Below are 288,358 nucleotides of genomic sequence, written 5' to 3' on the forward strand. Positions count from 1 at the left end.
TCAAGGCCAGACCATGGCACCAAGTGCCACGTCCAATCCTGCCTTGAACAGCTCCAGGGACGGCGACTCCACCACCTCCCCGGGCAGCCCATTCCAGTGTCCAATGACTCTCTCAGGGAAGAACTTTCTCCTCACCTCCAGCCTAAATCTCCCCTGGCACAGCCTGAGGCTGTGTCCTCTTGTTCTGGAGCTGGCCACCTGAGAGAAGAGAGCAACCTCCTCCTGGCCACAACCACTCCTCAGGTAGTTGTAGACAGCAATGAGGTCTCCCCTGAGCCTCCTCTTCTCCAGGCTAACCAATCCCAGCTCCCTCAGCCTCTCCTCGTAGGGCTGTGCTCAAGGCCTCTCCCCAGCCTCGTTGCCCTTCTCTGGACATGCTCAAGCATCTCAATGTCCCTCCTAAACTGGGGGGCCCAGAACTGAACACAGCACTCAAGGGGTGGTCTAACCAGTGCAGAGTACAGGGGCAGAATGACCTCCCTGCTCCTGCTGGCCACACCATTCCTGATGCAGGCCAGGATGCCACTGGCTCTCTTGGCCACCTGGGCACACTGCTGGCTCATGTTCAGGTGGGTATCAATCAGTACCCCCAGATCCCTTTCTGTTTGGCTGCTCTCCAGCTACTCCGACCTCAGCCTGTATCTCTGCATGGGGTTGTATAGGAGCTGCTGTCTCAGTTCTAGTTTAAATTTCCCAGAGACTCAAATATAACCAACAACAAGTCATAGGATGCCTTCCCTCTTTCCTCTTCCTTTTTTTTTATTTCCCAAAGGGAAGGAATTAGATGTAGAGAGGAAGGGGTAAACCACACCCAAATAAAATAGTTTCACTTCAAATTTGCAAGTTAAAAGGGAAAACTTTAACAATAACTAAAAGGTGCTTGAGGTAAGGGAGTTACAAGGAGGCATAGGGAATGAAAAACCAAGATACAAAAGAAATATGTGTCTCTAGAATGCTCATATTGCCCTCTACAGCTACCTAAAAGGAGGTTGTAGTGAGGCTGCAGCTGGTCTCTTCTCCCCAGTTACTAATGCTAGTACAAGAGGAAATGGCCTCAAGTTGTGTCAGGGGAGGTTTGGGTTGGCTGTTGGGAGGAAGTTCTTTGCTGAGCAGATGCTCAGGCACTGGCACAGGCTGCCCAGGGAGGTGGTGGAGTCACCATCCCTGGAGGTGTTTAAGGGAGAGTGGATGTGGTGCTTGAGGCTGTGGTCTGGTGATGAAGGCTGCTGGGATGAAGGTTGGACTGGCTGATGCTGGTGCTCCTTTGCAACCACAGCGATTCCTAGTGCTGAGATGTTGTGCTGAGGGCTTTGGTTCAGTCAGGGACTTGTCAGTGTGAAACTAAGGATTGGACTCAATGATCCTGAAGGGCTTTGCCAATGTAAGAAATCCTGTGAAATTCTGTAATTTTTTACCAAATATTCAGGCACAACTACTCCAATATTTTTTTTTCATTTGTGATTATTTTAGAGACATGATCTCATTTAAATCACTGTGATAAGAGCTCAACAGTTACTTGAAAGACCATGCTCAAGAGAAGTTGCAAACTATTTCCATAGAAACACAGTGAAAATACTTTATGAGGTCTTCAGAGAGCCTCAATTTCCAGGACATTTTTCATTTTCATTTTTTACTTCATTCTGCTGAGACCCCACCTGGAGTACTGCATCCAGTTCTAGGGCCCCATTACAAGAAGGATGTGGAGATGCGGGAATGTGTCCAGAGCAGGGCCAGGAGGATGCTCAGAGGGCTGCAGCAGCTCTGCTGTGAGCACAGACTGAAAGAGTTGGGGCTGTTGAGTCTGGAGAAGAGGAGGCTCCCAGGTGACCTTCTTGTGGCCTTCCAGGATCTGAAGGGGACCTACAAAAAAGCTGGGGAGGGACTTTTTAGGTGATCAAGTAGTGATAGGACTGGGGGGAATGGAGCAAAGCTGGAGGTGGGGAGGTTCAGGCTGGCCGTGAGGAGGAAGCTGTTGAGCATGAGAGTGGTGAGAGGCTGGAATGGGTTGCCCAGGGAGGTGGTTGAGGCCCCATGGCTGGAGGTGTTTCAGGCCAGGCTGGCTGAGGCTGTGGGCAGCCTGCTCTAGGGTAGGGTGTCCCTGCCCATGGCAGAGAGATTGGAACTGGCTGCTCCTTGTGGTCCCTTCCAACCCTGACTGATTCTATGATTCATACAAGAACTAAAGATCTGTATTCACACACAGCATCAGGCTAGAAGAGCTGATCCAGATGTGGATCACAGGGTGGGAATGAATCTCAAACTATTTTCCATGAAAGAAGCACAGCATGAAAGAAAATCTTGGAAACTGAATAAAGTATTTGAGAAAATAGAACAAGCAAGTATAAAAGGGAAAAAATATCAGTATGCAGAAGTGTATGAGAAAATGACCCCTCAGTTCAAGAGAGATGTTGAGGTGCTGGAAGGTGTCCAGAGAAGGGCGATGAAGCTGGTGAGGGGCCTGGAGCACAGCCCTGTGAGGAGAGGCTGAGGGAGCTGGGGGTGTGAAGCCTGCAGAAGAGGAGGCTCAGGGCAGACCTCATTGCTGTCTGCAACTACCTGAAGAAAGGCTGTAGCCAGGTAGGGGGTGGCCTCTTCTCCCAGGCAACCAGCAACAGAATAAGGGGACACAGTCTCAAGTTGTGCCAGGGGAGGTCTAGGATGGATATTAGGAGGAAGTTGTTGTCAGAGAGAGTGATTTGCATTGGAATGGGCTGCCCAGGGAGGTGGTGGAGTTGCCATCCCTGGAGGTGTTCAAGCAGAGCCTGGATGGGGCATTTAGTGCCATGGTCTGGTTGACTGGCTAGGGCTGGGTGCTAGGTTGGTCTGGCTGAGCTTGGAGGTCTCTTCCATCCTGGTTGATTCTGTGATTCTATGACGTGTGATGTCCTGTGAGTGTCAAAGCGAACAGCGAAACAACCTAAGGCAGAAAGAACAAACGTTGTCCAGCAATGTTTCAGAAGCTTATATTCAAACCATCAGCAGCAATCTTCCCTACCTGCTTTGTGGCTTCTTGGGCCATTGGAAGAGTTTTAGGCCCAGTTTCGTACGTCACATTTTGGAAACAGTACCAGCAAACTGGAAAATCCTAAGGGACAGAACCCACGAGCTTCAAGGGAATGACAAAACAGAGAACTTTCAGCTGAAACATTGAGCTCCTTTCTAGGTATTGTGGTTTAACTGCAGCCATTAACTAAGAAACACACAGCTGCTTGCTCGCTCCCCCCTGCAGCAGTGTAATAGGTGATTGTAAATTGTTTAATAAAGAAACATTTTTAATAGAATTGTAATAGGTGATCGTAATTGTTTAATAAGGAAACATTTTAATAGAATTGTAATAGGTAATTGTAATTATCCAATAAATAAATATTTTAATAGAATGTTAAGCATGCTTAGCTGCAAACGGCAGTGTATATACAGCTGTTGCAAATCAGGAGATATGCCTAACCTAGAGGTCATGCTATAGATGGTAATGTGCAAAGAATAAGCTAGCTAATTGCTAAGTATTTCAAAGACTAAACTTTAGGTACATCCTTAATTTTGAGATAAGAAAGAACATGCCATATGTGGGACTCGGGACATTAATCAGTCATATTCCAAGGACTAAGCTTTAGGTGCATCCTTAATTTTGAGATAAGAGAAAACATGCCACATGTGGGACTCGGACATTAATCAGTCATGTTCCAAGGACTAAGCTTTAATTTTGAGAAGTGGGATTCGGGACATTAACCAGCCAAAGGAAGTCCATATATGGAGACGGGTTAACCAGAGGACACCTGAGGAGGACTGCTTACTTCATCTTCAACGACCACCAGAAGGGAAGGCAGACCCTAACCCAAAAGAAGGAACATGCGCAGAAAGGATGGATTTATGTAATTTGCAGGGTGGAACAAAGCAGACAACATAGTATAAATATAGGCTAATGAAGAGACTTGTCACGGCAGTTGGCGGAGCGGTGACTCCCCTGTCGTCCAGCGCTGTAACTTTGCTCATATTCTACTTGCCTAATTGAATAAATTTGTAACCTGGACACTTTGATTTTGAGTCATTCTCAATTTATAACAGCAGGATGGGGGAGAATCAGAAGAGTAGAAGGGAGAACATTTGTGGGTTGAGATAAAAACGCCCTCTGTGTGTTTCCAATTAGGAGAAAGATGTATAGTGGCCACCTGTAGCGTTCAGGTGTGTTACATTTCATTGCTCTTTTGTCATGCTTCTAAAAGAGCAGCAGCTAAAGGTTTTAGCTCTCCTGCAACTCCCGGTAACGTCAAGTGTGTTGGCTGCTCAAATACCTGTTTCTAGGAGCTACTGAGAACGAGATGATCAAAGTCAGATGACTCCACTCTGTCCTGAATGCTAAGGGTGTGGTAAAGGGTTGGACTTGATGATCTGTGAGGTCTCTTCCAACCCTGATGATACTGAGATACTGTGTGCCTGACACAAGCGTTTAGCACTGCAAGATGGGACTTTCCCGGTGTCGCTCCGTGAAAGAAAAAAGGGGGGAAAAAAAGAAGCAGGAGGGCTGCTGGGGGATTCAGAAGGAAGCACAGAGGTGCTTCTGTACACAGGTGCACAGCGGAGCCTGCCCTAGGGACGGGTCAGCGCTGGGGCTCAGAGCGCCCGCGGCAGACTCAGGCGCACCTCGCGTCAGCCGCGCTGGCTGCCTCGGCCCCCGGGGAGCAGGGCGGCGGAGCGCTGGCTCCTGTGCCAGGAGCAGCCCGGGGCTCCTCGCAAGCATTGCCAGGACTTCAGGAGCTGGCATGGAGAAGACCGCTGGGAGCAGGCAAGGCTGCAGGCCCCGCGGGTCTGTACGGCTCCGGGGCGTCCATTCCGTGCTGCAGGGAAGGAGCTGATGATGCCGGTTCCTCTCAGGAATAACTGCGCCGGTGCCCCAGACCGGAGCAGCAGTTCGTTGCCATTGGAAGCCGAGACTGACCGCGGCCTGGAAAGGGAAGTTAGAGAACGACCGCCGGGGGGAGAGGGAGGAGATGAGGGCGGGAGGTGCTCGCCATGGCAACAACGCCGGGCGATGGAAGCAGCGGCGGAGCGGCAGCCGGGCTCGGCTGTCTCCTCTCCCACCGGGCCCGCGCCTCGGCCCTGCCCCAGGGCGCATCATCCCGGGAGGCCCGGCCGCCCCGACGAGCCGGGACAGCCGCTGGCGCTGTCGGAGAGCGGCAGGGACATGCAGGTGCGGCCAGGGAGGGTGAGGGCCGGCTGCGGCCAGCACACGCACAAAAAAGTCAAGCGAGGAGGCGAGCGCGGCCGAGCACCCTGTGCCAGGCGGCACCTCCGCCTGCCGCCTCTGCCCCGCCGGCTGCCTGCCGCTGCCTCCGCCTCGCTCTCCTCACGGCCCCGCAGGCCGAGAGCCGGGGAGGGCAGTACCGGTGTGGGACGGAACGCAGCGGGGAAATAGCTGTGTTGGGGGCGTGTAGAGCGAACTTGCTAGCGCTTGGCGTGTAGCAAAGCCCGATGCTGTGGAGCAGCTCTTGTTCGGTGCCTCTGTTCTGTGAGGTGTGTGTGGGACAAGGCGTTCGCAGGGACTGCGCTCCGCGCTTACACCGGCGCAGGTTGTGCGTCCCACTGGTTGCTGCTTTATCTCTTTTTCTGCTATGCCTATAAAAGTTGGTCAAAGAAGATAACTAGGGGTAGTTTCGCCTCTTACCGCCTCCGAGGCGTTCTGGTCTGTGATTCAATTCCCAAGCTTTCCTTGTTTATAATGCAGCTCGCTGTGCTTTCAAGGGAGTGGCTCTTCCAAATGGCAGGGAGGTGCTCATGCCTCTGTGCTCAGCACTTGTGAGCCCACACCTCGAGTACTGTGTCCAGTTTTGGTCAGCACAGCACAGGAGGGACACTGAGGTGCTGGAGCAGGTGCAGAGAAGGGCAACGAGGCTGGGGAGAGGTCTGGCAAACATGGCCTGTGAGGAGCAGCTGAGGGAGCTGGGCTGGTTTAGTCTGGAGAAGAGGAGGCTGAGAGGTGACCTTACTGCCCTCTGCAGCTGCCTAAAAGGAGGTTGTAGTGAGGCTGCAGCTGGCCTCTTCTCCCCAGTTACTAATGCTAGTACAAGAGGAAATGGCCTCAAGTTGCACAGGGCAGGGTTAGGTTGGCTGTTGGGAGGAAGTTCTTTCCTGAGCAGGTGCTCAGGCACTGGCACAGGCTGCCCAGGGAGGTGGTGGAGTCACCATCCCTGGGGGTGTTTAAAGGGAGAGTGGATGTGGTGCTTGAGGCTATGGCCTGGTGATGAAGGCTGCTGGGATGAAGGTTGGACTGGCTGATGCTGGTGCTCCTTTGCAACCACAGCGATTCCTAGTGCTGAGATGTTGTGCTGAGGGCTTTGGTTTAGTCAAGGACTTGTCAGTGTGAAACTAAGGATTGGATTTGAGCTTGGAGGGCTTTTCCAGTCTAAGAAATCCTGTGAAGTTCTGTAATGTCTTGTGACAATATTTAAGGTAATGAAAACACTTAAAGTGTGTTTGTCAATGATAGTGTCAGGATGCTCTTGAGACATGGCATAAAACAAGAGGAATAATACAGCACGCACTTATGAATCCAGTTTGCTGACTTGCACCAAAAGTCTTGTTTTTAGCTTCACTCTGATAATTATAACTAATTTTATTGAGTTGAAACAGGAAATTATACAGTATTTTTTCAAGGGTTAACATTTAATTAAACTGTTTGGTAAGCTGTTTTTCTGTTGTTTTAATTTAGTCATCCAGATGCTCTTATGGCCAGGAAAGCCAGTGTTGTTCTGGGGTGTATTAGAGGAGGTGTGGTTCATAAGTCAAGAGAGGTTCTTTTCCCCCTGTGCTCTGCCCTGGTGAGGCTACATCTGGAGTACTGTGTCCCGTTGTGGCCTATTAGTTCAAGAAGGGCAGAAAGCAGCTTGAAAGAGTCCTGAGTGGAGGCACAAATATAATTAAGGAAGCAGAATATCCTCCTTACAAGCAGAGGCTGAGGGAGCTGGGGCTCTTTAGTTTGGAGAAGAAGAGACTGAGAAGTGACCTTATCAATGTTTATAAATATGTAAAGGATGAGTGCCAGGAGGTTGGAGCCAGGCTCTGCTGGGTGATGCCCGATGACAAGCGGCAGTGGGTGGAAGTTGAGGCATAGGAGTTTCATGTAAGCATAAGGAAGATTTTTTTTCACTGAGAGGGTGACAGAATACTGGCACAGGCTGCCCAGGATGGTTGTGAAGTCATCTTTCCTGGAGATATTCAATACCCGCCTGGAAGCGTTCCTGTGTGATCTGATATAGGTGATCCTGCGCTGGAAGGAGGGGTTGGGCTAGGTGATCTTTTGAGATTCTTTCCATCCCCTAACATTCTGTGATTCTGTATCCAAGAGCAAGAAAATTTGCAGTGTGGTCTTTTACTGTAGATAGAATCAGTCACTAGTGGTGTCCCTCAGGGATCAGTGCTGGGCCCCATCCTCTTTAACATCTTCATAGGTGATCTGGATGAGGGCATGGAGTCAGTCATCAGCAAGTTTGCAGATGACACTAAGCTGGGGGCAGATGTGGCTGGGTTGGAAGGCAGAAGGGCTCTGCAGCGGGACCTTGACCACCTGGACAGATGGGCAGAGTCCGATGGGATGGTGTTCAATAGCTCCAAGTGCAGGGTGCTGCACTTTGGCCACAACAACCCCATGCAGAGATACAGGCTGGGGTCAGAGTGGCTGGAGAGCAGCCAGACAGAGAGGGATCTGGGGGTGCTGATTGATACCTGCCTGAACATGAGCCAGCAGTGTGCCCAGGTGGCCAGGAGAGCCAGTGGCATCCTGGCCTGCATCAGGAATGGTGTGGCCAGCAGGAGCAGGGAGGTCATTCTGCCCCTGTACTCTGCACTGGTTAGACCATACCTTGAGTGCTGTGTTCAGTTCTGGGCCCCCCAGTTTAGGAGTGACATTGAGATGCTTGAGCGTGTCCAGAGAAGGGCGACGAGGCTGGGGAGAGGCCTTGAGCACAGCCCTACGAGGAGAGGCTGAGGGAGCTGGGATTGGTTAGCCTGGAGAAGAGGAGGCTCAGGGGAGACCTTATTGCTGTCTACAGGTACCTGAGGGGAGGTTGTGGCCAGGAGGAGGTTGCTCTCTTCTCTCAGGTGGCCAGCACCAGAACAAGAGGACACAGCCTCAGGCTGTGCCAGGGGAGATTTAGGCTGGAGGTGAGGAGAAAGTTCTTCCCTGAGAGAGTCATTGGACACTGGAATGGGCTGCCCGGGGAGGTGGTGGAGTCGCCGTCCCTGGAGCTGTTCAAGGCAGGACTGGACGTGGCACTTGGTGCCATGGTCTGGCCTTGAGCTCTGTGGTAAAGGGTTGGACTTGATGATCTATGAGGTCTCTTCCAACCTTGGTGATACTGTGATACTGTAATCTGAGTTGATTACCTCTTGCTGGAAAGGGTGTGTGGTTAATAGATCCTAGGGTGGCAGGAGTCCATTAGATTTACGTAACATTAAAGCAATAAAAATGTACCTCACTCTTTTGCAGTAGTTTCCAGGATGCATTTGAAAACCATTTGGGCTGATATTTCTGTACAATTAGAAGTCTAACAAGTTATTGTGCCTGTCTCTTGTAAGTTTAACTTGTTTACTAGGAGGTCTCTCCTACCAAAACTCAAAACTTTCAGTTCAAGAGAATTAGCCTAATGCCATGGCAATATCTAGAATATCCTTAATGTTCATAAAAAAGACACTTTTGTATTTGCAAGACATTAAGAAAATATGATTAATGTGTTGATATGTGGAGCTAGGGATAAAAATGAAGACACACTTTACCAGTACATTTAGATTTTGATCATAGATTTTGATCTGCTTATGCGTTCCTGAATATGTGCTATGAAGATAAGTGGTCGAAACTTTTAGAGGTCTTTATATTCTATTGTTCTATGTATTCATCACTTAACACCTTTGTAGACTGGAAACTTTAGCTCTTGTGAGACGTTGGAATTAAGTCCATTTGCCAAGTGCCAGGTCCTGCACAAAAATCCCATGCAGTGATACAGCCCTGGAGGAGTGTCTGGAAAGTTGCCCAGCAGGGAAGGATCTGGGGATGTTGATCAACAGCTGTCTGAGTGTGAGCCAGAATATGGCTCAGGTAGCTAAGGAGGGGCTATCAGGGAATAGTGTGGCCAGCAGGATCAAGGATGTGCCTGTACCCCTGTACTAAGTACTGCTGTGGCCACAGCTTGAGTACCATGATGTTAGAAGTAAGTATGTTTGTACTGCATTGTCTCTTTTCTAGAGCAGGAGTTGGTAATTTAACTTTTTAATGATCTGAAATATCCTTCTAAATATTGCATGGAATGGGATGGTGGATTCCTTTCACTTGAGCAATTCACATTTTAACTACTGATGAGAAGACATCAGCTGTGTTACCTTTGTGGAGTTTTTATTAAACAGACTTACATAGGTGGTGTTAATATGTTTTTGCCTGCCTTAGATTTGGAGATGGAGATTCAGGCACAGTAACCCATATGGAAAGAAAGTTTCCTTTTCTGCTGTTGCCTCAGCGGATATAGAATCACAGAATGGTTTAGGTTGGAAGGGACCTCAAAGATCAGCTAGTTCTAACCCCCTGCCATAGGCAAGGACACCTCCCACTAGAACAGGTTGCTCAAGGCCTCCTCTAACCTAGCCTTGAACATCTCCGGGGGGGAGCATCCACAGCCTCCCTGGACAACCTGTGCCAGTGTCTCACCACCCTTGTGTAAAGAACTTCTTCCTAACATCACATTTAAATCTCCCTTATGCCAGTTTAAACCCATTACTTCTTGTCCTGTCATTACAAAACCTTGTAAATAGTCACTCCCCAGCCCTTCTGTAGGCCTCCTTCAGATACTGGAAAGCTACTACAAGCTCTCCTTGGAGCCTCTTCTCCAGGCTGAAGAGCCTCAACTCTCATAGCCTGTCCTCACAGGAGAGGTGCTCCAGCCCTCTGAACGTCTTTGTGGCCCTCCTCTGGACTTGCTCCAACCATTTGTTGTCCTTCATATATACACACTGTTTGTAAATTAGTAAAAGGAGATACGTAGCAGATGTGTCTCTGGCATTGGCACTTGTCCAGGAAAACAAAATTAGGATACAAAGAATTGCTGACATGTAGAGCAGTGTTATCAGGGAAAGGCATTTGATGTGTTAGTGAAAATATGGGAGAATGTTTAAGACTGTGACAACTGTTTGGCAAACTTTACTGAAAGAATAATAAACTTGTAATTATTCTTTGCTAGGAATTATCTCCTTACCAGTAGGGGATAAGATTTGAGCCTGATTTGCTTTGCCATGATTTTGATATTGTCCTGTTATAAAGTTTAAGGGTTGCTTCCTTAGTATTGCTGTTCCAAAACAAATGAAATACAGAAGAGGCCATGGGTCCAGCTTCTGCTAGGTGCAAGTCACTGAATTAAAGTGTACATGTCCCAGGTATTTAGCTTGCCCTCAAGTGGCAGTGGTTCTAAAGTGGATTATGAGTTTGCCTAAGAAAAAACAACATGCCAGTGAAATCTTAGCCCTGAAGCTTTTGAGGTATAAATGAATAGAAATTAATGAAAAAATATAGTGTTGCATGAGGGTGATTCTTTTTTTCCCCTAATTTAAAAAATGCATTTAATACTAAACCAAATTTGGATTGAATCATAAAAATGCTGAATTAGAAAATGCACTGTCAAGTTAATGTGTAAGAGCACCCTGCATTAACTGCATGGTGGGGCCTGCAGGAAAGAAAACCACTTTATTTCTGAGGTGAAATGAGCAAGATGTTAATTAGCCCATGAACTTTTATTACAGCAATGCTTTGTTTGCCATACAATACCTTGAAAAGAGAATATTTTAATTGTTTAATGCTAGGCAACAGCTACTGGAGAGCAGCCCTGAGGAGAGGGGCTTGGGGGTGCTGCTGGATGAGAAGCTCAAAAGGAGCCAGCAGTGTGCACTTGCAGCCCAGAAAGCCAAGCAGAGCCTGGGCTGCAGCAGAAGAAGTGTGGCCAACAGGTGGAGGGAGGTGATTCTCTTCCTCTACTGTGCTCTGGTGAGACTCCACCTGGAGTACTGCATCCAGTTCTGGAGCCCCCATTACAAGAAGGATGTGGAGATGCTGGAGTGTGTCCAGAGAAGGGCCACAAGGATGCTCAGAGGGCTGAAGCAGCTCTGCTGTGAGGGCAGACTGAAAGAGTTGGGGCTGTGCAGGCTGGAGCATAGGAGGCTCCCAGGTGACCTTCTTGTGGCCTTCCAGGATCTGAAGGGGGCCTGCAAAAAAGCTGGGGAGGGACTTCTTAGGCTCTGAGGGAGTGCCAGGAATGGGGGGAATGGAGCAAAGCTGGAGGTGGGGAGATTGAGCCTGGATGTGAGGAGAAAGTTGTTGAGCATGAGAGTGGTGAGAGGCTGGAATGGGTTGCCCAGGGAGGTGGTGGAAGCCCCATGGCTGGAGGTGTTTAAGGGCAGGCTGGCTGAGGCTGTGGGCAGCCTACTCTAGGGTAGGGTGTCCCTGGCTATGGCAGGGGGGTTGGAACTAGATGATCCTTGTGGTGCCTTCCAATCCTGACTGATTCTAGGGTTCTATGGATCTATGAAAAAGAGCTGTCTTAATTAAGACAGCCAAGGTTATAGACTGCTAGTTAAACACAGTCTTTCCCAAACACACAGAAGCAGGGAAAAGTAACACATACACACAAAATAACTCTGGATTGAGATGAAGAGTTAAGTGTTTAATATAAATGATATAACATAATGCACAGTTACCTTGTCATGCTTGCAGGAAAAGCCCATCAGAAAGCCAGCGAGCTCAAAACGCAAACTAAGGAGCTACTCCTCCATCCCCTCCCAACTGGCTGCTATTGCAGTAGAAGAGAGCAAACACCCAAAGATCTGGAACCCTGTGCTAGTTTGAGCCTAGATGGGATATTTTGATGAGAGGAATTAGCTGATAGGCTGTGAAAAGGATACAATGGTGATGGCTGCTGCACTCATGGGCTTGCTGAGATGGATAAGAACAAGTACACAAACATAGATAACAGTTGCCCTCTGTCTTTGGGACTGTGTGCACTTCTCTCTAACCTAACCTGCCATCTATGTGACTAATCCTTCTGCTTCCTGACCCCCCCATCCAATTCTCCAAACTCACCTTGAATGTAAGGCAAAGTTTGGGATAAGGTAGGGGGCTGGGAAGAAGGTGGCAGGGTGGTTGTGAGCCCCTCCTGGGGACTCTGGTTTCTGGGAGGGCTGTTGTGTTTCTGGATTACTTTTTAACTTGTCTATTTCTGTCTGTAGCTGTAGATATTGTAAACACCTGCTTGTGTGTTATACTAAGCTGTAAATATAAAGCTTCCTTCGTTCAATTTCCAGCTTGGCTGAGTCTATTCTGGGTGATTTTCTGAAGTGTGGGGGGGCGGGGAACACCCAGACCATCTCACAAACCCAAAATCAGCAACTGGAACAGGAAGCCTCTCTTGTTACAATCTGTACTCCAAGCCCCATTAATACTTTGCTGCAGCCAGCATTTTCATTTTGAAGCTGGCGTGTGGCTGGATAGATAGTATGAATAGCAGCAGATTAAAGCTCAACCTAGAAAGCTCCACTTACACTTTGAAACTTTCTGTAAGAACTAACTGTTCATTTTATTCATAGAATCAAGCAGGTTGGAAGAGACCTCCAAGATCATCCAGTCCAACCTAGCACCCAGCCCTGTCCTAGATCTTGGCACTAAGTGTCTCATCCAGTCTTTTTTGAACACCTCCAGGGACAGCAACTCTGCCACCTCCCTGGCCAGCCCACTCCTATCCTTCTCAAGTTCTTTATCTCTGAAGGGTTGCTTCCCTTATGTGTTTCTTAAGAGCATCTGACAGTGGATCTTCTTGAAAGCTTTTCACAAATCTAGGTTTTGGAAATCAGTCTTGTTTACATTCCTGCCTGTTAACCTCTTTGGACCTCAGCAGTTCTAAGTGTTTCTCCCGTTCACAAAACCCTTGTTTACTTCTCCTAGGATTTTTAATTATTTAAACAGCCCTTTAATTCTGTTCTTTCAAAATAGTATCTCTTACTTCACCTAGTCAAGTTTCCTCATTAGTTTTGTCATTCAGGTGGCCCTGATAGTGTGCATTTTTGAAAGCCAGTGACTGTTCTACTGTTTAGCTATGCTGGCTGGCTTATGCTTTGTTCTCAAGTCTTTCTTGGTAGAAGCTGTGTAGTTGCTCTGCATTTCTAGTGTACTGCTCTGTGATCATTTGCATGCTGTCTACGAACTTCTACTTCTTTTTGCCTTCTGAATTTAGTGGTTCTTCGTTTTGAAGTAAAATTTGACTGCATAGTATTTTAGTTTAAAAAAACCAAGAACTCCTGGGTTGGTTTGTTAGTGCTGTGAGGTTGTTGAATTGTGTGTTTTATCCTCTGTGACACTACCGTTTTGAAGCTGATATTGGTGCCTTTTTAGGGATTGAGGTAGGAGTCATTTGCCCTCTTGTATGTTTGATGGTTCTTTTTTAGAATGAATTTTCTGTGACTATTAATGTTGTGTAGCAAATCCAGTATCAACATTACAATCTGGGATGGTATTTCCCTAAAGCACAAGGAGACAGATGAAATTTCTTTATGGTACTGTTTCCTGCCGTGGGGCTCCTCTCATCACTGTCTGTGTGTCACGGTCAATACTGCCATGCTACAGGCAGTCAGTATTATCATAGAATCAACCAGGTTGGAAGAGACCTCCAAGATCAGCCAGTCCAACCTAGCACCCAGCCGTATCCAGTCAACCAGACCATGGCACTAAGTGCCTCATCCAATCTTTTCTTGAACACCTTCAGGGACGGTGACTCCACCGCCTCCCTGGGCAGCCCATTCCAATGCCAGTCAGTCCCTCTGTGAAGAACTTCCTTCTAACATCCAGCCTGTACTTCCCCTGGCACAACTTGAGACTGTGTCCCCTTGTTCTCTTGCTGGTTGCGTGGCAGAAGAGACCAACCCCACCTTGCTACAGCCTCCCCTCAGGTAGTTGTAGCCAGCAATGAGGTCAGCCCTGAGCCTCCTCTTCTCTAGGCTAAACACCCCCATCTCCCTCAGTCTCTCCTCATCATAGCCTGTTTCTATTTCCTCTATGACTGAAACTTCACTCTGTTGGTTTTTGGATAGATTGTTGTTTGTACACCAAGCTCCTCTACAGGCTGACAGGATATTAGGGGCTGAAAGGGACCCAAGGAGATCATCGAGTCCAACCCCCCTGCCAGAGCAGGACAATCCTATCTAGCATGGATCACAGAGGAACACATCCAGACAGGCCTTGAATGTCTCCAGAGAAGGAGACCCCACAACCTCTCTGGGCAGCCTGTGCCAGTGCTCTGGGACCCTTATAGTAGAGGAATTCCCCCATGTGCTGAGGTGGAAACTACAGTGATGAAAGCTCTGCAGTGTTTCTTGTGTAGGAAAAACCTTGATATATGGCACAAAGTACCAATGATACCTTCATTTTGCTGAGTCTCTAGCACTATTGCTACAGCAATCTCTTTGTTCAAAGACAGGACCTCCTGTTATGAAGGGGAAATTAATGAATGTGAGATGACACTTTCCCCAAAATTAGTGTTGTTTGTTAATTTTGATAATCAGACCACTAATTTTTAATAATAATAATGGGTTCTTCACGTGGTCATGGCAACATTTCACAGATAATAAGTTGATCTAGTAATAACAGCAAAACAGAGAAACGTTAGATGAACTGGAAGAGAAGATTCCTGTGGTCAAATGCCACTTGCGGTCAATATACTGCTTGCCCACGGGATGGACTCAAGGAGCGCTTTCTGCTTATGGCAGGAGGCAATGGAGAGTTACAAAGAGGCATTTTAAGTGTGATTCTTGTGGTCCCTTCCAACCCTGACTGATTCTAGGATTCTATGATAAATAAGACAAAGAAAGTTGTATTTTTCAGCTATGGTAGCTTTTGTTTTGTTTGTTTACGTATTTGAGCCGAAGGTAATAGTTAGCTGACAAATTGTACATGCTCATTAGAGGGTTAAGGCAAAAAAGCTTGAATGTGGTAAAGTTTTAGTTTTTCTCAGCAAATCAGTTAATAGTCCTTGCCTTAATTAAAGGTATTGTAGAAAAATTCTTCTTCAGTTACAAGTGCGATCAATAGCAATTACAAGATCAGACTTAACCTTCCTTCACATTCTGCCGCTTATACAACATACCCCAACCCCAGTTTTGGCTTATTCATGTATAGATTTATACTGTATCTTTAATTCAAGCATCTTCCTCAGACATTCACTGTTTTCTTTTTCTTTGCCTCTTCCTCCCTATTCCTATAAGGCAGAACAAGCAATGGAAAAGCATTGCCTTCAAGAATCATAGAATCAGTCAGAGTTGGAAGGGTCATCTACTTCCTAGCCCCTTGCCATGGGCAGGGACACCCTACCCTACGTCAGTCTGCCCACAGCCTCATCCAGCCTGGCCTTAAACACCTCCAGCCATGGGGCCTCAACCACCTCCCTGGGCAACCCATTCCAGCCTCTCACCACTCTCATGCTCAACAACTTCCTCCTCACGTCCACTCTGAATCTCCCCACCTCTGGCTTTGCTCCACTCCCCCCAGTCCTGTCACTCCCTGAGAGCCTAAAAAGTCCCTCCCCAACTTCTTTGCAGGCCACTTTCAGATCCTGGAAGGCCACAAGATGGTCACCTGGGAGCCTCCTCTTCTGCAGACTGCACAGCCTCAACTCTTTCAGTCTGTGCTCACAGCAGAGCTGCTGCAGCCCTCTGAGCATCCTCCTGGCCCTTCTCTGGACACAGTCCAGCATGTCTGCATCATTCTTGTAATGGTGGCTCCAAAACTGGATGCAGAGCTGAACCTCTGCTTACTAAGGCCATGCTTAATTCTCTAAGAGTTGTATCCACATTTTGTATAGGGTTAACCCTCCAGGGGGAGTGACCTTGAACCTGACCCTAGGTGGTCTTGACCCCTCCCCAGGGGTGGGTCTGAACACTACCAGGTGATGGTTAGCCCACTGCCCCTTTCTGTCTAAAGATCCATAAAAGCAGGGGTACTTCCTGCTCCTCTCTCTCTGTGTGCTTCCTGCCTTAGTGCATGCTATCATCCTATTCCTGTTTTCTCTTTGTTTCACCACGTGGCCACCACCTATGAGGCAGACAAAGCCATCACCATCAAAATCAGGTTGTATTTATACATTTTGTATTTGCTTTCCCTTCCCTGTACCTTTGTAACTTCTCTACCTCAGATACCTTTTTAAGTTGCTGTTAAACTTTTCTTTTTAACTCCCAAATCGAGTGAGATTATTTATTTGGGTGTGCTTAGCTTTTCCTCTCTACATCTAATCCCTTTTCTTTTGGGAAAGGAGGGAGAGGGAAGGGCACTCTATAAAAATTGTTATTGGTTCTATCAAATTTATTTGAGTCTCTGGGAATTTAACTGAGAACTGAGACAACTCTTGTAACACCAAATTGATCCTGCAATAGGCTGGGCATGTGAACTGATGCATGAACATCCAATTGAGTTGCAAAACAAAAATGAACATAAGGAAAATCTTTTTCACTGTGAGGGTGACAAAACACTGGAATGGGCTACCCAGAGAGATTGTGGAGTCTCTGGAGACATTCAAATCCCCTTGGACACGTTCCTGTGTCACCTACTCTAGGCGATCGTGCTCTGCCATGGGAGTTGGACTAGGTGATCTTTTGAGGTCCTTTCCAACCCATAATGTTCTGTGGTTCTGTGTTAAAACCACAATGTTATTTGGCTTTGAAAGCAGCTCAAGGTAAGAAAGTCCACCTTTAGCTCTGCTTGTTGTTACTGCAGTTATATGGAGAGAATGCAGCAGAGCAGGCTGGTTTGAAGTTCCTTCACTTGTGTTCAGTGTAGATTTTAATCTCGTGGCTTGTGACTGATCATCTTTGTAAAGGACAATTCAGTTGACAGATTTTCTATGACTGTATTTTGCAGTCTTGTGAAAAACAGTATTGAAGTAATGTAGTCTTTTGGTTTTTGACCACTAGATGGTAGCTAACTACTCTCTCTAGTTACCCGTAGTAAAAAAAGCCTTGTGACCAAAGCTGTCCACTATAACACTATAAAAAAATCTTACACATTATGGAATGGGCATTCATTATTCTGTCAGCTCTTTCTTTCTAAGAGCAGACAGAATGAGATGCTCCAAAATGAATTGGAAAGAATTATATTTGAAAAGAAAGATACAGAAACATTACAGAGCATTGGGATGGTTTGGGTGTTCCCTGCCCCCTCCCATGCTTGTGAAAATCACCCAGACTGGACTCAGCTGAGCTGGAAATTGAATGAAGCTTTATTCTTACAGCTTAGCATAATATACAAGCAGGTATTTACAATATCTACAGCTAGAGACAGAAATAGACAGGTTAAGAAGTAATCCAGAAACACAACAGCCCTCCCAGAAACCTCAGTCCCCAGGAGGGGCTCCCAACCACTCTGCCACCTTCTTCACACCTCTCTACCTTACCCCAGACTTTGCTTTATGCTCAAGGTGAGTTTGGAGAGTCGGCCAAGGGGGTTAGGAAGTAGAGAGATTCGTCACACAGATGCAGGTTAGAGAGAGGGAAGTGCAGCCCCCCAAAGCCAGAGAGCAAGCTCTGTTATCTATGTTTATGTTCTTGTTCTTACCCATCTCAGCAAGCCTATGAGTGCAGCAGCCATCACCATTGTTTCCTTTTCACAGCCTATCAGCTAATTCTGCTCATCAGAGTATCCCGGTTAGGCTCAGACTAGCACAAGCATATACAGGATACATAACAATCCTCCTTAAATCTTCCCCCAACCCAAAACTAATGTACAATTCCCAGTCCTCCTTTTCTTACCCCCCAGTGCCTTGGCTGCCTGTAGACCCAAACGAGGCCTCTGCAGCCATAACCAGTCCCATTCCCTACATGCTTATCTAGACAGAGTAGCTCCTGCCAGAGACAATGGGCAGAAGAGAAAGCAGGACAGCTTTGCCTTGCTGCCAGCTTATAAAGAGATAGCAGAATTATGGGATTGAATAACAATTTTACACTTCCTGTGTCCACTCCCTAGACTCCTCCAGTCTCTAGAGAGCTTTTAACTCTATGGCTCCCAACCTACGACAAATTCTTAAGCTAATACTACAATTTACTATTTAAATCTGATTTTTTTTCCCCTAACACTTGTCAGTTTTACTGACCTCTATAGCAATGATTTGCACCAAATCTGACAAGGTTTTCTAGGGTGCTAAACATATTCAAGGCTATACAGAGAGAAGCAGTGATCCAGAGTTAATTCTGAGAGTGCTGAGTTACAGTACAGGATTACATATCCTCCTTAATACATAGATTACATGATTAAAAGTAATGCAACTTCACCAGGCATCTTACACTGCTGAAACCTCTCCCTCCTCTCCCTCCTCTCCCTCCTCTCCCTCCTCTCCCTCCTCTCCCTCCTCTCCCTCCTCTCCCTCCTCTCCCTCCTCTCCCTCCTCTCCCTCCTCTCCCTCCTCTCCCTCCTCTCCCTCCTCTCCCTCCTCTCCCTCCTCTCCCTCCTCTCCCTCCTCTCCCTCCTCTCCCTCCTCTCCCTCCTCTCCCTCCTCTCCCTCCTCTCCCTCCTCTCCCTCCTCTCCCTCCTCTCCCTCCTCTCCCTCCTCTCCCTCCTCTCCCTCCTCTGCCTCCTCTGCCTCCTCTGCCTCCTCTCCCTCCTCTCCCTCCTCTCCCTCCTCTCCCTCCTCTCCCTCCTCTCCCTCCTCTCCCTCCTCTCCCTCCTCTCCCTCCTCTCCCTCCTCTCCCTCCTCTCCCTCCTCTCCCTCCTCTCCCTCCTCTTTATCAACACTGAGCTTGTCAGGCTGTTTTACATGTGAATCACATGGATATGAGTGGGAGCAGAAACATTTAGTTGCAATCTAATCTGGAAATAGCTGTAAAATGCATTATTTTTCTTGTTCCTAATGTTGGATCATTAGTTTGCTTTTCTTGGCATTTTCAGGAGAACATCAGATTAAATTCTGCCACTGAAGTGGAAAAAAATTAAGGCTATTTTAAGAACAGCAATCCTAAATGTTCCTTGCTGAAGAAAAAAATGCTGTATTACACAACCATTGTACAACTGCAAAATAATAGACTGAATGTGCCTATATGGAAAATGTGAATAGGAAACTTGGTAATTCAGTAGTCTAGGTAAAAGCTATTTGAAAGCTGCTTGACTTGTTGCTATGTATTTAAGCAGTCATATGCAACAAGGAAATCAAGATGTTTGTTGGCATGAGGATTCCTTAAGAAGGCTAAACACGACTCAGATAAGCAGTTATAAAGTTGGCCTTTGCAAATGGTTGTTACCCTTGAGCACAATGAATTGTACTATGAGGTGTTTGTCTATAAACACTGTCACCTTAACAACACTGTGGTTGGTAGCAGTAATTTCCAACTCCCTAATATATAGGCAGTGAATTCTGGTGGGTAGAGATGACTAGTTTCTAAAGCAGTCTGATTCAGTTCTCAGGTCATTTAAATGCACATTAGAGCTGAATTTTAAATACAGAACTGAAGTGAATAGTTGCTAGATTTTTAGGTACTTACTGTATTTTTTTAAGATACTTTTTAGTGTTCCTACAGATCAGGAATGAAATAGAAGGTTGGGGGGAAGAGTCAAAAACCTTGTTCCGTGTTTTAAGGCTTGTGCAGGAAAAAAAACTTGATGTTTATATCAAATAGTAGGATGTTTAGAGCTGGAAGAAAGCAGCTATGGAAGCGAAGCATTGACAGAGTTATAAAGGTAAGGAAAACTGAACTTGTTAGTTGTAGCTATATAGTTCAACTAAAGGTGTGAATCAAGGGGGAGGATGTAGAAAAATGTGTTTTAAAATGGTGTAAATTGATGGTTTTCTTTTCTCAAAACATTAAAATGGATAAACTTTGCCTTTTAAAGTCATACATACTATTTGGGATAGGTGCTTGTCATGAAGGGGGTGTTTTGTGTAGCTGGTCTTGTAAGTTAATTGATAGTGTATCAGTTTGTACTGTCCACTTCTGCCAGCCCCAGCCTGGTTGTGCACACCTCCTCGAGGGCACTATATAAGCCATTGTATTGCCTTAATAAATGGTACTGATGCACAGATGCCTAGAAGCTGCTGTCTCGAGTCGTCAGTACCCCAATCTCGCCTCTCACCAGCCTCCGTACCCCGACAGGCAGGATCTCAGGTAGGGGAGAAGAATATCATGCTGTCTCTGGCATGGTTCTTCATGGCTAGCAGGCTGTGTGTGTGTGCAGACAATCCAGGGTCTGCTTCCTGGTTGTCTCAGAAGAAACGGCTCTTACCAGGCAGAGACAGGCAGCAGGCATGCAAAGTGTGTACGGCTGCTGGGAGTCTGAGCTCCGTAGGTAAATGCAATACCGTGGTCCTGATAACACAGTAGCATGCAGATGCGCACAGCTGGCTGGAGACTATAGGCTCCTTATATATATGTTATAGGCAGGCTTAAATGAGCTCTGCAAGAAAGATAGGCAGGTGAGGTGCGAATGGGTCAGAGCATGAAGCTCTGAGCATCGGAGCTATGCAATGGAGTCCGAGCATGGGGGTCTGAGCGGCTGAGCTGGCAACGTAGCGTCTGAGCTGCTGAGCTGCAAATGAGGGTCAGAGCTCTGCAGGGTCTGAGCACTTTGTTTACCTGTGCACCCCTATTTATTGACTGTGGGCTGAGATTACTGGCCTCTTTGGCCACTAGAATGACCAATCAGGTTGGCAGTCAGCCAAACCTTACCATAATAGACAAAAGGCACTTGCCTGGACTTTCCCAAATATGGGGATCACATGGACTTACCCCATGGAGACAGGAGTTGGGTGTGTGGGGGCTTACACAACCTGTTTACAGCCAGGGGTCCTGGCAGAAAAACATGTCCAGGCAAGGCATAAATAAGCCTCTTTTCGGGCCTACAGGCTCTCCACGACAATACTTCATGAAAAGTCTGGCAATGCTGTAACCACTGGGGAAATAAAGATTGAATTTAGCACCAACAACACATAGTTCTGAATTCCTTTGGAAAATGAGAGTGCATTAAATCTTGTCATCTGCAAACACTATGGTGCCAGTAACTGCTCCAGAAGGCTGTTTTGTCTGTGGTGTAAGGAGGTATATTACATGTGGGAATTCAATTTAATGAAGAGTAGGCATACTGCTTGAAGAATGGTATAATAGCTATAGTTAAGCACTTGTGTACCTTGAGGCCTGTGGTTTGTTTTACTTCTCATTATATTAAAGTGCTAATTCATGATGCCTTAGTTTCCTCAAGCTGCATTTGTCATTGTTAGGGAACACTTGCAATATCTTCTCTATGGGTAAAGAGCAGCTCAGAATGCTGTCGTGACTTGATGGCCATATATGACTAGACTGAAAAGCTGGGACTAAGGATGTTGGAGATAATGTGCAGAAGGATGGAACTGTGCATACAAAATGTATTGGGTGTTTTGTTGGTTGTTTCTTTTTTCCCCCTACAGTCTTGGTTCTAATTTAAATTTCCCAGAGACTCAAATATAGTTAATAGAACCAACAACAATTTATAGGATGTCTTTCCCTCTTCCCCCTTTTTCCAAAGAGAGGGAATTAGTTGTAGAGAGGAAAAGGTAAACAGACCCAAATAAAGAATCTCACTTAGATTTGGAAATTAAAAGATGAAAATTTTAACAATAAATAAAAGATATTTGAGGTAGGGAAGTTACAAAAAGTACAGGGAAGGGAAAACAAGATACAAAATATGTAAATACAACCAGATTTGATGGCAGTGGTTTGTCTGCCTTGTGGGTGATGGCAGCGTGTAAAACAAGGAGAAGCAGGAAACAGGATGGTGATGCTGGCAAACAGGGAGGTGGGAAGAGAGAGAAACAGGAAGATCCTCTGTTTTTGCAGGGATCTTAGGCAGTGGGAGTGGGCTAACCACCACACCTGGTAGTGCTTGGACCCACCCCTAGGGAGGGGTCAGGAGGACCTGGGGTCAGGGTCAAGACCACTCCCCCAGGAGGGTTAACTCTTTACACCTACAGAGCCTTTCAACAAATAATATAATACAAATGGTGGCTGATAGAAATGTTGTACTAAATTTGGAAACAGAGCACAGGAAGCCACTGTAAAATCCTAGGAGAGGTTGCTTTTAAAGTTTGAGTGCCTTAAAAATGTAACCCACAAGTATGGTAGAATGTAATTGCTTTTACTTTTTAAAATCAATATTAGTTTTCTTTATTATTCTCTTCAAAATAGATAATGAATTCTTCATTGTCCACTTTTGTATTTTATAACAGCAAAAGCTCAAGGAAGAGAGGGAGGCCAAACGTGCCTGGCTGGATGGCAGACATGGTTACTTACTGGATACTGTTGCTTCTTGTGTGAATCTGGATAAAGCAGAAGTAGAAGATGCTATTCTTGATGGTAACCAGGTAATGTGAGGAGTTGATAGTGAAGCTCATAGTGTGCTTTAGAACTGATACTACCATTAAATACTTGGTGTGATAGTTGTCATACTTTGTGAGATTGAGTCTTTTCACAGCAACAATATTTCTCAACATTTTGTAGTTAAGTTGAACAAAAGTGTCCTTAGTTTCAGGAGCAACTATAACAATATTAATTTTAGAACTGATTAGAACTTGTGCTAGTTTGAAGCAGGGTAGAATGTTATAGTGAGAAGAACTAGATCATAGGCTGTGAAAGGAAAACAAATGGTGATGTCTACTCCCCTCAGAGTCTTGCTGAAGAAGAAAGGAAAACATTAGATAACACTCTGGCCATTTTGTTGCACTCTGCTTTGGGCTTTTGACTGAGCTGCATCTCCCTAACCTCACCTTCTGCTCACCTTTGCTTCATAACCTCTTGGCCGAACCTCTATTCTTCCTTAGGATTGGGGTAAGGTCGAGAGGGGCAGGGGGAAGGTGCAGGGGTGGTTGAGAGCCCCTCCTGGGGACTCAGGTTTCTGGGAGGGGAGTTGTGTTTCTGTATTACTTTTTACTTTGCATATTTCTGTCTAAAACTGTACATACTGTAAATATCTGCTTGTATACTGTGCTAGCTGTAAATAAATAGCTTCATTTATATTCCCAGAGCCAGCTGAGACTAGTCTGGGTGATTTCTAAAGTGTGGGGGCAAGGTACACCCAAACCATCACAGAACTTCTGCTTTCCAGTGTGTAGAGATAATATAATAAAATACATGACTGTTTTGTACTGGGTCCATACTATGGCACCTCTCAATTCTTGAATATATAGTATGTAAAAGTTCAAGGGTCCTGTCAGCAGCAGGCTGGCTGGATGTTGTTATTTCCATTAGACTGCCACTAGCATTTGTGAGACAACCTGATCTCCTTCTATGATCAGGTGAGCCGCTTGGTGGATGTGGGGAGGCCTGTGGATGTGGTCTGTCTGGACTTCAGCAAGGCCTTTGACACTGTCCCCCACAGCAAACTGCTGGCTAAGCTGTCAGCCCATGGCTTGGATGGCAACACTCTGTGCTGGGTTAGGAACTGGCTGGAGGGCTGAGCCCAGAGAGTGGTGGTGAATGGTGCCACATCCAGCTGGCAGCTGTCACTAGTGATGTCCCTCAGGGATCAGTGCTGGGCCCCATCCTCTTTAACATCTTCATAGATGATCTGGATGAGGGCATGGAGTCAGTCATCAGCAAGTGTGCAGATGACATTAAGCTGGAGACAGATGTGGCTGGGTTGGAGGGCAGAAGGGCTCTGCAGCAGGACCTTGACCGCCTGGACAGATGGGCAGAGTCCAAGGGGATGGCTTCAATAGCTCCAAGTGCAGGGTGCTGCACTTTGGCCACAGCAACCCCATGCAGAGATACAGGCTGGGGTCAGAGTGGCTGGAGAGCAGCCAGAGAGAGAGGGATCTGGGGGTGCTGATTGATACCCGCCTGAACATGAGCCAGCAGTGTGCCCAGGTGGCCAAGAGAGCCAGTGGCATCCTGGCCTACATCAGGAATGGTGTGGCCAGCAGGAGCAGGGAGGTCATTCTGCCCCTGTACTCTGCACTGGTTAGACCTCACCTTGAGGACTGTGTTCAGTTCTGGGCCCCCCAGTTTAGGAGGGACATTGAGATGCTTGAGCGTGTCCAGAGAAGGGCGACGAGGCTGGGGAGAGGCCTTGAGCACAGCCCTAGGAGGAGAGGCTGAGGGAGCTGGGATTGGTTAGCCTGGAGAAGAGGAGGCTCAGGGGAGACCTTATTGCTGTCTACAACTACCTGAGGGGAGGTTGTGGCCAGGAGGAGGTTGCTCTCTTCTCTCAGGTGGCCAGCACCAGAACAAGAGGACACAGCCTCAAGCTATGCCAGGGGAGATTTAGGCTGGAGGTGAGGAGAAAGTTCTTCCCTGAGAGAGTCATTGGACACTGGAATGGGCTGCCCGGGGAGGTGGTGGAGTCGCCGTCCCTGGAGCTGTTCAAGGCAGGACTGGACGTGGCACTTGGTGCCATGGTCTGGCCTTGAGCTCTGTGGTAAAGGGTTGGACTTGATGATCTGTGAGGTCTCTTCCAACCTTGGTGATACTGGGATACTACATTGTGATCAAGTTTAGGAAACTAAACCCGATGAAATGTGCTTGACAAAGTTGAATGGTGAAATGATCTGAGTGACTACATAAGGGTTAGTTAGCACAGGATTTAGGCAGTTAAAAACATGTGTGTTGAAGAGATGGTAACTATTATATACAACGGAGAAACATTACAACAATTACTTCTGTAAAACCTGGGTAGGCAGCAAGTAGATCTTGTTTTATTCCAGCAATCAAGTGAACATGGTTGTGGGTTATTTTGTTCTCTCTTTCCATCTGTGTTAGTGAGGCTCAACACACAGACTCCACATTATATGAATCTATCAAAGACCTTTAGTGTTCCTTCTGATGCCATTTATATACTCCAGAGCATAGAGCACACACCTACACTTGAACATAATCTAGGCACATACATCCCAGTCTTTTACATACATCACACCCTGTTTTTCTCATTAACCAGGTGTCCACTATCTTTCCTTCCCTGTGGAGGCATTCTGAAGCTGTGGGAATCAAGGCCAAATGGTCACAGACTGCCCGATATCATTCCTTCTCACATTGCATTCCCACACACCTGTGTACCTTCAATTCAGTTTTAGTGCAAATATTGTTGAGCCACAGAAGTCCAGTGGAAGACTATCAGCATAGTGGGGGACATATGACATGTGAAGTATGAGAAGTGTATAAGAGATTGAGGGGCAGTCAAACAGCAGCATGCAGTTGCTTGAAGAGTAGTTACAAAGATGAAAGATGACAGAGCTGAACTCTTTTCAGTGGTTGCAGATGGTAAACAAAGGCAACAGCTTTATTAAGAGACCCTTCTTCATCAGGCAGGCAGTGCAGCATGGGACAGATTACTCAAGTGAGTTGTGGAGTTTGCCCTTGAGTATCTTGAGACTCAGCCTAGGCAGAGCTCTAGAGGACCTGAACTGTTGCAGATTATATAGGAGGCTAACCTCAAGGTCTCCAAAGGTCACTTCCAACGTTTCTGTGATTCCATGTGAAAATTCAGCTGTGCAGAACACTGTCAAAGAATTGAAGAACAAAACTTGTTTCAGCCTTTGCACACTCTGTTTCTAAGCAGACTTCCTGGCAAACTATACTGCCTGAGAATAGCTGTAAAATGAAGAAACTATTGGCAGCCATTACACTTAGAAAGAAAAGTATAATAATTGTTTTGACTTGACCTTGGAGGGCTAGTCACATAAACAAGAGTTTATGTGATCTTGGTGTAACCAAGGCCCATTATGAATGGAATAAGGTTAAATAACTTTCTTCCTGCTGCTGGTGATCTCTTAGCCTTTTTCCTGCCCTAGGGTGGTACCAGCAAATGCTTCGGAAGAACTCCTGGGAGTAGAAACCTTTTATGCTGGAAGATTGCTAGTTAAGGACCATGTGAGACAATGGCTCATACATATAGTGAAATCATAGAATCAACCAGGTTGGAAGAGACCTCCAAGCTCAGCCAGGCCAACCTAGCACCCAGCCCTAGCCAGTCAACCAGACCATGGCACTAAGTGCCTCAGCCAGGCTTTGCTTGAACACCTCCAGGGACGGTGACTCCACCACCTCCCTGGGCAGCCCATTCCAATGCCAACCACTCTCTCTGGCAACAACTTCCTCCTAACATCCAGCCTAGACCTCCCCTGGCACAACCTGAGACTGTGTCCCCTTGTTCTGTTGCTGGTTGCCTGGCAGAAGAGGCCAACCCCCACCTAGCTACAGCCTCCCTTCAGGTAGTTGTAGATAGCAATGAGCTCTGCCCTGAGCCTCCTCTTCTCTAGGCTAAACAACCCCAGCTCCCTCAGCCTCTCCTCATAGGGTTTGTATTCCAGGCCCCTCCCCAGCTTTGTTGCCCTTCTCTGGACACTTTCCATCACCTCAACATCTCTTGAATTGAGAAGGCCAGAACTGGACACAGTACTCAAGGTGTGACCAGACTTTCAAGTGCTGGAAGGCTGATCAGCAGGCTAGCATAGAGCAATTAATTTTCTTCCTAGGTCTGTATGGCCTATGTATGAAGTTCCTGGACAGCATTACCAGTATACAGCTTGAGGATGGCTGATGGCAGGCTTGAATTGATGAGCTGTGAAATAGTCCTTATACTAAAAAGAGAAATAAATTAAAGCTTCCTTTTTTGCGATGCTACAGTATAATTGCATCCAACTTTTCTGTTCTTCAGATAACTAGCTTTGTATTAGGAAATTTTCTTTAGTGAGAGAGAGGTCAGAAATTGCCCAGGGAGGTGAAGTTGCTGTCCCTGTAAGTGTTCAAGAAATGTATGGACATGGTACTCTGGGACATAGCTTGATGGCCATGGTGGTCTTAGGCTGATGGTTGGACTTGCATGCCTTTTCCAACCTGAACAAGATCTTGCCAGGACTCATAGTATTATGCATGATCAGATTCCTCAGGTGGTAATGAACTTGATCTTAGAGTGAGGCTTTCTGCCTCCCCTAGTATCTTGCAGTTCATTGACTTGGGAAGTGGGAGAAGAGGGGTTGCCAGTGAAGACTGAGGCAAAAAAGTTGAGTATGTCAGCTTTCTTCTCATCTGTTGTTGCCAGTTTGCCATTCTTACTCATCAGAGGAGTCAGACTTTCTTTGACCTTCTTTTTCTGCTGGACATACTTGTAGAAGCCTAAATGATGAAATGCCCTGGGCCCTCAGTTTGAGAGGTGATACACAGCATATACAGTAAGTGGTTTCAGTAAGTGGAAACGTGGCCTGGCTATATTCAGTTGTGTTCAGCATGGAACAAATGAAGTGAATCAATTAAATACCTGTGTGCTGTTAAAGGACAGGGAAACTCAGACATTTTTTGGAGGGTTGTAACTAGGCCTTGTATAACTTTGTTATTGAACAGTGATAGTGTGATGAATTTTTATCAGTCCTTTATGAGAAAAACCAGAGGTGTAGGTATACTTGTTGTAGTGGGGGTGCTATGCATAATACTCTCAACATGATCTTTAACAGATAGAGCACATTGACAAATTCCTGGCTCCTGGAGGTCTACGTCATCTGATGTTCTACTATCAAAACATGGAGACAGCAGATAAAGGTAAAGCAACTTTAAGTTCTTCAATGGCATGTTACAGTGGAGTCACCACCCCTGGAGGTGTTCAAGAAAAGCCTGGATGAGGCACTTAGTGCCATGGTCTGGTTGATTGGATAGGGCTGGGTGCTAGGTTGGACTGGATGATCTTGGAGGTCTCTTCCAACCTGGTTGATTCTATGATAGCTGTGCTGAGCAAGTGTGCAAGGAAAAAAGAAATAGTGTGATCAGGCTGGGACATCAATCTGTGCTCCCAAAATGAGGGTTGATGATATAACTGAAGCTTACTAAAACACTTCTGCACATTTCCAGTATGCAGCAGCAAGATATTTCCTTGCAGGGCTAGAATCTCTTGCCCAATGTCCTGGGAAATGGTTATTGGTAGTTGAAAGGTGATGTTCACACAAGGTGAGCAGTGACAGGTACTCTACCCTTTCCCCTTGAATCATGCCACCAGTTTGCCCTAGAAGTCCTACATATTTCTTGGCACACAACCCTCCATCCAAATGGTCCTGTTACATGGCAAATGGCCCTAGGATGCCTGCATTATGGGTAGCAGGGCCATTATCTTAGAAGTCCTTTCTGCTCATATCCCTGTCCCATCCCCAGTGCCTCTGTATTACCACCCTTGTGGGGAAGCCTCCTTCTCACTTGCCATGGATTGGACAGGGCTGGGTGATAGGTTGGACTGGATGGTCTTGGAGGTCTCTTCCAACCTGGTTGATTCTATTCTATTCAATCCTATCCTACTCTATTCTATCCTATCCTATCTCAGGACCTCTGTGTCAAAGATGTCCTCCCTTTGCCCAGGGCTTCTATTCAGAGCCTCCAGTGCTGCCCTGTGAGCTCTGAGACCCTGTGACTGGTTAATGAAAGTTCACCTCACTTGTTTACCTTGGATGCACAAGAAAGGCCTTGTAAACTTATCTATGGTTATCTATTTAAGTATGTGTCTTTATACTTACATACCCTCCCAGCTTCCCTGCATGGGAGTTTCTGCTAAGTTACCTTCCTCCCTTACCCACGGTGAGTTTGGCAAGCAGCCTGTGGAGCCTTCAGTTTATTCAGGAACTGAAGCCCTGCTCTGATCCCACAGTCTAAGAAGCTGATGTAAGTAGAGGAGAGTGAAATTCTTCTCCTGCTTGGAGAGCTGCAGGTCACCAGTCTACTTAAAGCTCCACATAAGATCATTAGCACAGGAGCTTCTCTCCCCAAACCTACAGTTTTGCTTGCACACTTGGCAGGCAGCTGCCCAGCTGCTCCTCACTGCAAGGAAGATATTGAGTTGTCAGAGCATGTCCAGAGAAGGGCAACAAATCTGGTGAAGGGTCTAGAGAACAAGGCTTATGAGGAGTGGCTGGGAGAATTTGGATTGTTTAGCCTGCAGAAGAGGAGACTGAGGGGAGAGCTCTTTGCTCTCTACACCTACGTGAAAGGAGGTTGTCGTGAGATGGAGGTCAGTCTCTTCTCTGTTAGTGTCAGGTGATAGGATGAGAGGAAGTGGCCTGAAATTGTACCAGGGGAGGTTTAGATTGGATATTTGGGAAAATTTCTTTATGGATAGAGTGGTCAGGCAGGCATTGGAATGGGTTGCCCATGGAGGTGGTGAAGTCATTGTCTCTGGAGGTGTTCAAGAAGTGTGTGGATGTGGCACATTGGGATGTGATTTGATGGCCACAGCAGTGTTAACTTGATGATGGAACTTGATCTTAGAATCATTAAGGTTGGAAAAGACCTCTTTGGTTCTATATGAATGCACAAATAGGTCTGTATTGTTCATGTATTTTTAAGTATATATGTATATATATACCTAAAAGGTATGAAAAGACTGTTAAAGAAGATATAAGCTACTTTAATAATGAAAAATTATTTGTACATAGGAAATGAAATAAAATTTCAAACTCAGCTACTAATTTAGAAATCTGCTGAGTACGTTTTAGCATGCTTGAGTTGAAGAAGTGGATGCATCTCAGCAGGAGCACTGGAACAGGCTCCTCAGAGAGGTTGTGGAGTCTTCTTCTCTGGAGTTTTTCAAGGGTTGTCTGGATGCATTCCTCTGTGATCTGTGCTTGATTGTGTGGTCCTGCTCTGGCAGGGGGGTTGGGCTGGATGATCTCTTTGGGTCCCTTCCAACCCCTGTGATCCTGTGACAGTGTGAAACAAGGGGCAAAGCCTGAAAATCTAATCAGCCCCTCTCATGCCCTCTCAAACCAATCAGATGACTCCATAGTATGATTGTGGTGGTGTTCAGGATGTGCTGCTAGATGCAGACAACATGAGAAGCTGGAGAAAACCCAGAACCACACAAAACAATCAAACATTCACAGCAACACATGCACTGAGTCAGTAAGCAAAACTCCCCAAAAGACAGTGAGGTGAAAAAAAAAAAGTCAAAAGAAATTTACTGTGTCCAGTTCTGGGCTCCTCAATTCAAGAGAGATGCTGAGATACTGGAACATGTCCAGAGAAGGGCAACAAAGCTGGTGAGGGGCCTGGAACACAAACCCTATGAGGAGAGGCTGAGGGAGCTGGGGGTGTGCAGCCTAGAGAAGAGGAGGCTCAGGGCTGACCTCATTGCTCTCTACAACTCCCTGAAGGGAGGCTGTAGCCAGGTGGGGTTGGCCTCTTCTGCCAGGCAACCAGCAACAGAAGAAGGGAACACAGTCTCAAGTTGTGCCAGGGTAGGTATAGGCTGGATGTTAGGAGGAAGTTGTTGGCAGAGAGAGTGATTGGCATTGGAATGGGCTATCTAGGGAGGTGGTGGAGTCGCCGTCCCTGAAGGTGTTGAAGCAAAGCCTGGCTGAGGCACTTAGTGCCATGGTCTGGTTGATTGGCTAGGGCTGGGTGCTAGGTTGGACTGGCTGAGCTTGGAGGTCTCTTCCAACCTGGTTGATTCTATGATCTTGATCCTGAACCTTTGCTTGGAAGGAATACAAAATAACTTAAGCAAAAGAAAAGATCTTGATGTAAGAATGGCAAAACTAGATGGAACAGTTCTTACCTTGCTGTGAGGACTCTGGATGCTGCATGCTGTCTGTGGATAATCCCTTTGAAATGACTCCTGGGACACTGAGATAGACAAATGGTAACTGAACAGTTTAGAAAACCTTTTCATGAATAAATAATCAATGTTTTTTAAATGCTTCTTTAATTTGAATCTGTAGAGCACTTCAGCCTTCCAGGCACAGGAATGAACTCTAACTTGGTAAAGAAGAAAAGACCTAAAGTATTTGTGGCAGAGGGAAGAGAACTTGCTTTGACTGGCATTTGTGTTTTCTTCATTAGATCTAGTCTTTTCAAACCCATCACAACTGAGAATATCTATCAGGTAAGAGCCAGTAACTGCTGATCACTCTACACAACCTTGTTTAAACTACATTTTCATCTTGGGGTATTTGCTCTCAGCACATGATTTGACTGTATTTGAGGCAGGGGACTGAACAAAAGCACACTCTCTAAGAGAGAAGACAGAAAAGCAAGGAAATGGAAAAACTGGTGTTATTTAGCTGCAACTTGAAGTGTGTCATTGCTATGAAGAAATGAAAATATGTGACAATCCAAAATGACAAATAGTAGCCAATGCCTAAAGTGCCAGCAGTGTGCACTTGCAGCCCAGAAAGCCAACCTGATCTGGGCTGCATCAGGAGAAGTGTGGCCAGCAGGTGGAGGGAGGTGATTCTCCCCCTATACTGTGCTCTGCTGAGACCCCAGCTGGAGTACTGCATCCACTTCTGGAGCCCCCATTACAAGAGGGCTGTGGAGATGCTGGAGCATATCCAGAGAAGGGTCAGGAGGATGCTCAGAGGGTTGGAGCAGCTCTGCTATGAGCACAGACTGAAAGAGTTGTGGCTGTTGAGTCTGGAGAAGAGGAGGCTCCCAGGTGACCTTCTTGTGACCTTCCAATATCTGAAGGGGGCCTACAAAAATGCTGGGGAGGGACTTTTTAGGCTCTGAGGGAGTGACAGGACTGGGGGGAATGGAGCAAAGCTGGAGGAGGGGAGACTGAGCCTGGATGTGAGGAGAAAGTTGTTGAGCATGAGAGTGGTGAGAGGCTGGACTGGGTTTCCCAGGGAGGTGGTTGAAACCCCATCCCTGGAAGTATTTAAGGCCAGCCTGATCTAAGGAGGGTGTCCCTGCCAATGGCAGAGGGGTTGGAACTGGGTGATCTTTGTGGTCCCTAGCAACCCTGCCTGATTCTCTGAATTGTGCTGTTTCTCCTGGAAGAGCATTTGTGCACACTGATTCTCAAGGCAATATGACTGGAATAAAAACAATGGCTAAATTTGTTTTCTGTTCTAACCTGTGTTGTGCTTCTCTTACAGGAAGTGAGTTTTGGTATGATGAATGTAGGTCGAGATGGCTTACTAAAAAGTGTTGAGCAGCTGATATCAGAAGTCTTCATTCCAGCTTTGCAGACTATGGACCATGGCTGGGTTGAAGTTGTTGAACCTGAGCAAGCTTCCAGTATTAAGCAGGACTTCCTTTGTTCCCTCGAAGCGTTTGTTAGTGTGCTCTCAGGAACTCAGCAATGTCTTCTGGAAAAGGTATGTTCATCCAGCAAACAGAAACCTAGCTAGCTATAGAGTGACTCTTGCTCCTGAGCTCTTGAATTAACCACTGCTGTAGAATACTCAAAAGCTCTTCTGTCAAACTGGAGGCAACAATAACGCTTCTGTTTGTTGGACCCGGTACCGTGTACGTTGATTTGTGGATTTAACAACTTAAGCTGCAAGTGCTTTTTTGTTCTGGAACTGGTCTTTTAGAGGTATTATCTTCTTGACTGACCAATGGCTGTGGCCACTCTAACTCAGAAGATGAATTTTCTCTGGAGCCTTTCAAGGCCTGTCTGGATGTGTTCCTCTGTGATCAGTGTTAGGTAGTATTGTCCTGCTCTGGCAGGGGGGTTAGACTCGATGATCTCCTTGGGTCCCTTCCAACCCCTAGCATCTTTTGATCCTGTGAATGTATGACAAACGGTTGGTAGAACTGTTAATTTCTACTCAGCTTTTATAAAAGAAAGGGCATGAGAGGACAGCTGCCAGGCTGGTGAATTCTTCAGATTCTTGCTCGTCTGCTTTAATTCAAAATGATGTGGGAATATGATGTGAGATATCTAAAGTGGGGCAACCAGTTCCTTTTCAAAGTGTCTGTGCTTCCTGTCATGAACATTTCAACATTTCAGGGTTTTTAAACTTGTTTCAGGTCAGTCTGAAGAAATGTGAAACATATGATCTGAAAACCCTAAAAGGACCTTCAGATTACCTCATGGTTGCTAACAGCATAGATGCTCTTGAAAGGATAGAAGTCTGCATGAAAGGATGGACCAAACAAATTGAACAGGTGATGCTGTGGCCAAATATGTGAAATATGACATCTGCTTATTGGCAAATGATTTTAATGCTGTTGTCATACCTTTCTATAAAGCTAGGTGTGATCAATCTCTATATAAAGTACTATTGGATTTCCTTGTGTGCTTTTACTTCTCAATAAGAATATTATCGAGGGCTTTTCCCATTGAATACTAAATAGAGCACACAAAACTCTTTGGAAGCTTAATCCTCTGTTTTTAATAATCAGTTATTCTTGAAGTAGAGAATAGTTAGTGATTCCCAGTGAACATAATGAAAGCAAAAGGAACAAAGGAGCTCAATGAGCGTTTTTCTCAGTGGTCAAATGTTGTACTTTGAAACCTGCTTTGCAGGTAATTTGCAGGACAATGTAGTTGTCTGTAACAGTGCTTTTGAGATACATGGCCGTTTGAGCTAGACTTCTAGCTCAGACATAGGGCAGAGGTGAGCGTTCCAGGGGTAGGCCATAGAATGGCAACAATGGACAAGTTAATATAATTTCATTGGAGCACCAAGAGCTTTATGTCCGGAAGCACAGGTTGGACCTTCCCCTTGCTGCTTCTGCTGCTTCAGCTGCACCTGCTGCTGTCTTCCCCTACTGCTGTTTTGGCTGCTGCTGCTTTGCTGCCGCTTGACCCCTTCCCCATCTTCATTAAGGTTGTTATATCTCTGTAGTAGTTTATTTCTCCTTACACTGTTATATTTAAACTATAAAAAATACAATTTCACTTTTCTCTAACTTTCCAAAAAACACCTGTGGTGTGGTGACTTTACTCTACTGGGGGAGGGATCCACCCTAACCCAGGACAAGATATTACTCCCTCTGTAACTCAGACCTAAAAAGGCCAAGTGAAATACATGCCTGTCCCCTGGCTCCTGACCAGCCCTTAAGTGTTCATGAACATTTATTAAATCCCCTCTCAGTCTTCTTTTCTCCAGACTAAACAGCCCCAGGTCCCTTAGCCTCTCCTCATAAGCCATGCTCTCCAGTCCCCTAATCATCGAAGCTCTCACTGGACCCTCTCCAGCAGATCCCTGTCCCTCTTAAACTGGGCAGCCCAAAACTGAACACAGTATTCCAGATGAGGTCTCAACAGGGCAGAGTAGAGGGGCAGGAGAACCTCCCTTGATCTGCTGGACACACTCTTCCTAATACAGCCCAGGATCCCATTGGGCTTCTTGGCCACAAGGGCACATTGCTGTGCCATGGGAAACTTTCTTCCAGTCCCTTTGTCTATTGTGTGTAATTTTGTTTTAATGATGTAAGTGCTGCATGAAAATTGTTTTCCATAGGCCCTTTAGTCACAGAAGTGCCATGAGTCTTAATGCAGGCCAAGTGAAATACATGTTTCATACGTGATTCAGTGGCTGAATTAGATCATTTCTTACAGAACATCAATACTAGGAGTTAAATGATTAATTAATCCATACAGATAGAAAATATTAGCTTGACTCATTGCTCTTACTGTATGACAAAAGGTTCTTGCAGAAAATAACCAGCTGAGAAAGGAAGCTGATGACCTTGGACCACGAGCAGAGCTTGACTACTGGAAAAAGAGGCTGTCTAAGTTCAACTACCTTACAGACCAGCTGAAGAGCCCAGATGTGAAGGCAGTGCTTGGAGTACTCACTGCTGCTAAATCCAAACTGCTAAAGGTTTCTATTTTGAATTATGACAAAGAAAAGGAATGCTCTGTATACTGTAGTGCATTTTGGTGATGTATCTAATGTTGGTGGGGAAAATATTGAAGTATCTTTGGCTTTTGGGTTTTTTTTTGTCCTTCCCTATTCCTCATCTTGTGTAGACAGTTTCAACCTAGTTACATTTATTGAAAAAGACTGGGAATCCCCTTTGTCTAAAAGCTGATAATACACTGTGTCCACAGGCTCACAGGATGTTAGGGGTTGGAAGGGACCTAAGGAGATCATCCAGTCCAATCCCCCTGCCAGAGCAAGACAATACTATCTAATACATGGCTCAGCAGAAAGAAACACCTCTAAATCTTTGAAAAGTTAATAATTAAATCAGCAAATTGAATTAACCAACTACATATTTAATTAAAAGGGAAAAAACCCAAGAAAATCTCTTTCTTAGGATCTTAGTGTCTGTCAAAACTGCTTAGGGGTTCATAATTTCTGTTACTGACCAAACAAAGATACATCACAAACAGGGAAGAGAATCATAAAGTCATAGAATGGTCCAGGTTGGAAGGGACCTCAAGGATCATCCAGCTCCAACCCCCTGCTGTAGGCAGGGACACCTCCCACCAGAGCAGGTTGCTCAAGGCCTTATCCAACCTGGCCTTAAACACCTCCAAGGAGGAATCAGCCACAGCCTCCCTGGGCAGCTAATTCCAGTGTATCACCACCCTCACTGTAAAGAACTTCCTCTTAACATCCAGCCTAGATCTCCCCTCTGCTGGTTTACACCCATTGCCCCTCGTCCTGTCATTACAAGACCTTGTCAATAGTCCCTCCCCAGCCCTCCTGTAGCCCCATTCAGATACTGGAAGACCACTGTAAGGTCTTCTCAAATCCTTCTCTTCTCCAGACTGAAGAGCCCCAACTCTCATAGCCTGTCCTCATAGCAGAGGTGCTGCAGCCCTCTGAGCATCTTTGTGGCCCTCCTATAGTAAAACAAAAAGTCTTGACTCATTAAAATGAGAGATGTGTGAAACAAATACATAGTTCTATATTCATCAGTCCATCGTGCAAAAGTAGTTAATAGATGACATCTATCTATTTTACAGCAGTGGCCAGTGGGACAAGGGAGGTTATTCTTCCCCTGTAGTCAGCACTGGTCAGGCCATGCCTTCAGTGCTGTGTCCAGTTCTGGGCTCCTCAATACAAGGGAGATGTTGAGGTGCTGGAAGGTGTCCAGAGAAGGACGATGAAGCTGGTGAGGGGCCTGGAGCACAGCCCTGTGAGGAGAGGCTGAGGGAACTGGGGATGGTTAGCCTGGAGAAGAGGACACTCAGGACTGACCTCATTGCTGTCTACAACTACCTGAAGGGAGGCTGTAGCCAGGTGGGGTTGGCCTCTTCTGCCAAGCAACCAGCAACAGAAGAAGGGACACAGTCTCAGGTTGTGCTGGGGGAGGTCTAGGATGGATATTAGGAGGAAGTTGTTGTCAGAGAGAGTGATTGGCATTGGAATGGGCTGCCCAGGGAGGTGGTGGAGTTGCTGTCCCTGGAGGTGTTCAAGCAAAGCCTGGCTGAGGCACTTAGTGCCATGGTCTGGTTGACTGGATAGGGCTGGGTGCTAGGTTGGACAGGCTGAGCTTGGAGGTCTCTTCCAACCTGGTTGATTCTATGATTCTATAACCTTTCGAGATGAGTGGAAAACAAGGACCTGTTCCTCATCTTGGGTAAACAAATGTAACTGAAGGAAAAGATGTCTGCTTTCAAATGTCTTTAAAGGCTAATGACAAAACATATCTCAAAACATGTTTTCTAAAGTGTGTAAATTAATTGTTTTCAACTTTCTATTCATAGAACTGGCGAGCATTGGATATTTGCATCACAAAGGCAGCAAATGAAGCTAAAGATAATGTGAAGTATCTATATTGTCTGGAACAGTGTTGTGACTCCTTGTATAACAGTGATCCTGTAAGTAGAACTTTGAAATTCTTTATCAGAAACCTCTTGAGACAGCTGAAATGAATGTATTTGTTAGGAACAGTTTGGAAATGACATAGATAGCATTTCAGGTATTCATCTCCTTTTTCAGACTTTGTTCAGTTAGACTAGAAGCAGCCTAGTGGGAATTTCTAGCCACAAAATAAAGTAGTTATGTTATTGTGTGATGGTTTGGGTGGTACCTGTCCAGTCCCCCCTGCTTTGTTAAATCACCCAGACTAGATTCAACGGCTCTGGAAATTGAATGAAGCTTTATATTTACAGCTTAGCACAATATATTAGCAGATATTTGCAATTTATACAGCTATCTAGTGAGACTTTGGCCAGCCTGATCTAGGTAGGGTGTCCCTGCTCATGGCAGGGGGCTTGGAACTAGATGATCCTTGTAGTCCCTTCCAACCCTGACTGATTCTATGATTCTGTATACAGAAATGTACAAGTCATGTAGAAACACAACAGCCCTCCCAGAAACCAGAGTCCCCAGGAGGGGCTCCCAACCACCCTTCCACTTCCTTTCCACTCCTCTATCTTAGCCCAGACTTTGCCTTATGTTCAAGATGAGTTTGGAGAATCGGCATGGGGGAGTTAGGAAGCAGAAGGATTAGGTACAAAGACAGCAGGTTATGGAGGGAAGGGCAGGCAAGCAGGGCCAGAGAACAACTCTGTTATCTGTGTTTATGTTCTTGTTCTTACCCATCTCAGCAAGCCTGTGAGTGCAGCAGCCATCACCATTGTTTTCTTTGCGCAGCCTGTCATCTAATTCTTCTCACTAAAATATTCCAGCTAGGCTCAAGCTAGCACACTAATGTATGGTAACAAAAGTAGTGAGCAAAGCTCAAAGTGTATGTTTCTTTCCAGGTGTCCATGGTGGATGCTATTCCAGGGCTCATAAATGTAATTAAAATGATCCAAAACATCTCTCAATATTACAACACATCTGAGAAGATATCCTCGCTGTTTGTGAAGGTTGGTGCTACAGTGTGAAAGGAGTCCTGTGTTCAGTTCTGGGCCCCCCACTTTAGGAGGGACATTGAGATGCTTGAGCGTGTCCAGAGAAGGGCAACAAGGCTGGGGAGAGGCCTTGAGCACAGCCCTACAAGGAGAGGCTGAGGGAGCTGGGATTGGTTAGCCTGGAGAAGAGGAGGCTCAGGGGAGACCTCATTGCTGTCTACAGCTAACTGAGGGGTGGTTGTGGCCAGGAGGAGGTTGCTCTCTTCTCTCAGGTGGCCAGCACCAGAACAAGAGGACACAGCCTCAAGCTACGCCAGGGGAAATTTAGGCTGGAGGTGAGGAGAAAGTTCTTCCCTGAGAGAGTCATTGGACACTGGAATGGGCTGCCCAGGGAGGTGGTGGAGTCGCCGTCCCTGGAGCTGTTCAAGGCAGGACTGGACGTGGCACTTGGTGCCATGGTCTGGCCTTGAGCTCTGTGGTAAAGGGTTGGACTTGATGATCTGTGAGGTCTCTTCCAACCTTGGTGATACTGGGATACTGTGAAATGGGCAGATTTGGGGTTTTTTTTGGTGTGTGGCTTGAGTGAGAGACAGGAATAAAAGACACCAAGAGGCTGAAGAGGCTGCACTTTGCTCAATTTAAGACCATTTTTCTGAATACACAGAGAATTGAAAATAGTGATAAAACTTGGTCAAAGTTAAAGCCTTTTGTACCTGCTGTTACTTGGAGCTGTAAGAAGTTTTTCAGACTTCATGAAAATTAGGGCTAAGCTCAGCCTTGGTGTAAACAGATCAAGGGATTTTTTGCCACAATGGAATTTGCCTGTGATGAACTGGTTTTTGTAGAACTGATTATGTTAGATTTGTGTAGCCCTTAAACTTCTTTCCAGTTGCATAGTACAGGAATTGGGACTAGGAGGGCAGTCTATTCATAGAGCCATAGAATGGCTTGGTTTGGGAGGGACCTTAAAGATCACCTAGTTCCAACCTTCCTCCCACTGGCAGCAGCACCTTTCCACTAGACCAGGTTGCTCAAGGCCTCTTCCAACCTGGCCTTGAACACCTTTTTTGGGGGGGGGGGGGGCATCCACAACCTCCCTGGGCAACCTGTGGTAGTGTCTTACCACTCTTACTGTAAATAATTTCTTTCTAATCCTTAATTATCTAGTCTCTTGGGCCCTCAGTTTTACCTCTGCTTTTACAAGTGCCTAAGTCTTATGATTTTCATAGAATCACAGAATCAGTCAGGGTTGGAAGGGACCACAAGGATCATCTAATTCCAACCTTCCTGACATGGGCAGGGACACCCTACCCTAGAGCAGGCTGCCCACAGCCTCAGCCAGCCTGGCCTTAAACACCTCCAGGCGTGGGGCCTCAACTGCCTTTCTGGGCAACCCATTCCAGGGTCTTTGCAGTCTTCAGTGGCATTCCACATTTGCTGTAAGGTGTTTGGGGTGAGTGTAGCTGATCAACAACATCTGGGTGGTGTAGTGGTCTGGAGTTGTGGCATTGCATGGAGGACAATCTGTCTATATAGCTGGTCTTTCCCATTGGAATGGGCTGCCCAGGGAGGTGGTGGAGACACCGTCCCTGGGGGTCTTCAAGAAAAGCCTGGATGAGGCACTTAGTGCCATGGTCTGGTTGATTGGATAGGGCTGGGTGATAGGTTGGACTGGATGATCTTGGAGGTCTCTTCCAACCTGGTTGATTCTATGATTCTATTTGGCATCACTGTTTTGCAGGCTTTAGGCTAGTGATGTTAGAGGTGTGGGGTGAGACTTAAAGAAGGGTAAATCTGCTTTGCCTTGAGATGTTTTTCCTCCAATGTTAATACTGCTTTTAGGTGACCAATCAGATGATTGCATCATGTAAATCTTACATTACCAACAACAACTCCTCCACTATCTGGAATCAACATCAAGAGACAGTTATGGAAAAGATACAAGCAGCCATTAGACTCAAACAGGTAGGTGAGAAGAGTGTGTGGAAAAGAGAACATAAGGTAAGATTTAGGAGGACTGCAAGAAGTCCTAGGTTTAGAAAAGATTTATTTTGTATGTGGAGGCAATTTAATAGTGAAAGAAAATAAAATAACAGAGAAATTTCCTTTGGAACAGGAGCATTTATATTAGGGCTAATAGAGAATTTACTCCAGTATCTGCTGATCTTCCAGAAACTGGGCTTAGAATCATAGAATCAGTCAGGGTTGGAAAGGGCCATAAGGACCATCCAGTTCCAACCCCACTGCCATCACTTTTAACAAGCCTGGGGTGTAGCTTGCCTCAAGAAAGCAGAATGAAAACTGGAAGCTATAATGAGCTGGATGTTAGGAGGAAGTTCTTCCCAGAGAGAGTGATTGGCATTGGAATGGGCTGCCCAGGGAGGTGGTGGAGTCACTATTGCTCAAGATGTTCAAGCAAAGCCTGGATGAGGCTCTTAGTGCTATGGTCTGGTTGATTGGATAGGGCTGGGTGCTAGGTTGGACTGGATGATCTTGGAGGTCTCTTCCAACCTGGCTGATTCTATGATTCAATGAATGGGACACTAGGTAATCTGAATGTGGGAAGAATTTGGTTTTGACATGCTTGGAGTGTAGCTTGCTGTGCTAGTTTGAAGCAAGCTGGAATGTTTTGGTAAAAGAACTAGATAATGGGCAGTGAAAAGGTAAACTATGGTTGTGTCTCCTTCCCTCATCAGTCTCGCTGAGAGTTCTGGGAAGAAGAAGAAAACAATAGATAATATTCTCCATTTTGTCTTTCACTCTGCTTTGAACTTCAGACCTAGCCACATCTCCTTAACCTCACTGCCACTAACCTTCCTTCTTAAACTCTTGGCTGCACCTTTATTCCTTTCTCTGGATTTGGGGTAAGGTTGAGAGGGCAAGGGAAGGTGTTGGGGTGGTTTGAGAGCCCCTCCTGGGGACTCAGGTTTCTGGGAGGGGAGTTGTGCTTCTGTATTGTTTATCCTTTGTATATTTCTGTATGTAATTGTATATACTGTAAATAGCTGCTTGTATATTTGCTGCTGTAAAATAAATAGCTTCATTTATATTCCTGGAGGCCTTCTGAGTTAGCTGGGGCAAATTCAAAAGTGTGGGGGGGCAGGTTAATGCCCAAACCATCACACTTGCGTCAAGAAAGCAGGATGAAAACTGGAAGCTATAATGGGACACTGTGTAATCTGAATGTGGGAAGAATTAAGTTTTAATGTGTGTCTCGGTTCTAATTTAAATTTCCAGAGACTCAGATAAATTTCATAGAATCAATAACAATTTGTAGAGTGCCCTTCCCTCTTCCCCTTCCTTTCCCAAAAGAAAGGGATTAGAAGTAGAGAGAGAGAGAGAGAGAGAGAGGTAAGCACACCCAAATAAATCAATCTCACTGGATTTGGAAAATAAAAAGAAAAGTTTAACAATAATTTACAAAGGTATCAGAGGTAGGGAGGTTACACAGGTTAGGGAAGGGAAAATGGCAAATACAAAATGGTATAAATACAACACGATTGTCATGGTGTACAGGGTTAACACTCCAGGGGGGGCGTAACCCTGAACCTGACCCTAGGGGTCTTGGCCCCTCCCCGGGGGTGGGCCACACTCCAGGTGATGGTTAGCCCACTCCCCCCACTTCCTGTGCTATAAAACAGAAAAGAGAGAGGGAGCTTCCTTTGCCTCAGTGGTAGAATTCTCGCCTGCCATGCAGGAGACCCAGGTTTGACTCCCGGCCAATGCACCTAAGAAGGGGAGCGAGGTGAGAGACAGAGCAAAGACCCAGAAGCAGGAAGCCACTCTATTTTATAGCACAGGAAGTGGGGGGAGTGGGCTAACCATCACCTGGAGTGTGGCCCACCCCTGGGGAGGGGCCAAGACCCCTAGGGTCAGATTCAGGGTTACGCCCCCCCTGGAGTCTTAACCCTATACAGATGGCTTGCTCCACCTCGTGGGTGATGGCCATATGGTGAAACAGAGAACCCAGGAACAGATGGTATGCAGGGAGCAGAGTGATGCAGAGAGAGAGAGGATCAGGAAGTCCCCTTGCTTTTATGGGACAGGAAGGGGCAGTGGGCTAACCATCACCTGGTGGTGTTCAGACCCACACCTGGGGAATGGTCAAGACCACCTAGGGTCAGGTTCAGGGTTACTGTCCCCGGAGTGTTAACCCTATACAACATGCTTGGTGTATAGCTTGTGTCAAGAAAGCAGGATGAAAACTGGAAGCTATAATGGGGCACTGTGTAATCTGAATGTGGGAAGAATTAAGTTTTAATGTGCTAGGAGTGTAGCTTGCACCAAGAAAGCAGGATGAAAACTGGAAGCTGTAATGGGGCACTGTGTAATCTGAATGTGGGAAGAATCTAGTTTTAATGTGCTAGGAGTGTAGCTTGCACCAAGAAAGCAGGATGAAAACTGGAAGCTGTAATGGGGCACTGTGTAATCTGAATGTGGGAAGAATCTAGTTTTATTATGCTAGGAGTGTAGCTTGCACCAAGAAAGCAGGATGAAAACTGGAAGCTGTAATGGGGCACTGTGTAATCTGAATGTGGGAAGAATCTAGTTTTATTGTGCTAGGAGTATAGCTTGCACCAAGAAAGCAGGATGAAAATTGGAAGCTATAATGGGGCACTGTGTAATCTGAATGTGGGAAGAATTAAATTTTAATGTGCTAGGAGTGTAGCTTGCACCAAGAAAGCAGGATGAAAACTGGAAGCTATAATGGGGCACTGTGTAATCTGAATGTGGGAAGAATCTAGTTTTAATGTGCTAGGAGTGTAGCTTGCACCAAGAAAGCAGGATGAAAACTGGAAGCTGTAATGGGGCACTGTGTAATCTGAATGTGGGAAGAATTAAGTTTTAATGTGCTAGGAGTGTAGCTTGCACTAAGAAAGCAGGATGAAAACTGGAAGCTATAATGGGGCACTGTGTAAATGTGGGAAGAATCTAGTTTTATTATGCTAGGAGTGTAGCTTGCACTAAGAAAGCAGGATGAAAACTGGAAGCTGTAATGGGGCACTGTGTAATCTGAATGTGGGAAGAATTAAGTTTTAATGTGCTAGGAGTGTAGCTTGCACTAAGAAAGCAGGATGAAAACTGGAAGCTGTAATGGGGCACTGTGTAATCTGAATGTGGGAAGAATATAGTTTTAATGTGCTAGGAGTGTAGCTTGCACCAAGAAAGCAGGATGAAAACTGGAAGCTATAATGGGGCACTGTGTAAATGTGGGAAGAATCTAGTTTTAATGTGCTAGGAGTATAGCTTGCACCAAGAAAGCAGGATGAAAACTGGAAGCTATAATGGAGCAGCATTCCAGCTTCAGCAGGATTTTTCTTCTGGGCGGTGATTTTGAAAAATCTGAAGCATTATTATGCAATAAAACTGCTCAGCAAACAATCAGTATTTTCAGTCTGAACAGTGAGAGATGGGTGATCCTCTTGGATATTCAGAAGTATATCAAGCCTTGCTATAAAATGGAGTGAATGCAGTCTCACAGTATCAAACAAAGGAACGTACAAATACATGTATGTGCAGTGCAGCAGCCATCCCTAGAGGCGTTCAAGCAAAGCCTGGATGGGGCACTTAGTGCCATGGTCTGGTTGATTGGGTAGGGCTGGGTGCTAGGTTGGACTGGATGGTCTTGGAGGTCTCTTCTAACCTGGTTGATTCTACAATTCTATGAAATGTGTTGTTGCAGAAAGCTGTTTAGCTTGCCACAGAAACGTGGTCAAGGTGCTCACAGACCAATGTGATCAAAGGCAATGCCACATGGACTCCAGATGATTCAATGTGAATTATGCCAGAAACCTTTATTGATCATTTCATCTCTCAATAAATACCCTCAGGGCCCCAAGGCACATGCCTACACATTAGCATAATTAGTCAAGGACAACCCACTCCATCAGCATAAACCATGACTTTTCTCATTAATGAGGTGTCCATTATCTATCCCTTCTGAGATAAGGTAGCCAGCAGCTGCTGGGAACCAAGGTCAGCATCTGCCTGTTATTATCCTTCTTTACTTTGCATTCCCACAATGTGTGATCCTCTTTTGGTATTATTTGGTTAGTTTTCACAGAAATTATTTGACTGAATTTATTGTGTTCACAATTGCTGAAACTTCTACTTGCCATCAAGTTCATGCTGTCTACAACTACCTGAAGGGAGGCTGTAGCCAGGTGGCTGGTGGCCTCTTCTCCCAGGCAACCAGCAATAGAACAAGGGGACACAGTCTCAAGTTGTGCCAGCGTAGGTCTAGGCTGGATGCTAGGAGGAAGTTCTTCACAGAGAGAGTGATTGGCATTGGAATGGGCTGCCCAGGGAGGTGGTGGAATCACCGTCCCTGGAGGTGTTCAAGCAAAGCCTGGCTGAGGCACTTAGTGCCATGGTCTGGTTGATTGGCTAGGGCTGGGTGCTAGGTTGGACTGGCTGAGCTTGGAGGTCTCTTCCAACCTGGTTGATTCTATGATTCTATGATGCTATGTTTTTTTCTAGCTGATGACAATGTCTTTTACTACATACTTGACTTTCTCCTTTTAAATCCTTTGTTTTCAGGAGTACCAAAATTGCTTTCACAAGGTAAAAGATGAATTGGAACACAATCCAGCTGAAAGACAGTTTGATTTCAGTGAGATGTATATCTTTGGAAAATTTGAATCGTTTCATCGACGTTTGGTGAAGATAATCAATATTTTCAAGGCTATGGAAACCTACTCAGTTCTACAGAAGTCTAATATAGAGGGATTGGAAGAAATGATCACTAAATATGAGGTACACAGTAAATCTTGCATCTCCTGTCAGTCTAACTTTGAACAATATGCAATTATGAAAATTAGAAAAGTATTTATAAAAAGTACTCTGTGATTTGTGCTAACACCATTGCTTGGACAGATTTACTCTGATATGGGTCAAGAATTGGTTGGAAGGCTGAGCCCAGAGAGTGGTGGTGAATGGTGCCACATCCAGTTGGCAGCTGTCACTAGTAGTGTTCCCCAAGGATTAGTCCTGGGCCCAGTCCTGTTCAATATCTTTATTGATGATCTGGAAGAGGGGATTGAGTCCAGCATAAGTAAGTTTGCAGATGACACCAAGCTAGGAACAGGTTTGGAGCTGTTGGAGGGTAGGAGAGCTCTGCAGGGGCACCAAGATAGGCTGGCTGGATGGGCAGAGGCCAGTGGTATGAGATTCAATAAGGCCAAGTGCAGGCTTCTGCACTTTGTCCACAAGAACTCCAAGCAGCCTTACAGGCTGGACACAGAGTGGCTGGAGAGCAGCCAGGCAGAGAGGGACGTGGCGGTACTGGTAGTTAGTAGCTGCAGATGAGGCAGCAGTGTGCCCAGGTGGCCAGGAGAGCCAATGGCATCCTGGCCTGTGTCAGGAACAGTGTGGTCAGTAGGAACGGGGAGGTTATTCTGCCCCTGTATTCAGCACTGGTCAGGCCACACCTTGAGTGCTGTGTCCAGTTCTGGGCTCCTCAATTCAAGAGAGATGTTGAGGTGCTGGAAGGTGTCCAGAGAAGGACAACGAAGCTGGTGAGGGGCCTGGAGCAGAGCCCTGTGAGGAGAGGCTGAGGGAGCTGGGGGTGTGCAGCCTGGAGAAGAGGAGGCTCGGGGGTGACCTCATTGCTGTCTACAATTCCCTGGAGGGAGGCTGTAGGCAGGTGAGGTTGGTCTCTTCTCCCAGACAACCAGCAATAGAACAAGGGGACACAGTCTCAAGCTGTGTTGGGGGAGGTCTAGGCTGGATGTTAGGAGGAAGTTGTTGTCAGAGAGAGTGATTGGCATTGGAATGGGCTGCCCAGGGAGATGGTGGCACTGCTGTCCCTGGAGGTGTTCAGGAAAAGCCTGGATGAGGTAGCAGCAGCCCCTGTGCTACCTGCTTATCCCTTTTATCAATATACAGCCCGAGACTAATCATAGAATCAACCAGGTTGGAAGAGACCTCCAAGATCATCCAGTCCAACCTATCCCCCAGCCCTATCTAATCAACTAGACCATGGCATTGAACATGGATTAGCCAATCAGAATGGCACTTTGGCAGGCTTCACCATATTAGGCAAAGCCAGGGCTTTCACCCTCTCTTCACACTGTTGCTTTCCCCAGTACAGAAGGAGGAGCAGGGGAACATGTCCGGGCAAGCCTGGGCACAGATAAGCCCATGTTTGCCCTATCAGGCTTACTACTACCGTGCCTTACTAGTGACTGCCTTCAAAGCTGACTGCACTTCCACGGTGGTTGATGGTGCAGCCAGATTTTCCTTGCAGTGGGACAGTTCCATTTTTGTGCTGCAGAAACACAAAGAAATAAAACTTCAGTTTCTTGAAATAAGTGATTGTGAAAAACGGTGTTCAAGAAAAGCCTGCATGGGGCACTTAGTGCCATGGTCTAGTTGATTGGTTTGGACTGGATGATCTTGGAGGTCTCTTCCAACCTGGTTGATTCTATGATGATTCTACGATGATTCCATTGCATTACTCAAGTTGTAAAGTAGGAGTTTTGTGAAACCTAGTTACTGTGAAGTCAGCTTCAGTCACAGAAGCGTTAGGAGAAGTGATACATGCTTGGGTAGAATACAGTAGATGGAAGGCTCTGAATAGTATGTGGAAAGGACAGAAAGTGATTGTACTTCTTTAACAGTGTGCCCAGGTGGCCAAGAGAGCCAGTGGCATCCTGGCCTGCATCAGGAATGGTGTGGCCAGCAGGAGCAGGGAGGTCATTCTGCCCCTGTACTCTGCACTGGTTAGACCACACCTTGAGTGCTGTGTTCAGTTCTGGGCCCCCCAGTTTGGGAGGGACATTGAGATGCTTGAGCGTGTCCAGAGAAGGGCGACGAGGCTGGGGAGAGGCCTTGGGCACAGCCCTATGAGGAGAGGCTGAGGGAGCTGGGATTGGTTAGCCTGGAGAAGAGGAGGCTCAGGGGTGACCTTATTGCTGTCTACAACTACCTGAGGGAGGTTGTGGCCAGGAGGAGGTTGTTCTCTTCCCTCAGGTGGCCAGCGCCAGAACAAGAGGACACAGCCTCAGGCTGTGCCAGGGGAAATTTAGGCTGGAGGTGAGGAGAAAGTTCTTCCCTGAGAGAGTCATTGGACACTGGAATGGGCTGCCCGGGGAGGTGGTGGAGTCGCCATCCCTGGAGCTGTTCAAGGCAGGACTGGACGTGGCACTTGGTGCCATGGTCCGGCCTTGAGCTCTGTGGTAAAGGGTTGGACTTGATGATCTGTGAGGTCTCTTCCAACCCTGATGATACTGTGACACTCTGATAACCAATGTACTGAAGCATTTGGCATGGACATAGCTACACTTATGTGACTGATTCTATGACTCGAAATATTTTTGAAGTAGAAAGTTATTACATTTCAATTCTTTCTGCTTTAATTTGGTGTATTAAGTCTTTTTGATAAGTTGATTTTTGGTAATAACTTTTTTTTTTCTGTGAAACTGTCCAGAGCATTGTGGACATGATGAAGAAAAAGCATTACAGTTGCTTGGATCAACGAAAGACTGACTTTGACCAAGACTATGAAGAGTTCTGCAAAGAGATAAATGATCTTCATGTAGGTTTTATGATTCAGTTAAGTTTGCTGATAAATCCTCATGAAAACAAAAATACCTGTGGCTGAGTTACATTTTTCTAATGTATCTCCCCTTTAAAGCTTTCAGACTAGTTTAACAGAATAGGCCACTAAGGACCTGAAGGGTTTCCAACAGAGGAGTTTTTCATTACTGTGCTTCATTTGGAAGTTATGCTAGCAAGAGTAACACCAAAAAAGATTATTTGATTGGATGAATGAGATTATAATGCAAGTAAATTGGATAATTAACTTTAGTTCTGAAATCACAAATTGATGGAAGGAAAGGGTAGCTGTAGAAGAAAAAAACTAAACCAAACACTTGGATTTCTTTGGCTGCCAAAGATGTAAACAAGCATTCTTTGAGACTCTCAGCATGGTAGAACATTTGAGGGTGTGTCAAGGTCCAAAGAACAGAGATTAACAATACCTCTGTCCAGAGGAGCAAGATCTGTTCTTATAGATTTCCACGTTGTAAGATTAAGGTGCAAGCAAGACCAGATATCACCACAAAACTATTAAAAGATAAAATTGGACAAAACAGAGGGAGAGAGAGAAGGGAGGGGAGATAGATAAAGAGAACAACAGAGAAAAAGAGAAGCAGGGAAGGAAATGAGCTGCGATTATATTACCATCAGTTGCAGATGGGGGGAAGAGAGAGAGAGACAGGTGTGTGGCCCAGGGATGATCTGTGGAGTTCGTCAGGGGTGGTTCTGGTGGAGGACAGCTCTGGTGTTGCTGCTGGTGGTGGTGCAGCTGTGGAGGTGCACCCTTTGGCAGGCATTGCTCCTGTTTTTTTAGAGAATTTTTTAGCTCAGTGTCCAGATGCAGCTCCCCAGGGATTCTTCCTGTGTATTCCTGCATTTGCAGGGGTCCAGCAGCAGTGCTGGGGGAGGGCCTCCACCCCCTTCCTGCGCTGTACCTGCCCACATCCCGAATACACATAAGCCTTTTCTCTTCGGTGTAGCTGACATGAGATGTACACATGCTGGGCATTCATCCAGGCACAGGCACAGGAATTTCCAAGGCACTGTCTGCTGATTTGCATCCCTGAGCTTTCGGCCAAGCACCTTGTCTGAACCCGGGAGGTTATCTTTGATGATTAGGGAGAGATGATGCAATCTTTGTCTTTGTTGATGAAGAAGAGGGAGGATTTAGACTCTCATAGGGTGCAAAAGCTTCTGTTGGTTGCACAGCTAGAGAGGGAACTTGGGAAGAAATTGCCTTGAAAGTTGGTTGTGTTTGGATTAATTCTTGAAGGGGGGAAGAAAGGGAAAATTGCTAATGAGGTTAGTTTCACATAAATTATACTCTAACATAGTGCATGAGAAATCCTGCCAAATGATGCCTGGCATATTTGAAGTGTGTATCTTACGTAGTTCCCTGCTGTAGAATTCCTTCTTCTCCTTCAGGATCAATTAAAGATTTTCATGGATGTCACCTTGGAAAATATTCTGAGCACTGAAAGAGCACTGAGCACATTGAAGAAATTTGAAAGGTACTGTGTCCCATCCAGATTGCTGGAATTCTCCTAGGCAGTGAAATGAACACTTTGAGTATGGTGGGAATTGTGGGGGAGGAAAGGATAAGGCATCTATCTCAAACATAATAAAAACCCCCTTCAACTGTCTCACTCAGCTATGTTAGATGATGTTAGATAGCTGTTCAGCTATGTTAGATGATGTCTTCTCAGCAATGTGGATGAATACAAAACATACTTCTTGGTATCAGAAAAAGGAAAATGCTAGTGGACATTGAACTTAATATTTTAAAGTTAGCATAAATACAGGAATACATGGTCTGTTCACATAGATGCCTTAGCTTTGCCCTTGAGCAGTGACATTAAGCTGTTACCACAGTGCAGTAAGGAAGGAATAAAGTACTTATATTAGGAAACAGTGAGATTTGCCCTGGTACATTTACATTGCTTCAAAGCAGCCTCAGTCTTCATTGTATCAGTTTTATGATAATATTCTGTTAATGGAGTAGACTGATAGTGGCTGATTGGTTACAGTTAGCTGCACGTAATTTTTAGCTCAGTGTTTGGACACAGTGGCAAACAGAAAACGTGTAGGCTTACTTGGAGACTTTTATCATCTGATCAAAATCCTGGTTCCGTGGAATCAGGTTGTAGCATGATTTGATCAAGCTTTAGTGAAAGCTTTGCCGCTGAAGCAGGAGTTGCCTAAGAAATGCAAGGCTGGCTGTAATTACTGCATTTTCCAATAATACAGTAGAAGAATTTCAAATATATTAAAGAATTAACTTTTTTTTTCCAAGCAGATTACAAATCCCAAATCTTGGCATTGATGAGAAGTATCAGAAAATACTTCAAAACTATGGTCGTGACATAGAAATGGTCTGTAAGATCTACAGTAAGCAGAAACAGAATCCTCCCCTGGCTCGTAATCTGCCTCCAATAGCTGGCAAGATCATGTGGGCACGTCACCTATTTCACAGGATCAGGCAGCCCATGGAGTCTTTCCAGCAGCACCCAGCTGTTCTACAAACACCAGATGGCAAGCACGTAATCCGCAACTACAACAGAGTCGCAAGAGTTCTCACCGAGTTTGAGGTGATCTACTACAGGGGATGGCTTCAGCAGGTAAAGCACTGCTTGTGAGTAGGTTATTTCTTGAAAGAAAAATTAAAAGTGGTGGATTTTGTTGTTGGTAGACTAATAGCATCTGGTTTTATAGAGCAGATTCAGACAGCAGCGTGAATGACTCTCTGGTTAACAGCAGCAGTTGGGTATTGTTACGAAGGGGAGATTAATTAATGCAAGATGATATTTTTCGATAATTAATATTGTTTATTGATTTTCATATTCAGAACTCTGCCACCCCTGACCACTCATTTGAATAATATTCAGGTTCTTGCATGGTCATGGAAACGTTATATGGATAATATCTAGATCTAGTAATAACCAGCAAAATATAGTCATTAATTGAAATGGAAGAGAAGATTCCTGTAGTCAAATGCTGACTCCAGTCAATGTACCACTTGCCCACTGGATGGACTCAAGGAGTTCGTTTCTGCTTATGGCAGAAGGCAATGGAGAATTACAAAGACACTATAAAGCATTTACTCACAAATTATCATTTCTTGACTCGTGAGGCTAGCCACAGTCCCAGACAGTGCCCTAACACTTTCAGGCAACTCTGTCTTGTCGACTGCTGAGACTTGATTCTTCCCAGGCTTCTGGGGAAAGCAGGCAAACAATCTCTGACCTTGTCTCCTGGCTCCTCTGGATGATCTGTGTATCTCCAGGACTTCTTGTCTTGGCAGGAGTCTTTCAGGTGCAGGCAGGACGTCTTGCGATGTGCAGTCTCAGCACGATGTCATGCTGGCTGTGCAGGCCGATAGGCATTTGGAGCCCATTCCTCAACAACAGTGGAGTTTCCAGGCAAACAAGAAGGCAGTAGGCAACGGCAGCAGGCAACGGCAGGCACAAATACAATGGCACAGCACAGCAGAGCACGGCAGAGCATGGCATTTGCCTGCATATCTCTTTTATCAATCTGGACTGAAATCAATTGCCCTTTGGACACAGAATAGCCAATCAGAATGGCAGTTAGCCAAACCTTACCGTATTAGGCAAAGCCATAGGCTTGCTTTACCCAAACCTGGGAAAAGCACAGGCCTTGCACAAGGCAGGCACAAGCTAAGTGCATGTACCTTGTTTACCACAGGACCAAGACAAGTGTGGGCAGGCCAGAGTCCTTAGACTTAGTGGCTCCAGGTTATTTTGTGTTATTTCCCATGGTTGCTCCTCCTGTGGAGCAGAAAAACATGTCTGGACAAGCCAGGACATGTATTAAGCCTATTTTGGACCTATCACGCCAGGTATGCTAGGCTGTAGACTTAGGATGCCTTTTGAGTGAGGGGTGGAATTAAAAAATAGGTACTTTATTAAAAAAATGTTTGTGTTGGTAAACAGAGGCTGTACTGCCTGTAGATGATTGTAGGAACAATTGAAAACCTTCATTATAATGAGAACTAGTCATTGTGGAAATGTATAATGCAGTGGTAGCCTTATCTGCTTCTCTGTGTCTGCCATATGCTACTGACCACACTGAAAGGTCATGTGGATTTTTGTCAGCTGGTTAGCTTAAGGTAAAAGCAGACACAGAGGTTTCCTCTGTTTTTTTGAGTGAATGTACATGTAAAAAGCATCCCTGCTCAACAAATAGAGGACACTGTAGAATCAAATAGCATATTCAGTACACGTGTGTTTTGAGCCTGTTGTGCACTGAGTCTGGTAGGCAGCTACCTGCTTGCTTACTTCCTCCACTCACTCTCAGAGGGACAAGGAAGGCAAACAAAAAGCAAGAAAACTTGTGGATCAAGATAAGGAGTTGTTTAGTAAGTGAAGGAGAAGTGGAGAATGTGATGGTTTGGGTGTTCCCCCCGCCCCACTTCAAGAAAATCACCCAGACTAGACTCAGTCAATCTGGAGATTGAATGAATGAAGCTTTATATTCACAGCTTAGCACAACATACAAGCAGGTATTTACAATATCTACAGCTATAGACAGAAATAGACAAGTTAAAAAGGTAATACAGAAACACAGCAGCCCCCCCAGAAACCAGAGTCCCAGGAGGGGCTCCCAACCACCCTTCCACCTTCTTTCCACCCCTCTACCTTACCCCAGATTTTACCTTACACTCCAGGTGAGTTTGGAGGCTTGGCTAGGGGGGTTAGGAAGCAGAAGGATTAGTCAGGCAGGTTAGAGAGGAAAATGCAGCCCCAGAGACAGAGAGCAAACAGCTGCATTATCTGTTTGTGTTCTTATACCTCTCAGCAAGCCTCTGAGTGCAGCAGCCATCACCATTGTTTTCTTTTCACAGCCTATCAGCTAATTCTTCTCACCAAAATATTCTATCTGGGCTCATACTGGCACAGAGAAAAAGAGAAAGAAAACAAAGGAGTGTTGCAAAGGCAATCTCTCACCACTTCCTGTGGGTAGACCAATGTCCAGCCAGTTCCCAAACAAGACATAACTAACCCCTTCACACAGTGCCTCTCCCTTTTTGCTGCTGAGCATGACACATGACATGTAATGTCCCTGAGGTTTTGAGGCACCTGCCTGGTTTTGTTTTCTCCCAGCCTCTTGTGAACTCCCTCAGTCTATTCATTGCAGCGGGCAGAGTGAGAAACAGAGAAGTCATTGATGCATTTTGAGTACTCTTCAGCAAAAGCTAAAATGTTAGTATGTTATCAGTATTGTTTTAATTACACATCCGAAACATAGTAGCATACAAGCTGCTATGAAGAAGAATAACTGCCAGTGAAGCTTGGTACAGATCCATTTAATTTTCCAGCATCCATTTGGTAAGGCAGAACACTTTGTAGTCTGAATATTGTTCAAAACCCATGGTTTATCATCAGTTCTAAATCTTGGTTGACTGAATTTGCCCTCTTGGGTTTTGTACATAGAATCTCTGACTGCCTCCATACTGTCAGAAGATTCTGCAGGGCCTACTAGATGATCTGGATGAGGGCATGGAGTCAGTCATCAGCAAGTTTGCAGAAGACACCAAGCTGGGGGCAGATGTGGCTGGGTTGGAGGACAGAAGTGCTCTGCAGTGGGACCTTGACCGCCTGGACAGATGGGCAGAGTCCAAGGGGATGGGGTTCAATAGCTCCAAGTGCAGGGTGCTGCACTTTGGCCACAGCAACCCCATGCAGAGAAACAGGCTGGGGTCGGAGTGGCTGGAGAGCAGCCAGACAGAGAGGGATCTGGGGGTGCTGATTGATACCTGCCTGAACATGAGCCAGCAGTGTGCCCAGGTGGCCAAGAGAGCCAGTGGCATCCTGGCCTGCATCAGGAATGGTGTGGTCAGCAGGAGCAGGGAGGTCATTCTGCCCCTGTACTCTGCACTGGTTAGACCACACCTTGAGTCCTGTGTTCAGTTCTGGGCCCCCCCAGTTTAGGAAGAACATTGAGATGCTTGAGCGTGTCCAGAGAAGGGCAACGAGGCTGGGGAGAGGCCTTGAGCACAGCCCTACGAGGAGAGGCTGAGGGAGCTGGGATTGGTTAGCCTGGAGAAGAGGAGGCTCAGGGGAGACCTCATTGCTGTCTACAACTACCTGAGGGGTGGTTGTGGCCAGGAGGAGGTTGCTCTCTTCTCTCAGGTGGCCAGCACCAGAACAAGAGGACACAGCCTCAGGCTGTGCCAGGGGAGATTTAGGCTGGAGGTGAGGAGAAAGTTCTTCCCTGAGAGAGTCATTGGACACTGGAATGGGCTGCCCGGGGAGGTGGTGGAGTCGCCGTCCCTGGAGCTGTTCAAGGCAGGACTGGATGTGGCACTTGGTGCCATGGTCTGGCCTTGAGCTCTGTGGTAAAGGGTTGGACTTGATGATCTATGAGGTCTCTTCCAACCTTGGTGATACTGTGAAATTTAACAAGTTTCTGCTGTTCTGTTGGCATGTTCTCCACCTCCATTTTCTACGTTGCTTTGTCAAAGTGGATGTTGTAGAAAAACTGGGCTCAACCTCTCAAATCTCAAAAGGAAGAATCGGAATGTCCAGATGACTGTTTTGAGGGTGGCAACACAGCTAGCAATGCATCTACTTGGTATTTTTGGAACTCATTCCCAGCTGTTTTGGGCAACATGAAAATTTCTAGTACTGATAAGCATCAGTTTTCTCAAAGCTAGTCTTTGACTGAGACCAGAGGTTCCTACTGTCCCTTGTCCAGTCTGAATATACTAATATTTCCTGACTCTTTCACTTCACATCTGTATTTGCCATGAAGGTTTTAAAGGATTGTCAGATTGGATGATCTGGTACTGTAAATGGAAAGGTTTGCATCAATTTAGTATACTAAAACAGGAGAAGGGACGACAATAGTGGATGTTGTATAGTATGCTGTAATCAGACTGCCATGGCTCTGGTGCTGGATATGTTACCGATGAGTAATCTGGTGTTGACAACTGCTGTTTGAAATCAGGGAACCCAAAGAGTATTACCTCAGCTGTTCTTTCAATATAGATTATGTTTCAGATATATCAGATCTAAGTTTGGCACTGTTGACCTCTGTATAATTGGTCCTCCTCCTGGACTGTAAAGAAAATAGCCCGTGCTGTACTTAGAATTGTCTTTAACTTCAGTTGTTTATTCTGGTAACATGAAAATGCTGTCTTTGACTTCATGTCCTCTTCACAGAAAGCTGATCTGTCTTGGTTCTAGTGTACATTTCCCAGAGACTCAAATATAGGTAATAGAATCAATAGCAATTCATAAGATGCCTTTCCCTCTTCCATCCCCCCTTTTTTAAAGAAAGGGAATTAGATGTAGAGAGGAAAAGGTAAAACACACCCAAATAAATAGTCTCACTTCTATTTGAAAGTTAAAAGAGAAAACTTTAACAGTAAATAAAATGTATTTGAGGTAGGGGAGTTACAAAGAAGGTGTAGGGAAGGGAACACAGGATTAAAAACATATATATACACAACCAGATTGATGGCAGTGGGGTTTCCACGTCGTGCACTGATGGCCGCATGGTAAAACAAAGAGCAGCAGGAACAGGAAGGTGATGCCGGCAAGCAGGGAGGAAGGGCAAGAGAGAACAAAACAGGAAGGTCCTCTGTTTTTATAGGGGGGCTAGACAGGCAGTGGGAGTGGGCTAACCACCACACCTGGTAGTGTTTGGACCCACCCCCGAGAAGGGGTCAGGCAGACATGGGGTCAGGGTCAAGACCGCTCCCCCAGGAGGGTTAACCCTTTACATGGTATGAGATGTATATCCCACATGGTTTATTGCTTTGGGAAACCTTTGTCTTTAGTGTTTCTATCTTGCACTCAGTTTCTGTTTTGATGCCAGTACTGTGCTGGATACCTGCATTGTTGTGATGGTTTGGGTGTCCCCTGCCCCCCTACACTTTAGAAATCACCCAGACTAGTCTCAGCTGGCTCTGGGAATATAAATGAAGCTATTTATTTACAGCTGGCACAGTATACAAGCAGATATTTACAGTATATACAGAAATAGACAAGGTAAAAGGTGATACAGTAACACAACTCCCCTCCCAGAAACCTGAGTCCCCAGGAGGGCTCTCAACCACCCCTGCACCTCCCCCCTGCCCCTCTCAACCTTACCCCAGTCCTAAAGAAGAATAGAGGTTCAGCCAAGAGGTTAAGAAGCAAAGGTGAGTGGAAGGTGAGGTTAGGGAGATGCAGCTCAGTCAGAAGCCCAAGGCAGAGTGAGACAAAATGATGAGAGTGTTATCTAATGTTTTCCTTTCTTCTTCAGCAAGACTGAGGGGAGCAGACATCACCATTGTTTTCCTTTCACAGCCTGCAATCTAGTTCTTCTCACCAAAACATTCTAGCTAGCTTCAAACTAACACAATTGTTTCAAGTATACCAATGACAACTTGCACTAAATTGTACCTGCTACTGCCTGGGCATTATAAGATGCATTCTCTGTCTCATCTATAAAGATTAAGCAGGTTGTATGTTTCTTGTGGGGCTACATTTCTTTGCTTTGGCTAAACAATCTAGTGATCAGATATTTGGATGCATACCATACCTTTATGGAGCAGTCAAGTACAGTTTCTACAAAATAACAGCTGAGACATCTCTCCTAAGCTGGTGCCTTTTCCCTGAGCACCTAGTGATCTGTGATTTGGTTCTGATCTGTGCTAAATGTGCCTGGTTTCTCCTGAAGCAGAGTCAAATCTGACTCGAGAGCCATATTAAACTTGCTAGGTCTGCTCCAACCTAATACTCATTACGTGGGAACAAAGGGAGGTGGATTTGTTTTTGAAACACATACACATGCCTTGAGGGTACATAAAAAGTATATCCACACTAACATCACTGCACTGGTCTACCAGATACACAAAAAAAAAAAAAAAAAGAAACTATTTTTAGTAGTCTCCTCGAGGCTAAAATGCTGCAGATGGATGTGAACATGAGTGTCACAGAACACAAGGTGGAGCTCCTGCTCTCCTGGACCAAAGAAAAACTGATTCCCTATGGGGAGTACAAATACAAAAGATGTTGTTACTTTTTATTCTTCTATACAGTGGAAATAATAAATCACTTTCTGATATTTCCAAACCTTTCCCCCCTGTGCTAGTTTGAAGCTAGCTAGAATGTTTTGGTGAGAAGAATTAGATTGCAGGCTGTGAAAGGGAAACAATGGTGATGGCTGCTGCACTCATAGGCTTGCTTAGATGGATAAGAACAAGAGCACAAACATAGATAACAGAGTTGCTGTCTGGACTTTGTGGGCTGCACTTCCCTCTCTCTAACCTAACCTGCTGCCTGTGTGACTAATCCACCTGCTTCCTAACCTCCCTGGCCAACCCTCCAGTCTTCCTTGGACATAAGGCAAGATCTGGGGTAAGATAGAGGAGTAGGAGAAAGGTGGAAGAGCAGTTGAGAGCCCCTCCTGGGGACTCTGGTTTCTGGGAGGGCTGTTGTGTTTCTCTATTACTTTTTAACTTGTCTATTTCTGTCTATAGCTGTAGATATTGTAAATACCTGCTTGTGTGTTGTGCTGAGCTGTAAATATAAAGCTTCAGTCAATTTCCAGCTTGGCTGAGTCTAGTCTGGGTGATTTGCTTAAGGGAGGGGCAGGTAACACCCAAACCATCACACCTTTTAATCACATGGAGACCAATTAGTATTCTAATATTCAAATAAAACAGTTAAAGCAGCAGTGTGATTAGGCTTCCTTTTAAGAGTAATAAAAAAGATTCCGGACCATGAAAGCATTGCATTTACTCTGCTTCCAAAGTTGCCCAGAGGTTGGATGTAAGCAGGAGTTCCATTCAGATTGGTACATGATCTGTCTGCTAGGTAGCAGAAAACAAGTGGAAAGCACAAGGAGTGTAATGGATTAGGAACCTTTCCTCCACCCCCCTTCCCAACTTGAAATTACCCAGACTAACTCAGACTGTTGTTTTGGAGGGGTTTCAGTCTGCGTTTGGGGTGAAATATGAGGCTGATTTGAAGGTCTTAAATAATTTATTAATACATACAAAGAGGATTTCCCCCAAACTTATGTACAGCCGACCCACACACATTCTTTGTATGTGGTTTTACAGGATGTCTATTTACAGCTGAGTTAAGCAACTTGGTAGAGGTTTAGAAATGTCCTGGTCAGAGAGTCTTGTGGCATAAAGTGCCACTGGTAAAGCTGGTAAAATTCTCTAGCAACTTGAATCAAGAGAGTTCCAATACTCACGAATTGGAAGTCTCAGTATCTGTGGTCCCCAATATATATATATATATATATATATATATATATATATATATATATATATATGTATAGTGAAAGGCACGCAGTTGATTCTCGTGGAGCTGATAGTTCAATTAACATTTGGGGCACACTGTCTGAGAAGGTTCCACGGGCACAATCGGGCTGATGCGGCGAGCTGGAGCGGCTGCCGGCCGGGAACGCCTCGTTTGGTCGCCCACTGGATAGGTGCAGAGTGCCGTGGAGCAAAGGGTCACGGAAAGCAAACAGAGGTAGTGGCCCCAGGCGGCAGGCAGGGAGAGGTGAGCGGAGCGAGTGGCAAGAGCCCCTTGTTTACCTGGATCGCCCTATTGTTGCGGAGAGCAGGAATTAATTCGTGGCCGAGTCGGGAATTTATCAAAAATAGTTATTTTTTATTTTTCCCAAAAACCTGCCCCCACAACTATATATACTAAGATTAATTTAGTTTAATAAGCAGATTCAGTTGCATGAGAATTAAACTACAAGGATACCATCAATAATCTGACCATGTTGGAAGTCAGAAGTTGGAAAAGGCCTCAGCTATTAATTAATAGCGGTTTCTTACTAAATTAAGCTAAGCCAAATAACTCACTCAGGCTGGCTCGTGCGGTCTGTCTTCCTCCTCCAGCGGCTGCAGGAATCGTTAAGGGTCGTTAAGGGTCGTTAGGCACACAAAGGTGTCAATAGGAAAGCGAATCCCTTTGAAGGTCTCTGCAGTCCAGCCCAGGGGAGTGTGTGAGCTCAGGCAGACACATACGTCCAGGCACAGGCAAACTCCAAAGCGGGAACCCCAAAGGCGGGAAGACCCCCAATAGTTATAACCTTCGCTAGACAAAGGGCAGAGTTACCACACCTTAGGCGCGAAAGCGCACAGCCAGTCCCAGCCTGGCTGCAGCGCGGGAACTCACGGGGCAGTCCTCCCCCCTTCACGGGGCAGTCCTCCCCCCCTTCACAGGGCAGTCCTCACCCCCTTCACGGGGCAGTCCTCCCCCTCTTCACAGCTGCAGGGCAGGCAAGGAGGGGGGAAACCAGGCGGCTTTCCCCTTTCCCCCCCGAAGTCCGGGCAGGAGAGGAATTTAGGGGTACAGGACTCCAGGACACCTATTTATCAGATGTGGGCCGAGACTGATGGCCCTTTGGCCACAAAATAGTCCAATAGGCTTCTGGCAGCAGGCCAAAACACACCAAATCAGGAAGGGTCCACAAGTCTGGTAGCCCCAAACATGGGAAGAGCACAGGTGGGCCACACGCTAAGCTTATGCAACCTGTTTACATCCACATTATACAGCCAGGGCAGGCCAGACTCTAAGGCACCAGGTCTATTGTGCCCCTTTGTCCTTTGGTTTGGGCAGAAAAGCATGTTTGGGTGGGAGAACATGTCCAGGCAAGCATATGTGGTGGTTTGGGTGTTCCCTGCCCCCCCACACTTTAGAAATACCCAAGCTAGACTCAGTCGGCTCTGGGAATATAAATGAAGCTATTTATTTACAGCTGGCACAATATACAAGCAGATATTTACAGTATATACAGTTATAGGCAGAAATAGACAAGGTAAAAGTAATACAGAAACACAACTCCCCTCCCAGAAACCTGAGACCCCAGGAGGGGCTCTCAACCACCCCTGCACCTTCTCCCTGCCCCTCTCAACCTAACCCCAGTCCTGAGGAAGACCAGAGGTTCAGCCAAGAGGTTAAGAAGCAAAGGTTAGTGGCAGGTGAGGTTAGGGAGATGGAGCTCAGTCCAAGCCCAGCCAGAAAGTGAAGTCAAAAATGGCGAGAGTGTTATCTAATGTTTACATTCTTCTTCATCAAGACTCTGAGGGAAAGCAGACATCACTGTTGTTTTTCTGTTTCACAGCCTATGATCTACTTTTTCTCACCAAAACATTCTACCCTGCTTCAAACTAGCACAATGTGCAAGCCTATTTGGGCCTATGTGGCCCTCCACTACAACTGTTTTAGAAGATGAGGCTGTATTTACAGCACTGCAATGTTCATGAGCATATATACACAATATGTATGAGTATGGACAGTTATATGCAAGTTAGAAGTAATGCACAACTCCCAGATCTCTCCTGTACAAAGCAAACAGCCCAGAAAGGCTCAAGGCCAACCCCTCCTTCTCTGTTTCCAATTCCCTTTTTATCTCAGAATCGACACATCAAGTGGAAACCCATAGCTTACAGGTAATTGCTGAAATTAGAGGTGAGATGTCAGAGCAGGCAGGGGTTAGAAGAAAAGTGATTAGATAAGCGACACGGATTCCAGACAGAGAGAAGTGAGTGGGAAAACATCCCAGGAGAAAGGGCCCAAACATTGTTTATGTTTTGACTTTTATCCCACTCAGCAAACCAGTAAATGATACAGACATCATCAGTATTTTCTTTTTATAACTAATGATCAAATTCAGAATCATAGAATCAGTCAGGGTTGGAAGGGACCACAAGGATCAGCCAGTTTCAACCCCCCTGCCATGCCCAGGGACACCCTACCCTAGAGCAGGCTGCACACAGCCTCAGCCAGCCTGGCCTCAAACACCTCCAGGGATGGAGCTTCAACCACCTCCCTGAGAAACTCATTCCAGCCTCTCACCACTCTCATGCTCAACAACTTCCTCCTCACGGCCAGCCTGAGCCTCCCCACCTCCAGCTTTGCTCCATTCCCCCCAGTCCTGTCACTCCCTGGTAGCCTAAAAAGTCCTTCCCCAGCTTTTTTGTAGACCTCCTTCAGATACTGGAAGGCTGCAATAAGGTCACCTGAGAGCCTCCTCTTCTCCAGACTCAACAGCCCCAACTCTTTCAGTCTGTGCTCATAGCAGAGCTGCTGCAGCCCTTCTCTGGACACACTCCAGCATCTCCACATGCCTCTTGTAATAGGGGCTCCAGAACTGGATTCAGTACTCCAGGTGGGGTCTAACCAGAGTGGAGTAGAGAGGCAGAATCACCTCCCTCCACCTGCTGGCCACACTTCTCCTGATGCAGCCCAGGCTTTGCTTGGCTTTCTGGGCAGCAAGTGCACACTGCTGGCTCCTGTTGAGCCTCTGGTCCAGCAGCACCCCCAAGTCCCTCTCCTCAGGGCTGCTCTCCAGCCACTCACTGCCCAGCCTGGATTTGTGCTTGCCATTGCCCTGACTCAGATGCAGGACACTGCACTTGGTCGTGTTGAACCTCCTGAGGTTGGCTTGTGCCCACCTCTGCAGCCTGTCCAGCTCCCTCTGGATGGATCCCTGCCCTCCAGCCTGGCTGCTGCACCACACAGCTTGGTGTGGGCAGCAAACTTGCTGAGGCTGCACTCAGTGCCACTGTCCATGGCACTGACAAAGATGTTGGACAAGACTGGTCCCAGGACTGATCCCTGAGGGACTCCACTTGTCACTGGCCTCCACTTGGCCATGGAGCCATTGACAGCCACACTTTGGGTGTGGCCATCAAATTTCTCTCATTAAAATCTTCCAACTGGCCTCAAACCAGCACAATGAAGATAAAGGTATTCAAAAGGTATCTAAAAACTTCACCCAAGAATAATTCAGTTCATCAAGGTGGGTTTGTGTGCCACCTTATTGTGATACATGCAGTTAAGTTTTAAGAATATGAGAGTTTGCATTTAAGAGGATTGAAGTAAGCAAATCTGTGGCTTTGCTTTTGGTGTTAAACTGTAGAGTGCAGCTTTTGATATCCAAGAACCAACAGAAAAATGTCTGTTGGATAAAGAACAGTTCATTTGGGTGCACACAGTTTGTGTTAATAACATTTTGTTGCAGATTCATAACATAGAAAGATTCATTGTCAGCAATACCTGATTTTAGTAGCTGTGGAAGTGATATTTATGTTGAAACCAAAGTGTTGTGTTGTGCGGGCTTGCCTGATCAGGAATGATGACTTTGTTTCCTGCAGATTGAATTAACCCAAAGAGGACTTCAGGCATCTCTCTTGGTGAAAGCTCCAGAAACAGGAGAACTATTCGTGAATTTCGACCCTGAAATCTTAACCTTAATCAGAGAAACAGATTGCATGGCTCACATGTGCCTTGAAATCCCACCATTTGCAAGCATAATTCAACAGAAAAGAGACTGGTATAAGAAGATTGTGGACAATTTGCAGGTGGGTTTATTTCAGTGGTTTTATATGTGTGTGGTGTCCATTCAGATGTCTGGGTTCTCTATGTGGAAGAGAAACAGTGAAGATCAGTTATTATGCATTAAGATAATCTATTTTTTTTTATCTCTGTGACTGTCTCAAGGTTCTTTGAAAAAGAATTTCTTGACTTCATACTTTCTGTGAAGTCACTTCAAGGATGCAAGGGTTTAGAGAAGTTATGCAGAGTTTGGGAGCAATGATCATGGGGAGGAAAGGAAGCTTCTAAGATCATAGAATCATAGGATCATCCAGGTTGGAAGAGACCTCCAAGCTCATCCAGTCCAACCTAGCACCCAGCCCTATCCAGTCAAGTAGACCATAACACCAAGTGCCTCATCCAGGCTTTTCCTGAACACCTCCAGGGACAGTGACTCCACCACCTCCCTGGGCAGCCCATTCCAATGCCAATCACTCTCTCTGTGAAGAACTTAGAATAGAATAGAATCAACCAGGTTGGAAGAGATGCCTCACTATGGCCTGCTTTCTAAATTATAAGAAATGATCTCATCCAATAATGTAGTCAACGTTGTGTACACTTTGTTTTGAGAGCACAACTGGGAGGGGGGAGCAGGTGGTATGCCTTTAAAGAAGTGTAAAACACCCAGCAAGTAGCAGCATATTTCCAGCACCAATGTTTTATACAGGTATCTGTTAAATAGTTTTAAAAAGAGAAGCTGAAAGTTCCCTTTCCTTCATATTTAAATCCTTTGGGTCATTTTGTCTGCCTGTGAACAGACAAAGTTCTTCAGGGTTCAAGATGGGGATTCAAATATAGGTGTCCAGAAAACTGTAGCTTCAAAGGACTACTTAATTCTGAAATGAGGAAAAAAAAGCCACATTAATGAAGTTATTGCAAGGATTTTAAAAATTATTGTTATTTCATGGAATCATAGAATCAGCCAGGTTGGAAGAGACCTCCAAGATCATCCATTCCAACCTAACACCCAGCCCTGGCCAATCAACCAGACCATGGCACTAAGTGCCTCAGCCAGGCTTTTCTTGAAGACCTCCAGGGACAGTGACTCCACCACCTCCCTGGGCAGCCCATTCCAATGCCAATCACTCTCTCTGTGAAGAACTTCCTCCTAACATCCAGCCTAGACCTCCCCAGTCACAACTTGAGACTGTGTCCCCTTGTTCTGTTGCTAGTTGCCTGGCAGAAGAGACCAACTCCACCTGGCTACAGCCTCCCTTTGGGTAGTTGCAGACAGCAATGAGCTCTGCCCTGAGCCTCCTCTTCTCCAGGCTGCACACCCCCAGCTCCCTCAGCCTCTCCTCATAGGGCTGTGCTCCAGGCCTCTCACCAGCTTCATCACCCTTCTTGCTCCAGAACATTTAAAACTAGAACATTTATTACCCCTGAGGGATGGGGAAAGAATCCAAAGGTTAAAAGAGAAAATATGTACATTGAGATATAGTTTAGTAGGGAAAGTAAAAGCTCCATGTGCAAGCAAAGTAAACTAAGGAGTTAATTTACCACTTCCCATTGGCAGGCAGGTGTTCAATCATCGTTAGGAAGGCATGGCTGTGTAACGCTTCCCTGACAAGACAAATACCTTAGCTGTGAATGTCTGAACTCCTCCTTCTTCCTCCACCTTTTATCCTGTGATACAGGATATCCCTTTGGTCAGTCAGGGTCAGCTTTGCCAGCTGTGTTTCCTCCCAGCTTCTTGTGTTACCTCAATGTGGTAACTGTTGGGACAGTGTGAAAAGTAGAATAAGCTTCATTGCTGCTCAATCGCTGTTTAGCAATAGTCAAAACATGAGCATGTTACCAGCACTGTTTTGGTCACAACTCATTGGCATCATATGAGCCACTATGAAGAGTCGAATCATCCCAGCCTAAGTGAGTACAGGCTGCAAAGATGAGTTTCCTTGTGAAGTAGCTCTTGTATTGTTATAAAGATCAACAAATCATCAACTTCTGACAAAAACAATAAAAGCATTTTCTGTACAGTTAATTAGAGCTTCTTATCATAGCTCTCTGCAGCTTAAATTGTTTCTTTCAATTGATTTTGAACATAGTGCTTTTTAATGTTAGCCTAAGGGGTGACCTCATTGCTGTCTGCAACCACCTGAAGGGAGGCTGTAGCCAGGTGGGGTTGGTCTCTTCTGCCAGACAACCAGCAGCAGAACAAGGGGACACAGTCTCAAGTTGTGCCAGGGCAGGTCTAGGCTGGATGTTAGGAGGAAGTTGTTGTCAGAGAGAGTGATTGGCGTTGGAATGGGCTGCCCAGGGAGGTGGTGGAGTCGCTGTCCCTGGAGGTGTTGAAGCAAAGCCTGGATGAGGCACTTAGTGCCATGGTCTGGTTGATTGTCCAGGGCTGGGTACTAGGTTGGACTGGCTGATCTTGGAGGTCTCTTCCAACCTGGTTGATTCTGTGATTCTATGATCAATCAACTTTTTCCTGAACAGGAATTCTATAATGTTCTATTTACTTATTTAAACATGTATTGTAGTCCAGAGAAAAGGAAAAAAATGTGACACAATATACGATGGAAGAGAAATCCCTAACTGGTAATGCAACATAGGCACCTAACTTAACAGGGCTGGGTGCTAGGTTGGACTGGATGATCTTGGAGGTCTCTTCCAACCTGGCTGATTCTATGATTCTGTGATTTAATGCACATGGGAAGAATTTTCTTAAGTTGTGATGAATATGCAAATCTGAAGAGGTTCAAATCAGTGTGCATTAGCTAATGGCTTCATTCCCTGTTTGTTTCAGATGATGCTGGCTGAATATAAAAGAATTAAACAGAAAATCCAACACCCTATTGAACAACTGATGGCTCCTTGGTTAGCAAATGTGGATGATGCTATCCAGCCAGGTCTAATCATACTGACCTGGACATCCTTGAATATTGAAAAATATATTAATACAGTTTTTTATAAGCTAGGTAGGTCATTTGCCTCCTTCCACTAACTTCTGCTTGTTTGTTTCTATGCAGTTGCTAGATATATTATTAACCTTACCATCCTTTATATGATTTGCACTTAATTGACTTAGACATGAAAGAAATCAAGATTTTCGTCTGCCCTGTGCTTTGTGAAACCTCTGCTTTCTATCAACACCCTCTTTTTGTCTTGTGTACTTGTTTACTTTTTACTGGTGTGGATGGGATGGCAGGTAGAATTAAACCAAGCATCAAGTAGTGTGCATCAAGTCCTGTGTCTTCTGAATTCAGAGAATGACATCTACTTTTAAAAAGAGCTCTGAGGTTTCAGACTTCTTCTTATCTTGCCTTTTCTTTCCACAGTGTGCAGAAGTTCTCTGGGGATAGTATCTTCAATGAGTTGGCACTGTCACTGCTGAAGGGCTTTTCATATTAAACTTTTTTTTTAATATATAAGACTCTTTTAAACTAATAGAATAGAATGGAATTCATAGCATGCTTTAGATTGGAAGGGACTCTGGAGATCGTCTAGTTCCACCCCTCTGCCATGGGCAGAGGCACCTCCCACTAGACTTTATCCAACCTGGCCTTGTACACCTTCAGGGAGGGGACATCCACAGCCTCTCTGGGCAACCTGTGCCAGTGTTTCCCCGCCCTCACTCTAAAGAATGTCTTCCTAATCTCCAGTCCAAATCTGCCCTCCTCAAGCTTCAATCCATTTCCTCTCGCCTTATCACTTCAAGCCCTATAGCTGGCTCCTATCCAGCTGCTTGTCCGTTACAACCCCCAGGTCCCTGGACAACTTTCCAGCCACATTTCCCCAAGCCTGGATCACTGCATGGGGTTGTTGTGGTCTAGATGCAGGACCTGGACCAAGACTTGGCCCTGTTGAAGCACATCCCATTGACTATGTTGGATGAGGCCTTGAGCAACCTGCTCTGGTGGGAGGTGTTCCTGCCCATATCAGGGGGTTGGAACTAGATGATACTTGAGGTCATAGAATCAGTCCGAGTTGGAAGGGACCGCAAGGGTCATCAAGTTCCAAGCCCCCTGCCATGCATCTTGAGCAACAGCTCAAGCAGAATGCACATGCATCTTGAGCAACAGCTTTGGTAAAAGAAATGAGCTAGTAGTCTTTTCAAAATATTATCACAGGACTACTGTGGGCAGCCTGATGTAGTTGAGGATGCCTCTGCTTACTGCAGAGGGCATTGGACTAGATGACCTTTGGAGGTCCCTTCCAACCCAGACCATTCCATGATTCTGTGATTGTGCTGAGATGCATATTGGAGTGGGTTGCCCAGGGAGGTGGTTGAGGCCCCATCCCTGGAGGTGTTTAAGGGCAGGCGGGATGAGGCTGTGGGCAGCCTGCTCTAGAGTAGGGTGTCCCTGCCCATGGCGTGGGGGTTGGAACTGGCTGATCCTTGTGGTCCTTTCCAACCCTGACTGATTCTATGATTCTAAGTTCCCTATGCTTGAGCTTAGTTATACACTAAATAGAAAATTCTAATGACTGTTTTCTGTTAACTATTATTTTGTTTTTAACATTATTGTGAGGGATAGACATTTTGTTTGTCAAAATTTTCTGGTGCTAGTAGATTCTTCAAGTGATAACTAGTTCAAGCTATGGGAGAAGGAGAAGTATTCCTGGACCTCAACTGAATTTTAATGTCTTTGTATTTGAAATACATGTATTTTATCCTCCTCTTCTATAAGTTTGCAATATTTTGCCAAGTGCTTTTTAAGCTATGGATAGCATACCCTAGATGATCCCTTACAGAGAGGGATCTGGGGGTACTGATTGATACCCGCCTGAACATGAGCCAGCAGTGTGCCCAGGTGGCCAAGAGAGCCAGTGGCATCCTGGCCTGCATCAGGAATGGTGTGGTCAGCAGGAGCAGGGAAGTCATTCTGCCCCTGGACTCTGCACTGGTTAGACCACACCTTGAGTGCTGTGTTCAGTTCTGGGCCCCCCAGTTTAGGAGGGACATTGAGATGCTTGAGCGTGTCCAGAGAAGGGCGACGAGGCTGGGGAGAGGCCTTGAGCACAGCCCTACGAGGAGAGGCTGAGGGAGCTGGGATTGGTTAGCCTGGAGAAGAGGAGGCTCAGGGGAGACCTCATTGCTGTCTACAACTACCTGAGGGGTGGTTGTGGCCAGGAGGAGGTTGCTCTCTTCTCTCAGGTGGCCAGCACCAGAACAAGAGGACACAGCCTCAGGCTGTGCCAGGGGAGATGTAGGCTGGAGGTGAGGAGAAAGTTCTTCCCTGAGAGAGTCATTGGACACTGGAATGGGCTGCCCGGGGAGGTGGTGGAGTCGCCGTCCCTGGAGCTGTTCAAGGCAGGACTGGACGTGGCACTTGGTGCCATGGTCTAGCCTTGAACTCTGTGGTAAAGGGTTGGACTTGATGATCTGTGAGGTCTCTTCCAACCCTGATGATGCTGTGATACTGTGATATGTTATGCAAAAAATTAGGTCTAATCTCAGTTATGGACCTTGCCATAAGTATTTAGATGTTTAAAAGCCAGCTGGTTAACATGTAGAATGCATGTAAAATTGAGTATGACAGTTCATTGAAGGAAAAATGTAAGCAGAAGCAAAGGGTTTGATTTCAAACTTCTAAACTTGCCTTGAATCCTCTGTTTGTTTCAACAGCTGAGCTGGATTTATTGGTTGATCGAGTGAATGACTTGATTGAATTTCGCATTGATGCTGTCCTTCAAGAAATGAATGCAGTGCCACTCTGTGAGTTACCTGAAGAGGAACCACTGGGATGTGAGGAATTTCTCCAAAGGACTAAGGTGACTTGATAAAAGTTTCCTAAAGAAGAATCCAATGCCTTTGAATTAAGATGTTTTCCCTTGTTTTTTATTGGTTAAAAGCAGTGCAGAAAGAATGAAGCATGTGTGGGTGTGGCTGTTTGAGCTAGATTTATAGCTCAGACATAAGAATGTTCAGAACAGAGAAACTTAAAAGCTCTGAGGGGAGATGTGAACATTCTAGGGATAGGCCATAGAATGGCAACAGTGGATAAGGTCATTTCATTGGAGTATCAAGAGCTTTATATCTAGAAGCACAGTTTGGACCTTCCCCTTGCTGCATCAGCTGCACCTGCTGCTGTCTTCCCCTGCTGCTGTTTTGGCTGCTGCTGCTTTGCTGCCGCATGACCCCTTCTCCATCTTCATTAAGGTTATTATATTTCTCTAGTAATTTATTTCTCCTTACACTGTTATATTTAAACTATAAGAAATACAATTTCATTTTACCCTGACTTTCAAAAAAAATCCATGTTGTAGTGAGTTTATTCTACTGGAGGAGGGATCCACTCTAACCCAGGACAGTGGGAAATAGAAGTAAGGAAACACCCATTTGCTTGGCTGGAACCTTAGAAAGCAACAAAAATACCAAATGCAAAGAGGTCCTGTGCTGGGATGTTTTTTCCTCAGCTTATTAATGTCAAAACAACTACTGTATGGTATTTCTTCTATGCTTTGATATCACTCAATTTAAATGTTTTTCCTCTGTAACAGTATCTTTTTTTTGTCATTGTTGATTGTTAGTCCCTTTCAATAAGGGAATTTCCCATCTGATAACCTGTGAATAGTTTCACAATAAGTGCACTTCATTCTGGGAGAGTGAAAACTATGGAAATGATTAGGTTCTGAATGTCTGTGTTAATCTCAAGGTCTCCTGATTGGTAGTGGCATGTATAAAATATACTCAGAAGTACTTGGGTGAAGGCAGCCTGAAAAAAGTCTCATCACCTCAGCTAAATAGTTTTATGCAGAGTAGGATTAACTCTAAGTGTGAAAGTTGTTAGTCAGAAAGCTAATTAAGCTAGTAATCAAACTGAATATAAACATTCTTTTGATGATGCAATAGTGAGATATTCTGGTATTTTAGGATATAATATCTAACTTGTATTTTTCCCTGAAACAAACTTTGCTTTGGAAAAGAATGTAGAAGATTGTATAGATGATCTGCTACATAGAATCAACCAGTTGGAAGAGACCTCCAAGCTCAGCCAGTCCAACCTAGCACCCAGCCCTAGCCAGTCAACTAGACCATGGCACTAAGTGCCAGGCTTTGCTTGAACACTTCAAGGGACGGCAACTCCACCACCTCCCTGGGCAGCCCATTCCAATGCAAATCACACTCTCTCTGACAACAACTTCCTCCTAACATCCAGCCTAGGCCTGCCCTGCCACAACTTGAGACTGTGTCCCCTTGTTCTGTTGCTGCTTGCCTGGCAGAAGAGACCAACCCCCACCTGGCTACAGCCTCCCCTCAGGTAGTTGTAGACAGCAATGAGTTCTGCCCTGAGCCTCCTATTCTCCAGGCTGCACACCCCCAGCTCCCTCAGCCTCTCCTCATAGGGTTTGTGCTCCAGGATTCTCACCAGCTTTGTTGCCCTTCTCTGGACACCTTCCAGTATCTCAACATCTCTCTTGAATTGAAGAGCCCAGAACTGGACACAGTTGAGTGTTGAGTACAGGGAAAGAATATACTCCCAGTGTTTTGTTTGGCTCAACAAAGAGCTCAACAACTTGAAACAAAATGATTTAAAAATAATGTTGTGCATTGATCTTGATTTTCTCAAATCTGAGCCCTTGACATTTGTGTTGATAAAGGCTGCTGCTCTGTCTGTGCAGTGGGCGTGAGAACTGGGAAGATCAGAAGTAGGCTGAAGATGAGCCAACGGTGTGCCCAGGTGGCCAAGAGAGCCAATGGCATCCTGGGCTGCATCAGGAGCAGTGTGGCCAGCAGGACAAGGGAGGTTATTCTGCCCCTGTACTCAACACTGGTCAGACCACACCTTGAGTACTGTGTCCAGTTCTGGGCCCTTCAATTCAAGAGAGATGTTGAGATACTGAAACATGTCCAGAGAAGGGCAACGCAGCTGGTGAGGGGCCTGGAACACAAACCCTCTGAGGAGAAGCTGAGGGAGCTGGGGGTGTTTAGCCTAGAGAAGAGGAGGCTCAGGGGTGACCTCATTGCTGTCTATAACTACCTGAAGGGAGGCTGTAGGCAGGTGGGGTTGGTCTCTTCTGCCAGGCAAGCAGCAACAGAACAAGGGGACACAGTCTCAAGTTGTGCCAGGGGAGGTCTAGTCTGGATGTTAGGAGGAAGTTGTTGTCAGAGAGAGTGATTGGCATTGGAATGGGCTGCCCAGGGACGTGGTGGAGACACCGTCCCTGGAGGTGTTCTAGAAAAGCCTGGCTGAGGCACTTAGTGCCATGGTCTGGTTGACTGGACAGGGCTGGGTGCTAGGTTGGACTGGCTGATCTTGGAGGTCTCTTCCAACCTTCTTGATTCTATGATTCCATGATTCTCTATGCTTGGTTTGTTTTGGTAACAGGAGCTCTGCATAAAAGGTTCTCAGACCTTACGTTTAAAAAGCTCACTGGTGGAAGATGCGGCTCATGAACTGATTGACATGTTGCTTGACACTGAAGTACAGCTCAGAAAAGAAGGTAAACCCCTTGTACCCACTGGTGGAATGAGGGGGGGAAAGTACAGATAAGAATATTGTGTTGGAGCTCTGTGATTGTTTCTTTTGCATGCTGATAAGTATGTGTTGGGGCATATTGCAGCTTCACTCTCTGAAGTATCAAACAGTGTCCCATGTCTAAAGATGTCAGTGTTCTGAATAACAGAATATCTAACAACCACCTATCATCTGTGAAATAAGCCAGTCTTATGAGTCTAAGTGCAGGTTGAAATGTTAATGCCATAGAAGCAGCCACTTGCAGGTGATGGTAAATTGTTGGAATTCCTAAAGAAAGAGTATGAGAACTAATATCTGAATTTGGGTGTTAATCATGCCAGTTTGTAATGAGTAGAGGTGGTGGATAGGAGTAGAAGGCTTGTTACATTGAAGTAGAGATTACACATCAGCGTGGCCTGCACTTCCGTGAAGCTTCGCTGTGTTGGTCAATGTGGAGGTGTGGCTTTGCTGTGGTTTGGAGTCCTGTAAGTCAAGTTCACTAAGTAGATTTATGGTTGTTTTTTTTTTGTAGCAACAGAAGAAGAAAGAAGATCAAGAAGTTTCAGTTCCCCCTACAATTCGAGTGATGTTTGGGCTGAGCTGTCTCCTTCAGCAAAGAGGGAGAGAAGGGATTTAGAACTGTTAGAAGAGAAGGCCAATGAACTGCTTTCCTACTTCAATCAGTGTAATAGTGATGCCCTTTTGAAAGTCACTCGAACCGCGCTGGATTCCATACGGAAACGCATCCATGCATCTTCCTTCACCAGCTTCTTAGGTAGCCATGTTGCAGTACTTGGCTTTCTTAGCCTACAAAACAATTGAATGTGATAGAATCATAGAATCAACCAGGTTGGAAGAGACCTCCAAGATCATCCAGTCCAACCTAGCACCCAACCCTATCCAATCAACTAGACCATGGCACACAGTCTCAAGCTGTGCCGGGGGAAGTATAGGCCGGATATTAGGAGGAAGTTCTTCCCAGAGAGAGTGATTGGCATTGGAATGGGCTGCCCAGGGAGGTGGTGGAGTCGCTGTGCCTGGAGGTGTTCAAGCAAAGGCTGGCTGAGGCACTTAGTGCCATGGTCTGGTTGACTGGTTAGGGCTAGGTGCTAGGTTGGACTGGCTGAGCTTGGAGGTCTCTTCCAACCTGCTTGATTCTATGGAATACTCTGTTGAAGTGTTTTCATGTTTCATGGTTTTAAGACACAGGAAGAAAGACATTTGTATTTGGTTTCAGAACCACATAAGGTATAGAATATAATGAGATGCTAAGGAGGTTTTGTGACCAGTTTAATATGCCGACCAGGAGTACAACCAGGTAACAAAATTTTCTGCCAAACATTTTAAGATGAACAGAACAAGTTAATGAGGAGTTTCATGGAAATAACATGGCACTTCATTTTCATTTGTGCTGCTATAGACTTGATCAATACATCTTGTAAAGTCCTCAGGAATGTTTTTTTTCTCTTAAGAAATGACACAGAGTGCTCCACATTGGTATATTTACTGGTTTATAGCCTTACAGTGCTTAGTCTGATGTCTTGAGAAAATGAGAGCAACCTTACTTTGTTTTTTTTTTTGTCTTCCATTCAGAAAATCACAATACTTCTAAGCAGGAAAAATGGAGTCATCCTATATTTAGGACTAGTATTAACCTGTCCATCCCACACATCATCATGGTACCCTCTTTGGATGAGGTACAACAGACACTTAATAAAGCTGTGGATACTATTGTGAAAGCAACAAAAGGAGTCAGACAGTGGAGCAAGGAGAGAATATCCCAGGTTTGTGTCTCTAACAACCTTACTTAAAATTAATGTTTCAAAACTACTGCAAGTAGAAAATGAGATTTTATTTCTTCCCCAGAAGAAAATGTTGGAGAGAAAAGCTGCTGTGTTGCGGTGTGAGAGTGGAGACAGTGATTCTGATGATGGAATGAAAGTGACCCAAAAGAAAAACATCCATGGTAATGATCATCTCTGATGTCATTCAGTCTGAGTACTAGACAAATGTGATTTGCACAGGAAGTATTAAAGACTATTAAATACAAAACACATCCAAAGTGTAGGATGAAGACTTCATAGAGTTTTAGACTACCTGAGAGAGGAAGTAGGACATAATAATAGTGTCAGAGCACCTCCATGTGATTTAGAGACCAGACGTGCCTGATGATAGTTGTCTTTGTGTGGATTTGGGTAAGAAGACTTTTTGTGTCTCTTGGAGTTGTACTACTTTTGGTTCTGCCTGCAGCATTTGGAAAGCTGTTCAGGTGCTAGTTTGGGCGGCATGGTAGAAAATGTGAAGGAGCTGGAAAACAATTCTACTCACTATCACCATACAAAAGATCATTCATGAGTTACCAGTATGGTTTGTAACTTGGCCTGTTCAAATGACATCTTTAAACTTGCGCTGCAGTTCCTCTAAGGTGAATTTAAAGCCTGATAATGAACAGAAATTGTTGCAGAATTAGCTGCTTGTTTGCTTGCTTGCTGTGGGTACTGTGGTCAAAGCCCTCACAGATCAGCGTGATCAAAGGCAAAGCTACACGGACTCCAGACAATTCAATGTGAATTATGCCAGAGATGTTTATTGATCTCTCAATATATCCCCTCAGGGCCCCAAGGCACATGCGTACACATTAGTATAATTAGTCAAGGACAACCCACTCCATCAGCATAAACCACACCTTGTTTTCCTCATTAACGAGGTGTCCACTATCTATCCCTTCTGAGATAAGTTAGCCAGCAGCTGGTGGGAACCAAGGTCGGTATCTGTCTGTTATTGTTCTTCTTCACTCTGTTCCCACAATTCTTCTTCACTTTACATTCTCACAAGAAATGTCTCCATAAATTGCAGTACTGGTGGAGAGAGCATTGTGCAGAGGATTGAATAGAGCAGAATTTCTTAAATCATTTAACTTCATCAGTTCTATGATCTCGTGTGGAATGAAGTTATTGCAAGCATAAATTTTAAAATGAAAATCTAAGGTAGTATATTTGATTGCATTTTTGTTGTTGTTGAAAGAAGGGTAACAAAGATAGTGATGGGTCTAGAAAGCAAGTCTTATGTGGAGCAACTGAGGGAATGTGGGTTGGTTAGTTTGAAGAAAAGGAGGCTGAAGGGATAACTTGTCACCCTACAATTGCCTCAAAGGAGAGGTGGAGGTTGCTCTGATCAACCAAGTAATAAATGATAGAAAAGAAGGAATGATCTGAAGTTGTGCCAGGAGAAGTTTAGGTTGGATATTGGAAAAAATTTCTTTACCAGAAGGGTTGTCAGGCATCATAAAGGAGGTGTTCAAGCAAAGCCTGGATGAGGCACTTAGTGCCATGGTCTAGTTGATTGGATAGGACTGGGTGATAGGTTGGACTGGATGAGGTTGGAGGTCTCTTCCAACCTGGTTGATTCTGTGATTCTATAATGGCTTGCCCTGGGAGGTGGTAGAGTGTCCAACCCTGGGGGCATTCAAGAGTCATGTAGATGTAGTGCTTAGGGATATGGCTTAGTTGAGAACTTGTCAGTGTTAGGCTAGGGATTTGGCTCAGTGATCTTGAAGATCTGTGATTATTGTCTGAAATGGTTTAGAATCAAGCCAAATTAATTGTTCTACCTTGTGCTTCAGATACTTCCAAAATATATTGAGACTTTCTAGATTAGCTCCCTCTTATGCATCTACAAAGCAGGAAAGCAATACTTGGACTAGTTAAGAAGTGAAATCATTATTTCAAAATGAAGACTTTCTCTCGCCTGAGATGTAATAGTAAATGGTAGCAATTTCAATCTCGTGTGCCTTTTCTAACCTATGTACCTTCCTTTTGTCTTTCTCTCCTGTTGAGGACTGACTTTAACAGTCTCCTCAGATTTATGATTAACTTGAACTTTTGTCAGTCATGATCTTCCCCATGTTATTTCAGAGAATAAAACTATTTATGGATTGGTTCGGTGCTGACGTATCAGTAAATTACATGGGTGAACTGTACAGGATGAACCTTGAAGAGGGACGGCAGAAAAGGAATAATTATGTTTGGAAGATTAGAGTGGAACTTGCTCCAAATTTGACAGAGTACCTAGATCAAGCATATTTATAGAATCATAGAATTACAGAATCAGTCAGGGTTGGAAGGGACCATGAGGATCATCTGGTTCCAACTCCCCTGCCATGGGCAGGGACACCCTACCCTAGATCAGGCTGGTAAGAGCCCCATCCAGCCTGGCCTTAAACACCTCCAGTTATGAAGCCTCAACCACCTCCCTGGGAAACCCATTCCAGGGTCTACCACTCTTGTGGTGAAGAACTTCCTCCTCATGTCCAGCCTGAACCTATCCACCGTCAGCGGCACCGTCCCTGGGGGTCTTCAAGAAAAGACTGGATGAGGCACTTAGTGCCATGGTCTAGTTGATTGGATAGGGCAGGGTGCTAGGTTGGACTGGATGATGTTGGAGGTCTCTTCCAACCTGGTTGATTCTATGATTCTATGATTCCCTGATAACATAAAAAGTCCCTCCCCAGCCTTTTTGTAGGCCCCTTTCAGATACTGAAAGGCCACAAGAAGGTCACCTGGGAGCCTCCTCTTCTCCAGACTCAACAGCCCCAACTCTTTCAGTCTGTGCTCACAGCAGAGCTGCTGCAGCCTCTGAGCATCCTCCTGGCCCTTCTCTGTACACACTCCAGTGCACCCACATCCTTCTTGTACTGGGAGCTCCAGAACTGGATGCAGTACTGGAGTGTATTTCCTAAAATAGGGAAGTTTATGAATTTGTCTGGGTTATACTGACCACCTAGACTTCTAGTTATCGTAAGAACACACCTTTACAATGCATGCTTCTTGAAAAATAGGACAGTAGTTTTTGTCTGTAGGAATTTGCTTGTCCTAAACAATGTCCCTCTTTAACCTGCTTTTATATTTGAATCTACCTTTACAGACAGTGTATCAGATACAACATCACTCAGTTTGTCTGATTCGATGCAAAGCCAGAACTACTTCAAGAGTGTTTCAGAGAGCAAAGAAATTCTTAAGTTAGTATCTTTACTCAGCACTGCTATTAATTCTACCAAGAAGGTAAGACAACCCAGATGTGAGTTTGATATTGCTATCCAAGGAATTAACGTTAACATGTGTAACTTACCTGTCCTTAGGCCATAAGGGTAGGTATTTAAACCTGATTAAGCATATGAATGTAGGAATGTAGGATGGCAGATGGGAATCATATGGCTGCAAGTTTGCAAATACACTTTGCAAGTATGAGTTAAGTGTACTCTGCTCAAAAATGTATGAGGTTTTGAATATTACATGAGGTAAAACTTTAGTCTGTCTAAACTTTCTATCTAGAGGGTAATCTCTGGAGTGCTTGACCTGGGGATTTCAAATGCTCTGGAACAATCTAATTGCTACAGGGCAATAATGTGAGGATAGGATCTCCAGCTCTGAGGGAAGCACCAGCAATGCTACCTGTGAAAGCTTCCATTGGCTGTCACTCCAATTAGATGCCCATGCTCTCAGGTGTTGTGACACTGACTTCCAGCTTCACCTGAAATAACCTGACTTGTGATAAGTACAGAGGCAGAATAACCTCCCTTACCCTGCTGGCCACACTGTTCCTGATACAGGCCAGGACGCCATTGGCTCTCTTGGCCATCTGGGCACACTGACAGCTCATGTTCAGCTACTGTTTACCCTCAGGTCCCTTCCTGCCTGGCTGCTCTCAGCCACTCTATCCCCAGCCTTTAGTGCTGTTTGGGATTGGTGTGCCAAAGTGTAGAACCCTGCATTTAGCCTTGTTAAATCCCATTGGCTTCTGCCCACCCATCCAGCCTGTCAAGGTCCCTCTGCAGGGCCCTCCTACCTTCCAACAGCTCCACAGCTGCTCCTAGCTTGGTATCATCTGCAAATTTACTGATGCTGGACTCAATCCCCTGGTCTTTATTTGGTGAAACATCATAAAAACCCTCACGGTATAGTTGAGTAGTGTGTATTTCATACCTAATTTGTAATATTTGCCCAATGTGTTAAAGGTAATTTTGTTCACATAAAAATTCTGATGAAGTTAACATGATTTCTTTCTCATTATGAAGTTTATGATGATATGCATCATTTCTTTGCCCTTTTCTTATTCTACACTCTCTCTAATAAACTGTAGGTATTTATCATGGAGGCAGGGAATTAATGTGGCCAAGTCAGGAATCATAAAAATAGAATTATTTTATTTTCTTGGAATCCCAGCCCCAAACTATATACAAAAATTAGGTCAGGTTTAGTTACAGATTCAGTTTGATCAGGAATTTCTTCCAAAAAGGGTACTGTAGATAAATTCAGAGATTTAGAAAGTCAGGAAATGGAAGAGGCTAAGCTATAAACACAGCTTTACCTCACTATCAGTTTGGCTGAGCAGAGAATTAATTAAGACAATTAGGTCTTGCAGAGGTGAGATAGGTATTCGACAGTGATCCCCTGCAGGAGGAGTTTTATGATGCTGCAGGCAATATCCAATAATAGAGATCCACACAGCAGAAGCCCTTAGGTGAGTGGCAGAGCTGCCAAACTTGGAAATGTCTCGAGCACTTCTTCCATGAATGGAATGATTGTGGAACGATGATGCCTTCACAGTGGCAGAGGAGAGCCAAAACTGGTAGCGTCTTCCCAATTCAGGAGGCAGTCAGGAAGTTGGCTGCTGATATGGTCCAAGAGGGGCCAGTCTGGATGCTGCCAGTGGCTCTCTCAAAGGACCCCATGGCTTGCCAAGCCTGCAAGTTTGCACGGAAGGGTGCAAAAGTGGGAAGAACCGTCCAAAGCTGGGATGGAGTAAAACTGAAAGCTGTACAGAAGGTAGGAGCCATCCAAAAGCAAGGATGGCAGGAACCTGCCCTGTCGAGCTTTCTGTCAGGAACTCTTTCAAGATGGGGAGCTCTCAAGATGGGAACTCTCAAGGCAGGGAGTCTCAAGGTGGGAGCCCTCAAGGTGGGAACCTTTTCACCTTCTCCCTTGCTCTATTTATCCTTTTCTAGACAAAGTGTCCATTTGCCATTTGATATGGGCACGAAAACCCAGCCAGCCACCAGCCTGATTCCAGTGTGGGCATCCACATGGGTCAGCCCACGTGTGGAAAGGTGCCTTTTGCTCTTCCCCTTTCAAGCCTGCAAGGCAAGGGGGAGAAAGCAGTTTTCACACCTTCTTCTCCCAGTCAAATCTGGGGGGAGTGGGGGACGAGAAAAAGGAATTTGGGGTTTCTTTGCCCTTCTTTTATTCTACACTCTCTCTAACAAACTGTAGCTATTGAACTGATATTTCCTTGGGGAAATAAACATCTTTTCCTTCTGAGGTCAGTCCAACCTTACAATGGAGCCTTGGCAGGTGGAAACTTTTGATGCAAAGCCCCTGTAACTTAAGTTGTACTGAAGCATAATTGATACAATGACATATAGGCTTGTGGTGAAGAGTAAAATGCAGATGGCAATGGTGGATATTTATAGCTATGTTGGCATTTTGATACTCAACTTCTCTTATCATTTAGCCAGGTTTAATTTAGCCAGGTGTAAAGGCCTGCAAGCACTGTATTTATCATGCCATGATGGGAGTTATCCCTCTGTTGTGGTTTTAAAGCCAGCTACAGCTTAGCACCACATGGCCACTTACACAACTGTCCCCTCCCTACAGAAGGATTAGAAGGAGAGAGTTGGAACAAAATGGAAAACCCCTCACATTGAAATAAGGAGAGTTTAATAATACAAAGAAGGAAAGAACAACTGGAATAACAATAGTAAAGAAACTAATGTATGAAACCAAGTAATTTAAAACTTGACACCCTCATCCACCCACATGCTGAAAGCTCATTCAAGAGAACTGCTTGAGAGCTGCCCAGTGGAGAAGGACTTGGAGGTATTGATTGACAGTTGGCTGAATAATGAGCCAGCAGTATGCTCAAGTGGCCAAGATTTCCAATGGCTTCCTGTCTTGTATCAGGAATAGTGTGGCCAACAGGTCTAGGAATGTTATTGTCCCACTTTACTCCACACTGGTGAGGCCACATCTTGAATATGGTGTTCAGTTTTGGGCCCCTCACTGCCCAAAGGAGAGCAATCAAGCTGGTGAAGGGGCTTTGAACATGAGTCTTATGAGGAGCAGCTGAGGGAACTGAGGTTATTTAGTCTTCAGAAGAGGAGGCTAAGGGGAGATGTCATTGCCCTCCACATCACCCTCAAAGGAGGTTGGAGCGAGGTGGAGGTTGGTCTCTTCTCACGTGCAGTGAGTGGCAGGACAAGAGGAAATGTCTTCAGGTTGTGCCAGGGGAGGTTCAGGATTGGGTATTAGGAAAAAAATCTTCACAGAGGGGGTTATCAAGCATTGGAAAGAGCTGCTTAGGGAAATGGTAGAGTCACCCATCTCTTGAGGTATTTAAAAGATGTGTGGATGTGGCACTTTAAGATGTGGCTTAGTGGTAGTAGCTTAGCAGTAGTGGTGGGATTGTGGAATTAACTGGACTTTATCTCACATGTCTCTTTCAACTCAACAGTTCTGTGCTAAGTGTACTGTATCCTAGTCTTAAAGGGACATTTTACTTTTCACTGTTTTTTATTGACTGAAGAAGTGACTGAACTGCAAAATACTGTAATAGAGAAACTGAATGTGATTAGCATGAATTTACCAGCAGTCTGCAGTTTGGTGAGATGACACAACTTGCTCACCATGGAGTTTGTAATCTGTTTGAATCAGCAAATGCTGGGAAATGATGTGTATGCTATATATATAATGCTGAGAACCTTTCTTTGAACTTCTCGTGTGTTGCAGGAAGTTCTTACAGCTTTGGAGAGTTTTAGTTGTTACCACCACATCTGGCAGAGGGACAAGAAGGAAACTATTGATAAACTAATGGCAGGAAACCCATTACTCTCTGAATTTGAATCTGAAATCCTGTGTTTCCAAGACTTGGAGCTGAAAATCAATTCTGAGCCTGAATACATCTGCGTGGGAGCTATTGCATTGTACACTGGTAGAATTCAGCTTTCCACTTCTCTCTAGAGATATATACTTTATGACTCCTACTTTAAAGACAAATGGTGCTTAGTTTTGGGTGGATGATGGAAAAGGGAAACAGAGAGAATGGCTGTTTCCTGTTTTGGCTGTAAATGCATGCAAACAAAACAAGACTCAAGAGTATTTGTGAGACTCAGCAGGAGTTTCTTCTCTCACCTAGATACTTCTGCCCATTTATGAGGTGGATGGTAGATGATTACTTATCCATAGGTACATATTTTAAGGGAGAAAGTTGATACATTCATGTTGCTTTTTTGCTTGTCTCTCTGCGTGTAATGAGACAGTTGAAAAGCCTTCTATGTAATATAGTTAAGTGGAACATTTATGTTGTTGCTGACGCCCTATTTCTCCATGAAAGCCAGACCTCAAATCTTTACTTCTTTGTAGGTCAGGTTTCACATCACTTAAGTGATGGCCAGGTTGGATGAGGCCCTGAGTGACCTGTTCTAGCGGGAGGTGTCCCTGCCTATGGTGGGGGGTTGGAACTGGCTGAGCTTTGAGCTCCCCTTCCAACCTAAACTGTTCTATGATTCTAAGTAAGTTTTCCGTAAGCATTTTACACCACTATAACAGAAAGGGTGATTGGGAACTATAATGGGCTATAAGAACTGCATGCAGCTGATTTTGCAATGGATGTCAAATCTGAGGAAGCAGAATGTTTTCTTCATTAGTAAAGAGCATCAACCAAATATCTGTATTTATATTGTAAGGCAAAGAATAAGAGAAGCGACTTGGCTGTTGAAACTCAGTGCAGGTGAGGTAGTTCTGGTGTGATGGTTTGGATGTTACCCGTACCCCCACACTTAAGTAAAATCACCCAGACTAGGCTCAGCCGAGCTGGAAATTGAATGAAGCTTTTTGTTTACAGCTCAGCACAACATACAGGCAGATATTTACAGTATCTACAGCTACAGGCAGAAATAGACAAGTTAAAAAGTAATACAGAAATAGAACAGTCCTGTCAGAATCCTGAGTCCCCAAGAAGGGCTCCCAACCACACTTCCACCTTCTTCTCACCCCTCTACCTTACCCCAGACTTTGCCTTACGTTCAAGGGTAGTTGGGAGGGTCAGCCAGAGGGTTTAGGAAGCAGATGGATTAGTTACACAGACGGTTAGGCTAGAGAGAAAAGTGCAGCCCCAAAGACAGAGAGAGACTCTGTTATCTATGTACCCATCTCATCAAGCCTATGAGTGCAGCAGCCATCACCATTGTTTCCTTTTCACAGCCTGTAGTCTAATTCTTCCCACAAATACATCCTAGCTAGGCTCAAACTAGCACATACATCTCAGCAAGCCCATGAGTGTGGCAGACATCACCATTGTTTCCTTTTCACAGCCTGCAATCTAATTCTTCTCACCAAAATATCCCTGCTAGGCTCAAACCAGCACATCTGGTATATACTGAAAAGGCTAACCAGGTTAGAAAGCTAAGTATGGGAAGACACACTGTAAAAAGGAAGACACACAAGTGAAATTTGCATGGGTAATGAATAGGTAATACCTTTGGAATCATGTCCATCTAAAATGGTAAGCAATGCTCCTGTTGGTATTGATTTTTGACCCTTCTTTTGAGAACTGTGACAAAGAAAATTTAATGGAAAAAATTCAGAGAAATGAACTGGATTGTGCAAAATTGGGCAGCAACTTGGCAAGTCTTCAGTATTCTGTCTGAATGTTTGTCACTTGGTTCCAATGATGCTGCAGATAAAACTTACAAAAATTAAATGGGTGATGAACCATTTGGTTTTATTAAATGTAAGATAAAACTCTTAATTCCTCCTCTCCCGATTGCTGTTTTTTAAAGAGTATATAAAAAAATATTTGTGACCTACATGAGAGTAATAACCAATTTTTTAGTGATATTGTGTACTGATATTGTCATGGATTCATACAAAAATTAATGATTGGTTATGAATTTTGCTATCCAGAGGAAGAGTATTAATCACTATGAAAATGGTTTATTAATTTATTGATCTTCTGGTTTATTAAATCTCACCAGGAGATGTTTATTAATTTATTAATCTTCTGATTTATTAAATCTCACCAGAAAAACTTCTTTACAAGGTTTGAATGCACAGTTGGGATATTGACACACAAGGAGAACAGGCAATTTAGAACACTTAAGAAAACTAGCAAACCCACAAATTATTTGAACAGTTAGAAAGAGAATGTTGTGGCCAGTATGCTGCTTGCCCTCTTGGGAGACCCAAGGGCCTCCTTTCTGCTAAGGCAGAAGGCACAATAAAGTTTAGTTACAAAATCAGAACTTCTAATTACAAAGAGGCTTTTGGAGTATCTACTCACAAAGTAGTCTTTCCAGATTTCCAGGGCTGTGTTACAGTATCAGACAGTACCCAAAGCACATGGAGGGCTTGCTGTAGGTGGTTTCAAAGCTGTTAGAGGCTTTGGAGTTTTCCCAGGCTGTTTTCTCAGTAAGCTGGGGGCTTAGCACAGAATCATAGAATCAACCAGGTTGGAAGAGACCTCCAAGATCATCCAGTCCAACCTATCCCCCAGCCCTATCCAGTCAACCAGATCATGGCACTAAGTGCCTTATCCAGTCTTTTCTTGAAGACTTCCAGGGACGGTGCCTCCACCACCTCCCTGGGCAGCCCATTCCAATGGAAAATCACAGTCTCTGACCTTGTCTTGACTCCTTCCAGGACAGATGGTGTGCAGGCAGGCACAATGTTGCAGAGCAAGGCAAGGCAAAAGCATGGCAGAGCACAACAGCAGAGTATGAATATGATGGTGAAGCCTGTTGTGTTTACCTGCTCATCTCTTTTATCAATTCAGCCAGAGGCTAATGGCTCTTTGGACATAAAGCTTACCCAATATGAATGGCAGCTTGCCAGCTTGACCATATTAGGTGAGCTAGAGCTTGCTTTTTTACTCATAATAGGGGAGAACACAGGCTGTGCATAAACAAATGTATGCACTTGAAGAACAAGTCTGGACAAGCCAGGACACATTTTAGGCCTGTTGGCCTTCCACAGCAGCCATACAAAGAAGCTGACAAGTGTGGAGGCCAGCCTCATCTTTCCAGTAGGAGAGACAGTATATTCTGAGAGAATTAGGAAGAAAGCAATCCCACAAACTGCTCAAAATGATCAGTGTGATTTTTGTCTTTTCTGTACAGAACTAGGAGTGAAGAGAACACATAATGAACAAAGATTAAACATGCCTCTCCTAAAGAAAAGTATAATATCTAACTATCTCTTCATTGTTCAACGTTTTTAGCTGATCTGAAGCTAGCACTGAGAGCAGAAACCAAAGCTTGGATGACTTTGCTGGGCTGTCATTGTAATAAGAAATACAGAAAAGAGATGGAAGCAATTTTTACTTTTATAGAGGAAACTGGCAAGAAGTTAAATTGCTGCATCAAGGACCTGGATGATATAAGAGTAGCCATGTCAGCTTTAAAACAGATCAGAGAACTACAGATCTCCATAGACTCTCAAGTTGGGCCCATAGAGGTACTTAACAAGCACGTTGCATGTATGTGTGCTGTTTCAGTAGTGCAATTGTTTTCCAGACTAAAGCTTAACAGTGCACTTTGAGAAGGTACAACTAAATGTGTGTTAAATGCTGGGTGGCAGATTTAATGTCTTCTTGGAACTGTGTTTTGTATGGAACTCTGATTTGAACAAATGTAAACTTCTTGATGTGAAAGGTAGTTTATGTGACAGATTATGCAAAATTAATAATCTGTATTAATTTTGATAGCCAGGTGAAGATTGTTAATAACTATGAAAACTGTTTATTAACATTAAAACTCACCAGAAAACTTATCCACAAGGTTCAAAAATGCATGGTTTGGAAATTTATACATGCAGGGAACAGGCAAAACTAGAGCACTTGTTTTCTTAAAGTGGCAAATGCAAACATTATACTGGAAGAGAAGGTTCATGCAGTTAATTATACCACTGAGCCACTAGAGGACACAGGAAGCTTCTTTCTGCTAATGGCAGAAGGCAATTAGTGAATTAGAAGAGGCTTTAAGTATTTACTCACAAAATATCAGACAGTACCCAAAGCATGTGGAGGGGTTGCTGTTGGTGGCATCAAAGCCATTAGAGGCTTTGGAGTTTCCCAGGCTCTTTTCTCAGGAAGCTGGGAGTCTATAGCATAGTCTCTGACCTGGTTCCTCTTGATTCCCAATTCAGCAGAAGTGTTGCAGAGGGGCAGGCAGGATGCAATGCCACGGGCGGTCTTGGCACAATGTCATGCTGGCTATGCAGGCCGATTGTGTGCAGGCATTTAGAGCCTGTTCATGGTAAACTTGAGGCAGTGGAGTTTACAGGCAGTTTCAAGATGCAATGAGGCAGCAGCAGCAGCAGCAGCACACTGTGCTACCTGCTCATCCCAGCCCGAGACTAATAGGTCTTTGGACATAGATTAGCCAATCAGAATGGCACTTTGCCAAGCTTGACCATATTAGGTGAAGCCAGGGCTTTCCTGTGGTTGCTTTCCCAGACAGCGCCCAAACACTTTCAGGGAACACTGTCTTGTCAGCTGCTGAGACTTGATTCTTCCCAGGCTTCTAGGGAAAGGAGGCAGACAATCTCTGACCTTGTCTCCTGGCTCCTCTGGATGATCTGTGTATCTCCAGGACTTTTCATCTTGGCAGGAGACTTTCAGGAGCAGGCAGGATGTCCTGTGATGTGCAGTCTCAGCACAATGTCACGCTGGCTGTGCAGGCCGATTGTGTGGAGGCATTTAGAGTCTGTTCCTAGTAAACCTGTGGCAGTGGAGTTTCCAGACAAACAATAAGGCAGTTAGCAATGGCAGCAGGCAATGGCAGGCATGAATACAATGGCACAGCACGGCAGAGCATGCTGCGTTTACCTGCATATCTCTTTTTATCAATGTGGGTCAAGATCAGTGAGCAGACACAGAATAGCCAATCAGAATGGCAGTTAGCCAAGCCTGACCATATTAGGCAAAGCCATAGGCATCCTGGCCTGCATCAGGAGCAGTGTGGCTAGCAGGAGCAGGGAGACCATTCTGCCCCTGTACTCTGCACTGGTTAGACCACACCTTGAGTGCTGTGTTCAGTTCTGGGCCCCCCAGTTTAGGAGGGACGTTGAGATGCTTGAGCGTGTCCAGAGAAGGGCAACGAGGCTGGGGAGAGGCCTCGAGCACAGCCCTACGAGGAGAGGCTGAGGGAGCTGGGATTGGTTAGCCTGGAGAAGAGGAGGCTCAGGGGAGACCTCATTGCTGTCTACAACTACCTGAGGGGTGGTTGTGGCCAGGAGGAGGTTGCTCTCTTCTCTCAGGTGGCCAGCACCAGAACAAGAGGACACAGCCTCAGGCTGCGCCAGGGGAGATTTAGGCTGGAGGTGAGGAGAAAGTTCTTCCCTGAGAGAGTCATTGGACACTGGAATGGGCTGCCCGGGGAGGTGGTGGAGTCGCCGTCCCTGGAGCTGTTCAAGGCAGGACTGGACGTGGCACTTGGTGCCATGGTCTGGCCTTGAGCTCTGTGGTAAAGGGTTGGACTTGATGATCTGTGAGGTCTCTTCCAACCCTGATAATACTGTGATACTGTGATCTAACTCCCAAGATGGACTCAAGGACACTCTCAGCACGGGTTGCTCATGTTTATCATTGTGTCCTCTGCTAGCAAGAATTTCTCCAACACCCTTTCTTTCCCAAAGAAAAGGAATTCGATGCAGAGAGGAAAACTTAAAGTACACGCAAATAAATAGTCTCGTTTTGATTTGAAAGTTAGAGGAAGACAATTTTAACAATAAATCAAAGGTATTTGAGGTAGAGAAGATACAAAAAGGTATAGGGGAGGGAAAACAAAATACAAAATGTATAAATACAGCCAGATTTGATGGCAATGTCTTTGTCTGCCTCGTGGGTTATGGTCACGTGGTGAAACAAAGAGTAGGAGGAAGCAGGAAGGTGATGCTGGCAAGCAGGGAGGCAGGGCAAGAGAGAGAAAAACAGACAGCTTCTGGTTTTTATAAGGGTCTAGACAGTGACCCTGTGAGAAGGGGGAAGTGAGAGTGGACTAACCACCACACCTGGAGAAAGGGAGGGACCCACCCCTGAGGAGGAGTCAGGAAGACCTGGGGTCAGGGTCAAGACCACTCCCCCAGGAAGGTTAACCCTTTAAAAGGGTCTTTAGAGCATAGAATCTTGAAGACCTTTGCTTAGATGTTTCCTTGTGGCTCACCTTTTGTAGTATTCACCTTGGTCACGGCATATTGTAGACAGATCAGAAAGATATTCTCATAAATGAAACTAAAACCTGTAGACTTAAGGAGTATATTGACTGGAAGTAGTTTTTTTCGAGAGGCAGATTGCACTAGGGCAAATAATTTATCAGACAGCTGTGTGAAAGGTAAGGAGTTAAGAAGCTAGGAGTTAAGGAGCTAGTTTTCCTTTGGATGTTTTGTCTAGTTTGGGATTGGTTTGCCTGACTCTGGTAATTGCTGTACAAAAAGGACTAATGTTCTGATAAATGATTCTCTGTACTTAAACAATTGAAACGTTAGCATTTATATGTGTGTGGATATATGTGACATAACTTCACTTACCATTTTGTGCATTTTGGTCCAACTTTCTAACAGGAATCCTATGCTATGTTAAACAAATACGATCTGCTGGTGGCCAAGGAAGAGACTGAGAAGGTGGACATTTTACACTACACTTGGGAAAAGCTGCTGGTCCGTGCAAATGAAGTGCAGAATGAGCTCACTGCTCTGCAGCCAACCTTCAGAGAAGAGCTCATTAGCACTGTGAAGACTTTTACTGAAGACTGTGCACAGTTCTATGCAGACTATGATCAAGCAAGTATTTGTGGTATACTGTGTTAGAAGAGTTTCTGAGGAGCAGTGGGAGCAGTTGTCCAATTAATGAGAGGCTGCAGCAGCTCTGCTATGAGGACAGGCTGAAAGAGTTGGGGCTGTTGAGGCTGGAGAAGAGCAGGCTCCCAGGCGACCTTCTTGTGGCCTTCCAGAATCTGAAGGGGGCCTACAAAAAAGCTGGGGAGGGACTTTTTAGGCTCTCAGGGAGTGACAGGACTGGGGGGAATGGATCAAAGCTGGAGGTGGGGAGATTCAGACTGGACGTGAGGAGGAAGTTGTTGGTGATGAGAGTGGTGAGAGGCTGGAATGGGTTTCCCAGGGAGGTGGTTGAGGCCCCATTGCTCTAGGTGCTTAATGCCAGACTGGATGAGGCTGTGGGCAGCCTGCTCTAGGGTAGGGTGTCCCTGGGCATGGCAGGGAGGTTGGCAGGGGGATGATCCTTGTGGTCCCTTCCAACCCTGACTGATTCTGTGATTCTAGATGTGCCTCCAGTGTCTGAAGAATATGCATATTGTTAATGTGGTATTTGAATTTCAGTACAGGCCAGTTTGTTTAATTTTTGTCTGTGACTAAAGTATGTAATGCTGATAATCAGCACTTAAAGCTTAAGATGCAAGACTTCAAGGTTTTATGATAAAGAGCTAGTTAGCATCAGCAAATGTGAAGATTTGGATTAGTTAGAAATTATGATAGACTGTGAGAAACATGTTCTAATGTTGGATTGAAGTACCAATGACTTCATCTCTTACATTCTTTCTTAGTAGAATGTAAATGAGGCAAGATGAACCAACATTGATTATCCTCTTAAGTAATGCTGATTTATACTTGAAAAAGGAGGTACAGTTGCCTAGATTTTACACTATTATGAAAAATCCTCTCTTAGAAAGACAAAGAATTGCCACCTTTGTTATATTTAAAATGTATTTAACTAAAAAAGAAATGTTGCTTTTGGTGTTTGATCTGGATGAGGGGATTGAGTCCAGCATCAGTAAACTTGCAGATGACACCAAGCTAGGAGCAGGTGTGGAGCTGTTGGAGGGTAGCAGAGCCCTGCAGAGGGACCTGGACAGGCTGGATGGGTGGCAGAGGCCAAGGGGATGAGACTGAACAAGGCCAAGTGCAGGGTTCTGCACTTTGGCCACAACAACCCCAAGCAGCCCTACAGGCTGAGGACAGAGTGTCTGGAAAGCTGCCAGGAAGAAAGGGACCTGGGGGTGCTGGTAGATAGTAGGCTGAAGATGAGCCATCAATGTGCCCAGGTGGGCAAGAGAGCCAATGGCATCCTGGCCTGTATCAGGAACAGTGTGGCCAGTAGGTCAAGGGAGGTTATTCTGCCCCTGTACTCAGCACTGATCAGGCCACACCTTGAGTACTGTGTCCACTTCTGGGCCCCTCAATTCAAGAGAGATGTTGAGGTGCTGGAAGGTGTCCAGAGAAGGGCAAGGAAGCTGGTGAGGGGCCTGGAACACAAACCCTATGAGGAGAGGCTGAGAGAGATGGAGTTGTTTAGCCTGCAGAAGAGGAGGCTCAGGGCAGACCTCATTGCTGTCTACAACTACCTGAAGGGAGGCTGTAGGCAGGTGGAGTTGGTCTCTTCTGCCAGGCAAGCAGCAACAGAACAAGAGGACACAGTCTCAAGTTGTGCTGGGGAGGTCTAGGATGGATGTTAGGGGGAAGTTGTTGGCAGAGAGAGTGATTGGCATTGGAATGGGCTGCCCAGGGAGGTGGTGGAGTCATCGTCCCTGGAGGTGTTGAAGCAAAGCCTGGCTGGGGCACTTAGTGCCATGGTCTGGTTGATTGGACAGGGCTGGGTGCTAGGTTGGGCTGGATGATTTTGGAGGTCTCTTCCAACCTGGCTGATTCTATGATTCTGTGATTCTAACTGTGATCTCTTGGTTCAATTACCTGACAGGGAGATGAAATTCTGAAACCGCAGAAATGTTTGAGTTTAGCACTTAGACAAATGCTGATTAGAAATACGTTGTGGCTATTTCCAGTCTCATAGTTCACTATGTTGTTGAAATTGGTAAAGTTTTTTTTTGTTTGGTGTTTTTCTATTTTTTTTTTCAGAATGGGCCAATGGTGATTGGTTTAGAGCCTCAGGAAGCCAACGGCAGACTTATTATGTTTCAGGTACTGTTAATTCTAAGACTTTGTGTCTTGGTTCCAGTTTAAATTCCCCAGAGACTCAAATATAGGTAATAGAACCAACAAAAATTTATAGGATGCCTTTCCCTCTTCCCCTCCTTTTTTTATCTAGAAAGGTAATTAGATGTAGAAAGGGAAAGGTAAAGCACACCCAAATAAGTAGTCTCACTTAGATTGGGAAATTAAAAGAGAAAACTTTAACAATAAATTAAAGGTATTTGAGGTAGGTGAGTTACAAAAGGTATAGGGAAGGAAAATCAAGTTATGAAATATGTAAATACAACCCAAGTTGATGGCAGTGGTTTTGTCCACCTCGTGGATTATAGCCATGTGGTAAAACAAAGGTTACCAGGAAACAGGGTGGTGATGCCAGTAAGCAGAGAGCCAGGGCGAGAGTGAAACAGGAAGTTCCCCTGCATCAGGAACAGTGTGGCCAGCAGGAGCAGGGAGGTCATTCTGCCCCTGTACTCTGCACTGCTTAGACCACACCTTGAGTACTGTGTTCAGTTCTGGGCCCCCCAGTTTAGGAGGGACATTGAGATGCTTGAGCGTGTCCAGAGAAGGGCGATGAGGCTGGGGAGAGGCCTTGAGCACAGCCCTAGGAGGAGAGGCTGAGGGAGCTGGGATGGGTTAGCCTGGAGAAGAGGAGGCTCAGGGCAGACCTCATTGCTGTCTACAACTACCTGAGGGGAGGTTGTGGCCAGGAGGAGGTTGCTCTCTTCTCTCAGGTGGCCAGCACCAGAACAAGAGGACACAGCCTCAGGCTGTGCCAGGGGAGATTTAGGCTGGAGGTGAGGAGAAAGTTCTTCCCTGAGAGAGTCATTGGACACTGGAATGGGCTGTCCGGGGAGGTGGTGGAGTTGCCGTCCCTGGAGCTGTTCAAGGCAGGACTGGACGTGGCACTTGGTGCCATGGTCTGGCCTTGAGCTCTGTGGTAAAGGGTTGGACTTGATGATCTGTGAGGTCTCTTCCAACCCTGATGATACTGTGTGATACTATTAATGTTGTGACCTGTGTGATATATGGATCTTAGACAGGAAGTGGGAGTCAGTTAACCACTACACCTGGTAGTGTTTGGACCCACCCCTAGGGAGGGGTCAGGACCACCTGGAGTCAGAATCAAGAGCGCTCCCCCAGGAGGGTTAACCCTTTACATATTGCTTAATAGTTACTGCAAATAAACTAACAGCTGCAGGCTCTGTGTATGAGTAAGAGTGGCTGAATCCATGCTCCTGCATACACAGAGTTTACTCTGTATTAAGCCAGTGAAAGCTAAGTTTGTACTTTTTTTCTATGTGTTTGCAAGAATGCTGGTTGAATTTTTTTTTTTAGTATCTCAGAGAAAGGCTACATCTACAGTGTGTAATATTGCTAGAATCAAGGCTACTCTCAAGTTTTGTGTATTGGGCTATGGGCTGTTTTTATGTCATCATTGTGTTGTTTACTCAGACATATGGTTCTGCCCAATCTCCTTCCCGTCCTGAAATGTTTCTTTAAGCCATGACTAATTTCTGTTCCTGTGATGATGATTTCTAATGTTTTTCCTTTTCCCATGCTGCTGTTCATTTGCCTTCCTGCTATGTTCTCTCAGTTATACTGCACTTGACAATTTGTTTTCCTTTGCTGCTGTTATGAAGGGGAAATTAATTAATGTGAGATGGTTTCTTTTTCCAGAATTAATATTGTTTATTGATTTTGATAATCATAACTCTGCCACCCTTAACCACTCATTTTAATAATGATAATAATAATAATAATAATAATAATAATAATAATAATAATAATAATAATAATAATTGGTTCTTCACACGGTCTTGGAAACATTTTACAGATAATAACCAGCAAAATATATAATCATTACTTGAACTGGAAGAGAAGATTCCTGTGGTCAAATGCTGCTTGCCGTCAATAGATGGACTCAAGGAGTTCTTTCTGCTTATGGCAGAAGGCAAAGGAGAATTACAAAGAGGCTTTTAAGTGTTTACTCACAAAGTGATTATTACCCAACTTGTGGGGCTAGCCACAGTCCCAGACAGTACCCAAACACTTTCAGGGAACTCTGTCTTGTCAGCTGCCAAGACTTGATTGTTCCCAGGCTTCTGGGGAAAGGAGGCAGACAATCTCTGACCTTGTCTCCTGGCTCCTCTGGATGATCTGTGTAGGACTTCTTGTCTTAGCAGGAGACTTTCAGGTGTCTTTCGATGTGCAGTCTCAGCACGATGTCACACTGGCCACGCAGGCTGATTGCATGGAGGCATTTAGGATCTGCTCCTGGCAAACTCACGACAGTGGAGTTTACTGGTAAACAGTACAGCAGTAAGCAAAGGCAGTGGGCAACGGCAGAGCACAGCTGAGCACACCAAGCACAGCAGAGAGCATGGCACAGCATGTTCTTTACCTGCATATCTCTTTTTATCAATATGGGCTGGGATTAATTGTCCTTTGGACACAGAATAGCCAATCAGAATGGCAGTTAGACAAAACTTACTGTATTAGGCAAAGCCATAGGCTTGCTTTACCCAAATTTGGGAAAAGCACAGGCCTTGCACGAGGCAGGCACAAGCTAAGTGTGTGTACCTTGTTTACCACAGGACCCCAGGCAGGCCAGAGTCCTGAGACTCAGTGGCTCCAGGTTCTTTTGTGTTCTTTTCCCACTCTTGCTTCTCTGGTGGAGCAGAAAAAACATGCCTAGACAAGGCAGGATATGTATTGAGCCTATTTTGGACCTATCAGGCCTACCATGACAGCTGCTTAACAAGCTGGTGAGAGGCCTTGAGCACAGCCCTACGAGGAGAGGCTGAGGGAGCTGGGATTGGTTAGCCTGGAGAAGAGGAGGCTCAGGGGAGACCTCATTGCTGTCTACAACTACCTGAGGGGTGGTTGTGGCCAGGAGGGGGTTGCTCTCTTCTCTCAGGTGGCCAGCACCAGAACAAGAGGACACAGCCTCAGGCTGTGCCAGGGGAGATTTAGGCTGGAGGTGAGGAGAAAGTTCTTCCCTGAGAGAGTCATTGGACACTGGAATGGGCTGCCCAGGGAGGTGGTGGAGTCGCCGTCCCTGGAGCTGTTCAAGGCAGGATTGGACGTGGCACTTGGTGCCATGGTCTGGCCTTGAGCTCTGTGGTAAAGGGTTGGACTTGATCATCTGTGAGGTCTCTTCCAACCTTGGTGATACTGTGATATTGTAAAAGTAATTCTTATTTCAACCCTTCAAAAAAATGATTTCACAGCCTACTTGGAGAGGTAGAATTGACTTCATCCACTTTTCTCTCTAAACTTACAGTTGGTGTTCAGAATCCTCATTCTTACTCTTAGAAAGGGCTAAGAGCCATTTCTGTCCTCCAGTCATGGGTAGCTTGTGGCCCAAACTAGGACAGCATATTATGATTTAGCTCTTTCAAGTGCAAACTTATCATTTATCATACACTGAGTAGATGACCTGCCTGTCTAAAGGTGTGTAACTGTAAGTTACTTTTCCCATGAAAATAGTTGATAAAACTGTTGCCACTGTCAGTTGCTAGGTATCTCCCCTGTATCTTTCTAGTATTAACTAGATTTTAATCACTAATGAAGCTGTGCTAGTCTGAAGCTAGCTAGAATGTTTTGGTGAGAAGGATTAGATCACAGACTATGAAAGAGACACACTGCTGGTGTCTACTTCACTCATAGGCTTGCTGAGAGGTATAAGAACAAGAATCCAAACATAGATGAGGGAGTCACACTTCTTCTGCCTGGGAGCTCTGAGATGCATCTTTCTTTCCAGCCTCTCTGCTATCTCTCTGATTAATCCACTTTGCTTCCTAACCCCCTGGCTGAACCTCCATTCTTCCTTGGGACTGGGGTAAGGTTCAGAGGGGCAGGGGGAAGGTGCAGGGGTGGTTAGAGAGCCCCTCCTGGGCACTCAGGTTTCTGGGAGGGGAGTTGTGTTTCTGTATTACCTTTTCCCTTGTCTATTTCTGTCTATAACTGCATGTACTGTGAATATCTGCTTGTATATTGACCTAAGCTGTAATATAAGTCTCATTCAAATTTCCAGAACTGACTGAGTCTAGTCTGGGTGATTTCCAAAGTGTGTGGGGGGGTGGGGAAATCACCACAGAAGCTCTAAGCAAAGTGGCAGACCTTGAATATTTATTTTAAATGCAATCTTTTTTCTTCCCTAGAATCGATTTGATAATCTCTTCCGAAAATACATTACTTGTACTGATGGGGAAGATCTTTTTGGTTTGCCTGTTACTCAGTATCCTCAGCTGCTTGAAATAAAGAAGCAGCTGAATCTGTTACAGAAACTCTATAACCTCTACAACAATGTCATTGACACAATCAATGGCTACTACGATATCCTTTGGTCAGAAATAGACGTTGGAAAAATCAGTAGTGAACTTGTGGAGTTTCAGAACAGGTGAGTGCTGCTGTGGTAACAACTCCTAAAATACTTTTGCATGATGTTGAGGTGCTGGAAGGTGTCCAGAGAAGGGCAACAAAGCTGGTGAGGGGCCTGGAACACAAACTCTATGAGGAGAGGCTGAGATAGCTGGGGGTGTGCAGCCTGGAGAAGAGGAGGTTCAGGGGTGACCTCATTGCTGTCTACAACTAGCTGAAGGGAGGCTGTAGCCAGGTGGGGTTGGTCTCTTCTGCCAGCAACCAGCAACAGAAGAAGGGGACACAGTGTCACAGAGTGACAGGACTAAGGGGAATGGAGCAAAGCTGGAGGTGGGGAGATTCAGGCTGGAGGTGAGGAGGAAGTTGTTGAGCATGAGAGTGGTGAGAGGCTGGAATGGGTTGCCCAGGGAGGTGGTTGAGGCCCCATGGCTGGAGGTGTTTGAGGCCAGGCTGGCTGAGGCTGTGGGCAGCCTGCTCTAGGGTAGGGTGTCCCTGCCCAAAGCAGGAGGGTTGGAACTGGGTGATCCTTGTGGTCCCTTCCAACCCTGACTGATTCTGTGAGATTAGGATATATATATTGAAGTTGCTGTTTATTTTGTTCCTGAAGGGAAATTTCTCTTGTTTGTTGTAATATTACTGTTCTTGAGAGACATAGTCTGGATTTCTAAGGCAAGGTAGTGAATTGATGAACAGCTTTCCTACAAACTGGGGTATATTGCATACATAGAAGCTGAACTTTTCATCAAACCAGGAATCAAACAATGTAAAGAATTAAACCTGCACCTTCTGAGGAACAGTTTGTTTGGTTGGTTTGTTTCTTGTTTGGTTGGTTTGTTTGTTGTTTTGTTTTTGTTTTTGTTTTTTCTTTCTAGCACACAGAGCAGTGCCTATCATGAGCCTTACCAAGAGAAGAAATTAAGGGGATCAATTACTATTCAAGATTGCTTGGGCAAAATGTATTATAATTATGCAACTTTACTCCTTAAGGGGAACCTGTAGGTACATGTCCAGCTGTTGGTCATGGAAATAGCTTGGAAACAGGTTTTCTCTACTGCAGAGTTGCATACAGAAACTTCAGAATGCAAGTAACTGGAATTTGGAAGTTTTATGGTCTGCTGTTAAAAACATATCCTGTTGTTAAATGTGTAACAGGAGGAATATTTAAAGCTGTTTGGTAAAGCTTGTGTGATTTCTGTGTAGATGCCGTCAGCTTCCTCGTGGTGTAAAGCAATGGCAGGCCTTTTTTGACCTAAAGAAGACCATTGAGGACTTCAGTGAATGTTGCCCATTGCTTGAGCATATGTCAAGTCAAGCAATGATGCCTCGACACTGGAAGCGGATTACAGAGCTCACTGAACACAGCTTCGATGTGGAAAGTGAAACATTCAAACTGAGGAGTATCATGGAAGCTCCACTGTTAAGATACAAAGATGAAATAGAGGTATTGGAAGGAAGAGAAATGGGTGCAAGGAACAAAACCATCTGCTCAATCAGTACAGAGTAACAGTAGTAAGAAAGAAAAGGATTTCTAAAGAATACAGAACTGAAATACTAGTTCAGCTTTCTGTCTGTAAGAGTGGTGGTGAATGGTGCCACTGCCAATTGGCAGCTGGCACGAGTGGTACTCTCCAAGGATCAGCTCTGGGCCCGGTCCTGTTCAATATCTTTATTGATGATCTGGACCAGGGGATTGAGTCCAGCATCAGTAAGTTTGCAGATGACACCAAGCTAGGAGCAGGTGTGGATCTGTGGGAGGGTAGGAGAGCCCTGCAGAGGGACCTGGCCAGGCTGGATGGGTGGGCAGAGGCCAATGGGATGAGATTGAACAAGGCCAAGTGCAGGGTTCTGCACTTTGGCCACAACAACCCCAAGCAGCACTACAGGCTGGCGACTGAGTGGCTGAGAGCAGCCAGTAAGAAAGGGACATGGGGATGCTGGTAGAGAGTAGCTGAAGATGAGCCATCAGTGTGCCCAGGTGGGCAGGAGAGCCAATGGCATCCTGGCCTGTATCAGGAACAGTGTGGCCAGCAGGACAAGGGAGGTTCTTCTGCCCCTGTACTCAGCACTGCTCAGGCCACACCTTGAACGTGTCCAGAGAAGGCCAATGCAGCTGATGAGGGGCCTGGAGCACAGCCCTGTGAGGAGAGGCTGAGGGAGCTGGGGGTGTGCAGCCTGCAGAAGAGGAGGCTCAGGGCAGAGCTCATTGCTGTCTACAACTACCTGAAGGGAGGTTGTAGCCAGGTGGGGTTGGTCTCTCCTGCCAGGCAACCAGCAACAGAAGAAGGGGACACAGTGTGAAGTTGTCCCAGGGGAGGTCTAGGCTGGGTGTTAGGAGGAAGTTGTTGTCAGAGAGAGTGATTGGCATTGGAATGGGCTGCCCAGGGAGGTGGTGGAGTCACTGTCCCTGGAGGTGTTGAAGCAAAGCCTGGATGAGGCACTTAGTGCCATGGTCTGTTTGACTGGCTAGGGCTGGGTGCTAGGTTGGACTGGCTGACCTTGGAGCTCTCTTCCAACCTGCTTGATTCTGTGACCTCTTTGAATCATGCTACTTGTCCCAGGAGTTAATTTTGAGAGGTTGCTTTACCATGCAACATGTGAAAAGTCATGAAACGAACTGGAAAAGTAATCACTGTACTCTTGTTTTGTTCCCCCCAAAGCTGGCCACAGTACAGATCGTTAGGGTAGTTTTTATGTCTGTAGATCTTTCTACAGGATAGATAGTTGCTCATCAGCTTTACTGGAGTCAAAGGAAATACAAGTTAGATTTGTGTATTGGAGACTTGAACCATTCTTGGCTTGTTTTGACATTTATTTTTGTTTAAAAGGATATCTGCATAAGTGCAGTGAAGGAAAGAGACATTGAGCAGAAGTTAAAACGAGTGATAGCTGAATGGGACAACAAAACATTTATCTTCACTAACTTTAAAACACGTGGAGAGCTTCTTTTAAGAGGTGACAGCATATCAGAAACAATTGCTACCATGGAGGACAGCTTGATGGTTCTTGGCTCTCTCATGAACAACAGGTAACAGGAGAGTGCAAGGGGAGGATGAGATTAAAAAGCAACAAGAGGCTTTACTTTATGGAAGACATTTACTTCCACAGAGGAGGAAAATAAGCATCTAAGTAAAGCCTGTGAGCTTGCTTGCCTTTGAACTGTTCACAGGCTAGTTCTTACTGTCTGTATCCCTCCAATAAGTTCTTTTGAGAGCATGTGGATGCAGTTCAGGCTTCAGTTTTCATGTCTTGAATAACTGGACAGTTTTCATCAATGCAAGAAAGTGATGCCAAGTGTAAAGAGGAACATGATCTGCTTGGGGCAGGCACACTGGGCATTGCAGGCACAGCTGGTCTGCCCTCTGTGATGTCACTGTCATGTGGAAGGTGCTGAAAATTGCAGGTAAAATGAGCCACTGTTGGTTTCAGATGCCAAAGCCTGCAATAAAATGAGGCATACACAATTTGATCATCAAGCAGGCATTCAAAAGCAAGAACTCAGTTGATACAGACCTCTGTGAGTCTTGCAGCTTTCAAAATGTTGCATAGTTCCTTTTAAAAACCATTTAACCTTAGAGTGAAATTGAATTCTTGCTGCTGTTCAGCTTCTGCTGGATCAGAGGTGTTGTGCCCACCATGCTGGTTTGAGACTAACTGAAATATTTTACTGAGGGAAATGAAATCCTTAGCTGTGAGAAGAAAAAAATAAACCAACAGTAAAGTCTGTCCCTCAGTTTTCTGCTGAGAAATGCAACTAGTGAAAATACAGATAAAAAAGGCACTTCTCACACACTTCTTAGCTGTCACTTGGGGCTGTCCCTTCTTTCTGGCAGTCTGGTCTCTGGCTGACTCTGCCTTTAACTCTCTAATCCACCTAACCTCTTTTTCCTCTAACCTCCTTGTCCTCTTTTTTTGACATCTCACCTCAGATCTCCAGGTGAGATATATGTGGGTTGATCTGCTTATATCTGAAAGGAGAGAAGGGGGAAGGGGGTTTGGGTTGGGAGCCCTCCTGGGGACTCTGATTGTTTTTAAGGCCAGGTTGGATGAGGCCTTGAGCAGCCTGCTCTAATGGGAGGTGTCCCTGCCTACGCTGGGGGGTTGGAGCTGGATGATCCTTGAGGTCCCTTCCAACCTAGACCATTCTATGAGTCTATTGTGTTTCTGTGCTGCTTTTAGTTTGTGTATAACTGTATCTCTTTGTGTATATCTGCCTGTATATTGTGCTAGGCTGTAAATAGAGCTTCATTCTTAATCTCCAGCTTGGCTGAGTCTAGTCTGGCTGGTTTCATAGGAGTGGTTTTCACAGGGACCTGGGGGTACTGATAGACAGTAAGCTGAGGATGAGGCAGCAGTGTGCCCAGGTGGCCAAGAGAGCCAATGGCATCCTGGCCTGGATCAGGAACAGTGTGGCCAGTAGGTCAAGGGAGGTTATTCTTCCCCTGTACTCAGCACTGGTCAGGCCACACCTTGAGTGCTGTGTCCAGTTCTGGGCTCCTCAATTCAAGAAGGATGTTGAGATGCTGGAAGGTGTCCAGAGAAGGGCAACAAAGCTGGTGAGGGGCCTGGAACACAAACCCTATGAGGAGAGGTTGAGGGAGCTGGGCCTGTTTAGCCTGGAGAAGAGGAGGCTCAGAGGTGATCTTATTACTGTCTACATCTACCTGAAGAGGCATTGTAGCCAGGTGGGGGGTGGCCTCTTCTCCCAGGCAACCAGCAATAGAACAAGGGGACACAGTCTCAAGTTGTGCCAGGGTAGGTATAGGCTGGATATTAGGAAGAAGTTCTTCACAGAGAGAGTGATTGGCATTGGAATGGGCTGCCCAGGGAGGTGGTGGAGGCACCGTCCCTGGGGGTCTTCAAGAAAAGCCTGGATGAGGCACTTAGTGCCATGGTCTGGTTGATTGGATAGGGCTGGGTGCTAGGTTGGACTGGATGAGCTTGGAGGTCTCTTCCAACCTGGTTGATTCTCTGATTCTATGATTCTAAGCAGTGGGGGGGCAGGTAATACTTGAACTGTCACATCACCCACAAAGCAGCAGGTTGGAGTTGATTTTATTCATAGCACTAACTAGCTGATTCGAGTCAAGTATAGGTTTTTATACTTGACAAAGGTAAACCCAGCAAAATTATTCCTCATCCTTGATCATTCAAAAGACCTGTTTCCTTCTTGATCTAAAGCAAGTGTCTCTGCTTTTAATTTTAGATACAACACACCCTTCAAGACACAGATTCAGAAATGGGTACACAGTCTCTCCAACACAATGGATATCATTGAGAACTGGATGACCGTGCAGAATCTGTGGATTTATTTAGAAGCTGTTTTTGTTGGCGGTGACATAGCAAAGCAGCTTCCAAAGGTTTTCAACTATGACTCTTGGCAATTTGGTTTTTGAAATGTTGAGGAAAAAAAACTTTAATATGATGTCATAGTTATTGTAGTAACAGAAACGATTTTTGTTGTTAACAAAACTGGTCTTGCTAAGAAGTTGATCTCATTGCTAAGAAGTTGATCTCATTGCTGTCTACAGCTACCTGAAGGGAGGCTGTAGCCAGATGGGGTTGGTCTTTTCTGCCAGGCAACCAGCAACAGAACAAGGGGACACAGTCTCAGGTTGTGCCAGGGGAGGTCTAGGCTGGATGTTAGGAGGAAGTTGTTGTCAGAGAGAGTGATTGGCATTGGAATGGGCTGCCCAGGGAGGTGGTGGAGTCACCGTCCCTGGAGGTGTTGAAGCAAAGCCTGGATGAGGCACTTAGTGCCGTAGTCTGGTTGATTGGACAGGGCTGGGTGCTAGGTTGTACTGGCTGAGCTTGGAGTTCTCTTCCAATCTGCTTGATTCTATGATTCTAATTATCTTTTTACTTCTAGATTGTGAAATTGTTAACCAGTATATGTTTAAGTGTTGTGCCTAGTAGCAGCGTAGCCTAGTTAGACTTAGGTTAGGAGTGTGTACCACAGCCTTGTAGTACCTAAGAATCCTGATCTTAAACTTTTCTACATTGCTTTTCAAAGTAAAAATTAACTTTAGTTTTTGGAAAAAAAGTCATCAGACTTGAGATATTCAGCTGAAGCATAATGAGTTTTCTGTCTTCTTCTCTAAGGCTAGTTGAAAGAGCAAGTAGCAGGCTTGACAGCCAAGGGTAATGTAAGCTGTATTGTGTAATCAGAGAGATTTATGTTTTGCTATGGAAATTAGACATGGAATTGCTGGTGGGATTATTGGATGCCAGTTCTGTAAGCCAGTGCCTTCTCCCTCTTCTCCCTTCCCTCATCATTTCCCTTTCAACAGGAAGCAAAGCGTTTCTCTAACATTGATAAATCCTGGGTGAGGATCATGACCCGAGCTCATGAAACATCTAATGTTGTTCAGTGCTGCATTGGAGATGAAATCATGGGACAGTTACTACCACATTTACTAGAACAACTTGAAATCTGTCAGAAATCACTCACAGGGTAAGATTGCTACAAGATCATAGTCTTGGGGAGGTGATTGTGTACTGTGCAGTGAGGGAAAGAGCAATGGCCTGAGTACTGTCCCACAGATTTTGCAAAGATCATGTTCTACTACTATGAATTCAGTGGAACTGTGCAAAGAAGATAGTAGGATGATATAATGCCTCTACAGCAATTGCTGGCAGCTTGCTGATAGGTATATGATAATGTGACTAAAAGCTGCCACTCATTTTCTACACCTGCTGGAATCAAGGCTTGTTTCAGCCTCGTTTCAATCTAGACTTTAGTTGTTTTCTGACCCTTCAGGAATCTGGCAGAAATTCAACATGAGACACCTAAATAGCAAGCAACAGCTGCTGCAAAAGTGGGTTTGTTTAATTTCTTTTCTTTTTAGTGGGGATTACAGCATAGCAAAATAATAAAAGCTTTTCATTAAATGTTTTTTGATGCTAAAAGAGTAGTTTTAAAACAGGTGCTTAACGTGAAGGTATGATGGATAATAGTTGTTTTTGTTGCTACTGCTAATAATTACAATACTGTGTTAGGAGAAATGCATCTTTAAAGGAGAAGTGACATATAAAGGGGGCCTACAAAAGTGCTGGGAAGGGATTATGAAGACAGACTGAAAGAGTTGAGGTTGTTCAGTCTGGAGAAGAGGAGGCTCCCAGGTGACTTTATTGTGGCCTTCCAGGATCTGAAGGGAGCCTACAAAACAGCTGAGGGAGGACTTTTTAGGCTCTGAGAGAGTGACAGGACTGGGGGGAATGGAGAAAAGCTGATGGTGGATAGGTTCAGGCTGGACATGAGGAGGAAGCTGTTGAGCATGAGAGTGGTGAGAGGCTGGAATGGGTTGCCCAGGGAGGTGGTTGAGGCTCCATGGCTGGAGGTGTTTCAGGCCAGGCTGGATGAGGCTGTGGCCAGCCTGCTCTAGGGTAGGGTGTCCCTGGGCATGGCAGAGGGGTTGGAACTGGGTGATCCTTGTGGTCCCTTCCAACTATGTCTGACTCTGTGATTCTGTGATTTAATTGCTGTTTCTCCACACTTCTCCCATGTTCTAAAAAATGCAGGTACCTGGAAAAAAAACGCCTCCTATTCCCACGATTCTTCTTTGTGTCAGATCCTGCCCTCTTAGAAATTCTTGGCCAGGCATCAGATTCTCACAACATAAAGGCACATCTGCTGAATGTTTTTGACAACATTAAAACTGTAAAGTTCCATGAAAGGGTATGTACTACCCACCTGTATGTTTTCTTCTTTCCATTTAACAGTGTGTGTTACTTATTTAATAAGACAGCTGTCTGGATGCATAGGGCATTCAGCTGTATTACCAAGCTCATCAACTATTTGATGCTCTGTAGGCTTTATTAATTTGAGACTTAGTTTCATACTGTAGTTTATCTAAGAGGAGAATTCTATGTAGAATAGGAAAACATAGGGTCCCAGAGCACTGGCACAGGCTCCCCAGAGAGGGTGTGGAGTCTCCTTCTCTGGAGACTTTCCAGACCTGTCTGGATGTGTTCCTCTGTGATCTGTGTTAGATAGGATTGTCCTGCTCTGGCAGGGGGGTTGGACTCCATGATCTCCTTGGGTCTCTTCCAACGCCTAACATCCTCTGAGCCTGTGATAACAAAATTTTGCACTGGTACTTATGTTTTATAAAAAAACCCAACCAAATCACTGTGTCTTCTGTGACCTAATACAAGCTGGCATCCTCTCAGATGAGCTTCTGCCTCTTTATTCTGTCTACAACTACCTGAAGGGACACTGTGGCCAGGTGGGGTTGGTCTCTTCTGCCAGGCAACCACCAATAGAACAAGGGGACACAGTCTCAAGTTGTGCCAGCGTAGGTCTAGGCTGGCTGTTAGGAGGAAGTTGTTGCCAGAGAGAGTGATTGGCATTGGAATGGGCTGCCCAGGGAGGTGGAGGCACTGTCCCTGGAGATGTTGAAGCAAAGCCTGGCTGAGGCACTTAGTGCCATGGTCTGGTTGACTGGCTAGGGCTGGGTGCTAGGTTGGACTGGCTGATCTTGGAGGTCTCTTCCAACCTGGTTGATTCTATGATTCTATGAGCATATTTGCATCTTCTGGTTCATTATGAGCATATTTGTATCTTTAGGTTGGTTGTGCTGTGTACTTTTTCATTTGTTTTTTGATGGGAAGAAAAAAAGTGTATCTAACCTCTCACCTGTTTCTTGAGTTATCCTTTCTATCCCTCCAATCATACTGTTTGAAGAAGAATTTTCTTGCTATGTTTTACAAGAAGGGATAGAACAAGAGCTGTTTTGGGTTTTTTTCTTGTGTATGGTAACATTGTCTAAGAAATTCTCTGCCTCCCCATGCTTTGGAATTTTGTTTGACTGACCATGTTCCTTGACTTTGATGTTTCCATTATTTTTGACTGTGTGAATGGTTTGGGTGTTCCCTCCCCCCCCTCCCACTTAAGAAAATCACCCAGACTAGACTCAGTCAGTCTGGAAATAGAAGAAAGAAGCTTTATATTTACAGCTTGGTACAATACCCAAGCAGGTATTTACAATATCTACAGCTAGAGACAGAAATAGACAAGTTCAAAAGTAATACAGAAACACAACAGCCCTCCCAGAAACCAGAGTCCCCAGGAGGGGCTCCCAACCACTCTTCTGCCTTCCTCCCACCCCTCTACCTTACTCCAAACCTTGCCTTACGTTCAAAGGTGAGTTTGGAGGGTCAGCCAGGGGAGTTAGGAAGCAGATGGATTAGTCACACAGATGGCAGGTTAGGTTAGAGAGGTTAATGCAGCCCCAGAGACAGAGACTCTGTTTCTATGTTTATGTTCTTGTTCTTATCCATCTCAGCAAGCCTATGAGTGCAGCAGCCATCACCACTGTTTCCTTTTCACAGCCTATCAGCTAATTCTTCTCACCAAAATATTCCAGCTAGGCTCAAACTAGCACAGATTGTAAGGCTGTAATTTTTGTTAGGGTGTTAGCCCACCAGTAATGGGGGAAGATTTCCTTTATTGTGACTGGAAAGTGAATTAAAGCTTAGGTGGGATTCAGGAATTGTCAGTGTGTTGGGGTTTGTCTCATTCATCAGATGGCAGTGTTTTGTTTTGTTGCTTTAGAAGGTGTTACAATGAAGTTCCAGTCTTTCATGAACCTGTTACTAAGGAATCAAAATCACAGAGAAAAGCCCGGAGAAAAGCTAATATGAACCTTCCAACACAGGAAGGTCATCAAAAGGAGAGTGAAGCTCTTCAGAGTAACACATTGTGCTAGTTTGAGCCTAGCTGGGATATTGTGGTGAGAAGAATTAGCTGATAGGCTGTGAAAAGGAAACAGTGGTGATGGCTGCTGCACTCATAGGCTTGCTGAGATGGATAAGAACAGGAACATAGTGCCATGGTCTAGTTGGCTGGCTAGGGCTGGGTGCTAGGTTGGACTGGCTGAGCTTGGAGGTCTCTGCCAACCTGGTTGATTCTATGATTCACTTAGATAACAAAGTTCCTCTCTGGCTTTGACTGCCTCCCTTCTCTCCCTAACTTGCTGCCTGTGTAACTAATCCTTCTGTTTCCTAACCCCTCTGTCTGATTCTCCAAACTCACCTTGAACATAAGGCAAGGTCTGGGATAAGGTAGAGAGGTGGAAAGGAGGTGGCAGGGTGATTTGGAGCCCCTCCTGGGGGCTCTGGTTTCTGGGAGGGCTGCTGTGTTTCTGTGTTACTTTTAAACTTGTATGTTTCTGTCTGTGGTTGTATGTATTGTAAACACCTGCTTGTATTTTGTGCTAAGCTGTAAATATAAAGCTTCATTCTTTAATTTCCATCTTGTCTGAGTGATCTTCTTAAGTGTGGAGAGGCAGGGAACACCCAAACCATCACCTGTTTAAAGCCTTTCTGCATGCCAATTAAAAAAAAATCATTGTTTAGGTTTGTTTTTACATTTCACTGAACAAGGTTCTTTATGTATTGCTAAAATAAGTTTGATGGACTGGTGGCATGAAAATCATGCTGTCATGGTCAAGGTAATAATCACTCTATAAAAACAAAGTGTTCTTGCTTTGGTTTTATTAGATATATGATTGCATACTCTCAATTAGTTCACGAGAAGGTGAGACTGTAAATCTGACAAGACCTGTGATGGCTGAAGGGAATGTGGAAGTTTGGCTGAATTCTCTGCTGAAGGAATCCCAGCTGTCACTGCATCATGTTATTCGCCAGGCAGCTGCACACATCCAGGAAACCGGTTTCCAGCTGACTGAATTTCTTTCTGCTTACCCAGCCCAGGTAATGTCATTAAATCAGAGAGGAATTGTTCACAGGAGGTGATGGAGTCACCATCCCTGGGGGTGTTCAAGCAAAGACTGGATGAGGCACTTAGTGCCATGGTCTGGTTGACTGGCTAGGGCTGGGTGCTAGGTTGGCCTGGATGATCTTTGAGGTCTCTTCCAACCTGGTTGATTCTATGACTCTATGATCAGTAGCAAATCTCAGGATCACAAGAGATAGTGCAGCTTGATATTCTTTTTGGCTAACAAACTGTCATTTGCTGTAAGTGTAATAATGATTATTAGTTTTAGTGTTCTTACTATTAATGTGGTGGAGGCAGGGAATTAATGTGGCCATGTCAGGAATTGTGAAAATAGAATTATTTTATTGTCCTGGAACTGCACCCCAAAAACTATATACAAAAATTAATTTAGTTTGTTAACAGATTCAGTTTGATTTGAAATATCTTCCAAAAAGGATCCTATGGTCTAGCCTTGAGCTCTGTGGTAAAGGGTTGGACTTGATGATCTGTGAGGTCTCTTCCAACCCTGATGATACTGTGATACTGTGATATTATAGATAAATTTAGATATTTAGGAAGTCAGGAAATGGAAAAGGCTAAGCTATAAACACAGCTTTACCTCAGTATGAATCAGGCTGAGCAGAAGACAGAAGGAAAAGCTTACTCACAGAGGTGAGATAGGCATTTGGCAGTGATGGATACTGGATTCCTCTGCAGGAGCAGCCTTCTGACACTGCAGGCAATATCCAGTAATAGAGATCCACGCCACAGAAACCCTTAGGCAAGTGGCAGGGCCACTAAATTCAGAGATGTCTCCAGCACTTCTTCCTGAGTGGGATGGTCATGGAACAATGCTGCCCTCACAGCAGCAGGGGAGAGCCAAAACTGCTAGGGGCCCCAGTCCAGGAGGCAGCCAGGAAGTTGGCTCCTGATAGGGTCTGAGAGAGGGCAGTCCACATGCTGCCGTCTCTCTCTCTCTCAAAGGACCCCAGGGCTTGCCAAGCCTGCAGGTTTGCACAAAAGGGTGCAAAGTGGGGAGAGCTGTCCAAAGGCAGGGATGGGATAAACCCAAGAACCTTACAAAAGGTAAGGGCCATCCAAAAGCGGTGACAGTCCAGTCACAGCAGGAACCTGTCCTACTGGGCACTCTGTTAAGGCAGATGCTCTCTCAAGATGGGAACTCTCAAGGCAGGAACTCTCAAGGCAGGAACCCTTGCTCTATTTATCCTTTTTCTAGACAAAATGTCCATTTACCATTTATACTGGGTGCAAAAGCACAGCCAACCACCAGCCTGATTCCACTGTGGGCTTCCATGTGGGTCAGCCCACTTGCAGAAAGGCACCTTTTTCTGCTCCCCTTCAAGCCTGCAGGGGAAGGGAGGAGGAAGCAGGTTTTCACACCTTTCTTCTCCCATTCAAACCCACGGAGTGAGAGAGAGAAGAGAGGGATTTTGGGTACTCCTGGACACCAGCCCAGGTAGCATTATTAAATCAGAGAGGAGTTGTTCACAGATAAGTAGCCTATTGAATATTATTGCTTTTAGTATTCTTACTATTAAATATTTCTTTTGTACAATCAAATTCCAGGCAGTATTATAAATGCAAATTTGACATTTAGATTTGTCTTAGTCACCTGAAGCTTTTAAGTTATGCTTTAAATATATAAACCCAAAAGAAGAAAACTTACCTGGAAGCTACTATTCAAAACTAATGCTACATGCAGTAAATAAATGCAAAGGCATTAACACTGTTTCTTTATGTGCTTAATACTTGACTACTGAAGTAGTAAAATGTTTGTTTATATATTTGAGAGAACACTAAAAATGTGTTGCTGAGGAGAAAATATTTTCTAAGTAGAGGATTCTTCACTTGTGATCAAAAGTATTGCTGGAGAGGGAATCCAGAGTTTCTGAATTGTTGATAAACTACTCTAAATTGCATCATTAGTCACTGATTTGGTATTAATTATATATATGAAGTATATTAGTTATATAGAGTATGTATATATGCTGTCAATTACACTGAACAGTTGAATAAGCAGTGCATTGTAAGCAGTATCTCAAGTTGTGCCAAGGGAAGCCTAGGCTGGATGTTAGGAGGAAGTTCGTCATAGAGAGAGTGATTTGCCATTGGAATGGGCTGCCCAGGGAGGTGGTGGAGGCACCGTCCCTGGGGGTCTTCAAGAAAAGCCTGGATGAAGCACTTAGTGCCATGGTCTGGTTGACTGGATAGGGCTGGGGGATGGGTTGGTCTGGATGATTTTGGAGGTCTCTTCCAACCTGGTTGATTCTGTGATTCTAAGGCTGATGTGTGGACTCCACTCTGTTTACGAATGGAGTTGAGGCACCGAAACCATACATGAGTTGAACAACATCTACATAGGTGCATGAGAAAGAGTTCCATGTAGTTATTTACATACTTTATCTGTGTCTGTGAATGTACATTTTAAGTGAAACAGGAAATATTATTATGAAGCCTCTACTTTTGTGCTTCCTAAGGTTGGGCTGCTGGGGATCCAAATGATTTGGACAAGAGACTCGGAAGAAGCTTTGACTAATGCCAGATACGACAGAAAAATCATGCGCAAGACAAACCAGTTTTTCCTGGATCTTCTAAACGTGCTGATAGATATGACAACAAAGGACCTTACCTCAGTTGAGCGAGTTAAATATGAGACATTAATCACTATTCATGTGCATCAGAGAGACATTTTCGATGGTCTGGTAAGTACTGAAAAATGTGCAATGAACTGGGAGGTGATTTTCACACAAAGCAATGTGGAAAGTCACAGAGTAGATATAGTCACAAAGTAAGTATTACTATACCTACAAACTCTTGCCTCTTAGGTTAAACAATTGATTTTATGACTCTGATGACTAGGTGACCTGGGCCCCATCCTCTTTAACATCTTCATAGATGATCTGGATGAGGGCATGAAGTCAGTCATCAGCAAGTTCACAGATGACACCAAGCTGGGGGCAGATGTGGCTGGGTTGGAGGGCAGAAGGGCTCTGCAGCGGGACCTTGACCGCCTGGACAGATGGGCAGAGTCCAAGGGGATGGGGTTCAATAGCTCCAAGTGCAGGGTGCTGCACTTTGGCCACAGCAACCCCATGCAGAGATACAGGCTGGGGTCGGAGTGGCTGGAGAGCAGCCAGACAGAGAGGGATCTGGGGGTGCTGATTGATACCCACCTGAACATGAGGCAGCAGTGTGCCCAGGTGGCCAAGAGAGCCAGTGGCATCCTGGCCTGCATCAGGAATGGTGTGGTCAGCAGGAGCAGGGAGGTCATTCTGCCCCTGTACTCTGCACTGCTTAGACCACACCTTGAGTGCTGTGTTCAGTTCTGGGCCCCCCAGTTTAGGAGGGACATTGAGATGCTTGAGCGTGTCCAGAGAAGGGCAACGAGGCTGGGGAGAGGCCTTGAGCACAGCCCTACGAGGAGAGGCTGAGGGAGCTGGGATTGGTTAGCCTGGAGAAGAGGAGGCTCAGGGCAGACCTCATTGCTGTCTACAACTACCTGAGGGGAGGTTGTGGCCAGGAGGAGGTTGCTCTCTTCTCTCAGGTGGCCAGCACCAGAACAAGAGGACACAGCCTCAGGCTGTGCCAGGGGAGATTTAGGCTGGAGGTGAGGAGAAAGTTCTTCCCTGAGAGAGTCATTGGACACTGGAATGGGCTGCCCGGGGAGGTGGTGGAGTCGCCGTCCCTGGAGCTGTTCAAGGCAGGACTGGACGTGGCACTTGGTGCCATGGTCTGGCCTTGAGCTCTGTGGTAAAGGGTTGGACTTGGTGATCTGTGAGGTCTCTTCCAACCCTGATGATGCTGTGATACTGTGATTATAAAAATGCTGATATTGCTTCAATCCATGTCTTAATTTCCCTTCGAGTAACTCAGTGTTTCTCTCTACCCCCAAACAGTATCACAATTTTATGTTGGCCCACTGAAGTTAGGTGCCTCTGCTGCACAAGCAGTTAGGGACTTCTTTTGTGATACGTTGTGTCACAGATTTTTTCCTTTTCTCTGCACTACATTGCATGTTTAAAGAAGTAAATAGAATGATTGTAGAAGTATTGTTCAGGAAGTTGATGGATCATAGAATCAACCAGATTGGAAGAGACCTCTGAGATCATCCAGTCCAACCTAGCACCCAGCCATGTTGAGTCAAATAGTCCATGGCACTAAGTGCCTCATTCAGTCTTTGCTTCAACACCTCCAGGGACAGCAATGCCACCACCTCCCTGGGCAGCCCATTCCAATGCCAATCACTCTCTCTGCCAACAACTTCCTCCTCACATCCAGCCTAGACCTCCCCTGGCACAACTTGAGCCTGTGTGCCCTTATTAACCTACAACAGAGGGCCAGCCTCTTCTCCTTGGTGGCAAGTGGCAGGACTAGAGCAAAATGGATACAAGCTGCACCAGGGGAGGTTTAGGATGGATGTTAGGAAATGCTTCTTCACTGAAATAGTGTTCAAACATTGGAAAGGTCTACCCAGATCAGTGGTGGAGTCACCATACCTGCAGGTGCTTAAGCAGCATGTGGACCTGGCATTTAAGTACATAGTTTAGCATTGACCCTACAGTGAGGGGTCAGACGTTGAACTAGATGATCTTGAAGGTCTTATCTAACCAAGTATGTTCAGTGGTTCTGTGAAAAGAAATGGAGATTTTAATGTTAACTGAACTTAAGGACTTCTGTTTGAGGCTTATGGACTGTTCATTCATATTTAGAATTTTGAAACACTTCTCTAAAGCCTGAAGTTCCTTTGCTGCCTCAGGGGTTTCAGTGACAGTGATAACACAGCAGTGATTTTTGTGTTAACAAAATCAAGGTAGGATCTCCGCTGTTCTTACGTGCTAGCTAATTTTTATGCCTTGTAGTGTTAGTGCTTCTTTTGCAGTACTACTTGGATTAGATAATGCAAATGCAAAAGTAGATGTTAACTCTGAGTATAACAGTCTTTTTTTGCCTCTTTTTTTTCAGTGTTGTATGCATATCAAGAGCCCCACAGACTTTGAGTGGCTGAAACAGTGTCGGTTTTATTTTAATGAAGACTCCGATAAGCTGATGATTAAGATCACTGATGTGGGTTTCACATACCAGAATGAATTCTTGGGCTGTACTGACAGGCTTGTCATAACACCTCTTACAGACAGGTAAAAAAAAAAACCCTTCCTTTATTCTTTGATGCCCAATCTAGGCTTTCATGAGAACCATTTAATCACAGGCTCACAAGATGTTAGGGGTTGGAAAGGACCCAAGGAGATCATTGAGTTACAGTATCACAGTATCATCAGGGTTGGAAGAGACCTCACAGATCATCAAGTCCAACCCTTTACCACAGAGCTCAAGGCTAGACCATGGCACCAAGTGCCACGTCCAACCTTGCCTTGAAGTGCCCCAGGGACGGTGACTCCACCACCTCCCCAGGCAGCCCATTCCAGTGTCCAATGACTCTCTCAGGGAAGAACTTTCTCCACTCCCCTGCCAGAGCAGGACAATCCTATCTAACACAGGTCACACAAGAACACATCCAGACAGGCCTTGAAAGGCTCCAGAGAAGGAGACTCCATAACCTCTTTGAGGAGCCTGCTCCAGTGCTCTGTGACCCTTACAGTGAAGAAGTTCCCCCTTGTGTTGAGGTGAAACCTCCTGTACTGCAACTTGCACCCATTGCTCCTTGTCCTATCCCAGGGATCAGTGAGCAGAGCCTGTCCCCCTCCTCCTGGAAGCCTTCAGACACTTATAAACATTTATCAAATCCCCTCTAAGTCTTCTCTTTTCCAGACTAAAAAGTCCCAAGTCTTTCAGCCTCTCCTCATAAGGCAGTGCCCTCCAGCCCCACAGTCATCCTTGTAGCCCTTCACTGGACTCTCTCCAGCAGATCCCTGTCCCTCTTAAATTGGGGATCCCAAAACTGAACACAGTATTCAAGATGGGGTCTCACTAGGACAGAGTAGTAGTGGTCATTCCGATTGGATGCAAGGTAGATCTCTGCAAAGTTTACCCATCCAAGTCAATGATTTTGCATGGAACACATTAATATTTTTGTTTCTGTGCCTTACAATATTAGTAGCATCCAACTTAATTTCTGTCTCATAGTTGCCTCACATATACGATGCATGGGACTGATAAACCTAATGATCAGGTACATCCAACAGATAAAATATGTAGAGTGAGATACAGGACAGAAATAAGTTTATAGAAAGCTAATGAAAGCAACTAATAAATAACAGACAGGAACCAATTTTATTCAGCTGCAGTAGATTAGAGACCTTTGATCAGTCCAGCTTGGATGCTGACCTGTTGGAGAGCAGTTCTGAGGAAAAGCACCTGGAAGTGCTGGTAGACAACTAGGTGACCATAAGCTGGCAGTGTGACCTTATGACCAAGTGTGATGGTTTGGGAGTTACCTGCCTCCCCCACACAATGAATGCACTCAGACTAGACTCAGCCAGCTGGAAGTTAAGAAATGAAGCTATATTTACAGCTTAGTACAATATACAAGCATATATATACTCAAATATTTACAGTTAAGTACAAGTTCTAAGCAATACAGAAGCACAAAATCCCTCCCAAAACAATCAGATTGTCAGGATGCTCCTGACACAAACCTCCTCCCCCTCTTTCTCTCCCTTCAGAAATAACAAGATCAACCCCAGAGTATCTCACGTGATAGATCTGGAGAGGTCTGAGGTGAGATGTCAAACAGACAACAAGGAGGTTAGAGGAAAAAGGGTTAGGTTGGATTAAAGAGTTAAGGCAGATGCAAACACCCAGACCACCAGAGAGAAGAAGCAGAACTGAGAGCTGAGAAGTGTGTGAGAAGTGAGTGTTTTAGCTATATTTTGACTAGTTGCATTGCTTAGCAGAAAAACAAGGGGTACAGGTTACTGTTGGGTTTTTCTTTCTTCTCACAGCTAAAGATTTATTTCAGTAAAATATTCCAATTAGCCTCAAACCAGCACACCAAGAAAGTAAACAGTATTCTGCAGTGCATTAGGAAGACTGTGGCCAGTAGGTTGAGGAAGGTTCTCCTCCCCCTCTACTCTGCACTGTTGAGGTGTCACCTGGAGTACTGTGTTCTGGGAACCCCAGCTCAAGAAGGACCAAGAACTACTGGAGACAGTCCAGCACAGTGCCACTGAGATGGTTAGGGGAATGGAACATCTGTCATGTGAGGAAAAACTGAGAGAGCTGAAACTGTTTAGCTTGGAAAAGAGAAGACTGAGGGGGATCTGATTAATGCTTACAAATATCTAAGGAGTGGGTATCAGGAAGATGGAACAGACTCTTTTCAGTGGTCCCCAGTGATAGGACAAGAGGTAATGGGCATAAACTGGAACATAGGAAGTTCCACCTAAATGTGAGAATGACTTTGAGAATGGCAGACCACTGTAACAGGCTGCCCAGAGAGCTGGTGGAGTCTCTGTCTCAGGACACTTTCAAGGCCCATCTGGATGTGTTCCTATGTGATCTGCTTAAGGTGACCTCGCTTGTGGCAGGGGGGTGGACTTGATCATCTTCAGAGGTCCCTTCCACCTTATGCCATTCTGCAATTCTGTGACCTAGAATCATCATAGAATCATAGAATCAACCAGGTTGGAAGAGACCTTCAAAATCATCCAGTCCACCCTGTCACCCAGCCCTGTCCAGTCAACCAGACTATGGTACTAAGTGCCTCATCCAGGCTTTGCTTGAACACCTCCAGAGACGGCGACTCCACCACCTCCCTGGGCAGCCCATTCCAATGCCAATCACTCTCTGTGTAAAGAGCTTCCTCCTAACATCCAACCTAGACCTCCCCTGGCACAACTTGAGACTGTGTCCCCTTGTTCTGTTGTTGGTTGTCTGGCAGAAGAGACCAACCCCACCTGGCTACAACCTCCCTTCAGGTAGTTGTAGACAGCAATGAAGTCACCCCTAAGCCTCCTCTTCTGCAGGCTGCACACCCCCAGCTCCCTCAGCCTCTCCTCACAGGGCTGTGCTCCAGGCCCCTCACCAGCCTTGCTGCCCTTCTCTGGACACCTTCCAGTACCTCAACATCTCTCTTGAATTGAGGAGCCCAGAACTGGACACAGCACTCAAGGTGTGGCCTGAGCAGTGCTGAGTACAGGGGCAGAATAACCTCCCTCATCCTACTGGCCACACTGTTCCTGATTCATGCCAGGATGCCACAGGCTCTCCTGCCCACCTGGGCACACTGCTGCCTCATCTTCAGCCTCTATCTACCAGCACCCCCAGGTCCCTTTCTTCCTGGCTGCTCTCACCCACTCTGTCTCCAGCCTGCAGTGCTGCTTGGAGTTGTTGTGGCCAAAGTGCAGAACCCTGCACTTGGCCTTGTTCAATCTCATCCCATTGGCCTCTGCCCACCCATCCAGCCTGGCAAGGTCCCTTTGCAGGGCTCTCCTACCTTCCAACAGATCAACACCTGCTCCTAGCTTGGTGTCATTCATCTGCAAACTTACTGATGCAGGACTCAATCCCCTCGTCCAAGTCATCATTAAAGATATTGAACAGGACTGGGCCCAGCACTGATCCCTGGGGCACATCACCAGTGACAGCTGCCAACTGCATGTGGCACCATTCACCACCACTCTGGGCCCTGCCTTCCAGCCAGTTCCTGACCCATATCAGAGAGAATCTGTCCAAGCCATGAGCTGCAGCTGTGCCAGGAGCTTGTTGTGGCAGACAGTGTCAAAGGCTTTGCTGAAGTCCAGATAGACTCCATCCACAGCCTGCCCCACATTCCCCAGGCAGGTAACCTGATCATAAAAGGAGCTCAGGTTGGTCAAGCAGGACCTGCCCTTCCTAAATCCATGCTGGCTGGGCCTGATCCCTTGGCCATCCTGCAGGTGCTTTGTGATGGCACTCAAGATGACCTGTTCCATGCCTTGTGTGGCACTGAGGTCTGGCTGACAGGTCTGTAGTTTTCTGGCTCCTCCTTTTGACCCTTCTTGTGGATGGGCATCACACTGATGTTGAAAGAGTCCTATTAACAGAGAGGTCTACCTTCCTAGCTGAAGTAACAGAATGAATGCCTTAAAAGCTTCATTGCCAAAATAAAGGCATTGGATGGTTTTGTTGCCTTTTGTTTTGTATGGTTTTTTACGTGTGTGTTTTGGTTTGGGTTTTATTTGTTTGTTAACTATTCCACACTGCAGCTTTTCTTTAGATACAGTTGCTGGCTGGTGTTTTACTGTATTGCACAGAGAAAATGGAATGTGCTCTGCTAGCAAGTTTTAAAGGTGGAAGAGAAAGGAAATTTTAGCTGTCTGTCACTGTTGTACTCCACATTATAATGCAGTGCAGAACTGCTTCAGTTGAAGCAACTCACAAACTAAGCTAACCAAACTGCATTAGGCAGCATCTTTGTATCTGCTTTTTTTCTTCCACTTGATCTTTCAGGTTATTGATTATTGAGGATTATCTGCTTTACTTTTAGGAGATGAACCTTTATGGTTACCTGCATTTGTGGTTCAAGTGAAGGGTTTTTCTTCTTATTGATTCAGATTGTAACTAGAAGCATGTCATTTCAGCAGTTTTCTGATCTCTTTAAATCAGACCTTCTCTTCATAACACACTTTCTAAGCCCATTAAGTGATGAAAACCTGTTACCTTTTAGATGTTACATCACTTTGGCTCAAGCTTTAGGCATGAACCTCGGTGGAGCACCTGTGGGACCTGCAGGAACTGGAAAAACTGAAACCATCAAAGACATGGGACGGTGCCTTGGAAAATATGTAGTGGTCTTCAATTGTTCAGACCAGATGGACTTTCGAGGACTTGGGAGGATTTTCAAAGGTAACATCGGCTAAAAGTGTCAACTGCACCCTAAGCACAGTAAAACTGAGTTGTCAAAAGAAGTGACTGTCCCACTGTACTCAGCAGTGGAGTGGCCTCCTGTCAAATACTGTGTGCAGTTTAGAGGTCAGCAATGTGAGAAGCATGTAAAAATATTTAACAGTGTCCAACGAAGAGCAACAAAGATGATCAAAGAACTCAAGAACTGAGTCTTTTAGGTCTGTTCAGCTGAGAGGGAAGGAGACTGAGGGTTCTCCTCATTGATGATCAAAGAACTCAGGAGCTGAGTCTTTTAAGTCTGTTCAGCTGAGAGGAAAGGAGACTGAGGGGTGTCCTCATTGATGATCAAAGAACTCAAGAGCTGAGTATTTTAGGTCTGTTCAGCTGAGAGGAAAGGAGACTGAGGGGTGTCCTCATTGATGATCAAAGAACTCAAGAGCTGAGTATTTTAGGTCTGTGCAGCTGAGAGGAAAGGAGACTGAGGGGTGTCCTCATTGCCATAACTCATCATGGAGTTGTGCTGCTGAGGCACAACTTCTTCATGAGAAAGAGTGGAAGTGCTGATCTCTCTGGCATCTGATGATAGGACATGAGGCAATTGCTTAAAGCTGTGTCAGGTGAAGTTTAGATTTGACATTATGAAAATATTCTTTACTGAAAGGGTAGTAAAGCTCTGGAACAAGTTCCCCAAGACATCTGTCAGCCCTGCTTGGACAGCACTTAGATGATTAGTTTAACTTTTAGGTAGCCCTGTGCGTAGTCAGGAGCTGGAATTTATGGTCAGCATAAGTCCTTTAGAGTTCAGGATATCCTGTGATTCCATGGTTCTATGGACTGTGCAAAAAGTATAAATGCTAAAAGAACATCTTTATTAAACAAAGTCAGCACCTAATCAACACGTGGTTTTCAGCATTTTAATTAATGAGAGCAATTGATATCTTGTTATGAATATAAAATATATTTGCAACATTGTCACAAAGAAATAGGAATCTGAACATCAAAAGCAGTTTATGAGAGGATACAAAGAGGCACTTAAAATGGACTGAGGCATTGAGTGCAGCCTCAGCAGGTTTGCTGCCCACACCAAGCTGTGTGGTGCAGCAGACAGGCTGTAGGGCAGGGATCCACCCAGAGATACCTTGACAGGCTGCAGAGGTGGGCACAAGCCAACCTCATGAGGTTCAACAAGAGCAAGTGCAAGGTCCTGCATCTGGGTGGAGGCAATGCCAAGCAGAAATGCAGGCTGGGCAGTGAGCGGCTGGAGAGCAGCCCTGAGGAGAGGGACTTGGGGGTGCTGCTGGATGAGAAGCTCGACAGGAGCCAGCAGTGTGCACTTGCAGCCCAGAAAGCCAAGCAGAGCCTGGGCTGCATCAGGAGAAGTGTGTCCAGCAGGTGGAGGGAGGTGATTCTCCCCCTCTACTCTGCTCTCCTGAGACCCCACCTGGAGTCCTGCATCCAGTTCTGGAGCCCCCTTTACAAGAAGGATGTGGAGATGCTGGAGTGTGTCCAGAGAAGGGCCAGGAAGATGCTGAGAGGGCTGCAGCAGCTCTGATGTGAGGACAGACTGAAAGAGTTGGGGCTGTGCAGTCTGGAGCAGAGGAGGCTCCCAGGTGACCTTCTTGTGGCCTTCCAGTGTCTGAAGGGAGCATCCAAAAAAGCTGGGGAGGGACTTTTTAGGCTGTCAGGGAGTGACAGGACTGGGGGGAATGGAGCAGAGCTGGAAGTGGGGAGATTGAGACTGGGCTTGAGGAGGAAGTTGTTGAGCATGAGAGTGGTGAGAGGCTGGAATGGGTTTCCCAGGGAGGTGGTTTTGGCCCCATGGCTGGAGGTGTTTAAGGCCAGGCTGGATGAGGCTGTGGGCAGCCTGCTCTAGGGTAGGGTGTCCTTGGGCATGACAAAGGAGTTGGAACTAGATGATCCTTGTGGTGCCTTCCAACCCTGACTGATTCTATGATTATAACCAAGGAAGATTGCCAGTACAAAAAACCCAACAAACCTGTGAAATTAGTTGCTGGACTGGTGGAATGTCTCAGTGACTCTGATTTGGGGTTTTGCCATCTTCAAACATTAAAGTTCTTATCAACTGAATAGTGCTACACATTTAAAAACCAACTGACACAGCTCACTGAAGTTAGAAAGTTAGATGGAGATAACTTTTTTTTGGCACCTGAAACTGATTCTTGTCCATCGTAGCAGATGTCAAATTAGAGATCAAGTGGAGGCCTCTGACTCTGACATTGTTGCAGGTGACTCTTTTCATTTTTGCCAACAATATCTGAGGGAATATGCAGCTTTGGCACAGCCTGACCTAACTTTTTCCTGTGTGGAAAGCAAGTTCATGTTAATCAGCACAGTGAGCTATTGACAAGTCATAGTCTTTTCATAGTCTTATTGCAGGGATGGTTTTTGGGTGGATAGGGAGGAAAAGGAATACATTCCAGTTACTGAGAGAAGGATCAGAAATCAAAATCTGTAGTATTGTAGCCAAGCTGGAAGACTTTTGGAACTGTGTGAATTCTTTCTTGGAGAAATAAACTCTTCTCCTTATCACAGTATCATCAGGGTTGGAAGAGACCTCACAGATCATCAAGTCCAACCCTTTACCACAGAGCTCAAGGCCAGACCATGGCACCAAGTGCCACGTCCAATCCTGCCTGGAACAGCTCCAGGGACGGCGACTCCACCACCTCCCCGGGCAGCCCATTCCAGTGTCCAATGACTCTCTCAGGGAAGAACTTTCTCCTCACCTCCAGCCTAAATCTCCCCTGGCACAGCCTGAGGCTGCGTCCTCTTGTTCTGGTGATGGCCACCTGAGAGAAGAGAGCAACCTCCTCCTGGCCACAACCACCCCTCAGGTAGTTGTAGACAGCAATAAGGTCTCCCCTGAGCCTCCTCTTCTCCAGGCTAACCAATCCCAGCTCCCTCAGCCTCTCCTCGTAGGGCTGTGCTCAAGGCCTCTCCCCAGCCTCGTCGCCCTTCTCTGGACACGCTCAAGCATCTCAATGTCCCTCCTAAACTGGGGGGCCCAGAACTGAACACAGTATGCCTTTCCCAACCCTCAAATATTAACATATTTTTTTCCTGAGCTAGATTAACCTGAATTTGTCTTATGAATTGCACCAAAAAGAGGTGAACAATATTATGTTCAGAGGCTTAGTTGCTTTTCTCTTTGAAGGTCTTGCTCAGTCTGGCTCCTGGGGGTGCTTTGATGAATTCAATCGTATTGATTTGCCGGTACTCTCAGTGGCTGCACAGCAAATTGCTATTGTGTTGACATGTAAGAAGGAACACAAAAAAAGCTTTGTTTTTACTGATGGAGATAATGTGGAAATGAATCCAGAATTTGGCATCTTTCTTACTATGGTAGGTATTCGGCAGGTTTCTAATATGCTGGTGTTGATTGTACAATTGCTTCTAAGCTGGTATATTAAATGTACTTACTCTTATGTCACTCAGCTCTTAGAACTCACTGCCAGTTTGAGAACACTGAGCATTACTACAAAGGCAGTTTACAGGATTCTTGTCATGGGTTGAGTTGAATCTGTTGCCGATGCTCAATCTCATGCTGCTGTCCTGCAGGCTTCAAAATGGAAGTGCTGTCTGGAACAAAGTGTTGCAGTGCTTGAAGTGCAGATTGCGACATGGGAGGCTTCCTGTTCTGGGGGGCTGGTTTTGGCTTCTGGGTTTGGTGGTGTTGGTCTTGTCTGATAGGGTTGGCACAGGACAGGGGGAGTGGGGAGGTTTAGGTTACAGTCTTTCTGCTTCTGCATTTCACAGTACTTTTTCTGCAAGTAGACCAAGGTAATTGTGCTTTGTATGATCTAATTTTTCTCATTAAAGTCTTCAGCTGTTGTGCTCTCCACCTGTTGTGGTTTTAGTTTTCTTTTTCTTCGTTTTTTTTTGGTTTTGTTTTGTTTTGGTGGTTTTTTTGCTTGGTATTTTGGTCTTGTTTTTTTTTTTTTGGTATGTGTGTTGCTTTCCCCCAGTTGTGTGTTGGATGGAAGTAGGCTGTTAACTCATGGATTTGTTTCAGCAACATCAAGCACCTGCAATTAACAGCCAGCACTGCCACTACAAGTTGTTACTTCAATATTAGATTACTTCTGCTTGCTACATTCTGCTTCTTGAAGTATGCTTCTTGCTACAAGTACAGTAGCTAGTAAAACCAAGATGTGTTCTAGATTGGAAGTGTTTACATGGAGCAGTTTTCATACCTCCTGAATGTATCACTGTATCACAGTATCATCAGGGTTGGAAGAGACCTCACAGATCATCAAGTCCAACCCTTTACCACAGAGCTCAAGGCTAGACCATGGCACCAAGTGCCACGTCCAATCCTGCCTTGAACAGCTCCAGGGACGGCGACTCCACCACCTCCCCGGGCAGCCCATTCCAGTGTCCAATGACTCTCTCAGGGAAGAACTTTCTCCTCACCTCCAGCCTAAATCTCCCCTGGCACAGCCTGAGGCTGTGTCCTCTTGTTCTGGTGCTGGCCACCTGAGAGAAGAGAGCAACCTCCTCCTGGCCACAACCTCCCCTCAGGTAGCTGTAGACAGCAATGAGGTCTCCCCTGAGCCTCCTCTTCCCCAGGCTAACCAATCCCAGCTCCCTCAGCCTCTCCTCGTAGGGCTGTGCTCAAGGCCTCTCCCCAGCCTCGTCGCCCTTCTCTGGACACGCTCAAGCATCTCAATGTCCCTCCTAAACTGGGGGGCCCAGAACTGAACACAGCACTCAAGGTGTGGTCTAACCAGTGCAGAGTACAGGGGCAGAATGACCTCCCTGCTCCTGCTGGCCACACCATTCCAGATGCAGGCCAGGATGCCACTGGCTCTCTTGGCCACCTGGGCACACTGCTGGCTCATGTTCAGGCGGGTATCAATCAGCACCCCCAGATCCCTCTCTGTCTGGCTGCTCTCCAGCCACTCCGACCCTAGCCTGTATCTCTGCATGGGGTTGCTGTAGCCAAAGTGCAGCACCCTGCACTTGGAGCTATTGAACACCATCCCCTTGGCCTCTGCCCATCTGTCCAGGCGGTCAAGGTCCCTTCTGCCCTCCAACCCAGTCACATCTGCCCCCAATGTAGGGGAGGCTAAATTGCTGCAGAGATGTGGTGATACATCTGCACGTCAGTTCATTCCCACGCGTGATGTAAAGCCAAAAAGCTACATTGCACATTGATGGCTCTTCCATTTGTGCAAGGTGCAGTCATCTTCAAAGCCTGTTCTTCTCCTCTCCAGAATCCAGGCTATGCAGGACGACAAGAACTGCCTGAAAACTTGAAGATCAACTTCCGCTCAGTGGCGATGATGGTTCCCGACCGTCAGATTATCATTCGTGTCAAACTGGCCAGTTGTGGCTTCGTCGCCAACGTGGTACTGGCAAGGAAGTTCTTTACACTGTACAAGCTGTGTGAAGAACAACTGTCAAAGCAGGTGATTATTTTTAGATAAGGAAAAGTTGTCTTAAGGAAAAAGCTGTAAATTATGTCACAAATTATTACTGTCTTTGTGAAGAAAATAGGAAAGTTCATGTTCGCTAAGGCAAGTGACACTTGTCATAGAGTCAGCCAGGTTGGAAGAGACCTTCAAGATCGTCCAGTCCAACCTAGCACCCAGCCCTGGCCAATCAACCAGACCATGGCACTAAGTGCCTCAGCCAGGCTTTGCTTGAACACCTCCAGGGATGGTGACTCCACCACCTCCCTGGGCAGCCCATTCCAATGCCAATCACTCTCTCTGACAACAACTTCCTCCTAACATCCAGGCTAGACTTCCCCTGGCACAACTTGAGGCTGTGTCCCCTTGTTCTATTGGTGGTTACCTGGTTAAGAGACCAACCCCACCTGGCTGCAGCCTCCCTTCAGGTTGTTGTAGGTGGCAATGAGGTCTGTCCTGAGCCTCCTCTTCTGCAGGCTGCACACCCCCAGCCCCCTCAGCCTTTTCTCACAGGGTTGTGCTCCAGGCCCCTCACCAGCTTTGTTGCCCTTCTCTGGACATGTTCCAGCACCTCAACATCTCTCTTGAATTGAGGAGCCCAGAACTGGACACAGTACCCAAGGTGTGGCCTGAGCAGTGCTGAGTACAGGGGCGGAAGAACCTCCCTTGTCCTGCTGGCCACACTGTTCCTGATGCAGGCCAGGATGCCATTGGCTCTCTTGGCCACCTGGGCACACTGCTTGTAGTTTAGTAGTGCAGTCCTGGCAGATTAGGAAAAATTATTCATGAATAATGTGTGTGAGAATGAGACTGTCATTGAAAACACTGGTTTAGGGAGTGGCAATAATTGAGACAAATAAAGGGCTTATATATAGGCTGGCATTTTGATCTGTGCTGCCTATGCTTCTAAAGATGGTTTTCAAATAAAATCAGCTTATAATGTCCTTATAGATATGAAAATAATTGTTAGTTTGTTTCTTAACAGTCCTTAGGAATCTTATCTTGGTTCAAAGACTGAAGGAATCAGAGGGACCTTAACAGGCTGGAGAGGTGGCCATAAGCCAACCTCATGAAGTTCCACAAGAGCACGTGCAAGGTTCTGCATCTGGGTGGAGGCAATGCCAAGCACAAATCCAGACTGGGCAGTGAGTGGCTGGAGAGCAGTCCTGAGGAGAGGGACCTGGGAATGCTGGTGCTGTGTGCACTTGCAGCCCAGAAAGCCAAGCAGAGCCTGGGCTGCATCAGGAGAAGTGTGGCCAGCAGGTGGAGCGAGGTGATTTTTCCCCTCTACTCCACTCTGCTGAGACCGCAGCTGGAGTACTGCATCCAGCTCTGGAGCCCCTGTGACAAGAGGGATGTGGAGATGCTGGAGTGTGTCCAGAGAAGAGCCAGGAGGATGCTCAGAGGCTGCAGCAGCTCTGCTGTGAGCACAGACTGAGTGAGTCGGGGCTGTTCAGTCTGGAGAAGAGCAGCCTCCTAGGTGACCTTGTGTCCTCCCAGTGTCTGAAGGGAGCCTCCAAAAAAGCTGGGGAGGGACTTCTTAGGCTGTGAGGGAGTGCCAGGACTGGGGGGATTGGAACAAAGCTGGAGGTGGGGAGATTCAGGCTGGACGTGAGGAGGAAGTTGTTGAGCATGAGAGTGGTGAGAGGCTGGAATGGGTTTCCCAGGGAGGTGGTTGAGGCCCCATGGCTGGAGGTGTTTAAGGCCAGGCTGGATGGGGCTGTGTGCAGCCTGCTCTAGGCTAGGGTGTCCTTGTGCATGGCAGGGGGGGTTGGAACTAGATGATCCTTGTGGTGCCTTCCACCCTGACTGATTCTATGACTTGAGAATACATTTCCTTTTCTGCCACAGCTTACATTTTAGTAGGTGGTAGCAGAGGTGGAGAATGAAGTCTTCCATTGTCATACAGAGAAAGATTAGTTGTGTACATTAGAAGTCCTTTTTGCTACATATACCACTTCTCATACGAATCTGTGTCTTAAATGACAAATAAGAATGGTTTTATTTCTGATAATGCAGGGAAATTCCCCCCCACACACAATTTACTTCTCTTCTAGGTGCATTATGATTTTGGCCTGCGGAATATATTGTCTGTGCTACGTACACTGGGGGCAGCAAAAAGAGCAAATCCCACAGACACTGAATCTACCATTGTCATGCGTGTGCTGAGAGACATGAACCTGTCCAAACTGGTAAGTTCTGAGGGCCTGGGAAATGAATGAAACTGCACTTTGCAGCGATGTGAATGTTTCACCTACACTTTAAATCTACTGTGGCGGTCACTGGAAGATTGAATGTGGCCTTTACACTGAAGCTGCCATGGGCACTCCAGGATAGAGTTAGTTTTCTTCAGACTGCCTTGTCTGGGGCTGGGGAGGGTGTGATTGAGGAGTGCTCTGTGGTGCTCTGTGGTGCTTGGTTGCCTACCTTGATTAAGCTGCAGCACCTTGAATTGTTTAGAAATTCTTGGTTTGCCTATTTCCCCTGCTCCCTATACAAGTCAGTGACTAAGTAAGTCCCTATACAAGTAAGAGCCTGGAGAAGAAGGAGGCTCAGGGGTGACCTCACTGCTGTCTACAACTACCTGAAGGGGCATTGTAGCCAGGTGGGGGTTGGCCTCTTCTCCCAGGCAACCAGCAATAGAACAAGGGGACACAGTCCCAAGTTGTGCCGGGGAAAGTATAGGCTGGATGTTAGGAGGAAGTTCTTGCCCAAGAGAGTGATTGGCATTGGAATGGGCTGCCCAGGGTGGTGGTGGAGTCACTGTCCCTGGAGGTGTTCAAGAAAAGCCTCCATGAGGGATTTAGTGCCATGGTCTGGTTGATTGGACAGGGCTGGGTGCTAGGTTGGCCTGGATGATCTTGGAGGTCTCTTCCAACCTGGTTGATTCTATGATTCTGATTCTAAATGGAAGCCTGTGTAGTAATCTCTTTAGAACCTTTGAGCTAAAGCATTTAGTCACTCTCTTGAAATAATCTGTTACTCATACTATTGAGTACAATCTCATCTGAAATAGCTAACACCTCTTCTGTGGCTGTGATATTTCATCTCCTTTATTGTGTTTATTTACACCTTAGGCAAATAATTTGCTGTTTGTATAAATCATAGAATCAAAGAATCATAGAATCAACCAGGTTGGGAGAGACCTCCAAGCTCAGCCAGTCCAACCTAGCACCCAGCCCTGTCCAGTCAACCAGACCATGGCACTAAGTGCCTCAGCCAGGCTTTGCCTCAACACCTCCAGGGACGGTGACTCCACCACCTCCCTGGGCAGCCCATTCCAATGCCAACCACTCTCTCTGGCAACAACTTCCTCCTAACATCCAGCCTAGACCTCCCCCACCACAACTTGAGACTGTCCCCTTGTTGCTGGTTGTCTGGCAGAAGAGACCAACCCCACCTGGCTACAGCCTCCCTTCAGGTAGTTATAGACAGCAGTGAGGTCAGCCCTGAGCCTCCTCTTCTGCAGGCTGCACACCCTCAGCCTTTCCTCACAGGGCTGTGCTCCAGGCCCCTCACCAGCTTCATCCCCTTTCTCTGGAGATGTTTCAGTATCTCAACATCTCTCTTGAATTGAGGAGCCCAGAACTGGACACAATACTCAAGGTGTGGCCTGACCAGTGCTGAGTACAGGGGCAGAATAACCTCCCTTGTCCTACTGGCCACACTGCTCCTGATACCCAGGCTCTGGATTCTTTTGGGTGAATCTGTGTCCTTTTCCAAGGCTCCTGGCTTCTTGAACTCCAGACTTGGCATGGTATCTTGCAAATGTGCAGACAGGCACAATGTCATGCTGGTGGCTGATCAAGCCTATTGTGTGAAGGCACTTAATGCCTATCCCTGGTAAACTGAGGCACAGCAGTTCCAGATGTGCAAGCCCAAAGCATTAGGGCTTGTTATTACACAACAGTGCTGGTTTCAAGATTAGCAGAGCACAAACAAGGCAAGGCAAAGGCATGGCAGAGCAAGGCAGAATGGCAAATCACACTGTTTTTTACCTTGCCCCCATGTTTATCAATTGCCTGAGTCTATATCCCCTTTGGTCATGGAGCATAGAATCAGAATCTAGTTCCAACCCCTCTGACATGGGCAGGGACACCCTACCCTAAATCAGGCTGGCCAGAGCCCCATCCAGCCTGGCCTTAAACACCTCCAGAGATGGAGCCTCAACTACCTCCCTGGGCAACCCATTCTAGACTCTCACCACTCTCATGCTCAACAACTTCCTCCTCATGTCCAGTCTTTGCTCCATTCCCCCCAGTCCTGTCACTACCTGATATGCTTAAAAGTCCTTCCCCAGCTTTATTGTAGGCCACCTTCAGGTACTAAAAGCTTACCCAATTGGAGTGGCAGTTTGCCAAACTTAACCATATTAGGTAAAGTCAGGGTTTGCTTTCACCCTTATTAGGGGAAGAATACAGGCCTGCATAAACATGTGCGGGTATCTGTTTACTGCTATGAAGGAGACTTGATGGCACCAGACTTTTGTCTTCCTTCCTGCCTTGCTTGCCCCATCAGCAGAAGGGAGGGGGAGCAGGGGACATGTCTGGACAAGCCAGGACATATTTTAGGCCTATATTTGCCTTCCATGACAAAAGATTGGTTTTTTTTGAGATGCTAGAATAAATAAAATCAATTTTAATCTGTGGGTGTTTTATTTCCCTGATTTTTCCAGATTGATGAAGATGAACCCTTATTCCTGAGCCTAATTGAAGATCTGTTTCCAAGTATCCAGCTTGATAAAGTAGGCTATCCCGAACTGGAAGCTGCCATTGAGAAACAGGTAAACTCTCTCTTGATCTTTGCTGCTCTGGCATAACTTGAGTGAAGTGACATCTAAGGAAAGTATTGGTGTTTAATCGACCCAGCTGGTAGTATTATGAATTTATAAAAGTAGTTTAGTTTCTGTAATTCATACAGTTATCTTCAGAACGCCCAGAAACTGAGCTTTTGTTAGGAAAAACTATAAAAAACTTGGCTACCATGTTTAAAATTGTCGTTTCCTAGTAAGTGAAAAAGACATCCTAACTCCACTGTCAGTGATCTCTGAAGCCAGATATAGAAAGTGTCAACCCTTTTCTCTTTGTTGATGATGTGGACCAGGGGATTGAGTCCCCTGGCATCAGTAAGTTTGCAGATGACACCAAGCTAGGAGCAGGTGTGGATCTGCTGGAGGGTAGGAGAGCCCTGCAGAGGGACCTTGACAGGCTGGATGGGTGGGCAGAGGCCAATGGGATGAGATTAAATGAGACTGAGTGCAGAGTTCTACACTTTGGCCATAATAATCCCAAGCAGCACTACAGGCTGGGGACTGAGTGGCTGAGAGCAGCCAGGCAGAGAGGGACCTAGGGTGCTGGTAGAGAGTAGCTGAAGATGAGGCAGCAGTGTGCCCAGGTGACCAAGAGAGCCAATGGCATCCTGGCCTGTATCAGGGACAGTGTGGCCAGCAGGACAAGGGAGGTTCTTCTGCCCCTGTACTCAGCACTGCTCAGGCCACACCCTGAGTTCTGTGTCCAGTTCTGGGCTGGCTGTTTAGCCTGGAGAAGAGAAGGCTCAGGGCAGACCTCATTGCTGTCTACAACTACCTGAAGGGAGGCTCTAGTCAGGTAGGGTTGTTCTCTTCTGCCAAGCAACCACCAACAGAATAGTCTCAAGCTGTGCCGGGGGAGGTCTAGGCTGGATGTTAGGAGGAAGTTCTTCCCAGAGAGAGTGATTGGCATTGGAATGGGCTGCCCAGGGAGGTGGTGGAGTTGTTGTCCCTGGAGGTGTTCAAGAAAGGACTGGATGGGGCACTTAGTGCCATGGTCTAGTTCAGAGGTCTTCAACCTTTTTAAACAGGGGCCGGGTCACTGTCCCTCAGATGCTGTCAGGGGCCGGACTATAGTTTCTCGAGTGCTTGGAGGCTGCGGAGTCCTGTGAGCGGATTAAGTGGCAGGAAGTGGCTGCTTGGTCTCCCTCCCAACCCCTGGCTGGGGCGGGGTGAGTGGATTCTGTAAATACTGGCAAGCCGGACTGAGGACCCTGGGGGGCCATATCCGGCCTGCAGGCCATACTTTGAGGACCCCAATCTAGTTGAATGGCTAGGGCTGGGTGCTGGGTTGGGCTGGATGATGTTGGAGGTCTCTTCCAACCTGCTTGTTTCTGCAATTCTATGATTCTATTGACAAATATATGTGAACACTTGCTTATAAGCTGGGTGTAAAGTCAGCCCATACCAAAGCAGCATTGGAAACTTCATGGTGGTAGGTATATACCTGTTGCCTGTTAAATAAAGTGGTTTGGCACTTAACTCCATTTTGAGTCTTAGTTCTGTTCCAGAGAATGTTAAACTAGTCACAATATAAGATCCAATTAGACATCACTCAGAAGTTAAGCCTGGCTGCCCTCAGCCCCTCTGATATCTGAGAATAAACTGGAAAGCAAGTGGGTTTAACTTCAGCTAAATTATCCACCACTGGATTGTGACACTTGCTCAGATGGCCCTGTTGGGCTGGGGAAAGATTTGGAAGAGGAAAAAAAAAAGAAGAAAAACTCATGGGTCTAGATTGAGCCAATTTAATGAATAAAAGAAAAAAGCCCCAAAACTACAAGCAAAATCATTCGCTGGTAACAGCAGAGCTCCATGGCTACTTTGGAGGAACTTCCCTTCAGATTTGTTGCAGAGCATGTGTCACCGTTTGAGCTAGGTGTCTAGCTCAGGCACAGGGGAGAGGTGAACGTTCTAGGGATGGGCCATAGAATGGCAACAATGGACAAGTTAATATCATTTCATTGGAGCACCAAGAGCTTTATTCCTAGAAGCACAGCTTGGACCTTCCCTTTGCTGCTTCTGCCGCTTCAGCTGTGCCCACTGCTATCTTCCCCAACTGCTGTTTTGGCTGCTGCTGCTTTTGCTGCTTCACTGCCGCTTGACCCCTTCCCCATCTTTGTTAAGGTTATTATATTTCTCTAGTATATTTATCCTTATACTGTTATATTTAAACTATAAGAAATACAATTTCATTTCCCCCTAACTTTTCCAGAAAAAATCCGTGTTGTGGTGAGTTTATTCTATGGGGGAGGGATCCAGGCTAACCTGGGACATTATGGCATTATCACTGCAGTGGGGTTGGACTAGATGACCTTTAAACTCTTCTAAGCCAAACTATTCTATGATTCTGCAGTTCTGTGGTATGGTCCCTTCCAACCTCTAACATCCTGACTCATGTGTACAGAGGTGTTTTTCATATACAGCAATCCTTTACAAAGAATGTAGTCTTCTGCTGAAGGTAGAGTTTGCATTTCTTTAGAGCATCAAAGTATCTTGTGCACTGAACCAGTAGTAATTTGTTTTTCTGTCTATGTAGGTGGAGGAAGCTGGACTTGTTTGTCACCCTCCTTGGAAACTGAAAGTTATCCAACTTTTTGAAACTCAAAGAGTAAGGCATGGATTGATGACACTAGGACCTAGTGGTACGGGAAAAACTGTTTGCATCCACACTTTAATGAAAGCCATGACAGGTATATGAGTATTTACACTGTAAGCTGGTATTAAACTGTTATATTGTAAACTTTAAACCATGTTGTTTCTTCACAGGAAGCCTGAATTACTTCACCGAGAGAATATACTACTGGGAGAATCAGTTTGTGTGCTGTGTTGTTAGTTATGGTGGTAGTGCTTTTTAAAAGCTGGTTAACATCTGACATTCAAAGTCAGGCAATACATGTCCTATTTTCCATATTACAAGACTTTATCAGAAGCGTTTATTCTAGAAATATTGAGAAAGAAGTGTACTGTCTGGGTAGAAAGCTTGGAGAAGTGCTTAAAGCATCTTCCAGATTTGGCTCAGATAATGCTGAAATCTTTGCTAATTGTAGAATCATGGAACCATAGAATCAACCAGGTTGGAAGAGACCTCCAAGCTCATCCAGTCCAACCTAGCACCCAGCCCTATCCAGTCAACCAGACCATGGCACTAAGTGCCTCAGCCAGGCTTTGCTTGAACACCTTCAGGGACGGTGACTCCACCACCTCCCTGGGCAGCCCATTCCAATGCCAATCACTCTCTCTGCCAACAACTTCCTCCTAACATCCAGCCTAGACCTCCCCTGGCACAACTTGAGACTGTGTTCCCTTGTTCTGTTGTTGGTTGTCTGGCAGAAGAGACCAACCCCACCTGGCTACAACCTCCCTTCAGGTAGTTGTAAACAGCAATGAGGTCACCCCCGACCCTCCTCTTCTCTAGGCTGCACACCCCCAGCTCCCTCAGCCTGTCCCTTCAGGTAATTGTAGACATAAGTATTGAGTTATTTGTTAAGACAAATAACATAACATCTTAAGTATTAAGTTATTTGTTAAGACAATTGTCAAGACAGGGTCTCTATTTGCAGTATAAAACAAATACTTGTATCATTTGGTGCTTCTAGGAGATAGTTCCTGGTTTGAGCAGTGACAAGATCTTCAAGGGTAATCATTTTCTGTTCTGGCTGGATGGTTGAGGAGTGTGTTTTTTGTCATCTGTACTTATAAGAGAAAGTATTAGTGACAAAACTTCTGTTTGATCTTATTAAATGAAAAAATCATAGCTGGAGGAGAAAAAAACATCTCTTTTGAGGTAATTTGTTACTCCATTGCAAAGACTTCAGTGGGCTGCTTATACAATTTCCCAGAACACTTTAGAAATGCTTCAGCCAGTACATTCGTGTGCCTAAGAACTTGTAAGCTCTGCATTGCAATGTTAACGACTGTTCTGCTTAGGGAAAAAAGCAGAAAAAGCAAATATTTGCATCATACTATTTCCTGTAATTGTGTAGCACTGAGATGTGAACTACTATCCCAAGCTGGGCAGTGACTGTCTGGAGAACAGCCCTGAGGAGAGCGACTCCCCCTCTGCTCTGCACTGCTGAGACTCCAGCTGGAGTACTGCATCCAGCTCTGGAGCCCCCTTTACAAGAGGGATGTGGAGATGCTGGAGCGTGTCCAGAGCAGGGCCAGGAGGATGCTCAGAGGGCTGCAGCAGCTCTGCTGTGAGCACAGACTGAAAGAGTTGGGGCTGTGCAGTGTGGAAAAAAGGAGGCTCCCAGGTGACCTTCTTGTGGCCTTCCAGTATCTGAAGGGAGCCTCCAAAAAAGCTGGGGAGGGACTTTTTAGGCTGTGAGGGAGTGGCAGGACTGGGGGGAATGGAGCAAAGCTGGAGATGGGTAGGTTCAGAGTGGAGGTGAGGAGGAAGTTGTTGAGCATGAGAGTGGTGAGAGGCTGGAATGGGTTGCCCAGGGAGGTGGTTTTGGCCCCATGGCTGGAGGTGTTTAAGGCCAGGCTGGACGGGGCTAAGGCCAGCCTGATCTAGGGTAGGGTCTCCCTGGGCATGGCAGGGGAGTTGGAACTGGCTGATCCTTGTGGTCCCTTCCAACCCTGACTGATTCTGTGGTTCTACTATCAAGATAAAATTGCTACAATAGATTTTTCAATATAAAACTACATGATCTGCCACATTTTTATCTTACATATGAGTGAACTCTGATTATGATTAACTTTTTAAGATAAGTCACATTTTCAGGCTCTTTCTTCCAACATATTGTTACCAATATGTTATGTAGTTTTAATATTGGTGTCACATCCAGATAAAAGACCATGATGTTTGCTTGTCTTAGATCCCAGGACTATTGCTAGAACTATTTGGCAAAATTAACTTTTACCTCTACTTTTCACTGTCTTGGTAAGGACTTGCTCTGACACAGCTTAGAAAGTTCAATGGCTTCATTGCTTAAAAGTGACAGGTACAACAGGTTCAGTATTGCTGGTGATAAATGCACTGACTGCAAGGTTAATAAATCCTAGGTACCATCCAACACACACCTTTGCTGTAGCTCTCATATAATAGAAATGTCTTGGGAGTAATAAATCCTGGGTAACATCAAACACCATTGGAGATGCAAGCCTTGTCAGTAGCTCTCGCAGTAACACAGCACGAGTTCAGCTGTATATTGAAGGTGCAGTTCTCAGCAAGAAAGGTCTCCCTGTCTTGGGTGGAGGAAAAGAAGCACAGCACACCGAGTATCCTCATCTCTGTCTTCTCCCCTGGCCTCAGCTGGTGTTGGTGCTTGTGCTGGCCCATGCTGTGCTCCTCCTAGCTAACCTTGGTATCAATGTCAGCAGCATGTGTGCTGATGCCAGAGGCAGTGCACCCTGAGATGTCCCTCCATGAGTTTTATACCCCAGCCCATGTTGTCCCTGGGAGGAATGTTATCAAGTGACACGGTCACATGTGTTTATCTTGTGCTCGATTTTCCTCATGAGCATATTGAAGGATGTCAACTTTAATATTAGTGCCTGGCCCTCAAAAGCTGCTTTGAAGTTTTAGCCAAAACTGGGCAGTTTTTTCTTCATGACTCCCTCCTTCAGTTCTTTAGCAGGCCAGTTTTGTGAATCTTCATTTAGCACAAACACCTGCTGATTGTAAATGACCTTAGTCTTGAGGTGAGGTGAATCAGCTTGCCTTCCTGTCCCATGGCCACCAGACAGTTTCACAACAACTGGGGCTTCTAAATAGGTCTCTGCTAGTTTGAAGCAGGCTAGAGTGTTTTGGTGAGAAGAACTAGATTACAGGCTGTGGAAGGAAAACAGTGGAGATGTCTACTTAGCTCACAGCCTTGCTGAGATGTATAGGAACATGAAACAAAAACAATAGATAACCACTCACACTCTCGGCATCACTCTCACTTGGGCTGCTGTCTGAGCTGCATCTCTCTAACCTCATCCTCCATTTTGGGCTAACCCACTTTACTTCCTAACCCCCTGGCTGAACCTCCATTCTTCCTTGGGACTGGGGTAAGGTTGAGAGGGGCAGGGGGAAGTGTAGGGGTGGTTGAGAGCCCCTCCTGGGCACTCAGGTTTCTGGGAGGGGAGTTGTGTTTCTGTATTACCTTTTACCTTGTCTATTTCTCTCTATAACTGTATATGCTGTAAATAGCTGCTTGTATATTGTGGCAGCTGTAAATAAATAGCTTCATTCACATTTCCAGAGCTGGCTGAGTCTAGTCTGGGTGATTTCTAAAGTGTGTGGGGGCAGGGAACACCCAAACCATCACAAGGTCTGACGTAGGAGTTTTAAAGGTATTATTAGTGAGGAAAATAAAAAGGTTGTGTGATTCTGTTGTACAGCAATACAGAGTTTAACAGCCTAAGGTAATTCACAGGACTATAGCAATATCATGTAGTTTGCCTATTCCAAGCTGCATGCAAGTGCAAAATTGGGGAAACTGAAAAACAATCATGTGGAGCATCTGTTTGGTATTTAGTAAAGGAATTTTTTTAAAGTGCATTCAGACTAAAGGCTTCAAAACTCCATTTTTGGATAAGCCTTCCAAAGAGTAAGCCAAGCCTGGGATAAATTTAATCTACCTGCTCTTCCATTCCTAACAGATCGATGAAATACGAATCCTACTTTCAAAAGTTGCAGAACTATTTGCTACTTTATATTTTGCTGGTTGCAGTTAACCAATACTGATGTGTATCAAGAGATAAGTTTTCCAAGTAAAATACACCACTTCTCGTGGTTGTGAATTGTGAATGCATATTAAAACACACATTTGGCTGTAATCATTTAGAATTTGTCAAAGCTGCCTGACTTTGAGCCAGCAGTGTGCCCAGGTGGCCAAGAGAGCCAGTGGCATCCTGGCCTGCATCAGGAATGGTGTGGCCAGCAGGAGCAGGGAGGTCATTCTGCCCCTGTACTCTACACTGGTTAGACCTCACCTTGAGTGCTGTGTTCAGTTCTGGGCCCCCCAGTTCAGGAGGGACATTGAGATGCTTGAGCATGTCCAGAGAAGGGCGACGAGGCTGGGGAGAGGCCTTGAGCACAGCCCTGCGAGGAGAGGCTGAGGGAGCTGGGATTGGTTAGCCTGGAGAAGAGGAGGCTCAGGGGAGATCTCATTGCTGTCTACAACTACCTGAGGGGAGGTTGTGGCCAGGAGGAGGTTGCACTCTTCTCTCAGGTGGCCAGCACCAGAACAAGAGGACACAGCCTCAGGCTGTGCCAGGGGAGATTTAGGCTGGAGGTGAGGAGAAAGTTCTTCCCTGAGAGAGTCATTGGACACTGGAATGGGCTGCCCGGGGAGGTGGTGGAGTCGCCATCCCTGGAGCTGTTCAAGGCAGGATTGGACGTGGCACTTGGTGCCATGGTCTGGCCTTGAGCTCTGTGGTAAAGGGTTGGACTTGATGATCTGTGAGGTCTCTTCCAACCTTGGTGATACTGTGATACTGTGACTATTAGTGCCATGGTCTGGTTGACTGGATAGGGCTGGGTGCTAGGTTGGACTGACTGATCTTGGAGGTCTCTTCCAACCTGGTTGATTCTATGATTCTGTGATTCCTAGATTGTGGACAGCCCCACCGTGAAATGAGAATGAATCCTAAAGCTATTACGGCTTCGCAAATGTTTGGTCATCTCGATGTGGCAACAAATGATTGGACAGATGGAATATTTTCAGCACTCTGGAGAAAAACTTTAAGAGCCAAAAAAGGTATTGTGCTAGTTTGAGGCTAATTGGAATATTTTAATGAGAAAAATTAGATTATGGGCTGTGAAGAGAAAACAATGGTGATGTCTACTGCACTCATAGGCTTGCTGAGATGTGAAAATGAGGACACAAACATAGATAAGACCCTGTGTGGCGTATAACCAGTGGAGCACCTGGGTCCAATGACTCTTTGCTCACCACTATGGTTAGATGGTCATAGTCCACTTTATTTCTGTGATGCAGAGACTTATATGCATTCTAGCAAGAGGCTGCTCCACCAAGATTAGTTACAGTCAGAGGGTACAGGGTTACTTGTAAGGCATGGATAGGTCAGTATACCATAACAATCTGAGGGTCAGCCTCTGGGGCTGGCTAAACCCTGCCCACCTGCAGCTGTATTCCACCCCCTGCAGCTGCAGGGGGGGGGAAGCCACCCTGTGCCTGGTATCTAACTCCCAAGATGGACTCAAGGACATTCCCAGCACGGGTTGCTCATGTTTATCATTTCTGTGTCCTCTGCTAGCAAGAATTTCTCCAACACCTGTGTTTCTCTGTCTGTTGGAGTGTGTGTTTCTGTTCTGCTTGGATCTGTGTAACTGATCCTGTTTCTCTGTGTGAGAATTCAGAATTAGTTCAACATTTGTTTGCAAACAGAAGAAACTGATTCTTGAAAGGACCACGAATTTCTCCATAGGCATTTTGATCTGTTATTCTGGATTATAGGTGACCATATCTGGATAGTTCTTGATGGTCCTGTTGATGCTATTTGGATTGAGAACCTTAACTCTGTCCTGGATGATAACAGAACTCTAACACTAGCAAATGGAGACCGGATACCCATGGCACCAAACTGCAAAATAGTCTTTGAACCTCATAATATTGATAATGCTTCTCCAGCAACAGTTTCAAGAAACGGGATGGTATTCATGAGCTCATCAGTTCTCAGCTGGAGCCCTATCCTTGAGGTACAGTAGCTCATTTGTGTATTGAAAACTGTCTCTTTTTCAGTACTTTACTGTGTTGTTTTAAGACCTAATTTTGTGACTTCATCTATGATACAGCTCTTTCATTGTATAAACTTAGAGGTCTGTATTCAATATAAGAATGTTTCTGGTAGTTTCTATGACAGTGAATAATGTCATTTTTTTCCAGAAACCTAATACAGTATTAAAAATATGCATATTTCACTCTGGGGCAGAGTTGTAATGCAAAGTAGTAGAAAGTTCTTCCCTGAGAGAGTCATTGGACACTGGAATGGGCTGCCCGGGGAGGTGGTGGAGTCGCCGTCCCTGGAGCTGTTCAAGGCAGGATTGGACATGGCACTTGGTGCCATGGTCTGGCCTTGAGCTCTGAGGTAAAGGGTTGGACTTGATGATCTGTGAGGTCTCTTCCAACCTTGGTGATACTGTGATACTGTGATATAATTGAAGAACAGCTTGGTTGTTAAAAGGTTAACTACCTGGTAGTCCCTGTATTGTGTTTTAAACCTACCTGGCTGGCAACAACACTCCTGGCCTCCTCCAGTGGAAGTGGGAGGAGAAAAAGAGTTGAGGGTTAACATGAAGAAGAGGGAAAACTTCACTCAACAGCTATGGTCTGAGAGAGACTCAGCTTGAAGAAACAAAATGAACTTTATTTAAACAAAATCACCACCAATTCACTAACTGAATCAGAGTAGGACAGTGATAAATACAACTCCATTTTAAATACACCTTTTCTCAACCCCTCTCTTCTTCCTGGGCCCAGCTCTGCTACCTCTTCCCATACAGTGGTGCAACCTTGGGAAATGGATTGCAGTCAGTCCCAGTCTATTCTATGTTGTTTCTGCCATTCCTCACAGTCCTTCCCTGCAGCCTTGTGGTGTCCCTCCCAAAGGAGACAGTCCTCAAAAACTCGTATCTCTTCCACAGGCTGTGGTTCATTTTATCACTGGCTTCTGCTGTTGCCTCTGCTTTTGATGTGCCTTTCTGTGCAATAGGTTAAGGTAGTTGTACATGGTATCACGTTGTTAAAATACTCCAGGTTTGGGTTTTTTGGGTTATCTTCCCTCCTGACCTGTTTGCAGGGGACTTGTGAGACCAGGCTGAAATCAGTACAATACTTTTAATTTGTGTTGGTGGTAGCAACAGTCAAAAGGAAAGCAAAGGCATGGTGGGTTTTGCTTTTGGCTAACACAAATGATGTTCATTTCAGCAGTGAAAAAAACCCTCCAATCTCCCTTTATGTCTCTCACCTCCCTCAAACAAGCAAACTATACATTTCCAATCTAGCTCAGGGGGGACCTAATTGCTGTTTACAACTCCCTGAAGGGAGGCTGTAGCCAGGTGGGGTTGGGCTCTTCTCCCAGGCAAGCAGCAGCAGAACAAGGGGACACAGTCTCAAGTTGTGGCAGGGGAGGTCTAGGCTGGATGTCAGGAGGAAGTTGTTGGCAGAGAGAGTGATTGGCATTGGAATGGGCTGCCCAGGGAGGTGGTGGAGTCACTGTCCCTGGGGGTGTTCAAGAAAAGATTGGCTGAGGCACTTAGTGCCATGGTCTGGTTGACTGCCTAGGGCTGGGTGATAGGTTGGACTGGATGTCTGTTCCAACCTGGTTGATTCTGTGATTCTATGAAATGTTTCTATGATTCATTTGAGTCAATGTAATTTCTTGGGGTTTTCTTTTCTTTGGGTTTACTTCATAAAGTATCTTGATGCCTCAGTGCATCTGCCCTTTCAGTCTTTTTTGTAGTTCAATGCACAACATACTGCAGGAGAACAGGGAACATGTTAATCTCGTACTGCTCACTAGAAGATTTCCTTATTTTTGTAATAGAAGTCTTCTTTCTTTAGTTTCTGATTCTGGATTGTGTAGTATTTGTTGATACTTCAGAAGAACTTTGAAAAATGACCATGACAAAAAAAAATCCAGCAAATAGCTCAGGAAGATGGTGTATGTATTTAGATTTCTCATCCTTACAGTTCATAGAGAACTAATAGCCTGTTTGGACGCAATATTGTGACATAAGCAATCTCCAAAATTAATGAACTACATCTCTTGCAGAGTGGTAATAGGTATTTAACCCATTTAATCCAAAATTAGAGTTGCATAAGATTCTGAAGGTAGAAGTGTAGAATAGAGCCGTGGTCTAGCCTTGAGCTCTGTGGTAAAGGGTTGGACTTGATGATCTGTGAGGTCTCTTCCAACCCTGATGATACTGTGTGATACTGTGATACTGTGACCTTTGGAGATCATGCACCTTGCTCGAAGCAGAGTCAATCAGAATAGGTTGTCCCAGACTATGTCCTGTTGAATTTCAAACTGAAGACTCCAGAAGTGCTATATTTAAATGGAACTTATTTGATTTCAGTTTTTGCCAGATTTGGGGAAGAACCCTGTCTCAGTTCTAGTTTAAATTTCCCAGAGACTCAAATATAGTTAACAGAACCAATAACAGTTTGTAGGATGCCTTTCTCTCTTGCCCCCTTTTTTTCAAAGAAAGAGAATTAGCTGTTGTGATAGTTTGGGTGTTCCCTGCCCCCCCACACTTTAGAAGGTACCCCACTAGACTCAGCCGGCTCTGGGAATATAAATGAAGCTATTTATTTACAGCTGGCACAATATACAAGCAGATAGTTACAGTATATACAGTTATAGACAGACATAGACAAGGGAAAAGGTGATACAGAAACACAACTCCCCTCCCAGAAACCTGAGTGCCCAGGAGGGGCTCTCAACCACCCCTGCACCTTCCCCCTGCCCCTCTCAACCTTACCCCAATCCTAAGGAAGAATGGAGGTTCAGGCAAGAGGTTAAGAAGCAAAGGTGAGTGGCAGGTGAGGTTAGGGAGATGTAGCTCAGTCAAAGCCCAGCCCGAGAGTGAAGACAAAAACGGCGAGAGTGTTATCTAGTGTTTTGCTTTCTTGTTCCCATACATCTCAGTGAGACTGTGAGGGGAGCAGACAGCACCATTGTTTTTCCTTTCACAGCCTATGATCTACTTTTTCTCACCAAAACATTCTACCCTGCTTCAAACTAGCACAGCTATAGAGAGGAAAAGGTAAACAGACCCAAATAAAGTCTCACTTCAATTTGGAAGTTAAAAGAAGACAATTTTAACAATAAATAAAAGGTATTTGAGGTAGGGAAGTTACAAAAGGTATGAGGAGAAGAAAACAAGATACAAAATATGTAAATACAGCCAGATTTGATGACAATGGTTTTGTCTGCATCGTGAGTTATGGCCACACAAAGAGCAGCAGGAAAGAGGATGGTGATGCCAGTGAGCAGGGAGGTAGGGAGGGGGAGAGAGAAACAGGACATTCCTCTGTTTTTGTAGGGATTTAGACAGGCAGTGGGAGTGGGCTAACCACCACACCTGGTAGTGCTCAGACCCACCCCTGGGAGGGATCAGGAAGACCTGGGGATCAGAGTCAAGACCGCTCCCCCAGGAGGGTTCACAAACCTGCAAGTGTTTTTGCTTCTGAGTGTATATTATGGAGGAAATCTATTCATGGGATGTAAATGAGAAGTGTTCTCGGTAACTCCAAAAAGCAGGTTACTACTTTGGGCTAAACACATCAAAATCCTGTTCTATGATCTTGAGAAATAGATAGTATTAATTAGTTTCTGTTTATCCAGCATTACAGATACTGAGATGCACAATGAGGACAGTGCATATACCAGCAGACATCCCACACTGAAATCCCTGTGTAATTGCCAGGGAGACCCTATATCACCACTAGGATATTATGCAGTGTCAATCAAAATAGCATACAGTTGTAAGGAGGGTTTTGAGTCTGGGTTAGGAGTGAATCAGATACTGAAAGGCCACAATAAGGTCACCTGGAGAAGAAGAGGCTCCGAGGTGGCCTTCTTGTGGCCTTCCAGTATCTGATGAGGGCCTCCAAAAAAGCTGGGGAGGGACTTTTTAGGGTATCAGGGAGTGACAGGACTGGGGGGAATGGAGCAAAGCTGGAGGTGGGGAGATTGAGACTGGAGGTGAGGAGGAAGTTGTTGAGCATGAGAGTGGTGAGAGGCTGGAATGGGTTGCCCAGGGAGGTGGTTGAGGCCCCATGGCTGGAGGTGTTTAAGGGCAAACTGGATGAGGCTGTGTGCAGCCTGCTCTAGGGTAGGGTCTCCCTGGGCATGGCAGGGGGGTTGGAACTGGCTGCTCCTTATGGTCCATTCCAACCTTGACTGATTCTATGAATTGTAATGAGGCTGATGTAAAAAGTATTAGTTTATCAAATATATAATTTCCCCAAGCTTATTTACAATTAACACACAGAGATTCTATTATGTGGTTGGTAAAAGTAATTTTTGCAGAATGTATCTATAAAGTCAGATTAAATTGAAATGATTTAGGAAGTGTTTTTAGAAAATGTTTATACCTGGAGAGCTTTGCAGCACAAACTGCCACTTAAAGGTTAAGCAGAAACTTTCACAGACTTGAGTAAAGAGAGTTAGGTTACTTCATTGCTTAAGAGTCTCAATATTTGTGCTCCAAAAGCATAAATGGGGAAAAATAGAGTCACAGCCACGTGGTGGTGGTGTGATGGGGCTTTGCTGCTTGGTCAGTCCAGATTGAGCACATTGTCTGAGAAGGCCCATGGACATGAGACAAGTCTTCTATGGCTCTCAGGAAGTCATCGGAGTGGGCAGCAGCCACCTGGGCACAGCAGGGTCCAGGTTTGCAGGCTGGAGCAGTCCGATCGAGTGCTGTGTACAGCAAGGAGTCAGCCCTGATGTCACAACTCAGATGCTAGGCTGTTGCTAGGTTGTTACGGCTGAGCTCAAGAGGGCAGCTGTATCCCAGCCTGAGGGCAAGCCATTTTCAGTCCCTTGGCTCGGTCGGGCAGGGTCAGGGCTGCTGGTTGTAGGCAAGTCCCCAGTTACGCACGATGCAAAGTGTGGTGGCACAGAGGCAGTAGGGCACACAGCGAGCAGAACAAAAGCAGCAGCAGCAGCAGCACAGCAGCAGTTTGCTGGGGTTTGGAGCATTTTGACCAGCATCTCTGAGCAATAGCAGCAGATAAACCCACCCCTGGGACCAGCCCTGGGTTACTTCTGCAATAAAAGGCAGATGCACAGGCCTGGGATCCTGACCTGTGCTTGTCACAAACAAAGCAAGACGCAAAACAAGGTCAGATGTGGGGTCTGTGGTAGACTGAGAGGTGCCAAAGCTTTTGTCTGCTTTCCCAATTCTTCCACCCGGGAAGAAGAAGCAGGAAGGGGGAGCCAAGGTGGGTATTCAGGCAGGTATTTAGGGCATGGGATGGATATGTGTTCTAGGCATAATTTGGACCTTCCACCACAACAGGACATATGATTTTCTTTCTTTTCAGAGATGTTGTATGCCTTAAGTAGCCACTGTGATTGAAAATATTTCAAAACCATTATGTTTAGACTGTTGAAACCTTTTGCACTCTTGAGACCTTTTGAAAGTGTTGTGTTTTTTTTCCCTTCTGTGTCCTAGTTTAACATCCAGCAGCAATTATACATACTTAATGCCTTTTGGTATCCAAACCCTGCCCAACATGCAAGGAATCTGAGGCCCTCAAAAAGATGATCTGGATGAAGACATGGAGTCAGTCATCAGCAAGTTTGCAGATGACACCAAGCTGGGGGCAGATGTGGCTGGGTTGGAGGGCAGAAGGGCTCTGCAGCGGGACCTTGACTGCCTGGACAGATGGGCAGAGTCCAAGGGGATGGTGTTCAATAGCTCCAAGTGCAGAGTGCTGCACTTTGGCCACAGCAACCCCATGCAGAGATACAGGCTGGGGTTAGAGTGGCTGGAGAGCAGCCAGACAGAGAGGGATCTGGGGATGCTGATTGATACCCACTTGAACATGAGCCAGCAGTGTGCCCAGGTGGCCAAGAGAGCCAGTGGCATCCTGGCCTGCATCAGGAATGGTGTGGTCAGCAGAAGCAGGGAGGTCATTCTGCCCATGTACTCTGCACTGGTTAGACCTCACCTTGAGTGCTGTGTTCAGTTCTGGGCCCCCCAGTTTAGGAGGGACATTGAGATGCTTGAGTGTGTCCAGAGAAGGGCAACGAGGCTGGGGAGAGGCCTTGAGCACAGCCCTACGAGGAGAGGCTGAGGGAGCTGGGATTGGTTATCCTGGAGAAGAGGAGGCTCAGGGGAGACCTCATTGCTGTCTACAACTACCTGAAGGGTGGTTGTGGCCAGGAGGAGGTTGCTCTCTTCTCTCAGGTGGCCAGCACCAGAACAAGAGGACACAGCCTCAGGCTGTGCCAGGGGAGATTTAGGCTGGAGGTGAGGAGAAAGTTCTTCCCTGAGAGAGTCATTGGACACTGGAATGGGCTGCCCGGGGAGGTGGTGGAGTCGCTGTCCCTGGAGCTGTTCAAGGCAGGACTGGACGTGGCACTTGGTGCCATGGTCTGGCCTTGAGCTCTGTGGTAAAGGGTTGGACTTGATGATCTGTGAGGTCTCTTCCAACCTTGGTAATACTGTGGTACTGTGATACTGTGAAGATACCAACTTTCCATGCTCGCCAGACCTTTTGAATCACTAGAGCTGAATTTACTGGGACTTGTGTTGGGGACGAAGTTGATTTCCTCACCCTTGCTTTCCAACAGGGATTTTTGAAAGGATGCTCCTCCCAAGAGGCTGAAATTCTACGGCAGCTCTATTCATCATCATTCCCAGATTTATACTGCCTCAGTGTTCAGTCTCTGCAATGCAAGACCGAGATGTTAGAAGCCTTTGTGATTATGCAGAGCATTAATGTGCTGCAGGGCCTTATCCCACCTAAGGTAAGGTCAGTGAATTTTTTAAGCTATGTACTTAATCTAATGGAGGGCATTTTAAGTCATGAGGTTGTGTGGAGAGGAGAATTTTGACAACTTAAAATACAAAAGATGTTCAGTAATTTAATGTGATGGGGTGGATGTTACCTGCCCTTCCCCCACCTCCACTTTAGAACTTACCCAGACTAGACTCAGCTGGCTCTGGAAATGTGAATGAAGCTATTTATTTACAGCTGGCACAATATACAAGCAGCTATTTACAGTATATACAGTTATAGACAGAAATAGACAAGGGAAAAGGTAATACAGAAACACAACTCCCCTCCCAGAAACCTGAGTCCTCAGGAGGGGCTTCCAACCACCCTTCCACCCCACCCCTCTCAACCTTACCCCAGTCCCAAGGAAGAATGGAGGTTTGGCCAGGGGTTTAGGAAGCAAAGTGGATATATCAGAGAGACAGCAGAGAGGATAGAGAGAAAAATGAAGCTCTGAGCTCCCAGGCAGAAGAAGTGCCTTATTTATGTTTGGATTTTTGTTCTTACAAGAAACGAAGGGTGAGGTTAGAGATGCAGCTCAGCCAGTTCCCCAGCAGGAGTGAGAGTGGTTATCTATGTTTTTATCTCTTGTTCTTATACATCTCAGCAAGCCTATGAGTGAAGTAGACATCACCCTTGTTTTCCTTTCACGGCCTGTGATCTAGTTCTTCTCACCAAAACATTCTAGCTAGGCTCAAACGTGGCCGAAGGCTTTTAACCTGTTGTTCCTCATGATTATCAAATAGAGTTTTCAGGCTACTGAAAATAAAAATCTGAATCAATCCTTCAGGAGCAAGGAGGCGAATTGACTCCAAAACACTTGGAAAGACTGTACATCTTCTCTCTTATGTGGAGTGTGGGAGCATTACTAGAGCTGGAAGACAGATGCAAAATGGAGCACTGGCTTCGAAACCATGCCACAATAAAGCTTGATCTTCCCTCTATCCCAGAAGGCAGTGAGGATACCATGTTTGATTATTATGTGGCATCTGACGGTTAGTAACCCACCTGGACCGTGTGGGGTAAAACTTAAAAATGGCTTTAAAATTGCTTTCTTTTAGATAATTAGTTCAGAAGGGTTTGGGTTTTGGGTTTTTTTTTGGTTGTTTAGCTTACCTTGTTTTGTGTTCCTTAGCAGGTTTTGTTTTATGGCTACACTTCCCCAGTGATGGAGTAAAGCTTTCGCCCTGTTTCCTTTGAGAAATCAAAATGTGAATATATTGCTACAGAAAGCTGCATAGACTTTGTGCTGAGGAACTGTCAAATGAACAAAATGAGATGAGCCTCATAATTTCTGTAGGAGAGAACAGTAGCACTCTTAGTTCCAACCTGAGAGAATCTATGAGAATAAGATTCTGTAATTTTGGTATGAATGAAGGGTTGGACTTGATGATCTATGAGGTCTCTTCCAACCTTGGTGACACTGTGATACTGTGAATGTACAGAGTGGGATTACTCTATGTTAGAGGTACTGACAGATGAGTCAGCTCAATGGGAAATAAAAGAAGCAATGATGCCTTGTATTTCTAAAGTGCTAACTTCATTTCTTTCTCCTTAGGTAACTGGGTACACTGGAATACACGTGTTGAAGAGTATGTATATCCGAGTAGCAGGACTCCAGAGTATGGCTCCATTTTTGTGCCTAATGCTGACAATATGAGGATGGATTTCCTTATTGAAACTATTGCAAAACAGGGCAAGGTGCTTTGTCTGTGTTTTTTCTATAAGTTTTTAGAAGTGACACACTATTGTTGTGGAGGCAGGGAATTAACGTGGCCACGTCAGGAATGGTAAAAATAGCGTTATTTTATTGTCCTGGAACCCTGCCCCTGAAACTATATACAGAAATTAATTTAGTTTATGAACAGATTCAGTTCTCTCAGGGATTTCTTCCAAAAAGGATATAAAAGGTAAATTTAGATATTTAGGAAGTCAGGAAATGGAAAAGGCTAAGCTATAAACACAGCTTTACCCCACTATCAATCAGGCTGAGCAGAAGATTAAGGGAGCCGTGGATATTACAGAGGTGAGATAGGCATTCAGCAGTGATCCCTCATTGGATTCCTCTGCAGGAGCAGCGTTCTGACGTTGCAGGCCATAACCAATAATCGAGATCCACGCTGCAGCAGCCCTTAGGTGAATGACAGAGTCACCAAACTCGGAAATGTCTCAAGCACTTCTTCCCGAGTGGGATGGTTGTGGAACAATGCTGCCTTTACAGCGGCAAGGGAGAGCCAAAACTGCTGGTGTCCCCAGTCTTGGGAGGCAGCCAGGAAGTTGGCTACTGATAGGGTCTGAGAGAGGGCGGTCCATATGCCACCGTCTCTCTCTCAAAGGACCCCAGGCTTGCTACACCTGCAGGTTTACACAAGAGGGTGCAAAAGTGGGGAGAACTGTCCAAAAGTAGGGATGGGTTAAAACCAAGAGCTGTCCAAAAGGTAGAAACTGTCCAAAAGCAGGGACGGTCCAGGCACTCTGGTAAGGCAGAAGCTCTTTCAAGATGGGAACTCTGAAGGCAGAAACCCTTGCTCTATTTATCCTTTCTTCTTGACAAAGTGTCCATTTACTATTTATACAGTGCGTGAGACCCCAGCCAACCACCAACCCAATTCCAGTGCAGGCTTCCGCACGGGTCAGCCCACATGCAGAAAGGCACCCTTTGCTGCCCCTCTTCAAGCCTGCAGGGCAGGGTGGGGGAAGCAGGTTTTTGTGCCTTTCTTCTCCCATTCAAACCCCCAGAGTGAGATGGAGAAGAGAGGAGTTTGGGGTACCCTGGTGTTGCAGAGGGGAAATGAATTGATGCGAGATGATATCTTATAAAAATACATAATTTGTTAATTTTAATATTCTGAACTCTTGCCACCCCCAGCAACTGAATTCTAATATTAATATTTGTTCATTAACACAGTTGTCGAAGACATTCTAGCAATAACACCAAACAGAATTATTATTATCTAGCAAACATTCAAACAGTAAACAGAGAGAGACAATCCCTGCAGTCAATATGCTGCTTGCACACTAAATGGGCTAAAGCTCTTTCTGCTCTATGGCAGCAGGCAGTAGAGAATCACAAAGAGGCATTTAAGCATTTACTCACAGATTATTATTGTTACCCTCGTGGGGGCTAGCCACAGTCCAGACAGTGCCCAAATGCTTTCAGGGGATTCTGTCTTGTTGGACCTTGAGGCTTGAATCTTCCTGGCTTCTGGGGAAAGAATGCAGACACAGGCCACACCTTGAGTACTGTGTCCAGTTCTGGGCCCCTCAATTCAAGAAAGATGTTGAGGTGCTGGAACATGTCCAGAGAAGGGCAACAAAGCTGGTGAGGGGCCTGGAGCACAAATCCTATGAGGAGAGGCTGAGGGAGCTGGGCCTGTTTAGCCTGGAGAAGAGCAGGCTCAGGGGTGATCTTATTACTGTCTACAACTACCTGAAGGGGCATTGTAGCCAGGTGGGGGGTGGCCTCTTCTGCCAGGCAACCAGCAATAGAACAAGGGGACACAGTCTCAAGTTGTGCCAGGGTAGGTATAGGCTGGATATTAGGAAGAAATTCTTCACAGAGAGAGTGATTGGCATTGGAATGGGCTGCCCAGGGAGGTGGTGGAGGCACCATCCCTGGGGGTCTTCAAGAAAAGCCTGGATGAGGCACTTAGTGCCATGGTCTGGTTGATTGGATAGGGCTGGGTGCTAGGTTGGACTGGATGATCTTGGAGGTCTCTTCCAACCTGGTTGATTCTATGATTCTATGACAATCTCTGACCTTGTTCTCCTGGCTTCTTCTGGACGATCTGTGTATATGTCCAGGAGTTCTAGGCAGGACCTCAGGTGCAGAAGGCAGGATGCTGTACGGTCTCAGCACGGTGTCACACTGGTCATACAGGCCAATTGTATGCACACATCCAGGGTCTGTTCCTCGTAACTCGTGGCAGTGGAGTTCGCCAGGCAATAATAAGGCAGCGGGCGTGCAATAGGGTGCACAGCTGCATGGGAGACTGGGCTCCATAGAGAAAGGCAGGCAACACAGGCAAATAGCAGCAAGCAGTGAGACAAATAATGAGAGCCAGCAAGCAAGTACCTTGTTTACCTGTGTACCTCCTATTTATCAGGTGTGGGCTGAGATTAATCGCCCATTGGCCACCAGAATAAACAATCAGCTTGGCAGTTAACCAAAGCATACCATAATAGGCAAGGGCCACAGGCCTGCTCCCCCCTGCCTTGCACCCAGTAGGCCATAAGCTAGGTGCGTGGGCTTACACAACTGCATTACACAACCTAGGCCATGGGCAGGCCAGACTTTATGGTGCCAGGTCTATTGTGTCCATTTGATAGGTAAACAGGTATAAGCCTATTTTGGGCCTATGGGCCCTCCATGATACCTGGGACAACTATATATTGAAAGGGAGGAACTTCATTGTTTTTAGTATAAAATAGTGACTCCAGAAGCTACATTCATGTAAATCTAATCGAACTCTTGAATATTCACTGCTTCCAGACTTGTGTTCCCCTCACCCATTCTTTCTGCAGCCGAAATAACTGTAATTACAACTGAGATTTGGTCACAACTGAGACAAAATGTTAATGTGGCTGTTGGGGAGGGGACAGCACACAGGGTGGCAGCAGAGGGCTGCACTGCTGGTAGGAACTCTGCTCACATAGGCCAGTTACAGAATTTATGTACTTTTAAGTTCTTCACAACTGTGTCATATAAGAAGGATGTGGTGAATAAGAACAACATTTGAAATGTTTCAGATACTCAGACTCTAGGTGGTACCTCCTTTTTTGTGTAAGCAACTCGTTTCTGAGTTACATCATGCTGTTTGACATGACCATTAACTGCAAATAATTTTAACTTGTAAAGCTTGCAGGTCTGAGATGCTACTTTGCTTCTACACATCTCCTGCTGAGAATTCGCTTGACATCACTTTTTGGGTTTTATTTGAGTTCAAAAGCTAAATTGGGTTGCTGAGGCTTTGCCAAAGCATCCAGCTTTTGTGTTTTGCCTTTTTCCATGTTGTCTTTGTCTAGGCTGTCCTACTAATTGGTGAGCAAGGAACTGCAAAGACAGTTATCATCAAAGCTTTTATGTCAAAATATAACCCTGAAAGCCACATGGCTAAGAGTTTCAATTTCTCATCTGCAACTACCCCATTAATTTTCCAGGTATGTTAATCATTCACTTTCTAATACAACAGGATTGGATTCAGAGATGGTTCTGGGAATTTGCTAGGAAGGTATTTTGAAAATTACTGTTTTAATTAAAAATGAATGTCCACAGTTGTGTTTGTTCATTAAGAACTTGATGGCTTGAGAAGAGGAGGCTCAGGGCAGACCTCATTGCTGTCTACAACTACCTGAAGGGACATTGTAGCCAGGTGGGGGTGGCCTCGTCTGCCAGGCAACCAGCAACAGAACAAGGGGACACAGTCTCAAGTTGTGCCAGGAAGGTCTAGGCTGGATGTTAGGAGGAAGTTGTTGTCAGAGAGAGTGATTGGCATTGGAATGGGCTGCCCAGGGAGATGGTGGATTCCCTGTCCCTGGAGGTGTTCAAGCCAAGCCTGTCTGAGGCACTTAGTGCCATGGTCTGGTTGACTGGCTAGGTCTGGGTGCTAGGTTGGACTGGCTGATCTTGGAGGTCTCTTCCAACCCATTTGATTCTATGATTCTATGACTTCTGTCCCCCAGGAAGTCTTTGCAGCTCTTTACTGATCAGCTGCCTCTTGAAACTAGCATGAAACTCACAGGTAGTTGGAGACAGAACAAGGGGGAATGGCCTTAAGCTGAGGCTGGGTAGGTTTAGATTGGACATTAGGAAAAGGTTTTTCATGGAGAGAGTGGTCAAGCACTGGAATGAGCTGCCCAGGGAGGTGGTGGAGCCACCAACCCTGGATGTGCTTAAGAGTCGTTTGGATGTGGTGCTTAGGGATATGTTTTAAGGTGAATCTCGTAGAGTAGGGTTATAGGTTGAACTTGGTGATCCTGAGGGCCTTTTCCAACTTGGATGTCTCTGTGGTTCTGTGACCTGCTCAACTAGGCTGAGTATATTAACACATGATTTAAAAGACTTTTGGCTTTTGTAAAACACATGTTCCCTTCATCTTCTTTAGTAGTTATTGAGCTTTTCTTAACCTATTACAGTACCATGTGTATAATTTGCTTTATCACATGCAATGTTTTTATGCCAAATGTATCAGTTATCAAATGTTTCACTAACTGGATAGAGCTGTCAGTGACTTTATGTGGGTAAAATAAGTGCTACCCACAGCAATCTGTCATGAAAAGTGTGCTGTCTGCAATTTAAATTTGAGTAAATGAAATTGCTTGTTTAAAATGTAATGCATGCAGCACAGCTGCACTAAATAGGATCAAGAACAGTTAAATCCTGAGCAGTACTGTTTGGCCAAATGAATTATATTGAGTTTCTTTAATCTGCTGGCAATATCTGTGGGAAATATTTGTAATGCAATTCATTACACCAAGCCAAAACAGTGTCTGTGCTGCAACTGGAAGTGCTGCCTCTAAGCTTGATGCATCATGTATCTTCTGCCTCTACATAACATACTAGAAACGATCAATACATTTAATATACAGCTGTGTAATCTTGGTCTTATTTTCCTTAGTATTTAATTGATTGGGCTACAGAAACAAAACAGATCACTGATGCATATTTTTTGTGAAATAGATGCCAAGTTTATTGAAGGTAAATTGCTGGTGTTGCACCCCAGAGTAACAATTCGAGCATCAATATGGTTAGATAATTATTCTCCAACATCTCCTTTATTGCAGTGATACAGTGACCTCATTGCTGTCTACAACTACCTGGAGGGAGGTTGTAGCCAGGTGGGGGTCAGTCTCTTCTCCCAGACAACAAGCAGCAGAACAAGGGGACACAGTCTCAAGTTGTGCTGGGGGAAGTATAGGCTGGATGTTAGGAGGAAGTTCTTCACAGAGAGAGTGATTGCCATTGGGCTGCCCAGGGAGGTGGTGGAGTCACCGTCCCTGGAGGTGTTCAAGCAAAGCCTGGCTGAGGCACTTAGTGCCATGGTCAAGTTGATTGGCTAGGGCTGGGTGCTAGGCTAGACTGGCTGAGCTTGAAGGTCTCTCCCAACCTTGTTGATTCTGTGATTCTGTGACATCACAGTATTTGTAAAGACTTCTATGCCAATATGGAAGAGGCATGCATAGCTGGCTTAGTTAAGATTGGTATATGTGGAAGGCACAGATAGGCTTAAGGCTATGTGTGAGGTACAGATAGGTTAAACTTATATAAACAACTTGTAGGGTCAGCCTCCTGTGGCCAGAAGACCCTGCCTCCTCGCAGCTGCATGTGGGGATATGCTTCACTGTCTTAGTTCCTGCCTTCAGGATGGACTCAAGGATGCTCCACAGCACGAGTTGCTCATGTTTATCAATTCATGTCCTCTGTTAGCAAGAAATCCATCCACAGTAAATCATAATTTGTTGATAATTAAGACATCTGAAACAGATGAGCAAGTCAAGTCTTGATAACCATCTAGACCAAAGTATTGTCTGTTATGACACATGTGCTTCTAAAATACTCTGACATTCTGAAATCTTGGTCTAACATACGTTGCTTGTGTAGGAAGACTTGGTGCCATGGACAGTGGCACTGAGTGCACCCTCAGCAAGTTTTCTGACCACACCAAGCTGTGTGGTGCAGCAGCCAGGCTGGAGGGCAGGGATCCATCCAGAGAGACCTGGACAGGCTGCAGAGGTGGGCACAAGCCAACCTCATGAGGTTCAACAAGAGCAAGTGCAAGGTCCTGCATCTGGGTGGAGGCAATGCCAAGCAGAAATGCAGGCTGGGCAGTGAGTGGCTGGAGAGCTGCCCTGAGGAGAGGGACTTGAGGGTGCTGGTGGACAAGAATCTCGACAGGAGCCAGCAGTGTGCACTTGCAGCCCTCAGGGCCAAGCAGAGCCGGGGCTGCATCAGGAGAAGTGTGGCCAGCAGGTGGAGGGAGGTGATTCTCCCCCTCTGCTCTGGTGAGATCCCAGCTGGAGTACTTCATGCAGTTCTAGAACCCCTATGACAAGAGGGATGTGGAGATGCTGGAGTGTGTCCAGAGAAGGGCCAGGAGAATGCTCAGAGGGCTGCAGCAGCTCTGCTGTGAGGACAGACTGAAAGAGTTGGGGCTGTGCAGTCTGGAGAAGAGGAGGCTCCCAGGTGACCTTCTTGTGGCCTTCCAGTATCTGAAGGGAGCCTACAAGAAAAGCTGGGGAGGGACTTTTTAGGCTGTGAGGGAGTGCCAGGACTGGGGGGAATGGAGCAAAGCTGGAGGTGGGGAGGTTCAGGCTGGACGTTAGGAGGAAGTTGTTGAGCATGAGAGTAATGAGAGCCTGGAATGGGTTGCCAAAGGAGGTGTTTGAGGCCAGGCTAGATAAGGCTGTGGCCAGCCTGATACAGGGTAGAGTAGGTTGGAACTAGATGATCCTTGTGGTCCTTTCCAACCCTGACTGATTCTTTGATTTTAGGACTTGCCAGGCTATTGTACTCTGTTCATGAGCTTAGGCACAATGTAAGAATGCAGGTATTTAGTTTTTCACTGAAGAGATGGTTAAGTGAGCTTTCACTTGGCATGGGGAAAACCTGCACCTTAATAGGAAAGGAACAATAGAAAGATGATGGGAAATAAAGTAGTGGCAATTCTGCTTTTAATTATTTGATCAAGTCTATGTACATGAGTTTATCCCAGTATGCTTTTATGATGTACATTGCTGGAAGAGTCTTCCAAAATATCATCCCTTTCAGACTAGACTGATTATTAGTTTCATCTTTTCTCACTAGTACCCAACATTGGAATTGTCTGCCCAGGGCAGTGATGGGGTCACTGTCCCTGCAAGTGATTAAGCAGCTTGTGGCCTTGGTGCTTAAGGACATGATATAGTATTGACTCTTCAGTACTGGGTCAAGGCTTGGCCTGGAAGATCTTTGAGGTCTCTTCCAACTGGATGCATTACAGTATCACAGTATCATCAGGGTTGGAAGAGACCTCACAGATCATCAAGTCCAACCCTTTACCACAGAGCTCAAGGCTAGACCATGGCACCAAGTGCCACGTCTAGTAATAATTTTATTAATACATTTAAAAAGAAAAGTTTGAAATGATTTTAGTATTTTTTTTAATTAGGCATGATATTTGTTAACTCTGATACCAACCTAATGCTTCATAGCATGGGATTTGGGGCATTTTAGTTGCATTAATACGACTGCATCAGGAATGGTGTGGTCAGCAGGAGCAGGGAGGTCATTCTGCCCCTGTACTCTGCACTGCTTAGACCACACCTTGAGTCCTGTGTTCAGTTCTGGGCCCCCCAGTTTAGGAGGGACATTGAGATGCTTGAGCGTGTCCGGAGAAGGGCAATGAGGCTGGGGAGAGGCCTTGAGCACAGCCCTACGAGGAGAGGCTGAGGGAGCTGGGATTGGTTAGCCTGGAGAAGAGGAGGCTCAGGGGAGACCTCATTGCTGTCTACAACTACCTGAGGGGAGGTTGTGGCCAGGAGGAGGTTGCTCTCTTCTCTCAGGTGGCCAGCACCAGAACGAGAGGACACAGCCTCAGGCTGTGCCAGGGGAGATTTAGGCTGGAGGTGAGGAGAAAGTTCTTCCCTGAGAGAGTCATTGGTCACTGGAATGGGCTGCCCGGGGAGGTGGTGGAGTCGCCGTCCCTGGAGCTGTTCAAGGCAGGACTGGACGTGGCACTTGGTGCCATGGTCTGGCCTTGAGCTCTGTGGTCAAGGGTTGGACTTGATGATCTGTGAGGTCTCTTCCAACCTTGATGATACTGTGATACTGTGACTGCTTCTGGAAGATGTGTTGCTTAAACCTTGCTTAGTAAAGCTGATTAATATGTTTGAATGATTGAATTGTATGTGCAAGGAAAGGCTCTTTTTAGCTCTGTAACTATGTAACTGCTTTTTAACAGCGCACAATAGAAAGTTACGTGGAGAAGCGCATGGGCACAACTTATGGTCCACCTGCTGGCAAAAAGATGACAGTCTTCATTGATGATGTGAATATGCCCATAATAAATGAATGGGGAGATCAGGTATGATTGTCAAAGAGGGGGAAAAAAGAAGGCACAAGTGTTTGTTTGTCTGTTTGTTTTCCTGTTTGTTCTGTTTGTTTGTTTGGGTTTAGTTCCTTACTACAAGGAGTGCTACAGGTAAGTAGCGAGTAAGTTTGGTATATAGTGCTTCATTTTAAACAGTCTTTCTAAAGAACCCATCTAGTTTTATATTGTTGTGAATTAATTGAAAATAAATACTGACTACAAGAATTTGGCCCAGGTGAATTTCATCAGGTTCAACAAGGCTAGATGCAAGGTCCTGCACTGGGGTCTGGACAGTCCTTCTTATGCTTTGGAGGATGTGATAGAGAGCAGCACTGCAGAAAAGGGCTTAGGAATAGTGGCAGCTGAATAACTAGACATCAACCAACAATGTGCCCTTGCAGTCCAGAAGGCAAATTGCATCCTCAGCCTGTGTCCAGCTCTTGGGTCCTCAATACAAGAAGGACATGGACCTGCTGGAGCAAGTCCAGAAGAGGGCCACAAAAGTGTTCAAAGAGCTGGAGCACCTCTCCTATCAAGACAGCCTGGAGAAGACACGGCTCCAGGGGGACCTTATAGCATCCTTCCAGTATCTGAAGGGAACTTACAAGAAATCAGGAGAGTTACTATTTACAAAAATCAAAATCCTTGGCAGCAAATTTAACACATGAAGCTGCATCAGCTTGGGCATGATTAGAAGAAAATGGAAATCTTGTGTTAAAATGGAGAAGGAATTCCAATACAACAGTCCTGAAAGTCATGAAATCATGCAACATTCAAGTAAGAATGAAGTATGAAGCAGTAATTCTAAGCTAGGAATTCTTGTCTGCTTCCAGGGATTTTGTCCACAGATATTACCAGTGAAAAGGACAATCTATATGTCCTTATTCCTAGTAGTATGTTTTTCTCTTGAAGCAAATTTGGGGCACAAAATAATGATATAGAGTGATTTGCCATTGGAATGGGCTGCCCAGGGAGGTGGTGGAGTTGCCATCCCTGGAGGTGTTCAAGAAAAGACTGCATGGGGCACTTAGTGACATGGTCTAATTGATTGGATAGGGCTGGGTGCTAGGTTGGACTGGATGATCTTGGAGGTCTCTTCCAACCTGGTTGATTCTATGGTTCTATGATTCTATATATGCTTTATGAGGTATTTCAAACACCTAAGTATGTTTTGTATTTTATTTAGCTGCATGTATGATATTCTGTTACCTCACCTTGGTTGTTTTACAGGTCACTAATGAAATAGTTAGGCAGCTGATGGAACAAAGAGGATTGTATAACCTGGAAAAGCCTGGTGAATTTACAAACATTGTGGACCTTCAGTTTTTGGCTGCCATGATCCACCCTGGGGGAGGTCGCAATGATATTCCACAGAGACTCAAGAGGCATTTCTCTGTGTTCAACTGCACTCTGCCTTCTAATTCTTCCATTGACAAAATTTTTGGTAAAGAGAAATTTGCTTTGCATCCATCCCAGTTTTGAAAATAGTGGTTGATTTTTATCCCCCTATTTATAAACATTATGATTAAAATAGATGCTCACTCCACTCTCTGACTTGCTTACCAGCACTTTTCCCTTCAGTAATCACTTCCCACCTGTATTGTCTTCAGTCTGTAAGTTTTTTGAGTCCAGTCACATCTCTGAATCTCTTAGTATGTTAAGTGGTTCAGGTCCAGCTCGGGAGCTGAAACTAGTGGTGCCCCCAGGGATCAGTGCTGGGGACAGTCCTGTTCAGCATCTTCATCAATGACATTGGTGAGGGCACAGAGTGTCTGCTCAGCAAGTTTGATGATGACACCAAGCTGGGAGGCTTGGCTGAGACAGCTGAAGGCTGTGCTGCCATCCAGAGAGACCTGGGCAGACTGAGAGCTGGGCGCAGAGGAACCAGATGAGGTTCAACAAGGACAAGTGCAGAGTCCTGCACCTGGGGAGGAATAACAAACTGCACCAGCACAGGCTGGGAGGTGACTGCTGGAGAGCAGCCCTGTGGAGAGGGACCTGGGGGTGCTGGTGGCTAACAAGTTCCCCATGGCACAGCAATGTGCCCTTGTGGCCAAGGAGGCCAATGGGATCCTGGGGTGTATTAGGCAGAGTGTGTCCAGCAGATCAAGGGAGGTTCTCCTGCCCCTCTACTCTGCCCTGCTGAGACCTCATCTTGAACATTGTGTTCAGTTTTGGGCTCCCCAGTTTAAGAGGGACGAGGATCTGCTGGAGAGGGTCCAGCAGAGGGCTAGGAGGACGATTAGGGGACTGGAGAGTACTGCCTTATGAGGAGAGGCTGAGGGCCCTGGGGCTTTCTAGTCTGGGGAAAAGAAGACCGAGAGGAGATTTGATAAATGTTTATAAGTATCTGAGGGCTGCCAGGAGCAGGGGGACAGGCTCTGCTCACTGCTCCCTGGGATAGGACAAGGAGCAATGGGTGTAAGCTGCAGCACAGGAGGTTCTGCCTCAACACAAGGAGGAACTTCTTTCCTGTAAGGGTCCCAGAGCACTGGCACAGGCTGCCCAGAGAGGCTGTGGAGTCTCCTCTGGAGCCTTTCCAGGCCTGTCTGGATGTGTTCCTCTGTGCTCTGTGTTAGATAGGATTGTCCTGCTGTGGCAAGGGGTTGGACTGGATGATCTCTTTGGGTCCCTTCCAGCCCCTAACATCCTGTGAGCCTCTGATCCTATGAAGTGTTAGGAAGGATGGCCTGAAGGCCATTCTGACTTTTAATGACAAGGCTGGAGTATTGCTAAGGTACTGCTGCTGCTGCAAAGGAGTGGCTAATAACTAGAGTTTCACAACTGACTACATGGTATTGGTCTCCAGAGAAGAGATTAATTAACACAAAAGCTGTGGAAGCTATTTCTGTAGACAAAATATTCCCAATGGACAGCTAAGAAAGAACTAAATACCAAGTGAGGCGGTGGCAGAATGCCGTTAAGAACAGGAGAATCAAGGTTTGAGTCAAACCAGGAAAACCAATTCAGCAAATTGGGAAAGGTTTTGGTGGTAAAAAAGAAAGATAAACTTACAAAGGTAATAGCTCTTGGTATCACACCAGTGTGTCAGAGAAAAATCTTTGTGTGTTATCCCCCCCAGGTGTAATTGGAGAAGGGCACTACTGTAGCGAGCGGGGGTTTTCAGAAGATGTGAAGAAAACTGTAGCCAAATTGGTTCCACTGACACGCAGGCTGTGGCAGGCTACCAAGATAAAAATGTTGCCCACACCAGCCAAGTTCCATTACATCTTCAACCTTCGAGACCTCTCAAGGATTTGGCAGGGGATGCTGAACGCTACGTCGGAAGTGATCAGCGAAACAAAGGTTAAGTGCACCACTTCACTGACTTTCTTATAATTAGTGTCTAATTATTGCAGCAAGAAAAGGTGAAGCATCTCACTTCCTGGTGTCTGAGTTTACTTGAGAAAAAGAAAATGTCTGATTAAAAAAGGGTTTTCAGCACTTTTTTGAGGAAAAGATGTTTTAGGCCAGCTTTTGCAGAAGGACACAGAGCTGTTGGAGTGAGTTCAGAGGAGGGCCACAAAGATTATCCAAGGGCTGGAGCACTTCTGCTGTGAGCTGGAGTTGTTCAGCCTAGAGAAGAGTGGGAGGGACCTTCGAGCTTCCTTCCAACCCCTGAAGACATCCTCCAGGAAGGCTTCAGAAGGACTTTTCATAAGAGTATCTAGCAATAGGACAAGGGGGAATGGTTTGAAGCTGAGGAAGACTAGGTTTAGACTGGATCTTAAGAAGTTCTTCAGTGTGAGGGTTGTGAGGTTCTGGAAGAGATTGCCCAGGGAGGTTGTGGATGCCTCCTTCCTGGGGGTGTGCAAGGCCAGGTTGGATGCGGCCTGGAGACCCCACCTGGAGTACTGCATCCAGTTCTAGAACCCCTATGACAAGAGGGATGTGGAGATGCTGGAGTGTGTCCAGAGAAGGGCCAGGAGGATGCTCAGAGGGCTGCAGCAGCTCTGCTGTGAGCACAGACTGAAAGAGTTGGGGCTGTTGAGTCTGGAGAAGAGGAGGCTCCCAGGTGACCTTCTTGTGGCCTTCCAGCATCTGAAGGGGTCTACAAAAAAGCTGGGGAGGGACTTTTTAGGCTGTGAGGGAGTGGCAGGACTGGGGGGAATGGAGCAAAGCTGGAGGTGGGGAGGTTCAGGCTGGACATGAGGAGGAAGTTGTTGAGCATGAGAGTGGTGAGAGGCTGGAATGGGTTGCCCAGGAGGTGGTTTTGGCCCCATGGCTGGAGGTATTTAAGGCCAGCCTGATCTAAGGTAGGGTGTCCCTGCCCATGGCAGGGAGGATTGGAACTAGATGATCCTTGTGGTCCCTTCCAACCCTGATTGATTCTATGATTCTGATTCTATGTTAGGTTGTTTGAAAGAAGAGAGTAAAGAAAATTGAGATGTAATGAACTTATCTTAACTCAACAAAAATATGTATATATTGATTAAAAGAACTAAACAGTTCTCCTCTCTCCACTGTGTTGAGCTTTCAGTCACTGCCTGCTATCTGTTTAACAAATGATTTCTGGCTTATCATAGAGTCAACCGGGTTGGAAGAGACCTCCAAGCTCAGCTAGTCCAACCTAGAACCCAGCCCTATCCAGGCAACTAAACCATGGCACTAAGTGCCTTATCCAGGCTTTGCTTGAATACCTAAAGGAAGAAGTAGTAACAAGTCATAGAGATTTTGATTTTTAGTTTTTCCATAACCCCCTTTTCATCCAGAAAAGCTCAATAGTTTATGCATCATTTTTCTGTTAATTATTCTAAGGAAAAGTAATTTATTGTTTTGAGTACTGAAGCCTAAAGTGCTGGAAAGCCAACGTTTGGGGTAATCGTGGAATCGTTGTTATACATTTGGATTGTATCATTGCTTCATGTTTAATGTACTTCCCTGCTCATGTTTAATGTACTTCCCTGCTTGTTGAATGAACCCTTGGATTTTCCTACCTCTAAAGTGTACACTTTAGAATTTATTTTAATCTCTGAGGCTAAAAATACGCTAAGTTGATTATATGAATATATCACAGAGTCACAGAATTTCTCAGATTGGAAAAGACCTCCAAGCTGGTTGAGTCCAATCATTGGTTGATGTCTGTGTTTTTCTAATGTAGATGCTGCTGAAACTGTGGAAGCATGAGTGTAAGCGTGTTATTGCTGACCGTTTCACAACCTCAGAAGATACAAAGTGGTTTGATGTAACCGCGGCGAAACTCATTGCAGAGGAACTTGGAGAAACAAAAGCTTTGCTGGGTGCTGAACCAGATGCATTCTTTGTTGACTTCTTAAGGGATGCACCTGAAAAAAGTGGTAAAGATTAACTGTATTTACTATGAATAGGGAAAGAGATATGATAAAATAGATGCCAATAGAAATGAGTCTTAAAATGCATAGTAAGTTTTTAGATGAAGCATGGCTGTCCTGTCCAGGGACTTAAAATTACTGGGTGTACCAATGGTGGAATGTCTTTATATTCATGGGGTTTTTAGGTCTGTATTTATATCCAGGTTATCTGTATAGGAGAGCCCTGCTTCCATTTCCACTGGTGCAGTAGATAGAGAACTGGAATGTGTCCAGAGAAGGGCAACAAGGCTGGTGAAAGGCCTGGAGCACAAACCCTATGAGGAGAGGCTGAGGGAGCTGGGAGTGTTTAGCTTAGAGAAGAGGAGGCTCAGGGGTGACCTCATTGCTGTCTACAACTACTTGAAGGGAGGCTGTAGCCAGGTGGGGTTGGTCTCTTCTCCCAGACAACCAGCAACAGAAGAAGGGGACACAGTCCCAAGTTGTGCCAGGGAAAGGTCTAGGCTGGGTGTTAGGAGAAAGTTGTTGGCAGAGAGAGTGATTGGCATTGGAATGGGCTGCCCAGGGAGGTGGTGGAGTCCCTGTCCCTGGAGGTGTTCAAGAAAAGCCTGGCTGAGGCACTTAGTGCCATGGTCTGGTTGACTGGCTAGGGCTGGGTGCTAGGTTGGACTGGATGAGCTTGGAGGTCTCTTCCAGCCTGGTTGATTCTATGATTCTATGATTCTAAAACTGCCTAAGAATGAGCATGAGTCTGTATTATTCTAACATAATGAGAGAACTGTGATACGAGTGACTGGAAGTGGTGGGGTTGCAATGCTAGATAAAGGGTAGCACTTTAGTTACCATCCCCTAGAAACCTGGTGACAGAATGCTGACTCTGGGCTAATGCAATCTTAGGAAATACCCAGTACATGATTTTGTAACAAATAAGTATCATTTCAAAGTCCCCTGAGTGCTGGTAAAACCTCTTGAATTATCCATGTGGCTTGTATCAAAGGCTTTCTGTCTTTAATAAAGCCCACTGTTTCAGTGACCTTGATAAATGACCTGGGAATATTTGTTAGTTGATGCAGAAGAATAGAAAACAGTTGTTTGGATTTGGAGAAGGTCATTATTTAAACTACTGGATGATTCAATTATCTGTGTTCATATCACTGTACTGGTGGATAGTGGAGGCAAGAAAAGTTTGGCATGTGTTGTCAAATGCTGATTAAGTCTCTTACAGGCTAACTTAAGTATTCAGAAGGCAGTGACAAAGGAGAGTAAAAGTTAGGAAATGTTTGATTGGAAGGAATCACATGGAAGTCATGTGAGAAAGTAGTCAAATACATCCATAACTAACTTGGCTAAACTGCAGCAATATAGACAGAATCATAGAATCAACCAGGTTGGAAGAGACCTCCAAGATCAGCCAGCCCAACCAAGCACCCAGCCCTGGCCAATCAACCAGACCATGGCCAGGCATTGCTTGAACACCTCCAGGCACAGCGACTCCACCACCTCCCTGGGCAGCCCATTCCAATGCCAATCACTCTCTCTGACAACACAACAACTTCCTCCTAACATCCATCCTAGACCTCCCCTGGCACAACTTGAGACTGTGTTCCCTTGTTCTGTTGCTGGTTGCCTGGGAGAAGAGACCAACTCCCACTTGGCTACAACCTCCCTTCAGGTAGTTGTAGACAGCAATGAGAACTGATACAAGAAGTCAGAATACACACTGAGAAAGTGAAGAGTGACTTCTAATGCAAAAATTTGAATACAGACTAGAAACTAGTATGTTGAACTGAAAAATAAATGCATAAAGAAGCATTGAATAATTAAAGTTGGAAAAGATCTCAAATGTCATCAAATCCAAGCATTAACCTAGGACTGCCAAGTCCACCACCATGCTGTCTTGGTTCTAATTTAAATTTCCACAGACTCAAATAAATTTGGTAGAACCAAATAACAATTTATAGAGTGCCCTTCCCTCTTCCCCTTTCTTTCTCAAAAGAAAGCAATTAGATGTGGAGAGAGAAAAGCTAAGCACACCCAAATAAATAAATCTCACTCTGATTTGGAAGTTAAAAAGAAAAGTTTAACAATAAATTGAAAAGGTATCTGAGGTAGGGAAGTTACAAAAGGTACAGGGAAGGGAAAGCAAATGCGCAATGTGTAAATACAACCAGATTTTGATGGGGATGGCTTTGTCTGCCTCGTGGGTGATGGCCACGTGGTGAAGCAAAGAGAAAACAGGAACAGGATGGTGATGCTGGTAAGCAGGGAGGCAGGGAGAGCAGAGAGAGAGAAACAGGCATTCCCCCTGCTTTTATGGATCTTTAGACAAGAAGGGGCAGTGGGCTAACCATCATCTGGTAGTGTCCAGACCCACCCCTGGGGGGAGTCAAGACCATCTAGGGTCAGGTTCAAGGTCACTCCCCGTGGAGGGTTAACCCTATACACATACCATGTTCCTAACTGCCATCTGCATGTTTCTTCAACACTTCCAGGGATGAGGATTCCACCACTTGCCTGGGCAGCATGTTCCAATGTTTACCATTCTTTAAGTGAAAACTTCTTTCCTTATATCAAATATAAGCCTCTCCTTCTGCAACTTGGGACTGTTTCCTCTCATTCTGTTGCTTGTTACTTGAGGTCACCTGAGGTGAGGGACTGACATCTGCTTTGCTACAAACTCCTTTAAGGTAGTTGTAGAGAGAGAGATAAAGTCTTCCCTCAGCCATCTCTTCTGAAGACTCAGCAACCCTAGTTCCCTCAGCCTCTTCTCAGAAGGCCTGTGCTCTAGGCAGTTCACCACCTTTGTTGCCCTTCTTCAGGTGTACTCCAGCAACAGAATGTCTTTCTTGTAGCAAGAGCCAAAACCTGAAGGCAATATTTGAGATGTGGCCCCATGAGTGCCAAGTACAAAGGCATGATCATTTCCCTAGTCTTGCTGGTCATACTTTTTCTGCTGGAGGTCAAGATGTTGTTGGTGTTCTTGGCCACATGAGCAAGCTGCTGGCTCCCGTTGAACTGGCTATTGACCAGCACTCTCATGTCCTTCTCTGCCAGGCAGCTTTCCAGTCACTCTGCCCCAATCCAAGCAAAATAACCTGCTTCCTGCTGTCAGTTTAAATGCACCTGTCATATAATGTGCCTTTTAACATGAAATTTCATCTAAATTCAAAGTAGGGTGCCTTCATTTAGAAAGGGCATGTTTTGTCCGTGTTTGTCAGAGCCTTGAGGACCCCTTTCTGTTTTGGCTTTAAGTGACAAGAATAGCAAGTGTAATTTTGTTTTAATTGTTCTTTTAATGGAATTTAGATTTCTGATCTCTTAAATGTATAAAAAACCCCACCTGACCTAAATTTCATGTAATCCTCTGCTCTGGTTAGTGATACATTTACTTACACTCCTTGTATCCCTGGGTTGTACAATCCCAATATATATCCCAATATATTTGTCCCCAAGATAAACACATGAAGACTTGACATGAAGTAGCTCAAACATCACTTTCTAGACTACAGAATCATAGAATCAACCAGGTGGGAAGACACCTCCAAGATCATCCCATCCAACCTAGCACCCAGCCCTATCCAGTCAACCAGACCATGACACTAAGTGCCCCAGCCAGGCTTTTCTTGAACACCTGCAGGGACGGTGCCTCCACCACCTCCCTGGGCAGCCCATTCCAATGCCAATCACTCTCTCTGTGATAAACTTCCTCCTAACATCCAGCCTATAATTCCCCCAGCACAACTTAAGGAAGTATCAGTATCAGAGGGAGATCTCAGTAGTTGTGTTGCCAACCAGAGAGACTTTCACAAGACCTGCCTAAGATCTGACAATGGAAAGTGCAAAATCTTTCACCTAGGAAAGAAAAATTCCATGCACCAGCAACCACCTGTCTGTAAACTTACTGTTCCTTGTAGGTATTTTGTATGCAGCACTCCCTTGTACATCTAATTTACATAGAATCATAAAGGTTGGAGAACACCTTTATTTTGTATAATAAACATCACTCTGGATGGCTAAAGACACTTCTAATTACCTAATTACTCATCCCCATGTTGAGCTTCATCAGTCATTGAAACTGCTAAGGTTTTATTATTTATTATATTAGGTATTATTTTTATTGTTTATTTATTATTGATTGCATTTTACATTATTTATTATGTTATTTATTATTTTATTTTTGTCCTAGGTGAAAAAACAGAAGATGTTAATTTAGATATTCCCAAAGTCTATGAGCCAATTTACTCCTTTCGTCAACTACGGAATCGTTTAAACATGTTTTTACAAGCATACAATGAGAATGTTCATGGTACTGGAATGGACTTGGTTTTCTTTGAAGATGCTATGATTCACTTAGTCAAGGTACAGTCTTACTAGATTGGCAGCTGTTGTTGTTGTTGTTCAGTTATTCTCTGTGCCAAGAAACACAGGTTTGCACAAATCAAGGTAAATTGCTTCTAAAACTAAAGCAAATCATTTATTGCTAGCAAATATTTTGCCTGTTGCTCTGTGACTAGATATTAAAGCTCAGTGGTTCTGAAAATTCACTTGTTAGGGGCATTGTCCACACACAATTGCCTTCATACAAAGGAGAAACTTAAAAAAAAAGTAAATTAAAAAAATAGAAATCTCATGCAGTGAGGTTATCTACTTCTTACCATAAATTATTAAGAGCTGAACATTAGATTCTACCATCCTAACAATAAATATGAGAACAATTTAAGTTAAATTATAGTTGACAAACATACTGCAGCTGCAGTTTTCAAAAATTTGGAGTCCATTCTTGTCATTTCACAAAATTAATCCCTTTCTTTTGTGATGGTTTGGGAGTTACCTACGCCCCCGACACACACTTATGAAAATCACCCAGACTAGACTCAGATGGCTGGAAGTTAAAGAATGAAGCTATATTTACAGTAGTCTCTGATGGCTGGAAGTTAAAGAGTGAAGCTATATTTACAGTAGACTCTGATGGCTGGATGTTAAAGAATGAAGCTATATTTACAGTAGACTCTGATGGCTGGAAGTTAAAGAATGAAGCTATATTTACAGTAGACTCTGATGGCTGGAAGTTAAAGAGTGAAGCTATATTTACAGTAGTCTCTGATGGCTGGAAGTTAAAGAGTGAAGCTATATTTACAGTAGACTCTGATGGCTGGATGTTAAAGAATGAAGCTATATTTACAGTAGACTCTGATGGCTGGAAGTTAAAGTGAGTTAGCTGTCCAAGCGATCCAGTTCTTTATTGAGAGCATCAGGCTCCAAGTTACAAAGCACATACTTTCAGTTAGGGTGAGAAGAGTGAGCACATGCAGCAACGTGGTACTGTTCACGAGCATTTGGTGCATCTAAATATTTGAATATGCATGGTCCTCTCTACTTGCAGTTACTGTAAAAGCATTTTAGTGCACCTAGATATTGGAATTTGCATACTCCTTCTATTTCCCTCCTACTCTGCACACAGTCCCACAGAAGCTGTTTATCAGAAGGCTCAAGGACAAATTCCTCTGAGCTTCACACACAGCGCTGTGGTTTACTGCGCTTCAATACTCAGACCTCACACCCAAGGCTCGATTGTACAAACTTCTAGGGGCTTGTGGCCCCATTTTTCAGCCAGTTCCCAACATGATAGCACACTGATAACAAATTGCAGTTGAGATTTACTTGTGCTTTGTGGAAGTGTGAGATGCAGTTCTCCTGATAACTGAAAGCCGACAGCGGTGGGATCAAGTCATTGCTATATGTTGGAAGCTCTGCGGAAAACTCATGCAAAATACAAATGTTAATGAAACACATTAACAGTTATATGGAATCTCTTAATTAAACTTTAAAGTTTTAATTTGTTTATATTAATATAATAATTTTCTTCTTAGACTAGCATATGTTTTTTGGCGTGAAGCTCTTCAATGTTGCAGCAATTAACAACTGTGATCTCACACAGATTTCTCGGGTGATTCGCACACCTCGCGGAAACGCTCTTTTAGTTGGAATCGGTGGCTCAGGAAAGCAGAGCTTGACAAGACTGACATCTTTTATAGCTGGCTATGATACATTCCAGATAATGTTAACAAGGTGAGCTTTAATTAAAATGTAAGTACTTTGTGTTTGCAATCTTCCTATCGGTCTCCTGTCTTCAGTGGGAATAAGAACGTGCTTGGTATATGTTGCAGAACCCTGATTAGCTTGCTGCAGGAAACGTGGTCAAGGCCCTCACAGATCAGTGTGATCAAAGGCAATGCCACATGGACTCCAGACCGTTCAATGTGAATTATTCCAGAGACCATTATTGATCATTTCGGCTCTCAATGTATCCCCTCAGGGCCACAAGGCACACACCTACACATTAGCATACTTAGTCAAGGACAACCCACTCCATCAGCATAAACCACACCTTGTTTTTCTCATTAACAAGGTGTCTGTTATCTATCCCTTCTGAGATAAGGTAGCCAGCAGCTGGTGGGAACCAAGGGCAGCATCTGCTTGTTATTATCCTTCTTCACTTTGCATTCCCACAAGTATAGGCTGCTCACTCTTGTCAAATGGAAAAACATCAAAATCCTTTGAGACTTACTAAATTTGCTTGATTTTTCAACAATACAACTGATCTTTTACTAATTTTGGAGCCATAAACTGTTTTGTATAGAATGAGAAGGAATACTGAAGAGGAAGAGAAGGCTCCTGGGAGACATCGTAGCAGCCTTCCAGTACCTGAGAGGAGGCCTACAACAATGCTGGAGGGAGACTGTACACAAAGGCATGTAGTGATAGGATGAGGGGGCAATGGTTTTAAATTAGAGAATAATAGATTCAAATTGCATGTCAGGAATGAGTTCTTGACCACGAGGGTGGTGGAACACCAAACGGCTTGCCCAGGGAGATAGTTGAGGCCCCATGCCTGGAGATATTATAAGGTCAGGTGCAATAAAGTAACTTGATCTAGTGGAGGATGTTCCTGCACACTGCAGGGGGTTGGACTTTTGGAGGTCCCTTCCAACTCAACCCATTCTACAATTTTATGATTGGTAGTCTCAAGTTATCTGCACTTTGTTCTTTAAACTGTGCTGGAAAGTATTCGTAGGTGGTATCTATCTATATTGCTTTTATAAGGTTATCTTGTAATTGGAATAACACATATGTGAGGAGGTGGAATCCTGATTCTTGCCCATTAATTCAGTATATCTTATGTATATATCAGTATTTTGACAATCTTTTCCAGGTATGTCTTACCTTGCTTCATATTGTTCAATTCAATAAGATTTATTTTGGAATAACTCACAAAAGATACACAAAATAAATCCCTCTCTGAATGTTTTGCAATGAATGCCCAAATTGTCTCTAGGACAGCAAATAATCAGGCAATATTTTCAGCACTCAATTAAGATGTCATTGAAAGGAGCTTTATGATTTTAATTCTTTTGCAGCTATGTTGGTTGCTGAACAAATTCTAGATTCACAGGTAGGAATGATTACAGGCTCACAGGATGTTAGGGGCTGGAAGGGACCCAAGGAGATCATCAAGTCCAACCCCTCTGCCAGAACAGGACAATACAATCTAGCACAGATCACAGAGGAACACATCCAGACAGGCCTTGAAAGGCTCCAGAGAAGGAGACTTCACAACCTCTCTGGGCAGCCTGTGCCACTGCTCTGGGACCCCTACAATAAAGAAGTTCCCCCTTGTGTTGAGGTGGAAGCTCTTTTGCTGCAGCTTACACCCATTGCTCCTTGTCCTATCCCAGGGAGCAGTGAGCAGAGCCTGTCCCCTCACTCTTGGCCCCAGCCCTCAGATACTTATAAATATTTATCAAATCCCCTCTCAGTCTTCTCTTCTCCAGACTAAACAGCCCCAGGTCCCTCAGCCTCTCCTCATAAGCCATGCCCTCCAGTCCCCTCATCATCCTTGTAGCCCTCCTCTGGACCCTCTCCAGCAGATCCCTGTCCCTCTGAAACTGGGGATCCCAAAACTGAACACAGTACTCAAGATGAGTCTCAGCAGGGCAGAGTAGAGGGGCAGGAGAACCTCCCTTGATCTGCTGGACACACTCTGCCTAATACAGCCCAGGATGCCATTGGCCTTCTTGGCCACAAGGGCACATTGCTGTGCCATGGGTACCTTGTTAGCCACCAGCACCCCCAGGTCCCTCTCCACAGGGCTGCTCTCCAGCAGTCACCTCCCAGCCTGTGCTGGTGCAGTTTGTTATTCCTCCCCAGGTGCAGGACTCTGCACTTGTCCTTGTTGAACCTCATCTGGTTCCTCTGTACCCAGCTCTCAGTCTGCCCATGTCTGGATGGCCTCACAGCCTTCAGCTGGATCAGCCTAGCCTCTGAGCTTGGTGTCATCATCAAACTTGCTGAGCAGACACTGTGCCCTCACCAATGTCACTGATGAAGATGTTGAACAGGACTGGCCCCAGCACTGATCCTTGGGGGACACCACTAGTCACAGCTCTCCAGCTGGACCTGGCACCACTGATCACCACACTCTGAACTCTATCTTGCAACCAGTTCCTAACCCTCCTCACTGCCTGCTCTTCCATCCCACACTTCCTCAGCTTGCTCACTAAAATGTCATGGAGACAGTGTCAAAGGCCTTGCTAAGGTCAAGGTAGACTACATCCACTGCTCTCCCTGAGTCTACCTGTTCAGTTATGGCATCATAAAATGCTATCAGGTTAGTCAAGCATCACTTCCCCTTGGTAAATCCATGCTGACTACTCCTGATAACTTCTTCTCTTCCAAGTGCCTTGAGATGCCCTCCAGCAGGAGATGCTCCATCATTTTTCCAGGGATGGAGGTGAGACTGCCTGGTCTATAGTTTCCTGGAACCTCTTTCTTGCCCTTTTTGAGGACTGGAGTGCCATTGACTCTCCTCCAGTCCTCAGGCACCTCTCCTGTCTGCCACTATTTGATGAAGATGGTGGAGAGTTGCAGAGCAATAACATCAGTCGGTTCTCTTAGCACCCTTGGGTGCATCTCATCAGGGCCTATGGACCTGTGAACATTTAATTTGTGTAACTGATCTCTAACCCAGTCTGCACTGAGCAGTGGGGAGCACTCCCTCCTCCAGGCTTCCTCTCCTTCATCCAGGGACTGGACTACATAGGGGAGTTCAGCCTTAGGTGTAAAGACTGAATCAAAGAAAGCATTCAGCAGCTCTGCCTTCTCTGCACCCTCAGTTACCAAGGCTGCCTCCTCATTCAGCAGTGCCCCACACCTTCCCTGTTCTTCATATTGAAGAAGTCTTTCTTGTTCTATTTTACTTCCTTTGCCAGCTTCAGTTCCAAGAGAGGTTTGGCCTTCCTTGTTGCTTTCCTACAAGCCCTGACTACTTCTCTATAGTTCTCCCAAGTGACCAATCCCTTCTTCCGTGAATTGTAAGATTCCTTCTTCCCTGAGATTTCCTTCAGGAGCTCCTTACTCAACCATGCAGATCTCCTAGCACAGCTACCTGATTTTTTTTCAGGGGAACACACCTGGCTTGGGCTTGGATGAAGTAGTCTTTAAAAATTAGCCAACTTTCTTGAGCTCCTTTCCCCTCCAGAGCCTTAGCCCATGGGATTTCTCCAAGCATATCCCTGAAGAGCACAAAGTCAGCTGTGCAGAAGTTTAGGGTTGCAATTCTGCTTGTTGCTCTGATTCTACACTTTAGAATATTAAACTCCACTGTGTCATGATCACTGTCTCCAAGGCTGTTCCCGACCTCAACCAGTCCCTCTTTATTAGTTAATACAAGGTCCAGCAGTGCACATGCAGCAGTGAGCAGAGCCTATCCCCCTACTCTTGGTCAGCCCTCAAATATTTACAAACATTTATCAAATCCCCTCTAATTCTTCTCTTTTCCAGACTAAAAACTCCCAAGTCTCTCAGCCTCTCCTCATAAGGCAGTGCCCTCCAGTCCCCTAATCATCCTTGTAGCCCTTTGCTGGACTCTTTCCAGCAGATCCTTGTCTCTCTTAAACGGGAGAGCCCGAAACTGAACACAGTATTCAAGATGAGGTCTCAAGATGGGATTCTCAAGATGGGATTCTTGGTGAGGTTCTCCTTAGAGAATGTCTGATTAGGAATGCCTTCAGGAAAAAGGACAGTGACATTGACAGAACAAACAGTTACCAATTGCTGAATGTCATTCACAAAGAAGCCCCTGGAGACTGACATTTTGAATGAAGAAAGTGCTATGCAACTTCCCAATCCAACTTCCCTTGGCACCTGAGGATCATCAGAAGGCCTGTATAAAGCCTATGAATAACAAAGCCCAGGAAAAGTATGGTGAACCCTTTTGCTTAAAGACTTGTAAACATGATGTGTACACCTGATGAATTAAAGAAACTATCCTGAAGAATAGATTGATTGGAGGAAAGACTCAGCAAAGAATTTGATAAAACACAATCCTGCCTTACAGCCCCCTTGGACTTCTTCAGGTAGGTTAGCCAGCTGGTGTAGAAGTGTGGTCATCTGACTGATAAAATTCAGCTTCATCATTTTCTAACTTCAAGTGTTTACCTAAAATGTAGGTTAAAATTTTGTTCTAAAATACCTCTGGGAAAAATTTTGAATCCTTCTTGAATGGATTTTTTTTTTTGCTCTTTGTTAATCCAAAAGTTTCTGTACTCTGGGTTCTTAAAAGATAATAATGGTTTCATTTAGTCTACAGAGGTGGATGATAACCATATATTAAACTTAATGGATCATAGAATCATAGAATCAACCAGGTTGGAAGAGACCTCCAAGATCAGCCAGTCCAACCTAGCACCCAGCCCTATCCAATCAACCAGACCATGGCACTGAGTGCCTCATCCAGTCCTTTCTTGAAGACCCCCAGGGACGGTGCCTCCACCACCTCCCTGGGCAGCCCATTCCAATGCCAATCACTCTCTCTGTGAAGAACTTCTTCCTAACATCCAGCCTATACCTACCCTGGCACAACTTGAGACTCTGTCCCCTTGTTCTATTGCTGGTTGCCTGGGAGAAGAGGCCACCCCCACCTGGCTACAATGTCCCTTCAGGTAGTTGTAGACAGTAATAGGATCACCCCTGAGCCTCCTCTTCTCCAGGCTAAACAGGCCCAGCTCCCTTCATCCTTTCCTCATAGGGTTTGTGTTCCAGGCCCCTCACCAGCTTTGTTGCCCTTCTCTGGACACCTTCCAGCACCTCAACATCTTTCTTGAATTGAGGGGCCCAGAACTGGACACAGCACTCAAGGTGTGGCCTGACCAGTGCTGAGTACAGGGGAAGAATAACCTCCCTTTTCCTGCTGGCCACACTGTTCCTGATGCAGGCCAGGATGCCATTGGCTCTCTTGGCCACCTGGGCACACTGCTGACTCATCTTCAGCTCCTATCTATCAGTACCCCCAGGTCCCTTTCCTCCTGGCTGCTCTCAGCCACTCAGTCCCCAGCCTGCAGTGCTGCTTGGGGTTGTTGTGGCCCAAGTGCAGAACTCTGCACTTGGCCTTGTTCAATCTCATCCCATTGGCCTCTACCCACCCATCCAGCCTGGCCAGGTCCCTCTGCAGGGCTCTCCTACCTTCCAACAGCTCCACACCTGCTCCTAGCTTGGTGTCATCTGCAAACTTATTGATACTGGACTCAATCCCCTCGTCCAGGTCATCAGTAAAAATATTGAACAGGACTGGGCCCAGCACTGATCCTTGGGGCACACCACTAGTGACAGCTGCCAACTGAATGTGGCACCATTCACCACCACTCTCTGGGCTCTGCCATCCAGCCTGTTCTTGACCCATATCAGAGTGAATCTGTCCAAACCATGAGCTGCCAGCTGTGCCAGGAGCTTCTTGTGGCAGACAGTGTCAAAGGCTTTGCTGAAGTCCAAGTAGACTACATCCACAGCCTGCCCCACATTCCCCAGGCAGGTAACCTGATCATAAAAGGAGATCAGGTTGGTGAGGCAGGACCTGTCCTTCCTAAACCCATGCTGGCTGGGCCTGATCCCTTGGCCATCCTGTAGGTGCTTTGTGATGGCACCCAAGATGACCTGTTCCATGACCTTGCCTGGCACTGAGCAATAAGTCTTCAATTGTTATTCCTCCCTGCAGCTGAAACAAAAGTTCATAGAATATTTGTGTTTTCTTGGTGTTCATTTCTAGTTTTAGAGGTGTCTTTGCTTTTGAGGTGCCCTACTTATAACCGCATGTGTGAAGCCTTCTCTTGGTGATTAAATCTTCTATGCTGAAATGCAAAAAATCATCTTAATCATCAAGAAAAAAAATCATAACATGAATAAAATTAGAAATCTAATGTATTTGTTATCTGAGCTCCTCCCTAGTAATGAGGAACTGTTGTAGCATTTAAAATTTCTCAGGTCATTATAGTTAATTAAGAAATTTAACATAAAAGTTGCATGCAACCACTTCTCTGTTTGAGTTTCCATTGGGCATCCTAGAAATGTCAGCTTTTGTTGCAGTTCTTTATTCAGCCAGTATGACTTTGTATGCTGGATTTATGTGGCAAGGTTTTGGTAGCAGTGGGCTGCTGGGGGTGCTGTGATGGTTTGGGTGTACCCTGCCCCCCCCCACTTTTAGAAATACCTAGCTAGACTCAGTCGGGCTCTGGGAATATAAATGAAGCTATTTATTTACAGCTGGCACAATATACAAGCAGCTATTTACAGTATATACAGTTATAGACAGAAATAGACAAGGTAAAAAGTAATACAGGAACACAACTCCCCTCCCAGAAACCTGAGTCCCCAGGAGGGGCTCTCAACCACCCCTGCACCTTCCCTCTGCCCCTCTCAACCTTACCCCAGTCCTAAGGAGGAATAGAGGTTCAGCCAAGAGGTTAAGAAGCAAAGGTGAGCGGCAGGTGAGGTTAGGGAGATGCAGCTCAGCCAGAGCCCAGCCAGAGAGTGCAGCAAAAATGGCCAGAGTGTTATCTAATGTTTACCCTTCTTCTCCTTCAGCAAGACTCTGAGGGGAGTAGACATCACCATTGTTTTCCTTTCACAGCCTATGATCTAGTTCTTCTCAACAAAACATTCTACCCTGCTTCAAACTAGCACAGGTGCCTTCTCTGAGAAGCTGCTATAAGTTTCCCCCATGTCCAATAGAGCCAGTGCCAAACAGTTTTCAGTCCAAACCAGCTACCTGTTACCAGTGGCAGCAGTGTCTCTATCAGAGAGAAGAAAAAACCCAGAACGGCTTTTTTGTGCCTTAAATTACAAAAGGTTGTTTCTTATGCACATTTGTTGGTTCTGATTCTTTTAACCAAAAGCTCCTATTGATAGGAATGAGTATTAGTACAACTGTACTCTTTTGTAGATCATACAACACTTTAAACTTGATGGAAGATCTGAAACTCTTGTACAGAACAGCAGGACTGCAAGGCAAAGGCATCTGCTTCCTTCTTACAGACAATGAGATCAAAGATGAGTCTTTCTTGGAATATCTGAACAATGTTTTATCATCAGGAGAGGTAAGATACCTTCTTGTGGTTGGTTTTCCACTTTGTGAATGGTGTAATTCTGAAGTTAAAAATAACTGGATGTATTTGAATGTTCTTTTGTATGTCAAGGAGACCACACGTTCACAATCCAAAACTCATTTGCCATTGGAATGGGCTGCCCAGGGAGGTGGTGGAGTCACCAGCCCTGGAGGTGTTCAAGAGAAGACTGGCTGAGGCACTTAGTGCCATGGTCTGGTTGACTGGATAGGGCTGGGTGCTAGGTTGGACTGGATGATCTTGGAGGTCTCTTCCAACCTGCTTGATTCTATGATTCTATTACTACAGAAATACAAAAAATGGAAACAATTCATTATGCTGGGGTGGAGTGAGACAAAGCTATTGTAAATTGAAGAATGAGCATCATCACTACATACAGAGAATTTGTTTAAGTCAGACCCTTTTAAATGTGTAGGCAAACTGTCAAGAATGTGAGAATGGCTTTAAAAAAATGTAAACTTGAGGGACATAGCTGAAATTTAAGAAAGCTAAATTCTGAGCTCCTCTATTCAAGAGAGATATTGAGATACTGGAATGTGTCCAGAGAAGGGCAATGAAGCTGGTGAGAGGCCTGGAGCACATCCCTTTGAGGAGAGGCTGAAGGAGCTGGGGGTGTGCAGCCTGAAGAAAAGGAGGCTCAGGGCTGACCTCATTGATGTCTACAACTACTTGAAGGGAGGCTGTAGCCAGGTGGGATTGGTCTCTTCTGCCAGGCAACCAGCAACAGAACAAGGGGACAGAGTCTCAAGTTGTGCCAGGGGAGGTCTAGGCTGGATGTTGTTAGGAAGTTGTTGGCAGAGAGAGTGATTGGCATTGGAATGGGCTGCCCAGGGAGGTGGTGGATTCGCTGTCCCTGGAGGTGTTCAAGAGAAGCCTGGCTGAGGCACTTGGTGCCATGGCCTGGTTGATTGGCCAGGGCTGGGTGCTAGGTTGGACTGGCTGAGCTTGGAGGTCTCTTCCCAGCTTGTTGATTCTATGAATCTGTAAAAGTTATCTGTTAAATTTGAACTTATTTTGAGTGTACAGTTAGCACTTGTATGGTGAATTTATGGGATGACTTTTATTGCTTTACTTGTTTTTATTTCAGGGGTATTTTTAAGAGTAATTTCTATTAGTTACTAGAATATCAAGAGAAAATAGCAAAGCTATTGTACATTGTGTTGTTTTGGGGCTAATCAGAACATTTCACTGAGAGAAGTTAAATCCTTAGCTGTGAGAAGAAAGAAAACCTATATCACTCATTCTTCTGCTGAGACATGCAACTAGTCAAAATATAGATAAGACACTTCTCACACACTTCTCAGCTCTCAGTTCTGCTCCTTCTCTGGTGGTCTGTGTATGTGGTTGTCTCTGCCTTGATGTACAGACCAATCATGGGCTCACCAAGCTAAGAAGAGTTCATCTTGGTATTTCCAATCAAGGTCAAGATCAGAGATTGTATCAACTTGAGAAATCTTAGCAGCTTGATCTGCTTGCTGGTTGTGTTGGTGTTCCTCAGTGGCTCTGCTCTTAGGCATGTGTCCATCTACGTGCTTCACCTTCACTTCTCTCCAGCCGTGCATCAATGTCCTGCCATAGATCAGCACACCAAATAGGCTTTCCTTTCCTCTGCCAACCATGCTTCTTCCAGTCCTTCAGCCAACCCCATAGAGCATTGGCTACCATCCACGAGTCAGTGTAGAGGTAAAGGATAGGCCAATTCTCACGTTCAGCCACATCAAGAGCAAGTTGAACAGCTTTTACCTCAGCGAACTGACTGGATTCTCCTTCTCCGTCTTTCGTTTCGGTAACTCTCCTGGTTGGACTCCAAACTGCTGACTTCCATCTTCGCTTGTTCCCAACAAGACGACAGGAACCATCTGTGAACAAAGCATAGTTCTTTTCCTGATCAGAGAGATCACCATAGGGAGGAGCTTCCTCAGCACGAGTTATTTTCTCCTCCGGAGGTTTGGAACAGTCTGTGCCTTCCGGCCAGTTGGTGATCACCTCCACCAGACCAGGTCGGTCAAGATTACCCATTCGTGCTCGTTGGGTTATCAAAGCCATCCATTTAGACCAGGTTGCATCTGTGGCATGATGTGGTGATGAACCTTTGCCCTTGAACATCCAGTTAAGAACTGGCAGTCTAGGAGCTAAAAGCAATTGTGACTCATTTCCAATCACTTCAGAAGCTGCTTTCACTCCTTCATAGGCTGCTAGAATCTCTTTCTCAGTTGCAGTGTAATTTGTCTCTGAACCTCTGTAACAGCGTCCCCAGAAACCAAGAGGACGACCACGTGTCTCATTTGGAGCTCTCTGCCAAAGACTCCAAGTTGGACATTGTCACTGGCAGCCATGTACAGAATGTTTTTAATGTCTGGACCAGATCTCACAGGTCCCAAGCCCACTGCATGGACTATTTCTCGCTTAATTTGATCAAAGGCTGCTTGTTGTTCAGGTCCCCACTCAAAATTGTTTCTCTTACAAGTCACATCTTGCAGAGGTTTGACAATATGGCTGAATCCAGGAGTGTGTAGTCTCTAAAATCCCACTGCACCTAAGAAAGTGTGTCCTTCTTACTGGTGGGAACTGCCATGGTAGAGACTTTGTTGATCACATCCTGAGGAATGTAACAGCGACCATCCTGCCACCACACTCTCAGAAACTGAATTTCTTTGGCAGGTCCTTTGACCTTGTCTCTCTTAATGGCAAAACCTGCTTGCAACAGAATGTCAATGATTTTGTTACCTTTCTCGAAGACTTCCTCAGCAGTTTGGCCCCACACAATGATGTTGTCGATGTACTGGATGTGCTCTGGAGCTTTACCTTTCTCCAGTGCATTGTGGATGACTGACTGACAGATGGTTGAGCTGTGTTTCCACCCCTGAGGCAAACGGTTGAACTGGTACTGGATTCCTCTCCAGGTGAATGCAAACTGAGGCCTGCACTCCTTTGCTATGGGAATAGAGAAGAAAGCATTAGCAATGTCTATGGTTGCATACCATTTAGCCTCCTTCGATTCCAGCTCGTACTGGAGTTCTAGCATGTCCGGCACAGCTGCACTCATGGGTGGCGTCACCTCATTGAGGGCACGAAAATCAACTGTGAGTCTCCAATCTCCGTTAGGCTTGCGCACAGGCCAGATGGGACTGTTGAAAGGTGAATGAGCTTTCTCAATGACAGCCTGACTCTCCAGTTGACAAATCAGCTGATAAATGGGCAACAAAGAGTCATGGTTAGTTCTGTACTGCCTGTGGTGTACAGTTTGAGTAGCAATTGGCACTTCCAGATCCTCTATGTCATGATGTCCCACAACTGCAGGTTCATCTGAACGTTCAGGTCTAATGGACAACTTCAATCCTCACTTTCTATGGATGCTGTATATTTGTAATATACAGGAATGCCTCCAGGTGGGTTTTAGAATCATAAAATCAGTCAGGGTTGGAAGGGACCACAAGGATCAGCCAGTTCCAACCCTCCTGCCATGGCCAGGGACACCCTAGCCTAGAGCAGGCTGCCCACAGCCTCATCCAGCCTGGCCTTAAACACCTCCAGGCATGGGGCCTCAACCACCTCCCTGGGCAACTCATTCCAGGCTCTCTCCACTCTCATTGATGAACATCTTCCACCTCATCTTAAGTCTGAACTTACCCACCTCCAGCTTTGCTCCATTCCCCCAAGTTTTGAAAGTCTCCAGAGAAGGAGACTCTACAGCCTCTCTGGGCAGCCTGTTCCAGGCCCCTGTGATCCTCAATGTAAAGAAGTTTCTGTCCATGTTGAGCTGAAAACTTCTATGCTCCAATCTGTAGATGTTGCTTCTTGTCTTACTGCTGCTGACCAGTGCAGTAACACAAGGAGCAAAGATCTTCTCTTCAACTTAGAAAGAGGAGCAGGGAGAGGAGCAGGAGGAAATGGAGGAAGATATTTAGGAGGAAGTGAAGGGAGAGATGGAGAATGAGCAGGAGGAAGAGACTTGGGAGGAGGAGGGCAGCAAACCAATACCTACCTATCTTCTTGTATATTGTGCTAAGCTGTACATGTAGCTTCATCCCTTAACTTCCAGCCATCTGAGTCTAGTCTGGGTGACTTTGCAAGTGGGGGGGGGGAGGGGTGGGTAACTCCCAAACCATCACATACATTAAGTCATTGTTTTTCACATAGGAGAGTAGGGTTTACAGCAATTTAGATTTTGCTGTGTTTAATGGCATCACATCAATAAAAGTGGAACAGGGTCTAATAAGTTTCATGTCTGAAATGTATGCCCCTTTCTGCAATGCTATACATTAAATTAACCTTACTCTGTATATTCTGTTTTGGATTATTATTAGTATTTTATTATAAAGAATGAAATAAATCTTCCTTTTTCTCAAAGGTGTCGAACTTATTTGCACGTGATGAAGTAGAAGAGATCATTAGTGACCTCATACCCACGTTCAAGAAGGAATATCCACGTAGATCTCCAACCAGTGAGGTTCTGTATGACTACTTCATGACTAGGGTCCATCAGAACCTTCATGTGGTTCTTTGCTTTTCACCAGTGGGTGAAAAATTCCGAAACAGGGCCCTGAAATTCCCTGCTCTTGTTTCTGGGTGCACTATAGATTGGTTCAGCCGGTGGCCTAAGGATGCTCTGGTGGCAGGTAGGTGCATGTTTGGTCTTTGCAGACATTTAATTCTTTGGTCAGTGGTCATGAACTTATATTGAATTTGGCTAGCACACTGGGATCAGAAACTTAGTTCTGATGCTTGATACCAGTATTTTCTCCTTAGAGCTTGCTGTATTAAGCTGTTGAAATATTTCTAACAGAGGAAAGGCTTCAAACACAGTTTGAATGAAAAATCACCATGGAAGTAGCTTAAGCATTAGTAAAGAAGGAAAAATGTTCCTAAAGAAAGAGATTGTTACTGTCAGTGCCTGTGATATGGCATATGGAGACAGGCTGTGGTTACCCAATCCCAGATAGCTAGCAGTTAAGGTCAGAGAAGAAAAGCAGTTGCACACTTTGGAGGTGAAGGCATACCAGATCCCTGGCTATACTCCTTACTGACAAGTGTGGAGTAATGTTCAGAACCTGATGCTAAAGACTGGGGTTTCAGAAAGTGGGTGAAAGCTGATATAGTATGTGCAGACATGCTTTTGTATTGCCTTGTTCATAAGCTTTGAGTTTTTACTGAATATATCCTTACATTTTTCTTCCTTTCTGGAGTATCTGAACATTTCCTGTCCTCATTTGATATGGACTGCACTGCTGATATAAAGAGGGAAATTGTGCAATGTATGGGCTCATTCCAGGATGGAGTAGCAGAGAAATGTTCTGATTACTTTAAAAGATACAGACGTTCTACACACGTGACTCCCAAATCCTACCTGTCCTTTATTCAGGGATATAAAACCACATACAGAGAAAAGCATGCTGAGCTGCAGACATTAGCAAACAGGTAAACTGCTCAGTTTACTATTGTCTTTCTGTAGTATTCTTCCCCACATACGTATACTCTGATATGCTTCGGTTCAATGCATGGTTTGTCTCTTTTCATAGAATCATAGAATCAAGCAGGTTGGAAGAGACCTCCAAGCTCAGCCAGTCCAACCTAGCACCCAGCCCTAGCCAGTCAACCAGACCATGGCACTAAGTGCCTCATCCAGGCTTTGCCTGAACACCTCCAGGGATGGTGACTCCACCACCTCCCTGGGCAGCCCATTCCCATGCCAATCACTCTCTCTGTGAAGAACTTCCTCCTAACATCCAGCCTAGACCTACCCCGGCACAACTTGAGATTGTGTCCCCTTGTTCTGTTGCTGGTTGCCTGGCAGAAGAGGCCACCCCCCACCTGGCTACAGCCTCCCTTCAGGTAGTTGTAGACAGCAATAAGATCACCTCTGAGCCTCCTCTTCTCCAGGCTAAACAAGCCCAGCTCCCTCAGCCACTCCTCATAGGGTTTGTGTTCCAGGCCCTTCACCATCTTTGTTGCCCTTCTCTGGACACCTTCCAGCACCTCAACATCTCTCTTGAATTGAGGGGCTCAGAACTGGACACAGTACTCAAGGTGTGGCCTGACCAGTGCTGAGTACAGGGGCAGAATAACCTCCCTTGTCCTGCTGGCCACACTGCTCCTGATACAGGCCAGGATGCCATTGGCTCTCTTGGCCACCTGGGCACACTGCTGGCTCATCTTCAGCCTACTATCCACTAGTACCCCCAGGTCCCTTCCCTCCTGGCTGCTCTCCATCCACTCAGTCCCCAGCCTGTTAGCACTGCTTGGGGTTGTTGTGGCCAAAGTGCAGAATCCTGCACTTGGCCTTGTTTCACAGCAAAAAGATCGAAAAAAATATGTAAAGGTGTCATTTGATCCAATATTGTCGTTGCTCTTGTCATATAAAATAGAGGCTATACATTTATGGAATTAGGAAATAGGGTAGTGATGTATGAAAAAGCAAAATGATGGGAAGAAAAGGTGGTAATCCATTTTTCCCCATGTGTTTTCAATGGGTAAAACAGCTAAATGTAATTTCATAATGTGTTCACAATAGTACTTAATTTACCAGAAAGCAAGTTCTGTTTTCCTGCTAACCAGTTGTACCCTTCTGATATGAACATTTAATCACAGTATCACCAAGGTTGGAAGAGACCTCACAGATCATCAAGTCCAACCCTTTACCACAGAGCTCAAGGCCAGACCATGGCACCAAGTGCCACGTCCAGTCCTGCCTTGAACAGCTCCAGGGACGGCGACTCCACCACCTCCCCGGGCAGCCCATTCCAGTGTCCAATGACTCTCTCAGGGAAGAACTTTCTCCTCACCTCCAGCCTAAATCTCCCCTGGCACAGACTGAGGCTGTGTCCTCTTGTTCTGGTGCTGGCCACCTGAGAGAAGAGAGCAACCTCCTCCTGGCCACAACCACCCTTCAGGTAGTTGTAGACAGCAATAAGGTCTGCCCTGAGCCTCCTCTTCTCCAGGCTAACCAATCCCAGCTCCCTCAGCCTCTCCTCGTAGGGCTGTGCTCAAGGCCTCTCCCCAGCCTCGTTGCCCTTCTCTGGACACGCTCAAGCATCTCAATGTCCCTCCTAAAATGGGGGGCCCAGAACTGAACACAGGACTCAAGGTGTGGTCTAACCAGTGCAGAACACAGGGGCTGTACTGAGAGGGGATTTGATAAATGTTTATAAGTATCTGAGGGCTGCCAGGAGCAGGGGACAGGCTCTGCTCACTGCTCCCCTGGGATAGGACAAGTAGCAGTGGGTGTAAGCTGCAGCACAGGAGGTTCTGCCTCAACACAAAGGGGGACTTCCTTACTGTAAGGGTCCCAGAGCACTGGCACAGGCTCCCCAGAGAGATTATTGAGTCTTCTTCTCTGGAGCCTTTCAAGGCCTGTCTGGATGTGTTCCTCTGTGATCTATGTTAGACAGTGTTGTCCTGCTCTGGCAAGGGGGGTTGTATTGGGTGATCTCCTTGGGTCCCTTCCAACCCCTAACATCCTGTGAGCCTGGGATCATAAATTGTAATTTGGACTGCTGAATTTTTTAGTAATAAATTAATAGTGGGTTTGAAGTATTCACTCTCCTGTTCAGATACATTTTTAGACTAATGAAGTCTGTCCATGTCAGAAAGAATAAAATAGAATGTAAAAGTAGCATTTAGTGTATCAGTTGATGTCACCCTTAAGAAAGAACTGTCATCTAATTTTTCACAGATTCATACAAAGGCCTGAAAGACTTTTAAGAAAAAACTCAGTCTGGTTTATTTCACTTTCAACATTTTGTTTGTTTGTTTGTTTGTGTTCCTCTTTTATGGCTGGTTTTGATTTCAGCATTTTGATTTTATTAGCCTTTCCAATATCCTCTCCAAACAAGAAATAGTGATTTGAGATATTTGTTAGACTTCTAGAGATCAGAAAATGCTTTCTGCATTATAGAACTCAGCCCTTCCATATCAGGTTGAAGCTCAACAGGTATGGTGATATTTCTTAGACTTCTATTGATCAGAAAAATGCTTTCTGCTTTATAGAACTCAGCCCTTCCATATCAGGTTGAAGCTCAACAGGTATAGTGATATTTCTTAGACTTCTATTGATCAGAAAATGCTTTCTGCTTCATAGAACTCAGCCCTTCCATATCAGGTTGAAGTTCAACAGGTATGGTGATATTTCTTAGACTTCTATTGATCAGAAAATGCTTTCTGCTTTATAGAACTCAGCCATTTCATATCAGGTTGAAGCTCAACAGGTATGGTGATATTTCTTAGACTTCTATTGATCAGAAAATGCTTTCTGCTTTATAGAACTCAGCCATTTCATATCAGGTTGAAGCTCAACAGGTATGGTGATATTTCTTAGACTTCTAGAGATCAGAAAATGCTTTCTGCTTTATAGAACTCAGCCCTTCCATATCAGGTTGAAGCTCAACAGGTATGGTGATATTTCTTAGACTTCTATTGATCAGAAAATGCTTTCTGCTTCATAGAACTCAGCCATTTCATATCAGGTTGAAGCTCAACAGGTATGGTGATATTTCTTAGACTTCTATTGATCAGAAAAATGCTTTCTGCTTTATAGAACTCAGCCCTTCCATATCAGGTTGTAGCTCAACAGGTATAGTGATATTTCTTAGACTTCTAGAGATCAGAAAATGCTTTCTGCTTTATAGAACTCAGCCCTTCCATATCAATTTGAAGCTCAACAGGTATGGTGATGTATGGAACTAATGTATAGGATTTTATGCAGTGAAAAAAGCATACTGCTTGACTAAGATGTTTTTAACATTTCAGGCCACAGACTCTCTTCATGTATTTCTTTATTGTTGATCTTCTTGGTTCTCCAGATATCAGACACTTGTGTGAGAGTTCCTGTGCAAGTTTTAGTTTTGGTGTAAGAGGATCATAGGCTCACAGAATCACTCAGGGTTGGAAGGGACCACAAGGATCATCTAGTTCCAGCTCCCCTGCCATGGACAGGGACACCCTACCCTAGATCATAGCTTTGGCTTGTGTTGGTTGTGATTGATGGCAATCCATTCTGTTGTTGGAGTAGTTTGGAAAGCAGAGTGTAAATAACATAGGCAATGCCAATCTTCTTGTTGTGCTTTTTTAACTCCAGAATGAATACTGGACTGGAAAAGCTGAAAGAGGCTTCAGAGTCAGTGGCTGCTCTAAGCAGAGAGCTGGAGGTAAAAGAAAAGGAACTTCAAATTGCCAATGAAAAATCTGACATGGTATGTAAAGTGTATTACTATTTTTGGGGGTTTTTTTGGGTGCTCTTTTTGGGTCTTTTCTGTTTTGAAAAGATTAATGAAGTATAAGGAACCTAAAAAAAAAAAGGGGGGGATGTTGAAAATTAGGAAGAGTGGCAAAAAGTAAATTTGTTTGAGTTTTCCAGTTCTGGAATTCAACAGATAACATTTTACAACAAAAAGAATACTTTCTTCAACCTAGGTGTATTCTTTACTATTGGGCATGTTGGGTTTCTCACTTTCTAGGTGTTGAAAGAAGTTACTGTAAAAGCACAGGCTGCTGAGAAGGTGAAGAGTGAAGTTCAGAAAGTGAAAGACAAAGCTCAAGCTATTGTAGACAGTATTTCAGCTGACAAAGCCATTGCTGAAGAGAAGTTGGAAGCTGCAAAACCTGCTTTGGAGGAGGCAGAAGCAGCCTTACAGGTTAGTACATGACTCATAGATAATATTATTTCACTCCTGAGAACATGGGCATCTTTGAAAACAAATCAAAGCCCATGGCTGCATTGACTAACATATCTCCTGACAGAAAATCTGTGCAATTAATAGATCTATTTTGAGGAGCTTTAGGCTCACTTTTGCTTTTCTTTTTCCATTTGAGTACCAAACCCAATTTTTGTTAGAAAATGGCAAGTTTAAACTCTTCCTTGAAGCTGCAGGTGATATCTGATGTGCTGTGTTTGATGTTAAACAAGGAACTAACTGTTGATACTGTCATATAATTTGTGTGCAATGAGTGAAGTGCTTTCCATGTAAGAAATTGTAATTCTATCAAAATCTAAATTTCCTGGTTATTTCAAGTTTTCATTAACAATTGAAGTTTTGATTAAGTTTGCAGATGTTTGGTGATTGGCCCAGTCACTATGGACTGGTGAAGGCAAGTCTGGTTTGACCAATATAATCTCCTTCTATGACAAGGTGATACACCTGGTGGATGAGGGGAAGGTTATTGAGGGGAAGGATGATGAAGCTTATGAGAGGCTTGGAGCACAGCCCTGTGAGGAGAGGCTGAGGGAGCTGGGGGTGTGCAGCCTGCAGAAGAGGAGGCTCAGGGCAGAGCTCATTGCTGTCTACAACTACCTGAAGGGAGGCTGTAGCCAAGTGGGGTTGGTCTCTTCTGCCAGGCAACCAGCAACAGAACAAGGGGACAGAGTTTCAAGTTGCGGTGGGGGAGGTCTGGGCTGGATGTTAGGAGGGAGTTGCTGCCAGAGAGAGTGATTGGCTTTGGAATGGGCTGCCCAGGGAGGTGGTGGTGTCGCTGTCCCTGGAGGTGTTGAAGCAAAGTCTGGCTGAGGCACTTATAGTGCAAAGTTATGAAAACAATTAGGATATGATATATATACAAGGAATTGGTCAATAACTGGAAATATCAACTATAGACAGAGAGGGAGATTTCCCTCAGGCTTAGTGCCACTTAGAAGCTATGCTGTTTGCCCAGCAGGGGCTGAAACTGTCTTCTCTGAGGGAGAGGTAACTTATATTACAGAGGAATTAAAGCTTTACTTATGAATGTTGTTATTAATTATTAATCACCCTCCCGGGGCTGTGTCTCAGCCTGTGCCCAGTGTCCGGACTTCCAGGGGCTGGAATCTTCCCGGCTTGAGAGGGAAACTAGGTGAATCCTCCCAGCTTGAGGGGGGATGATAAATCTTCCCAGTCTCTGGGGTAAACAGGTTTTCTCTAACCTTCTGTCCTGGTGAAGTGATCTCTGCCTCAACGCTACTTCTGGATACTGCGAGTCCAGGGACGATCAGCTGGCAGGATTCCAGGAACAGGAGAAGGATGTCCGTGCAGCTTCTGGCACGATCTGCTGCACAGCTAGCAGGCTGTGTGTGAATATGTGTGTTGGCAGACAATCCAAAAGGTCTGCAGTCCTGGTCCCCTTACCAGGCTAAAGCTGGGAGTCTGAGCTCCGTAAATAAAGCAAGATAGCTGGCAGGTATGCACAGCTGGCTCTAGGCTTAGGGGCTATCAGCTCCTCATATATGTATCAGGTGCAGGCTTGAATGTGCTCTGCTTCTAAGGTATGCAGACAGGTTAACTGTGAATTAAATCAATGCACAAGGTCTAAGCCTCAGTGAGCATGCAAGTAAGTCAGGGCAGCAGGATGCTGCGATGTGGATCAGAGAGCTGAGCTGCACTGCAGGCAGGGTCAGAGAGATGAATCTGAACAGATCTGATGAGAGCTGAGTCTGAACAGCTGAGTCTGAACACTCTGAACACGTGGTGCTCCTTTGCACCCCTCTTTATAGACTGTGGGCCGAGATTCATGGCCCTTTTGGCCATTCAAAGTGACCAGTCAGGTTGGCAGTAAGCCAAATTTTACCTTAATGGGTAGGAGCTGTTTGCCTGGACTCTCCCAAATATGGGGATCACCTGGGTGGACCCCAGGGACACACGAGTTGGGTGTGTGTGTTACACAACCTGTTTACTACCATGGGTCCTGGCAGGAAAACATGTCCAGGCATGTAGAGGCATAGGGAGGCCTCTGTTTTCGGGCCTATGGCTCCTCCACCACAGGTGTTACACCCCCCCCCCCCCACCCCCCCAGCTAAGAAAATCACCCAGACTAGACTCAGCCAAGCTGGAAAATGAATGCAGCTTTATATTTACAGCTTAGCACAATATACAAGCAGGTATTTACAATAGCTACAGCTAGAGACAGAAACAAACAAGTTACAAGTTTAAAAGAAATACAGAAACACAGCAGCCCTCCCAGAAACCTGAGTCCCCAGGAGGGGCTCCCAACCACCCTTCCACCTTCCTTCTCACTCCTCTACCTTACCCCAGACTTTGCCTTACATTCAAGGTGAGTTTGAAGGGTCAGTCAGGGGAGTTAGGAAGCAGATGGATTAGTCAGGCAACTTAGAGAAGTGCATGCAGCCCAAAAACCAGAGAGCTAATCCCTTATCTATGTTTATGTACTTGCTTTTATCCATCTCAGCAAGCCTATGAGTGCAGCAGCCATCACCATCGTTTCCTTTTCACAGCCTATCATCGAATTCTTCTCACCAAAATAGCCCAGCTAGGCTCAAACTAGCAGAGTCATATTTAATAAACACTAATAGTAGTTGTTTTAACTTCTGTTTTCAATTCACAGACAATAAAACCTGCAGATATTGCCACTGTCCGCACACTGGGTCGACCTCCTCACCTCATTATGCGCATCATGGACTGTGTGTTACTGCTCTTCCAGAGAAAAGTCAATAATGTGAAAATTGATCAAGAAAAGTGCTGTACTGTCCCATCCTGGCAAGAGTCTTTGAAACTGATGACAACAGGGAACTTCCTACAGAACCTACAGGTGCTTGTGCAACCTTCTTTTTGATTTGTCCAGACAAGGGTGAAAAAGCTGGTGACTGGCCTGGAGCACAGCCCTATGAGGAGAGGCTAAGGGAGATGGGGAGTTGTTTAGCCTGGAGAAGAGGAAGCTCAGGAATGATCTCATTGCTGCCTACAATTACCTGAAGAGAGGCTGTAGCCAGGTGGGGATTGGTCTCTTCTGCCATACAAGCAGCAACAGAACAAGGGGACACAGTCTCAAGTTGTGGCAGGGGAGGTCTAGGCTGGATGTTAGGAGGAAGTTGTTGGCAGAGAGAGTGATTGGCATTGGAATGGGCTGCCCAGGGAGGTGGTGGAGTCACTGTGCCTGGAGGTGTTGAAGCAAAGCCTGGCTGAGGCACTTAGTGCCGTGGTCAAGTTGATTGGCTAGGGCTGGGTGCTAGGTTGGACTGGCTGAGCTTGAAGGCATCATAGTGCGAGAGAAGATCATAGATGAAGGCAAACACTTGCATTTTGTGATACAGAACATGCTTTGACCATCTCGTAATGATATATGCAACAGAGAACTTCATATTAGCTGTTGGTAACATTTGTGGTCTTGGTAATGTTCTTTGTGTGCTGAAATACATATGTGAACAGTTTAAATACATTACAGACATTATGTATATTGCACTCTTTTTTAAAGCAATTTCCAAAGGACACAATTAATGAAGAAGTGGTAGAACTTTTGAGCCCTTATTTTGAAAAGGTGGACTACAACATTGAAACAGCTAGGAGAGTATGTGGGAATGTGGCTGGCCTGTGCTCGTGGACCAAAGCTATGGCTGTATTCTTTTCCATAAACAAAGAAGTATTACCTTTGAAGGTAAGTCTGGTAATCAGTGGGAGGCACACAGACACCCTTTGCCTTTTGTCCCCCAACTCTTTGTACACTTGAGAATTTAACCTACTGGGAGCATCAGCTGATTTGCCATTGGAATGGGCTGCCCAGGGAGGTGGTGGAGTTGCTGTCCCTGGAGGTGTTGAAGAAAAACCTGGATGAGGCACTTAGTGCCATGGTCTAGTTGATTGGACAGGACTGGGTAATAGGTTGGACTGGATGATCTTGGAGGTCTCTTCCAACCTAGTTGATTCTATGATTCCACTTGGTGCCATGCTTTATAGGAATTTATTATCTTGAAAATATTAGCTCAATGGTAAGAATTGTCAAAATCATCAAACTGGTGCAATTTTATGTCTCTAAGTTCCTCTCACTGGGGTTGAAGCAGCTGTCATCTACTTAAATTCAGTATTCCAATTGCTTTATCTTAACCAAAAATAAATTGGAGGAAACTAACAATCTGGTTGTTCTAACATTCCTGACTTCTATTTGTAAACAGACCGTTCAGATACTCCATCAGTTAGTGTTTTTGAGAGAGAAATAGGCCTAAACATATTTTGAATGGTGAGAATGAAAGTCAGGAAGAGCAAGGTCAAACATACTTTAACAAAGTATCTTGTATTTCACAGGATCTTAGGGGTTGGAAGGGACTCAAGGAAATGATCCAGTCTAACCCCCCTGCCAGAGCAGCACCACACAATCTAGCACAGATCACAGAGGAATGCATCCAGACAGGCCTTGAAAGGCTCCAGACTCCACAACCTCTCTGGGCAGCCTGTGCCAGTGCTCTGGGACCCTTACAGTCAAGACGTTCCCTCTTGTGTTGAGGTGGAACCTCTTCTGTTGCAATTTACACCCATTGCTCCTTGTCCTGTCCCAGGGAGCAGTGAGCAGAGCCTGTCCCTCCACTCCTGGCCAGCCCTCAGGTGTTTATAAACATTTATCAGATCCCCTCTCAGCCTTCTTGAGACTACGTAGCGCCAGGTCCCTCAGCCTCTCCTCATCAGCCATGCCCTTCAGTCCCCTAATCATCCTTGTAGCCCTCCACTGGACCCTCTCCAGCAGATCCCTGTCCCTCTGCAACTGGGAAGCCCAACACTGAACACAGTATTCAAGATGAGGTCTCAGCAGGGCAGAGTAGAGGGGAAGGAGAACCTCCCTTGATCTGTTGGACATGTTCCTCCTAATACATCCCAGCATCCCATTGGCTTTCTTGGCCACAAGAGTACATTGCTGTGCCATGGATGTTATCCACCTGCACTCCCAATTCCCTCTCCACAGGCTGCTTTCCAGAAGATCACCTCCCAGCCTGTACTGGTGCAGTTTGTTATTCCTCCCCAGGCACAGAACTCTGCCCTTGTCCTTGTTGAACCTCATCTGGTTCCTCTGTGCCCAGCTCAGTCTGCGCAGGTCTCTCTGGATGGCCACGCAGCCTTCAGCTGTATCAGCCAAGCCTCCCAGCTTGGTGTCATCAGCAAACTTGCTGAGCAGACTCTCTGTGCCCTCATCAATGGTATATCAATTATAATAGGAGTGACCAAGAAGGAAAATTTGTAGTTACTAAATGATGAGATATCTGCTGAGCTGTTTGATTTTGAAATATAGTACAGTAACACTCTGAGAAACTGTTGGGTGAGGGGAAATTAATTGATGCAAGATGATATGTTCCAAAATTACTATTGTTTATTACTGTTGCTATTCAGAACTCTGCCACTCCTGACCACTGATTTTAATGATATTTTGGCTCTTACACGGTCATGGAAACATTCTATGGATAATATCCACAGCTGATATATGCAGCAAAATATAGAAACATTAATTGAACTGGAAGAGACATTTACACAGATTATTATTGTTACCCTCGTGGGGGCTGGCCACAGTCCAGACAGTGCCCAAGTGCTTTCTGGGCTCTCTGTCTTGTTGGATTTTGAGGCTTGAATCTTCCTGGCTTCTGGGGACAGGATGCAGACAATCTCTGCCATTTTCTCCTGGCTTCCTCTGGATGATCTGTGTATATGTGCAGGGATTCTAGGCAGGACCTTCAGGTGCAGAGGCAGATGTGGTGCAGTCTCAGCACGATGTCACACTGGCCACACAGGCTGATTGTGTGCAGGCATCCAGGGTCTGCTCCTGGTAACTGGCGGCAGTGGAGTTTAGCAGGCAGCAATAAGGCAGTGTGCAACAGCAGCAGGGCTGGGCACAGCAGAGAGAGCAGGCACAGAGCAGGGGGGCAAAGCAGGGAAGCAAAAGCAGGTTGTTCACCTGCACATCTCCTTTTATCAATGTGGGCTGAGATTCATTGCCCTTTGGACACAGCACAGCCAATCAGGATGGCAGTTAGCCAAACCTTACCATATTAGCCAAAGCCACAGGCTCACTTTTCCCTAATCTGGGAACAGCACAGGCCTTGCACTAGGCAGGCACAAGCTAAGTGTGTGTGCCTTACACCACAGGGCCCTGGGCAGGCCAGACTCAGTGGCTACAGGTCCTTTGTGTCTGTAACCTGCTTGCCTCTCTGGTGGAGCAGAAAAGCCTGCCTAGGCAAGGCAGGAGATGGATAAGCCTATTTGGGGCCTATCAGGCCTACCACAACAGAAATGTGATAGGAAGGTGCTGATATGTTGTATGTATGAATACAGCTCAGTATTTGTATGCTTTCTAGGCTAATCTAGCAATCCAGGAGAATCGCCTGAGCGCTGCTATGCTGGATCTGCAGAAAGCTGAAGAAGAGCTGAGTGCCAAGCAAGAAGAATTAGATATTGTGCAGGCAGACTATGAAAGTGCAATGAGAGAAAAACAGGTGAGCCCTTCTTTACAGAGAAGTTTCCACCCTTACTTTAAGGGAAACTTAATGCGTTCTCTCAGTTGCACTGTTATTCCTTGGAAAGAATGTTGATGGGCAGAGGGTAAGAGATAGATATTACTTAGATGCTGACTCTCTGGATCCCACTTCTTTACCTCTGAGCCTCTCCCTCCTTCTTCCTACCTCCTTATACAGGGTTAAGCCTCCTGGAGGGAGTGATCTTGAACCTAACTCCACATGGTCTTGTCCCCTCCCCAGGGGTGGGTCTGAACACCACCAGGTGATGGTTAGCCCACTGCCCCTTCCTGTCTAAAATCCATAGAAGCAGGGGGACATCCCTCTCTCTGCCTGCCTGCATCACCATTCCTGTTTTCCTGCTGCTCTTTGTCTTACCATGTGGCCATCATCACCATGAGGTGGACAAAACTCATCACCATCAAATCTGGTTGTGTATTTACATGTTTTGAATGTTATCCCTTCCCTATATCTTTGTAACTTCCCTACCTCATATACTTTGTATTTATTGTTAAACTTTTCCTCTTTTACCTTCCAAATCACAGTGAGATTATTTATTTGGGTCTGCATAACTTTCCTCTCTCTACATCTAATTCCTTTTCTCTGGGAAAAGAAGGGGGAAGAGAGAAGGGCATCCTATATATTGTTATTGGCTCTATCAACTATATTTGAGTCTCTGGGTAATGTAAATATGAACCTAGACACTCCTCTAATCCTGTTTTATTTGGGTTATTTGTTTACTGTCTACTACTGCAACTTGAAGTTTCATTCATCTATGTTGTCTGTGTATTGGAATCTCTGGGAAGAATTCCCCACAATTAATAGGTGCCAGGTGGTGGGGGAAGTCTAGGCTGGATGTTAGGAGGAAGTTGTTGGCAGAGAGAGTGATTGGCATTGGAATGGGCTGCCCAGGGAGGTGGTGGAGTCCCTGTCTCTGGAGGTGTTCAAAACAAGACCGGATGAGACCCTTAGTGCCATGGTTGAGTTGATTGGCTAGGGCTGGGTGCTAGGTTGGGCTGAATGATCTTGGAGGTCTCTTCCAACCTGTTGATTTGATGATTCTATGATTGGGCCTTCCTGTACCTGAAGGGCCTACAAGAAGGTCAGAGAGGGTGTGTTTACAAAGGCCTGGATGATAGGATGAGGGGCAATAGTTTTAAATAATGGAAGAGAGATTTGGATCGGATGTCAGAAACGAGTTCTTTACCATGAGAGTGGTGGAACACTGGAGCAGGTTGCCCAGGGAAGTAGTTGAGGCCCCATCCCTGGAGACATTCAAGGTCAGACTCAACAAGGCTCTGAACAACCTGATCTAGTGGAGGATGTGCCTGCTCACTGTAGCAGAGTGGGACTAGGTGACCTTTGGAGGTCCCTTCCAACCCAGACCATTCTGTGATTCTTTGTGTGCCAATGTGAAACCTGAGAGCAGAAATATTAAAAATTGAGTCAGATGTTGACAGTTTGTGCTGATAAAGTTTTTCCTTCTCACTTTACCTCCTTCTCTGCACAGTGATACAAGTGTTTGAGAACATATTGTTCAGCTGTTTAACTAGTGGTTTAGGTGCTGAGATTTTTCTGGCTGTCACAGTCCAATGGTAGGCAATTTGGCAGAGGTTAAACTTTGTTGCATTCCAGTTTGTACTGGCTGGAACTGAGCTTATCTCCTGAGTGATGCCCAACTGGACCTTTAATGTGGCTAACTTTGCACTTTGGGAAACAGAATTAAAACTCAAATGGAGTCAAATACCAAACCAGTTTGACAGGCTTCAAGTATAATTATTGCAGTGGTCAACCTGGGATGACATGAACAGGGCTGGTGAGCAGGGCTAGGTGGGATGACAACTTTCTCACTTTCTGTGGCAGGCAAGGCAATACATCAGGGCAACATGGCAGGGCAATACAGTGGTCCCAGTCTATTGCTGCTGACTTCTCAGCAACTGATGCTTCACATGCAGCTCCCTTGCAAAACAGCTTTCCCCTAAGAGCAACTCCTTGCAGCAGATAGTAACCCACCCCTAGATCCCATCCTGCCACCATACAGTGGCACCATTATAGTTTCACATATGGTTGTCAAGGAGCAGCCACCAGCCCTGATTTGTCAGTGGAGTGCATGCCTGGTGCAATCTCCAGGGCTCTAAACCGCATCTCTGTTGCCTGTGCTGCCAGGGAATTGTGAGAGTCTTAAAGTCTCACCAGGGAGTCTCCCAAGATGCAAAGTCCCTTACTTGACTCCAGGGGACCAAGTGCCAAGCTCCCTGTATCCCAAATGACTCTCCCAATGATGTTGAGATCTCATTACTGTCTACAACAATCTGAAGGGAGGCTGTAGCCACGTGGGGTTGATCTCTTCTCCCAGGCAACTGGCAACAGAACAAGGGGACACTGTCTCAAGTTGTGCAGGAGGAGGTCTAGGCTGGATGTTAGGAGGAAGTTCTTCCCAGAGAGAGTGGTTTGCCATTGGAATGGGCTGCACAAGGAGGTGGTGGAGTTGCCATCCCTGGAGGTGTTGAAGAAAAGACTGACTGAGGCACTTAGTGCCATGGTCTGGTTGATTGGCTAGAGCTGGGTGCTGGGTTGGACTGGATGATCTTGGAGGTCTCTTCCAACCTGGTTGATTCTATGATATATAATGACTTCTGGTCCCTTACACTGACCAATCAGATATTTGACTGCAAATGATACATTTTGTTGTATATTTTGCTCTAGACTTTGCTTGATGATGCTGAGCGTTGCCGTCATAAAATGCAAACTGCCTCAAGTCTTATATGTGGCTTAGCAGGCGAAAAAGAAAGGTGGACAGAGCAAAGTAAAGAATTTGCTGTGCAAACCAAGAGGCTAGTGGGTAAGTTTGGTCCATACTTTCAAACTTGGAATTTAGTCACTTAACTTGTAATGGGTAGTGAAACTGAAAACATTCAGCATTTCAAACTTTTGCATCGTAGTGTAATTTGCCTGTTGCTAAAATGAGGACAGTTGCTATCAATTCTCTTGCCAAAGCACTACTAAGTAAAAAATACAGTATGAGATGAAGTTCATCTTAAAAAAGCAACAACTGTGCTCTGCATAGGTGTTTACTTCATGTGCATAGCATGCAGTGCATACTTGGGACATGGATTTTGTTTTTCAACTTGACTGGTATTTGTAGGCAGCAGTGTGACAGATTATGTAAAATTAATCACCTGTATTAATTCTGATGTCCAGGTGATGATTGTTAATAACTATGAAAACGGTTTATTAACATTAAAACTCACCAGAAAGCTTATTCACAGGTTCAAAATGCACAGGTTGGAAAATTATACACTCAGGGATCAGCCAAAACCTGAGTACCTGGAGGTCTCTTCCAACCTGGTTGATTCTATGATTCTATGAACTTCAGAGCTAAAAAAAAAACCCCAAACTAAAAAAAAAAAAGCCAACCCCAAAACTAAGATGTCATAAACCTTAGGTTGGCTGAAGCTGACCAGAAAGATCAAAGCTTGTTGCACTTACTACCTCTGTAACGATGTCTGTTACAGTGTTTCAGTGTTAGTATAATAATTGTTTTGTTCTTAATTAAGATTTCTTTTAAAAAAGGAGATTTTTCTCCCTAAAAGTTTTGGTTTAGCCTCTTCTCATGATTGTGCAGGGAAATAATCACACTATCACAGTATCACCAAGGTTGGAAGAGACCTCATAGATCATCCAGATCAACCCTTTACCACAGAGCTCAAGGCTAGACCATGGCAATGAAAGTTCATACTTCAGGTTATTCCAACACATCCTGCTTTTGTGGGATCTGGTGTTTAGAATAGTGGGGTTGTGTGTATCTTGGGTTAACCTTGGCTGTCTGACAGATGTTCACCTCTTGATTCCCACAGTTGTAAGGGCAAAGTACATGTGACATCTCAAATGTAGCATTGACTTGTTGTTTAATGAGACTGTGGGAAAAGGCAAGTTTGGCATCTTTTTGGGTCAAAGTGTGTTTTTAAGTTACCAGCCAAGCTATGTAACAACTAGAGAGAGAAACAGCTTGTTCATAAATAGAATTGGCAAAGTTGTGTTGGTTTCTTTTGTTATTTTCTGTTTTTTCCTTTAAGGTGATGTACTCTTGGCTACAGCTTTTGTGTCCTATTCTGGTCCTTTTAACCAAGAGTTCCGCAACCTGCTATTAAATGACTGGCAAAAGGAAATGAGAAGACGAAAAATCCCCTTGGGTAACAACGTGAACCCCATAGAAATGTTGACTGATGTTCCAACTATCAGTGAATGGAACCTGCATGGATTACCAAATGATGATTTATCAATACAAAATGGAATTATTGTGACTAAAGCATCTCGTTATCCCTTATTAATTGATCCACAAGCACAGGGTAAAATTTGGATTAAAAACAAAGAAGGCAAAAATGAACTTCAGGTAATAGGAATGCTGATGCTTTCATAATCCTTTGAAACTATTAGCTCATAAAACATTACAGTTTGCAGAATCATAGAATCAGCCAGATTGGAAGAGACCTCCAAGATCATCCAGTCCAATTTAACTGTGGCATTATAAGCAATGTTGGATGTACTGCAGCCACATGTTGAAAACTAATCACAGTTGTACTGAGGACTGCTTGTTTTTTTAATCAATAAAAAAAACCCCAAACTATTTAATGGATTGTCCAACATAATCCACTAGTTCTCAAGGGAAAAAAAAACCAAACCACACAACCAGACCTAATTTGGGAATTGACCTTGCTGAAGTTTGAGTTGAGGATGTTATTCAAGATAAAATTGAAGGTGATAAAAGGCTCATCTGAACTTCTGGTCTAGTCACAGTCATAGCATATGAAACCTTTAAGTTGGATTAGGGCCACAAAGATGCTCAGAGGGCTGGAGCAGCTCTGCTGTGAGGACAGGCTACAAGAGTTGGGGCTCTTCAGCCTGAAGTAGAGAAGGCTTCAAGGAGACCTTAGAGTGGCCTTCCAGTGTGTGAAGGAAGCCTACAGGAAGGCTGAGGAGGGACTATTGACAAGTTCTTGTAATGATAGGATGAGGAGTAATGGGTTTAAAGTGGCAGAGGGGAGATTCAAACTAGATGTTAGGAAGGAAAGGCTTCTTTCCAGTGAGGGTGGTGAGACACTGCACAGGTTGCCCATGGAGGTTGTGGCTACTCCCTCCCTAGAGATTTTCAAGGCCAGGTTGGATGAGGCCTTGAGCAGCCTGTTCTAGTGGGAAGTGTCCCTGCCTATGGCAGGGGGTTGGAACTGGATGATCTTTGAGTTCCCTTCCAACCTAAACCATTCTATGGTTCATTCTATGATTGCTATACTTTCTGTGGTTCTGAAATAGAAGTTTGCATTCAGTGAAATCTGAGAGTATGGTCCACAGATGCTACATTTTCTTATAGTCACAGTCTTTGTCTTAATCCTAGTCTAACCACAGGATCATTGATTTTGTCATTAATAAAAATAAGCTATTAATATAAAAGAAAAAGCTTTGGAACTGGGCACAATATAACATATAGGTTCATGACTGTATTTTTAGATCACTTCATTGAATCACAAATATTTTAGAAATCATTTGGAGGACAGCCTTTCTTTAGGACGACCTCTTTTGATAGAAGATGTTGGAGAAGAGCTTGATCCAGCACTTGATAACGTTTTGGAAAGAAATTTCATTAAAGCAGGTTCAGCCAACAAGGTAAAAACTTCTTTAAGATAGAGTTAACAAGTTGAAACCCTTCTTTCTCCCTCCCTATCTCCCCATCCCTTCACCCTTTTCTCTCCACAAAGTAAATCCTGCTAAGTACATGACTTTAAAATACTACATTCACATTTTCATTTTATACTGATACTACGAAAGTAGATTGTAAGATCACAAATAGTTACAGTGTCACAGTATCACCAAGGTTGGAAGAGACCTCACAGACCACCAAGTCCAACCCTTTACCACAGAGCTCAAGGCCAGACCATGGCACCAAGTGCCACGTCCAGTCCTGCCTTGAACAGCTCCAGGGACGGCGACTCCACCACCTCCCCGGGCAGCCCATTCCAGTGTCCAATGACTCTCTCAGGGAAGAACTTTCTCCTCACCTCCAGCCTAAATTTCCCCTGGTGTAGCTTGAGGCTGTGTCCTCTTGTTCTGGTGCTGGCCACCTGAGAGAAGAGAGCAACCTCCTCCTGGCCACAACCACCCCTCAGGTAGTTGTAGACAGCAATAAGGTCTGCCCTGAGCCTCCTCTTCTCCAGGCTAACCAATCCCAGCTCCCTCAGCCTCTCCTCGTAGGGCTGTGCTCAAGGCCTCTCCCCAGCCTCGTTGCCCTTCTCTGGACACGCTCAAGCATCTCAATGTCCCTCCTAAACTGGGGGGCCCAGAACTGAACACAGCACTCAAGGTGTGGTCTAAGCAGTGCAGAGTACAGGGGCAGAATGACCTCCCTGCTCCTGCTGACCACACCATTCCTGATGCAGGCCAGGATGCCACTGGCTCTCTTGGCCACCTGGGCACACTGCTGGCTCATGTTCAGGTGGGTATCAATCAGCACCCCCAGATCCCTCTCTGTTTGGCTGCTCTCAGCCACTCCGACCCCAGCCTGTATCTCTGCATGGGGTTGCTGTGGCCAAAGTGCAGCACCCTGCACTTGGAGCTATTGAAGCCATCCCCTTGGACTCTGCCCATCTGTCCAGGCGGTCAAGGTCCTGCTGCAGAGCCCTTCTGCCCTCCAACCCAGTCACATCTGCCTCCAGCTTGGTGTTAATACATTTAACCTTATCCCTGTGCTCATGAAAACTTAAACATATTGAAATGATGTAAGAATGAGTCATTGAAACTGCTCTAGAGATATTGCTAGCACATCAGTCATACAATTTGAAGCAGGATTTTTTGCCCTTTGGAAGCTGTAACCCTTGTTTCTGGATGTGTATCTGAAGTGGATATCTGGCTGTATATATCTGAAGATGTGTGTACTGGTTCTTGAGATGTTAAGACTTCTTCTTAATACTTTTCTTTTTGAATACTTTTCTTAAGGTGAAGGTTGGTGATAAAGAAGTAGATGTTATGAGTGGCTTCAGACTTTACATTACTACAAAACTGCCAAATCCAAGTTACTCCCCTGAAATTAGTGCTCAAACCTCCATCGTTGACTTTACTGTGACCATGAAAGGTCTTGAAAATCAACTCTTGGGCAGAGTCATTCTCACAGAGAAAGAGGTAATTAATTGTATCTTTTCCCTAGTTATTCATCTTACATTTACTCATAAAAGGTTTTATTTTGTCACTTTCTATTCCCATATGCAGGGTAACTTCCTGTCTCTATTGTGATTATTCTTATTACAACCTATTTAGAATAGAATCATAGAATCATAGAATCAACCAGGTTGGAAGAGACCTCCAAGATCATCCAGTCCAACCTAGCACCCAGCCCTAGGCAGTCAACCAGACCATGGCACTGAGTGCCTCAGTCAGTCTTTTCTTGAACACCTCCAGGGACAGTGACTCCACCACCTCCCTGGGCAGCCCATTCTAATGCCAATCACTCTCTCTGCCAACAACTTCCTCCTAACATCCAGCCTATACCTCCCCTGGCACAACTTGAGACTGTGTCCCCTTGTCCTGTTGCTGGTTGCCTGGGAGAAGAGACCAACCCCACCTGGCTACAGTTATTATAGAACATAATCAATCACAGACCTCCAAGATCATCCAGTCCAGCCTATTTATGATGGTTTAAAAGCTGGCACAGAAGAAACAGATTCATTCTAGCTTAATCTTCTAGTTGTCTTTATTGTTCCAGCTATACCATACTTGCATTTTTTTGCTATCTCAGTGAGTTGCAATATTAGAGCAGTGACCTGGGAAAAAGACAAAAGCCATAGAATAAATCCTCATGTTCTTCTGTCTGTGCACTGTGGAGCTCATGGCAATATAAACTGGTACAGACTTAGTTCCTTTATCCAAGGGGAAATTATCTAACTGCCTATTTTCTGACTTTGCAAATATATTAGTCCAAGTTGATGATGACAGTCCCAATAAGCATGCCACAGCAGTTCTGTAGGGATGCTGTTTGGTGTCTTTTGATCTACTGGACACCTAAATTCCTGTAACTGTTATACTTGCCAATACTGAAGTCAAGTCAGACACTACATCTATGACTATATATATTTACTAAGATTTTGGTATAGTTCCAGTAAACCTCACTAGAGAAAAATGTGTTCGTTCCCTTATTGTGGCAGCAGTTGTTGAGGTCCTCCCATTCTCCTTCCCCACCTACCCTCAGTGTAAGATGTTTCATAGAATCACAGAATCAGCCAAGTTGGAAGAAACCTCCAAGATCATCCAGTCCAGCCTATCACCCAACCTGTCCAATCAACTGGACCATGGCACCAAGTGCCTCATGCAGGCTTTGCTTGAACACCTTCAGGGACAGCAACTCCACCACCTCCCTGGGCAGCCCATTCCAATGCCAATCACTCTCTCTGTGAAGAACTTTCTCTAGACAACATAGCAATTAATAGACATTGTAGAATGTTTAGGTGAGGTGCAGTATACTCTCATTTTCCTCACTGCATGTCTTACCATGGCCCAGGTGGTCAAGAGAGCCAATGGCATCCTGGCCTGAATCCAGAGTAGTGTGGCCAGTAGGACAAGGGAGGTTATTCCTCCCCTGTACTCAACACTGCTCAGGCCACACCTTGAGTGCTGTGTCCAGTTCTGGGCTCCTCAATTCAAGAGAGACGTTGAGATACTGAAATGTCTCCAGAGAAGGGCAACAAAGCTGGTGAACAAACCCTATGAGGAGAGGCTGAGGGAGCTGGGGTTGTTTAGCCTGGAGAAGAGGAGGCTCAGGGGTGACCTCATTGCTGTCTACAACTACCTGAAGGGAGGTTGTAGCCAGGTGGGGTTGGTTTCTTCTGCCAGGCAGCCAGCAGCAGAACAAGGGGACACAGTCTGAAGTTGTGCCAGGGGAGGTCTAGGCTGGATGTTGTTAGGAAGTTGTTGTCAGAGAGAGTGATTGGCATTGGAATGGGCTGCCCAGGGAGGTGGTGGAGGCACCGTGCTTGGGGTTGTTGTGGCCAAAGTGCAGAACTCGGCAGAACCTGCTTTGGTTTGGTTTTGTTTGTTTGGGTTTTCTTTGGTTTTGTGGTTTGTGGTTTTTTTTCTTTGGTTGCTTAGGTTTGGTTGGCTGTGTTTGTTTGTTACTTTTTACTTTTTTAATGCATTGCATTGCACTCTAGAATCTGTTTAACCTTTTAAATTGAATTTAATTTGGCTCAGAGTGATTTCTCAGCATGGTAATTATTTAATTGGATGCTTAACAATCTTTGAGTGATATATTTAAAGAAATTGTTTCTGCTCCATAAAGCTTGTGTAATGCTTGTCTTGCTTCATAATTGTTACCTGCTTTTCTTTAGTTCCATTGGGAGTCACTTTATTGAAACAATGGACTGTGGCTTGCTTTTTTTCATCAGTGTGCTAGTTTGAAGCAGGCTAGAATGTTTTGGTGAGAAGAACTAGATTGCAGGCTGTGAAAGGAACACAAGGGTGACGTTTACTTCCCTCATAGGCTTGCTGAGATGTATAGGAACAAGAAACAAAAACATAGATAACCACTCTCACTTCGCCTGCTGGGGAGCTCTGAGCTCCATCTCTCTCTCTAACCTCATCCTCCAATTTCTTTTCTAATCCACTTTGCTTCCTAACCCCTCTGGCCAAACCTCCATTCTTCCTTGGGACTGGGGTAAGGTTGAGATGGGGGAGGAGAAGGTGGAAGGGAGGTTGGGACCTGGGTTTCTGGGAGGGAAGTTGTGTTTCTGTATTACCTTTTCCCTTGTCTATTTCTGTCTATAACTGTATATACTGTAAATATCTGCTTGTATATTGTGCCAGCTGTAAATAAATAGCTTCATTTATATTTCCAGAGTTGGCTGAGTCTAGTCTGGGTGACTTCTAAAGTGTGGGGGGGCAGGGAACACCCAAACCATCACAATCAGCTTTTTTTGTCAGACTCCTTTGTATCTGTATGCTTATGTGATGTGCATATTGCAGAATCACAGAATCAGTCAGGATTGGAAGGGACCACAAGGATCATCTAGTTCCAACCCCCCTGCCATGGCCAGGGACACCTCACCCTAGAGCAGGTTGGCCACAGCCTCATCCAGCCTGGCCTTAAACACCTCCAGGGGTGGGGTCTCAACCACCTCCCTGGGCAACCCATTCCAGCCTCTCACCACTCTCCTGCTCAACAACTTCCTCCTCACATCCACTGTGAATCTCCCCACCTCCAGCTTTGCTCCATTCTCCCCCCAGTCCTGGCACTCCCTCAGAGTCTAAAAAGTCCCTCCCCAGCTTTTTTGGAGGCTCCCTTCAGATACTGGAAAGCCGCAAGAAGGTCACCTCAGAGCCTCCTCTTCACCAAGCTCAACAGCCCCAACTCTTTCAGCCTGTCCTCACAGCAGAGCTGCTGCAGCCCTCTTGTAACAGGGGCTCCAGAACTGGATGCAGTACTCCAGGTGGGGTCTCAGCAGAGCAGAGTAGAGGGGGAGAATCACCTCCCTCCACCTGCTGGCCACACTTCTGCTGCTGCAGTCCAGGCTCTACTTGGCTTTCTGGGCTGCAAGTGCACACTGCTGGCTCCTGTTGAGCTTCTCCTCCACCAGCGCCCCCAAGTCCCTCTGCTCAGGGCTGCTCTCCAGCCACTCACAGCCCAGCCTGCATTTCTGCTTGGCATTGCCTCAATAAAGTGATATTAATTACTCTGCCCAGGGAGGTGGTGGAGGCACCGTCCCTGGAGGTCTTCAAGCAAAGCCTGGCTGAGGCACTTAGTGCCATGGTCTGGTTGATTGGTTAGGGCTGGGTGCTAGGTTGGACTGGATGATCTTGGAGGTCTCTTCCAACCTGGTTGATTCTATGATTCTATGATTCTATGAATGCTCCTAAATCTTTTCTACCTGCTGCTGCTGATATATACCTTTTGTACATTGAGAAGAAAAGAGCATAAATCTGATAACGAGATGAAGATGATTTTGGTTGTAGTTTGAGGGGTTTTTGTCCCTTTTATTTTTTTAAGATAACAGGACTTTCTTTCCAAGAAATTAACACTTGAAGTGCTTAAAAATGTTAGCAGAATAAAGGGTTGAGCAGAGCACAAGTTTAGAATGTTGCAAAACAAAGGAACAAGCAATTTCAAAATTGTGAGCAGTGTTGCAAGTATGCATCTACAAAGGCTACTCAAATGGGGGAAGTAAAACTTTTCCTTAGGCCTTTGTGATGGTTTGGGTGTTCCCTGCCCCCCACACTCTGGAAAATCGACTAGACTCAGCAGCTCTGGAAATTGAATGAAGCTTCATATTTACAGCTTACACAAGCAGGTATTTACAACACCTACAGCTATAGACAGCAATAGACAAGTTAAAAAGTAATAGAGAAACACAGCAGCTCTCCCAGAAACCAGAGTCCCCAGGAGGGGCTCTCAACCACCCTGCCACCTTCTTCCCACCCCTCTACCTTACCCCAGACTTTGCCTTATGCTCAAGGTAGCTTGGAGAGTCGGCCAGAGGGGTTAGGAAGCAGATGGATTAGTCACACAGACAGCAGGTTAGGTTAGAGAGATGTGCAGCCCACAAAGCCCAGAGAGCAACTCCCTTATCTGTATTTATGTTCTTACTCTTCTACATCTCAGCAAGCCTATGAGTGCAGCAGCCATCACCATTGTTTCCTTTTCACAGCCTGTCATCTAGTTCTCACAAAACCACTCTAGCTAGGCTCAAACTAGCACAACCTGACTGAGGTGTCAGGTTCCCAATGCTGTGTTGGAGATCCTGTATTCCTTGCTGTTGTCCCTGCTTCTTTAGCATAGTAGCAGCCTGTGTGCAGTATCGACGTGGACTTGTTAAAGGTGCAATAAATCCACCACTTCCAGCTTGGGAGAGACATTGCTATAACTACCTGCTACCCCTTCGTAGAGAAAGGAGGAGGATTTCTGTACACACAGACAATATTTCTACCAACTTGCTCACTTACTGGTGATTTATAAGATTCATAATATTCTTATCTTCTGAGAGACTTTTAACCTCTTCTCTGTAATTCTCTTTGCTTTACTGAAATGTTTTTCTTTGTTTCAGTGGAGCATTTTTATCTCCGAGAGATTTGTTTGCAATCAGTATTAAAAAGCAGAGTAAGGATGAACTGAAAGGCCTTTTTATCTCTTAAGAGCATATTTTTCTAGATATTCTAAACTGGGTTTGGTGTTGGTTTATTGTTTGCTTGGTTTTGTTGTTTAAATACAAAGATGCTAATGAACTTGAGTCCTGTGTTCAGTTCTGGGCCCCCCAGTTTAGAAGGGACATTGAGATGCTTGAGCATGTCCAGAGAAGGGCAACGAGGCTGGGGAGAGACCTTGAGCACAGCCCTACGAGGAGAGGCTGAGGGAGCTGGGATTGGTTAGCCTGGAGAAGAGGAGGCTCAGGGCAGACCTCATTGCTGTCTACAACTACCTGAGGGGAGGTTGTAGCCAGGAGGAGGTTGCTCTCTTCTCTCAGGTGGCCAGCACCAGAACAAGAGGACACAGCCTCAGGCTGTGCCAGGGGAGATTTAGGCTGGAGGTGAGGAGAAAGTTCTTCCCTGAGAGAGTCATTGGACACTGGAATGGGCTGCCCGGGGAGGTGGGTGGAGTCGCCGTCCCTGGAGCTGTTCAAGGCAGGACTGGACGTGGCACTTGGTGCCATGGTCTGGCCTTGAGCTCTGTGGTAAAGGGTTGGACTTGATGATCTGTGAGGTCTCTTCCAACCTTGTTGATACTGTGATACTGTGAACAGTTATCCACAGGTGAGCACTAGAAAGCAAAGTATATATACACTACAGCTTGTATTAATAGAAGTAATCAACTAAATAGTGAAATAAATTAATTTGGATTCTATGTGTGTGCTGGTTTGAGCCTAGCTGGGCTATTTTGGTGAGAAGAATTCAATGATAGGCTGTGAAAAGGAAATAATGGTGATGGCTGCTGCACTCATTGGCTTGCTGAGATGGGTAAAAACAAACACACCAACATAGATGATGGAGTTACTGTGGGCTCTGGGGCTGCATGAACTTCTCTCTTCAACCTGACTTGCTGTCTGTGTGACTAATCCCTCTGCTTCTTAACCCTCCTGGCCAACCCTCCAAACTCACCTTGAACATAAGGCAAAGTCTGGGGTAAGGTAAAGCAGTGGGAAGAAGGTGGCAGGGTGGTTGGGAGCCCCTCCTGGGGACTCTGGTTTCTGGGAGGGCTGCTGTGTTTCTGTATTACCTCTTAACTTGTCTATGTCTGGCTCTAGCTGTAGATATTGTAAATACCTGCTTGGATATTGTGCTAAGCTGTAAATATAAAGCTCCATTCTTTATTTTCCAGCTTGACTGAGTCTAGCCTGGGTGATTTTCCAGAGTGTGGATGGGGTAGGAGGTGGGGAACACTCAAACCATCACAGCACATATGAAGATGGCATTAGATAAAATCAAATAAAATCCTGTGCCTGGAAAGGTGGTTGCACTTTGAGACAAAAAGAGAGAAAAAAGCAATTACAATTCTCAACTTCTAATTGTATTAGAGCCTGATATAAGCATGATCCATAGCATTTATTTGAATGGTTTGTTAATGCACACTTTTGTAGCAGGATCAGAAACCTGCTGTCAAAAATACAACTAGAATTCTTCCCCTGCATTAATGCAGCTCCTCTTGACCTGTGCTGTTTCAGTGGGATCAGCACTTTCAAAACTGAATACCAGTAGTATCAGTAGTATCATCATCAGGGTTGGAAGAGACCTCACAGATCATCAAGTCCAACCCTTTACCACAGAGCTCAAGGCCAGACCATGGCACCAAGTGCCACGTCCAATCCTGCCTTGAACAGCTCCAGGGACGGCGACTCCACCACCTCCCCGGGCAGCCCATTCCAGTGTCCAATGACTCTCTCAGGGAAGAACTTTCTCCTCACCTCCAGCCTAAATCTCCCCTGGTGCAGCCTGAGGCTGTGTCCTCTTGTTCTGGTGCTGGCCACCTGAGAGAAGAGAGCAACCTCCTCCTGGCTACAACCTCCCCTCAGGTAGTTGCAGACAGCAATGAGGTCTGCCCTGAGCCTCCTCTTCTCCAGGCTAACCAATCCCAGCTCCCTCAGCCTCTCCTCGTAGGGCTGTGCTCAAGGCCTCTCCCCAGCCTCGTCACCCTTCTCTGGACATGCTCAAGCATCTCAATGTCCCTCCTAAACTGGGGGGCCCAGAACTGAACACAGCACTCAAGGTGTGGTCTAACCAGTGCAGAGTACAGGGGCAGAATGACCTCCCTGCTCCTGCTGGCCACACCATTCCTGATGCGGGCCAGGATGCCACTGGCTCTCTTGGCCACCTGGGCACACTGCTGGCTCATGTTCAGGCAGGTATCAATCAGCACCCCCAGATCCCTCTCTGTCTGGCTGCTCTACAGCCACTCCCACCCCAGCCTGTATCTCTGCATGGGGTTGCTGTGGCCAAAGTGCAGCACCCTGCACTTGGAGCTATTGAACCCCATCCCCTTGGACTCTGCCCATCTGTGCAGGTGGTCAAGGTCCCGCTGCAGAGCCCTTCTGCCTTCCAACTCAGTCACATCTGCCTCCAGCTTAGTGTCATCTGCAAACTTATGATGACTGACTCCATGCCCTCATCCAGATCATCAATGAAGATGTTAAAGAGGATGGGACCCTTGTTTTATTTTGGCTTTACTGTTGATTACTCTTCTGTTTTCCAAATATAACCAGGAACTGGAGAGAGAAAGAACAAATCTCATTGAAGATGTGGCTATGAATAAAAGGAGGATTAAAGACTTAGAAGATAACCTCTTGTTCCGACTTACAAGCACTAAGGGTTCTCTAGTAGATGACGAGAGTCTCACAACTGTACTGAGTAACACTAAGAAGGCTGCTGAAGAAGTAACACAGAAACTGAAAATTTCTGCAGAAACTGAAGTACAGATTAACTCAGCCTGTGAAGAGTACAGACCTGGTGAGTGAAGGCAGTGATGAAGGACAAATGACTGTAGAGTGTTTGGTAAAAACAGCAATACTCAGAGTAAGAGAAATGATAGAATGAGATCAGAAAGACCATAATGGATTGGAAGGATTTGTGTTTTGCTGTAAATGGAATGTGTCTAGGAAATAGTGTTTTGACCTATGGGGGGGAAAATAGTTAATGTTATGCTTCTTGTGAAATTTATAAAGTGGAATGATCTGTTCTCTTCCTAGACTCACAATCATAGAATCAACCAGGTTGGAAGAGACCTCCAAGCTCAGCCAGTCCAACCTAGCACCCAGCCCTAGCCAGTCAACCAGACCATGGCACTAAGTGCCTCATGCAGCTTCCTCTTAAATGCGTCCAGGGCTGGTGACTCCACCACCTCCCTGGGCAGCCCATTCCAATGCCAATCACTTTCTCTGCCAACAACTTCCTCCTAACATCCAGCCTAGACCTCCCCTGGCACAACTTGAGACTGTGTCCCCTTGTTCTATTGCTGCTTGCCTGGCAGAAGAGACCAACCCCACCTGGCTACAGCCACCCTTCAGGTAGCTGTAGACAGCAATGAGGTCTGCCCTGATCCTCCTCTTCTCCAGGCTAAACCACCCCAGCTCCTGCAGCCTCTCCTCCCAGGACTTGTGGCTCAGGCCCCTTACCAGCTGCATGCTTCTCTGGACACATTCCAATATCTCAACATCTCTCTTGAATTGAGGGGCCCAAAACTGGGCACAGTGCTCAAGGTGTGGCCTGACTTCTCACTACTCCATACTGGTGTACCTGCCCATCTAGTCTACTGGTTAAGAAAATTGCTTCATTGGCCTTTTTTACCTATAAAAATGGCACTTTTAATGAACTGTCAGTGAAAGCAGGCAGTATATTTGGGTAACTATGTTTGAATCTAACATGCTGACATTCATTAAGGGGGCCAGTATAATCACAAATGCTCTTTGTATCTGCTTGGATGAAGTATTTGTTTATCCTGTCACAGATCCTTAAGTTAGTGTAGTGAGCACATTTCATCAGTCTTCTGACTTTTAACTGACAGGTGAAAAACCCTAAGGAGTCTGGAATCAAGGAAACGTGTGAAATGTGTAAAATGGTAGGCTTAGTGTAGCAGAAATCACTGCAGATACTGTAAAAGCTTTGTATGTGAAGCTTAGTGGCTGCTGAAACAAGTTAAATCAGTGCTGGATAAGTCAAATCAATATAGTTCATTTGGCTTTTATATGACTCCTGTTAAGGTCTGTAAAGATAAATTTGTTTAGATAGTCAAAGAGTACTTCAAACCATTTACCTTTTATGTGTTCTAGAGGTGAGGTGAATATTGCACTATGCTATGGGGACTCCTTCCTGATGTGCTCATACCTGCAAGCCTGGCTTTAATTAGGATGCATTAATTACAGAGAAGAGAGGGGTTTGCTGATGTATAAATGAAAGTTAAAGTTTTAGTTATTTTACTGTCCAGGAAAGAATGGAACAACTCCTGGCCTGCATCAGGAATGGTGTGGCCAGCAGGAGTAGAGAGGTCACTCTGCCCCTGTACTCTGCACTGGTCAGACCACACCTTGAGTCCTGTGTTCAGTTCTGGGCCCCCCAGTTTAGGAGGGACATTGAGATGCTTGAGCGTGTCCAGAGAAGGGCGACGAGGCTGGGGAGAGGCCTTGAGCACAGCCCTACGAGGAGAGGCTGAGGGAGCTGGGATTGGTTAGCCTGGAGAAGAGGAGGCTCAGGGGAGACCTTATTGCTGTCTGCAACTACCTGAGGGGTGGTTGTGGCCAGGAGGAGGTTGCTCTCTTCTCTCAGGTGGCCAGCACCAGAACAAGAGGACACAGCCTCAGGCTGTGCCAGGGGAGATTTAGGCTGGAGGTGAGGAGAAAGTTCTTCCCTGAGAGAGTCATTGGACACTGGAATGGGCTGCCCGGGGAGGTGGTGGAGTCGCCGTCCCTGGAGCTGTTCAAGGCAGGATTGGACGTGGCACTTGGTGCCATGGTCTGGCCTTGAGCTCTGTGGTAAAGGGTTGGACTTGATGATCTGTGAGGTCTCTTCCAACCCTGATGATACTGTGATGCTGTGATCTTCAGTTAGAATTAAACTCACTGTAATTCTTGTAGGGAGTTTAAGTTTTCTTCTCTGCATTTCTGTTGTCAACACAGTCTTTCTTCCTGTCCTTCAGTGGCAACTCGAGGCAGCATCTTGTACTTCCTCATCACTGAGATGAGCATGGTCAATGTGATGTACCAGACTTCACTTGGGCAGTTTTTGGGGCTTTTTGACCGCTCTGTAGCCAGGTAACTTAGCTAACAATAAGCCTCATTTGTATTTTCCCAGTCCTGGAGGTGATTGTAGCACAGTAAAGATTTGTTGGGAACTACTGTCAGAAAGAACAGCATTGCTCCTAACAATCTTGATAGGAATTGTCAGTTTAAATACCCCTAAGCCTTTGTCTGTTAATTACCAAGGCTGTGCTGGTTTAAGCCTAGCTGGGATAGTCTGGGGAGAAGAATTTGATGATAGGCTGTGAAAAGGAACCACTGGTGATGGCTGCTGCACTCATAGGCTTGCTGAGATGGATAAAAACAAGAACACTAACATAGATAACAGCGTTGCTCCCTTGCTCTGGCTGCATGCACTTCTCTAACATGCTGCCTAACTAATCCATCTGCTCCTTAACCCCCCTGGCCAACCCTTCAAACTCACCTTGGATGTAAGGGTAAGGTAGAGGGGTGGGGAGAAGGTGGCAGGGTGGTTGGGAGCCCCTCCTGGGCACTCTGGTTTCTGGGAGGGCTGTTGTGTTTCTGCATTACTTTTTCACTTGTCTATTTCTGCCTCTAGCTGTAGGTATTGTAAATACCTACTTGGATATTGTGCTGAGCTGTAAATATAAAGCTTCATTCTTCAATTTCCAGCTTGACTGAGTCTAGCCTGGGTGATTTTCCAGAGTGTGTGGGGGGGGTGGGGAACACCCAAACCATCACAAAGGCAAAGAACACTCACATGTACTTAAGAGGCCTTAAAAGTTAAGCATTGGGTAATTAAATCCCGTTATACAGTGTTGGTTTTCAGTTATGCAGACAGGCTGGGTGAGAAAGGATTTGATTTTCCTCCTTCAATCTGAAAGTTACTGCTAGCTCTCTGCTGTTCCATTTATGAGCTGTGATGCTTACGTGTTTTGAGCATTCTGAGCTGTGTTTTTTTGTCTTTGACATAGTGTTCCCTTTCTTCCAACAGAGCTACCAAGAGCCCTGTAACTAGCAAGAGGATTACTAATATTATTGAACATATGACCTATGAAGTCTTCAAATATACCACTCGAGGACTCTATGAGGAACACAAATTTCTGTTCACATTATTGCTTACACTGAAGATTGATATTCACAGAAACAGAGTGGAACATGAAGAATTTCTGATGCTTATTAAAGGTTGGAACTACAGAACACGTTTAAGTAGAGCACATTATTGTAGGAAATCTTTGAGCTGCCCTTCTAGCTCATAGCTGACCTGATGGTTCTGTTTGCACAAGTCAGTCACTGAAAAGAATATGTGTTCATCAGTCTGTCCTAGTGACAGACAATGCTGTGTAGTGGTTCTCATTTACAGCAGCACACTGAATAGAGAAAAATATACCCCTGAGCATCAAGAGAATGATAAATTAAGTGCTCTTTCATGTGATATTTATGTCTGCCACTCAGATACCATCAGGTGATGCTCAGAGGGCTGGAGCACTTCTCCTGTGAGGACAGACTGAAAGAGTTGGGGCTGTTCAGTCTGGAGAAGAGGAGGCTGTGATGTGGATTTCCAGTATCTGAAAGGGGCCTACAAAAAAGATAGGGGGGCACTTTTTAGCCTCTCAGGGAGTGACAGGACTGGGGGGAATGGAGCAAAGCAGGAGGTGGGAAGGCTCAAACTGGCCATGAGGAGGAAGGTGTTGAGCATGAGAGTGGTGAGAGGCTGGAATGGATTCCCCAGGGAGGTGATTGAGGGCCCATCCCTGGAGGTGTTTAAGTCCAGGCTGGATGAGGCTGTGGGCAGCCTGATCTAGGTTAGTGTCTCTGCCCATGGCAGGGGGTTGGAACTGGCTGATCCTTGTGGTCCCTTCCAACCCTGACTGCTTCTGTGGTTCTATGGTCTGTCTGACCTTAATTATTTATAAACATACTAAACATCAGTTAGGTGATTTGGTATCTGTGGAGGGCTGAGTAAGCAGATAGGAATGAAAAGCAATGTTAGCCATTTAAGACACTATCAAACTCTTAGCTGAATGTGACACTGTCTGCCATGAGAAGCTCCTAGCCAAGCTGGTAGCTCATGGTTTGGACAGATTCACTCTGTGCTGGATCAAGAACTGGATGGATGGCAGAGCCCAGGGAGTGGAGGTGAATGGTGCCACATCCAGTTGGCAGCTGTCACTGGTGGTGTGCCCCAAGGATCAGTGCTGGGCACAGTCCTGTTCAATATCTTTATTGATGACCTGGACCAGGGGATTGAGTCCAGCATCAGTAAGTTTGCAGATGACACCAAGCTAGGAGCAGCTGTGGAGCTGTTGGAGGGTAGGAGAGCCCTGCAGAGTGACCTGGCCAGGCTGGATGGGTGGGCAGATGCCAATGGGATGACATATAACAAGGCCAAGTGCAGGATTCTGCACTTTGGCCACAACAACCCCAATCAGCACTACAGGCTGGGCACAGAGTGGCTGGAAAGCAGCCAAGAGGAAAGGGACCTGGGGGTACTGATAGATAGTAGCTGAAGATGAGGCAGCAGTGTGCCCAGGTGGGCAGCAGAGCCAATGGCATCCTGGGCTGCATCAGGAACAGTGTGGCCAGCAGGACAAGGGAGGTTATTCTGCCCCTGTGCTCAGCACTGGTCAGGCCACACCTTGAGTGCTGTGTCCAGTTCTGGGCCCCTCAATTCAAGAGAGATGTTGAGGTGCTGGAAGGTGTCCAGAGAAGGGCAACAAAGCTGGTGAGGGGCCTGGAACACAAACCCTATGAGGAGAGGCTGTGGGAGCTGGGGGTGTGCAGCCTGCAGAAGAGGAGGCTCAGGGCAGACCTCATTGCTGTCTACAACTACCTGAAGGGAGGCTGTAGCCAGGTGGGGTTGGTCTCTTCTCCCAGGCAAGCAGCAACAGAACAAGGGGACACAGTCTCAAGTTGTGCCAGGGGAGGTCTAGGCTGGATGTTAGGAGGAAGTTCTTCACAGAGAGAGTGATTGGCATTGGAATGGGCTGCCCAGGGAGGTGGTGGAGTCACCATCCCTGGAGGTGTTGAAGCAAAGCCTGGATGAGGCACTTGGTGCCATGGTCTGGATGACTGGATAGGGCTGGGTGCTAGGTTGGACTGGCTGATCTTGGAGGTCTCTTCCAACCTGGTTGATTCTATGAGTCTATGATTCTATAACTTTAGTCTGAGCCATGTGCAATCACTGTACATTTTCATTTGAAAGCTTGCAGTAACTGTGTATTACCTTCCCAAGACACTCAGTTTTCCAGGCAACATGTATTTATGGATTGTGTTAACTTTTGCTGTGTTGAATCCTCAGAATGTGTTTTCCCGACAGGCATCCATTTCCAGGTGCACTGCACAAAGAAATAGTACCTCTTTAATAGAGAAAGTGGTTAACAAAAATAAGTCTAAGGTACCTAATAATAAAAAATATGAATGTAAATGTACTATACTGCAAACTCTTCTTTGCTGAAGATGGTTTGAATTTATGTGATGGGTTAGGAACTTTCCTGCCCCCCACTACTGAAATTTACTAGACTAGCTCAGATGCTTTAGAAGTAAGATGAAGCTATATTTGCAGCAAGGCAAAGTTTACAAGCATATATACACAACAGATGTACAATTAGATACACATTAGAAATCCAAACTCCCTCCTGGACAAATAAAGCTGCTCAGATGGGCTCAAAGCTACCCTCTCCTTCTCCCTCTACTTTCCCAGAGAGACAAACAAAACAACCAACAAAGCATAAGTTGTTTTCTGTTAGCCAAGATTAGTAGAAAGGTATTAGAGTGAAGTCAGGAGGAAGCAAATAGACCCAGCATTCTAGACCACAGTGGGAGAAAATGTTGACATTTTGACTTTTTATCTCTCTCAGCAAACCAATGAATGATAGAGACATCATCATTGTTTTCTTTTCATAACCAATGATCTAATTTCTCCCATTAAAATATTCCAATTAACCTCAAACCAGCAGAGTTTATAAGGTAGGGAAACCTTGTACTCTCATGACTGAAAGTCTCAGTTCCTGTGCCTTGTTTTTTCTCCCCTTTTCCCCCTATCGCCCTTTCCCTTTGTTTTCCTCCTTTCCCCCTTTCCCCCTTTCTCTTTGTTTTCCCCCTTTCCCTTTGTTTTCCTCCTTTCCCCCTTTCCCCCCTTTCCCTCTTTCTCTTTGTTTTCCCCCCTTCCTCCCCTTTCCCTTTGTTTTCCCCCTTCCCCCCCTTTCCCTTTGTTTTCCCCCTTTCCCCCTTTCCCCCTTTCTCTTTGTTTTCCCCCTTTCCCCCTGTCCCACTTTCTCCCTTTCTCTTTGTTTCCCCCCTTTCCCCCTTTCTCTTTGTTTAGCCTTTCTCCCCCTTTCCCTCTTTCCCTCTTTCCCCCTTCCCCTCGTTTCCCCCCTTTCTCTTTGTTTCCCCCTTTTCCCCTTTCTCTTTGTTTCTCCTTTTCTCCCTTTCTCTTTGTTTCCCCCTTTCCCCCTATCTCTTTGTTTCCCCCCTTTCCCCCTTTCCCCCTTTCCCTTTGTTTTCTCCTTTCCCTTTGTTTCCCCCCTTTCCTCCTGTCCCCCTTTCTCTTTATTTTCCCCCTTTCCCCCTTTCCCTCTCCTCTTTGTCTTTCTTCTCTTTCTCATTCTTTTTTCTCCTTCTCTCTCTTTCTCCTCTTTGTCTTTCTCCTCTTTCTCCTTTTTCTCTTTCTCCTTCTCCTCTTTCTCATTCTTTTTTATCCTTCTCCTTCTCTTTCTCTTTCTCCTCCTTCTCTTTCTCTTTCTCCTCCTTCTCTTTCTCTTTCTCCTTTCTCTTTCTCTTTCTCTTTCTCTTTCTCTTTCTCTTTCTCTTTCTCTTTCTCTTTCTCTTTCTCTTTCTCTGGTTTAATTTGAATTTCAAGGAAGGCAATTGTACATATTGATTAAGTTAAAACATTTAACTATTTTTTCTCCCTTCTCCATCAACTCAACCTTATTCTTTAACAGTAAAACCCAGATTTAGCCTGTCATGAGAAACTATTATGGACTTCAAAAAATACTTTAAATTAAGATGAAAATAAAAGTTTACATTGGAAATTTCTGTCTGTTTGTCTCAAGTTATTAAGCAGTCATTCTGCAAACTGAGAAGATTTAGTCCTGTGGATATAGGCTTGGAATGCTTAGTCTAAATATTCTTTTTTCTCTTTTGAGTGTCTCCAACAGTCCTAATTATAACCAATCCCTATTTTCATGCAGGTGGTGCTTCCCTAGACCTTAAAGCCTGTCCTCCTAAGCCAGCTAAATGGATCCTGGATATGACTTGGTTGAACTTGGTGGAACTCAGTAAGCTTAAACAGTTTTCAGATATTCTTGACCAAGTAAGTAAGAGCTTTTTAAAACTCATCTCATTTGACAGTGGTTGCCTGGTTGTGGTCAAGGCATGTGGGAAACTGGCTTGTTTGATAGAAACTGCCAGCAGATAGCCACAGTTGTGGCCTCAACTGCTTAGTAACCTGTATGGATACAAAGACCTTATAATACCCCAGGGAAAACCAGGAAAAAGTGTGTATAGGGTTAACACTCCAGGGGCAGTAACCCTGAACCTGACCCTAGGGGCCTTGACCCCTCCCCAGGGGTGGGTCTGAACACCACCAGGTGATGGTTCGCCCACTCCCCCCCTTCCTGTCCCATAAAGCCAGGGGGACTTCTGTTCCTCTCTCTCTCTGCATCACTCCACTCCCTGTATACCTTCTGTTCTTGGTTTCTCTACCACGTGGCCATCACCCATGAGCAGGACAAAGCCACCAAACTGGGGCTGTGTTCATACATTTTGTATTTTGCTCTTTTCCATTCCCTATACCTTTTGTAAACTTCTCTACCTCAGATACCTCCTTTAAGTTATTGCTAAACTTTTAACTTCCAAATCGAGTGAGATTGATTTATTGGGGTGTGCTTAACCTTTCCTCTCTACTTCTAACTCCTTTCTTTTGGGAAGGGAGGGAGGAGAGGGAAGGGCACTCTACAAATTGTTATTGGCTCTATCAGATTTATCTGAGTCTCTGGGAAGTTAAATTAGAAACGAGACAAAGTGGTAAATTTCACAGCCTGTATAATGATACTTTCAGATTGGGACATAACTGAGATGTGCACCCAGTGTTCTCAGAGCTATGTCTGAGCCTAGCTGTGATCTGACCTAGCAATGCCATTTTGTCATGAATGCAATACAGTATTAGTAGCTATTTTTTATTCAGAATATGAATACTTAAAGGCATTTTTGCATTCTGCAATTTCATACTTAGAGTTTGAAAGGTTAGCTGCTTTGTGTTTGCTTGGTCTTTTTCTTCAGTAGAGCTCCTAAATCTGTGTACTAAGAGAGGAATGCCAGTGTGTGCATTGTGTGTTAAACGCTTGTGACTCAGTGGTGGTTGGAATGCGACTCGTCTGTTGGGAGAGTTTCACTCCTTTGATTGTGTAAATGCAGATTTCTGGAGCAGAGAAACAGTGGAAAATCTGGTTTGATAGTGAGAACCCTGAAGAAGAAATGTTTCCTAGTGGCTATGGTCAATCCCTGGACTCCTTCAGACAGCTTCTTCTTATCAGATCTTGGTGCCCTGACAGGACCATGGCTCAGGTACATTTCCATAGGCAACACAGTCTAAATACTTAGGTGTCATTAGAATAGTGACAGAATTGCAGATTGGTATTTTTCAGTTTAGCTTTAAACTTCTTTTTCTAAGGGACCTTTAAGTTGCATCTTTCTGAAATTCTTCTCAGGCAATTACAGTATCACAGTGTCACAGTATCATCAGGGTTGGAAGAGACCTCACAGATCATCAAGTCCAACCCTTTACCACAGAGCTCAAGGCCAGACCATGGCACCAAGTGCCACGTCCAACCTTGCCTTGAACAGCTCCAGGGACGGCGACTCCACCACCTCCCCGGGCAGCCCATTCCAGTGTCCAATGACTCTCTCAGGGAAGAACTTTCTCCTCACCTCCAGCCTAAATTTCCCCTGGTGCAGCTTGAGGCTGTGTCCTCTTGTTCTGGTGCTGGCCACCTGAGAGAAGAGAGCAACTTCCCCCTGGCCACAACCTCCCCTCAGGTAGTTGTAGACAGCAATAAGGTCTGCCCTGAGCCTCCTCTTCTCCAGGCTAACCAATCCCAGCTCCCTCAGCCTCTCCTCGTAGGGCTGTGCTCAAGGCCTCTCCCCAGCCTCGTCGCCCTTCTCTGGACACACTCAAGCATCTCAATGTCCCTTTTAAACTGGGGGGCCCAGAACTGAACACAACACTCAAGGTGTGGTCTAACCAGTGCAGAGTACAGGGGCAGAATGACCTCCCTGCTCCTGCTGGCCACACCATTCCTGATGCAGGCCAGGATGCCACTGGCTCTCTTGGCCACCTGGGCACACTGCTGGCTCATGTTCAGGTGGGTATCAATCAGTACCCCCAGATCCCTTTCTGTTTGGCTGTTCTCAGCCACTCTGACCCCAGCCTGTAGCTCTGCATGGGGTTGCTGTGGCCAAAGTGCAGCACCCTGCACTTGGAGCTATTGAAGCCATCCCCTTGGACTCTGCCCATCTGTGCAGGCGGTCAAGGTCCTGCTGCAGAGCCCTTCTGCCCTCCAGCCCAGCCACATCTGCCCCCAGCTTGGTGTCATCTGCAAACTTGCTGATGACTGACTCCATGCCCTCATCCAGATCATCTATGAAGATGTTGAAGATGCATTTGCTACAGGGGCAGTGTTAGCAAAACTGAGTAATATTAGCCAACGATTTTACTGGGGTGACAGGGTTTTATTCATGTTTATCTACTTCTACTTTATCAGTTCAGGAGGTATTTTTGATTGTCCTCACTGGTGTTGCCAATGGGAATTACAAATGTCTTCTCATGTTAGACTGGAGTGAAATAGTTTCATGCTTTTTCTGTGAGTTGCTTGAGAGAAAACAGAAAAATTGGAAACAATGAAACAAATAAAAACAGTTTAACTGAGGAATCATTTCACAGAATCACAGGATTTCTTAGATTGGAAAAGACCCTCAAGCTCAGTGAGTCCAATCATTGGTTTAACACTGACAAGTCCTTGATTAAACCAAAGCCCTCAGCACAACATCTCAGCACTAGGAATCACTGTGGTTGCAAAGGAGCACCAGCATCAGCCAGTCCAACCTTCATCCCAGCAGCCTTCATCACTACACCATAGCCTCAAGCACCACACCCACTCTCCTTTTAAACACCTCCAGGGATGGTGACTCCACCACCTCCCTGGGCAGCCTGTGCCAGTGCCTGACTGGCAGAACTTCCTCCCAACAGCCAACCTAAACCTCCCCTGATGCAACTTGAGATCATTTCCTCTTGTCCTAGCATTAGTAACTGGAGAGAAGAGACCAGCTGAGCCTCACTACAACCTCCTTTTAGGTAGTTGCAGAGGGCAATAAGGTCCCCTCTCAGCCTCCTCTTCTCCAGACTAAACAACCCCAATTCCTACAGTTTCTTGCACAGAACTGCATCCAGTTCTGGAGCCCCCATTACAAGAGGGATGTGGAGATGCTGGAGCATGTCCACAGAAAGGCCACGAGGATGCTCAGAGGGCTGCAGCAGCTCTGCTATGATGACAGACTGAAAGAGTTGGGGCTGTTCAATCTGGAGAAGAGGAGGCTGTGAGGTGACCTTCTTGTGGCCTTCCAGTATCTGAAGGAAGCCTACAAAAAAGCTGAGGAGGGACTTTTTAGGCTCTCAGGGAGTGACAGGAATGGAGAAAAGCTGGGGATGGGTAGGTTCAGAGTGGAGGTGAGGAGGAAGTTGTTGAGCATGAGAGTGGTGAGAGGCTGGAATGGGTTGCCCAGGGAGGTGGTTGAGGCCCCATGGCTGGAGGTGTTTAAGGCCAGGCTGGATGAGGCTGTGGGCAGCCTGATCTTGGGTAAGGTGTCCCTGGCCAAGGCAGGGGGGGTGGAATTGGATGATCCTTGTGGTCCCTTCCAACCCTGACTGATTCTATGAATAATGGTACAGCAACTTCCAAAATAAATAAGGAATAACAGAGTTGATCTCCTGTTCCTCTGAGTCTTCTACTTTGTAATAGTCCTTTTCATCATTAATTCATTGTCTAAACATGAAGGTGGGAAAGTGCTAGCACCTTTGAAGCATCTCTTCCATACTTTCCTCCTTTTTTCTCTAGTATTTGGAAAGGAAGGCCAGACTTCAGAGTTATGCTGTCTAATGGAGATACCACAGTATCACAGTATCACAGTATCACCAAGGTTGGAAGAGACCTCACAGATCATCAAGTCCAACCCTTTACCACAGTGCCCAAGGCTAGACCATGGCACCAAGTGCCACATCCAACCTTGCCTTGAACTGCCCCAGGGACGACGACTCCACCACCTCCCCGGGCAGCCCATTCCAGTGCCCAATGACTCTCTCAGGGAAGAACTTTCTCCTCACCTCGAGCCGAAATTTCCCCTGGCGCAGCCTGAGGCTGTGTCCTCTTGTTCTGGTGCTGGCCACCTGAGAGAAGAGAGCAACCTCCTCCTGGCCACAACCACCCTTCAGGTAGTTGTAGACAGCAATAAGGTCTGCCCTGAGCCTCCTCTTCTCCAGGCTAAACAACCCCAGCTCCCTCAGCCTCTCCTCGTAGGGCTTGTGCTCGAGGTCTCTCACCATATTTAAATCTTCAGTGTCTTATAAAGGTTCAGTAATATTATACTGTAATTATAGTTGTTCTCTATAACATTAAATGCAGACATATGTAATAGAATAATTATTTGTTAAACTTTAACTGGTTGTATAAAGCTGTAAGAAATGACACCTTCAAAAACAGTATGCTGTGTAGCAAGAAGTTCGTTGCATGTTTGTTCTTCGCTCTTCAGTTTACTTATTGCTTGTGTTTGCACTTGGAAGAGAAAAGCATTAAGTGGTTATATCACAAGGTAAATTTGCCTTTTTTTAATGTAGGCAAGAAAATACATCACTGACACTATGGGGGAGAGATATGCGGAGGGAGTCATCTTAGACTTGGAGAAGACATGGGAGGAGTCAGATCCACGTACTCCTCTCATATGCTTTCTTTCCATGGGCTCTGATCCTATGGACTCAATTATTGCTTTGGGAAGAAGACTGAAGACAGAGACACATTGTATTTCCATGGGCCAGGGGCAAGAAATCCACGCTCGCAAACTTTTACAGCAGACGATGGCTCATGTAAGAGATAAAAATCTGAATGGTTATCTGGATTAAAAACATAGAAATGCAGATCCTAGCATGAAATGAAGTTGGTGAATATCACAGAATCAACCAGGTTGGAAGAGACTTCCAAGCTCATCCAGTCCAACCTAGCACCCAGCCTTAGCCAATCAACTAAACCATGGCACTAAGTGCCTCAGCCAGGCTTGGCTTCAACACCTCCAGGGATGGTGACTCCACCACCTCCCTGGGCAGCCCATTCCAATGCCAATCACTCTCTCTGACAACAACTTCCTAACAACATCCAGCCTAGACCTCCCCCACCACAGCTTGAGACTGTGTCCCCTTGTTCTGTTGCTGCTTGCCTGGCAGAAGAAACCAACTCCACCTGGCTACAGCCTCCCTTCAGGCAGTTGTAGACAGCAATGAGGTCTGCCCTGAGCCTCCTCTTCTGCAGGCTGCACACCCCCAGCTCCCTCAGCCTCTCCTCACAGGGCTGTGCTCCAGGCCCCTCACCAGCTTTGTCACCCTTCTCTGGACACCTTCCAGCACCTCAACATCTCTCTTGCATTGAGGGGCCTAGAACTGGACACAGCACTCAAGGTGTGGCCTGACCAGTGCTGAGTACAGGGGCAGAATAACCTCCCTTGTCCTGCTGGCCACACTGTTCCTGATCCAGGCCAGGATGCCACTGGCTCTCTTGGCCACCTGGGCACACTGCTGCCTCATCTTCAGCTAATATCTATCAGCACCCCCAGGTTCCTCTCTGCCTGGCTGCTCTCAGCCACTCTGTCCCCAGCCTGTAGTGCTGCTTGGAGTTGTTATGGCCAAAGTATAGAACCCTGCACTTGGCCTTGTTAAATCTCATCCCAGTGGCCTCTGCCCACCCATCCAGCCTGGCCAGGTCCCTCTGCAGGGCTCTCCTACCCTCCAACAGCTCCACACCTGCTCCTAGCTTGGTGTCATCTGCAAACTTACTGATGCTGGACTCAATCCCCTGGTCCAGATCATCAATAAAGATATTGAACAGGCCTGGGCCCAGCACTGATCCTTGGGGCACACCACCAGTGACAGCTGCCAACTGAATGTGGCACCATTCACCACCACTCTCTGGGCTCTGACTTCCAGCCAGTTCCTGACCCATATCAGAGTGAATCTGTCCAAGCCACGAGCTGCCAGCTTTGCCAGTAGTTAGTGCTAGTTCAAAAGCATACATTTATTGGCATAAATAATTGTTCTAAGCAATAGAAACATATTTTCACAGTAATTTAATTGACCATAACAAGCTTTTTGGGACTGTGAAGGTATCACTGGTTTTCATATATATATATATATATATATATATATATATATATATATATATATATATATAAGTTTTGGTTGTAGGTCTTTGACTGCTGAATACAGCTGAATTAATCATGTGGATTGCATGAATATTAAATATTCTTCAGCAAGCATTTCTTAACAGTTTTGCAGTGTTGTATTTTTAGTACTACAGCACACTGTTAAATGAGGAAGTTTAATTCCAAATACACTATTGAGAGTTACATAACCTTCGGAAGAACAAGACTGTGTAGCAAAGTAATTTGTCTTACAGTTGTCTGAGTTTTGGATTGGGATTTTTAATCTAATAGCACAGGGATTATGTAAGTAAAAAAAGGAAGAATTAAAGAATAAAATTTCCTGTATGAGAAAGGAAAGATGAGATGTTCCAATTTATTGTGCTTTGCCCAACAGGCAGGTGGTAGTACTGCTGTGTCTGCTGATGTGAACTAATTAAACTTCTTGTGCTCTGTCATGAGCTTCTTCCTTGTCTGTGTAACCAGTTTTCCACTGACTTTTGCCTCTGTTTTACCAGTTCACATTAAGAGCTAATTAGCAGATCTGATAAGAAACTCACTCAAAAGATAGGCAAGAGCAGGTCATTTTGTGTAGCAAAGAGAAATGCAGTTTCTCTCTCTGGCTATCTCACATACCCTCTTCATGAAGTATGTGAGATGTCTGTATGAAGTATGGTGATTCAGATGAGAAAGTTTGGTGTCTATCATTGCATAACAATAATTAAGACTGTGTATTTGGTTATTCTATAAACCTTGTCAGGAACAAGGTTTAACCTCTTGCTTCATAGAGCTACTTCTGAGCTCCCATATGTAGGTCATGATTTGTCAGTGTTTACAAGCACTATACTCATGTCCAGATGTTTTAAATCACTGAATTGTTTTGGTTGGAAAAGATCTTGAAAAGATCATCAACTTCAACCATTATTTAATTGCCAGGTCTGGTGCTAAACCATATCCTGTAGCACCACATCTATGCATCTTTTAACCATTTCCAGGTGCACCTCCCTGGGGAACCTATTACAGGCTCACAGGATGTTAGGGGTTGGTAGGGACCCAAGGAGATCATCAAGTCTAACAGTACTCTAGACAGTACCAACACAGATCACAGAGGAACACATCCAGACAGGCCTTGAAAGTCTCCAGAGAAGGAGACCCCACAACCTCTCTGGTGAGCCTGTGCCAGTGCTCTGCGACCCTTGCTCTGTGACTCTTGATTCCAGTGACACTTATTCCAGTGTTTAATAATCAGTGAAGAAGTTTCTTCAGATATCCAATCAAAACCTCATTGGGTGCAACTTGAAGTCATTTCCTCTGGTTCTATCACAGAGAGAGTGATTGGCATTGGAATGGGCTGCCCAGGGAGGTGGTGGAGTCGCTGTGCCTGGAGGTGTTGAAGCAAAGCCTGGCTGAGGCATTTAGTGCCATGGTCTGGTTGATTGCACTGGGCTGGGTGCTAGGTAGGACTGGATGATCTTGAAGGTCTCTTTCAGCCTGGCTGATTCTATGATTACTAAGGAGGAGAGACTAACCTCCCTCTTGCTGAAACCTCCTTTCAGGTAGCTGTAGTGAGCAAGAAGGCCTTCCCTTCAGCCTGTGCACTGAATGGGAAAAGGTGGGGGCTACTTGAGAAGAACAGATAGGACAGGCATGGGGTCGGGAAAGTCAAGAGACAACTCAACATGAGCTAGCTTCAAGACGATCCAAGGGTTTATTGAGAGCATCAGGCTTCGAATTACAGAGCATCAACTTTTAGGTTAGGGTGACCCCAGTTAGTGCGAACCCAGCATGCAATGCAGTGCTGTTAATTAGCGATTGGCACATCTAAAGATTGGGATTTGTATGTTCCTCCTGCATGCGGTTTCTGCTGAAGCTGATTTCCCTCCTATTCTGGACACAGTCCCACAGAAGTTGTTTATCAGAAGGCTCAAGGGCAAATTCCTTTGAGCTTCTTCACATTCACTACTGTGGCTGCGTTTCAGTACACTCAGACCTCACGTCAAAGGCTTGATTGTACAAGCTTCTAGGGACTTGTGTCCCCTCTCCTTCAGCCTGTTCCCAACAGACAGGCAAGGCCAGTTCTTTAGATGCTAAACCTAAAGAATTGAACAACACTTCCAGGAGGAACAGGCCACACCTTAGCTTACAGGATCTTTGTTTTGGATAGAATATACTTTCTTAGTCGCATGTGTGCCATTACAATGGATATTGGTCTCTTGTATGTGAAATGTACCTGAAATGAAATGATTAAGGTTTGATTTGCTGAGCTGGTGCAAAAACTACTCTGGGGGACTCTTTTTCTTTAAACAGCTCTGATAAATTCTTAAATCTGCTATGTTTTGTTGTATCTTAGATGCAGTGGTTTTGCTTCTAACCTGCCTCATGAGCAAAGTTTGTGCACCGTGTCGATAACTTTATATTCTGTTGTATTAAACTAGGGAGGTTGGGCACTCCTGCAGAACTGCCACCTTGGACTTGACTTTTTGGATGAGTTGATTGACAGGGTAATAGAGACAGAGGCTGTTCATGAAAACTTCCGACTGTGGATGACAACTGACGTTCACAAGCAGTTCCCTATCACCCTTCTTCAAATGTCTATTAAGTTCACCTATGAAACACCTCAAGGTCTCAGAGCTGGACTAAAGAGAACATACAGTGGTGAGTGCTAAAATGGTAATGACTTCAGTATTGCTCACTGTTGGGCTCTGCGGTGTTATGTGCTCATATTGTAGCCACTCATACTAAGTGCAAGCTAGAATGATAAAATTAATATGAATGCAGTTATTAGTAAATTTTGGTGGGATCTTTCTCTGAATTTTATTCTTTTAATTTGAGCAACTTAGCCTGCTATAAACCATCTCCAGCACAGAACACTTTGTAGGACGATAACTGACTCTTGGGCGACTGAATGTCTCCAGGATTGATGTTTTAGCATTGATTTGTATTGCTGTGGTTCTTGTGAGGCAATGTTGAAAACTATTGCTATGTTTCTTATAAAGCCTACTTACAATCAACAGGTGTCAGTCAGGACTTACTGGATGTCAGTGACATGGTACAGTGGAAACCAATGTTGTATGCTGTAGCCTTTCTACACTCCACCGTTCAAGAAAGACGCAAGTTTGGATCTCTGGGTTGGAATATACCCTATGAGTTCAATCAAGCTGATTTCAATGCTGCTGTACAATTCATTCAAAACTACTTGGATGGCATGGATGTCAAGAAGGTAATGAATGTTTTCGTGGGGGAGGTAGATGGTGATGGATCTTTCTAGTAGAAGAATGTAGATTGTAGAATCAAACAGGTTGGAAGAGACCTTCAAGATCGTCCAGTCCAACCTAGCACCCAGCCCTAGCCAGTCAACCAGACCATGGCACTAAGTGCCTCATCCAGGCTTTGCTTCAACACCTCCAGGGATGGTGACTCCACCACCTCCCTGGGCAGCCCAATCTAATGGCAAATCACTCTCTCTGTGGAGAGCTTCCTCCTAACATCCACCCTGTACTTCCTCCAGCACAGCTTGAGACTGTGTCCCCTTGTTGTCCAGGGACAATGACTCCACCACCTCCCTGGGCAGCCCATTCCAATGCCATTTGTAAGTCTCAGCTCAAAATGATCAAAACTAGTCCACACCCAATTCTAGAGACAGGCAAACCCCACCTTTTTCTTTCTAAATCAAACTCTAAGCTTCACTGCAACATTTAATCACAGGTGCATATGGTGGCAAACATTAGAAAAGTCACTTTCTGTTCAAACAGAAGTTGTTCTAAAACAGGCTTCCTTGTTTTTCATGTGTGGGGTGCTTTTGTGACACAGACATGGTTCTAAATAACTGAAACAGAAACATGAATTTAAATTAAATCACAGAGAGAGTGTTTGGCATTGGAATGGGCTGCCCAGGGAGGTGGTGGAGTTGCCACCCCTGGAGGTGTTCAAGCAAAGACTGGATGAGGCAGTGCTATGGTCTAGTTGATTGGACAGGGCTGGGTGTTATGTTGGACTGGCTGATCTTGTAGGTCTCTTCCAACCTGGTTGATTCTATGATTCTATGATACATAATGACTTCTGGTCCCTTAAGCTGTCCAATCAGATATTTGACTGCAAATCATACATTTTGTTGTATATTTATCTCTACACTTTGCTTGATGATGCTGAGCATTGCCATCATAGAATGCAAACTGCCTCAAGTTTTGGTTGGACTGCATGATTTTGGAAGTCTCTTCCAACCTGTTTGATTCCATGATTCTATTCTTTTATTTCTTTCTCCAAACATTCAATATTCCAATTACACATCTGTAGAGCAGCAGGCTCAAATTAGACTTTTAATGCCATGCATATTAAGTTTCTCTAACAACCTGTACATTAAAAAAAAACAAACTCTCAGTTAGGTAGTTAAATACATGTCACTATATTTAAAATACTATTTTGTTTAAATCTGTTATGTATAAAAACACTATAATAAGGCCAGGCTGGATGAGCTGGCCAGTCTGATCTAGGGTAGGGTGTCCCTGCCCATGTCAGGGGGTTGGAACTAGATGATGCTTGTGGTCCCTTCCAACCCTGACTGGTCCTATGATTCTATTTGGCTCCTAAATTTAGTGGCATTAAATGAATGTGTAGGAATTCCCCTTCCATTTCTCACTGTCATATGTCCAGGTGTCATGTAGATAGAGATATGTGGCAGATCACTTTATGATGAGCATTTTAGTGAAGCTGAAAGCATGGTTGTAATGTAGCTGTGTCCTTCTTGCCCATATGCTGGAATAGCCTCTTGAATTAATTTCCACTGAATTCTATTTTGAGAAATCCTTGAAGGTGTTCTGTGAATACAGCATTGTACAGTTAAGAAAATAACTTTCTTCCAAACGGGATAGAGGTGCAGTACTTCATATGTCAGATGTTCTTACTAACAAAGGGGAAGTGTATTAACTAGTCAAGACTTCCTGCTTGTTTTCAGGGTGTCTCCTGGAGCACTGTTTGTTACATGATAGGTGAGATCCAGTATGGTGGCCGTGTGACAGATGACTATGACAAAAGACTCATGAACACCTTTGTAAAAGTTTTGTTCAGTGAAAATATTCTCAGTCAAGAATTCAGCTTCTACAAAGGATACAGCATACCCAAATGCACTACAGTGGATCAATACCTTCAGTACATACAGGTTGGTAAATGGAAACCTGAGATGTGCCTGTTCTGACAGGAACCTCTCCTTTTTCATATGATCTGCTTGATGGACATACCTAAAGGAATAAAGTTACTGAGAAAGAACAGACAATGGAATCCAGACATTGAGAGCAGCCTCAAGATAATAAAATACACCCATATGAAAGTACAAGCTAACTACTAAAATAATGGTTAAAGGTTAACACTGAATTTCTTGTTCACCTTGGTGTGATTTGGGCTGTGACATGGCACACAGATCACAAGTTATTTTCACGTTTGAAAACTCTGGAGAGATCTAGCCTCTAAAATGTGTGCAGCCCCCACTACAAGGAGGATGTGGAGATGCTGGAGCATGTCCAGAGAAGGGCCAGGAGGATGCTCAGAGGGCTGCAGCAGCTCTGCTGTGAGCACAGACTGAAAGAGTTGGGGCTGTTGAGTCTGGAGAAGAGGAGGCTCTGAGGTGACCTTCTTGTGGCCTTCCAGTACCTGAAGGAAGCCTACAAAAAAAGCTGGAGAGGGACTTTTTAGGCTCTCAGGGAGTGACAGGACTGGGGGGAGTGGAGCAAAGCTGGAGGTGGGAAGAGTCAGACTGGACATGAGGAGGAAGTTGTTGAGCATGAGAGTGGTGAGAGGCTGGAATGGGTTGCCCAGGGAGGTTGTTGAGACCCAATGCTTAGAGGTGTTTAAGGCCAGGCTGGATGAGGCTGTGGGCAGCCTGCTCTAGGGTAGGGTGTCCCTGCCCATGGCAGTGGGGTTGGAACTGGATGATCCTTGTGGTCCCTTCCAACCCTGACTGAGTCTATGATTTTAACTGGGTTGTTTGTTTAGATTTGGTTGTTTTTTTTTTCAATTTCTTTGGGTTGTTTTCATTCTAGGTGTGGGGATGTTGCGTTTTGGTGGTTGCTATTTCTTTCCTAATGAGCCTATAAATCCATCTCCAGCTGTGCTTTTTTTTTCCCTTTTATGTTTTACTATGTAGAGTCTTCCTGCTTACGACACACCGGAGGTGTTTGGTTTGCATCCCAATGCAGATATCACTTACCAAAGTAAACTTTCCAAAGATGTACTAGACATCATTCTCAGTATTCAGCCTAAAGATAGTTCTGATGGAGGAGGTGAAACCCGAGAGGCAGTTGTAGCCAGGTTGGCTGATGATATGCTGCAAAAGCTTCCTGCTGATTATGTGCCATTTGAAGTGAGTTAATGCAATTCTGTTCAGAAATACTCTCTCCATCTTTCTTCGTGGGGGGGGGGGGGGGAGGGGGTAAAAAAAACAAATCTGAGTTCATTCATACAGCCAGTACTTCAAAAACATGTCTTAAAGGAGTCTGACCAGACTCTTAACATTTATACTGAAGTCACTCAATGTACATGGAATTGCTTTTAGAAGAGCTTTTTTGATATATTAAAGCATCGGACACTGGAATGGGCTGCCCGGGGAGGTGGTGGAGTCGCCGTCCCTGGAGCTGTTCAAGGCAGGACTGGACGTGGCACTTGGTGCCATGGTCTGGCCTTGAGCTCTGTGGTAAAGGGTTGGACTTGATGATCTGTGAGATCTCTTCCAACCCTGATGATACTATGATACTATGATACTTAATGCTTAAGTGCATTATGGAGGAGGTGGGATCCTCAGCTTTTAACAAAGGTTGTTGACACTGTTGAGAACTGAGGTCATGTTCCAAGGGTATTTGTGCTTCTGAAAATTAACATGCATATTGTTCTGGGATTTAGCATACATCCTGAAGGTATTTTAAGTTGCTGTTTTATTCAGTGAAATAGGTGCTGAAAAACTTGCCAAGTTCTAGGTTGTATTGATTGAAGTCTAGTGTTTAATGTCTCAGAAGCCATACTAGCACATAATAGCTTAAGTAATCATACTCATTATGGCCAGCTTCTGTCTTGTAGATATCTGAAGGGGGCCTACAAAAAAGCTGGGGAGGGATTTTTTAGGCTACCAGAGAGTGACAGGACTAGGGGGAATGGACCGAAGCTGGAGGTGGGGAGAGTCAGACTGGACATGAGGAAGAATTTGTTTATCATAAGAGTGGTGAGAGGCTGGAATGGGTTGCCCAGGGAGGTGGTTGAGGTCCCATCCCTGGAGGTGTTTAAGGCCAGGCTGGATGAGGCTGTGGGGAGCCTGAGCTAGGGTAGAGTGTCCCTGCCCACAGCAGGGAGGTTGGAACTGGATGATCCTTGTGGTCCCTTCCAACCCTGACTGATTCTATGATTCTATTCTATGATTCTAACTGTCTATTGGAATGGAAGCTGAAATCCTTACAACTGGGTAGACCTATGTGCTATTTAAATGGTGTTAACTCATTGAATGATCTATAGACTAAGTCCTGAGCTAGATTGCAAACACAGCTAATTTCAGCATCAGAGACCTCTGGAATAAATTCTGCATTTCTGTCTTGCAGAAGATTCAAGCAAGGTCCTAAGCTGATCATTTAACTTCTTAAATGAAAGTATTGTATCTAAAAACTTTTATTGAGACCTAACCTTGACATAAAACCACCTTTGTCTTTCTACTTCTATTGAAGGGTATTTGGTTTTCTATCTGCAGGTAAAAGGGAAACTGAGGAGCATGGGATCTTTCCAGCCTATGAACATATTTTTGCGACAGGAAATTGAACAAATGCAGAGAGTTATTTCCTTAGTGAGAAGCACTCTGACCGATCTAAAACTTGCCACTGATGGGACAATTGTTATGAGTGAAAACCTGAGGGATGCCTTAGACTGCATGTATGATGGAAGGATTCCTGCCAGATGGAAAAAAGTAGGTGTACATCCTTTGTTTTGTAAGGGAAAGCACATTCAATTCTTCTTTTTCCCTGTAGAGCTAGATTAAACCACTAGACATGCAGTCAAAGCTTTTGAAACACAGGTGCTAACCAGGACTGTGTAACTGCTGGAGTAGATTTTAGGCTAAGATAAAGACAGCCAAAACAAGCCCTCTTCCATTTATAAAAATATAAATGAATGTGGGTGATGCAAGTATTTCACATTTTAACAGCCTGTTTCATTGTTGTGCTTTAACTTCAGCTGTCAACTATGTACTAAGCTCACTCACTTCTCCAGTAGGATGGGTAGGAGAATCAAGGCAAAGCAAAATTCATGGATTGAGAGAAGAACATTATAACAATTGACATAAAATTTAAATATAATAATAATATTAATAATAATAATTATTATTAAGAATATAGCAAAAAGAGTGTGAAATAAAACCTGAGAAATACAAGTGATGCACAATGCAATTCCTTGCCTCTCACTCAGTAGGACAAGGAATGTTATTCAAGTGATGCACAATGCAATTCCTTGCCTCTCACTCAGTAGGACAAGGAATGTTATTCAAGTGATGCACAATGCAATTCCTTGCCTCTCACTCAGTAGGACAAGGAATGTTATTCAAGCGATGCACAGTGCAATTTCTTGCCTCTCACTCAGTAGGACAAGGAATGATATTCAAGAGATGCACAGTGCAATTCCTTGCCTCTCACTCAGTAGGACAAGGAATGTTATTCAAGCGATGCACAATGCAATTCCTTGCCTCTCACTCAGTAGGACAAGGGATGTTACTCAAGTGATGCACAATACAATTCCTTGCCTCTCACTCAGTAGGACAAGGAATGTTATTCAAGTGATGCACAATGCAATTCCTTGCCTCTCACTCAGTAGGACAAGGAATGATATTCAAGAGATGCACAGTGCAATTCCTTGCCTCTCACTCAGTAGGACAAGGAATGTTATTCAAGCGATGCACAATGCAATTCCTTCCCTCTCACTCAGTAGGACAAGGAATGTTATTCAAGTGATGCACAATGCAATTCCTTACCTCTCACTCAGTAGGACAAGGGATGTTATTCAAGTGATGCACAGTGCAATTCCTTGCCTCTCACTCAGTAGGACAAGGGAGGTTATTCTTCCCCTGTACTCAGCACTGGTCAGGCCACACCTTGAGTGCTGTGTCCAGTTCTGGGCTCCTCAATTCAAGAGAGATGTTGAGGTGCTGGAAGGTGTCCAGAGAAGGGCAATGAAGCTAGTAAGAGGCCTGAAACACAAACTCTACGAGGAGAGGCTGAGGGAGCTGAGAGGAGGTATATCATGCCCCAAGTTTGATACAACTACACAAAGAGAAGAATCATCATAAATCTAAACAAATATCTTTAAACTTTATTTTTTCAGCAGAAGTAGAATGAGTTTGGCAAATAAAAAACCAACCAAAAACCAAACTGGTATCTTGATGCATTCATCTTTCTCTTAGTGAGATGTCTACAATATTTCTGCCTAGTTTACACAGCTATCTAATTTTGCAAAAAGAACTTCCTGAAGTGGAAAATCAGCAAAGGACATTAAAAATGTCTAAATAGAATGGTAGCCATGAATTTGAACAGAGAAAGAACTTGCTACAGATTTCAGCGAGATGCAGCATTTGTCTGTCAGGTTAAAAGTGAAGCTGTGAAAAATGAGCTTTAAATGTGCTTTGTCAGTGTCATGGCATTTAGTACCTTGTGAAAAATTACCATTTCAATACAGTAATATAATGTTTTAAAAGTGTTGGATAAAACATGCTGCTTACTGGGTTTTAGGCATCTTGGGCTTCCAGTACACTTGGTTTCTGGTTTACTGAGCTTCTAGAAAGAAACTACCAGCTTTACAATTGGATTTTTGAGAGCAGACCAAACTGCTTCTGGATGTCAGGTTTTTTTAATCCTCAAGGATTTTTAACTGCAATGAGACAGGTAAGTTGTGCTTCAAGTCTTACTCTGCATATTCCTTGGTATGCTATTTTAATCAGAACAGTGTTGTGAAGGCTGAGCTATAGGCTTGGATCAGGAGCAGTGTGGCCAGCAGGACAAGGGAGGTTATTCTTCCCCTGTACTCAGCACTGCTCAGGCCACACCTTGAGTGCTGTGTCCAGTTCTGGGCTCCTCAATTCAAGAGAGATGTTGAGGTACTGGAATGTGTCCAGAGAAGGCTGACAAAGCTGGTGAGGGGCCTGGAGCACAGCCCTGTGAGGAGAGGCTGAGGGAGCTGGGGGTGTGCAGCCTGGAGGAGAGGAGGCTCAGAAGTGATCTCATTGCTGCCTACAACTACCTGAAGGGAGGCTGTAGCCAGGTGGGGTTGGTTTCTTCGGCCAGGCAACCAGCACCAGAACAAGGGGACACAGTCTCAAATTGTGCCAGGGGAGGTCTAGGCTGGATGTTAGGAGGAAGTTGTTGTCAGAGAGGGTGATTGGCATTGGAATGGGCTGCCCAGGGAGGTGGTGGAGTCACCGTGTTCAAGAAAATGTATCCCCTCAGGGCCCCAAGGCACATGCCTACACATTAGCATAATTACTCAAGGGCAGCCCACTCCATCAGCATAAACCACACCTTGTTTTTCTCATTAACGAGGTGTCTGTTATCTATCCCTTCTGAGATAAGGTAGCCAGCAGCTGATGGGAACCAAGGTCAGCATCCACTTGTTATTATCCTTCTTCACTCCATTCACAGCTCTTCTGCACTTTGCATTCCCAGAATTGAAGATGGTAATTTGTGACCATAGACCTATGTGGCTAATAAATGCTTGAGAAAAAAATGATTCTGTGCATACATAAAAGTCTAACTTCTATACTTTCATTTACTTTGAGCAGGAAATAACAAGGGTTAACCATGGATGGGCTCTTGACAGTGTAGTGCTGTGCAGTGAGGTCACTAAGTGGATGAAGGATGATATCACAAGTCCTCCTTTGGAAGGTGTGTACGTGTATGGACTGTACTTAGAAGGAGCTGGCTGGGACCGAAGAAACATGAGACTGACTGAATCTAAACCCAAGGTGCTCTTTGAGATGATGCCTGTTATAAGGATATATGCAGAGAATAATAGTAAGTAACTGTACTGTAAAGGATGCTATTGGGATGGAATTCAGTGTAACTTTATTCAACTGCACGGACATCTTTTGAGCTTTAGCTCAAGTAACCATTGCTATTCATTGTATACTTACAAAAACATTTTCAGTGGGGTAGACTCCCTGTTCTTCCATACAAAATCAGCTTTCAGTCTATGTGATGGTTTGGGTGTTACCTGCTCCCCTGCAATTAAGAAAATCATTGGAATGGGCTGCCCAGGGAGGTGGTGGAGGCACCATCCCTGGGGGTCTTCAAGAAAAGACTGGATGAGGCACTTAGTGCCATGGTCTGGTTGATTGGATAGGGCTGGGTGCTAGGTTGGACTGGCTGAGCTTGGAGGTCTCTTCCAACCTGGTTGATTCTATGATTCTATGATTCTATGACTAGACTCAGCAGTTGGAAATTACAGAAATGAAGCTTTGTTTGCAGCTTAGCACAATATACCAGCAGGTATTACTTTATTTGCAGCTATAAACAGAAGTGTACAAGTTAAAAAAAACAAAAAACCAGAAACACCCTCCCCAGAAACCAGAGTCCTCAGGAGGGGCTTCCAACCACCCTTCCACCTTCTTCCCACTCCTCTACCTTACCCCAGACTCTGCCTTATGTTCAAGGTGAGTTTGGAGGATCGGCCAGAGGGGTTAGGAAGCAGATGGATTAGTTAGGCAGCAATTTAGAGAGAGAAGTGCATGCATCCACAGAGAGCAACTCTGTTATCTATGTTTATGTTCTTGTTCTTACCCATCTCAGCAAGCCTATGAGTGCAGCAGCCATCACCACTGTTTCCTTTTCACAGCCTGTCATCTAGTTCTTCTCAGCAAAATATCCCAGCTAGGCTCAAACTAGCACAGCCTACCCTGATAATTAATAGTAGGCACTTCTCACAATGTTTAGCTCAGTCTTTACCTTTTGGTCTTAGTATGTTGCTAATATCTTTTTAAACTTATTACAGATTCGTTGTTCTCTGTCTCCTCTGCCAAAAACACTTGCACTGTGTTCCATTGACTGTGTGTCTTAGACTAACAATCAGTGAAAGGTCTGGGTTGGAAGGGACCTCTGAAGCTCATCTAGTCCTACTCCCTCTGCAACAAGCATGGGCATTTTCAACTAGGTCAGGTTGCCTAGGGCCTTGTCAAGCCTCACCTTCAGTATCTCTGTGGATGGGGCCCCAACTACTCCCAAACTACCTACCACCCTGTTCCAGTGTTCCACCACCCTCATAGTAAAGAACTTGTTCCTAACCCATTCTAAATCTACTCCTCTCTACTTTGAAGCCATTGCCCCTCATCCTACCACTACAGATCTTTGTAAACAGTCCCTCTCCATTCTTCTTGCAGACCCCCTTTGGGTACTGGAAGGTCACTATTAGGTCTCCCTGGAGACTCCTCTTTTCCAGGCTGAATAAGCCCAGCTCCTTTAGCCTATCTTTGTAGCAGAGGTCCTCCAACCCCCTGATCATTTTTGTGGCACTCTTCTGGACCTGCTCCATCAGGTCCATGTCCTTCCTATATTGAGGCCTCCAGGCCTGGGTGCTGTACTCAGTTGAGGTCTCACCAGAGCAGAGCAGAGTGGCAGAACACCTTGGCAGAATCACCTCTCTGGATCTGCTGGCAATGCATCTTCTGATGCAGCCCAGGCTGTGATTGCCTTCTGAGCTGCAAGCTCACACTGTCTGCTCATGTCCAGCTTCTCTTCCATCAGCACCCCCAAGTCCTTTTCCACAGGGTTGTTTTCTATCATCTCATCCACTAGTCTGTATTGGTACTGAGAATTATTCCAGCCCAGGTGCAGGACCCTGCACTTGCTCTTGTTGAATCTCATGAGGTTCATTTGGGCACACCTCTCCAGCCTGTCCAGGTCCCTCTGGATGACATCCTGTACCTCTGGTGTGTAGACAGTACCACTCAGCTTGGTGCCATCTGCACACTTGCTGGTGGTGCACTCAATTCCACTGTCTATATTGTTGATAAAAATATTAAACAGCACAAGTCCCAGCACTGACCTCTGAGGGACACCCCTTGTCACTGCTCTCCATCTGAAGAAATCAACATTAACCTATGCAAACTCTGTAACCAACACCTAAATGACCTCTTTCCTATGCCTCCAAACCTAATGTAATTGTCTCATTACATAACCCACATATCAGTACCTGTAGGTAACATGTATGTAGTAAACATTTTATCTCTTATGTAAAGCATTTCTAGATAGAATATGAGTAGTAGACATATTTATAAAAACACTTTTTTTTTTCTTTTTTAACCTAACAGAAGCAGCTAAGATATGGAGAGAGGTTGCTGAAGACATTTTGTCTTTGAGGCAGAAAAGGACTATAAGGACAGAAATGAAATTTACAGGCCTGGGAGGCAGTGCTGCTTTGTGAAAATGCATACTTAGGCTGATGTGCTGCCATTTTTTTCCCTCCATATAAAATAGGGAATGCTGTTGAATAGGGATGTAAAATAGGATTATCCACTGTTGAATTTAAAACTGGAAACTTCTGTTGAAAAATACTTGACCTCCAAAAGCAAAGCCTGCTTACATGTTATTTCACCACAGTTTTGTGTAGCTGATCTGTTGTAAGAGGCATGAGCACTGTGGAAGCATGTATGCTAAATGCTGGTGTATTAGAATCATAGAATCAGTCAGGGTTGGAAGGGACCACGAGGATCATCCACTTCCAACCCCCCTGCCATGCCCAGGGACACCCTACCCTAGACCAGGCTGCCCAGAGCTTCATCCAGCCTGGCCTTAAACACCTCCAGGCATGGGGCCTCAACCACCTCCCTGAGCAACCCATTCCAGCCTCTCACCACTCTCATGCTCAACAACTTCCTCCTCACATCCAGTCTCAATCTCCCCACCTCCAGCTTTGCTCCATTCCCCCCAGTCCTGCCACTCCCTGAGAGCCTAAAAAGTCCCTCCCCAGCTTTGTTGTAGGCCCTCTTCAGATACTGGAAGGCCACAAGAAGGTCACCTGGGAGCCTCCTCTTCCCCAGACTCAACCGCCTCAACTCCTTCAGTCTGTGCTCACAGCAGAGCTGCTGCAGCCCTCTGAGCATCCTCGTGGACCTTCTCCAGCATCGCCACATCCCTCTTGTAACAGGGGCTCCAGAACTGGATGCAGTACTCCAGGTGGGGTCTCAGCAGAGTGCAGTAGAGGAGGAGAATCACCTCCCTCCACCTGCTGGCCACACTTCTGCTGCTGCAGCCCAGGAGCTGCTTGGCTTTCTGGGCTGCAAGTGCACACTGCTGGCTCCTGTTGAGCTTCTCCTCCACCAGCACCCCCAAGTCCCTCTCCTCAGGGCTGCTCTCCAGCTCTCACTGCCCAGCCTGGAGTTGTGCTTGGCATTGCCTCCACTCAGCTGCAGGACCTTGCACTTGGTCTTATTAAACCTCCTGAGCTTGTCTTGTGCCCACCTCTCCAGCCTGTCCAGCTCCCTCTGGATGCATCCCTGCCCTCCAGCCTGGCTGCTGCACCACACAGCTTGGTGTGGGCAGCAAACTTGCTGAGGCTCCACTCAATGCCTCTGTCCATGGCACCCACAAAGCTGTTGAACAAGACTGGTTCCAGGACTGACCCCTGAGGGACTCCACTTGTCACTGGTCCCCACTTGGACATGAAGCCATTGACAGCCACTCTTTGGGTGCTCCCATCAAGCCAGTTCTTTATCCATCCAGTGCTGTACCCATCAAACCCAAGTGTCACCAGATTGGAGCCGAGGATATGGTGCAGGACAGTGTCAAAGGCCTTGCTCAGGTCCAGGCAAATGGTGTCAATTGCTCTCCCCCTATGAATGCTGTGACCTGTTCATAGAAGGCCACCAGGTTTGCCAGGCAGGATTTGCCCTTGGTGCAGCCATGCTGAGTGTACCCAATCACCTCTTCAGTATTCTTCTGTCTCAGTAGTGCCTCCAGGAGGATCTGCTCCATGCCATACCAGGCACAGAGGTGAGACTGACTGCCCTGGAGTTCCCTGGCTCCTCCTTCCTATGCTTTTTGAAAATGGGAGTTCTGTTTCCCCTTTTCCAGTCAGTGAGGACTGCACCAGACTGCCAGGGCTTTTGAACCAGAATAGAGAGGGGTTTAGCAATGACTACACTGCTGTTCTGATTTTGCAGTCAATGAGCTGACAATTTATGCTCCAAAATACTAAATATGTTTCAAAAAACTTTGCTTCAAACAGGACATTCTTTATTTTGACACCTTTATAATGCATTGATAAGAAGTAATGTTCAGTGGGCAGACTGCAATGTGGGAGAACTTCTCCCGCAGCGGGGCATGAGCTGTAAAGATGAGGGAGATGTCCTTGAGCTTGCTGGCTCAAGGAAGCTAGGCTGCAGTCAAGTGAGCAACCCATGCACACCTGTAGGGGGCTGACCCTGCCAGCCCCCTGGGGTGGAACTATGGGCTGTTTTGATAAGGAATAACCTATCTGTGCCTTACACATAACTTTGAGCCAATCTGTACTGTCCACTTGTGCCAGCCCCAGGCTGGCTGGATTCACCTCCTCTGAGCACTATATAAGACACTGCACTACCCTAATAAAATTGTAGTGATGCATAGAAGTTGCTGAGTCAACTCTTCAGTGCCCCGATCTCGCCTCTCGCCAGCCTCCGGACCCTGACACTGCAATAATAATAAAGTTAGTTACTATAGTGACCATTTACATTTCTTGCTACACTGAGTTCTTAGGTAATGCTGTGAAGTCTGATACAGGAATTTCAAGCCATATGTAGCTTTCAAGTGGCCAGTGAGAGTAAGAGGTTTCTTTGGCGGTACTTGAGAACTTATGTGCTACTGAACTTTGATTGAGGTTTACATTTGCACTGTGCCCAGTCTCTTTGAACCCTGTTTATTCAACCTACTTTCATTTTTTATGTCTCTTCTGTCTTTTCAGCTTCAAAAGATCCACGTCTGTATTCATGTCCAATCTACAAAAAGACAATCCGAACTGATGGGAATTTTATCGCTGCTGTGGATCTCAAAACCCTTCAGCCTCCAGAGCACTGGGTTCTGCGTGGGGTGGCACTTCTCTGTGATGTCAAATAGCCTTAAGCAAATGTTTGCTAAGCATTATTTTCTGGTTTTAAATATAACCATTAATATGGAATCAGCTATACAGAGCCTGACTCTTAAAAATGTCTTTTCTAATACATAGATTCAATTATGGTATTAAAAAAAATAACGTTCTTGATTGTCAACTTTACAGTAGTATTAACACTTAGGGGGATTTACTTAGGGTAAAATGAAGTGTACTACTTTTGATGTCCTGACAAATCATGACAAAGATTTAGCGTTCCTGTCTTACTGTTGTGTACTTAATTTTACCTTGAATAAAGATTTACTTGAATGTTGTTACTTTTCAGTGGTGAGTATGTTTGTAACCAGGCTTACCTTCAAGTACCAAAACACAAACCTTGCCTATTTTGTTTTGTTTTTGCTTCCCCCCCTCCCCTCAAGATGTGGAAAGTTAAATGCAGATAGAATCAACCAGGTTGGAAGAGACCTCCAAGCTCATCCAGCCCAACCTAGCACCCAGCCCTGGCCAATCAACCAGACCATGGCACTAAGTGCCTCAGCCAGGCTTTGCTTCAACACCTCCAGGGATGGTGACTCCACCACCTCCCTGGGCAGCCCATTCCAATGCCAATCACTCTCTCTGCCAACAACTTCCTCCTAACATCCAGCCTAGACCTCCCCTGGCACAACTTGAAACTGTGTCCCCTTGTTCTGTTGCTGCTTGCCTGGCAGAAGAGCCCAACCCTCACCTGGCTACAGTTCTCCTTTCAGGTAGTTGTAGACAGCAATGAGGTCTGTCCTGAGCCTCCTCTTCTGCAGGCTGCACACCCCCAGCTCCCTCAGCCTCTCCTCATAGGGTTTATGTTCCAGGCCCCTCACCAGCTTTGTCGCCATTCTCTGGACACCTTCCAGCACCTCAACATCTCTCTTGAATTGAGGAGCCCAGAACTGGACACAGTACTCAAGGTGTGGATCATTACTTCTTTTCCCTTTCTCCTCTTCACCACCTTTCCAGATTTTGACATCTCATGAGTATTACAGTAACCACTGAGTTCAGCATTCTGTTGAAGCACAGATCTGGCCATACAAAATATTTTACTGCAAATGGAATGAAAAAAGCAACCACTTTGTTACCACCTCTTTCTTCCTAGGAACTCCTGTGCCTGAAGCTGTACAAGATGAGGTTCACTAGGTGTCAGCAGAGTAGTCCAGAAATAAGCTTTTTTCCAAGAATTAATAAAGTGACAGTTAAAGCTTCATATATGCAGCAGGAAGTTTAAAGCACATTAGATTATTGGTTTAGTTCAAGTTTGTTATGAAGGGGCTAGTTGAATCTGAGTTTGGGGTGAAATACAATGAGGCTGATGTAAAAGTTATTAAATAATTTATTGATACATACAAAGATAATTCCCCCAGACTTATTTGCAACTCTCCACACAAGTTCTTGGATGTGGTATGTGGTTAGCAGAACTGCTTTACAGAATGTCTCTATACAATGGAATTCTGAAAAGGTTTTAGAAATGTCTTTGCTAGAGTCTTGCAGCTTAATTCACCTCTTGTGAGGTTAACCAAATTCTTTCAGCAACTTGAATAAAGAGAATCAGAATGCTCACCAGTCCCCAGTCTTAATGTCTGTGCTCCAAAACGTACGCAGGAAAATAGACAGTAGAAGTCATAGAATCATAGAATCATAGAATCATAGAATCAACCAGGTTGGAAGAGACCTCCAAGATCATCCAGTCCAACCTATCACCCAGCCCTAGCCAGTCAACTAGACCATGGCACTAAGTGCCTCATCCAAGTCCTGTGGTGAATTCCACCTGGGCTGCGATATGGCTCAGCTGCTGGGTTAAGATTAGGGCACGCTGCCTGAGGAGACTTTATGGACACGGGCAGGGTCCCTCCGTGGCTTCTCAGACGGTCATCGGCTGTTCAGCCAGCTGGGCAGAGTAGAATCCAGGCTGGAAGGTAAGGTGGCCCAATTTGGTACACCAGGGGTCAGCGACCCTCTCTGGGCTGGCACAGCAGGCTGAGGTGGCGGGACGAAAATTGCAGGCTGACCAAGTCATCACCGTGCAAAGTGTCACACAGCAGTGGCAAAACAGCAGCAGACAACGAGCAGGGAAAGGCAGGTGGGTGAGCAAATGAACGAACAAGCACACAAGCACCTCAGTCACCAGCTTACCCCCTTTTATAGAACAATGGCTGAGGCTAATGGTCTCTTTGGCCACAATGCCACCCAATCACATTCTGGCAATCACTCAAATATACCTAAAAAAGGAAGAACCTATAAGCTGTTCCCCTCCAAAAATGGAGGGCTCATATGTCTTGCATGTGACAGGGGTTTGGGCCTTATGAAACCCATCTTATGCGACCAGACTAAACCAGACTAGGTTGTCTGGGTTTCTTTTGTCCTATTTTCCCACCTCTGACTGCAATGCAGACAGGCAGGTAAACATGTCCAGACAGGACAGGACACGCTCAAGCCTATTTTGTGACCTTTGGGACTCTCCACCACAAAGTTAACCTAACCTAGAAAGCAATGTCACTGTGCTTCCCATGCCATCACCTCTGTTAGATTTTATAGTCCAACCACTTTCCATACATACTGAGTATGATCAGTGCTTGAGTGTGTCCAGAGAAGGGCGACGATGCTGGGGAGAGGCCTTGAGCACAGCCCTACGAGGAGAGGCTGAGGGAGCTGGGATTGGTTAGCCTGGAGAAGAGGAGGCTCAGGGCAGACCTCATTGCTGTCTACAACTACCTGAGGGGAGGTTGTGGCCAGGAGGAGGTTGCTCTCTTCTCTCAGGTGGCCAGCACCAGAATGAGAGGACACAGCCTCAGGCTGTGCCAGGGGAAATTTAGGCTGGAGGTGAGGAGAAAGTTCTTCCCTGAGAGAGTCATTGGACACTGGAATGGGCTGCCCGGGGAGGTGGTGGAGTCGCCATCCCTGGAGCTGTTCAAGGCAGGACTGGACATGGCACTTGGTGCCATGGTCTGGCCTTGAGCTCTGTGGTAAAGGGTTGGACTTGATGATCTGTGAAGTCTCTTCCAACCCTGATGATACTGTGATACTGTGATACTGTGAAACAGTGGCTCTGCACTGCATTTCAGGCAGTAAGAGAGAAAGAGCCTAAGTTAGAAAAGTGATCACTTTGGGTATTTTGAAAAGTGCCATCTGCTCAGACATGAAATGTGAAAGCTCTCATGAATATCCTCCTTGTCCGTTTCCTCTGAGGTGCCAGGTTCTGTGGTTTCTTCTAAAGGTGGACAGAATTTGTCTTTTTGTTTGATTCTGCTGATTAATAAATTTTTCTGCATTCTCTCTGACTTTCAGCTAGCTTCTGCCATGGAAGACAGCATCTGCCTTCATATCTAAGGCAGTTGTGCTCATCATGGTGTGAGAAATATATATTTGATCCGATCAATTCACGGCAGGAGGCCCAGGACAGGGAGGAAGGGGGGGTTTGAATGGAGCTGCACTCCTCCTTGCACAACCATCACAGAAGCATACACTTGGCTTAAGATAACAGCAATAAATAATTAGAAGCTAGAAAGCTTGGTGGAGGAGTGAGGCAGGTGGAAGAGACAGCCTTTGCGCACGAGCAAACAGAGGACTAGTTTGGAGTTCAAGGAGTGGACACTTGAGGAAGACCTCTTACTTCATCATTGAAGACCCCTTACTTCATCCCTGAAGACCACCAGAGGGACCACCGAGTAAAAAGAGACATGTGTGGAAGAGACACCTCCCATTCTTAGAACTGATAAGCAAACCCCAACCTTTTCTTAGAATTAGTAATGAATATGTAATAGAATAGGGTACAAAAAGGGAACACTGAAAACAAAAGGTGTGCGTTAGGGTAGAGCAGAGTCTCCCCACGCACCCAGGCCTGTACATTGTTTGATTCCTGCAACTCTATTAAAGCCTTGCATGAATGCCAGTTTATGCCTGTTATTTATGACAATGGAATGGTTTTGTTTGGAAAAGACCTCTAAGATCGAGTCCAATGGTTAACCATAGTAGTCATTCAGATTTCATCTTCCACTGGCATGCTTCATACTGGCTGACAATGGGCTCAACAGTGGGGTTTTGTATTATTCCTTGACAAATATTATCTTTGCAGATCAGCCTCCCTCAGAAGTCTGCCTTTGTTTTCTAATGTATTTTTAAACATTTTTGCTTACTCTTATGGATGCTTGTAAAATCAGTGTAGTACAGCTGAGAATCATAGAATCAACCAGGTTGGAAGAGACCTCCAAGATCATTGAGTCTAACCTAGCACCCAGCCCTAGCCAGTCAACCAGACCATGGCACTAAGTGCCCCAGCCAGGCTTTGCTTCAACACCTCCAGGGATGGTGACTCCACCACCTCCCTGGGCAGCCCATTCCAATGCCAATCACTCTCTCTGTGAAGAACTTCCTCCTAACATCCAGCCTGTACCTCCCCTGGCACAACTTGAGACTGTGTCCCCTTGTTCTATTGCTGGCTGCCTGGGAGAAGAGATCAACCCCACCTGGCTACAGCCTTCCTGCTCCTGCTGGCCACAGCATTTTTAATACAAGCCAGGATGCCATTGGCTTCCCCTGAGCAGTTAATGTGGTTTTACCAAGGGGAAGTCATGCTTGACCAACCTGATAGCCTTTTATGAGGACATTACCAGGCAGATTTATGATGGTAGAGCAGTGGATGGGGTTTATCTTGATTTCAGTACAGCATCTGACACTGTCTCCCACAGCATCCTTCTAGCTAAACTGAGGAAATGTGGTCTGGATAATCAGATAGTGAGGTGGATGCAAACTTGTTGAAGGAAAGAAGTCAGAGAGTTGTGGTCAATCAGATGGAGACTAGTTGGAGGCCTGTAACTAGTGGAGTCCCACAGGGATCAATAGTGGGATCAGTTCTGTTCAATATGTTCATCAATGACTTGGATGAAGTGTGCACTGTCAGCAGGTTTGCTGATGATGCAAAGCTGGGTGGAGTGGCTGTCACACCAGAGGGCTGTGCTGCCATTCACTGAGACTTAGACAGGCTGGAGGGGTGGACAGGAAGAAATTGAATGAAATTCAAGAAGGGCAAGTGTAGAGTCTTGCACTGGGGAAAGAATAATCCCAGGTATCAGTATTGGTTGGGGATTGACCTGTTGGGGAACAGTGAAGGGGAAAGGGATCTGGGAGTCCTAGTGGATGGGAGGTTGACCATGAGTCAGCAGTGTGCTCTTGTGCCCAGGAGAGCCAGTGCCATTCTGGAGTGCATTAGTTAGTCGGTTGAGAGAGGTTCTCCTCCCCTTCTACTCTGCCCTGGTGAGGCCACATCTGGAGTACTGTGTCCAGTTCTGAGCCCCTCAGTTCAAGAAGAACATAGAACTGTTTGAGAGAGTCCAACACAGAGCCACAAAGATGATTAAGGGAATGGAACATCTCTCTTACAAGGAGAGACTGAGTGAGCTGGGGCTCTTTAGTCTGGAGAGGAGACTGAGAGGTGACCTCATCAATGTTTATAAATATATAAATGTGAGTGCCAGGAGGCTGGAGCCAGGCTCTCCTGAGTGATGCCCAACGACAGGACGAGGGGCAGTGGGTAGAAGTTGAGGCATAGGAAGTTCCATGTAAACATGAGGAGGATTTTTTTCACTGAGAGGGTGACAGAACACTGGAACAGGCTGCCCAGGGGCATTGCAAAGTCTCTCTCTGGAGATATTCAAAACCCACCTGCATGCATTCCTGTGTGATCTGGTGTAGGGGATCCTGCTCTGGCAGAGGGGTCGGACTGGATAATCTTTTGAGGTCCCATCCAGACACTAACATTTTGTGATTCTGTGATTTCCTGTAACTACTCCTCAAGACTAAAACAATCTCCTTGGGGTCCTGCCTTCTCGCAGGGTGTCCTGGCCATATGCATGAGGACAAAGGCATGAGCTGAGAATGCCAAGAAAGAGTACAATAAAAGACTGGAGAATCAAGTCAGGACTGGCATAGAGAAGAGGTAAAGGATAACGTAAGGAAGATCCAGGATACGCTAGGTAGAATCAGGGAAAGAAGGAAGGCATATGAGATGATTTGGGGCCATAGAGGTTTAAGCTGTGAAAACAGGAAAGAAGACAACTAAGAGACAAAGTAGACGGAGAAATAAGGTAACAAAATAAATGTAGGAGTGTAGAAACAAGAACAGTCTTTTGCATCAGCTTCTATTGCAAAGTGTGGCTTTGTACCAGCGATTCTTACAGCTTGATACTAAATATTGGAATAAGAGTGGAAGTGAGACTTAGCAGTTCTAAGTATAGTCCCAAATATGTTTGCATTATTATGAAATTCCCAAAGTTAATTTCTGGGTAGGTAATCATCCTGAAGTGTTTGCTGCTCTTTTGTAGCCAGTAATGAGCTCTGTGATTTTCTGTTTATTTCAGACAGCCTACCTCTGGCAAGTGTCATGGAGGGGTATTCTGCCACCTATGCCAATTGTGGCAGAGGGGAGAAATTAATTGGTGTGAGGTGATATTCTATAAAAATATATAATTTATTAGCTTTAATATTCTGAACTCTCACCACCCCCCAACCACTGGATTTTAATATTAATATTTGTTCTATGCAGTTATGAAAGACATTCTAGGAATAATATCAAACATTAGCTTGTTAATAACTAGCAGACATTCAAACTACAAACAGAGAGAGGAGTTTCCCCATGGCAAATATCACTTGGGCTCAATATGCTGCCTGCCCAGTAGGTGGGATGAATCTCTTTCTGCAATAGCAGGAGGCAATAGAAATTACAGAGGCATTAAAGCATTTACTCATAAATTCTGATTAATTATCAATCATCCTCTGGGGCTACATCACAGCCCATACAAGTGTCCAATCCTCAGGGGACGCTGAAGCTGGAATCCTTCAGCTTCAGGGGAAAGGATGCAAACTCTGACCTTGTCCCCCTGGCTTCTTCTGGATGCTCTGCCCAGCGATTCTTAGGCAGGACCTTCAGGTACAGACAGAGTATGATGCCATGCACTCTCAGCATGGTCTCACACTGACCATATAGGCAGATTGCATGCAGACAAGTGGGGTCTGCTCCTGGTAACACAGAGGCAGTGGCACACACCAGGCAATAATAAGGCAGCAGGCGTGCAATAGGGTGCATGGCTGCATGAGAGACTGAGCTCCGTAGATAAAGGCAGGCAATACAGGATCTAGTGCTGGTAACTCACCACAGTGGCGTGCAGTAGGGTGCACAGCTGACTGGGAGACTCTGTCTCCATAGAATAAAGCAGATGCACTGCAGGTGAACCCTGCGGGTGAGGCTTCAGGCAGGTAGGCATAAACAAAAAGCAGTGTGGGTGAGTCTAAGCAGGACAATGAGAGCGAGCGAGCGAGCACCTTGTTGACCTGTGTATCCCTATTTTGCAAATGTGGGCTGAGATTAATGGCCCTTTGGACACCACAATGACCAATCAGCTTTTGGCAGTCAGCCAAACATACCATAATAGGCAAAAGCCACAGGCCTGGACCTCCCAAATATGGCAATAGCATGGCCCTAGCACCCAGTGGGCCATAAGCTAGGCGCATGGGCTTATACAACCACTTACACAACCAGGGGTCCTGGGCAGGCCAGACTTTATGGCACCAGATCTGTTATGCCCCTTTGTGTTTGTTTAATGTGTTTACCTCTGGTGTGGGCAGAAAAACATGTCCAGGCAAGGCAAGGCAAGGCAAGGCATGAATAAGCCTATTTTTGGCCCTATGGGCCCTCCACGACAGTTTCCCTATTTATTATCATATGGGTTTACAAGTTTAAGCTTAAACAAACAACCAAACACTATACAAATAACCTATTTGTTGCAGTCAATTTTTTTTCCCTTAGAATATTTTTTGCTGAAATGGTAGAATCCAAAGGAGTGAAATGACCAAGTGAGAGCATTGAAAAGGGTTCAGCAGATTTTCCCTTTGTTCCACAGCTGTTGTTTCTATGGAGCAGTCACTGTTGCTATGCAGTTTTTCCACTTGTGGTTGCCAGAACACGACTAGCTAGGTCAACATGTTTGTGGTGTTAGCAGGGAATAACATAATTACTGCATGATTAGAGGAGATATTTAGAAACAACTTTCCCAGTTAGAAAAATCCCTGTGATGTTTGAGTTTCTCTAGCAATGGCATAATCATGAGTAATTAACTAAACAAGGCAAAATTGATTGTGATAACAACCTTCATATTGAAAAAAATAAGTGTAAGGGGGAAGTTAATCTGAACAATATTCAATAGCCAGGTGGGGTTGGTCTCTTCTGTCAGGCAAGCAGCAACAGAACAAGAGGACACAGTCTCAAGTTGTGCCAGGGGAGGTCTAGGCTGGCTGTTAGGAGGAAGTTGTTGTCAGAGAGAGTGATTGGCATTGGAATGGGCTGCCCAGGGAGGTGGTGGAGTCACCATCCCTGGAGGTGTTCAAGAAAAGCCTGGCTGGGGCACTTAGTGCCATGGTCTGGTTGACTGGACAGGGCTGGGTGCTAGGTTGGACTGGCTGATCTTGGAGGTCTCTTCCAACCTGGTTGATTCCATGATTCTACTGTGGAATCCTGAGCTTTGCTGCTGCTCAGTGTGCACTTATGCATATCAGTTATAAAATCTCTAGAGCAACAGTGTGTCAAGGTCTGGAGGAGCAGAGATGAACAGTATCTCTGTCCAGAGGAGCTAGACCAGTTCTTATGGATTCTGTGTTGTGAAATTAAGGTGCAAACGAGACCAAATATCACCATGAAACTGTTTATTACAGGATAAGGTTGGGCAAAACGGAGGGAGAGAGGGGAGAAGGGGGAGAGAGAAAGATCAGAACAGAGTGAGAGAGGGGAGAAGGAGGAGAGAGAAAGATAAAGAGATCGATGGAGAAGAGAAGAAGGAGCAGGGAAGGGAAAAAGGCTGTGATCATATCACCCTCAGTCACAGATGAAGGGGAGAGAGAGAGACGGGTGCGTGGCCCAGGGATGATCTTCTGTGGAGTTTGTCAGAGGTTCTTCAGGTGGTGTGCAGCTCTGGTGGTCTGGTGATGGTCTGCCCTCGGTGGTCTGGTGGGAATGGCACTGGTGGTCTGATGGAGGTGCCACTCTTGGTCTGGTGGGAATGGTGGTCTGCTGGGAATGCCACTGGTGGTCCACTGGGAATTCCACCCTTTGGCAGGCCTTTCTCCTGCCTTTTTATTCAGTTTTCTGCTCAGTGTCCAGCTGCAGCCCCCCCCGAGCATCTTCCTGTGCATTCTCACACATTCGCAGGGGTCCAGCGTCGCCGGGGGGAGGGCCTCCGCCCTCTCTCGGCTACACCTGTCCACACCCTGCATACACAGCCCTTGGGGGCAGCTGAGATAAGCTGGAGGCTTCCTGGGCAGTCCAGCCAGGGTGAAGTCTAGGAGTTTCAAAGGTATTGTCTGTTGATTTGCATCTCTGAGCTTTTGGGCCAAGCACCGAGTCTGAGTCCCAGAAGTAACAAGATTAAGGAGAGATGATGCAATCTTTGTTGATTAAGGAGGGACGATGCAATCTTTATCTTTGCTGATTAACAAGAGAGAAGATCAGACTCTCACACAGTGATACTTCACAGTGATGCTTTAATTATTTTAATCGATACTGTACAGTCAGACAGGTTAAGCAGTTACTGACCATTGCTGGATAAACTTGATTAATAGAAGCCCATCTCAGTCTGTGTTCTTGGGGGTGCACTTTGATGTATGTCCACATAAAGGGCATGCCTGGCAGTAAGCTTTCAGGTAGTGTTTTGAGTCATGAAAACTTTTGACAGTTCATGAGTGGGTTTTCACAGATCAAGAGGAAGAGAAATGAAGAATGTATCACTAGCAAAAACTGCCATGTTACATCCTCTTCTCCCATTTCTCTAGTGTATTCAACCACTGACTTTTGCATTACCTTTTATCATTTTGAGAAAAAAAAATCCCTGAGTTTAACTTAAAAATTACCAGAACAGAAATGTTTTGCTTCTTATTTTCTGTAAAAAAAATTTCTTCACAGGCCACTGAATTTCTGAGTCTGTCAGATCCCACAGTCTTGCAGCCTACAACAAGCTTGAGCAGAAAACTGAATTTTGTCATCTTGAATATCATGCTGGCAGAGAAAGTGTCATAAGAAAATTCTTAACAGAGCCAAGACAGAATGTCACATAAAAATGAAGCAGCTCAGAGGGGAGATGAGCTGATTTGCACTGTCGAGTGCTGCTGTGGCTGAATTCCGACCCCTTCTCAGGGATAGTTTCAGCCCATTGAATGTTCAAGTACTCCAAGAATTTGCTGACAATGGAAAGAAGTCACACTTGCAGTGTTCCTTTTAATGAAGGCTTCTGCAAATAGACAGCAGCAGAGCTTGGTGGACAGGGTCTACTTTTTCCAGAAGCCAGGTCACAGGTGGCAAGCAGAGCAATCCCCTTTGCCAAGCCAGCTGTTCTCACAAGAGAAGCAGGCAAGGTGTGGGCTACTTAAATGCCCTCTAAAGCAGTCTTAGTGGTCAGACAGCAGATGAGCCTCCAGAGTTGAACTGACCCTGCAGGAGTTTGCCAGAGTGGCAGAACTTGGTGGACAGTGTCTTTTTTAACCCAAAGCCAGGTTAGACATGGGAAGTGGAGCAACTCCCCGTCACCAAGCTGGCTGCTGCTGTGAGAAAGGTGGGTGAGGTATAGCTGGGGCCACAGTGGGCTATTTAAACACCTCAGGAGTACAGGGATCACAAATCCCTGCATACTGAACAAGGCTGAAGGAGATGGGGAGGAGTGAGTTGTCTGGGAGTGTTGTGGCAGTTTGCATAGTTATATGGGTAGAAAGAGCTATGGTAGCAACTTGGACAAAAGCTGTCGGCAAAAGAAAGATCATGACCCAGACAGTGGTCCCACATAGACAGGTAGGAGTCCAGCACTCTGACTGCAGAAAGTGCAACCTTTCACTTGCAATGGCAAACTGCAGAGACAACATCTGTGTTCTCTGCAAGCAGGTAAATGATCTGCTCAGCCTGGTGACTGAGCTGAATGAGGAGGCTGAAAGGCTGAGGAGTATTAGGGAGTATGAGAAGTAGAAAGACTGGTGGAGCCAGACACTACCCTTCTTGCAGCAGTCTCAGCCAGCATAGAATGCTAAGGATGCAAAAGGCTTCCCATCCTTTTTCTACCTTGCATCATGGGCTTACTTTACGGAACAGATCATCTTGATCTGTTAATACTAATTTTTATTATTAATATTCAAAATTCGGGAAAATCCCCTGAGCTGCTTTGGATTTTAGGTCAACAGGAAGCAATTGCACAGAATTAAACAGGTTAAACAACCAGCACTTGGAAAACAGCAACGGAAAACCAGGAAGAATTATAACTATGCTGATGGAGTCTCCAGGAGATGTACTCACGACTCTTTGGTCCCTGAGTAAGCCTCCTGTATCAGAGATGCTTTCAAGCTCACAATAACAATCCTGGGGTGAAACACAAAACACATAGAGGCAGCTTCCTTGATGCCCAGTCAACAAGCCCTGAATAGCAGAAAGGCAGAGAGGCTCAGTAGAAAGGCTGGATGCAGAAAGGCAGCTTCTAAGGTGCCTCTCTTTAAATACTTCAGTTTGAAAATCCAACTGGCCAGTAGGCACTAGCACCAGTGTTCTGGCCAATGAATTCAGAGCTTCATGCCTCATTTGACCACACAGGCACAGTGAGGGGCAGCAGAAGACACCTGACATGTGGAGCTCGTCCCCTAGCCCTCAAGGCTTTGCTCATCTGACTCAACTTCCCAGACCCGCAACAGGAGGAGGGGAGCCCTACCCGGATACAAGGGTTGGTCAGTAAGATGTCAGGCCAGCCAGAAACAGGTCATAGAATCACAGAATTATAGAATGGTCTGGGCTGGAAGAAACCTCCAGAGGTCATCCAGTCCAACCATCTCTGCAGTAAGCAGGGGCATGTTCAACTAGATCAGGTTCATTCAATAGTCAGGTGGGGCTTGGTCTGTTCTGCCAGACAAGCAGCAGTAGAAAAAGGGGACACAGTCTCAAGTTGTGCTGGGGGAGGTCTAGGCTGGATGTTAGGAGGAAGTTGTTGTCAGAGAGAGTGATTGGCATTGGAATGGGCTGCCCAAGGAGGTGGTGAAGTCGCCATCCCTGGAGGTGTTGAAGCAAAACCTGGCTGAGGCACTTAGTGCCATGGTCTGGTTGCTTGGCCAGGGCTGGGTGCTAGGTTGGACTGGCTGATCTTGGAAGTCTCTTCCAACCTGCTTGATTCTATGATTCTATGACTCTTAACTGCTTAGTGAGGGTTGAATTAGAGATCATTTGAGCAACCTGAACATGCAAAAATCCATGGGTCCAGATGGGATGCACCTGTTATGGCCCAGTTGTCCTGTACCAACCCTGGCCAGCAGAGGAGGTCATGTTAAGGTTCAGATAATTCTGTTGTAGTAAATAAAGGTGAACTGATGCCAAATGGCTGCTGAATTGTGTTTATTAAATTGAATCAGAGCAGAGGCAAAATGGGAAAGAAAAGGAGAGCAAAAAGGAGAGTCAGAGAAAAAAAGACTCAAAGAGCAAAGGCAGTTGTACCTGCAGCTCTTGTTCTCTAACAAAAGCACTGTGCAGCTGGTGCTGTGAGCTGTCTGCAGTCAGCCCACAGATATTTTTCTTGCTCAACTCCCAATTCAGATTCTGCTCCAACTGTCTTTCTCCCTTACCCCTCAATTCTATATTGGTTCACAGCTGTTTCTCTCACTCAGTCCTCAAGCCAGTTTTGGCCCACAGACAATTTTCCCATTCAGCTTCCAGCTTCATCTGAAAGACCTCAAACTTCTTTTCTGTCTTTGTTCAAACTACAAAACACCTGTGTTTCTGTGCTACCATCAGCACTTCCAACAGGAAAGAGGAACTGAAATCAAGTTGAACCAAGGTAGCCATGCTCAGTTGCCATGGCAACTCAGACCCAGCAGATTAAACTCATTTTCTCGAGGCCCCACAGCAAAGTCACAAATAAAACTGCCAAGAGCCCTTCATGGGGTATGCAAACCAAAGCTGCCAACCCCACTCTGTGGGCGTTGCAAGCCAAAATACTGGAATGTGTCCAGAGAAGTGTGACGAAGCTGGTGAGAGACCTGGAGCACAGCCCTGTGAGGAGAGGCTGCAGGAGCTGGGGTTGTCTAGCCTGGAGAAAAGGAGGCTCAGGGCAGAGCTCATTGCTGTCTGCAACTACCTGAAGGGAGGCTGTAAGCCAGGTGGGGGTCGATCTCTTCTCCCAGGCAATCAGCTCAGCTGAGTCTAGTTTGGGTGATTTCATAAGAGTGCGTGAGGGGGTGGGTAACACCCAAGCCATCACACTTGGTCAGACAGTGAGTTCCAGAAGAACAAGTCAACTGTTAACATTAGGGAAAAGACAAGGTGGAAAAATCTTTACAGTCACTGAATGTTTGCATATATTGGTGACATTTTCTGTTGATGTCCCACTTGCAAAAGCAAACCATGGCATATCTCACTAAATACACTTCATTGATGAAAGGTATTCACCTGCACACCAGCACATATATCACAGTATCACAGTATCATCAAGGTTGGAAGAGACCTCACAGATCATCAAGTCCAACCCTTTACCACAGAGCTCAAGGCTAGACCATGGCACCAAGTGCCACGTCCAGTCCTGCCTTGAACAGCTCCAGGGACGGCGACTCCACCACCTCCCCGGGCAGCCCATTCCAGTGTCCAATGACTCTCTCAGGGAAGAACTTTCTCCTCACCTCCAGCCTAAATTTCCCCTGGCACAGCTTGAGGCTGTGTCCTCTCATTCTGGTGCTGGCCACCTGAATATGAATTCACTGTAACACAAAACAAGTAAAAATATGTGAATTCATAACAAAATTCATATGAAATAATGAGAAACTTTTATTGACTCATAAGTTAGCAGCAAAGATTATCCCTTTTAGAGAGCAAGGAGAACATTTTAATTAAAACAATAAACTTAATAGTATATATTTGAGATAGCACTTTAATATACTGCTAATATCTAAACGTGAAGGCTGCACAAAAATTTAAAGGTGGCAGTTTCAATTTAGGCTCTTTGCACAAAGAGATAGTGAAGAGAGTAATCAGTTATCTAGTGGTGAGGGTTACTGAACAAGCCTGAAGTGACAGCAGAAGGCAAAGGATGAGCAGTGGAAAGGCAAGTTGGCAAATTCAAAGGCTTAGATGCAGGTACAGCAAGGTATGTAAGTAATGGTTTGTGCAGTAACAAAAGTCACATACTGCTGGTGCCTGCCTCTTGCTGTTTGTGCTACTGAACATCAATATGAATGCTCAGTGTTTATTTAAATGAGGACCTCAGTTGCCACAAGGAGGAAGGGAAGAGTTGGGATAATCATAGAATCATAGAATCATAGAATCAACCAGGTTGGAAGAGACCTCCAAGATCATCCAGTCCAACCTATCACCCAGCCCTATCCAATCAACCAGACCATGGCACTAAGTGCCTCATCCAGGCTTTTCTTGAAGAGCCCCAAGGACGGTGCCTCCACCACCTCCCTGGGCAGCCCATTCCAATGCCAATCACTCCCTCTGTGAAGAACTTCTTCCTAATATCCAGCCTATACCTACCCTGGCACAACTCACTTTTATATCATACACATTAAGCTGCCTGAACATTGATAATTATTAAATGAGGAATGAGATAGACACACTAAGAAGCTGGTGAGTCATGTTGTGGGAAATATCAAATGCAGTGGTTGATTTGGTGGCATTTATGTGAGTGACTATATTAAAGAGATGGGAAATATCTAAGTTGGGTCCTTTTTAGTCCCAGGATTTTTAAAAGATGTAGTCTAACTCACAACATAACCAAAGAGGGGAAAAAAAAAGAAAGGCTAATCCTGCTTACATTACTCTGATGCAGCAAAAAAGGCAAGTGAAGTGTGGGAGTGAAACAGAAATTACATGAGTTTTAAATCCAGAGAGGGTGGGAGAAAACAGCTTGTAGAAGCTGACTTTACTCTTCAATAGCCTATGAAATTCTGATTTCATAGAATACAATCATAGAATCAACCAGGTTGGAAGAGACCTCCAGGGTCATCCAGTTCAACCTAGCACCCAGCCCTATCTTTCTTGTGCTGAAGGCTCCAAAGCTGGGCACAGTGCTCCAAGGAAGGCCTCACTGGAGAGGAGAATAGTGCCAGAGACAGCCCCCTTGATCTGCTGCCCATGCTTCTTTTGATGAAGCCCAGGATGCGATTTGCCCTCTGGGCTGCATGCACACACTGTTGGATCACGTCCAGCTGTTGTGACAGTTTCCCCCTGCCCCTCTCAACCTTACCCCAGTCCCAAGGAAGAATGGAGGTTCAGCCAAGAGGTTAAGAAGCAAAGTGGGTTAGGCCAAATGGAAGGGTGTGTTAGAGAGATGCAGCTCAGTCAGCAGCCCAAGCAAAGTGAGAGAAAATGGTGAGAGTGTTATCTAATGTTTTTCTTTCTTCTTCCCATACATCTCAGCAAGGCTGTGAGCAAAGCAGCCATCACCACTGTTTTCCTTTCACAGCCTGTAATCTAGTTCTTCTCACCAAAACATTCTAGCTAGCTTCAAACTAGCGCAGCAGTTCATATACTGGTACCTCCAAGTCCTTCTCTCAAACCCTCCATACCCCAGCCTGTGCTAATACTGAGTATTGTCCTGGAAAGTGCACCTTAATAGCACAGTGGAAAAACATGCTACATATTGAAGAAATTGCTTACACACCTTTAACAGGCTCCTTTTCAAGTGAGTGCAGCCTGGTGCTGCCAGAGGGTAAGGGCTGACTAAACTCTCTTTGATCAAAGTGTTTTCTGGGCACTTCTGAACCCAGCTGATGTCTACAACAGCTGACTTCAAGCAAACTCCCACAGCATTAACTCCACGGAAAGCAGTGATTTGAAAAACCACCTGGGAGCAGCTACCGGTGGGGCTTAGTCTCTGCTCCCAAGGATCTATGAGAGAACAGAAGTGAATGGCCTCAAGCTGCACCAGGGAAGGGTTAGGCTGGACAGGAAGAAAAAAAAAAGTTTACTGACAGGGTTGTGAGGCTCTGGAACAGACTGCCCAGGGAGGCTGTCGAAGGCAGGAGGCTGGTGAGAGGCGAGATCAGGGTACTGATGAGTCAACTCAGCCAGCTAGCAAAGCAGTACACTTTATTAGGGCAGTGCAATGCCTTAAATAGCACTCAGAGAAGGCGTGCACAATCAGTTTGGGGCTGGCACAAGTGGGCAGTACAGATTGGCTCAGAGTTATGTGTAAGGTGCAGATAGGTTGCCCTGTGTCAAAACAACCTGCGGTGTCCACCCCAGGGGGCAGGCTGGCTCAGCCCCCTGCAGCTGTGTGTGGGTTGCTCACTGTTTACAACTTAGCTTCCTTGAGCAAGCAGTGGCTCAAGGACACCTCTCAGCACAAGTTCTCATGTTTACCAGCTCATGCCCTGCTGAGGGAGAATTCTCCCACAGGAGGTGGTGGAGTTTCCATCCCTGGAGGTGTCTGAAAGCTGTGTAGATGTAGTGCTTGGGGATTTGGCTTGGTGCTGGGCTTGGCAGAACAGGTTGACTCTAGATAAGAGATAAAAGAAGTCTCTGGTGGATAAATCATGATGATACTGCAGGATATAAAACTGTTCAGTGTTCGTTCAGCCTGGGAATGGGATCTGTGGAACGAGAAGGCAATGCCAACCTTGGTATTAAAGTTAGAAAAGCTTGAAACAGGCCCTGGAGCTATGTGAACTATTTTGAAAGACTTTTTTGATGGTGTCACAGTGGTCAACTGGCTCACGTCACTTTGCCTTTTCAAACTGAGATGTGCTTCTCCCTGCCTTCACTGACAACTCTAAGGAGTCTTCCAGTCGTTCAAAGAGAGATTGCTTGCAGTGAAAAAAAGACTTGATACTTTTTGTTCACATTTGAGGCACAAGGGAAGAGAACAAAGGGATAGGCATACAAATTGATATCACCACTGAAGGTCAAACTTTTAAGTTCAGTAACACTTGGAGCAGTGATTTTGTTTCTGCATCATATCCGGTTTGCATCTTATGTCACGTACTTGACTACGTGTATGTTATCTGCTGAGCACATCAAGGTTTCATACAAAACTGTTCTCTGGAATGACTTGGCAGAGTGCTTTCCCAAAGAACTTTCACTTGCCAGAAGTGTTGGGAGGAAGGGACAACACACAGCTGTTTTTCATATGAAATTGTTCTAGTCGAATCATACACATTTTGAGTACTGGCTCTGAGCTAAACTGCCTGCTACAGTCATGCTCTTAGGGACAGCATTACTTAATTTCAAGCACTTATGTCCTGCTGTCTACAACTACCTGAAGGGACACTGTAGCCAGGTAGGGGGTGCTCTCTTCTCCCAGGCAAGCAGCAATAGAACAAGGGGACACAGTCTCAAGTTCTGCCAGGGAAAGTACAGGCTGGATGTTTTTAGGAAGTTGTTGGCAGAGAGAGTGATTGGCATTGGAATGGGCTGCCCAGGGAGGTGGAGGCACCATCCCTGGGAGTCTTCAAGAAAAGCCTGTCTAGAGGCACTTAGTGCCATGGTCTGGTTGACTGGCTAGGGCTGGGTGATAGGTTGGACTGGCTGATCTTGGAGGTCTCTTCCAATCTGGTTGATTCTACGATTCTATGACAAGCTCAAGCTAGGAGGTTTGAACTTGTGGCACACCTATGGACTCCGTGTGCGTGCGTGTGACGGTTTGGGTGTTCCCTGCTGCCCCACTCTTATGGAATCACCCAGACTAGACTCAGCTGAGCTGGGAATTAAGAAAAAAGCTATATTTACAGCTGAACACAATATACAAGCAGATATTTACAGTATCTACAGCTAGAGACAGAAATAGACAAGTTAAAAAAAAGAAACACAGCAGCCCTCCCAGTCACCAGACTCCTCAGGAGGGGCTCCCAACCACCCTTCCACCTCCTTTCCACCCTTCTACCTTACCCCAGACTTAACCTTACATTCAAGGTGAGTTTGGAGAATCGGCCAGGGAGATTAAAAGGATTAGTTACAGAAGGGTTAGTTACACAGACAGCAGGTTAGGGAGAAAAGTACAGGCAGCCAGAGACACACAGCAACTGTGTTATATATGTTTGTGTTCTTGTTTTTATGCACCTCAGCAAGCCTATGAGTGCAGCAGACATGACCATTGTTTCCTTTTCACAGTCTATCATCTAATTTCACTCCCTAAAATATCCTGGCTAAACTCAGACGTGCACACTGTGATCAGACCATGTTTAGGTAACCTCAATTCCATAGGTTTAGCTATCATGTTTCTACCTTTTAATCTCTGCTACCACTGGCCATAATTGTCTTTGGGAATCTATTACTGCTAGCTGAAATGGTAAGCAATTTGCCTTGTTTTGCCTTGTTTTACCTGGGAAAAGCAACAAGAGCTTGAGCACAGCCCTATGAGGAGAGGCTGAGTGAGCTGGGATTGGTTAGCCTGGAGAAGAGGAGGCTCAGGGCAGACCTTATTGCTGTCTACAACTACCTGAGGGGAGGCTGTAGCCAGGAGGAGGTTGCTCTCTTCTCTCAGGTGGCCAGCACCAGAACAAGAGGACACAGCCTCAGGCTGCACTAGGGGAGATTTAGGCTGGAGGTGAGGAGAAAGTTCTTCACTGAGAGAGTCATTGGACACTGGAATGGGCTGCCCGGGGAGGTGGTGGAGTCGCCGTCCCTGGAGCTGTTTAAGGCAGGATTGGACGTGGCACTTGGTGCCATGGTCTGGCCTTGAGCTCTGTGGTAAAGGGTTGGACTTGATGATTGTGATGGTTTGGGCTCTTACCCGCCCCCCCACACTTTGTAAGTACCCAGCTAACTCAGATGGACCCTGGGAATATAGATGAAGCAATTTATTTACAGCTAGCAGAATTTACAAGCAGCTATTTACAATATATACAGTTATATACAATTATATACAGAAATATACAAAGGATAAACAATACAGAAGCACAACTCCCCTCCCAGAAACCAAGGTCCCCAGGAGGGGTTTTCAAACCACCCCAACACTTCCCCTTGCCCTCTCAACCTTACCCCAATCCTGAGAAAGGAATAAAGGTGCAACCAAGAGGGTAAGAAGCAGGGTAAGGAAGCAGTGATGTTAGAAAGATGTGTTTCGGTCTAAGGCAAAAGCAAGAGTGAGAAACAAAAATGGAGAAAAAGTCTTTCTTCTTCCCAGAGTCCTCAGTGTAACTGTGAGAGAAGGAGACACCATGTTTTCATTCCACTGCCTGTTATCTAGTTCTTTTACCAAAACATTCCAGCTTGCTTCTAACTAGCACAATGATCTGTGAGGTCTCTTCCAACCTCCTTGATGCTGTGAGACTGTGATGCTGTGATACTGTGATACAAGTGGCGAATGAAGCCGTTGGACTCTCTATCAAAGACATTTTCTGAAATCTTTCAAAATTCCATTGTGCACAGACATTCTGTGAGGTAGTTCTGCTAACCGCATCCAAGAACTTGTGTGGAGAGTTGTGAATAAGTTTGGGGGAATTATTTTGGGTTTATTAATAAATAGTTCATAACTTTTAAACCTGCCTCATTGCATTTTACCCCAAACCTAGATTTCAACTAGTGCCATTTACAACATGAGTAAACACAGCAAATCTAACTTTAAAATCTCTGTAAAGGTTCTTGTGTTTGCTGCCTTGCTTAGTGGCCATAGAATCCCCTGGTGGGCAAGCCAGAAGATCACTTTCCTAGTTTAAAAATACTGTTTGCATGTTCTGGTTTTCCCTTAAATTGTTTAAACTGCCTCTTCTTTGTCTAAATAACCAACTGCAACCAAGCACCATACCTACAAATATTCTTTGCAAGTAAGTTTCCAGCCTGATTTTTTAATTGATAATAATCCCCTTTGTGGCCCTCCTCTGAACTTGCTCCAACAGTTCAATGTCCTTCTTGTGTTGGAGACTCCAGAACTGCACACAGTACTCCTGGTCAGGTCTGATGAGAGCAGAGGGGGAGAATCACCTCCCTTGCCCTGCTGGCCACACTTCTCTTGATACAGCCCAGGACATGGTATGAACAACAGCAGCAGTATCCCAGTATCCCAGTATCATCAGGGTTGGAAGAGACCTCACAGATCATCACGTCCAACCCTTTACCACAGAGCTCAAGGCCAGACCATGGCACCAAGTGCCAGCAGCTTCAACTCATCTGATGGATTATCATAGAATCAACCAAGTTGGAAGAGACCTCCAGGATCATCCAGTCTGACCTAATCTGTATTAATTTTGACATCCAGGTGAAGATTGTTAATAACTATGAAAACTGTTTATTAACATTAAAACTCACCAGAAAACTTATTCACAAAGTTCAAAATGCACATGTTGGAAATTTATACATGCAGGGAACGGTCAGAACTAGAGCATTTTTTTCTTCAAGTGGCAAACACAAATATTATACTGGAAGAGCCTTTAAGTATTTGCTCACATAATATAAATCAGACAGTACTCAAAGCACGTGGAGGGGTTGCTGTTGGATTTTCCCAGGCTCCTTTCTCAAGAAGCTGGGAGTCTATAGCATAGTCCCTGAGTTGGTCCTCTGGACAATCTGTGTATCTCCAGTACTCCCTGTGTTGGCTGGAGACTTGCAGAGGGGCAGGCAGGATGCACTGCGGTGTGTGGTCTCAGCAGGATGTCATGCTGGCTATGCAGGCCAATGGCATGCAGGCATTTAGAGCCTGTTCCTGGTAAGCTCTCCAGGCAAATTCAGGATGCAAAATGAGGCAGCAGCAGCCCCTGTGCTACCTGCTTATCCCTTGTATCAATATCCAGCCTGCAACTAGTGGGGCATTGGACATAGATTGCTGTGATGAAGGGACAGGAGACAGCTTGATGCAAGCTAAGTTCCAATTTTATTAGGCAACATACAGGGATATATATACTGTCAGAAGGCTTAAAATGTTTAGCTATTGATTAGTCATTTTATCACATGCAAAATTGTCTTTTCTTCTAATCTAAATTCTGTCTGCCACATCTGCTACCTGGGGAGCAACAGTCTTAGCATATTCATCAGGTAACAAGGTCCTGTTTCCTTGCTTCTTTTGATCTGCAAATTCTCATTCTTCTTCTCTTGCACAGTGTTCAGGTTCACTCTGACTCAGTTTGGCCAAGGGCTTGTGTTGAAGCTCTTCATTAACAACCTGTGATCCTACAATAGATTAGGCAATCAGAATGGCACTTTGCCAAGCCTCACCATATTAGGTGAAGCCAGGGCTTTGGCCCTCCCCTCCCACAGTTGGCTCCCCCAGTGCAGAAGTAGGGGGAGCAGGGGAACATGTCTGGGCAAGCCAGGGCATGGATAAGCCTATGTTTGCCCTATCAGGCCTATCACCACAACTCAATACATGACAAAGCTAAATATGTACAAAGGAATGGGTGGGAGCCTCTGTGAGTCTTCAGCATGTATGACCTTTTACCTTAGAATCATAGAATCATAGAATCAACCAGGTTGGAAGAGACCTCCAAGATCAGCCAGTCCAACCTAGCACCCAGCCCTAGCCAGTCAACCAGACCATGGCACTAAGTGCCTCAGCCAGGCTTTGCTTCAACACCTCCAGGGATGGTGCCTCCATCACCTCCCTGGGCAGCCCATTCCAATGCCAATCACTCTCTCTGTGAAGAACTTCTTCCTAATATCCAGCCTATACCTCCCCTGGCACAACTTGAGACTGTGTCCCCTTGTTCTATTGCTGGTTACCTGGGAGAAGAGCCCAACCCCACCTGGCTACAATGCCCCTTCAGGTAGTTGTAGACAGCAATAAGTAATACCTTGTCTATTTCTGTCTATGACTGTATATACTGTAAATATCTGCTCGTATATTGAGTTAAGCTGTAAATATAAGCTTCATTCAAATTTCCAGAGGCAGCTGAGTCTAGTCTGGGTGACTTCCAGAGTGTGGGGGGGTGGGGAACACCTTAAACCACCACAACTATTGTGGGGAGATTTTTGCTAACAGGACATGAAATGATAAACATGAGCAACCTGTGCTGGGAAGTGTCCTTGGGCCTGTCCTGGGAGTTAGGATACCAGGCACTGGATAGCACCCCCCACATGCAGCTGCCTGTGGGCAGAGTTAGGCAGCCCAAGGGGGCTGGGTTGGCCAGCCTGGGGGCTGACCCCTGTAGAATGTTATTGTATATCTGCCTATGTATACCTCACATGTAACCCAGTACCCTCCACATGTAGCCAATATTAATTGTGCACGCCTCTTGCAAGAAAGCATATAACTCACTGCACACAGAAATAAAGCTGGAGAATGGCCATCTAATCATACTGATGAACAAAGAGTCATTTCACCCAGGTGCTCCACCAGCAAACTATTTGTAGCAAATATTTCAATGACCCAAATGTTCCCACAAAAACGTTAGTACAAGCTCAAGACCAAGAAGAGTCTTAGGGAACTTGTTTTATTAGATGCACGTGAGAAGGTGTGATATCTGCTGTAAAAAGTGCATGGCAGGTTTAAACATGGTGTAGAAGCAGAAAAAAAGTGAATCAAATTTGTTGATTTAATAAAGTTGGAAAGCTCATGTATAGAGAAATGGATTGGATTTTGGATTCATCAGTGAGTTTTGAATAACAGAGTATTAGAAATCAGATTAAATGAAATATTGAGTCCACTGTCAGTAAGTTTGCAGATGACTTCAAGCTAGGAGCAGGTGTTGATCTGTTTGAGAGTGGGAGGGCTCTGCAGAGGGACCTGGACAAATTGGATAGATGGGCACAGTCCAGTGCCATGAGTTTTAACAAGTCCAAGTGCCAGGTTCTGCACTTTGGCCACAACAACCCCGTGCAGCACTACAGGCTGGGGACAGAGTGGCTGGAGAACAGACAGACAGAGAGGAAGCTGGGGTACTAGCTGACAGCCAACTGAACATGAGCCAGCAGTGTGTAGAGGTGGCCAAGAAGGCCAGTGGCATCCTGGCCTGTATTAAGAATAGTGTGGCCAGCAGGACCAGGGAGGTCATTCTGCCCCTATACTCAGCATTGGTTAGGCCACACCTTGAGTACTGTGTCCAGTTCTGGGCTCTTCAATTTAAGATGTTGAGATGCTTGAATGTGTCCAGACAAGTGCTACAAGGCTGGTGAGAGGGATGGAGCACAAACCCTACATGTACAGGCTGGGGGAGCTGGGGTTGTTTAGTCTGGAGAAGAGGAGGCTCAGGGGAGGGAATAACATGACCTGGGACGCTACAGCGGTTGTGTTTCCACCTGCCTACCAGTTAACCCTTAAACCACAGCAGATGGCCAGAGGTTATTGATCAACACATAGTTCTTTAACATCCAAAATTACTTTCACGGTACTGAAACAAGAGAAAGGCAAAAAAATCAAACTGATTCCCCTGATCAAAAAGAAGTCAAAACTCCCTGAGGTAACAGCATTTTCGTTCTCCACATTTGCTTAATAGCAGCATTTTATGACTGCTCGAAAATAAAAGGAGGCTCTTCTGAGTGATAGGTCTAATTTTTGGTTGTTATTGAATAGATTAATCTTGAAAAAATAGTAGATTACTATCTGGAAAAAATTCAGTGTTCAATAAGTGTGTGGTACAATCCTATTTCACGTCAAATAATTATTTTCTACAGGCTTAAATATATTGATCTTATAAATTCAGAAACATTAAAAAATGTACATGCTTTATAAAGGTGTTTGCATAGCATAATGTATTGGAAACAGATCAGCTTTTCTCTACTGCAGATATGTTCAGCTGCAATCTCTCTATTTAGTTCATTGGTGGAATGGGCTGCCCAGGGAGGTGGTGGAGTTGCTGTCCCTAGAGGTGTTCAAGCAAAGCCTGGATGAGGCACTTAGTGCCATGGTCTGGTTGATTGGACAGGGCTGGGTTAGCACTGAGATGGACTGGCTGAGCTTGGAGGTCTCTTCCAACCTGCTTGATTCTATGATTCTATGGTTCTATGATTATGAGAATGCAAATTTACAGTCAAGCCACAGTCTATATCTGCCCCTGCCTATGATCCTTGTCGATCCAGACTGACATATGGATTATTTTTGCCTTTTAAGGAAAAAAATTACTAAATGTATTGCTAAATCAATAGCAACAACAAAACGGTGTCATCTGCAGCTAGCACTCTGGAAAAACTGGAAAGAGCTCTGACCCACAGTTTTTGACTTCTCAAAAATATTTCCTTAGAAGAGGATATGGAAGGGACATTGCAGCTGCCCAGGGAGGTGGTGGAGTTGCCATCCCTGGAGGTGTTCAAGAAAAACCTGAATGAAGCACTTAGTGCAATGGTCTAGTTGATTGGACAGGGCTGGGTGCTGGTTTGGGCTGGATGATCTTGGAGGTCTCTTCCAACCTGGTTGATTCTATGATTCTACAATTCTGTGACACTTCACATTGAAGCACCCATCAAACAATCTTCTGCATATTAGCACTCTCTAAGAAGTACCCAGAACAGTTGCCAGTCTTCTCTGGAAAGTCTGATTAAGCTCCTGATGGCAAAAGCCAGAATAGGCAAATCCTGATTTTGCTATTTTACCTTAAAAAGATTCTTTCTCCCTCAAACATACCTCATTGTCTGGACAACTGAACAACCACAGCCAGCAGAGCTTTTGGCAAGAGGCTACTCGTTCTCAAATCACTTCTTCCTCTTCCTGCTTGTCTTTCACATTGAATCCTCTGTCCAGTTGAAGTTGCTTCCCCACAGAATCACAGAGGTTAGCCTCTTTGACAAGGCAGTAATGGTCCATCTTAATTTAACATCTATATTTTTCCACCTACCCCTAGCTTTTCCTGGGGGAAAAAAATAAACTGATCTCATTTTCATTCCTCTTAGACCATTCTCAGTCATATTCCCTTATTTTCCCCCTTCAGAGTTATTTTCTATTAAACATCTTACAGCAACTTAGAGAAACTGAGCAAGGATCCCTTTTATTAAGATGTACAAATACAGAAATGTTCCTAAGATGTCATAGGCTCCAGGGCTGCTCTTGTACTTTTCATGAAGTTAGAAGAAAGCTGGGAAGATGGCAGATGGGGACTGTTGCTGCTGCAATCTCATCATATCGTCAATGATTACCAAGTTCTTTTGAAACAGAGAACAGTTTTTCAAATAACATTTTCACAGAATCACAGAATTTCTTAGACTGGCAAAGCCCTTCAAGCTCATCAAGTCCAATCATTAGTTTCACACTGACAAGTCCCTGACTAAACCAAAGCCCTCAGCACAACATCTCAGCACTAGGAATCGCTGTGGTTGCAAAGGAGCACCAGCATCAGCCAGTCCAACCTTCATCCCAGCAGCCTTCATCACCAGACCATAGCCTCAAGCACCACATCCACTCTCCTTTTAAACACCTCCAGAGATGGTGACTCCACCACCTCCCTGGGCAGCCTGTGCCAGTGCCTGAGCACCTGCTCAGGAAAGAACTTCCTCCCAACAGCCAACCTAAACCTCCCCTGACACAACTTGAGGCCATTTCCTCTTGTCCTAGCATTAGTAACTGGGGAGAAGAGACCAGCTGCAGCCTCACTACAACCTCCTTTTAGGCAGCTGCAGAGGGCAATAATGTCCCCTCTCAGCCTCCTCTTCTCCAGACTAAACAACTCCAGTTCCCACAGTTTCTTGCACAGAACTGCATCCAGTTCTGGAGCCTTATCAACTTTTCAGCTTCTTCAGATTTTCTGAGAGCCTTTTAATTTTTACTCTGGTTTGATTCCCAATCAGAAATGTGCACCATAAGGTTCACATTAATTAACATTGCCATTAATACCTGAAATCATTAATGCAAATTGTATGACTGACTTCACAGCTTCCAGTTTGAGGATTATTTTTCCTTTCTTCCAATGAACTTAATGCTTTGAATTTGTACAAATTTAAGAGCTAAGGAGACAATACTTCAAGGTTAGTGGAGTCAGCCTTGAAAATCTGCCTCCAGAAAAACTGCACATTAAAGGAGCAGCTGTGGCACAGCACAAACATCAAAAGATTGCAGGTATTGCAGGCACTGTGTGAAATTACTTTCTTTTTACCTTCTTTCCACATTTCTACCTTCCTCAGTAAGAACTGGTTTATTTTTGTTGGGTTTTTTAATTGTTTGTTTCTTTGTTTGGGTTTTTCTGCTTTGTTTGGTTTTTTTGTTTCTTTTTATCATACTGAAACTTCACAGTGTTGTGGAGAAAGCATAAGGATGTGAAAGGAAATTAATTAACATACCTGAAATCACACATGGACAAGGGGGAACAGAAATGACACTGATGGGATCAGTCTTTCCAAAACTGAATTGAAACCTTCTTTGGTTTAACTTGAGGGGCAAGTTTGATTTGCCTTCTGCAGAAGTTGAATGTTTCACCTTGTACCTAAAATGTGCTTAAAGAGACAGTATTGAGATCTAAATTGATTGATAACATGAAGGGAAAAGAGTACTCCCAATTCATGTCACATTTTATTTCAAAGACAAATGGAGAAGCAAAATTGTAGCTAACCTTGCTCCTGACCTGGGGGTGCTGATAGATAGTAGCTGAAGATGAGCCAGCAGTGTGCCCAGGTGACCAAGAGAGCCAATGGCATCCTGCCTGCATCAGGAACAGTGTGGACAGTAGGATGAGGGAGACTATTCTGCCCCCGTACCAGCACTGCTCAGGCCACACCTTGAGTACTGTGTCCAGTTCTGGGCTCCTCAATTCAAGAGAGATGTTGAGGTGCTGGAAAGTATCCAGAGAAGGGCAGCAAGGCTGGGGAGGGGCCTGGAACACAGCCCTGTGAGGAGAGGCTGAGGGAGCTGGGGGTGTGCAGCCTGCAGAAGAGGAGGCTCAGGGCAGAGCTCATTGCTGTCTACAGCTACCTGAAGGGAGGCTGTAGCCAGGTGGGGTTGGTCTCTTCTGCCAGGCAAGCAGCAATAGAACAAGGGGACACAGTCTCAAGTTGTGCCAGGGGAGGTCTAGGCTGGATGTTAGGAGGAAGTTCTTCACAGAGAGAGTAATTGGCATTGGAATGGGCTGCCCAGGGAGGTGGTGGAGTTGCTGTCCCTGGAGGTGTTGAAGCAAAGCCTGGCTGAGGCACTTAGTACCATGGTCTGGTTGACTGGCTAGGGCTGGGTGCTAGGTTGGACTGGCTGAGCTTGGAGGTCTCTTCCAACCTGGTTGATTCTATGATTCTATGACATGAAGAATGAACAGAGGGAAAAAAAGAGTGCTGTGTCCAAAAATACTTCTGCATGGCAATTCTTAGAGAATCATGAGAGCAAAAACTAAGACACATGCTGTGGCCATTTGAGCTAGATTTCTAGCTCAGACATAAGAATATTGAGAACAGAGAAACTTAGAAGTAGAAGCTCTGAGGGGAGAGGTGAACATTCTAGGGATAGGCTATAGAATGGCAACAATGAGTAAGTTAATATCATTTCATTGGAGCATCAAGAGCTTTATGTCTAGAAGCACAGCTTGGACCTTCCCCTTGCTGCTGTAAACTCCTATTATTAAATGTACAGGGTCAACCCTCCAGTGGGAGTAACCTTGAACCTGACCCTAGGTGGTCTTGATCCCTCCCCAGGTGTGGGTCTGAACACTCCCAACCTACTCCCTCTTCCTGTCTAAAGATCCATAAAAGCAGGGGGACTGCCTGTTTTGTCTCTCTCTCTGTGTTCCCTGCCTCCCTGCTTACCAGCATCACCATCCTGTTCCTGTTTTCTCTTTGTTTCACCACGTGGCCATCACCCACGAGGTGGACAAAGCCATCCCCATCAAAATCTGGTTGTATTTATACATTTTGTACTTGTTTTCCCTTCCCTATACCTTTGTAACTTCCCTACCTCAGATACCTTTTAAATTTATTCTTAAACTTTTCTTTTTAAGTTCCAAATCAGAGTGAGATTCATTTATTTGGGTGTGCTTAGCTTTTCCTCTCTCTACATCTCATTCCTTCCTTTTGGGAAAGAAGAGGAAGAGGGAAGGGCACTCTATAAATTGTTATTTGGTTCTATCAAATATATTTGAGTCTCTGGGAATTTAAATGAGAACTGAGATACTTGGAAACAAGGATAGAAAGCTTTAATTTACTGCTTCTCCCTAGTCACAGAATGTCTGTTGCAGAGCAGAGCACAGACAGAATTTATGCCATTCCTTAATCTTTAAGCAGGCTTGATGCTTTGTACATTCATTCCACTAGAAATTAGTCTCTATTTTGGGGTTTGTTTGTGGCATTTTTTTTTCAACACCTCTGCTATATTATGGAAAAACCTTACTAATAGTCCTATATGCATGGAGGAGAAATGTAAACATTATTCATCTATTAGAAACCTTATTGTGCATGAACTTTATCCACTCAGAGAAGGGTATGAGCTGTCAGTCAGATGTTTATTTTTTCATAGTTTCAGAGTCAGTGCCTTCAAGGAGAACTAAATAAATCCTAAAGGATTAAACAAGAACACTGTACTAGAGAGATGCATATTTACTGCCCTAACTGAGCCATCAGTTAGACATTAGAGAGTGTTATAACATCAAAATTATAGAAGAGACTGTTGATTAAGCTTTACTGAAGTTTGGCTTGGAGATAAAAGCTGGTCAATTTGGGGTTTTGAATCTCAGAAGTTGTGTGGTGTCTTTTAGTAGTTGTAAGAACTTCTGAGATAATGATTCTCTGTGGCAAGGCTCTCAGACCTTCACTTAGAATCATAGAATGAGTCAGGGTTGGAAAGGACCACAAGGATCATCTAGTTCCAGCCCCTCTGCCATGGGCAGGGACACCCTAGCCTAGAGCAGGCTGGCCACAGCCTCAGCCAGCCTGGACTTCAACACCTCCAGCCATGGGGCTTCCACCACCTTCCTGGGCAACCCATTCCAGCCTCTCACCACTCTCATGCTCAACAACTTCCTCCTCATGTCCAGCCTGAACCTACCCATCTCCAGCTTTGCTCCATTACCCCCAGTCCTGTCAATCCCTCAGAGCCTAAAAAGTCTCTTCCCAGCTTTTTTGTAGGCCCCCTTCAGATCCTGGAAGGCCACAAGAAGGTCACTTCCATCACTCCTCATTTAAACTCCACAGCTCAGTCCCACCTCTGCCAGCCCTACTACTCAACCCAATCCGGTGTTTTGAAAGCTCAGATTAGTATCATGCTTGGATAGTAGTTAATTTTCCTCCCTTGATGCATTAAAAAATGTGTACTTGAATGTTTCTCAGGCACTTTATTTCACATGTGGTTTCTACCTTCCATTTCTCTATTTTCTCACTCTTTCAGTAAAGTGTAGTCACTGTTGATAGCTTTGAGACTCTGCAGCATATACTCTGGTTTTTGCTCTTTTGGCTGATGTTTGCCTTTGATTTATGGCCCCTATCACCAGGCCCTGAAACTAAGATGTGTGAGCTCTTCAGTCTTCACATTGTCTAAAGCTGTTTCACTCAGGCTGCTGTCACTTTGAATTTCTGGTACTATCTATTTTGGAGAAGTGTGACAGGCTTGATATAATTTAAAGCTTTGGAAATAAGTCTCCTACTCATTGAGATATCTGTCTGAAATTGAATGTTCATGTGTGCACTTCAAAGCTATTGAAATCTTGGGGGGTGCTGCCCTCTAGCATGATTTGCTTTGATGGTTTGAGCTTTGAGCTGGTTCCTCTCCCCTCTCCTCTATTTTTCCCCCCTGCTTGTTGCATTGGTTGCTCCTGCTGCAGAAGAGCTGCACATTTAGATCTATTCTCTTCTTGCTGTTGCATGCTGATACTAAGAAACAACAGCTCCATTAATTGTAGCTTCAATTAGTAATTTCTTTTTACCTTACAGACTCCTCTTGATGATAAAATGAGTTTTTTCTTGGAGCTAGGCCAGTAGTGAAGCTAACAGTCCCAGAAGCCTCTTAGTTATACCCCTTCAATGAATTGCCAGGCAGGGTGACCGCAATGCAGTGCAGTAGATTCTTTTAGACAAGGTCAGACTAGCGTTCAGCAGAATGCAAATAGAAAGAGTAACTCAACACAGGCATATCTCACTCCGTCACATACACTGCCTGCAGACAAATTAATAACTATCTCAGCACTTCAGAGTTTTTTCAAGCCTGTTCATTATTTTTGTGGCAACTTGAACATTTTTGGGTATATCTACCTTCTATATTTATTTTTCTTTATGAGATGAATCACTGAACTGAAAACAATTATTGATTAATTGTTCATATCCCACTGATTATTATTGTAGAATGGTACTGTTTTGCCATGGTCTAGATGACTGGATAGGGCTGGGTGCTAGGTGTTACGGAGGGGGTTTCTCTATGCCTTCCTTATTAGGGGGAGGTGAGAAATTCATTTGAGGCAGTATTAATTTTTTATAAAGTATATTTATTAAAATTAATATTTACAAACTCTTGCCACCTCCAACCACTGATTACAGTATCACAGTATCACAGTATCATCAGGGTTGGAAGAGACCTCACAGATCATCAAGTCCAACCCTTTACCACAGAGCTCAAGGCCAGACCATGGCACCAAGTGCCACGTCCAATCCTGCCTTGAAGTGCCCCAGGGACGGCGACTCCACCACCTCCCCGGGCAGCCCATTCCAGTGTCCAATGACTCTCTCAGGGAAGAACTTTCTCCTCACCTCCAGCCTAAATCTCCCCTGGCACAGCCTGAGGCTGTGTCCTCTTGTTCTGGTGCTGGCCACCTGAGAGAAGAGAGCAACCTCCTCCTGGCCACAACCTCCCCTCAGGTAGTTGTAGACAGCAATAAGGTCTCCCCTGAGCCTCCTCTTCTCCAGGCTAACCAATCCCAGCTCCCTCAGCCTCTCCTCGTAGGGCTGTGCTCAAGGCCTCTCCCCAGCCTTGTCACCCTTCTCTGGACACGCTCAAGCATCTCAGTGTCCCTTCTATTAGTTCTTTTGTGCAAGGTTATGAAAACAATTAGGATATGATACACATATATACAGGGACTCGGTTTCTAACTGTCGAATTATCATCTATAAACAAAGAGAGATTTCCCTCAGGCTTAATGTCGCTTAAGAACTACGCTGTCTGCCCAGCAGGGTGGGCTGAAAACTGTGTCTGCTCTAAGGCAGAGACAACTTATATTATAGAAGAATCAAAGCTTACTTAGATGTGTCGCTCTTATTAACAATCACCCTCCTGGGCTTGTGCCACAGCCTGTGCCCAGTGTCCCAACTTTGTGGGGCTGGAATCTTCCTGGCTGGAGGAGAAATGATAAGTGTTCCCAGTCTCTGGGGTAAACAGGTTTTCTCTAACCTTCTCTCCTGGTGTGAGGTGGTCTCTGCCTCGATGCTACTGGTTTTCTGGATGCTGCATGTCCAGGGATGATCAGCTGGCAGACTTCCAGGAACAGGAGAAGGATGTTGTCTGTGCAGCTTCTGGCACAGTCCTTTCACAGCAAGCAGGTTCTGTTTGTGGGTTTGCAGACAATTCAGAGGTCTGCTGTCCTGGTTCTCGAGGCTAAAGCATGCTCGGCAGACAGATAAATGCTAGATGGGTGGCCGATATGCATGGCTGGCTCTAGGCTTAGGGCACTATCAGCTCCCCATATATGTGTCAGGTGCAGGCTGGAATGTGCTTCGCTTCTAAGGTACACAGACTGGTTAACTGTGGACTGAAATCAATGCAAGAGGTCTGAGCCTCGGAAAGCATGCAAGTGAGGGCCAGACTCTATGTCTAGGCCTTGCAAGCAAGTCAGGGCAGCAGGATGCTGCTATGCGGATCAGAGAGCTGAGCTGTGCTGCAGGCAGGGTCAGAGAGCTGAATCCGAACAGATCTGACCAGAGCTGAGTCTGAACAGCTGAGTCTGAACACTATGAACACGTGGTGCTCCTTTGCACCCCTCTTTATAGACTTTGGGCTGAGATTCGTGGCCCTTTGGCCATGCAAAGTGACCAACCAGTCTGGCAGTAAGCCAAACCTTACCTTAATAGGCAGGACCTATTTGCCTGGACCCTCCCAAATATGGGGATCACCTGGGTGGACCCCAGGAATACACGGACTGGGTGTGTGTGTGTTACACAACCTGTTTACTACCATGGGTCCTGGCAGAAAAACATGTCCAGGCATGTAGAGGCATAGAGAGGCCTCTGTTTTCAGGCCTGTGGCCCCTCCACCACACTAGGTTGCACTGGATGGTCTTGGAGGTCTCTTCCAACCTGGTTGATTCCATGATGAGTCTAAGATACAGTTGCACATACTACCTTTCATTCCAGGCTTTGGCACTGCTTAAATTTGCTTTGATTCTCTTATTTCATAAAATTAGATTTTAACATTTTGGGTTGGGTTTATCAATGACAGAAGCAGGGCATCATTAACTATCAGCAATTTCATCTGCTTTGTCAGTTATTGATTATGGTCTTTCCAATATCTTCAGCATTTTATTCCAGAAGGATACAGGCTGGGGTTGGAGTGGCTGGAGAGCAGCCAAACAGAAAGGGAGCTGGGGGTGCTGATTGATACCCGCCTGAACATGAGCCAGCAGTGTGCCCAGGTGGCCAAGAGAGCCAGTGGCATCCTGGCCTGCATCAGGAATGGTGTGGCCAGCAGGAGCAGGGAGGTCATTCTGCCCCTGTACTCTACACTGGTCAGACCACACCTTGAGTCCTGTGTCCAGTTCTGGGCCCCCCAGTTTAGGAGGGACATTGAGATGCTTGAGCGTGTCCAGAGAAGGGCAACGAGGCTGGGGAGAGGCCTTGAGCACAGCCCTACGAGGAGAGGCTGAGGGAGCTGGGATTGGTTAGCCTGGAGAAGAGGAGGCTCAGGGGAGACCTCATTGCTGTCTACAACTACCTGAGGGGAGGTTGTGGCCAGGAGGAGGTTGCTCTCTTCTCTCAGGTGGCCAGCACCAGAACAAGAGGACACAGCCTCAGGCTGTGCCAGGGGAAATTTAGGCTGGAGGTGAGGAGAAAGTTCTTCCCTGAGAGAGTCATTGGACACTGGAATGGGCTGCCCGGGGAGGTGGTGGAGTCGCCGTCCCTGGAGCTGTTCAAGGCAAGACTGGACGTGGCACTTGGTGCCATGGTGTAGCCTTGAGCTCTGTGGTAAAGGGTTGGACTTGATGATCTATGAGGTCTCTTCCAACCTTGGTGATACTGTGATACTGTGACAAGCCTGACTCCAAAAGTCTGGGGTCTCCCACACAGAGCACTCATACTTTCATGTCACTTAGATACTACCTTATAATCTATAACAACATAAATTCAATCAATAGCAAATTTAATACCTATAACCTGCATGTTACTCACCTAATATGAGCTCTAAAGACATATGTTAATAACTCTGTTTCTTATTTCTCATCTTTGCAAATCCCTAGTTCTAGTCTATATTGTTCACAAGTCTAAGCAAATTTGAGAGGAAAAAAAAGCTTCTGAATAGAGAGTAGAACTCCCCCTAAGGAATAAGAAGCCTGTTATGTTATCTTAACATATTAAGTAGCTTAGAAGGAAGAAATGTTTTGATGGGTGGGAAGTTTTGATTGATGGGAAGGTTTGATGGGTGGGCCACTAAATGGATAGAGAACCAGCTTGATGGCCACACCCAAAGAGTGGCTGTCAATGGGTCCATGTCCAAGTGGAGGCCAGTGACAAGTGGAGTCCCTCAGGGATCAGTCCTGGGACCAGTCTTGTCCAACATCTTTGCTGGTATCATGGACAGAGGCACTAAGTGCAGCCTCAGCAAGTTTGCTGCCCACACCAAGCTGTGTGGTGCAGCAGACAGGCTGGAGGGCAGGGATCCATCCAGAGGGAGCTGGACAGGCTGGAGAGGTGGGCACAAGCCAACCTCAGGAGGTTCAGGTAGACCAAGTGCAAGGTCCTGCAGCTGGATCAGGGCAATGCCAAGCACAGCTCCAGGCTGAGCAGTGACTGACTGGAAAGCAGCCCTGAGGAGAGGATGCTGGTGGACAGGAAGGTCAGCATGAGCCAGCAGTGTGCACTTGCAGCCCAGAAAGCGAAGCAGAGCCTGGGCTGCATCAGGAGAAGTGTGGCCAGCAGGTGGAGGGAGGTGATTCTCCTCTTCTACTCCACTCTGGTGAGATCCCACCTGTAGTACTGCATCCAGTTCTGGAGCCCCTATGACAAGAGGGAAGTGGAGATGCTGGAGTGTGTCCAGAGAAGGGCCAGGAGGATGCTCAGAGGGCTGCAGCAGCTCTGCTATGAGGACAGACTGAAAGAGTTGGGGCTGTTGAGTCTGAAGAAGAGGAGGCTCCCAGGTGACCTTCTTGTGGCCTTTCAGTATCTGAAAAGTGCCTACATAAAAGCTGGGGAGGGACTTTTTAGGCTATCAGGGACTGACAGAAATAAGGAGAAAGGAGCAAAACTGGAGGTGGAGAGGTTCAGACTGGACATGAGGAGGAAGTTGCTGAGCATGAGAGTGGTGAGAGGCTGGAATGGGTTGCCCAGGGAGGTGGTTGAGGCCCCATGGCTGGAGGTGTTTAAGGCCAGGCTGGATGAGGCTGTGGGCAGCCTGCTCTAGAGGATGGTGTCCCTGGGCATGGCAGGGGGGTTGGAACTTGATGATCCTTGTGGTTCCTTCCAACCCTGACTGATTCTATGATTCTAAGGATTTGTTCTTCATAGAAACTGCATTGCAAGCCCCTCATATAAATGAAGAAAGTAGCTTTGGCTCAGGAGAGTATGTACACCATTAACCCAGAGAAGCCAAAGAACACACTATTACCCTTGCAGACATCGCAGTGAAAAGGTTAATTGATTTGTTGAAATGTCAGATATCTTTGTGGTTAAAAAACAATCAAGCATGGCTAATGGTACCATTATTCTGCTCTGGGTGATGTACAGTGTTGAGAGATCACTTTGAGAAATGGAAAAACAATGGTATTATTCAATGAACTGAAATGACTTCGTGTGGTACTGTAACTGTGTAAAGTACATTTTCCCATGAAGAGGTCTGAATCTTGCAAGCAAAAGCTGAAGCAGCTCTTTCAGTCCACTTCTGTGTATAACAACTTCCCTGCCTTTTGTGCTCCTCTGGACATTACTTTAAACACAAGCCCCCTGTTCTGCTGGGTCAAAATGAAGCTCATCCACATTGGAGACTGCTGATAGCAATTTCTCTACAGTAGCCCATTGCCTCTTTGCAATGAGAGTGAAAAGCACTGCGGGGATTGCTGCTGGATCAGTTTTTCTGCTCCGTTCTGCTGCTCTCCATGGTTCTGAGAGAGACGTTAAGGTACATTTCAAGAAATACTCCAGCTGTAATTTGAACAGACCAGAGACTAGGAGACTAACCAAACAGGACCAATGACTTTCCTAAGGCCAACCAGCAGTTCAACAGCACAGGTATGAACAGCATCTAGACACCTGATTTGCACTCTTGTGCTCTGATGGGTACACTACACAACTTTCAGGTAGGGCTTTATTTTGGGCAGCAGCTGTTTCAGAGTTCTGGGTTTGGTGGGGTTCTCTTTGTTTGTTGCTATCTGCTCTTGGTGGACCTGCAACTTACATGGTGAGCATTATGTTGAGCCAGTTTGCTGTATATGCAACTTGGGTGCAAAGTGTTTGTTCCTGTGTGCTGTGGGTTTGGTGAGGATATGCCCTTATATATCAAACCTGAATGCTGATTTGACTGAAAAACGTTCTTTGTTGACACATATGGGGAAAAAAAACAAAGGAAAACTTAGTGATAAATGCCTACAAGTTGAGTATAATTTATCTGTTAGAGGTTAAATCCATTTGGAATTATTTTTACTATCTCTAAAGAATGTGTGCTGTATATATATATTGAGCTCTGTGGTAAAGGGTTGGACTTGATGATCTATGAGGTCTCTTCCAACCTTGATGATACCGTGATACTGTGATATTATGTGCATACAGCACAAGGGCTTCTTTAGATTCTTTTATCTGTCTTGTCTTGGGGGAATGCAAAGTGAAGAAGGATGTGGGAATGGAGTGAAGAAGAATAATAACAGATGGATGCTGACCTTGATTCCCACCAGCTGCTGGCTAACTTATCTCAGAAGGGATAGATAACAGACACCTCATTAATGAGGAAAACAAGGTGTGGTTTATGCTGATGGAGTGGGTTGTCCTTGACTAATTATGCTAATATGCAGGCGTGTGCTTTGTGGCCCTGAGAGGATATATTGAGAGCTGAAATAATTAATAAAGGTCTCTGGCATAATTCACATTGAATCGTCTGGAGTCTGTGTGGCGTTGCCTTTGATCACACTGATCTGTGAGGGCCCTGACCATGTTCCCCGTGGCAAGCTAATCAGGGTTCTGCAACACCTGAGCTAAATCAGGTAGTTTTGCAACATCTTGCTACATTTGAGTGAAAGGTAACTCTAGATATGCTGAAATAGAATGTTTTTTGTAGTATTGACAGTCAAAGATAGCATACAGAGGTCCAAAATTTCACTAGTTTAGAGTGGATATAAAGCTAACCCCCAGATTATAGTGGGAGCTTTCATACTTAAGGTGATTTCTTCTGTAAGAAAATCTTTCGTATTGTCCTGTAATTTCTGAAGAAAAAGAGTCCTGCAGAACTGTAAAATTCAGTGACACATTTTACTTTGCCACGAGGAAGATTTAACTATGGTTATTAAGGCAGCTTGCTTCTAAATTTTCAAAATGACGGAATATTGATTCCTGGTGTGGTGGTTTGGGAGTTCTCCCCCAAGATTCACCAAACCAATTCAGGCATCTGGATGTTAAGGATGAAGCTATATTTTACATCATAGCACAACTTTACAAGCACATAGAATCACAGAATCAACCAGGTTGGAAGAGACCTCCAAGATCATCCAGGCCAACCTAGCACCCAGCCTTGTCCAATCAACCAGACCATGGCACTAAGTGTCTCATCATGGCTTTTCTTGAACACCTCCAGGGACAGCGACTCCACCACCTCCCTGGGCAGCCCATTTCAATGGCAAATCACCCTCTCAAATATATTATTGTATATATATTTAACATATACAGATATTTACAACCACACACAATTATATACAAGTTAAAAGTAAAACAGAAATTCAAAATCCCTCCTGAACAGCAGAAATGCCCAGGAGGGCTCCAAACTAACTCCCTTCCTTCTTCCCACCCCCTCCCTTATCTCAGAAGGCTTAGGTACAGGGATGAGATGCAGAAAGCTGACAAGAGGTTAGAAGGAGAATGATTACATTGGGTTACACAAATTCAAGCAGAGACAGTTAACATGGCAAGCAACAGACAGAGACTGACAAACTCTGTTATTACTTCTTGTTTTCATACCTGTCTTGGTTCTAATTTAAATTTCCAGAGACTCAAATGAATTTGACAGAACCAAATAACAATTTATAGAGTGCCCTTCCCTCTTCCCATTCTTTCCCAAAAGAAAGGAATTAGATGTAGAGAGAGGAAAAGCTAAGCACACCCAAATAAATAAATCTCATTCGATTTGGAAGTTAAAAAGAAAAGTTTAAGTATAAATCAAAAAGTTCTCTGAGGTAGAGAAGTTACAATGGTACAGGGAAGGGAAAATAAATACAAAATGTGTAAATACAACCTGATTTTGATGGTGATGGCTTTGGCCTACTCGTGAGTGATGGCCACGTTGTGAAACAAAGAGAACCAGGAACAGGATGGTGATGCTGGTAAGCAGGGAACACAGGGAGCAGAGAGAGAAATAAGAAGTCCCCCTGCTTTTATGGATCTTTAGACAGGAAGGGGGAGAGGGCTAACCATCAGCTGGTAGTGTTCAGACCCACCCCTGGGGAGGGGTCAAGACCACCTAGGGTCAGGTTCAAGATTACTCCCCCTGGAGGGTTAACCCTGTACAATACCTCTAAGCAAAACCAATGGGTGACACAGACATCACTATTCTTCTGTTCATAGCCAATGATCTAATTAACCTCATTAAAATATTCCAATTGGCCCCAAACCAGCACAGTTGGGTTTGGGGATTGTTGAAAATAGTTTTTTCAAATGAATTTGGATTTTTTTTTTCCTGGAAAAAGCTATTGAGAATAATTAAATAGAGTACATCTAACTTAGTTAGAAATCCTTGGTGCATTTGGGGTCACAAAGTCACAGAAGTTGAGGTGGTAGTAACAAAAGCATTTTTAGCTCCTGACAGAAGTACAGCTGCATGAGGGACCAATTACTCCCAGATTGGTCTGCTTAATTCTGCTTCTATCTCAGAGAAGTAAGAGGAACTATATGCAAAATGTAAATATTCCTTCCACGCTGTGTTCAAATTGGTATCTTTTAAAATACAATGTTGCTTCAGCTGTAATCATTAAACAATGTTCTATCCTAAAGTCATCCCTATTCTGTCATCCTAAAGTCAGATGAACAGCTTGCAAATTTGAATGAGCTGATTCAAGATGAGATAGCCTGGTTTGTACTGAGCGCATTTGTACTCCCACTACATGTCAAATCATAGATAAGATTTTAACAGATAGTGATAACTTGACAGATCTTTCTGCCAAGTCTTCAGATCAGATTACTTGGCAATATTGAAACTGTTTAAAGATGATTTTCATTCTCCCAGGTAACCAGCAATAGAACAAGGGGACACAGTCTCAAGTTAGGGATCAATTACACAAATTAAACATTAACAAGTTTATGGGCCCTGATGAGATGCACCCAAGGGTGCTGAGAGAACTGGCTGATATTATCACTCTACCACTCTCCATCATCTTTGCCAAATCATGGCAGATAGGAGAGGTGCCTGAGGGCTGGAGCAGAGCCAGTGGCACTCCAGTCTTCAAAAAGGGCAAGAAAGAGGTTCCAGGAAACTACAGACCAGGCAGTCTCACCTCCATCCCTGGAAAACTGATGGAGCAGCTCCTGCTGGAGGGCATCTCAAGGCACTTGGAAGAGAAGAAGTTATCAGGAGTAGTCAGCATGGATTTACCAAGGGGAAGTGATGCTTAACTAACCTGATAGCATTTTATGATGCCATAACTGAATGGGTAGACTCAGGGAAACCAGTGGATCTAGTCTACCTTGACCTTAGCAAGGCCTTTGACACTATCTCCCATGATATTTTAGTGAGCAAGCTGAGGAAGTGTGGATGGAAGAGCAGTCAGTGAGGTGGGTTAGGAACTGGTTGCAAGATAGAGTTCAGAGGGTGGTGATCAATGGTGCCAGGTCCAGCTGGAGAGCTGTGACCAGTGGTGTCCCCCAAGGATCAGTGCTGGGGGTAGTCCTGTTCAACATCTTCATCAATGACACTGATGAGGGCATAGAGAGTCTGCTCAGCAAGTGTGCTGCTGACACCAAGCTGGGAGGCTTGGCTGAGACAGCTGAAGGCTGCGCAGCCATCCAGAGAGAACTGGATACACTGAGAGCTGGGCACAGAGGAACCAAATGAAGTTTACATTGGAAAGTTGTGTCCATAGCACTTGCTTCATTGTAGTATCTCTAAGACAAACTCATGCAAGTATTTTCATTGAACACCAGCATTAGCCACTGGCTGTTTCCTTTCACACAGTGTGTGTGGAAAAAGGTGAGAGAAGTTAGTTTAGTTCTTAAGACAAGAAGGGAGGCAAAAAAGGTGTTTTAATCCCCTAACACCAAGAAATATTTAATATCATAGATTCATAGAATCAACCAGGTTGGAAGAGACCTCCAAGATCAGCCAGTCCAACCTAGCACCCAGCCCTAGCCAGTCAACCAGACCATGGCACTGAGTGCCTCATCCAGGCTTTTCTCGAACACCTCCAGGGACGGTGACTCCACCACCTCCCTGGGCAGCCCATTCCAATGCCAATCACTCTCTCTGTGAAGAACTTCCTCCTAACATCCAGCCTAGACTTCTCCCGGCACAACTTGAGACTGTGTCCCCTTTTTCTACAGCTTCAGCTTACTTCCAGCCATCTGAGCTAGTCTGGTGAATCTCCTCAGTGGGGAGGGGGGATTTCATCATTGTTTTATTTTCACAACCGATGACCTACTTTCTCTCATTACAATATTCCAATGTTTTGATACTGTTTTGCTTTTCCAGAATGTTGGTAAAGTTTCCTGCAGGTGAGCAAGCAGGCAGGCAAGCAGCTGGCATAAGCAAGTTGTTTACCTGTGTACCCCTATTTATCAAATGTGGGCCAAGATTAATGACCCTTTGGCCACTAGAATGACCAATCAGCGTGGTGAATGGTGCCACATCCAGCTGGCGGCCAGTCACTAGTGGTCTCCCTCAGGGATCTGTGCTGGGCCCCATCCTCTTTAACATCTTCATAGATGATCTGGATGAGGGCATGGAGTCAGTCATCAGCAAGTTTGCAGATGACACTAAGCTGGGGGCAGATGTGACTGAGTTGAAGGGCAGAAGGGCTCTGCAGCGGGACCTTGACCGCCTGCACAGATGGGCAGAGGCCAATGGGATGGTGTTCAATAGCTCCAAGTGCAGGGTGCTGCACTTTGGCCACAGCAACCCCATGCAGAGATACAGGCTGGGGTCGGAGTGGCTGGACAGCAGCCAGACAGAGAGGGATCTGGGGGTGCTGATTGATACCCACCTGAACATGAGCCAGCAGTGTGCCCAGGTGGCCAAGAGAGCCAGTGGCATCCTGGCCTGCATCAGGAATGGTGTGGTCAGCAGGAGCAGGGAGGTCATTCTGCCCCTGTACTCTGCACTGGTTAGACCACACCTTGAGTGCTGTGTTCAGTTCTGGGCCCCTCAGTTTAGGAAGGACACTGAGATGCTTGAGCGTGTCCAGAGAAGGGCGACGAGGCTGGTGAGAGGCTTCGAGCACAGCCCTACGAGGAGAGGCTGAGGGAGCTGGGGTTGTTTAGCCTGGAGAAGAGGAGGCTCAGGGGTGACCTTATTGCTGTCTACAACTACCTGAAGGGTGGTTGTGGCCAGGGGGAGGTTGCTCTCTTCTCTCAGGTGGCCAGCTCCAGAATAAGAGGACACAGCCTCAGGCTGTGCCAGGGGAAATTTCGGCTCGAGGTGAGGAGAAAGTTCTACACTGAGAGAGTCATTGGACACTGGAATGGGCTGCCCGGGGAGGTGGTGGAGTCGTCATCCCTGGGGCAGTTCAAGGCAAGGTTGGATGTGGCACTTGGTGCCATGGTCTAGCCTTGGGCACTGTGGTAAAGGGTTGGACTTGATGATCTGTGAGGTCTCTTCCAACCTTGGTGATACTGTGATACTGTGATAATAGGCAAAGGCCACAGGCCTGCTTTTCCCTAATCTGGGAAAAGCATGGGCCTTGCACTAGGCAGGCACAAGCCAAGTGTGTGTATCTTACACAACCATGTTACACAACCTGGGCCCTGGGTAGGCCAGACCTTATGGCGCCAGGTCTGTTATGCCCCTTTCGTATTTGTTTATGAGTTTACCTCTGGTGTGGGCAGAAAAACATGTCCAGGCAAGGCAAAGCATGTATAAACCTATTTTGGACCTATGGCTCCTCCACAACAGACAGAGATAAAGAAACATATTTATGGGGAAATAAGAAAGATCTGAAAATCATATCTACTACAAAAACCATAATCTCCATATGACAGTTCCAAGAGAAATTGGTAAACCTGAACGAAAGCGTTATAGGATTCAGTGTTGGCCTGATCCTGCATAGAACACTTCCATGAATTTTGAATGATTTCTGTTGGGATACTTGCCGTAGGGTTGTTTCACTCAACAAAGTGGCAACATGGCTTGCAACATGGCCTCCTTCCCACAGCTGATAGCAGGGACAACGACACTGTGAAATTCTCCCTCTAGGGAAGTTAGAATCATAGAATCATAAAACTGTTTGAGTTGGAAGGGACCTTCAAAGGTCATCTAGTCCAATCCTCCCTACCCCACAGTAAGCAGAAACCATTAGATTAGGATGCCCAGAGTCCTGTCAAGCCTGACCTTGAATTATCTCTGTGCTAGTTTGAAGCAAGCTGGAATGTTTTGGTAACAGAACTAGATAACAGGCAGTGAAATGAAAACAATTGATGTCAACTTCTCTCACAGTCTCGCTGAGAGCTCTGGGAAGAAGAAGTAAACTTTCTCCATTTTGTCTCTCACTCTTGCTTTTGCCTTAGACCTGGTCACATCTCATTAACCCTGCTCCCACTAACCTTGCTCCCTAACCTCTTGGCTGCACCTCTCTTCTTCCTGAGAACTGGGGTAAGGTTGAGAGGGCTGGGGGGAGGTGTTGGGGTGGTTTGAGAGCCCCTCCTGGGGACTCAGGTTTCTGGGAGGGGAGTTGTGCTTTTGTATTGTTTATCCTTTGTATATTTCTGTATATAATTGTATATAACTGTATATATTGTAAATAGCTGCTTGTAAATTCTGCTAGCTGTAAATAAATTGCTTCATCTATATTCCCAGGGTCCGTCTGAGTTAGCTGGGGCAAATTCAAAAGTGTGGGGGGGCGGGGTAACCCCCAAAAACCATCACAATCTCCAAGGATGGGGCCTCCGCTCTGGGCAACCTGTTCCAGTGTTCCACTACCCTCACAGTAAAGAACTTCCTTCTAATGTCCAACCTGTATCTTTTCATAGAATCAACCAGGCAGGAAGAGACCTCCAAGATCAGCCAGTCCAACCTATCACCCAGCCCCATCCAGTCAACCAGACCATGGCACTAAATGCCTCAGCCAGGCTTTTCTTGAACACCTCCAGGGACGGTGCCTCCACCACCTCCCTGGGCAGCCCATTCCAATGCAAATCACTCTCTCTGTGAAGAACTTCCTCTTAACACCCAGCCTATACCTACCCTGGCACAACTTGAGACTGTGTCCCCTTGTTCTATTGCTGGTTGCCTGGGAGAAGAGGCCAGCAGAGATAAATCAAAGGGAACTGAGGACGGTAGGTTAGAGCTAGGGGTAAAAGCAGCAGCCCAGCTGAAGTGCATGTACACTAATGCAGGCAGTATGGGTCACAAACAAGAGGAGCTGGAAGCTCTGGTGCTGGAGGAAAACTATGATATTGTCGCCATCACTGAAATGTGGTGGGATGGCTCACATGATTGGAATGCTGTAATCAATGGCTACAGACTCTTCAGGAGAGACAGGCAAGGGAGAAAAGGTGGGGCAGTGGCTCTGTATATTAGGGATGCTCTGGATGTCATGGAGGTAGAAATCAAGTTATTATGGTTTCTCACAGGATTTGTATTCAGCTTCTTGGCCTGATCATCTTCAGGTGGCATCAATTATTGAATTTTAAATTGGTATGCTGGAAGCCCACGTGAATGTCATTTACTCAGGTTTGGTTCTGCTGCTCAGTTCATCTTGGAGCTCTCTGAAGAAGGACATACGGGGTAAATTTTTGTATTGTTATACGCTGTGTTTGCATAGATAAGAGATTATTTGCATCTCTGAATTGTAACAGCTGTTAGCCAGCTATAAAACATTTAAGTCTATTTTGCTTTATTGGAATCCTAACAGGTACAAACTCATGACTGCAGCTGCCAAAAGACTTTTGTGCAGTAACGGTAGCACACTGTTGTGGAGGCAGGGAATTAATGTGGCTGGGTCAGGAATTATGAAAAATAGAATTATTTTATTTTCCTGGAACCCCACTCCCAAACTGTATAGAAAAATCAATTTAGTTCATTAACAGATTCAGTTCACTTGAGAATTTCTTCCAAAAGGATATTCTAGATAAATTTAGATATTTAGGAAGTCAGGAAATGGAAAAGGCTAAACTATAAACACAGCTTTACCTCACTCTCAATCAGGATGAGCAGAAGATTAAGGGAATAGCTTACTCACAGAGGTGAGATAAGCATTCAAAAATGATCCCTTACTGGATTCCTCTGCAGGAGCAGCCTTCTGACGTTGCAGGCAATATCCAACAATAGAGATCCATGCCGCAGAAGCCTTAGGTGAGTGATAGATCCACCAAACTTGGAAATGTCTTGAACACCTCTTCCCGAGTGGGATGGTCGTGGAATGATGCTACCTTCACAGTGGCAAGGGAAAGGCAAAACTTCTAGCGTGCCCCAGTGTAGGAGGCAGCCAGGAAGTTGGCTATTGCTAGGATCAGTGAGGGGGTGGTCCAGATGCCACCGTCTCTCTCTCACAGGACCCCAGGCTTGCCAAGACTGCCAGTTTGCACAAAAGGGTGCAAAAGTGGGGAGAACTGTCCAAAAGAAGGGACAGGATAAACCCAAGAGCCATCCAAAAGTGGTGATGGTCCAGTCATGACAGGAGCCTGAGCTGCCAGGCACTCTGTTAAGACAGAAGCTCTTTCCAGATGGAAACTCTCTAGGCAGGAACTCTTGCTCTATTTATCCTTTTTCTAGGCAAAGTGTCCATTTACCATTTATACTGGGTGTAAAAATACAGCCAACTGATTCCAGCGTGGCCTTTCGCATGAGTCAGCCCACATGCAGAAAGCCACCCTTTGCTGCCCCCCTTCAAGCCCACAGGGCAGGGGGGGGGAAGCAGTTTTCGTGCCTTTCTCCTCCCATTCAAATCCGTGGAATGAGAGGGAGAAGAGAGAAATTTGGAGTACCCCTGGACACGCAGTCAACTTGCTCCAAAATGCATCTTATGAAAATAGACTTCAGTCCACCTTAGAGCTGCCTTCTACATGTTCTGTGGAGTCTTTACAGTTGTGTTGAGGAGGGGAGGCCTGTGGATGTGGTCTATCTGGACTTCAGCAAGGCCTTTGACACTGTCCCCCACAGCAAACTGCTGGCTAAGCTGTCAGCCCATGGCTTGGATGGCAACACTCTGTGCTGGGTTAGGAACTGGCTGGAGGGCTGAGCCCAGAGAGTGGTGGTGAATGGTGCCACATCCAGCTGGCAGCTGTCACTAGTGGTGTCCCTCAGGGATCAGTGCTGGGCCCCATCCTCTTTAACAGTTTCATAGATGATCTGGATGAGGGCATGGAGTCAGTCATCAGCAAGTTTGCAGATGACACCAAGCTGGGGGCAGATGTGACTGAGTTGGAAGGCAGAAGGGCTCTGCAGCAGGACCTTGACCACCTGCACAGATGGGCAGAGTCCAATGGGATGGGGTTCAATAGCTCCAAGTGCAGGGTGCTGCACTTTGGCCACAACAACCCCATGCAGAGATACAGGCTGGGGCTGGAGTGGCTGGAGAGCAGCCAGACAGAGAGGGATCTGGGGGTGCTGATTGATACCCACCTGAACATGAGCCAGCAGTGTGCCCAGGTGGCCAAGAGAGCCAGTGGCATCCTGGCCTGCATCAGGAATGGTGTGGCCAGCAGGAGCAGGGAGGTCATTCTGCCCCTGTACTCTGCACTGGTTAGACCACACCTTGAGTCCTGTGTTCAGTTCTGGGCCCCCCAGTTTAGGAGGGACATTGAGATGCTTGAGTGTGTCCAGGGAAGGGCAACGAGGCTGGGGAGAGGCCTTGAGCACAGCCCTACGAGGAGAGGCTGAGGGAGCTGGGATTGGTTAGCCTGGAGAAGAGGAGGCTCAGGGCAGACCTCATTGCTGTCTACAACTACCTGACGGGAGGTTGTGGCCAGGAGGAGGTTGCTCTCTTCTCTCAGGTGGCCAGCACCAGAACAAGAGGACACAGCCTCAGGCTGTGCCAGGGGAAATTTAGGCTGGAGGTGAGGAGAAAGTTCTTCCCTGAGAGAGTCATTGGACACTGGAATGGGCTGCCCGGGGAGGTGGTGGAGTCGCCGTCCCTGGAGCTGTTCAAGGCAGGACTGGACGTGGCACTTGGTGCCATGGTCTGGCCTTGAGCTCTGTGGTAAAGGGTTGGACTTGATGATCTGTGAGGTCTCTTCCAACCCTGATGATACTGTGTGATACTGTGATTATTAATTTTGATATTCAGAATTCTCACCACTCCTGACCACTAATTTTAATAATATCTCATTTTTGCTAAATTGTTGGAAATGGTTTAGTACTGCCCGATGCACTGTACACATTCTGCACGACTGAGCACAAAAGGCCCTGTCAATAAATGAAGAAAATAATTTTGTTATTCATAAAAATATTAATTAGCATAGTTCCTATTTCATAACCATAGTAGACACAAGCTGCACCAGGGGAGGTTTAGGCTGGATATTAGAAAATATTTATTCATTAAAAGAGGAATTGAACATTGGAATGGTCTGCCCAGGGTAGTGGTGGAGTCACCACCTCTGGAGGTGTTTCAGAGGTGTGTGAGCCTGCACTAATGGACATCATTTAGCGTTGACCTTCAGAAATGGACTGAAGGTTAAACTGGACGACCTTGCAGGTTTCTTCAAACTAAATATATTCTGTGATAACAATCAGACAAATAACTTTTTCTCCACAAGAACTGGCCTTCCAGTATCTGAAGGGGGCCTACAAAAAAGCTGGGGAGGGACTTTTTAGGCTATCAGGGAGTGACAGAACTGGGGAGAATGGAGCAAAGCTGGACGTGGGGAGATTCAGCCTGGACATGAGGAGGAAGTTGTTGAGCATGAGAGTGGTGAGAGGCTGGAATGGGTTGCCCAGGGAGGTGGTTGAAGTCCCATGGCTGGAGGTGTTTAAGGCCAGGCTGGATGAGGCTGTGGGCAGCCTGATCTAGGGTAGGGTGTCCCTGCCCATGGCAGGGAGGTTGGAAGTGGGTTATCCCTGTGGTCCCTTCCATTCTATGATTCTAACTGCATCTTTCAGAATGAACAGCCCAAGTCTAGGGATACCTTTACTAAGCATTATTTGGACTGACTATATTTTTAGGTGTCTTGATTACCTCTATGAAGAACTGAATTCATAGGAGCCCTCAGTATTTAAAATGCTAGATGCCTTTGCAAAGCACAACAGAACATCACCTATTCTATTAACTTTGAGTAAGATTATAGTTTTCATTTCTTTCACACAGTGTAAAGACACCTACCCTAAAACCAGTGCTGTAGTACAACTCATTTTCTAGAGTCAGCTTGTACTAAATAACACACAATAAACAGCAAAATGAAATATATTCTGGGCAAAACTCATCTTCTATCCTGCAGTGAACAGATGTTCACAAATGAATTTTGTTTCCAAAATACTCCTTAAAAGCATATTTTAGGATTTTAAATGAAGAGTGTATTGCTGTCTAGGATATATTTTATTATCCCTGTTGCCCCAGTCTTTTGCTTTTGATGATCTTTCTGAACTATAACCATCGGTTTTAGTAGTATTGCATAGAAAAAAAATTAAGAAGTACTCCAGTACACTAGTAATCCTGAGTAACAGAAATGTAAATTTAAATGGGAAAAAATAAGCTCAAAAACCCAACTGAAGCAATCTATCAAGGACGCTGGTTCCTCATGGGCCTTAGTGCCCTGCTAGGGGACAGTCCCCGGAGCACCGGCAGAGGGTGCTGGGCACTGTCGCGCTCTCACACGCCCCACGTTTGGCACCTAAGAAAATCACCCAGACTAAACTCAGCTGCTCTGGAGAAATTATCAAAGCTTTAAATTTACAGCTTAGCACAATATACAAGCAGGTATTTAGAGTATCTACAGAAACAGACAAGTTAAAAAGTAATACAGAAACACAACAGCCCTCCCAGAAGGCTGTTCCTCAGGAGGGGCTCCCAAACTCCCTTCCACCTCCTCCCTACCCCTCTACCTTACCCCAGACTTTGCCTTACGTGCAAGGTGAGTTTGGAGGGTTGGCCAGGGGTGTCAGGAAGCAGGATTAGTCAGGCAGCAAGTTAGAAAGAGAAGTTCATGCAGCCCCACAAGACAGAGAGAGACTCTGTTATCTATATTTGTGTTCTTGTTCTTATCCATCTCAGCAAGCCTATGAGTGCAGCAGCCATCACCGCTGTTTCCTTTTCACAGCCTATCAGCTAATTCTTCTCACCAAAATATCCCAGCTATGCTCAAACTAGCACATCAGGGCACGAACTCTATAACATAGCTTTTCCTCTCTCTAGGTTAAAGAGCAGTGAAAGTAATTTCCTTTCAGGTCCTCTTACTCTGACTCATTTCCTTGTAAAACACATGTGCTAGTTTGAAACAGGCATTTTAAATACTGAGGGCTCCTATAAATTCAGTTCTTCATAGAGGTACACTTAATATCACCATTTTTTTTGATAGTGATCAAGTATCTGCACATGTTCTGCTGATATTTAAAACATCCTTATGTTTAAAACATCCTCATATTCTCACTCTAGAGGCACTTTGGTTACAGAATTAAAGATTTCATAGGTTTACTATGTCTTTCCTATCTTCCTGGAGCACAAATTACACATAAGATTTTGTTTCTTTTTGTTTTGTTTAGTAAAAGATTGGTTGGTTTCCTACTGCTTTTATTGTCTTGAAAATGAAGTAGCTCTGCATTTTGAATTAAACTAAGATAAATAGAAATGAATGGAAATTTCAGGAGAGATAATGTGAAGTCTTGAGAAAAAAATAGTGTTTTGAATGGAGGTAGGAAATGAAATTATTCCTAAGTAAATTTCAAGAACCAGAATCATGCAAAGCAGAAAGTGTGTGATGTATATGCATTCTTGGAAAAAAAACTGTAATTATGCTCAGGAGAAAGCAGAAGCAAAATAATCTACTTCTTTCTAAGACATATACTTTGTACATTTTACAAGGAAGGACTCTCAAAGAGCTGACTCTTGTGTTTCCACTTCGAGTGGAGGTAGAATCACAGAATCAAGCAGGTTAGAAGAGACCACCAAGATCATCCAGTCCAACCTAGCACCCAGCCCTAGCCAGTCAACTAGATCGTGGCACTAAGTGCCTCATCCAGGCTTTTCTTGAACACCTCCAGGGATGGTGACTCCACCACCTCCCTGGGCAGCCCATTCCAATGCCAATCACTCTCTCTGACAACAACTTCCTCCTAACATCCAGCCTAGACCTCCCTCGGCACAACTTGAGACTGTGTCCCCTTGTTCTATTGCTGGTTGCCTGGCAGAAGAGACCAACCTCACCTGGCTCCAGCCTCCCTTCAGTAGTTGTAGAGAGCAATGAGACCTCCCCTGAGCCTCCTCTTCCCCAGACTCAACAGCCCCAACTCTTTCAGCTGTCCTCACAGCAGAGCTGCTGCAGCCCTCTGAGCATCCTCATGGTCCTTCTCTGGACATGCTCCAGCATCTCCACATCGCTCTTGTAATGGGGGCTCCAGACCTGGATGCAGTACTCCAGTTGGGGTCTCAGCAGAGCACAGTAGAGGGGGAGAATCACCTCTCTCCACCTGCTGGCCACACTTCTCCTGCTGCAGGATTTGATTGGCTTTCTGGGTTGCAAGTGCACGCTGCTGGCTCATGTTGAGCTTCTCATCTTCCAGCACCCCCAAGTCCCTCTCCTCAGGGCTTCACTCCAGCCACTATTTTATCCAGTGCAGTGTGCACTCATCCAAATCTTGCCTTATGAGTTTCTGAGGGAGAATGCTGTGGGAGACAGTGTGTTCCCATTTTCTGATCTGTTTATATATTCTTCCAACTCTGTTTCTGTTCATCCTTGTTTTGTATGTTTTTTGTTTAATTGTATTGTCTTTTGTGATGGTTTGGGTGTTCCCTGCCCTCTGCCCCCTTGTGAAAATCACCCAGACTACACTCAGCTGAGCTGGGAATTAAGAACGAAGCTTTATATTTACAGCTTAGCACAATATCCAAGCAGGTATTTGCAATAGCTACAGCTAGAGACAGAAAGAGACAAGTTAACAAATAATACAGAAACACAGCAGCCCTCCCAGAAACTGGAGTCCCCAGGAGGGGCTCCTAACCACCCTTCCACCTTCTTCCCAGCCCTCTACCTTATCCCAGACTTTGCCTTACACTCAAGGTAGTTTGGAGGGCTGGCCAGAGGGTTTAGGAAGCAGATATATGGTGAGCAGGAAGGCAGGAGAGAGAACCAAACTCACAGTCCCCTGCTTTTATGGATCTTAGACAGGAAGGGGGAGTGGACTAACCACCATCACTTGGTAGTGTTCCCTGGGGAAGGGCCAAGAACATGTGGGGCCAGGTTCAAGAACACTCCCCCCAGGAAGGTTAACCCCATACATTAAGTCAAAAAATCAGCTGCTTCATAATGCAAATCTACAGGCTATGGAAACGCAGGGTAGTTTACCTAATAAAATAAATCAAAGGCTTAAGAGCCTATAAAGTTTGTTCTAATTCCTTTAGAGTAATAAAAGGGAAAAAATGCAGTAATAAACTAAACATATGATGATTAAGCAACTTTGGACTAAACAAATTGTCTTTGTAATATCTTACATTATTCAAATTTTGCTTTGTAGCATATTTATTTGCACTTTTATGACACTGCATAATCATGCAGAATAAATTGAATCGATGAATCCACTCACATGAAATCTAAGCCTAAGTACAAATGAAATTGCATAACTATTGTAGTTAATACACCTGTGCCCAGGTGGCCAAGAGAGCCAGTGGCATCCTGGCCTGCATCAGGAATGGTGTGGCCAGAAGGGCAAGGGAGGTTATTCTTCCCTTGTACTTAGCATTGGTCAGGCCACACCTTGAGTCCTGTGTTCAGTTCTGGGCCCCCCAGTTTAGGAGGGACATTGAGATGCTTGAGCGTGTCCAGAGAAGGGCGACGAGGCTGGGGAGAGGCCTTGAGCACAGCCCTATGAGGAGAGGCTGAGGGAGCTGGGATTGGTTAGCCTGGAGAAGAGGAGGCTCAGGGGTGACCTTATTGCTGTCTACAACTACCTGAGGGGTGGTTGTGGCCAGGAGGAGGTTGCTCTCTTCTCTCAGGTGGCCAGCACCAGAACAAGAGGACACAGCCTCAGGCTGTGCCAGGGGAAATTTAGGCTGGAGGTGAGGAGAAAGTTCTTCCCTGAGAGAGTCATTGGACACTGGAATGGGCTGCCCGGGGAGGTGGTGGAGTCACCGTCCCTGGAGCTGTTCAAGGCAGGACTGGACGTGGCACTTGGTGCTATGGTCTGGCTTTGAGCTCCGTGGTAAAGGGTTGGACTTGATGATCTGTGAGGTCTCTTCCAACCTTGGTGATACTGTGACACTGTGATACTGTGATACTGTTGTTTATTCCAAGGTAATTACTTGAACCTCTGCATGACTGCCCCGCACATGGTGTTGACCTTGAGTGCTGTGTCCAGTTCTGGGCCCCTCAATTCAAGAGAGATGTTGAGGTGCTGGAATGTGTCCAGAGAAGAGCAACAAAGCTGGTGAGGGGCCTGGAGCACAGCCCTGTGAGGAGAGGCTGAGGGAGCTGGGGGTGTGCAGCCTGCAGAAGAGGAGGCTCAGGGGTGACCTCATTGCTGTCTACAACTACCTGAAGGGAGGCTGTAGCCAGGTGGGGTTGTGTCGGAGGACGCAGACCGGTGCGGCGAGAGATCAGGGCACTGAGAGTCGACTCTGTGGCTTCTGCGCAGCAGTGCAATTTATCAGGGAGATGCAACGACCTTTATAGCCCCCAAAGGGGGTGTAGACAACTAACTTAGCTTAAGATTGGTACAAGTGGAAGGTACAGATTGGCTCCTGGTTAAGTGTAAGGCAGAGATAGGTTAGCTTACAGTAAACACCTTAAGGCTCCCACCCAGGGGGGCTGGCCAGAGTCAGCCCCCTGGACTGTGCCCGCCCCAGGGGCCGGCAGATTCCACCCCCTGACAGCTGTGCGTGGGTTGCTCATGGTTCCCAGCTTAGGCCCCTGGGAGCATCAAGGCTCCAAGGACACTTCTCGTCACAGAGTCTGATGTTTACATTTCATGCTTCGCTGCAGGAGAAAGCTTCCCACAGGGTTGGTCTCTTCTGCCAGGCAAGCAGCAATAGAACAAGGGGGGACAGTCTCAAGTTGTGCTGGGGGAGGTCTAGGCTGAATGTGAGGAGGAAGTTCTTGCAAGAGAATGATTGGCATTGGAATGGGCTGCCCAGGGAGGTGGTGGAGTCATCATCCCTGGAGGTGTTCAAGAAAAGCCTGGATGAGGCACTTAGTGCCATGGTCTGGTTGACTGGCTAGGGCTGGGTGCTAGGTTGGACTGGATGATCTTGGTGGTCTCTTCCAACCTGCTTGATTCTGTGACTAGGTTTCATAAGGGGATTACTGGGTTGTGACATTATCTTGTTTGTTGGGGTGGTTTGTTGGTTAGTTGTGGTTTTGGTTTGTTTTCATTATGAATGGACAGAATATTTACTTGCAAGTTCAAGGTAGTTACAGGATGTAGACAACTCTCAATTTTGCCTATAGGCTGTTAGCAGATTCCCTTCATTATGTTGTTGCAGGCAAATAGGAGCAATATTTAGGCAACAATACAGTATTTTGTTTCAGTGCAACTCTATCAGTAGTTCAAGGCATGTATGTTTTTTTCCCTGCACAAAGAATAGACTATCCTCCCCAAACCTTTAAAACAGGTGCCCAGACCTAAAGTAAAACATAGCTAGGAATCGCAGGCATGTAGGAGATCTTAGAATGTACCTTGAGTTTTAGAGGTACTGCACATTCAGTTGTTCCAGTAACTTTAACACAGTCCAAAACATAAACTGTTAGAAATCCCTTGATTCCAAATGACAGGTACAAACACTGAGTATTTTCAGTTTCTTTTTACTGAATACTGCTAAGCAGCTGAGTGCCTTAAACCTTCAAGAAATATTTCAGGATTTTGTAAATCCAAGAGGATTGGTGAATTAATAAACTGTAGACATGAAATAAAATTACATTTTGATCCTTTACATAGTAATTAAAGGATTATTTTGTTCCAAATAAGATTGCTGTGCCTCTCGATATCTGTTTATGTAGATTCCCTATGCAACAGTTTTCTTCTATGAAATTCAAATTCTGTCTTCTCATATGAAAAGTCAGTCATCAGCAAGTCATCAGCAAGTTTGCAGTTATGACACCAAGCTGGGGGCAGATGTGGCTGGGTTGGAGGACAGAAGGGCTCTGCAGCAGGACCTTGACCGCCTGGACAGATGGGCAGAGTCCAAGGGGATGGCATTCAATAGCTCCAAGTGCAGGGTGCTGCACTTTGGCCACAGCAACCCCATGCAGAGATACAGGCTGGGGTTGGAGTGGCTGGAGAGCAGCCAGACAGAGAGGGATCTGGGGGTACTGATTGATACCCGCCTGAACATGAGCCAGCAGTGTGCCCAGGTGGCCAAGAGAGCCAGTGGCATCCTGGCCTGCATCAGGAATGGTGTGGTCAGCAGGAGCAGGGAGGTCATTCTGCCCCTGTACTCTGCACTGGTCAGACCACACCTTGAGTGCTGTGTTCAGTTCTGGGCCCCCCAGTTTAGGAGGGACATTGAGATGCTTGAGCGTGTCCAGAGAAGGGCGACGAGGCTGGTGAGAGGCCTTGAGCACAGCCCTACGAGGAGAGGCTGAGGGAGCTGGGATTGGTTAGCCTGGAGAAGAGGAGGCTCAGGGGAGACCTTATTGCTGTCTGCAACTACCTGAGGGGAGGTTGTGGCCAGGAGGAGGTTGCTCTCTTCTCTCAGGTGGCCAGCACCAGAACAAGAGGACACAGCCTCAAGCTACACCAGGGGAGATTTAGGCTGGAGGTGAGGAGAAAGTTCTTCCCTGAGAGAGTCATTGGACACTGGAATGGGCTGCCCGGGGAGGTGGTGGAGTCGCCGTCCCTGGAGCTGTTCAAGGCAGGACTGGATGTGGCACTTGGTGCCATGGTCTAGCCTTGAGCTCTGTGGTAAAGGGTTGGACTTGATGATCTGTGAGGTCTCTTCCAACCTTGGTGATACTGTGATACTGTGAAAAAAACCCACATTTTATTCAATGTACTTATCATGCTGTACATTTGTGGTGGTTTGGGCTAGTTGCCCCTCAAGAAGGCTACAGAGTTGAGTCCTCCAGGACAACTGGAAAGGTCCTGTGGGAGGACTCTGCAAATTGTGATTTTATTGTTCAGTTGATGTAAGAAAAATCAAGGAGTGCTGGTAAAGGACCTTACAGACCAGATGTACATGTGTGGTCAGCAGGAGCAGGGAGGTCATTCTGCCCCTGTACTCTGCACTGGTTAGACCACACCTTGAGTATTGTGTTCAATTCTGGGCCCCCCAGTTTAAAAGGGACGTGCCATGGTCCCTTTTGGTGCCATGGTCTAGCCTTCAGCTCTATGGTAAAGGGTTGGACTTGATGATCTGTGAGGTCTCTTGCAACCCTGATGATACTGTGATACTGTGATACATTTTGAGGGTGCCTGTGACAAACTATAAAACCCAAACTTCATAGAAATGTTTGTTTATAGTAATCAGTCGATAATCTGCAAACCTAAACAAGGGCTACTGTAGAATGTCTGCAGCTACTTGTTGGAGATCTGCGATATGCAATTTTGCAAACACCCAGACCTGCAATGACTAAGGAAAGCAGGAAGGAGATAAAGAAGAAGCAGAGATATCCTGACATCAGCAGAAAGAAGGCTCTGCTGACCAGAGATGAAAAAGACCCTGTGAGGAAGACTGTGTGGGGTGTTCATCGCAGATGACCATTCCAGACCTCCAGGGTGTGTTGGAACTGGGGTGGAGAATGGAAAAATACCTATGTTAATGAACTCCAAGCAATAATTGTAATAACCCTACCTCTCATTATGAATATGCCTGCTCTTATAACATAAATTGTGTCTTGTGCCAGCATGGGGTGTGCAGGATTGATGGAGCGATCCTGCCTGCACCCAGTGCCGTAATAAAATATACCTACTGCAGAACTCTGCATGCTGGAGTTCATTTCACAGGTCACAATCCCATAATTCTTCTATCTCTTTATATGTGGGCAACAAATCCAAATCAGTCTCTTTTCTCCCTTTCCTCAGCTGTTGGGAGGGGATCCTTGTCAGTGAACAATGGGAGAGCAGATCTATGGCCTTCAAGGTTGGACTGATTTTTTACTGCACAATCAAGGCTTGTTTGGACCTAATGTGAGATAATGGGGGTGAGGGGAGAAAACAAGCCCTGGGGCTTTGTGGTTTAGCTTGGTTTGGGGGAATTCTCATGCATTCTCTATCTATATTAGGTGTTAAGGGTTAATGTATTCTGTATTTTTCTGTACATGTTTAAATACAATTTCTGTATTTCCTCTCCAATGAGAGCATTATTTTACTTCCTTTGAGAGTAAAATTTATTTCTGTCTGCTTCTTAAACTAAGACATTATTTGAGGCTTCCAGTCTGTGCTGTGTGAGACTCCTTAGAATAGAATAGAATAGAATAGAATAGAATAGAATAGAATAGAATAGAATAGAATAGAATAGAATACAATAGAATAGAATAGAATCAACCAGGTTGGAAGAGACCTCCAAGATCATCCAGTCCAACCTAGCACCCAGCCCCAGCCAGTCAACCAGACCATGGCACTAAGTGCCTCATCCAGGCTTTTCTTGAACACCTCCAGGGATGGTGACTCCACCACCCCCCTGGGCAGCCCATTCCAATGCCAATCATTCTCTCTGTGAAGAACTTCCTCCTAACATCCAGCCTAAACCTCCCTCGGCACAACTTGAGACTGTGTCCTCTTGTTCTTTTGCTGGTTGCCTGGCAGCAGAGCCCAACCCCACCTGGCTACAGCCTCCCTTCAGGTAGTTGTAGACAGCAGTGAGGTCTGCCCTGAGCCTCCTCTTCTGCAGGCTAAACAATCCCAGTTCCCTCAGCCTCTCCTCATAGGGTTTGTGCTCCAGGCCCCTCACCAGCTTTGTTGCCCTTCTCTGGACACCTTCCAGCACCTCAACATCTCTCTTGAATTGAGGAGCCCAGAGCTGGACACAGCACTCAAGGTGTGGCCTCACCAGTGCTGAGTACAGGGGAACAATAACCTCCCTTGTCCTGCTGGCCGCACTGTTCCTTATGCAGGCCAGGATGCCATTGGCTCTCTTGGCCACCTGGGCACACTGCTGCCTCATCTTCAGCTACTATCTATCTGTATGCCCAAGTCCCTTTCTGTCTGGCTGCTCTCCAGCCACTCTGTCCCCAACCTGTACTGCTGCTTGGGGTTGTTGTGGCCAAAGTGCAGAACCCTGCACTTGGCCTTGTTCAATCTCATCCCATTGGCCTCTGCCCACCTGTCCAGCCTGTCCAGGTCCTTCTGCAGGGCTCTCCTACCTTCCAACAGATCAACACCTGCTCCTACCTTCAAGTAATCTAGGGAACTGTTGAAAAGTCGTAGTATGACATTCAGATGGAAATACTGGTATAGGTAATGCCTCAAAGTCAAGATTCTTTTTCACACAATTTGCCTTCTGTTTATACACCAGAAGATGAAAATAAGATCATCTGCTCAGAAACAGTCATTTCTAGTTAATCATAGGCTGAGAAACTGACTCAGAGAAGCTTTGGAGAAAGGATAACCATATTCAGTGTAATACTGAATTCATGCATGCATGGCAATACTCCAGTTAAAAACCTTTGTGCTTCCATTTCTCTCACCAGCCAATTTGCAGAAGCTTAATATTTAGCAGTGTCAATATTAGGTCAATACACGGAAGTCATCAAGGCACTTCAGTACTCTGTTTGCAATTGCTCCTCAGGGACATTGTCTTGTTCTGAATTGTAGATTTTGAATCTTGGTTTTTATTTATTCTCACACTGTGAATAGCCTCATTTATTATCACAGTATCACAGTAGCACCAAGGTTGGAAGAGACCTCATAGCTCATCAAGTCCAACCCTTTTTTTTAATAAAAAATATTTATTAAAATTAATATTTACAAACTCTTGCCACCCCCAACCACCGAATAGTTCTTTTGTGCAAGATTATGAAAACAATTAGGATATGATATGTATATACACAGGGATTTGATTAATAATTGTTAAATTATCAACTATAGACAGAGAGTGATATTTCCCTCAGACTTAATGCCTCTTAACAACTATGCTGTCTGCCCAGTAGGGGCTGAAAACTGTATCTGTTCTAAGGCAGAGGTAACTTATATTACAGAGGAACTAAAGCTTGCTTAGATGTGTTGCCCTTAATTATTAATCATCCTCCAGGGATTGTGTCACAGCATGTGCCCTGTTTGGATCTCTGTGAGGCTGGAATCTTCCCAGCTTGCAAGGGGAAATGATAAGTGTTCCCAGTCTCTGGGGTAAACAGGTTTCTCTAACCTTTTCTCCTGGTGTGAGGTGGTCTCTGCCTCGATGCTGCTGGTTTTCTGGATGCTGCTTGTCCAGGGATGGTCAGCTGGCAGGATTCCAGGTACAGGAGAAGGATGCTTGTCCATGCAGCTTCTAGCACGGTCCTTTCACAGCTAGCAGGCTGTGTTTGTGGGTTTGCAGACAATCTAGAAGGTCTGCTGTCCTGATTCTTCAGGCTATAGCAGCAGGCATGCAGTGTGTGCCAGGCTGCTGGGAGACTGAGCTCCATAGATACACCGAGATAGTTCTAGGCTTAAGGGGCTGTCAGCTCCCCGTATATGTATAAAGTGCAGGCGTGAATGTGCTCTGCTTCCCAAAGGTACACAGACAGCTTAACTGCGCCTTGAGATCAATGCAAGAGGGCTGAGCCTCATTGAGAGTGTAAGTGAGGGCCAGATCCTATGTCTAGGCCTTGCAAGCAGGTCAGTGCTGCAATGTGGATCAGAGAGCTGTGTCTGAACAGCTAAGTCTGAACCTCTGAACATGTGGTGCACCTTTGCACCCCTCTTTATAGACAGTGGACTAAGATTCGTGGCCCCTTTTGGCCATCTAAAGTGACCAATCAGTCTGGCAGTAAGCCAAACCTTACCTTAATAGGCAGGAGCTGTTTGCCTGGACCCTCCCAAATATGGGGATCACCTGGGCGGACCCCAGGGATACACGGACTGGGTGTGTGTGTGTTACACAACCTGTTTACTACCATGGGTCCTGGCAGAAAAGCATGTCCAGGCATGTAGAGGCATAGAGAAGCCTGGCATAGAGATACTGGAATGGGCTGCCTGGGGAGGTGGTGGAGTCACCGTCCCTGGAGCTGTTCAAGGCAGGACTGGACGTGGCACTTGGTGCCATGGTCTAGCCTTGAGCTCTGTGGTAAAGGGTTGGACTTGATGATCTGTGAGGTCTCTTCCAACCCTGATAATACTGTGATACTGTGATACTGTGAAGCCTCAGTTTTGGGACTGCAGCCCCTCCACCACAGAAGCATTCCAAATAAAATACAAAAAAAGCCAAAAGAAAAATCTGTAGATGGGTAGGGGAGGAAAGGAGATGAGGGACAGATAAAACAAATGGCTGCTTTTAGTCAAGCATGACTTACACTCACATAGAAGAATTTGCTGTTCACTTTCCAAATTATTATGAAGGGGAAATTAATTAATGCAAGATTATATTCTTTCCAAAATTCATACTGTTTATTGATTTTGGTGTTCAGAACCCTGACCACTATTTTTAATAAAAATAATTGTTTTTTCACACAGTGTTTCAGTTCTAATTTAAATTTCCCAGAGACTCAAATATAGTTGATAGAACCAATAACAATTTATAGGATGCCCTTCCCTCTTCCCCCTTCTTTCCCAAATGAAAAGGAATTAGGTGGAGAGAGAGGAAAGGTAAGCAGACCCAAATAAATAGTCTCACTGCAATCTGGAAGTTAAAAGAAGAAAAGTTTAACAATAAATAAAAGGTAGATGAGGTAGGGAAGTTACAGAGGTATAGGGAAAGGAAAACAAGATGCAAAACATGTAAATATACAACCAGATTTTGATGGCAATGGATCTTGTCCACCTCATGGTGATGATGGCCATGTGGTGAGATGAAGAGCAGCAGGAAACAGGAATGGTGATGCTGGCAGGCAGGGAGGGACGTCTTAGGCTCTGAGGGAGTGACAGGACTAGTGGGAATGGAGCAAAGCTGGAGATGGGTAGGTTCAGGCTGGACGTGAGGAGGAAGTTGTTCCAGCATGAGAGTGGTGAGAGGATGGAATGAGTTGCCCAAGGAGGTGGTTGAAGCTCCATCCCTGGAGGTGTTTAAGGCCAGGCTGGATGGGGCTCTGACCAGCATGATCAAGGGTAGGGTGTCCCTGCCCATGGCAGGGGGTTGGAACTAGATGACCCTTGTGGTTCCTTCCAGTCGTGATTCTATGATTCTAAATACCTCCTTTCCCCGCCTCCGTCTCTAGGACTTTTGAATTAGAAAGTCTACTTCTGAATAATTGTTAAGGAGGGATTTGAATCTGGGTTAGAAGGGAATTGTAATGAGGCCCATATAGAAGTTATTAAATAGTGTATTAAATATATAAAGAAAATGTCCCCAAACTTATTTACAATTAACACACAGTGATTCTGTCATGCAGTTGGTAAAACTAATTTTTGCAGAATGTATCTATACACTCAAATTAAATTTAAATGATTAAGGAAAGGTTATTAGAAAATATTTATACCTGGAGGGTCTTGCAGCACAAACTGCTGCTTAGAATCATATAATAGAATCATAGAATCAACCAGGTTGACCTCCAAGCTCATCCAGACCTCCAAGCTCATCCAGTCCAACCTGTCCCCCAGCCCTATCCAGTAAACTAGACCATGGCACCGAGTGCCTCATCCAGGCTTTGCTTGAACACCTCCAGGGATGGTGACTCCACCACCTCCCTGGGCAGCTCATTCCAATGCCAATCATTCTGTCTGTGAAGAACTTCCTCCTAACATCCAGTCTAGACCTGCCCTGGTACAGCTTGAGACTGTGTCCCCTTGTTCTATTGCTGGTTGCCTGGGAGAAGAGACCAACATCCACCTGGCTCCAACCTCCCTTTCAGGTAGTTGTAGGCAGCAATGAGGTCACACCTGAGCCTCCTCTTCTCTAGGCTAAACAACCCCAGCTCCCTCAGCCTGTCCTCATAGGGTTTGTGTTCCAGGCCCCTCCCCAGCTTTGTTGCCCTTCTCTGTACACCTTCCAGAACCTCAACATCTCTCTTGAACTGAGGAGCCCAGAACTGAACACATCACTGAAGGTGTGGCCTGACCAGTGCTGAGTACAGGGGAACAATAACCTCCTTTGTCCTACTGGCCACACTGTTCCTGATGCAGGCCAGGATGCCATTGGCTCTCCTGCCCACCTGGGCACACTGCTGGCTCATCTTCAGCCTACTATCTATCAGTACCCCCAGGTCCCTTTCTGACTGGCTGCTCTCAGCCACTCTGTCCCCAGCCTGTAGTGCTGCTTGGGGTTGTTGTGGCCAAAGTGCAGAACCCTGCACTTGGCCTTGTTCAATCTCATCTCATTTGCCTCTGCCCACCTGTCCAGCCTGTTTAGGTCCTTCTGCAGGGCTCTCCTACCCTCTAACAGCTCCACACCTGCTCCTAGCTTGGTGTCATCTGCAAACTTACTGATGCTGGACTCAATCCCCTGGTCCAGATCATCAATAAAGATATTGAACAGGACTGGGCCCAGCACTGATCCTTGGGGAACACCACTAGTGACAGCTGCCAACTGGATGTGGCACCATTCACCACCACTCTCTGGGCTCTTCCATCCATCCAGTTCTTGACCCACTACAGAGTGAATCTGTCCAAGCCATTAGCTGCCAGCTTGGCTAGGAGCTCACTGTACTCAGTTACAAGCCTGCAGTTGACATACAGA

General features: G+C 45.5%; 1 protein-coding gene across 1 annotated transcript; it reads left to right on the forward strand.

Annotated features, from left to right (window-relative positions):
- The first annotated feature begins 19,672 nt into the window (after positions 1-19,672).
- On the forward strand, positions 19,673-228,461 carry DNAH5 (dynein axonemal heavy chain 5). Its single transcript, XM_064160720.1, has 79 exons — positions 19,673-19,729; positions 22,248-22,382; positions 27,462-27,546; positions 30,705-30,868; positions 31,863-32,084; positions 32,743-32,880; positions 34,368-34,544; positions 36,383-36,496; positions 37,385-37,492; positions 39,320-39,442; positions 44,018-44,233; positions 46,908-47,015; positions 48,443-48,528; positions 49,314-49,635; positions 61,158-61,364; positions 64,127-64,298; positions 66,950-67,095; positions 69,654-69,768; positions 70,321-70,557; positions 71,376-71,566; positions 71,649-71,748; positions 74,706-74,842; positions 78,566-78,767; positions 82,053-82,288; positions 85,394-85,612; positions 87,701-87,763; positions 91,939-92,177; positions 93,359-93,599; positions 94,984-95,183; positions 97,362-97,515; positions 98,446-98,609; positions 99,677-99,833; positions 102,659-102,871; positions 105,374-105,598; positions 107,859-108,031; positions 112,501-112,679; positions 115,855-116,042; positions 117,917-118,111; positions 120,172-120,306; positions 122,790-122,897; positions 125,461-125,614; positions 130,469-130,615; positions 131,336-131,577; positions 138,192-138,368; positions 139,188-139,392; positions 139,956-140,098; positions 143,423-143,557; positions 148,336-148,458; positions 149,695-149,908; positions 151,547-151,770; positions 153,566-153,761; positions 157,939-158,111; positions 159,691-159,821; positions 167,026-167,179; positions 171,558-171,825; positions 172,393-172,624; positions 176,280-176,394; positions 176,659-176,835; positions 179,513-179,716; positions 180,380-180,559; positions 183,237-183,374; positions 186,099-186,234; positions 187,469-187,785; positions 188,898-189,053; positions 190,380-190,562; positions 198,116-198,359; positions 200,542-200,656; positions 201,597-201,787; positions 205,798-205,919; positions 207,023-207,172; positions 210,495-210,740; positions 214,498-214,717; positions 215,077-215,282; positions 217,014-217,217; positions 218,199-218,414; positions 219,783-219,995; positions 221,806-221,958; positions 222,852-223,083; positions 228,005-228,461. The coding sequence occupies exons 1-79, from the start codon at positions 19,673-19,675 to the stop codon at positions 228,154-228,156; spliced, it is 13,839 nt and encodes a 4,612-aa protein (XP_064016790.1). The 3' UTR covers positions 228,157-228,461.
- Positions 228,462-288,358: the final 59,897 nt, after the last annotated feature.

The sequence above is a fragment of the Pogoniulus pusillus genome, chromosome 21, assembly GCF_015220805.1.
Source record: "Pogoniulus pusillus isolate bPogPus1 chromosome 21, bPogPus1.pri, whole genome shotgun sequence".
NCBI classification, from domain to species: Eukaryota; Metazoa; Chordata; class Aves; order Piciformes; family Lybiidae; genus Pogoniulus; species Pogoniulus pusillus.

Bases quoted from the DNA above. Each gene is read 5' to 3' on its own strand.
- DNAH5 (XM_064160720.1), top strand. From the start codon at position 19,673: ATGTTTAGAGCTGGAAGAAAGCAGCTATGGAAGCGAAGCATTGACAGA. The intron at 37,493-39,319 runs GTTGGTGCTACA...TACTGCTTTTAG, and splicing joins TATCCTCGCTGTTTGTGAAG to GTGACCAATCAGATGATTGC. The intron at 87,764-91,938 runs GTACTGTTAATT...TTTCTTCCCTAG, and splicing joins GCAGACTTATTATGTTTCAG to AATCGATTTGATAATCTCTT.